Source organism: Cynocephalus volans, chromosome 3, assembly GCF_027409185.1.
Source record: "Cynocephalus volans isolate mCynVol1 chromosome 3, mCynVol1.pri, whole genome shotgun sequence".
Classification (NCBI taxonomy): Eukaryota; Metazoa; Chordata; class Mammalia; order Dermoptera; family Cynocephalidae; genus Cynocephalus; species Cynocephalus volans.
Genome location: NC_084462.1, coordinates 57,604,383 through 57,860,459, shown reverse-complemented (window position 1 = coordinate 57,860,459; position 256,077 = coordinate 57,604,383). Strand labels below are relative to the sequence as shown.

The 256,077-nt window shown below is 41.2% G+C and overlaps 3 protein-coding genes and 1 pseudogene across 5 annotated transcripts; 2 read left to right on the top strand and 2 right to left on the bottom strand.

The window, feature by feature from the left end:
* The first annotated feature begins 19,166 nt into the window (after positions 1-19,166).
* Positions 19,167-43,460, top strand: CPEB1 (cytoplasmic polyadenylation element binding protein 1). Of its 3 annotated transcripts, none has more exons than XM_063090397.1 (10): positions 19,167-19,335; positions 30,316-30,542; positions 32,714-32,966; positions 34,908-35,021; positions 35,349-35,402; positions 36,411-36,547; positions 39,557-39,755; positions 40,954-41,048; positions 41,631-41,711; positions 43,176-43,460. In XM_063090397.1, the coding sequence occupies exons 1-10, from the start codon at positions 19,182-19,184 to the stop codon at positions 43,284-43,286; spliced, it is 1,425 nt and encodes a 474-aa protein (XP_062946467.1). In that variant the 5' UTR covers positions 19,167-19,181; the 3' UTR covers positions 43,287-43,460. The 3 variants fall into 3 exon arrangements, with proteins under 3 accessions (XP_062946467.1, XP_062946466.1, XP_062946465.1); XM_063090396.1 differs by having other exon boundaries at positions 35,349-35,438; XM_063090395.1 differs by having other exon boundaries at positions 35,349-35,453.
* Positions 43,461-46,510: 3,050 nt separating this feature from the next.
* On the top strand, positions 46,511-50,053 carry RPS17 (ribosomal protein S17). Its single transcript, XM_063090947.1, has 5 exons — positions 46,511-46,570; positions 46,853-47,004; positions 47,679-47,784; positions 48,471-48,536; positions 49,934-50,053. Exons 1-5 carry the CDS (start codon positions 46,568-46,570, stop codon positions 50,012-50,014), a joined length of 408 nt encoding a protein of 135 aa, XP_062947017.1. The 5' UTR covers positions 46,511-46,567; the 3' UTR covers positions 50,015-50,053.
* A 9,731-nt stretch (positions 50,054-59,784) lies between these two features.
* Positions 59,785-59,869, bottom strand: LOC134374144 (U4 spliceosomal RNA; annotated as a pseudogene).
* Positions 59,870-77,127: 17,258 nt separating this feature from the next.
* On the bottom strand, positions 77,128-236,618 carry PDE8A (phosphodiesterase 8A). Its single transcript, XM_063088669.1, has 22 exons — positions 235,733-236,618; positions 159,564-159,620; positions 157,847-158,037; positions 151,117-151,173; positions 150,274-150,328; positions 142,813-142,901; positions 132,260-132,338; positions 130,482-130,619; positions 124,917-125,005; positions 123,134-123,185; positions 123,006-123,048; positions 115,023-115,100; positions 110,047-110,117; positions 109,599-109,763; positions 108,124-108,172; positions 107,777-107,912; positions 106,056-106,254; positions 103,140-103,357; positions 101,397-101,529; positions 98,638-98,805; positions 79,474-79,603; positions 77,128-78,415 (listed from the first exon to the last, which is right to left on the bottom strand). Exons 1-22 carry the CDS (start codon positions 235,931-235,933, stop codon positions 78,285-78,287), a joined length of 2,529 nt encoding a protein of 842 aa, XP_062944739.1. The 5' UTR covers positions 235,934-236,618; the 3' UTR covers positions 77,128-78,284.
* Between the last annotated feature and the right edge of the window lie 19,459 nt (positions 236,619-256,077).

The following is a 256,077-nucleotide window of genomic DNA, read 5'->3' as shown; positions in this document are numbered from 1 at the left end:
TCTTGTTCCATTGCAGTTATCTGTTTTTGTTCGGATTGTCCAATCTTTGAGGAATTGAACCTCTTCAGGCCCAGTAGGATGGCTATGATAAAACCAAAACAAAACAAAACAAAAGCAATACAATATGATCAGGATGTGGAAAAACTGTAACTACCATATATTGTTGATGTGAAACGTTGCAGCTGCCTTAAAAGACAGGCAGTTACTCAAAAGGTTAAACAGAGTTAACATATGACCCAGACATTCGCTCCTAGGTATATACCTAAGAGAAATGAAGACATATGTCCACATAAAAACTTATACATGGACATTTATAATAGTGGTATTCATAATATCCCAAACAGATAAACAAAATGTAGTATATCCATGCAATGGGATATTATTTGGCAATAAAAAGGAATGAAGTTCTGAGTTATGCTATATTATGAATGAGTCTTGAAAACATCATGCTAGGTGAAAAAAGCCTTTTTAAAAAGGCCACATATTGTATGATTCCATTTATGTGAAATATCCAGAATAGTGAAATCTGTAGAGACAAAAAGTAGATTATTGGCTGCCTAGGGGTGGGAGAAGTTGGAGGGAAATGGGAGTGACTGATGAAGGGTACAGGTTTCTTTTTGGAGGATGGAATGTTCTAAAAGTGTAATGATTGCATAACTCTGTGGATATAGTAAAAACCATTAAATTGTATAATTTTAATGGGTGACCAAGGAGAAAAAAGTATTTGCAATCCAAAGAGTTAATTTTTCTTAAATTACAGAGTGTTCTTATGAATTAATGGGACTAACAACCCTTTTCCAAAAAAAGAGAGGGGGGAAAACACATGAAAAGACAGTTCTTTTAGTCAACATATAATTAAACTGTTCCAGGTGTTGTGAATACAGATGTGAACAGGACAGACTCTGCTCTCCTGAAGAAAAGCTATGAATTATATGTATGTATAAACTACAGAAGTATGGTGGGGAGTTGAAACAAATAATCCCTTTGAAATTATGCTAAGTAATATGAAAAACTAAACAACAGGATGTGATTAAGGAATAACTGGGTTGCGGGTTAGTGGTTACATAAATTGTATTCCCACATATACAACTGAGAGAAGGCCTCTGAGAGAGTGACATTTAAGTTAACATCCTGAATGACATGTAGAGCTACTGGTTTAAGATCAGGTTAAGAGTGTTAAAAGCAGCGCAGACAGCAAGGCCTGCGGTGGGCCTGAACTTAATATATTTAAAGAGTGGCAAGACTTTAGGGAGATAGGAAGTGTTAAGTAGTAAAACAGAGATAAGAAAAGGCTATTGCAGTAGTACAGGTGAGAAGTGTGTGTTGGCTTGGGCTAGTATGGTAATAATGGAGACTAGATAAGTGGACAGATACGGTATAAATTTCAGGGGTAGGTTCAACAGGACTTGCTGATTGTGGGGAATGGGGAGGGGTACAATCAAATTTTGTCCGGCACACTTAGGTGGATCCATTTTCTGAAATGGGGAAGATTAGGGGGAAATGGGGAACAATTGGCATATGAAAGAATGCTGAATTTTATGGACACATGGTAGACTCATTGTCATTTGGTCTCAGGATCCCATCACAAATTTAAACAATAGATTCTATTTGTCAGATTCATAAAAAGCAAAGTGTGGTAAGGGTGTGGAGAAATGGTTCTTATATAGTTGAGAATTTAAACTGATGTGATGCTTGAGGCAGTTTTGACCAACATCAGTTTTAAACATTGATCATGAAGTGTATGCATTTATTAAGTATGCTTGCCCCAGTAAATCAAGAGAATTGTAGAGGGATGTCTATTGCCTTATTTGAGAAAGAAGAACAAGCAGAAAACTATTAGGAACAACCTGCATGCTCATCAGTAAAGAAATGGTTAGGGCCGGCCCGTGGCTCACTCGGGAGAGTGTGGTGCTGGGAACACCAAGGCCCCGGGTTCGGATCCCATATACGGATGGCCGGTTCGCTCACTGGCTGAGCGTGGTGCTCACAACACCAAGTCAAGGGTTAAGATCCCCTTACCGGTCATCTTTAAAAAAAAAAAAAAAAAAAAAAGAAATGGTTAAATATATTATGTTCATGGAATGTACTACCATGCTATCATAAAAGAATGAAGTTGATTTCTATATACCTATATGGAAAGAACTCCAAAATTATTTGAAAAAAGACGTGAAGTAGTATATTTGACTACTTGTGTATATATTTTTTAAAATCTATGTACTAATATGCTTGTGTGCATGAAAGAATCTTTGAAAGGCATCTCTGGGGTGGGGAATTGGTGGAGGAGATAATTCTAACTTCATATCCTCCTTATTTAAAGTTGTGCATGCTGTTTTTATTAACTTCTAATGTGGAGTTTAACCTCCCTTTAAGAAAATCTTTGACCATACTTCAAGCCCGTTAATCACTCAGGGGCAGCCTGGGTGGGGAACATCAAACAAAATTCAAACTTCTTTAAGGGCAGGCTAATATTTAGCTTTTAACTTCTATCAAGGGGGGCTAAAGAGCGGAGGTGGATTTTCAAACATCATTTTTTAAGCAGTTCAATCTACCTTGTCACACAGCAAGCACTTTCACAGAAATGAATTACGTATGTTATGAAAGTGGGGGTCACCCTATCTCACTACCTGCAGTCTGCTTTGGTTGTTTTCGCTGACTTTCAGTCTTTCCATATTTCTGAATATTTTCATGCAGTTGTAGTCATCCTTTCTATACAGTTTATTCTCTTTCCCCAGCCACTTAAACATTCTCCTTTGTCATGTGCTGAGGTATATTTTAATGGCTAAATTCATAGTCCATTTTGAGGGAAATAGTTCCTTCTGCTTTTTTACCATTGATAGCATTGTGACAAACATCTTCATAGATTAATCTTTCTTAGCATTTATGAATGTTTACTTAGAGATCTTATTATTACTGTTTTGAGCAGTTTTAATATTCTTAAACTCTTGATGATTTATGGAAATGATACTTTATGGTCCCTTCAGCAGTTTGAGTGCTGTCTCACCATATATGTACAGAAGAAAACTATCAAATTGACTCATCACCATTGAATATTATAACTTTAATTTTTCTAGTTTGGTGAGCAGGATTTTCATTTTAATTCCCTTTTTCTTTATAAGTGGATCAGTTTTTTTCCATTAGTCTTTTTAATCTTTTCCCATGTTGACTTTCCTGCTAACCTTTTTTTCTGTTAGAGTGGAAACTCTACCACACGCTCAGAAAAATCAAACTGCCTTAAAGACAATTGTGATTCCTTCCTTTGTTGGGAAGTTAAAAGATATGCAGCTTTTTAATTCATTGTTATCTAGTTCCTAATGAATAAAATCCCTTGGGTAAAATGCTTTAAAATGGGCTTGGACCACCAAACATTCCGTACTGGAAACTTTTAACTTTTTGAAATGTTAATGATGCTAGGAATAGTAATCATCTTGAATTCACACTTGTGTAGTTCTATATCTCTGAGTGTAAAGGAATGTGTGTATGTTTATGCAGGTGTGACTACCAACAAACTAACCTATAAGTGGCACTATTCATTTTTATGCAGAGTGGTTGAGCTTTGGTTTTTTACCAGCAATCTGGCTATCCTGGACATACTTAAGTATCTTTTTGTTCTGACCAAAACCCAAAGAAGGAGAGATCAAATTTGTTTAAAGTAATTTTTTAAAAAGGAAAATAACATTTAGAACTAGAGGCCTCTGCACATAGTTCTAGAGTTGAAAGTGCTTTAAATATTATCTAGTGCTTAGAAAAATAAAAATTTTAGGATATTCCTTCTTAACCTTGCAGAGGATAGTAAATACTGGCTTATTGATGTAAAGGAAAGGCTACAGGATAAGAACTCACCCTTAAAAGAACTGAAACTTGATAGCTACTAGCTGTTTTTATTCTGCTTTGGGGGGGGGAATGCTTCCACCATCTGATAATGAAGGAGATTGCAAATTAAATTTAAAAGGTATTTGAAAAGTATACTTACAGCAGTTTTAACCACAGTTTCCCTACTGGGCCAGGAAGAACCCTCTTATATACTTTTATATCATCATGTCTCTGTCTTTCTTAGCATTCAATCACAACTTTAGTTTATCACCACTTGTATGATTATTTGATTTGTATCTACCATTATATTTGTAAATCCATAAAGGCAAGAGCTGTAGTTGTTTTTCCTCGCTTATATTCCTGTTGCCTAGCCTAGTGCCTGACACACAGGATTCTCATTACTTTTTTTTTTTTAACCTATTGTACTAGTGTTGGTAGGTGTTCACAAATGTATAGAAAATGGTATAAAAGGAATATTCATTAAACTGTTAATTCAGAGGAGAGTAGGATTGAGGATGTGTTGCAAGGATATGAAAGTGATCTTTTCCTTTTTATTAATATTTGTATATCTATATTTTTTATTAAATGAAATTTTACAATAAAATATAAAATTGTAAAAAGGGATGGGGTAAAAAGGGGATGGGCATGGAATGGCATCTGAGTGATAGCTGTGTGACATTGGTCATACTGCCTTACTTCTTTTGAGCCTTGGCTTCAATACTTGTAAAAGGGGCATAATGCTTTCTTTCTCTGTGGGGTGGTTTTGAGGATTATGGTGATGGTTATCAGTTGTCTAGCTCCTCTCAGATCTCAAAAATAAGTTTTCTGCTTTTTCTTTCTCTCACTTGAAAATGTAGGGAATGTGCTGTTTCATTTAATTTCTAGACTTGTAGTCTTATGGTACCATCCCCATCTGCTGGAATGTCAGGGCTTTGCCACTAATGGCTTCTGTGTTGATTGTGTGTCTTGATTAGTCAGGATTATTTCCACTTTGGTGTGTGTATTCTGGTTTCCAAATGTAAATGTTTTACATCTTTTTGATTATAGAATAAATGAGTACAGTTATGGGGAAGAGAGGGGACTGTGCAGAGATATTCTGGAATCAGTACTAGGGAGTATGTTTCTACTGTAAAATGAGGGGTGAGGCTAAGTAGACTCTAAAGTCACTTTTTTTTGTTTTTTGTGGGGTTTTTTTTTTTTTTTTTTTGGTGGCTGGCTGGTATGATTCATCCATGTTATAGCACGTGTTAGAATTTCCTTCCTACAAAGGCTCTGTTGGGCTGGCTGGTTAGCTCAGTTAGTTAAGAGCATCGTGTTATAACACCTTCTATTTTTGATGTCCTGTGGCCTATTGAATTTAAATTGAATTGTAATCCTGATTTCATCATTGAGCTCCTAATGTCAAATTTAAAATCTCCTTTTAATACAGGCTTTTTTCTTTCTTTTTTTCTTTCATTTTTTTTGCAAAAATTAAGAGAAATTCAAATTTATTTTGGGGTGTTAAATGAGTCACTTTACCCTGTTTAAGAACTTGTATTTTCTTGTTACAATGATTTCTTTTTTTTTTTTTTTTTCTTTTTTTGGACAAAAAGACAAATGAGAAGAAAAAAAATCATATGTAATTACTACTACCCAGAGATAATTACTGTTAACATTTTGGTGATCTCCCAGTATTTTTCTGACAAATTCATTCTTAAAATCGAAATCTTCCTGAACACACTGTGTACTAATTTGCTTCTTTGTTTTCCATTTATCTTTCTGTCATTAATTTTATCTTTTTCAAGGTTGCATAGCATTTTACTGTAAAGATGGATGCATTATGGGATATTTAACCTGGGTGCATGGGTTGAATTCAGGGGGTCCAATAATTTATTTGTTTATTAATAGTTTTTTTTACATTCTGTGATGTTGGAGGGGCAGAGGGGGAAGGACATAGGATGGAGGAAGGAGGAGGGGCAGGGTTGAGGCCTGTGGCACCCCCCCCTCATTCCCGCGGGGGAAACCAGAGGGCTTCCAGTGGTGGCTTGGTTATAGCTGGGTTAGGTGCAGATGTCAGGGGAGTGTGGCTGAAGCCGTTGTGTCCCCGCCCCCCCCCACCAACCCAGCCCGGGAGCCCAGGGTGCTTCTTGCAGCCGCTTGGTTGTTGCTGACCTGGTTGCAGGTGTTGGGTGTAGCTGAGGCTCTCAGCCCCCCACCACCCTGGTTTGGGAGAGCCTGGGGTGCCTCCTGTGGAGACTTGGCCACCACTGGGCTGATGGCGGGTGTCGGGGGGCATGACCAAGGCCCCCCCAAATCCCAGCTGAGGGCCCCCACTGCCCCAGCTTGGGAGAACCTGGGTGCTACCTGTGGTGGTTCAGTGGTCATCACTGGGATGGTTGCAGGTGTCAGGGGGCATGGCTGGGGCCCCCAGCCCTCCCCCCTCACTGGCTTGGTAGCCCAGGGGACTTCTGGTCCTTCTAGGTTTTATAGGTATTCTTTGGTGATGAGAGACCTTTACTAGTTAATATCAAACTTTGGTCTGTGGGTATTTTGTTTTTTCTTTCAGTTCTGAGCTAGATTATTTGCTGTTTCTACCACTTAAAATCTGCACTGGAACTAACTTCTCGTCCTTTGCTTGCTTCTAAAATGGGGGAATTTCCTGTGGGGATCAGCACTAGAGCTCTGTGGCTGAGCTAAATTGTTGCTTTGCTGCTGATTCCCTGGGGAAGGCTTTGTGAGCAGCTTCAGGTTTTAATGGTTGACTATATAGGTACTTCCGGGTTTAGTGAAATCCAATACTCTTGGGTTGTGTAGAAACTCTGGTCTAGGCCTTAGTCTTTTCAGCCAACTGTACCCCCTGCAGTTGTGTATTCCTAACCCGTCTCCACTGAGTTGTCCTGCACTGATTGTGGGGCAGATCAGCTGTCCATGCTGTGCCCCATTGTTCTTTTGGTGGGCCTGTCTCCCCCACCACCAGCACTCCAATCACTTCCAATGTGGAGGGTCCTGCACTGGTTCCTTGTGATGATTCACGGGCCTCTGAGTGGCTCCTCACTCCTATGTTAGGTCCATAGGAACCATGTTAGTGGTCTTGCTGGCCTGGGGGCCACCAAGGCTCTCTTCTCCCCTGCAGCCTCCAAGCAACTTCATCTGAAGGGCACGGCTGAGGCTTTTGTCAGCTCCTGCTCTGTGCACTCACCAGCTCCAGCCTTAAAGTGGCCAGGGCTCGAAAGACTGTTGGAGCGGTTCTTTCTTTCTCTTATTGTGGCTTCTTCCACCTTCATGCGCTCCATAGGTCTCTGCTCCTCTTCCCCTGATCCCTAGCAGCCCCAGCTTGGCTGTCGTTGCTTTTTTAATAATAGTAGATTGGTTGATTTGTGGGAGAGGGTGACGCTGGGAACCATCTATTCTGCCATCTTGACTGGAAGCCCTTGGGTCTAATAATTTAGATAGGTACAGACTTATATGTTTATTTTCACCAATGTTTAACTGAAATGTACCATTTCTTTTTATTATAAATTTAGGCAACAAATAACGATATTAGCAGTACCTAATACTGTGGTATCAGTAGGATGATAGAGAATTCACATTTGATTCCTTTATAGTCTTTGCACATATGTTGAAATGTTACTGACTGTTTCAAAATTATGGTCACTATTTCATATATTTAAAAACATTATTCCTAGAAGGTGTCCATAGGCTTTAGCAGACTGCCAGATGGTTTATAGTACAAAAAAGGGTCAAAAACCTCTGCATTCAATCTCACATTTTGAAGCTAGTTTAAATAGGTATCTATTTTATACACTAATGAGAAGTACCTGAAGTTAAAACTTTTGCCTACGTCTGTGATTATTTGGACATAGGGTGAATCCCTAAAAGTGAAATTTCTTCAAAGAATAAATATCTTTTGAAGTTTTTAACGAACATCAAGTTACCCCCCATAATTGTACCAGTTTACTCTCTACATTATATAAAAAGTACCCTGCCGTCCTTTTTTAAATCACTGGCCTTTTATATTCTCAAGGTCCATTGTGGTTGGCACTGTAAGGGGTCACTAGTAGGTATCCTCAGTTTGGTGTAATATTCAAGGAACTTCTGCAAAACCAAAATATGAACAGTGTAGCATCATCAACATTTCATTGTATTATAGTTATACTAGTTTTACATACAACTTGGGGACACCACTAGGATGGCATGTTGTATTCCAGGACTCTAGACCAGAATCTTTGAGAATCCCCTCATACGAGGAGCCATAGATTGGATGAAGCAATGTCCTTGAATTAGCAGTCTTCTTTTTTTGGTGTCTATGTGGAAGAAGTGAAATTGTCACTTTTGAAAATAATATATGCACATGGCAATGAAATTGAAGTTGACTTTTTGCTGAATAAATGGGAGATTGTGGAGAGAGTAGGAAGAAGGAAGGGCAGCTAGTGTTCAGAACTGAACTCCTGGTAGAATGGGATGGGTTTAGCACACAGCTCCATGGGGACCCTAGTGGAGAAAAGGGAATCCAATAATAACTTACAGAAAAAACAGGTCAGAGTAGGGATATATATGAGTGCAGACCTGGGCCTAAAAAGTATCCTAGAGTAGGAGGGGAGCGGGTTGGTCCCTGGATTTGGATCCTGCCTCTGCCACTTAGTAATTTTGTCACTTTGGCCCTCTCTGGGCCTTGTTTGCTTTCTAGTAAAAGGGGATTTGACATGGTGGTCTTTTAGCTCCTTTCCTGTTGTCGTTTGTGGCTTTCTCATCTAGTTCCAGGGCATTATGGGCTTTTGTCCCAGAGGTTCTTATCCTGCATGTAGTAATTACTTGTTTGGTCAATTCTTGCTAAAGGGCCTGAATTACACAGAATGCTTCTCTTTGCAAATGATCGAACACCTAATTAGAACTAACTTCAGGGAAATGTGGTATGTGTTGGAAGGCTCTTAACACATAGCTTACAAAATAGGAAAGAATCAGTGAGAAATTAGGGATGTTGAATCCAGGGCCTCCAATTTTGTCAAGACTCTGTCTCTATCTTTCCTTTGCTTTCCCAGTGTGGGTTTTATTTTCTCCTTTTGTGGACTTGCCTACTATCTGAGCAAGGGGATATGCTCATATACTCTGGCATCATGAACAATCAGGGGATAGTTCTTCCTCTTCTGTATGCAGTCAGAAAAATCTCAAGGAAGGACTCCCAACTAGCTTGGCTTGAATCGTGCACATACCTGGACTGGTTTCCATAGTTGCGGGGAAGGGTTATTCTTGCCCAGCTTGGGTCAGATGCCACCTGTGGACCGTCATTATGACCAGCATGGTTGAATCCTGCAAAAAGGGGTGGCATTTGCATTTAGGAACACTTGGATGATATAAAAAGAAAAACGGTTCAACAAAAACCTGGTGTGTGGGGGATTTTTTAAAACATCTTGGAAATTCATGAACTAGGCGGCAGCAATCTTCAGACTTGGTGTATAATCTATTTTTTTAAAAAAACCACAGTGAGGTAACAATTTGCACCTGTTAGGATGTCCATTATTTAGGGGGAAAAAAAGGCAGAAAACAAGTGTTGGCAAGGATGTGGAGAAATTGGAACACTTGTACATTGCTGGTAGGAATGATAGTATGGTGCTTCAAAGAAAAAAACAAAAATTAGACATACAATTACCATATGATCTAGCAATTTCCCTTCTAGGTGTATACCCCAAAGAATTGAAAACAGGAACTTGAACACATACTTGTAAACCAGTGTTTGTATCTATCTAGTCACAATAGCCAAAAGGTGGAAACAACCCAGTGTCCATCAGTGGGTAAATGGAAAAACAAAATGTAGTATATACATACAATGGAGTATTATCAACCTTAAAAAGGAAGGGAATTTTGATACATGCTGCAACATGGATGAACCTTGAAGCTGTTATGCTAAGTAAAATAAGGCAGACACAAATACTGTATGATTCCACTTTCAAGTGGTCCTTAAGAATAGTCAAATTCATAGAGACAAAGTAAAATAGAAGTTACCAGGGGCTGGGAAAGAGGTAGTGGGGAGTTAGTGTTTAATGGTACAGAGTTTCAGTTTGGGATGAAAAAGTTCTGGTGATGGGTGCACAAAAGTGTGAATGTACTAAATGCCTCCGAATTGTGTATTTAGAAATGGTTAAAGTGGTAAATTTTATGTTATGTATATTTTACCACAATAAAAAAGCTTTGATATGACATACCTCTTGCACATTTTAACTCAATTCATCATAAGTGAAAATGCATCCAGCAGATTTGAAATAGAGAGATTTGATACCTTTTATCTGTTTGAAGATATGTAAACCAGTTCTTTTAACAGTAGGAAAAATTTTATTATTCCTTTTCTCTTTTACTCATATTTCTAGTCCACTTCTCCCACAGTTTTATCCTAATGTAATATTTTATGCTTGAGTTTTTTGTTGATCATATGTCATATTTCTCTGCAACAAAGTATATAAACAAGTTTTTAATTGTCTCCTGCAACTAAAAGACTGTAAGTCTTCTAGATTGCTAAGACAGTTGATTGGTAGGACAATTGATTAAGACAATCTAAATGTTATAAATTGGTAAAATTTTATCCTTTTAAAATATTTATTGGAAATGCTTCTTAATGAGATAAGTGAGGCTTTTTTAAAACATGTTTTGGATGACTCACTTATTGCTGGAATGACTCTGTTTTCTACACCAAATATATTTCTGTTCTTTGTTTTTATAGATCTTATGCTTTGGGTAAATTTATTCACATAAAATAAGTAGATGGGGAGTGAAGCAGTGTCACTCAATTCTTTGAACTCTATGAGTTCTATGTAAAAAGTCAGTCATCATTATTTTTAGACATCTACTTGCTGACAGTTCTATTCATTCCTCCTGCATATGTTGAAAGAAGGAACTGGAAACCATCTAATTTGTGAAAAGATTTGTTACCTCGTTATACCAGACATTGAATTACTCAGTTTCTTGGAAGTACACCAAAAGTGCTTTATCAAGATTTCAGATGACTGAGACACCCTGTTTAAACTCATTATACGTAAAGATTGAGAAAAATTAAAATATTGTCAGTGTAAAAATACCTTTGCCAATACAGTGTTCTTAAATGGTTTTTATCTTATCACTTGCTTTTAAGTATATTTTGTCAAAACCTTGGCCCTATAAATTTAACACTCTGTTTACAGAAAATGTCTATCATAAGAGTGTGGTGCTGATAACACCAAGGTCAAGGGTTTGGATCTCCATACCAGCCAGCTGCCCCCCCCCCCAAAAGTCAGAAAACTTAGTTTAATGGGGTCAGTTCTTACTGTCAAACCATCATTTCAGTCAGACTTGCTCATTTTTTTCTCAGTGTTTTATGAACATTTTCAAGCATACAGACAAGCTGAAAGAATTATGAAGTGAATACCACTAATACCACCTAGATTCTACAATGAACATTTTGTTGTTTTTGCTTTATCACATATTCATTTATTCCTCTAACCATTTATGAGTGCATCTTATAATTAGTTTCAAAGTAAGTTGTAGACATGGGTATAGTGCAGCCCTGAGTACTTCAGCATGCATATCGTTAAGTAATGTTTATTATTTGTTTACAATTTTTGGAGATAAAATTTACATACAGTGAAATGCACAAATCCTAAGTGTATCATCAGGTGCATTCTGAGTTAATGCACACATCCAATCCCATCAAAATATAGATCGTTATCATCGCCTTAGAAAAGTTCCCTCACACCCCTTCCCAGTCCACTCCCAATGTTATTCTCCAGAGGCAACTAGAAATTTTTTTTTAAACCATATGAGTGTATTAGTTTTGTCTGTTCTAGAAATTCAAATAGAATCATATGAATATGTACTCTAAGGCTTATTTTACTCACTATAATTGAGATTCATCCATGTTATTGCATGTATAAGTAGTTTATTTTTATTGCTGAGTAATATTGTAGTATATGCATCTATACCATATTTTTAAAAAAAATTTTTTCTGTGGCAGCTGACTAGTACAGGGATTGAAGTCTGGATCTTGGTATTATCAGCATCATGCTCTAACCAACTGAGCTAAATGGCCAGCCCCCATGTTTTGTATATTCTCCTGTTGATGATCACTTGGACTGTATCCAGTGATCATGATCCAGTGTATTTTGGTGATCATGAATAAAGCTACTATCACCATTTTTAGGTCTTTTTGTAGTCATATGCTTTTATTCCTCTTGGTTGAATACCTAGGAGTAGAATTGCTGGGTCATAGGATAATGCGTGTTTAATTGTATAGATATGAGAAACTGGCAGTCTTTTTTCCAAAAGGTTGTACCATTGTACAATAACAAATGGATGTTCTGATTGATAACATCAAATGTTGGCAAAATGTAGAGCAGTCTTTTTAATTTTAGCTATCTGGTAGGTGTGTAGTAATATCTCCTTGTGGTTTTACCTTGCATTTCTTTGATGTTGAGCACATTTTGAAGTTCTTGTAGGCCATTTATATACCGTTGTGAAGTGCTTTTCAGATTTCATGCCCTTTTAAAAAGTAGGCTTTTTTTTTTTTAACTTTTGGGTTGTTAAGATTTCTTCTATACTCCAGATACTCTAGATACTAGCCATTGGTCAGATATAGTTGCAGATATTTTCTGACATTTTGTGGCTTACCTAATTTTTTTTTTTTTTTTAAATGACTGGTAAGGGGATCTTAACCCTTGACTTGGTGTTGTCAGCACCACACTCTCCCAAGTGAGCCATGGGCCGGCCCTCTATTTTCTTAATGGTGTCTTGATGAGCAGAAGTTTTTGATTTTGATATGTCCAGTTTATCCAAATTCTTTCCGATGATCATTGCTTTCTGTGTCCTACATAAGAAATCTTTACTTCTCTACATCACCCTTCCCTGCCAAGGCACAAAAAAATTAGGGAATCTTTATAGTTATATTTAGCTTTTACTTTTAGGTTTCTCTGATTCCTATTAAATTAATGTTTGTATATGGATTGAGGTAGGAGGTCAGGATTCATTACTTTCCCCCCCATATGGATATTTGGTTGTTCCCACACCATTTAAGTCTTTCCACATTGAAATGCTTGAAGGCAGGTACTATTATTTGGATTACACAAATAATGTATATTAATTTGGTAGGAATTAACTTTTTAACAGTAACGAATCTCTAGTATGTGAACATGATATATGATGTTTTAAAATCTAAACATGTTAATATTTTAAGAAATTGTAGAAATCACTTTGAAATAACTTACAGAATTTATTTGAAGATTATTTAAATCTTGACTGCTTTTAATAATCCAGTGATCATATATTTATACTAGTACAAAATAAACTTATTATTCTCTTATATCTTAATCTGTAATGGTGTAATTTAATGTATAGCTAAAATTATAAGGAGGCTCTCCTTAAATATTATAGACAACACGTATTTTGTCTCTTCTGACCTAGTATTCCACTTACCAGTGTGCAGATTAGCAATAAATCACTCTCCAGAGTGTGAACTTCTGGAGAGTTGTGATTAACTGAAGCTTAGCCTATTTTGTTCAGTGAATAGTGTGAAAGTTTTAAAAGTAAGCGAGGGCCTGAAGATTGGCTTTGATCAGAGAGATAACAGGGAACCATTGAAGGTACTTGTTTACAAAAGTAAACACCATGAAGAAAGTGGTCTTGAGTAAGACTGAGATGAATTACCTGGGAGAATCTAATCCGTTTTAAACTTTTACTATTCAAAGTGTGGACCAGTAACACTGGCATCACTTGGGAATTTGTTGGAAATGCAAATTCTGGGGACCAACTCAGACCCACTGAATCAGAATCAGTGTTTTTAAAAATTCCCAAGTGATTCATGTGCATGTTAAAGCTGGAGAAACACTGCTCTAGAGAAACTTGGAGCCACCCTTGTGTGAGTGGATAAGGGCCGTAGCACAAACAGAGCAGCGAAGTGATTTTTTTTTTTTTTTTTTTTTTTTTGTGACCGGCACTCAGCCAGTGAGTGCACCGGTCATTCCTATATAGGATCCGAACCCGCGGCCGCGCTCCTAGCGCAGCACGCTACCAAGTGCGCCACAGGCTCGGCCCAAGCGAAGTGATCTTAACAGATGACTTCTTACATGTTTTTCCACTTTAAATTGTTAAAATCGTTTTCTCATAATGGGGATTTTGGTTTTCTGGATTTGGGGGAGAAAATATCCAAACTCTTTTTAAAAATACATTCTCAGGGCTGGCTGGTTAGCTCACTTGATCAGAGCACAGTGTTGTAACTAACACCAAGTGGTCCAGGGTTCAGTCTCTGTACCAGCCAGCCACCAAAAAAAAAAAAAAAAGATACATTCTTAGAACTGCTGCTTTATGGATTTGTTTAAACTTTAAGAATCATAAATCATGGATTTAAATAATAGTCTCAGCTAACTGTAAAGTCAGTTATTTGAAAGAATCTCATGGGGACAAATGACTCAGTGTTCTGTTTTTGCTACTCCCAGGGACTGAAATTAGGGGATGAAGTAGAGATTTTGTGAAACAGCTCAAGTGTGGTTGCCACAAAAACTATAATAGTGTGCTTGTTGGAAGTCTGTCAAGGAAAAGGACAGAAGAAGATAGATTTTATTTTGTGTTATAATGTTTGTGTAATAACTAAAAGAAAATAAATCCATTAGCACCCCTGCTACCCTCACACACATTAGCTGTTCATATTTTGTTTCTTTACCAGCATTGTCCATCAACCTACAGAATTTTCATGTAGTTATCCTCATATTATAATTGCAACTGTGTATTCTGTTTAGTTTTTTTAACGTTATTTCCTTCTTCCTCCCCTCCTTTCCAGTTGTTCTGTGCCCTCCTTCTCCACTCCTTCTTGTCCTTGCTCTCCCTGACTCTGACCTCCTTAGCTATGATCTCTGGTTCATCTTGGGCCCTCCAGCAGATTATTTCCTGTTTAAGAGCTTACAAAGACCCCTCACTGCATGCCTGATCCTAAGTTCATCCTGGCTTGAATAGTCCTAATACACCTACCTTACCTTCTCCGTTATCACCTTCTCAAAACTAGACCTTTTTTTTTCAAGGATCAGCTTGTGAGGCCTTTGCTCTGTGAAGTGCTTTTCAGTAAAGCTATAACAGGTCTCCCAGATTCCTCAACTAATTCCTTGCAGTTCATGTGCTTTATATACAGTTGAGCCTTTATAACACCCTGCCTTAATGATTTCACAAGTGGAGACCCAAAGGCAGTATTCTTTTCTTGTCTTACTTCCCTGCTTGCCAGGTGCTCAAGAGTGATACTTGAAGAGGTCCCTACTTTGTGCTAAGTTTTGGTACTGTTAGAGGAGTCAGAGATGGCTGCCCGTGGCTCACCTGGGAGAGTGTGGTGCTGATAACACCAAGGCCACGGGTTTGGGATGGCCGGTTAGCTCATTTGGGAGAGCGTGGTGCTGACAACACTAAGTCAAGGGTTCAGATCCCCTTACCAGTCATCTTTGTTTAAAAAAAAAAAAGAGTCGTTAGAGGACGGACAGATTCTTACCATGCTGAGGATGGAAAAGATCAGCATTGAGGCTATGAAACTGTGAGCTGTGGAGCCAGAGTCCCTGGCTCTCCTGTCTGCATTTTGAGTTAAGGGGAAGTTCTATTTTAACTTTGAACTTTGAGTTGGTTTATGTATTTCCTTGAGGAGTTCAGTTTTTAAAAGTTTGGGAAGTTAACTATAGAAAAGATAACTGATATTTTCAAAGGGAAACAATTTTAAGAATTTGGACTGAATTAAGAAAGTTAAAATGGAAACTTTGTGTAGGTATCAGTAAAAGAAATTTGGAGAATGCATTTGAGACATGGTTCAAGTAGATTGCCTCAGAATGAGAACTATCACTTCAGCCTGTGCTTGTTACCAGCTTTTAGTATCTTAGTGCCTCGTTGGTTCTTGGCAAAGAATTATGAAGGATAGCCTCCAATAAAAAGGGCCAAGTGTTCAGTGTCAGATATGAGAAGCACAGGTGGGCTTTTGCTTATTAAAATCAGCCTTTGTTTACCAGACCTTTTGAGTTAGTGTATGTTAGCTTGCGTTAATGGTTTACTTCTCAAACTTCCTTTTGGTACAGAGCGAAGAGGTGGAGCAGGATGGGTAAGTTTGTAGAGATGGGATCACGAAGCCATCAGAAAGGAGGCTTTTTGAGTAAAATGTTTCTGAACATGAGTGGCTATGGATAAAGTGATTATGCCTGCCAGTTCATCTCTAGTTAAGCTTGCAGTCCTGGTGTGATTAACAACATTTACCCCTTTCTCTCTCAAAAGTATCCCGACTTGGGTAACAAATGATATGGTCACCCTACTGATACAATACTTTGTGCCAGACACTGTACCACATGTTTCTTTAATCCTCACAAAACACCTGAAACATAGCTGCTGCTGCCACTGCACAGATGAAAAGATACTCAGAAAGGGTAAGTAACTTGATTGAAATCACACAGAGGCAGATTTGGTGAGCAAAAGCAAGGTCTATCAGACTTCTAAAGTTACATGATCTTTCCCAGCCTGCCACACTAAGGGTCTCAGGTATGGCTTCGGTTGGCTTTACTACAATGGTAGTAAAAAACCTTCATCTGGAAGAAACAGTGGGTTGGGGAATGCTTGGATAAGGGTTAAGGGCAGGCTTTGTGGTGGGTATTCTGAAGTTAGGGTAGAGTGGTACATTTTTTAGATCCGCAAGCTCCTGGATGCTTGTCATCATTTGGTCTTTGAGGGGTTAAACAGACCTGTTGGTTAGGCCAGGGGTCTTTCAGTTTGGGGTGGGAAGGTTATGGTAATAATATAGGTCAGTACTACTCAAACTTCTGTGTGCCATATGTATTAACTGGGAATCTTGTTAAAATGCAGATCAATTCCATAGGTCTCAGATGAGGCCTGAGATTCAGTATTTATAACAAGCTCTTGGTGATGCTGATATTGCTGGTCTGCTATGCTATAATTTGAGTAGCAAGGGCATAATTGATTAGATTCTCTCTGCCTGGGGTATAGGGGTGGCCATGTACACAGATGCCCAGATTTTAGAGATGCAGGGTTGGGGGTGGTGCATGGCTGCTTCTAGACATAGATGTCCTCAGATTGGGGTAGAAGGGATTATATAGATACTTAGGATACCTAGTTTAGGGGAGAGTAGATACTTAAATATGGGTGTTTTTTTTTTTTTTGGAAGCATTATGCTTTTGTAATTAATACTCAGAGGTTAATTAATTTATTTTATTTTTTTATTTTTTGACGGGTGAGGGGATTGCAACCCTCGGCACAGTGTGTGGTTTGCACCACGCTCAGCCAGTGAGTGCACCAGCCATCCCTATATAGGATACAAACCTGTGGCCTCAGCGCTACCAGCGCCACACTCTCCCTTAGTGAGCCACGGGCAGGCCCCTCTCACAGGTTAACTTTAAAGTGTATCCTTAGCCTGGGGGAAGGGTGGACATAGAGAAGCAGAAGGGAGTGGTCTGGGGTGGGGATAGCACCAGTGTGGGTGAGTTCTTGCTCAGCCTGTGCAGTGGTGAACAAGGCTTTGACAAACAGAGACGGGGAGCAAGCAGAGTATCTACAGCCAGACAGGAATAACGTGGATGGATGACACAGCAGCAGAGCTCCAAAAAAAAAAAAAAAAAAAAGGAAAGGAAAAACCTCTGAAGGGAGGAATCCCTCCCACAGACTGATGTTTTCCCCTCTAGGCTATGCCTGAGTACCTGTGGACACAGGACATACTGCTGGAGGCTCTGGCTAGCTATTCCTGTGGCTAATAGCATGATCCCCCTCTCTCCTGCCCCTCTCAGACCTGCCTTAGGGAGGTCCCAGGTGGGCATGCTTCCTGTATCTGCTTACTTCCCCTTGCAGCAGGGGAGAACAAGCAGGTAGAGTGCTACCAGCCTTGTCCAGGTCCAAGCAATCTGCCTGCTTGGGCTGGGAGCATTACCCACCCTCCCTTTATGAGGAAGAAGCCAATGACCAAGGGTCGTGTAGGAAAAGGACTGATGCAGGAGGAGATATTGTCGAAGAGGAAATGGCAGAGGATCTAGAAGCTGGACTTTAATATTAGAGTTTGTTGCTGCTGGAGCTGTGAGTGGTCACAGAAATAAGGCCTAGGTCCTAGGCAGCACCTCTGAGAGAGGGCCAAGGAAATTAAAGGCATTAGTGGCCCTCACACCTGGCCTGTATCACTCCTGAGGACTCCTGGAAGGGTAAGAGAAACAGTGTTGACAGAGCCAGGTGATATAAGCTCCTGAGTGTGGTGTTTCTAATAGGGCATAACAATACTTCTGTGACTGTTTCTCTTGTTTTGGTCTGTCAGACACTGCTCTGGGAGTGTTTCCTCAGTCTGTGCCTGCAGTTGCAGGAAAGGAGAAGCTGGGCCAATAATTCTGTTCATGACTAATGCCCGGTTTGTTGGGGTGAGGGAGCCTGGGAACCGCGATTATCCTCATCAGGGCAGGTCTTACATGTGGGTTGTGGGCCATGTACTGTGAGAAGTACCTGGAACAGCCTGGTGACTCTCCTCCCTCTACCAAAGCTGACCCCTTTTCTTCGTGATAAGCTGCTCCAGACAAGCCTGGAGCACCAGGTGTTGTTCCCCAGGGTCCAAGTGTACAATGTTTTTCTGAAGGTTATCCCATTCCTCAGTGGTAAACAGTGCTGTGTCAGGGTACTGCTCAGGGGCCACTTGGAGCACATAGATTTTTGCTAGCAGGATTGTGAAGCTTTGCATTGGGCTGCAAAGCCTGGGCTTGAGCCAGCAGCTGGAGAGTGTCCAGAACTAGAGTGTTTTTGGGTTTGGGGGTGGAGAGTAGAGGGAGGGAAAGGGAGGGGCGGCAGGAGGGCAGAGCCACACAAGCAGGCGGTAGGCTGCTTTGGCTTTGCTGTCAGCAGAGAGGACTTCAGTCGTGCCTGAGGGCCGCTTGGCCACCATTGCTGGAGACGAAAGAGTGCTGCCTCACAAACCTGACTTAACCGGCACTGCACCCGGACTATTCCAAGTAGCTGTGCTATCTTTTCCCTGGGAGGCAAGTCTCCTCCCTGTCGTCCCCTCCTGCTCCTCCCCCGTTCTGTGAGGGATGATGCCGCTCTCTATTGCACGGCTCAGCCGGCTGATGTCACTGGCAGCGGGAAGCATCAGCAGCCTGGTCACATGCTGGCCCAGTCTGTAATGCAGACGGGATAGGGGTGTGTATGTGGGGAGGGGGGCTGTATGGCAACTGCTCTTGCTCTAACACCCCCAAAAGTGCAGAGGCAGCGGCTGCAGCATCCAGCCAGCTTGGATGTCTGGTTTCTGAGCCTGGGGAAACTACTGTTAATGATATTTACTGTTGATGATATTGGGAAAAACAACCCTTAACTTGGGGGTTTCTGCTGTCCTCCTGTCCAAAGCAGATTTCCAGGACTCTGAAGAAACAGTTACAAGCAGGATGCTTTTCCCCACCTCTGCACAAGAATCTCCCCGTGGCCTCCCAGATGCAAATGACTTGTGCCTTGGCCTGCAGTCCCTCAGTCTGACGGGCTGGGACCGACCATGGAGCACCCAGGACTCAGATTCCTCAGCCCAGAGCAGCACACACTCAGGTGAGTGCCAGAGAATGAAGTGGCTGGGGGAGGAGGTGCATGGGGTGATGAACAAAGATATCCACAGCAACAGTTGTTCTATTCCCCTTTTATCCCCCTTTGTATCACCCCCCACCCCGTACACATATATACAACATGGAGCTGTTCTGCAGGAGATGGAAATGCTAGTTGTGAGTATGACAGGACAGATGGCTGCTCATCAAGGCAGACATGGCTTTTCCACTTACCCTGATAAATTCCCCGGAGTTAGTCTGCACCTGGGGTGGTCCTGAGAAGGGTCCTCAAGGTGACAGCCTTATGCAGAAAAGATCCAGCTAACACCCTGGTGCCCAGGCCTGTCTCGGAGATGATGAAGCAAAATACTTTTAGGTGGGGGAGGGGACTTAAGGGGGTGATTACTGGATGACCGGATTCTATTTCCCAATAGCTTTTAAAACTAGGAGACTATACATGAAGGGTGGGTGGTCCCTGAATCATGGCAAGGGTGAGGCCAGATAATGCTGGGGTATTGGAATTGACTTAATGTAAGGTTAAGAGCATTGATCCTGGAAAGGGGTAGGCGGCAGAGTAAGTGGGGTGGGGTAACTGCCAGCTACAGAGGCTTTTTTTTTTTTCTTTCTTTCTTTGTGTTGAGGGTAACCAGATGGATGAAAGAAGAGCCACTCCCCTTTAGGATCCCATGTCTTCTTGGTAGGATTTGATGGGGACAAATCAAAGGGACTTCTTGGCAACCTCTTGAACTGCTTCTGCTCTAAACCTTCTCATTACCTGTTTATTTCCCTCTTGTGGCACAAGTGCGAGGGTTGGCTAGATGCAAGTTTTGGAGTATTCAGGAAGAAATGTGAACTTAAATATTACAGGTGTATTTAAAATCTAAGTATTTTGCTTTATGTAAATGATACCTTCTCCCCCAAAATATTGGCAGCAGATACTATAGGAAGATGGAAAGGTAGTAAGTGGGGTGTGGGGGTGGAGGGGACTAGCCATTTGCTTTTGGTGCTGAGAGTGGGTTACGCTGAGCCTGCCATTCTTCCCTTGCCTCCCCCACTCCAGGAACCAGCAGTCATGGCAGCGAGATACTGTCTTGTTGATTTCTCTGGCCTCCACCCTGTTTGGCGCAGGTCTTTTTTTAGAATGCTTTGCAGAGCCTGGGACTGTTGTGTCTGTTAGGCACTTATTGCCAGTTGTTTTGGTAAAATCCCATCTGAGGGAAGGGGATGGGATTTTTTTTTTTTTTTATTTGGATGTTGGTGGGGAAGAGGTTTGCCTTACCTACCTCTGGCTTAAGGTAGGGTCTCTTGAAATGCACTCAGGTTTTTCCAGAAAGGTTGGTAATTACCCTGTTTACCAGGCAAGGAAGTGTGGTGTCAGTGTTTGGTATCCTATGCTTGGAGGATGTAGTGCTTTCTTTTGTGTATACTTTGAAGCCAACCTGGGTAGCCTCTGAAGCCAACCTTATCTTGTCCTCATTCCCACTGTATCTGAGTAAAAGACAGAAGAGCTCACATAGGAGATGGGCACCTGTCAATGAGTGATCACTGTTTGACCAAGGCATTATATTTTACTGGTATCAGATTGGGGTGTGTGGCCCTTCTTTGGCTCTGGTTTCTCTTAGCTACAAGGGTCCTTCTGAAATGTATTGCAGCATAGGGCCCAAAGAAATGAAGGTGTGCTCAGCTTGGGGCTTGTAGAGCTTGTCCTGAAAGTTACTGTGAAATTAGACGATAAAAAAAATAGCTTGGATTCAGTCATAATTTCCCCAGCTTGCCCACTGCCTGAAAGGCCTGTGTTTACAGCTGATTGTCTCTGAGGTAGGGACGGTTTTACTCCTCCACCTTCCATCTCAAGCACTTTATTGATAATATTATATGATTTTGAGAGTCAGAGAGGGACTGCAGTCTGAGCCTCAGAATTCACAGGGACCAGAGAATTGCCCCAGTGGTGTGATCTGGCTGTGGGTAGGGTTGGCATGGGTACGTCGTCCTTTCTGAGGGATTAGGACACACCCATCCCTAATCGCCATGTTGTCCTTGTTTTTTGGAGCTGTGGTGACGGCCATCTCTTTCCTTTCCCTAAGCTCTGGGCCTTCTTGGAAATCCTACATGAGGGTACTGCCTCCTGGAGTAGGATGCAGCCCTCCCACCAGCCAGCTGCAGTGCCAGATCATGCACCCTCGCCAGCAATGCGGGAACATGCAGCCCACATTCCAGTGCCTACACTGCTTTCCCATCTGAAAACCAACTAGCTGCGTTTCTTTGGTGGGGGGAAGAAGTATTTCAACATCCCTGGGCAGTCTGGGAGTTATCCTTGCAGCAGACTGGTACCCTTTGTTTCTGCATGGAGCCCAGGGTGTAAGATATTCCTTGGGCTCTGCTTGGTGTAATGTTGCCCCAGGCAGGTATGGCTTCATTCCCGACCACCTTCTACCACCCTTCGGTATTCTGCAATGTGGGGGGCAGTGTTGGAGATAGCAGGGCTCTTCACTAAAATCTTAGCTAAATTCAGCAAACATTAAGCATGGGCTGCGTGCCAGGCACTGTTAGGCAATGGAGGTATATCAGTGACTAGGATAAAATTACTGCCCCTGAGATTCTCCATGGCTATCAAGGGAAAATAGATGAGAAAGCATACCAAATGCAGCATGGTAATTGCTGTGATAGGGGCTTCCACTTTCTCCCCTGAGGATTTTTTGCATTGGGACAACCTTTAGTTGGGTTCTTAGCATGAGGCTGGCACATGGGGACCATTCCCCAGGGGCTAGAGTGCTTCTGCTGCATAGATTTCTTCAGCCTCAGAGGCCTGCAGGACGCCCCTGGGGTGGAGTCTGTTTTTGAGAGTTATGCCTGCAAAACTGGCATGGGTTTGGATATGGCACTTAGTGGAGTCCCTCCCTTCTAGACTGCATATCCTGAGGCCTGTCGCTTGCTGGGGAGGAAGGCTTTCAGGGCAAGATGGATATTAGAAGTGTATTTTTCTCAGAGACCCCAGTGGCATGTGTCCAGGGCTACCCTTGCCCTGCTTGCAGTGTCTTTAAGTCCTATAATGAAACAGCATGGCTATGGGAGCTGTCCTCAATATCCTGGCATGGGGGATGGAGTGACTTGACAGCCACCATTTATCGACTGCTTTCTATGCTAAGTATATCACATGATCTTAATGCTTGCACAGACCTGTGAAATGGGTGCTATTATTATTCCTATCTTACGGATGAGGAAATGGGCTCACAGAGGTTGCTAATACAATTACTGGCTGACCTAGAATTCCACCCCAGGTATCTTTGGTTCCAAAACTCTTATGCTTCCTATTATACCTCAGTTACTATGAGCAGAATTCATAACATGTTGGGCAGGAAGACTTCTTTGTCTTAAGGTATCTCTACTCTGGGGGCTGTTCATTCAAAGGTGATGGACTCTCTTGATGAGATCTCTAAAGGTGAAGGCACATGACAGACGGTTCTGAATCTTAGCTCATCAGCTGTATCAACTGCTGGATTTGTCTTCCTGCCTTGTGACTCTTCTGTGTGCAGCATTACTCAGCAGGAGACGTGGTGTTTCTGAGAATCTACTTCGGGGTACCTGGAAACAAGGACTCCTAGTGAATACACTGTACAGAAGCCCAGTGGGCAGACCAGATGCTCAGGCTAAGGATGCCAGAGGACATGTCCTGTTTCCTCCCATTCTCCTTTAGAAATCCCTTGGGGATTGATCTGTTAACTCTCTCTAGTTTCTGCCCTGACTGCTAGCCGGTGAATGGAATGTTTCTTGTGCTGTGTCACTTGCAGGCTCCACTTGGTCTGCAGGCTAGCTCAGCTTGGGATGAGGGCAGTCTTCACCCTTTTGCTTCTGTACTTCAATCCCTTCCAAACAACCTTTCTGAGGCAATATTCAAAATAGGGTTGGGGCTCTCCTATGTGGAACATGGACTTCCTAGGCCCTACCAAGGTCTCTTGCAAATCTGCCTCAACTCCCAGCTCTCTACTACTCTAATACTGTATTCCCAGCAGGTAGCATGGTGCCTGGCTCATGGGTGTTTTAATAAATACTTGTTGAATGAATGACAAGTGCTATGCTGCTGGGTTAATCCGGGGTGTTTCATAACTGCGGAATTCAGACAAGGTCTTTCCTATTCTTCTGCCTCCTACTTGTGTTAACCAGCTGGATGGACAGATTCTTCTGTCTCTGGTGTCCCATAGGTTCTAGGACATGATGGTGCACTTCTAGAAAGTCTTCGTCATACCCTGGAGCATGTTCTGTCATGGAATCAAGTAGTCTCTTTGGGAACAGATTTCAGTACAGAGAGGAGGGACAACCTAGGAAGCAGTGTGACGGTGGGTGCCTCCTAGGTAAGAAGAAGTTGAGGTATTTGGGTATAGGGACAGAGTACGTGCCGACCTTACAATGGATTCAGTATGGCCTTTCTGCAGGTAATGGAGCTTGTCTGATGATCAAGATTGGGAGTTACCTTGGAGAGAAGGGCTATTTTTGGTACCACCTTGGACCTGTGGGATCCAGAGTCAGTGAAAGGAGCCCACACTCAGAAGGTCACCACTACCTGAGTTGGGGTATGGTGTAGAGTTGCAGATTTGGGGTTACAGGCAGAGGGTGGTCTGTTTCATAACCTGGAATGAGTTCTACGCTTCCCACCCCACCTCTATACCTTCAGATAGATTCTGAGCAAGCAACCTAGAACCAAGGATGGAGATAAGAGGGGTTCCATGTATACGGTCTTATATCTCAGGCTAGAAATAGTTTTCCTCGTAACTACTCCCATTAGATAAGAAGCATCTGACCATGATGTCTTGGGCCTAGTCTTTCATCCAACTGAGCTCGATCTCAAACATTGTCTGGCAATACAAGCATCTAATACCAGGGCCTTGCTGCCATCAGACTCTGGGTGCCTTTGTACTCTCGGGGAAGGCTTCAGAAAATTCGAACAGCGACTCAGCTGTAAAACCCACAGGAGCTGGCATAGAAGGCGAAAGTAGAGAAAATTCACAATCAGTCTAAAAATATTACTGCTGATTTGGTCTCTTGTAACCTCTGAGGTAGCATTAATGAGCTGGAACCTTCTGCCAGGTCATCTCCTCCCCTTGACTTCTCTGAGAGCTGTCTGTAGCTGATGCCAATTTCTGCTGGCATCTGAGTGGGGATGGGTGGCTCTGCTCCAGGAAGAGCACACTGTCTTAGTCACTTCTGGAAGATGGGGATTTGCTGGATGCTTGGTCCCTAGGACTGTAGACACTTGGTAAAACTCAGACGTTCTATAATTCCTCAGTTGTGGAGGCCAGGACAAGAACAGAACAGCTTTGGCCACTACTGAAGGTTGACTGTGGGACTTCTCTTCCCCAATCCCCATCCTTACCCTACTCTAAGCCATGTAGGTTAATACTTGACATCTATTCTTGATGAAGCTATGTGCCCTATGATGGGGAGTGGAATTTGAGATCAGTCACTGGCCTGCAGCGTAAGGATCTGTCACTTCCATTGGATTTTAGGTCTTGTCGGTTAAAGAGTGCTTTTCATTAGGAATAGTTCCTGATTTGAGTAAGAAGAAAATAATGGTCTAACATTAGTTGTTTTTCTCCTTCCCTCCTAATTCCCAGCTGGTGGGAATTGGTGTTGCTCACTCAGCAGCCATACATAGGGCAAGTATGATGTCATGAGCTTAGCTGGGAGCAAGACAGCTTCCCTCTCTTGAAATGAGGTTCTACCTTCTCTAGGAGCCCACTGTCTCTGTGCTTTCCTTCCTTTAATATGTAGAGACTCATAGAACCATCTTGCCAAGCCCTATGTGAAGTTGGACTATAGAGGTACAGTCAGGTCACTCCAGGGCCTCTGACCATGGATGACAGTTTCTAGAAACTTGGCTCCTTCCGTGGGTTGACGGAGATATTAAACCAGCTGGAAAGTTATAGGCCTCTTGATACTTTCTTGTCTTCTCATTATCTTGTAGTCAAACTCATACTGTATCTTGGCCCCTTCCAATTTAATATTTGCAGGAAACTGATACATGGAAATGCTGACTTACCCCAGGTTGTGTTAATTGTGGGGCACTCTTATCCTACATCTCTATCAGATGGCATTGCCTGTTTCTGAGACATCGATCCAAGCCCTTCCCTTTGTTTTTTTCTATGTGGTTGGTGTAATATTCTGTGAGGAACGCTTCTTTACTCCTTGTACTTAAATGTAGGAGTATATCTCAGTGGCTCTGAGGATCCCAACATACTCTGGGGAGGATTGATCAGGAGAACATGACTCTTCCACTTTGCCCTTCCTCAAGCAGTGTAGCTATCCTCAGCCTGTGTCACTGTATATTTAGTTCTCTGAAGAAGTTGTTTGAAACTAGTGGAAGGAGTAAATGTCATAAATTTGATTTAGCAAGTCACTGTGTTTCTCTGAACCTCTGTTTTGGTGATGGGCTGGGAAGCAGTGAACTAAAATTTATTCCCCTAAGTCAGAGTTGGATTTGAGTCAATATTGTGTCCTTAAATTGAATATCTTTGATTTAAAAAGGGTATATAGCCTTGGGGAGCATACTGGCTCTAAGGGTTAATGATATTCCCCTTCTTTCCGTAGAATTTAGCAAGCGTTGATCACCTGCTTTTTGCCAGGTGTTGAGCTAATTGCTGTTGGAGTGGGGTAGTGAGGATGGTCCTTGGTATACTTGGTCTAGAAAGTAAAACTTTGTACACATGTGCTTACAAATACCTGTATAAATATTGTTGAAGCTTTAGAAAGTTTGCTTAAAAGATTATTTCTTCTCATAGGCAGAGACTCCAAAGGTACTCAGTTATAATGCTTTCCTCTGGGATCCTAGTCTCTATTCCTTGTGCTTGATTTCCTTTTCTGGGTACATCAGTTGCTTTGAAAGAGGCAAAGAAAGCCAAAAGGGAATTAATTAGTTCTCTTTCCTATCATTTGAAAAAACTTTTTATTTGGAAATAATTTCAAACTTATAGAAGTTGTAAAAATAAAAATTAGACAAAGATAATTATTTCCCTTATCTCCTATTGTTATTTTACCCCATTTGCTTTATCATTTTTACATTCCCTCTGTATGTATCTATATACGTAAATTTTTTCTGAGCCATTAAGAATAGAGATGATCTTACATACATTCATACATAATAAAAGCTATCAACTTCAGTTAATTTAAAATTGATATAATATTCGTACTAAAATATTGTTCACATTCCAGTTTTAAGCCACCCAGTAATGTCCTTTGTAACATTTTTCTCTTTCTTCTCTCTCAACATGTATCTGCCCCTAGCAGTAGGCCCTAGCTCCCTTTATTTTTGCTCAGTATGAGCTTACAAAGTCCCTTGGTTGTCTTGAATGTTTTTTTACAATGTTCAGCTTGTTCTGACCATCATTTTTCCTGAAATTATTGTAATAATCCTTGCCAGCCACTTTGGTTTCTTTATTTGATCCCTTTTTTTCTCTTGAGTATTAGTTGCCATCCTGCTGTAAGAGTTGTATTTAAATAACCTCCAATCTTTTTTTTTTTTTTTTAAAACAAAGGTGACCGGTTAAGGGGATCTTAACCCTTGACTTGGTGTTGTCAGCACCATGCTCACCCGTTGAGCTAACCGGCCATCCCTATATAGGGATCTGAACCTGTGGCCTTGGTGTTAGCAGCACCACACTCCCCCAAGTAAGCCACTGGCTGGCCCTTAAATAACCTCCAGTTTTTAAGTCAAGGTAAATAATTGCATATGAAAGATGTTTGGGTGTGATAAGGGGGTTGATTAGAAATTTGAAGTAGCAAGCTTCAAGTTTTTCTAGATTAGTGCTTCTTAAACCTTAATGTGCACATGAATCTCCTGGGGGATCTTGTTAGAATGCAGATTCTTATTCAGGTCTGGGGTGGAGCCCAAGATGCATTTTTAATAAGTTTCTACAGTGGCAAGACCCTACATGTTTTAAGACCTGAATGTTTTAGATCCCAAGGCACTGACTTCTGGTGTGTGAGATCACTTGTCTATAATTGATAGTCTTAAAGGATTTGAACAAAGGAGATGTACCAGTAACGTGAAGACAAACAGATATAAAAAAAAAAAAAAATAGTGAATGGTATACTACAAAAGATGAAGCTTGGATTCTAACAGAATTGAGTCCCACGCTGTTACTCATTAGCTGTTACTTATACAGACTTGCTGCCCCTTGAGCCTTGGTTTCATTTTGTTAAGATAGAGTAATAATACCCACTTCTTAGGATTTGGTGAAGATTATTTACCTGAAGTGTTTCTGACACAGTGTCTGGCACATGCTAGATGTTCTGTAAATGGAAGTTGCTATTAGTGAATGTTAGGAGCTTGATTAGACTTGGTCCAGGTTGTAGAACAGATGACGGATCATGAACTGTGAGCATTTAAGGAAGTGGAGTTCATTAGTGGCCCGCATGGGTTGTCATGCTGTTTTGTATTTTGACAGTCTTATTACCAGATTAAAGGAATGCCATAGACATAATTTCTAGCTTTGCCACAGGAATTTGACAAAGGCCTCAAGATGTCTTTGTAGGCATGGTAGAGAATTTACAAGTTAGTTGAGATAGATTGATTTGTGGCTGGTAAAACAGGTTTACCAACATAGTATTGAACACATATCGATGTGAATGAGAAAAGTGGTCTTTCGTGGCTACAGTGATGTTTTACTCTATCTAATGCACCTTTTTTTTTTTTTTTTTTTTGACCGATAAGGGGATAGCAACTCTTGGCTTGGTGTCGTCTGCACCACGCTCAGCCAGCGAGTGCACCGGCCATCCCCATACAGGATCCGAACCCGTGGCCTCGGTGCTCCCAGCGCTGCACTCTCCCGAGTGAGCCATGGGGCCAGCCCTCAATGCACCTCTTTTTTTAGGAACCTCCTTGGTGCCCCCAGACACAAACCCTTTGGGCCAGCCATATCCTCTTAGAGCATGTTCCTGCTCACTGTTTTATGCTGTGGCTCCTTTGACAAGTCTCAGAGCTCTCTAGTGTGCCACTTGAAACTCCCCTTTTCTAGAATTAACAAACTGCCCTTCATCAGGTTTTTCACTGGTGAATGCTCCGCCCAACTTCTGCCTTAGCTGAAGACTTTTTCTTCAGGATGCTGCTTTGCAAAGTGGGGCCTATCCCCAAGCCTCACCTACCTCCCAGTCATTCTCTTTGTTCCTCCTTACCAATTTCCCAGTCCCTCCCCTTCTCTGAAGATCTCAACACCTGTTTTTTTTATTGTTTTAATCCCAGCCCCAGTTATCACCACAGGTCTCTTTAATGTCTATATGGATGACCTGTCTAGTATTTTAGACTTTACACATTCTAATTCAGCCACCTGAATTCAGGTATATACCCTGGACCTTGCTATCCTCAGAATTCTTCATCTTTGCTGTCCTAACTTCTCCTGTTTATCCTGTCTGCCACCCTCATTCCTCCTATAGCTGTCAGCCCAGTAAAATCACTGGTTTTATTGACTCTCTTCTGTCTTTAGCTTATGATACATATCCCATTCTTCGTCTCCTCTGTTGCTGTTACCATCACCTCTGTTGTTCTATTTCCTCCTTCACACCCCCTTGGGGGGAAAAAAATTACAGCCCTATCTGGGTCCAGTGTCTATCCAGGTACCTGAGCTCTGCTGGAGAAAACCACGTAAGTCCAGTGTAAATGCTCAGTCGCCCTCTCAGCTGGGTGCTGCTGGCAGTCTTCCTAAGTTTTCTTGGTCTGTCTCCTTTGCCATCCCCACAGTGGCTCTTCAGACCACTTTTTCAGTGTCTCCCACTTACCTTCGGAATAAAATCAAAACCCCTTAACCTGGTTGTCAGTACCCCATTGTTCACTATCCTAAACTTGTTTTTGTAAAATATGAGGAAGGATGAGGGTTTCTATAGCATTGGTACCACTTTTTTAAGACTGCATATGAACTGTGGTTTTCACAGTGCTTTTTTGCCAGGCTTTGCAGCATCAGGGAGGAGGGAAGAGCCTTGAATAAATACTCACATCTTTGCCTTCGCAGGACATGTGTTCCAGGGGAATTTGATTTTGTGTGTGTGTGTGTGTTTGTTGTTGTTTTTTCCAGGCAGGGATTTGTCAAAGATTATTTGAGAAGTTTGTTGAAGATTATTTCTGATGGGTGTCAAAATCTAAGCATTGAGAGACACTTAGTTTCAGCATACAGTTAAGTGCTAGTGCTTTGAAACCTGCTCTGGAAGACCTAGGTAAAAGAATGTGTCCTTGGAAAAACAAAACAATAAACTTCTTACCAGACCTATTAGACTGGCTAGAATTAAAAAGACTGACATACCAAGTATTGGCCAGAATGTGGAGGGACTGAAACTGTCATCATTGCTGATGGGAGTGTGAAATGGTACATCTTCTTTGGAAAGACATATGACAGTTTTGTAAAAAATTAGATATTTTTACCACAATGAAATTTTTAACTATATCCCCTGCATTAAAAAAAAAAAAAATACACCTGCATATTTGGGGAGGAAACAGTTCTAAGTGACCTTCGTTTCACTCAGTTGCTAGTTGGGGCTGAAGTGGACCCAGCCACAGCCACCATTTATGGAGCACATAACACTATTTTGGTTTCGCCTCACAACCATTTTGAGGTGGAATTCTTCTAATAAACACATTGGCAGGCAGTAAAGGAGAAGTATGGTTTAAGCTTCTTGATTGTGGTACAGGTATATCCAGACATTAATAGCAGCTTTGACCAGTGTCCTCAGTGGCACAGAATTTCCCAAATGCTGGCATTGACCCTTAAGCTTGGTGGCAAAGAGCAGGAATTTTGCTGCTGCTGTAACAGAAGGAACTCTGGTCTTCAGACAGTCATCCTGTAGCTGCCTTTAATGGGCACTGGATGGCCAGGTCTCAGGACTGGATGTATATCTGTTGCTTGTTAACTGTATTTCAGTAGTCCTGCCTTGGTGCATCTTGTTGGGTAGCTGTGGGAGAAAAGAGAAGGTGTTGTTGGCTGAGGTTTCCTTTTTTTTGTCCTCTTAGTACTGAGCATGCTCCATAACCCACTGGGAAATGTCCTAGGAAAACCACCATTGAGCTTCCTGCCTTTGGATCCCATTGGGTCTGACTTGGTGGACAAGTTTCCAGCACCCTCACTTAGAGGATCCCGCCTGGACAACCGGCCCATCCTGGACTCACGCTCTAGCAGCCCCTCTGACTCAGACACCAGTGGCTTCAGCTCTGGATCAGATCATCTCTCAGATTTGATTGTATGTAACTTATTTGGGAAGGCAGAAGTGGGGGGTGGTGTTGAGGGTGGAATTGTCTGTGTGTACCCAAGGAAAGAGGGTGAAGTGTCTGTTTTAGAGCTTGAAGTGGGGTGCATGTCTACCAGAATGCACACTGGGAGCTGGGATGATTGGAAGAGTGGAGATCATCGTGGACATCTGTAGAGCTTTTCATCCTCAACAGAATCAAGGATGCTTTCAATACCCACTGAGCAACACATTTCATGTCCTAAGTTGAGGACTCTTTTTACCAGTTACTCCAAGAGCTGTTGGAAAACAGTTAATTTCAAAAATAAACATTTGGGCCGGGGCCATGGTAGTGTTCTGTTTCTTGACCTATCTGGGTGTTTTCTGCAGCCTTTAAACAATATCATTTATGTACTTTTATGTGTGATGTCTCAAAATGTTTAAGTGATAACTTAAAAAGTGGCTGGCCCATGGCTCACTAGGGAGAGTGTGGTGCTGATAACACCAAGGCCACGGGTTCAGATCCCTATATAGGAATGGCCGGTTAGCTCACTTGGGAGAGCGTGGTGCTGACAACACCAAGTCCAAGGGTTAAGATCCCCTTACTGGTCATCTTTTTTTAAAAAACAAGCAAAAACCACACATTAGTAATTAGCAGGGATAGAATTTTAATCCACATCTGACTGACTCTAACTCCTATAGTTTTTCCACTGACTCATGCCAACTTACAGTTTGAGGTCATGATGAATCTGAAATATTGCCTCAAAGTTAATTTGTGCATCTCATGTTCCTTATTAACAGCCATGCATATGACAGTGTGTCATCTCCATGCTAAGTGGAATCAGCAAATGGATTAGAATAGATGGGAGACAGTATAGTTAGACTAGTGTAGATAATATAGATAGGGGATAATAGAAGTAAATATATGTGGGATTGGTAGTAAGAAATCATCCTAAAATAAATACAGTTGCAGGTGCCTTCTGAGCCTTGCTTCTCCTATTACCATATCCCCTCAGCTGAATGTTCAATGAATAGAATGGTTTATTTTATCACCCTGTTCTTTTCCATACCCATGACTGGCGGTATTGGTCACAGTTACAGTTTCCCATTCATAGCATTATCTTTTAAGGCTAACCCTGTCCCGTTAGCCCATCCTTGAATATGAAAGCTGGCGTTGGTGTTCCCACTGCCCATTGATTTTATCTGTTCAGGCTTTGACTCTAGAAGGACAACCACAAGCAGGTCCCTTTACTTCTCTGGGCTGCAGTTTACCCCTCTATAAAAATGGGGTTCAGTGCGGTGCTTCTAGTTCTATTTATGTCACTTTAGATGGAACACCATCTTGAACATTTACCTCATAACTAATATTTTGGGATTTTATTTGAAGACCTTGCTCAGATAGCTTATCCCAAGGGTTAATTGGGGAAGAGATTAAGGACAGACAACTCACAGAAGAGGAAAGAGACAGACGCAGTATTTGAACTCATAGAAAATATTCTGTTAACCAGTTATTTTGTTTTGATAATGTTATCATTTTACCCACTTAAGTTAGGATTTAAAACCTTGACACAAACTTACAGTGAAACTCATGTTCCCTTACATTTCTGATATAATACAGAGCCCTCATAGAAAACATTTGAGCATTCTACTTCTAGGAATCTGACCAAAGGAAACACACAATATGAAGAAGCTATGTCTTAAAATACTTATTTATGATTCTGAAGACTTGGGAAATATCAAAATATTTAACTATAGGGGAATGGGTCAGTGAGATGTAGCTTTTTCCCCCAAATAGAATATGATAAATTTGTTAAACATGGCTGTGAAGTTTAAACGTGGTTGTGCCAGTTTCCCATACTGGTAGTATGGGAAAAATGTTGAATGGGGAGAGAAGGATTTGTTTAAATTATAGTATACTTACAACTAATCTTAAAAATATGTAGGAAGAGGGCCGGCCCGTGGCTCACTTGGGAGAGCGTGGTGCTGACAACACCAAGTTAAGGGTTAAGATCCCCTTACTGGTCATCTTTAAAAAAAAAAAAAAAAAAAAAATGTGTAGGAAGTCTAAAAGAAAACATATCAAATGCTAAATGTATGTTAGGTATTTTTCATAATTTCTATGGTATGGTTATTTCTTTATAACAAAACTGTCCTTTAAAAACCTGTCTTCCTTTTTCCTTCCCTAGTCAAGCCTTCGCATTTCCCCTCCTCTGCCCTTCCTGTCTCTGACAGGGGGCGGTCCCAGAGATCCTTTAAAGATGGGGGTTGGGTCCCGAATGGACCAAGAGCAAGCTGCTCTTGCTGCAGTCACTCCCTCCCCAACCAGTGCTTCAAAGAGATGGCCAGGAGCTTCTGTGTGGCCATCCTGGGACCTCCTTGAAGCTCCCAAAGACCCCTTCAGCATTGAGAGAGAGGCCAGGCTGCACCGGCAAGCTGCAGGTGAGTGTGGCTTTGAATATATGTGGACTTGAGGTCTCATTTGGGGAACAGAGAAGTGACATTAGTTCTCACACTGGTGAACTGTCCAGGAAAGGACCTGGTTTTGTGGTGAAGTCTGCAAAGAATGATGTGTTCTGTGGAGTAAGTGCTAATGGGAATAGATAGTCTGGTGCCCGGGGCTGTGCCATGGAAGAGGAGGTTGGATCCATCTCTCACTTGTGCTTTTCCGTGGAGGCTAGTTGTGTTCTGCTCTTGCTTTTAATTCTTTTTTGGGTGGGTGTCGTCAAGAGAAACCCTGGAAATGATTCCCAGAATTTTGTTTACCTTCCGCTTTCCTAATTCAAAGACATCAAACACAACCCATGCTGGAACTTTCTGCCTGAAGGTTTTCCAATAGGTACACTAGGGTGCACTGGGGGGGGGGGGTGTCCATTTGTCAACTTCTAAGGTAAGGGATGTCACCAGTGTCTTGGTCTCTTAGGAACCTTTAAGTTCCTGTCATTTAAATTATCTTAAACAGATACTAAACCTGTTTTTCATTTTATACTAACTCTTGGAAGTAAATGAGCTATGTAAGTCATTGTCTGCTTGCTTCTGAGAGATGTTCACTGAACACTGTTCTGAGGTCCTGTAGTTGATGATTAAGTGAATGTTAGTTTCTCCATTTCATTTGTTTCCATGGGCTTCGGTTTGTCTATCTTTCTACTCACAGAGGTGGGCCTGATGTCATTCTCTCCTAGTAGTGCTGCTGTCCTGTTCACCTAATGGTTTTGGCAACTCATCTTTGTACTTTTTCTGGTGCCACTGTTTTCCTGTGAAATGTTACCATGCTTTCAGATGAGGCCATTATATCCACTTCTGTTTTTGTCATAAAATATTGCTGATAGTGCTGAATTTCTTCCTGTAGCAATGCATTGAGCCTGTGCCATTTAGGGAATGGCCTTCCATATCTTTGTCCTGAATGAAAACGATGGTCCATTTCATTGGCTGTCTGCGTCAGTGTTGGAGGAGGGTAAAATGAGCAAGGTCTAGCCAGTCGCCACTTAGGTTAGTCTCTGATATGGAAAGGCACAGACTGAGCAGGACAGGATTAACGACTAATAGTAGGCTGAACTGGTCATCAAGAACATGCCTCTAGAGACAGTCAGGGGTAGGCCAAACAGAAGATAGTTCCTAACCTATACAGCATGAAGGGTCTCTTAATGTTGTGTTTGAGTCAGAAACTTACACAGTGGGTTTGGACAGACATGTTTGGCATAAATAGGAAGCTGAGGGGTTAGGGGCAAACTTATTACTTACAGTGCTGGCATCAAAGAAGGCCCAGTGTCTGTTCAGTTGCTATAAGGATAGCTCTGGCAGTGGTGTGCATGGTTATGACTTGGGGAATGGCTGTGACATTCTGGGCTTGTTGGGTTGCTAGTGATGACTTTTATTGGCAGTGTCCTAACTTCTGTGATTGAGTTCAGAGCCACTGCAGGAAAACAGGGTAGAATGTTCCTCATTAGAACATTGGAGAGAAGGCCCATTTGGACCAGTAAGCCTGTAGAACATTGTATACAAAATTGCTCTGTTTACTTTGAAGTAATAATAAATTTAATTAGTCCTGTAAGCAATAACTAGATCAAACTGCTTTATGGTTAGCATATCAGTTAAATGTTTGAAAATAGCTTTTGGTGTGATAATTTTTACCCTATACATCTGATTTGATATTCCTTTCAATTTTAGTGGGGACATAATTTGTGAATTAGGATTATCATACTTGGCTGAATGGATTGGTGGCATGTAAGGTTTTTTGCCTTTCAGGATAGTCATGAATAATTCTCCGAGGCAGCGGGGCTAAGGATTGTAGCCAGTTTAATTCTTCCTGGACAAGTTCACCCCCGGGAATGCTGATGACTGTTGGTTTTCTCACCCCTTATTTCTCTTTATCTTCTACCAAAGCTGTGAATGAAGCCACCTGTACCTGGAGTGGCCAGCTTCCTCCTCGGAACTACAAGAACCCCATCTACTCTTGCAAGGTGTTCCTAGGAGGTGTTCCTTGGGATATTACGGAAGGTGAGCTGTCTCCAAGAATTCCTGCTTTAAGTGTTGAAGGTGAGGCATGTCTTTCAGAAACATGAAACTTGCACTCGAGCCAGGGGTTGACCCTATGCCTGAGCGCGGGGTGTTATAGAAACAGCTGAGGAGAGGGGCGCATCTCATATGCCAGCACAGTGCTTCTGTGTCTGCTCCTTACACTTGTCACCTGAGACCAGAGGGCAGTTCAGAGTTGTTTGTAAAGGGGAGTAAGCCTGGGGGGAGAACACTGGTGGTCCTGTGCTTGTGCCTTTCCTGGGGAGGGTGTTGCCTTAGCATCTGCTGTTTTTTCCCATCTCCTTACAGCTGGATTGGTTAACACCTTCCATGTCTTTGGCTCTTTGAGTGTAGAGTGGCCTGGTAAGGATGGCAAGCACCCCCGGTGTCCTCCCAAAGGTAATATGCCTAAAGGTAATAAAGACAATGGTAGGACCTTTTTTTTTTCCCCTCCCTAGTATGTAACTGCACCAAGGGGTGCTGGGATGTCACAGCCGCATGCTGGTAACATGGTGGGTGTACCAGGGCACAGACTGTTCAGCTCTCGGCACTTTATCTTCAACCTAGCACATCCTTCTGTTTCTTAGTTAATGTTTTGTCTGTCCAAACTTAACTGCAGTAGGAGCTGCCTCTGAAACCCCTTATATGTGCACTTCCCTGCATACCTGAACCCTGGCAGCACCTTTCCTCTCAAAATAAGGTGTTTGAATAGCTTTCAGTTGCCTCCTTTTCCTGCCCAGTTACGTTGTTGCCTGACCTAATTCTGAGATCCCTTTGGAGTTCGCAGGAATGAGGACCAAGCATCTGATTCCTCACTGGTCTGAAATGAGATCCCTTCCCTGTAGAAAGGAGCAAGTGCTATTTTCACTCTGCCCCATCCTCACTGAACTTGAACCCATGGTTTAACTATGCTTTTAAACCAGTACCTGGGCTGGCCCGTGGCTCACTCGGGAGAGTGCGGTACTGATAACACCAAGGCCACAGGTTCGGATCCTTATAAAGCAATACCTGCATCTCCTAGAAGACTGGCCACAAACCTGCCACCCCTTTGCCCCCCAGAAAAGCCTGGCTCTGGTGACCTGAGTATGCTCTCTGTTCTGGGGTAGAGAGCCATGTGGTAGTGGTGGGATCATCTGTCCCAGCATGCCAGTTCCTTCCCTTACCAGGGAAGTGGTGTGTGTGTCTCTCCCTTGGCCTGGGCATCTAGCGTAGCAAACACTTCCATTCAATAAGATTTTTCAGGAGTAGGACAAAAATTTATTTTACACAGGAGGCCTCCTCTCTTGGAAGATACTCCCTGCTGCAAAGCCACGGTTGGGGAGTAGACACCTGAGAGATATTAATGCAATTTTTTCCTCTCATTGGGAATAGGATATGTGTATCTGGTCTTCGAACTAGAGAAGTCTGTCCGGGCCTTGCTTCAAGCTTGCTCTCATGATCCTCTGAGCCCAGACGGTCTGAGTGAATACTATTTCAAGATGTCCAGCCGAAGGATGCGCTGCAAGGAAGTGAGTTAATATAATGTCCTTTCTGGATTAAGATAATTGGCATATTGAGGCACTGGATTTCCTTGGAGAGGGGTGGATATGCAAGCTGCAGGCATATTCCTGCTGAAATACAACACACCACGTATGACAATATCCTCTCAATTGCATTAAAAAAATCAAACCAACTTTTGGGCTTTAATGGATTGTATGTGCACACTTACACACTGCTGCCCTTGGAGATCAAATTGTTTTTCAGCTCGTTTTCTACTCTTCTTTTTCTGGCCAACACTTCTGTCTGAGACCTCTTGTCTTAGGGATGAAATTGAGAGCAACAGCTTTCTCTACTTGTACTTAGTTGATAAAACCTACAGCTGTTTCACCCTAATCCTGCCCTCTGGCAATGCCTTCTGACCTCGGATCTCTGGTGGGTAAATTCCGCTTTAGCCCACACCCACCCGTCCATCACTTCTTCACTCCCATTCAGGGCTTTATTACTTGTGTAGCTTTCTCCATATGATCTCTCTTCTAGGCCTTCTCTGGTATCAGCATGTGTATCCTTAGCATCGTGGGTCTGTAATATGGACTTATCTTACCTTGGGACCTCATTGCAGATTCTTTGATCTTATCCCAGACTTACCGAATCAGTCTGGGTGGAGCTTAGGAATCTGCACTCTAACCAAGCTCTTCAAGTGGTTCTGGTGTTTAGGTTTGAGAACCACTTGTCAAAGCAGGTTTTGAGCTCTGGAATCAGTGTGGTGTTTAAAATCTGATTCCAGAGAACATCACTTTTGTGACATTGGACTAGATGTTAAATAGTCTCTGAAAATTCATCTCTGCATCTATAAAATGGGAAGCTAAAATGCCTGTTTTAGAAAAAAGATCAATGGTTGCCAGAGGTTTAGCAAGGAGGAATGCATATACAAAAGATTTTTAGGACAGTAAGACTATTATGTGTGATATTATAACAGTGGATATGTGTAGTAGTTTTGTCAAAACACATAGCATGTACAGTAAACACCAAGAGTGAACCCTAATGTAAACTATGGACTTTGGGTGCTGATGATGTGTCAGTGTAGGTTCATTGATTGTAACAAATATACCACTGGTGTGGGATGTTGATAGTGGGGGAGACCATGCATGCGGGGGGGCAGGGAGGTTATGGGAATTCTCTGTACTTTCTGCTCAGTTTTACTGTGAACTTAAAACTGCTCTAAAAAATAAAGTCTATTTTTTAAAATTTGTAGAAGGTGGGGTGGGGAGGGAATGCCTGGAGGGAATGCCTATTTTATTGGGATGGTCACATCGAATTTAAAATAATTTTGGGCTGGCCAGTTAGCTCAGTTGATTATAGCATGATGCTGATAACACCAAGGTCCAGGATTCAATCCCTGTACCGGCTAGCCACAAAAAAAATAAATCATGTAACAGAACTGGGTCTTTGTTTTACAGATGTTTCCTGGTTGTTAGTTCACATTCTATCTTAGTGACAGGGCAGATTCATCTTCAGGCTGGCTACAGTGACCCACAGCTTCCTTACATTCTCTCCTTTCTTGGAGTTATCCCATCTTACTATATGGGGACTGAGTTATCGTGTTCTTTCCTTGTCCCTTGCTTTTACAATGAGAGACTGCCATAACCACACCATAGATCCCTCACCCTCCTCAGTGCCCCTGTTAACACCTTCTGGCCCCCATTTCCTCATCATCACCTTCAGGGATTTAATATCTCTGATGCATTGGCTGTATGCTGTCCTGGATCTCCTACCTCTCTGACTCTTTTTCGTTTGCGTCCCCCTCTCTACCACCACCAGTATAATCAGTATTTGACTCCTTCCTGTCTACCTTTCCACTTCAGGTAAATTATTTACTTTTGTGGCTCTGCTCTTACCTTTAGACCCAGATTTACCTTTCTAGCCTCATGTCCTACCTGAGCCCAACCTTCCTTTGGGGCTCTCCTTTGGGATGTCCTGTAATCCCAAACTCTTCTGTGTACAAAATGGGCTTTTTCATCTTTCAGTGAAATTGCCACTCTACCTCCCACCCCATCCCATAACTTCTTCCAGGCCCTCTCATGCCAAAGTCCTGTAGGCTTAGAACCCATCAGTCCTGATTCTTCCTTGTTTGCCCACCATGCCCAGGCAGTCTGAGTTCTGCAGACTCCTCTGTTGAATAGTCTCCTTTGTCTTGGCCTGTTCTTATGTCCATTGACACAGCCCCATCCAGGTCTTAATCACCTGTTCTCTGAACTACTGTTTCTGCTTCCTTCCTGGTTTCTCACATCTCTTCTTGCCTCAAGACTTTTTTTTTTTTTTTTAATCTTCACAGATTAATCTTTTAAAACCACTTACTGGTCATCTGTCAACTCTCTTCTTTGTGATATCCTCTGCCTCCTTTACCAAGTTTTGTTCTAGGCTCGGGATTCAGAGGCAAAAGACATGGTCAGCTCCTGCCCTATTGCTACCTAGCTCTGCAAGACCTCAGGAATCTCCTGTGTGTTACTTTCCACCCTACTTTCTCCAGTTATTCCCACTGCTCCTGGCACAAGCCCTCTGACCTAGGTTAGGCCAGTAATCATCTCATACAGATTCCGTAAGCATCCCCGCCCTTCTGTCTTTCAGGCTCCTAGCATTCAATTTCTCTGTGGATCCTTTTTCACAGGGACTTCTGATCATGCTCTCTGTTCATGGCTCTTAGAACCACATGCTTGAAGGTTGTTACAGAATGCTAGGTTCCTGGGTTTGACAGCTTGGTACTTTTTTGCTTGCTCTCCAGCATGAGTGCATGCTATTCTTCCATTTACTTTTACCATTCTGGGCACACGGACTCAGTAAAATTCAACTCTAGTTGGATTAGGGTAAGGGTGGCTTGCTGGAAAGCTGTGTGCCTGAGACTAGGTGGTAACATCTTCCCACACCTTTATGGTCCTCAGTAGCCCCAGCTTTAGTGTCTCCAGAGCATGTGATTTGCCATGAAAGAGCCTTTCTCTCTGTAGCTCTGTGCCAGGGCTGATACACCTTTGGGTGGTTTTCAGGTGCAGGTGATCCCCTGGGTCTTGGCCGACAGTAACTTTGTCCGGAGCCCATCTCAGAGGCTTGACCCCAGCAGGACGGTATTTGTCGGTGCTCTGCATGGGATGCTCAATGCCGAGGCCCTGGCAGCCATCTTGAATGACCTATTTGGCGGAGTGGTGTATGCTGGGATTGACACAGATAAGCACAAATATCCTATTGGTAAGTGTCCCACTTCTGTGCGGGAAAGCCTGGTGGCCCCTGGGGATAGACCAAGATTGTGATATTTCCCCATGGGAATGAAGAGAGCGGCCTGATCCAGGTCTGCAGATCAGCATATACCAGCAGCATGGCATCTTTCCTAGACAAGTCACCAATACTAGCCTGTCTATCTCCATCTCCTGTGCAGAAAAGAAAGAGAAAGTGATTGGCTACTATAGAAGGTGATAGGAAGTAAGAATGAGGCAGGAACTTTGGAAGCTCAGAGTTGAGTCAAAACAGTTTGGGACAGACAAGTAATATCTCATTTAAAAGACCACACTTTGCTGAACTTGCCTGATTTATTTTATTAAAAGTTTTTAAAGCTCTGTTGAGGGTCAGAGACCAGGTCAGGGTGTCCTTTCTGTGTTACTCAGAAAACAGTGTAATCATGGCCTGTGCTGTTCTAGCGTAGGGGAATCTGTGGGTCTAACCACTAGATTTTGATCCTCCCCTCTGAGAAAGGAGGTGAATTCCCCAGTCATGGTAGAGTAATCTCAATGATGGGGTTTGGAGGTAGAGCAGAGCCTGAATTCTGATCAAGACATGGCTAACCCACCTTCCCAAATGTTAGTCTGCCCACCCACACTGAATCTGGGTGGGAAGGAACAATATGTGCTCATCAATACCTCACCGCAGATTGAGAACAGGGGCTTCAGAGGCTGCAGGGGCAGAGGTGACACTTGGCATAAGTTGTCTTCTAGCTCTACTGCTAGGTCTCCAGAGTACCTCCAGGCCAGGAGGGGTTTGTCTGCTGGGCCTTCAGAGAAGTGTTCTTTCTGTATCTTGGATTTTTGCACTCTGAACCCTTTAACCTTACCTGTACATCTTTGTATGCTGGAGGAGTCCCTTCCCTCCCGATTTTGGTCAGCATGGTCTATAACTGCACTAATATGGTAGCCACCAGCTAAATGTGGATATTATGTGCTTGAAATACAGGTAATGCTACATGTTGAAATAATATTTTGGATGTATTGGGTTAAATATATTGTTAAAAATCACTTTATTTCACTGTGGCTATTAGGAAATTTAAAATTATACAAGGAGTTCACATGATATTTCTATTGGACAGCACTGATATAGAAACAGGGTTTCCTGAGTATTGAAGACTAGCAGTTGGGAGAATTTGGCTAGAAGGTAAGCCTGTGTCTGTTGTTCCTAGGATCAGGTCGCGTGACTTTCAACAACCAACGTAGTTACCTGAAAGCAGTCAGCGCTGCTTTTGTGGAGATCAAAACCACAAAGTTCACCAAGAAGGTGAGTGGGCTAGTTTATGCCCTTACTCTAGGGTATCTGAGAGGGGATGGGCCAATTACTACTTAGGGCAGGCCTGAGATTAAGCTGTGCCTGTGCTGGGTGTGCTTAGGGAAGGGAGCCAACTGCTGAGAATTAACATGAGGTTAAGGTTTGGGAGTGGGCCTGGTCTTCGTAGGCTCGGGAGGAGCCTCCTTGATTGGGGGAGGAGGGTACTCTCCATCATTGTGATATTTGTCTGGCATTGCTAAGTGCCCTCACTTCCCATTACCTAACCTTGCCTGAATTCTCTGAATACTTGCCTGTCACTAAGTGATAGGGGGGTGGGTTACAGTTTGCTAGGACTAGGCAGTAGGATGTGTGGTTGCCCAAATCCCAGAGGCAGCCTGCCTGGCTCTGTTTGGTGTATGTCTGTCCTCTAGGATCCTATCTGTGCTCTCTGCCCATAGTTCTCTCTAGGCCTCTTTTAAAGCAGGCATGCATCCTGCATTCCTACGTGGGGCCCAGTAGTATGCTCTTCTCTTCAGCCCACCTGATCTCCTGGTGAGAAGAGTCCCTTCATTCTCCTGTTTTGCTTTTGTGCAGGTTCAGATTGACCCCTACCTAGAAGATTCTCTGTGTCATATCTGCAGTTCTCAGCCTGGTCCTTTCTTCTGTCGAGATCAGGTGAGTCCCGTGGGCACTTGAGATGTCTTTGAGGTTCCTGCCCTCAATTAAAAATGGTTATACTAAGTTCGTGACATTGAATGTTGGAATCCTGAGGTGTGCCTCATGGTGTCTAAAAGAACATAAAGCAGGTAGCATTAGTGTTTGCCAAGTGTCAGGCCAGGGATACACTACAGATAGCTTGACCCAGAACTCTTGGGAAAGCTTGTTGAGTCCTGATACTTTGTTCTTCTCCTTGCCTGGGATGTTGCTATGCAGTATGGTACCATTGCTGATAGATGGTTTTGTGGATGATAGAAACCTGGGTGGGTGTGGTCAGCAGTACCTATGAGCCAGACACTGATGCTCTAACTATGAGGCCTTCTAGACTGGTTTTTCTTTAAGAAACCCCTTCTTTACCTCTGAAACTCTAGACTGCTTTGATATTTGCACCGGGGCTGTACCCACAGGTGACAGAAGCAGTCAGAAAGTAGTGTGGTAGCTTTCTGTTGAATGTTTCTGGGTGGTAGAGCATGCATCTGAATGTGTTTGGCAGTGCTTCTCAAACTTTAATGTACATACACATCACCAGAACATCTTGTTTAAATGCAAATTCTGATTCAGTGGGTTTGGGTGGAGCCTGAGATTCCATTTTTCTAAGAAGTTTCCAAGTGGTGTCAGTGTTGCTGGTCTGCACGATGCTTTGACAAGTGTTAGGGGAAGTTTGGGGCTTCTTAGTACACTAGCAGTCCATTCATGCTTAGGTTTTTGGGGCGTGTGTGTGTGTGTGTGTGTGTGTGTGTGTGTGTAAGTGATGCTGTCAGGTTTGGAGTATCTGGGTAGATAGTAGTTAGACTGAGGCACCTAAGTGAGAGTTTACTAAGTTTGGATTGTCAGGTAAAGCCCAAGGGCAAGTATCTCTCTGAGCCTTTTCTATCAGTATCTTTCACAGGTGATTTCCATTTTCACATAACTGGTCAGAGGTGGCCTCTTATCTGAGTTTACACAGTGAGCAAGAGATGGGACTGAGATAGAGGTGTAAATACCCAGTTACCTCTCCTCCCTTAGTGGGAAAGGAAAGCATGTTGCCTAGCATTAGAATCTGTAGTCAGTGTCCTTAAACATTCTCCCATGTTAGCAGCCATGTGATACAACTGCTCTTTAGGAAGTGAGAAGGGCAGGGGAATAGAAGAGCAGCTGTAGTGGCTAGAGGGGATGAGGGAAGCTGGCACTGTCTCTGACACTAGAAGCCCAACGTGTTTAAGTAAGGGTACCCATAGCAACACAAGCAGTGGATTTGCCACAGCTGGTCAGGTCTATGTTAGGGGTGAGAGGGCTCCCAGGGACCATTTCTTCTAACCCCACAGAGGCCATCAGGAGTCTCCCACTCCCTCTCCAAGCAGAGCAAGCAGCTCATGCAACAGCCCCTATGGCTGGTGCTGACACAGGCATGACATCTCCCTCTTTTTGTTCCCCCCAACCCAGGTCTGCTTCAAGTACTTCTGCCGCAGCTGCTGGCATTGGAGGCACAGCATGGAGGGCTTGCGCCACCATAGCCCCCTGATGCGGAACCAGAAGAACCGAGATTCCAGCTAGAGGAGCTGGCCTAGCCCAGTGTCCTGTGGCGCCCAAGGCTGGCAGGTCAGGCAGCAGCCTGCACCACCCTGCCACTGGCGACCAGGGAGCTGGCTTCCCAAGAACAAGGGAAAATCGTAGTCACCTTTGCACTTGCTGAATCTTTGTTTCTGCACTAATTAATGCACAATGAGTTTTGTCGGGTTTTGTTTTCAGGGGGTGTGCCAGGGCAAGGACCCTCTGGCTCACCCTCCAAGCGACTCTGTAGTTTTCCCAGATTTTAGTTCCTCATTTTGCCAATGAAAAGCAAAAAAAAAAAAAAAAAAAAAAAAAAAACTACGTGTCCTGAAGGTATTGACACGGATGCCTACATCTAGGTTTATTTATTAAAAGCGCTTTTTTACATTCCTTGCAATACTGATGGTGGTGATGCGCAGGTCTCATTGGTTTCATTCTTGCAGTTGCCATACAGTGCCTTTCCATTTATTTAACCCCCACCTGAACGGCATAAACTGAGTGTTCAGCTGGTGTTTTTTACTGTAAACAACAAGGAGACTTTGCTCTTCATTTAAACCAAAATCATATTTCATATTTTACGCTCGAGGGTTTTTACCGGTTCCTTTTTACACTCCTTAAAACAGTTTTTAAGTCGTTTGGAACAAGAGATTTTTTTCTTTCCTGGCAGCTTTTAACATTATAGCAAATTTGTGTCTGGGGGACTGCTGGTCACTGTTTCTCACAGTTGCGAATCAAGGTATTTGCAACCAAGAAAAAATATTTTGTTTTATTTGAAACTGGACCGGATAAACGGTGTTTGAGCGGCTGCTGTATATAGTTTTAAATGGTTTATTGCACCTTCTTAAGTTGCACTTATCTGGGGGGGAGAGTTGATAGAAGTTTTTAATCACTAAGTCACAGGACTTTTTTCTTTTGTAACTGAGCTAAAAAGGGCTGCTTTCTGGTGGGGGCAGGTGAAGGCTCACAGGAGCCCTTTCTCTTAGAGGGGGCAAGTACCCTTCCCTTATATCTTTCACTTGAGGAATGTGTGAAACAACAGTTGCAGATGACTGAAATGCTACTGGAATATGAAAACTTGACTTTTTTCTTTCCCTTTAAAAAAAACAAAAACAAAAAAACTTGCCCCTCTTAGGGAAGCTGTGTGCCAAAGAACCAGTGTCATAACCCCCCCCTCCCTCCTGCTGAGCTGATGTTGCATTGTTGCATATCCCAGCTACTCTGTGGGTTTTGTGAAGCTGTGTGTGAAGTCTCTACCTCATTGTAGTATATGCAGGCAAGACTGCACTCTCCTACAGATGTGTGGAGTAAGCTGTGGTGTAGTTTTTTTGGCACATAATAAACACGTTGCAGCAGAGTTCTGGTTTTCTCTTTGTCTGAGGTGTGGGAGCAAGGGGATAATGGGGTAACAAGATTCCAGAGTAAAATCTCATGTTTCCTTGGATTTTCTTTGATGGGATTCCAGCCGAGGATGATGGCAGGACCATGTGGGAGACTTACCCCTTTGAGTATTTCTTGGTCACTTCATTGGTCAAATGTACTTTGGAGATGCCTCTCCAGTGGGTGGGTGCTTCTAGCCCAAGTATAAAAAAACCTCACATTTTGTCTTCCCTGCAGCCTCCAGACCTAGCTTGGAGAGTGCTGGAGGTGCAGCTGCTCAGGTGTCAGCAGTAGCCACTTATTCTCAGCTTCTCCTGTTTAAGCCTTTCCCTGTTTCTTCTTGGGAGGCTTCTCATCCTCTTGGCCTCACCTATGCTGACCCAATTCCTGAGAGGGAGTGATTTACTTTTTGCTGTTCTTCAGAGAGCTGTATCACCTGCACTCTTTTTCATGGGCTCCCAGGATTTGTGACAGGGTCTGCTGATGATTTTTTTCAGGTAGAGTGGGCTTGGGCCCAGCTGTTAGACTAATCCTTTGGCATACTCCAATTTAGTCTGAGGTAGAGGGAACCCTGCATACTGAAGATCCTTTCTGTGAGAGGTGTAAGAACTCACTATTGGGCAGGGCAGGGGAGTCCCTTCACTCAAGAACCAGAAGCCTGATCTTTCATTTCGGCCTTAGCAGCAGCCTAATTGGAAGTTTGCTGGTAAAATAAGATGCAACTCTCTCAGGAGTTTCTGACCCTTTCTTTTGGGCTCCTCTTATTCTCCGGTTTGATAGTGAGGCTCACTTCTTCCCTCTCTCCTTCCTCATCCAGGCTCTACTTTCAGGGTGAGGGCTTCCTGCCTTTCAATCTTCATCCCCAATAAGTTGACAGATTCTGACCACTGGAGTGACTGGGGTGATTTGAGGTATGAGGCACAACCCTGGTCCCTTTAACCAATCTGGCCAGCCCAGCCTTTCCTTAAGTAAGGGGCATGGGGGTGGGGAAGACCCAAGACTCCCTTCAACCCAGGGAGCAGAGTTGAAGGAGGGGAGCAGAGCTACACTGATGGTTTAAGAAGGGTCTGATTTGGGGATGGGTATAACAGGCACAGCCTGAGGACAGTGGTGAGTGGGAAAGGCGCCTTCCCTTGGGAGCTCTACAGGTGAACTGGGCCTTTCATTTGTTCATTTAAATATTTGAGGGCTTGCTTTGTGCTAGGCACTGTTCAAGCACGGGATTAGCAAAACAAAACGGCTCTTACTCAAGGAGGTCACCCCTAGGTGAGAAAACCCAGACAAGTCACGTGGTAAGAAGCTATGAGCAGCTTTAAAGGATCAGTGACGCAGCTATGGTGCTATTATGTATGTGTTGGAGAGATTAGCTCATCTGATAAGATGACGTTTGAGCAAAGACCCGAAGAAATGAGAGAAGCCTCTCCCGGTCGCACCTGTGTCTCCGCCTGCTTAGGCGTGACAAGTCTCGGACCCACGGACTGGGTAGGGGTCCTGGACGGGGCTCTATCCCCGACCTCCTCACCTTTTCACGGCCCTGGATCGCCTGTTTTTCTTCGTTTTCCCGAGGACTCGAACCCTCCCCTGGCGTATGTGGAAGCCATGCGCCGCTTCTAATCCAGACTACATCAAAGGGCGATCTGGTTACTGAAGGGACGGGCGAAACAAGCGGGCCCAAGATCACTGAAGAGGGCAGCCGGGAGCGGAGAGGGAGGCGCCCCACCCACCGGGGACGGGCCAGGCACTCGCTCCGCCCACGGGGGGGTGCCACCTCCGCTCCGCTAGGGGCCGCTGTGGTGTTCTCGAGTAGGCTCGGCGTATCCCAGGCTGGGCGGAAACGGCTTTCTGGCCTGCGCTTTATAGGCCTCTTTTATGCTTCCTGTTTCCTTTTTGACCAAGAACCCGGCAAGATGGTAGGTGTTTTGGCTGTGGCCACTGTCCCCCCTCAATCCTCCTCCATCCGCAGTTTTCCGCGGCCCTCAGCCTGCAAGGGGCGGCTCTGGGCTGGGGCCGCAGCGGGCTGCTGGCTTCCGCACTGATCCCGGCGTCCCGCGGCGCCCAGCCCGGCCATTTCCTCTTTTCCCGGGCTCAACCCATCCCCAGCCCGCGATCCCCACGCTTGCTAGGGCTTGGCGACGCATCCCTCCCGGGAGGGCGTGCTAACTCGCGTGAGACCCGGTCTTCTCCACCCGCAGGGCCGCGTTCGCACCAAAACCGTGAAGAAGGCGGCTCGGGTCATTATTGAAAAATACTACACGCGCCTGGGCAACGACTTCCACACGAACAAGCGTGTATGTGAGGAGATCGCCATTATTCCCAGCAAGAAGCTCCGCAACAAGATCGCAGGGTGAGTGGAAGAGCCGGGGCCCCGCGGGCTGGGGGTGGGCTCTGCCGGCCTCCGACTCGGGAAGAGACTTTGTGCCCTGGTGGTTTCGTTAGCGCAAGTCTCCCTGATGCTCCGGAGAAGAGCTGGAGGTTTGCGCTTGCAGGGATTTTTGTTGTGTTGGGATGAACTTGTGTTCTTGTTGTGGTTGGTGGTGATACTTGGTCGCAGAGAGCCACAGTGAGACCGCTTGCCTTAAAGCCTGGTTGCTTTTTGGTATCTGTTTTAGTAAGTGTTGTTCATTGTTGCCCTAAATTGCTTAGAAAATTAGTAGGAATATAGCCTGGCAGACTAACGTGCAGTAAAGCCAACGTGTTAAGTGCTAAATTACGTGAATTTGAACTCGGAGGGGGGAAATGAAGGCTAGGAGGTGTCTTGGAAGTTTTTTTTGGTGGGGGGACAGTTGGGGGCTGATAACCTTGGAGGAGAGTTTGAATAGAGAGAAAACAAAGGGACAGGAATGCTTAGGTGAGCACAGCTGTGTGTGAAGAGGTGCTGTGTATGTAGGCAGTCCAAGAACGGTGAGTCTTTCTCGCTGTGGAAAAGAACTGAAACTGGTGTTTCTATATCCAGATGTTCTGGGTACCAGTGGGAGTTGTGTGTTCTCACTGCTGTTCTTGGGCATGTGTGCTTGGTAGCTATGTCACCCATCTGATGAAGCGGATTCAGAGAGGCCCGGTGAGAGGTATCTCCATCAAGCTGCAGGAGGAGGAGAGAGAGAGGAGAGATAATTATGTTCCTGAGGTAAATGTTCTGGGTCTTCCTCTGGCTCATCCTCAAGCAGGTTCCTGAGAATGCTCTGAGGTACCTGGCTTCCTCAGAAGGTGGAAGGTGCCTCAGGTGAATCCGAGAAGGTCTTTTATCCATGCCCATCTTTCTTTCTTTCCTTCCTTCCTTCTTTCCTTCCTTCTTTCCTTCTTTCCTTCCTTCCTTCCTTCCTTCTCTCCTTCCTTCCCTCCCTCCCTCCCTCCCTCCCTCCGCTTTTCTTTCTTTCTTTCTTTCTAATTTTATTTTGTCGATATTATCCATGCCCATCTTAACCAGCTGTAAGTGCCTGTAATCCACCCACCTGTTAGCCCCCATTTTGCCCTATTGGGACCAGTTAATTCCATTCCATTTTTCATATGAGAACCCTGCCTGTTTCCTGGTTTGATTATTTGCCCTAATATAGTATTCCTGAAGTATAAACCTAGTGTTAAGGTTTTCTGAATACTGAATAGAAAAAAATGAGGGCATAGGAAGGTAAAACTAGAAGAACAGGTCGTCGAGGCCTGTGTTATTTTAACAAGACTGCTGACCTCATGAGATCCTAATTGCTCCCCACCCCCATATTTTTTGTATGTGTCTTATTTAAGAATCTGGGAAAATTAATAGGGGAGGTGAGAGAGAGCTCACTGATTGAAATTTGGATCTACCTTCTTTGCTTCTAGGTCTCAGCCCTAGATCAGGAGATCATTGAAGTAGATCCTGACACCAAGGAAATGCTGAAGCTTTTGGTATGTGTTTGCTGGATTCCTAAAGACTTTCCTGGTGAAGAACTATCAGTAGTTTTCTATCATCTGTAATAATAACTAATGCTTATCAAGTCCAAGGTCACACAGCTAGTGAATGGCAGAATCAGGAATCCCATCTACACTTCTGTCCACTAAATGAGATTGCTTTCAGAATGGGTTTGGCTGTGTTGAAATTGCTTGCCACAAGATCATAATTCCCAAATCTAGTGGCGTCTTCTCCTGTGGCTTCCAGAACACCCTTTCACTATGGCAGGCTCCTCACATCTGCTCCAGTGTTCCAGCCCCGGGTCATTATTCTGCCTGCTTTCCCTTGGAGACTTCATTCCTTTTGGGTCTGTCTAACCACTCAGAAATGAGCTGTGATCTCATTTCCAAAATGTACCAGGCACTACTTAGTTCACAGACATCTTCAGTGCAACTTGATATGTTTCTTATGCAGTTTATAGTGTGGGCTTCAGAGTCCAGCAGGCTGTTGGTGATTTTGAGCAACTTTCCTTTTTATGATCGTGAAATGTCTGACATTCAGAAAGACAATGGCAAAATGAACTCCCATGTGCCTTCCACCACACTTCATAAACCATTACCAGTATAGCTAAATTCTGCAATAGGTCTTTTCCTCCTGAAATAACCACTATTCTGAATGCAGCTTTTTTGTTTCAACTATCAAGTGGGTTTTGAGGACCAAATAGAATGTGAAGTTCTGAGTGCACGGCCAGCCTTTGGGCTCTTTGCCCCCCACTTAGACTGGGCTTGCTAAAGGGCCACCCTGGTCTCGTTCTCCCACCATTCTACTTGGTGCCTCAGGTGCTTGGGACCTTCACAGATGTGTATTAGATTAGTGATACTTCCTACCCGAGGCTGCTCCTGGAAAGGAAGTAGCACTGTGTATTCTCAAAGGTATAGATTTTGCCATAGGGGACATTTGGTGATATCTGGACACATTTTTTGTTGTCACAGCTAGAGGATACCTGCTGACATCTAACAGGTAGAGGTCAGGGATGATGCTAAACTTCCTACAGTGCACGGGACAGGCCCCTATAACAAAGAATATCGAGCCCAAGACATCAGTGCCCAGATTGAGAAAAAACCCTGCTCTTAAGTGATTTGAAGGGTTTGTGAAAACAAGAAGACAGCATGGCCAGTTAGGTAGAAGTCATGGATGGTTTAGGTGGGGATACCATGTGGTCAGGTGTGTGTTGAAGAAAAACCACTCAGGGAAAGTGGGAGGCATTGCTATGTATAAATCCCTGATGGCTGGCTGTTGGAATGAGATCTCAATGAGACCCCATGTGAGTGTTACAGCTTCAGGGGCAAGGAGCTGGGCTCTGACCACAGATCTCACTGGTATAGCTCACACTGAATCTATTTATTTGTTCCAGGACTTTGGCAGTTTGTCCAACCTGCAGGTCACTCAGCCTACTGTTGGGATGAATTTCAAAACACCACGTGGAGCCGTTTGAATCTTTATGTTGTAATATTTTCAATAAACCTGGACTACAGCCTTGCCTCTGTTGTCTGTTTGTTTGGGTGTGGCTGGAGCTAAGAGCAGAAGTTCTCTTTCAAGGGGTCATATGAGCTAAGTGGCTTTCCTGGCACTTGCCTGGGATTTAGGGGCATTACTTCCTGTAGTCCATGCAGAGTTGGGTTCACCAGTTGGTTGGGATCTCCAACACCGAGAACAGGCCTACACCTGGAATGTCAGATAACACTTGGATGGGATTTGGAGAAATCCTGAAGAGGAGTGGTCTGCAGTGTGAAACTGGATAGTTGCTGCCAGCTCCACCCTGCCTGGTTCTGGCAGGCCCTGGCCACCAACAATTTTTAGTGGTTTACTTCAAGCACTTGGTCTCAGGCAGAGAAGCCAGGACCTCATCTTGCAAGCCTTGGGTCTTCGCTCTTCAGCCTCTTGTGGGTGCGCACAATTTGGGCCAACCTGCCCACCTTGAGAGGGTAACAATGGTAACCATGTGTATGAGAGTTGGGCTTTCTGTCGGTGGGGGCGGGGAGGATGAGTGGTGTCTGTCCAGTGTTGAGCCCAGTACCTGGAGCATTGGGAGATCCTCAAATTCACAAATGTGAATGGGTGTGTGAGGGAGAGTCAATACTGGTATGTTCTGCCATTTACAAGGGCAGAGCTCACTAGTTTCATCCTGGGCATATTGCCTGGGGTCAGCTTTTGGATCTCTGCCAAGGCTGTGGATCCAACTGTATGTGAGATGGGCTGGGCTGGGGTGGTATGTGTTCTCGGGTTTGAAAGGTCTGGGCTCCTTGTGTCTGGTGAGAGAAGGAGCTGTTGAGTTGTGTGCTTGAGCTAGGTGTATATGTGTGTCTGAGATCACAGCAAGGAAGCAGCAACACTGGAGTTTGAACCCAGGTCAGGTTGATTCTGAAGCTCCAGCTCTACTGATCCTTGGGCATCTGCTGTCAAGCAGATATACACAGCCAACATTTTAAAAGTGTGTTTTGTAACTTAATTTTGATATTTCAAACTTGGAGAATAATTGCAAGGATAGTACAAGGAATTCAAATACTCCACCAAAATTTACCAATTGCTCTCATTTGGGGGGACACACCCACACATACACATCCACACATTTTTCTGATCTATTTAAGGTTAAGTTTGACGTGCCCATTTTCCCCCAAATATTTCAGTGTCTATTTCTTAAGAGCAAGAACATTCTTTTATATATCTACAGTACCATTATCAAAATCAGGAAATTTAACGTCGATACGATATCTAAAATCAACAGTCCCTAATCAGATTTTGCCAATTATCCCAATAAGGTCATTTATAGCTAGTTCAGTTTTGTCCCCCTTTGGTCCAGCATCACAGCATGTAGTTTTCATGTCCCTTTAGCCTCCTTTCTGTCTTTCATAACTTTTTTGTTTGTTTTGGCAGCTGGCTGGTACAGGAATTGAACCCTGCACCTTGGTGTTATCAGCACTACGCTCTAACCAACTGAGCTAATTTGCCAGCCCTGTCTTTCGTATTTTAGATGTCAAATTTTGAAAAGTATTGGCTGCTTATTTTGTAATCTGCCCTTCAATTTGGGCTTTTTGATGTTTCTTTAGGATTAGATTTAGTTTTTGCTCAGGAATACCAGATGTAGGGAAAATATAGGAATATGGTCAGGGTCCCTCAGATGTTCAGAAACTTGCTGAACATTTGATGTAAATATGCACTTGTGCCCAGGTGTCCTGGGTTATAGACTTACGTACAAAGGACAAATGGCTCTGATCCACGGTGCCCCCCGCCACCGGGATGCCCCTGGGGGGCCCTTGGGATGGCTGCTACTGCTGCTGCTGGATCTGCTGGAGGCTGCTGTAAGCTGCTGCTTTTGCTGAGAAAGGTGTGACTGAGCTTGTATGGTCTGCCAGCGGCTCCTGGGATCTTTCCCAATTACCTAGCATGGACCTGCGTGCGAGGAGTCTGCTGACACAGCCTGGCATATGAGGGGTCTGTGGGTCACCAGTCTGTACAATGGGTTTGAAGGGTCTGGGCCCTAGCCTTAACCTGACAATATGGTTGGCTCCGTTGGCAGGATTCCGACAATAGCTCTAACTGGACAATTCGCGTAGCTATTGCTGTAGCCCTACACCACAGAAGTGTGTTGTCTTTTTTTTTTTCCCCTCAAACTTTGATGCTGTGTTTTTTTTCTTTCTTTCTTTTTTTTGTCTTTTTCGTGACCGGCACTCAGCCAGTGAGTGCACCGGCCATTCCCATATAGGATCCGAACCCGCGGCGGGAGCGTCGCCGCGCTCCCAGCGCCCCACTCTCCCGAGTGCGCCACGGGCTCGGCCCTGATGCTGTGTTCTTGATGCATTATATTGGAAGGCACAGAATTTCAGTTTGTCACATTTTTAGTGGTTTACTTCGAGCACTTGGATTAAGGTGCTTCTGTCATTTCTCCACTGTAAACTTAATTCTTTACCCCTTTATAATTAGTAAATTATGAAGACGTTTTGAAGTGAAACGTCCTGTTCTTTATCAGCTTCCCCCCCGACTAGTTTTAGCATCTACTGATGATATTCTAACTCCATTCCTTTTATACTTACTAGTATTCTACTGTAAGGAAGAGCTTTCTCCCTCATTATTTGCAGCAAACTTTCCACTTTTGGTGTGAGGTTGGACATTCTCAGCAAATACTCTTGCCTTCTAAGTAAAGCTCTGCATAAAGAAGCCTCCCCCTCTTCCCTCACCCTAGATCTTTGGTGTCAATGGTGAGGAAAGGATTGGGTCTTGTGTATGGGGGAGAAATTGGAGCTGTATTAAGAAAATGACCAATTGGGGGTCGGCCCGTGGCTCACTCGGGAGAGCGTGGTGCTGATAACACCAAGTCAAGGGTTAAGATCGCCTTACCGGTCATCTTTAAAAAAAAAAAAGAAAATGACCAATTGAATGAAACCAGCAATTGGGCGGTTTGCTGTGATGCTTGCCACACTCCTCCACTGGGAGGCAGTGTCATCGTTCTTTTCATCTCCTGACTCGTCTACCTCTAAAACCTTGTGCACTGGTATCTTTTAGATAATGGGGGGAGGTGGGGAGAAGGGACAGGCAGCTGCCCTGGGGCCACATAAAACAGCTGTTACCAGTGCTCCAGCAGTGTTAGGTAACCTCTAGGCCTTAGTTCTTTCATCTGTAGAGTAGGACTAATAGTGCTCGTTAGAGCTTCCTGTGGACCTGGCTCAGCACCCATGGTCAGCCTCGTCTGCCGCCACTCCCAGGGGCTGTGATTTGTGTTTCAGGATGTGGCACCGCTGCACAAGTGTTCCCAGTTCTATGCTCAGCCAGCTTTGAAGCTGCTGGACTGTAGGGTTGGTTTACCCTTGGGGGTTGTCTCTGCCAGATGCTTTGGGTCACAATAATGTTCTGGGCATAAGATAGACTGAATTTTAGAAGTCTTCTGCTTTCTGTGTCAGGATATTGTACTCCTTGAAGATTTGAAAGTGTGCCAGAAACCTTTGGAGGTAAATTTTTTTTTTTTTTCCTATATTATCCTTGGTTATTTTCAATAAACAAAAGTGAAATAACTCTCATACAGATAGATACAAAATGAACATATGTTAAAGATTTTTTTTAACTCAATGAAGGAACTGAGAAGTTGTACAATCAGTTGAAAGAAGTCAAAGAAGGACAAATTTATATGGAGTAAAGGCATATTGGAATGAATTTATAAATGGACACAAAACTGGTTTCTTGCACATAGAGTTTTACTTGCATGTCTCTAAACAAGAATTTTTTGCATGTTATCAGGTATCTACAACCTTTTGTAAAATGTTGTTATAAATAAATATTTATAAATGTTATAAATAAATAAAACTATTGTAAAATAGCTTAAAGGCAATGAAAAGTGTAGAATCCCTAACAAAATCCAAATCACAACTCAGGTTATTGCTCTTAATAACGCGTATTTATTCATTAAGGCAAAATTTCCCCCATACTATAAATTCATATTTGTTTTTTGTATTGCATATGTCATCAAGATTTTCAATTTTATTAACGTATAGTGATATTTAGTTTTTTCTTGTAATTAGGAAAACTCATCTGTTGTTATGTCTCATTTTTAATGTTATATTTTCTTTCTTTTCTAAGTCACACTCAATAGATGTCTGACATATAATTTCTAAGAACTAGCACTTAGAATTCCTCCTTTCTCTCCCTTCCCTTCTTCCCTTGCTCTCTACTTGAGGTTGCCCCTTTTCCTCACCATTGGTAAATGGCTTTCCTTGCTTGCACTGATTGTGAGGAATGTGAGTAATGCTGATTTTCTCTTTTTTGTTGACTGCGATGTTTATGGCTGGTTGCCTGTTTGTGTGTGAGCCATGAGCTAAGAATAGTCTTTACATTTCTAAATGTTTAAAAAAATGAAGACGAGGAATGTGACCTGTGAAAATTATATGAAATTTCAGTGTCCATAAAGTTTTTTGGAACACAGCCTCACTCATGTGCTTACACAGTGTTTATGGCTGTTTTCATGCTACAGTGGCTGACTAGTTGGTACAGAAACAGTTTGTGGCTCTGTCATCACTTTGCACTACAGATTGCAGTGACACAATAACTCAATAGTGTTTTGAATGCCATGCCTATCACCATACCATAACATTTATTTTCTTTTAAATTATTGGTGCATACTCATCACGTGAATAAAAAAGGGAAAAAAAAGAGCCAGGATTCAAATATTGTGCGTTCAAGTATGAGTGGCTCATTTGCTAGCCAAGCAAGGAAAGCCATTTACCAATGGTGAGTTAATTTCTGTGGAAGAAATATGTCCAGAGAAAATAAACTTTTTTTTAAGACTGTCGGCCATTGGAGAGTGGTTGCCTGAAGAGTTGAGAATATTAGGAGCAGTACCAATAGCCAATTAAGAAGTAAAGCAAATGATTTATAGTGGTTTTCCTTGGCTCTTTGATGAGTCAAAAGATGTTACCAATACTGCTCAGTTGTTTATTCAAGGAGTTAGTGCCAAGTTTAAAGAGACTGAGAATAGCCTCTATGAATAGCCTGCCTAGAACAACTATGGGTGAGAATATTTTTAAAGAAAATGAAAAATCACCAATTCAGTATAACCTGAAGTGGGTATCTGCTGAGCTATATTACAGCTGATGATAGTGAAAATATGTGTGGAGCAGAAAAACTTATCTGGAGAAATTTCAAAACTTGCAAAAATGTAAAGTGTTTAAAATCTATGTGTATTTATTATTCACCAGGTATTTTATGGAAAATATCTAAATCTATCATGTATTATTAAACAATGAGCTTCATTCACTCTCATGGACTTAACTATCATCAATTCCATGAATTTTGGTAAGTTTTTTAAAATTGTGGTAAAATATATCTAACATATATCATTTTAACAATTCTTAAGTATACAGCTCAGTGGCATTAAATATATTAATTTTGTTCCCTGTACTGGAACAAAAAAGAAAAATACATTTATGGTGTTGTGTAACTATCATCACTATCTATACACAAAATTTCATCATCCCCAATAAAAACTGTACCCATTAAATAGTATCTCCCAATACCCCCTTTCCCCCAATCCCAGGTAACCTCTGCTTTTTTCTGCTTTCTGTCTCTATGAATTGGTCTTATTCTAGGCACCTCATATAAGTGGAATCATACAATACTTGTCTTTCTGTGCCTGGCTTCTTTCACTAAGCATAATGTTTTCAAGGTCCATCCATGTTGTAGCATATATAAAAAAAAAATTCCTTTTATGGCTGAATAATGTTCCATTGTATGCATATACCACGTTTTGTTTATCCATTCATCTATTGATGGACATGTGGGTTGCTTTCACCTTTTGGCTAGTGTGAATAATGCTGCTATGAATGGGTGTAAAAATACCCATTTGAATCATTGCTTTCCATTTTTTGAGTATACACCCAGAAGAGGAATTGCTGGGTTATATGGTAATCATTATGTTTAATTTTTTAAGGAAACACCATACTGTCTTCCACAGCAGTTGAATCATTTTACATTCTCACCAGCAATACACAAGAGTTTTAATTTCATCACATCCATGCCAACATTTGTTATTTCCTGTTTTTTTTTTTATAGTACCCATCCAGTACCCATCCTAATAGGTATGTTATCTCTTTGTGGTTTTGATTTGCATTTTCCTAATGGTTAGTGATGGTGAACCTCTTTTCATGTGCTTATTGGCCATTTGCATATCTTCTCTGGAGAAATGTCTGTTGAAGTCCTTTGCTCATTTTTGAATCGGGTTGTTTTTTGCCGTTGTTGAGTTGTAGGACTTCTTTGTATATTCTGGCTATTAATCCCTTATCTGGTATATGATTTGCAAATATTTTCTCCCATCTTGTAGATTGCCTTTTCACTCTATTGACAGTGTCCTTTGATACACAAAAGTTTTTGTTTTAATGAAGTCCAGTTTGTCTTTTTTTTCTTTTGTTGCCTGTGCTTTTGGTTGTCATATCTAAGAATCAATTGCCAAGTCCAAGCTCATGAAGAACTACCTTTGTTTTCTTCTAGGAGTTTTGTGGTTTTAGCTCTTATAGTTAAGTCTTTGATCCAATTTGTGTTAATTTTTGCAAATGGTATGAGGTAGGAGTCCAATTTTATTCTTTTTCATGTGGAACTCCAGTTGTTTCAGCACCATCTATTGAAAAGGCCATTCCTTCCACATTGATTTTTAACAAAATTGCCAGTTCCATTCAATTGGCTATTGATGGAAGGGTTTATTTTTGAACTTTCAGTTCTATTTTATTATCCTATACGTCTATCCTTATGCCGGTATCACATTGTTTTCATTACTGTGGCCTTGTAGTAAGTTTTGAAATTTTGAAGTGTGAGTCTTTCAACTTCTTTTTCAAGTATTTTTTGGCCATTTTGCCTATATTAGTCTGCTAGGGCTGTTATAACAAGCCATTTACCAATGGTGAGTTAATTTCTGTGGAAGAAATATGTCCAGAGAAAATAAACTTGTTTTTAAGACTGTTAGCCATTGGAGAATGGTTGCCTGAAGAGTTGAGAATATTAGTAGTAGACTAGGTGGTTTAAACAACAGAATTTTATTTTCTCACAGTTTTTGGAGGCTAGAAATCCAAGATCAAGGTGTTGGCAGGTTTGGTTTATCCTGAGGCCTCTTTCCTTGGCATGCAGATGGCCACTTTCTTGCTACTTCTTTACATGGTCCTTTCTCTGTGCACTTGCATCCCTTGTGTCTCTCAGTATGTGCAAATTTCCCCTGCTTATAAGGACACCGGTCAGATTGGATTAGGGCCCACCCTAACAGCCTTATTTTAACTAAATCACCTCTTTAAAGGCCCTACCTCCAAATATGGTCACATTGTGATGTACTGGGGTTAGGGACTTCAACACATGAATTTTGGAGGGACACAATTCAGCCCATAATACAGGCTCCTTGCAATTGGGTATGAATTTGGAGATCAGATTTCCATTTCTGTGGAAAGGGATATTGGAATTTTGATAGAGATTGCATTCAATCTGTAGGTGACTTTGGGTAGTGTTGACATCTTCACAATGTTGTCTTCCAATCCATTAGCACAGTGTGTCTTTCCATTTATTTATGTCTTTTATTTCTTTCAGGAATGTTTTGTAATTTTCAGTGTATAAGTCTTTCACTCTTTGGTTAAATTTATTCCTGGGCATTTTTTTCTTTTAAATGATATTGTATATGGAATTGCTTTTTAAATTTCCTTTTCTGATTGCTTATGGCTGGTATCTAGAAACACAACTGATTTTTGCATGTTGATTTTGTACCCTGAAATTTTGCTGAATTTACTTATTTGCTCTAGTAGCTTTCCTGTGCATTCTTTTGGATTTTCTTTGTTTAAGATCATGTCATCTGTGAATATAGTTGTACTTCTTTTCCAATTTGAATGCCTTTTATTCCTCTTTCTTGTCTAATTGCTCTGGCTAGAACTTCCAGTACAGTATCAAATAGCAGTGTTGAAAGCAGGCATTCTTGTCTCATTTGTGAAGTTATAAGGAAAGTTTTCAGTTTTTCACCAGTATGATGTTAGCTGTGGGTTTTTCATATGCTTTTATGATGTTGAAGAACCTTCCCTGAATTCCTAGTTTTCTGAGAGTTTTTTATAATAAAAGAGTGTTGGCTTTTGTAAATGCCTCTTCTGCATCAATTGAGATGATCATTCTACTACTGTGTTACAATACATAGATTTGTTTTTGTTGAACCATCCATGCATTCCTGTTAAATTCCACTTGCTCATGGTGTCTCATCCTTTGAATGTGCTGTTGAATTTGGTTTGCTAGCGGTTTTTTGAGGATTTTTGCATTAAATATTCATAATGCATATTTCTAATTTTCCTTTTTTTCATGTCTTAATACAGCTTTGTTAATGCTGTATTAAACTTTGTATAATATGGCTTTGTTAAAGCTTAAGTAATGGTGTCTTCATAGAGTGAGTTAGGACTGTTCCTTCCTCTTTAATTTTTTGAAAGAGTTTGAGAAGGATTGGTATTAATTTTTCTTTAAATGTTTGGAAGCCTTCACCAATCAATCCATCTGGTCCTGGACTTGTCTTCCTTGGGAGGTTTTTGATTATAGATTTGATTTAGCTTTTACTCATTACAAGTCTGATGTGATTTTCAATTTAGGTAATTTGTGTATTTCTAGGAATTTGTCCATTTCATCTAGGTTATCCAGTTTTTGGTGTACAATTGTTCATACTATTCTCTTTTAATCCTTTATTTCTGTTTAGTAGTAATGTTTCTTATTTCATTTCTGATTTTACTTATTTGCATCTTCTCTCTTTTTTTGCCAGCTTAAAATTTGTCAAAATTGATCTTTTCAAAAACAAACTTTTGGTTTCACTGATCTCTCTGTTGTTTTTCCAGGATCCATTTTATTTATTTTTGCTCTAATCTTTATTTCTTCTCTTGGTTAGCTTTTGGTTTAGTTTGCTCTACTTTTCTAGTTTCTTAAGGTGTAAAGTTAGTTTCTTATTTGAGATCTTTTTCCTTTTTTTATGTAGGCATTTACATAAAGCAATAAATTTCACTTTCAGCACTGCCTCAGCCGCATTCTGTAAGTTTTGGTGTGTTGTGTTTTCAGTTTTACTTGTCTCTAAGTATTTTCCAATTTCCTTTGTGATTTCTTTGATGTATTGGTTGTTTAAGAATATGTTGTTTGGGGCTGGCCAGTTAGCTCAGCTGGTTAGATCATGGTGCTGATAAAACCAGGGTCCAGGGTTCAATTCCTATACCAGCCAGCCACCAAAAAAAAATGTTCAATTATCACATATTTGTGCATTTTCCAGTTTTCTTTTTATTATTGATTTCTAGCTTCATTCCATTGTGATCAGAAAGGATGTTTTATATGATTTCAAAAGTCTGAAATTTGAGACTTGTTTTGTGGTCTAAAATATGGTCTGTCCTGGAGACTTTTCCATGTACACAGGGGAAGAATGTGTATTCTACTGTTATTGGGTGGAGTGTTCTATGTATGTCCTTAGGTCTAGCTGGTCTATAGTGCTGTTCAAGCTTTCCATATTCTTATTGATCTTCTGTCTAGATTTTCTATCCATTATTAAAAATGAGGCATTGAAGCCTACAGTTATTATTGTAGAATATTTCTCTGTTTCTCCCTTCAGTTCTATCAGTGTTTGCATCATATATTGGAACTCTGATGTTTTGTGCACACATATATGCTTATAATTGTGATATCTTTTTGGTGAATTGACTTTTTTGTTAAAATATAATGTCCTTTTGTCTTCTGTAATATAGTTTTTTGTTTTTTGTTTTCAATTAGCACTAATTGTGCCTTGGATAAACCTCATTGGCTACGATACTGCCACTTGCACAAAGCTTCTTTTGTAATCGTTTTTGACAAAGCCCATTTTGTCCAATATTAGTATAGTAACCACAGCTCTCTTTTGGTTACTATCTGCATGAAATATCTTTTATCATCCTTTCACTTTCAACCTATTTGTGTGTTTGAATCTAAAGTGCATTTCTTATAGACAGCATAAGTTGGTTCATGTTTTTTTAAAAATCCATTCTGCCATTCTGTCATCTGCCCATTGTCCTGGGAACCCATGATTTTCCTGTGCATCAAAAGCCTCACAGTTCTCTGAATCTTTCAAAATGTGTTGTCTTCATCCGCATCAGCCCTGACAGTATTTTCCAAAAGTCAGCTATAAGTTGGTCACAAAGTGTGACAGTTTTGCCAGAAAGGCTGCTATACACAGAACAAAGGGAAGAATTTCCTTGTAATGTATGTTAAGGGCCAGGGAACTTGCCTGCACAGGCTTACACAGGGTTAAAGGTCAGGTACAGTTAAGAGAACAGACGGATGATGAGTAAAGAACCACTGGGTTGCTCACTTCCCTCTTGGGATCTTCGTCACTCCAGATCCCTCAGCACATTCCTGGATACTTACTGGAAGACTAAGTGCATTTAAGGTCAATTTCTCAGGGATCTATCTCATTCACTCTTAGAGGAAGCCATTCTCACTTTACCTAAAACTGAGATCATCTACTCATTCAAATGTTTCTTAACTCCTAGGCACTGGGAGTACAGTATGGCTGATGATAAGCAGACATTTATTGAGCACTTACTATGTCCAGGGCATGCTACTAAGTGATCTCTATGTATCATTTAATTTGATCCCACAACAATCATATGATTAATTACTATTATTCTCCCTATTTACAGACAAAAAAACCTGAAGCCTGTAGAGGTTGTACAACTTGTCCATATAATCACTTGTCTAAAAGGTGACAGGCCAGGGTTTGAACCAAGGCTGACTCCCAAGCACCTACTTAACCCCTGGGCACTACTGCCCCTAAGGTGGAGTGATCAGAAACTTTCAGCCACAAGTTACAGTCAAAGAAAAGGCAAGGTGTTTTCCATTCTATTTAGGTTACGGAAATCCAGTAGACAGATTTCGTCAGTGAACCATTGCAATGAAACTGTTTGTGTTCTCCCCCAGAAGTTACAAGAAGATTTTTTTAGCTATGGAAAACATCAGGTCCAAGGAAGGAAAACCAGGAATCATACAACTGAACCTATTACTCAATGACATAACTTGTGATCTCTCCTTAATTTTTATGCTTGCTATAGTTTTTGGTATTTTTGTAATTTTCTATGATGAGGTTTCATGAACCTTGAAACTAAAGAATAAAGAGTCCTGATATGTATATGAAAATATATAAAAAACAACTTTCAGAGCCCAAAGAGGAGTTCCAGTATATTTTTTGTTAAATCTTTGAGTTAGGACCTAGGGAGTAAGAAAGTATGTATGTATAAATAAATAATAAATACAATTACTGAGTGCATGCATGCAAGCACACGCGCGCACACACGTAGTGCAACTTGATTTAGGACTTTAACCTAACAAATTCAGCTAGCCAAACAAGTTACAGGTTAAAAGCTAGTTTCCATCTTAAAGGAAGTTTTCAGTTGTTAAAGTTATTGTTAATTATTTGGACAGACAGCACATTCACATAGTTTCACAGTTGAAAAGGTGCAAATGAATTTACACTGAACAGTCTCCATCTAGCTCGTGTCCTCTAGACTCCTAGACTCCCTTTCCACGAGGAGCCCTGGCATCAGTTTCTTATATATCCTAGATACTCTATTCGGACATGTGGAGGGATGTAAAGTGTGTTCACACATTATTTAATTCCCCCTCCTCTCAAGAGGTAGAGTTCACTTTCTTCCCTTTGGGGAAGACTTAGTGAGTCACTTTTAACTAATAGAATATGAGTAACAGAAGTGACAGTGTGCAACTTCTAAGATCGAGTCATAAAAATACTTTGCTACTCCCCCCTTGCTGCCTCTTGGATGACTCACTCTGGGCAAAGCCAGCTGCTGTGTTGTGAAGACATTTAAGCAGCCTTTTGAGAGGTCCACCTGGGGAGGAACTGAGGCCCCCTGACAGCAGCAGTGTGACAAAGTCACCTTGGAAGTGGATCCTTCAGATGAATGTAGCCCTGAACATGTACTTTTTAAAATGAGGTATAGTTCACATACCATAAAACTCACCCTTTAAAAATGTACAATTTATGGTTTTGTTACCAAACCCAAGTCCAGCTGCCTGTCCCATACAAAAGACCCTGGCTTGGCTCACTAAAATCTGTTACAGAACCCAGGGCATTCAGCTCCTGGCACTCAGATCTTGTTACTGAACCCAAGTCCGGCTGCCTGACCCCAAATAAAAACATACAACTTAAAAGTCAAATGTGGGCCGAGCCCGTGGCGCACTCAGGAGAGTGCAGCGCTGGGAGCGCGGTGACGCTCCCGCTGCAGGTTCGGATCCTATATGGGAATGGCCGGTGCACTCAATGGCTGAGCACCGGTCACGAAAAAGACAAAAAATAAATAAATAAATAAAAGTCAAATGTTGGTGTAAGAGGAAGTCAGCTTTTATTCAGGAATACCAGTAGCCTGAGCAGAGATGTTAGGCTAACCCATCTCTCTGGTAAACCTGAAGGAGAATGAACAGGCTAACACCGTCTCAAAGACTCAGATTCACTGAGAGGTTTTTGAAGAGGGAACTGAGGGAATGGAATGTGGGGAGTGAAAAGCGGGAGGGAGGGGGACGTGAGTTGTGGGGGGTCTCACCAAGGCCCTGTCTGGTTTCTGTTCCCATCCTTGTGTTACCTTAGGGTCCTACTTCGGGTGGAATCAGCATCGTTTTATTGATGCCTTCCTTGGCTTCTCAGAGTCTGGACAGTACTGGTCTCGTGGCAAGTCTGCAGTTCCAGGCTGACTGGAAAACAACTTTACATTTATGTAAATAATATCATCTTGCCCCATAACCAAGGTTCAAAATATCACATGACCATAGGAAAGGTAGGAACTCAGAGAAATGCATGCTAAGAAAAAACCTGTCTTTTAAAATCTTCTAGAATCCAAGCAATTTGAGGCCCCAAATGGCTTCAGTCCTGCTCACTTCCAGTTTTGGTATATTCACAGGATTGTGCAACCAGCACCACTATCTAATTCCAAATCGTGTTTATCATCCCCAAAAGAAACACCACACATGTTCACTCCCAAGTGAATGGGACCCTCTTTCCTCCATCCCCATATCCTGGCAACCACTAATCTACTTTCAGTTTCTGTGGACTTTCCTGGAAATCTCATATAAATGGAATTGTATAGTATGTAGCTTTTTGTGTCCGGCTTCTTTCACTTAGCGCAATGTTTTCAAGGTTCATCCATGCTGTGACATGTGTCAGTACTTCATTCCATCGTATGTCTGAATGATATTCCAATGTATGGTTATACCACATTTTGTTTATTCATTTATCAGTTTATGGACATTTGGGTTGTTTCAGCTTTTTAGCTATTATGATTAATGCTGCTGTGAACATGTGTAAAAGTTTTTTGTGTGGTCATATTTTTTCATTTCTTTTGGCTGTATACCTGGGAGTCCAGTTGTTGGTTCATATGGTAACTTGATGTTTAACTCTTCAAGGAACTGCCAAACTGTCTTCCAAAGCACCTGTACCATTTTACATTCCCACCAGCAATGTATAAAGATTCCAGCTTTTCCACCTCATGACCAAAACTTATCTCCTGTCTTTCTTATTATAGCCATCCTAGGGTGTGTGAAGTGGTATCTCATTGTGATTTTGCTTTGCCTTTCACTAATGGCTAACAATGCTGACCATCTGTACACATGTTAATTGGCCATTTGCATATCTTTGAAGAAATGTCTATTCTAATCTTTGCCCATTTTTAAATTGGGTTATTTGCCTTTTTAGCGTCGAGTTGTAAGAATTATATATATATTCTGGATACTAGAACCTTATCAGATGTATAATTTATATTTTCTCCTATTCTGTGGGTTGTCTTTTCATGTTCTTTGAGGCACAAAGTGTTTACTTTTGATGAAGTTCAATTTTTCTGTTTTTTCTTTGGTTGCTTGTGCTTTAGGTGTTATTTTTTAAATTTTTTATTTATTTACTTATTTTTTTAAAGATGACCAGTAAAGGGATCTCAACCTTTGACTTGGTGTTGTCAGCACCACGCTCTCCCGAGTGAGCCATGGGCCGGCCCTTGCTTTAGGTATTATATCTAAGAAATCATTGCCTAATCCAAGGTCAGTATGTTTTCTTATAAAAGTTTTGTCATTTTAGTTCAAAATTTTATTAATTTCATTAATTAATAAAAATTTATTTATTTATTTTCATAAATTAATTTCATTCATTTTTTTATATGGTATGAAATAAGGCTCCAACTCCATTCTTATACATGTGGTTATCCTGTTTTCCCAGCTCCATTTGTTGAAAAGACTATTCTTTACCCATCGAATGGTCTTGGCACCCTGTAGAAAATCAATTAGCCAAAAAATGTAAGGGCTTATTTCTGAACTCTCTATTTCATTGATCTACATGCCTGTCTGTATACCACATAGTCTTGATTACTGTAACTTTGTAATAAATTTTGAAATTGGGACATGTGAGTCTTCCAACTTTGTTCTTTCTCAAGATTGTTTTGTCTATTTAGAGTCCTTTTTTCCCCATGTAAATTTTTAGAATCAGCTTGTCAGTTTCTGCAACAAAGGCAGCTGGACCTATAGTAGAGATTGCATTGGATCTGTAGATCAGTTTGAGGACTTCATTAGCTTTCTAGGGCTGCTGTTGCAAAGTACCACAAAGTAGGTGGCTTAAAACAATAGAACAATAAAAATGTATTGTCTTAGTTTTGGAGGCTAGAAGTCTGAAATTAAGGTGTCTAAAGGGTTGTGTTCTCTGAAACTTATAGGGAAATCCTTCCTTGCTTGTTTTAGCTTGTGGTTTCTAGCGATCTTTAGTGTTCTTTGGCTTGTAGATGCATCACTCCAATCCTCCCTCTTCACGGGGCATTCTTCTTATGTCTCTCTCTGTTCACATGGCGGTCTTCTTAGACACCAGCTATATTGGATTAGGGACACACCCTACTCCAGTCTAATATCATCTTAACTAATTATGTCTGCAAACAACCCTATTCCAAATAAGGTCACATTTTGGCATATTTGAGTTAGGACTACGGCATTGCATTTTTGGGGGGAACACAATTCAACCTAAACAGGTACTATGCCATTCTAAAAATATTAAGTCTTCCAATCTATGAACACAATATGTTTTTCAAATTATTTATGAGTATTTATTTCAATGTTGTTTTGTAGTTTTCAGTTCACAAGTCTTACACATCTTTATTCCTAAGTATTTTTATGCTTTTTGACGCTATTTTAAACGGAATTGTTTTCTTAATTTCACTTTTGAATTGATCAGTATAGTGTATAGAAATACTACTGATTTTTGTCTGTTATTCTTGTATCCTGCAATCTTGACACATTTCTTTATTAACCAATACTTGTGTGTGTGTATAAGAATTTCTTACGATTTTCTATATACAAGATCATGTTATATGCAAATAGAGACAGTTTTAATTTTTCCTTTCCAATCTGTATGTCTTTTATTCCATTTTCTTACCTAATGGCATTGGTAATTACCTCCAGCACATTACCTCAGCACGACATTGCTTCCAGTACAATGTTGAATATAAGTGATAAGAGTGGACGTCCTTGTCTTGTTACTGATCCTAAGTATGATGTTAACTGTGGGCTTTTTATAGATGCCCTTTATCAGGTTGAGGAAATTCCCTTCTATTTGCTGAGTTCCCTCCTAGTTTATTGAGTATTTTTACTCTGAAAGAGTATTGAATTTTATCAAATGCTTTTTCTGTGTCTATTGAGATAATCATGTGGTTTTGTTTTTTTTATCAATATGTTCTATTACATTTTTTTTTTTTTTTTAATGCTGAAAGTGATTTTCCATTCCTGAGATAAATCCCACTTGGCTATGGTATAGAATCATTTTTATATGTTGCAGCATTCAGTTTGCTAGTATATTGTACAGTATTTTTATGTTCATATTCATAAGAGATATTATTCTGTAGTTTTATTTTCTTGTGATACTTTTGTCTGTTTTGGTATTAGGGTAATACTAACCTCACAAAATGAGTTGGGAGGTATTTCCTTCTCTTGTATTTTTAGGAAGAGTTTGAGAAGAATTGGTGGTAATTCTTTTTCAAATGTGTGATAGAATTCAGTGGTGAAGCCATTTGGTCTTGGGCTTTTCTTTGTGGCAAATTTTTTGATTACTAATTCTATCTCAACTTGTTATAGGTCTACTTAAGTTTTACATTTCTTACTGAGTCAGTTTTATTAATTTATGTCTTTCTAGGAATTTCTACATTTCACTTGGGTTATCTAATATGTGTTATACAATTACTTAAGTATTCTCTTAGAAGCCTTTTTTATTTCTGTAAGTAGTAATGTTTTATTTCTGTTGGTAGTAATGTCCTCTCTTTCATTCATGGTTTTAGCAGTTTAAGTCTTTTTTATTTGTCAGTCTAGCTCAAGGTTCATTATTTTGTTCATCTTTTCAAAGAATCAACTTTTGCTTTTGATTTTCTCTATGGTTTTTCTCTCTCTCAATTTATTTTTCATTTACTTCTACTACAATCTTTATTATTTTCTTCCTTATGCTTGCTTTGAATTTAATTTGCCCTTCTTTTACTAATTTATTAAGGTAGAAATTTAGGTTATTGATATGAGGCATTTCTTTTTAAATATATTAGTTCCAGCTATAAATTCTTCTGTAAGCAATGCTTTTGCTGCATTCCATAAATTTTAGTCTGTTGTGTTTTCATTTTCATTCCTCTCAAAGTATTTTTCTAATTTCCTATGTGACTTATTCTTTGTACTATTGGTGATTTAGGATTGTAGTATTTAATTTCCACATATTTGTAAATTGCCAAATTTTCCTTTTGTTATTGATTTCTAATTTCATCCCATTTTGGTCAGACAACATACTTTATATGAGTTCAATTCTTTTAAACTGAGAATTGTATCAGGGCCTATATATGGGCTATCATGGATAATGTTCCATGGGCACTAGAGAAGAATGTGTATCCTTCTGTTGTTTGATGCAATATTCTATAGATGTCTTCTATGTTTCGTTGGCTTTTAGTGTTGCTCAAATCTCCCATTTCCTTATTAATCTTCTACCTAGTTATTCCATCCATAATTGAAAGTGGGGTACTGAATTAATTAAATTGTCTAATTCTTCCTTCAATCCTGTCCACTTTGCTTCATGTATTTTGGTGCTATATTGTTAGGTACATATTTGTTTACAATTGTTATGTCTTCTTTATGGATTGACCCTTTTATCATAAAATGTCCTTCTTTATCCCTAGAAACAATTTTTGTTTTAAAGTCATTTCTGCCTGACATTAGCTCTCTTTCAGTTACCTTCTGAATGGTATATATATTTTCATCCTTTTAGTGTCAAATTTTTGTGTCTGAAACTAGTGTCTCTTGTAAGCAGCATAAGTTTAATTGTATTTTAAAAATCCATTCTGACTATCTTTACCTTTCATTGGAGTAGATAACCCATTTATAGTAAATATAATTCCCAATAAGGTAGGATTTGTGTCTCTTTTTTCCCTTTATATCTTATGTCTTTTTTGTTCCTCTGTTTCACCATTATTGACTTCTTTTGTGTTAGATATTCTCTAGTGTACCATTTTAGTTACCTTGTCATTTCTTTTACTATATATCTTTTGAGTTATTTTCTTAGTTGTTGTCCTGGGTATTACAATTAACAACAATCTAGTTCAGATCAATACCAACTTTATTTCAATAGTATACAAAACCTTGTTCCTCCTATACAGTTCTGTTTTCCCCTTCCTTATGTTGTTATCATACACATTATATCTTTATCCATTGTGTGTGCATCCATGCAAATTTATAATTATTGCATTATGCAGTTGTCTTTTAATAAGACAGGAGAAAATTTTTCTCTTCAATTTTAATCTTGTATGAAATTTTGTAAACTACAAGTTTGTGAAGTGAAGCATATTAAAAATAACATTTTTAATTTTGGGTATTCTGAAGTTAACCTTCTTAAAGGAGACCTGTCTTTACTCCTCATAATATCATTTGGAAAGAAAAAAAATTTTTTTTCTTCTGAAGTCATTTTCATTTTGAGGGTTCCACCCCATCTGTGGCCAGTGATCTTAAACCAGGTCTGTGGCCAAATCACTAGATACTTTGGGGATGATTTAAGCTGTACCATGTAGTCAGAAACTGATGACTCATTTGAAGCCAATCTGTCATGAAGAAAAGTTATTTCTATATCTGAAAATCCTCAGGTACATTGTTAAACGGTTCCTCCTAATTTTAGAAAAGCTGCACCATCTACTTTCCATCTGCAAAATTTGCACTGGGGCCTTCTTTCTCTTAATGACCATAACCATCAGACGACACCGTCTTGATCTTCCCCGGGCCACCTCCTGCATTGTTCTTGGTCCCCAGTGTTGTTCTTGGCACCTAAGTTAATGGTATTGCTTCCTGATGGCTGAGTGTGTTTCCTCCCTTTCTAGATTAAATAGAACGTATTCCATGGGTAAGAATGGAGTCTTTCAGGTGGGGTTTGAGGTTTTGGTGAAATGGGAGTGGGAGGAAATGGGAAGGGTGGCTTGTGAAAATATCTCATTGTAGTGCCTGTTCATTTTGCATGGAAAGTGTTTGTTAAAGCATGCTTCTTGAATGTTAGTGTGCACAGACACAAGCTGCTGTGTTTCCAGTCAGTGCCTAGTGATGCCAGTGCTGCTGGTCTACAGACTCCTTGAAGAAGTGAGGGGTTGAGGGCTCTGTTGTCTTACACACAGACCTCTTTCTCTTGTGACACAAGATCATCTAAGTGGAATAAAAAGGCATGTAACTATATATACATGGTAGTTCTTCACTTTTTGAAATTTATTCTTTTTATAGCAGGATGAGACAAATTGTTCAAAAGTTTATTCAGCTTCTTCCTGAGCTTGTTGTGAGCTGATGGCTCTAATAATTCCTTTCCCCATTGTTTCTGATCCTAACCCTTGGGGAAAAGGCTTCCTTGTGACTCAGAAGCTAGTTCTTCCATGTCCAGTTATTTCTTTGAAGAAAATGGGGGGTGGGGTGGGGGGGTGAAACTACTTCCTACTTTTCTTTGAGCTTTTCCTCTCCTTTATGGAAAGGATCATTTCAAGTGAGGAGGGCATACAAACCTTTGTCTTCTTCCAGGTTGTGGTAACTTTTGCTTCTATTTAAAATGTCATTGTTCTGCCTCTCTCATTTCCTGAGGGGCACACTAGCAGAGCTCACTCATCCTTGTCCTTCCCAGGTGGAAGATAAGAGTCCCCTGAGGGTGCTCAGCAAGGAGGTGGGAATCTGGAACACTGTCACTGCTCTCTTCCTTTCCAGCATTGGAAAGACCCAACTGTCCCGAACCTCCACAGCTGCCATGTGGACCCCAGCAGCCCAGGATACAGTTCTCCCAAACTGCCTTCCCCTTTGACTGTTTCGAGGCTTGTGCCATGTCCATGAAACCAAACATGGCACAGGCCCCACAAGCATCCCTGGGCCCATTTCCAGTGGGCTCTTGTCCTTGGATGTCCACAGGCCCTCATACTCACTTATGTCCAAATCTGAACTGGTTGTCCTCTGGCGTTTCCTAGTTATGTAATTCACATCACCTTCTTAGTCATTCCAATTTTAAACCTTAGGACTTTCTAATTGCAAAAGTAATCAAATGTATTAAGTTTGGGAAAATCCAGAAAAGCACCAGTTACGATATAAATGACCTGTTATCCCAGGCTCCAGAAAGAATCACTATAAATGTTTGTGTATTTCCTTCCAGTCTTTTTTTTCTGATTATATATGGCCTCCATCCCCCAAGTAGGTCATTCCATATATACTGTTCTTCAATGTGTTTTCACTTAATAGCACAGCCTTGAGGTTTCCCCATTTCATTGAATGGTTTTCTAAACTATTATTTTTAGTGGGTGCAAAGAACCCCATTTGGGAGTCATACTAAATATTTCTTCTTAACCATCACTTGTTGGGCATTGTGGTTGTTTCTGATTTTTCAACCTTATAAACTGCTGCCATGAGGATCCATGAGACTGTGCTTTGGTCCCCATCTTTCTGTTTGTCAATTAAGTTACTTCTGTGTTCCAACTCCGAAGACCCCCCTCCTTCACCTCCTATCTAAGCCCTGGCCTGGAGCAGATTCTCTTTGCTTTTAAAAAAAGGTGAAATCAGCAGTTTTTTCTTTTTTGAATTCTGGGTTTTGTTTCACACCTTCTCCACTCTGAGATGATATTTTCTTCATGATTTCCTGTCATACTTTTATGTTTAATTTTTACTTTTAATTAAAAAAAAAATTTCCCCCCACTCAACCCTTGGCAACGATTGACCTTTTTACTGTCTCCAGAGTTTTGCCTTTTCCAGAATATCATGTACTTGGAATCATGCAGTAAATCATACAGTAAATCTTTTAGACTGGCTTCTTTCACTTAGCAATGTGCATCAAAGTTTCCTTTATGGGCCGACCCTGTGGCGCACTCGGGAGGGTGTGGTGCTGAGAGTGCAGCGACGCTCCCACTGTGGGTTCGGATCCTATATAGGAATGGCCGGTGCACTCACTGGCTGAGTACTGGTCACGAAAAAGACAAAAAAAAAAAAAAAAAAGTTTCCTTTATACCTTTTCATGGCTTGATAGCTCCTTTCTTTTTAGTGCTGAATAAAATTCCATTGTCTGGATGTACCAGTTTATCCATTCACCCACTGAAGGGCATCTTGGTTGCTTCTGAGTTTTGGCAATTATAAATAAAGCTGCTGTAAACATCCATGTGAAAGTTTTTATGTGGACATGTTTTCAGCTCCTTTGGGTATATACAAAGGAGCAAATTGCTGGATCATATGGAAAGATTATGTTTAGTTTTTTTAAGAAACTGCCAAACTGTCTCCCAACATGGCTACACCATTTTACATTCCCACCAGCAATGAAAAGAGAGTTCCTGTTGCTTCACATCCTTGTCAGCATTTGGTGTTGTCAGCATTCTGGATTTTGGCCATTCTAATAGGTATGTAGTGACATCTCGTTGTTGTTTTAGTTTGCATTTCTCTGATGACATAATATGGAGTATTTTTCCATATACTTATTTGCCATCTGTATATCTTTGTTGAGGTCTCTGTTAAGGTTTTGACACATTTTTAAATCAGGGCATTTGTTTTCTTATTGAGTTTTGAAAGTTCTTCTCATATATATATATATATATATATATATTTTTTTTTTTTTTTTTTTTAAAGATGACCGATAATGGGATCTTAACCCTTGACTTGGTGTTGTCAGCACCACGCTTTCCCAAGTGAGCTAACCGGCCATCCCTATATAGGGATCCAAACCCGTGGCCTTGGTGTTATTGGCACCACACTCCCAAGTGAGCCACAGGCCAGCCCTTGGGACTAGAATTTCTGGGTCTTACAATGCATATACAATGGTCCCTCAGTATCCATGGGGAATTCTGGATCCCTCCATGGATACCAAAATCTGTGGATGTTCAAGTCCCTTATATAAGATGGCATAGTATTTGAATATAATCTATGTACATCCTCCCCTGTACTTTAAATCATCTCTAGATGATTTATAAATACCAATGCAATGTAAATGCTATGTAAATAGTTGTTATACCGTTTTAAAATTTGTATTATTTTTGTTGTATTGTTATTTTTTTATTGCCTTTTTTCCCCCCAAATATTTTCAATCTGCAGTTGGTAGAATCTGCAGATGCAGACCCCGTGGATATGGAGAGCTTTCTGTACATTTGCATTTTGGGTAGATTTGGCAAATTTGCCCATCACAGAGGTTGTATTAATTTACACTCACCTGCCATGTATGAGAGTGACTGTTTCCATTCCACAGATCCCTCTTAAGATACGTTACCAAACGTTTTCTCTTTACTAATCTTAAAGGTGAAAAATATCTCAAATTTGTTCTTACGTTTCAATTACGATCAGTGAAGTTTAGCAAAAATTTTAGTTTAAGAACCTTTTATACTCCTTTTTCTATGAGTACTTTCTGATGATCCTACCCTATCTGATGATAGGAATATCATTTTCCTATTTTTTTCCTACTTAATTGTTCATTTTCTTATATAAATAGTTTCTAAAAATCAGTATTGTGGAAGTAAGCTTTTTTGTAAATGAATTACAAACATTTCCATTTCTTTTGATTTATTGTGATGTGAAATGTAAAAACTTTTTTGATTTTTAAAGTTGAGTGTATTGTTGCTTTCTTACATGGCTTTCCTGTTTTGTGTACTACTTAGACTTTCTCTACTTAAACATAAAATGCTCTCCTAGCTGCCTTGTCACCAGGCATATCTCCATACTTTAAAAAAAAGTTATGGAATATTTCAACATGTAGAAAAGTATAGTAATATATTTTTTTAATTAAAAAATGTACTCACTACCCGACTTAATATGTTAATATTTTGCTGTGTCTGCTTTAGATATTTTTCCTTTTTAAACAGATGATGTACAGATAGTTCCTTTTGACGGTCTCTCCAGTACCAGACCCTTCCCCACCTCCATAGGTAACTGCCATTGTATACTTCTGGTCTTCATCAGAGTCTTTAAGTTTGAGGCTGGAGAACTCCTCTAGGTAGTTTAAGCAGAAGGGATTTTTCAGTGGAAGGGCTGAAAAAAAAAATATACTCTTGACTGAGTTTCCTGGAAAGTCTCCCTAAACCACACCTCAGAGCTGGGCTGCCAAGTTGTTGCTGTGTCTCCAGAGCCTTGTTGCACAGCCAGTGAGTGCACCGGCCATTCCTATATAGGATCCGAACCCGCGGCAGGAGCGTCGCTGCACTCCCAGCGCCGCACTCTCCCGAGTGAGCCACGGGCTGGGCCCGAGCCTTGTTGCTTCTACCACAGTCAGGAATCCCCACTGCAGCTGTTGGATCTAGAATATTATTTCTGACACTCAAAGTGGATGCCCCTATGCGGGACTTCGCTTTCCTACATTGATGACTTAGTTCAAAATCAGAATCTTACACAAATGCATTTGACAGGTGAAACTAAATTATATGTGGAAACCCAGGTGCAAAGGAGTTTGGAGGAAAAGCTTTTAGCTTTCTAGTTTGTGTGTACACTGGGAGGCTAGGTAGTGCTGCACAAGCCAATTCACAATATTTGTAAACTTCCTGCATATTTTAATGCTCCTACCGTTAATTTTTATGTGAACAATAGTGTATTGTTTGGGGTATTCAAAAAATTTTCTCAAATGACACCATTTGAGTGCAACTTTGCATTTTCATTCAATATTACTCTTCAGTTTTTCCCGGGTTGACATCTGTAGCTGTACTTCATTCTTTTAAACTGCTATATAGTTTATGTATTAGTTATTTGTTGCTGCATAACACCTCAAAACTTATTGGCTTAAAATGAACAACATGTAGTTTCTATGGATCAGGAATCCAGGTATGGCTTAGTTGGGTCCTCTGGCTCAGATTCTCTCACGAGGCTGCAATCAGGGTGTCTGCTGGAGCAGCAGTTTCATCTAAAGACTTGACTGGAGGAGGATCTGCTTCCAGCTCACTCATGTGGTTGCTGCAGGATTCAGTTTCTTGCTGGCTGTGAGCTGCACGCTGCCCTCAGCTCTTTGCCCCATAGGCATTTCCATAGCACAGCTCACAATATGACATCTTGCTTCATCAGAGCAAGCAAGCAAGCAAGAAAAAGATGGATATTGGGGCCAGCCTGTGGCTCACTTGGGAGAGCGTGGTGCTGACAACACCAAGTCAAGGGTTAAGATCCCCCTAGTGCTCAGCTGTTTTAAAAAAAGGATATCACCATCTGTAGTGGGTTGAATAGTGTCCCCTCAAAACCTCACAATGGGACCTCATTTCAAAATAGGGTTTTGGCAGATATAATTAGTAAAGATTGTGAGATAAAACCATCCTGAATATAGGGTGGGCCCTAAATCCGAAGACTTGTGTCCTTATAAGAGAAGACATAGACACACATAGAAGGCAATAAGAAGATGGAAGCAGGGCCGACCCTGTGGCGCACTCGGGAGAGTGCGGCGCTGGGAGCGCAGCAGTGCTTCCACCGCGGGTTCGGATCCTATACAGGGATGGCCGGTTCGCTCGCTGGCTGAGCGCAGTGCGGCCGGTCACAAAAAGACAAAAAAAAAAAAAAAAAAAAGAAGATGGAAGCAGAGACTGGAATGATGCACCTACCAGCCAGGGATTGCTGGCAATCACCAAGAGCTAAGAATGAGGCATGGATGGATTCTCCCTCAGAGCTTACAGAAGGAACCAAACTTGTTGACACCTTGATTTCAGACTTTTGGCCTTATGAACTATGAGAGAAAAAATTTATATTGTTTTAAGCCACCAAGTTTGAGGTAATTTGTTATGGCAGCCCTACGAAACTATTAGGCTGTCTTTCGTAGACAAATCTTGGAAGTGGCATTCTGTCACTTTTGCCATATTCTATTGGTTAGAAGCAAGTCACCAGGTCCAGCCCAAGGCTGTGAATAATAGAGGACAAGGATCACTGGGAGCCACTTTAGAAACTGTCTAACACAATATGCCATAATCTGAATATAATGCCACAATTTATCCATTCCCCTACTGAGGACATTTAGATTTCTTCTTTTTCACTATGACAAAATTCTGGAGTGACTGTTCTTTAAAATGTCTTTTTAATGCACATTTCCAAGTTTCTCTAGGATCTTTAAAATCGCTAAATTGAGGCATGTAGTGGATTGAATTATGTCTGCCCAAAACTCATTGAAGCTTGAATTGTGTCCTGCAAGTTTTATGTATTAGAATCTTGGCCCCACTGTGACTATTAAGAGGGTGGGAAATCCTATTACGGTAATTGAAAGGTGGGGCCTTGAAGAGGTGATCAGATTGCAGGACCATGCAGTAGTGAATGGGTTAATAATGGGAGTCAGGGGCGTGCTTCTGAGGGTTGCTTCCACCATCTTGCAATGTGAGACCTCTGAGCTGCTGCTGCCACCACCAGATGGAGTTTGGACTTCCCAGCCTCAGAAACTTTAAGCAATAAATTTCGTTTTCTTTATAAATCATCCAGTTTCAAGTATATTGTTATAAGCAACAGAAATGGACTAATACAAGGCACTTTAGTAGATATTTCCAAATTGCTCTCCAAAGTGGATGTACCAATCTTGCATTCTTACCATTGATGTTTGGAAGTTGACATTTCCTCATACTCTCATCAATACTTGGTATGGTCAGATTTTAAAACTTGTTTCAATTTGGAGTGTAAAATCCTTATTTTTGCCCTTATTGATTTGCAGGCATCTTTTATATATTTTGGATATGAATATTTAGTTCTAGTTAGGTCATCTACAAATCTGTGGCATGTTTTTAAGCTTGATTTACAACTTTTGTTATATAGAATTTCTAACTTCTTAAGATTCTTTTTTGCTTTCTAAAGCTTTTGACATCATTTTAAGAATATTTCCCACATTCTAATGTCAAAATGGTATTTTTTTCACTTTAGCTCTTTAATTTAGAATTGATTTTGTGTATGTTGAGCTGATATTTGTACTTATGTCTGCCACTGTCTTTTCTAACTCATGCTTTTTCATTTTCCATTTATCTCATTGGCTGTAATTGGTCACATTTTATTTCTTCTCTATGCTTTCCTTTTAGTGATTTTAAGTTCCATATTCTTTCAGTCCTTTGACAATTTCCCTGAACTTTTTATGTTGGATGTCTGAAACAAATGTTTTATGTCCTCCTGAACATTTAGCTTACCTAGTTTTATATACCCCCACCCTCCATATACTCAGCTGGTTTTGTCCAAATGTTTACCCATCTCTTTGTTCACCAGTGCTTTCTGCAACCTACCTCTTCTTACTGGATTCATTTTACAGAAGTACATCTTTCAGTAATTCTTTACACAGGGGTCCATTTGTAATGAACTCTCTGCATCTCTGAAATTATACTTTTTTTTTTTTTGACGTTCACTCTTGAAAGACAGTGTAGGTATGTAATTCCGGGTTGACGATTTCCTTCAGTATTTTGAAAATGTGATTCCTTTGTCTTCTGGTTGTTGCAGATGAAAAGTCTGATGACAGTGCAACTCTAGTTCCTTTGTAAATAATGTCTTTTCTTACTGCTTTTAAGTTTTTCTCTTTGTGCTCAGTGTTCTACAGTTTCACTGTGTTGTGTGGATTTGCTTTATTTATCCTTCTTGGGATTCAACGTACACTTTAAATCTGAGGATTTGTGTCTGTCAAATCCTAAAGGACTCTGACTCTGGTTAGTGCCTCTCTCATTTACTCTCCCTTGAGGATCTCCTATCAGACACACTTTGAAGCACTTCATTCTACCCTCAGATTTTAACCTTTGTTTCATATTTTCCATTTTTCTGTGTGCTGCTTTCTAAGTGAGTCCCTTAATTGTCTTCTTTACTAATTGTCTCTTTAGTAATGTTTGGTCTTCTGTTAAACCTATACACGGAGGTTTTCTTGTTTGTTTCAATGTCTAGAATGTCTATTTGGTTCTTTTTCAGACTATTTTGGTTTACCTTACAGTTTCTATTGCTTCTTCCATCTCTTGAAACATGTTAATAAGCATACTATCTCAAAGTCTTCTTCAGGTTACTCAGTTATTACTAGCTCTTGGTGGTGAAAATTCCATATATTGCATGCACTGCTATCTCTACCTCATCATGGTTGAGTTCCTTGTGTGGTTTATTATCTTTTCTTTGTTGGCACCTGGAGGAGGGGTGAGAGCTTTCTTCCCAGCTCATGCCACAATTACCACTGTAGGTCAAATGTTTTCACACGGAAAAAGAGGTCATTGTTTCCTCAGACGAAGTGACCCCTGAAGGGCTTGCCCTGTCAGCACTCCATACTGTCCTGACACCTTTGAATGGGCACCAGGTACCCAGGACCCATCCTGGAGAGCCCCTGTCAGCTCTCCAGCATGCCTGATATATCTGAGTGGGTATCAGAAAGTGAATGAGTGTTCTGAGAATTTTTCAACATATACATTTGGTGCTGTGTGACCTAGAAAAAGTCATTTAACTACTAATCTTTTCTGTAAAATAAAGGCATTTTTAGAAAGAGGAAAAGATTAACTATCATAAGTATTATAAACAAAACTTCAAAGAAAAGGCAATACATGATTTCTTAAAAATAGATAGTTTAATTTCATTTTTATCTGGGAAAAAAACCCAAATACAAGTTTAAAATGAAATGACAAACACTTTGACATGTTACCAAGTGTCTTTGTTTTTATGGTATTATGCTTATTCAAAATGTGAAGATACAGAACTTTTATAAACTTCTGGAATCAAAGTTTCCTACTGCAGATGAAAACAGGTTGGTTATAAAATGTCAGTTCATTAAATATTCCGTTTTTGCTCTTCGTTTTCATAGGGAGTATTTTATAGAAACAGTAGAAAATAAGGCAAGCTTTTGGAAATTCAATTATAACATTTTAGGAAAAAGTGTTAGGTCCTAATTTTTCTTTGCAAACCAAGAAGAGTATTATTTTACCTTGGGGAGTCACCTGCAAAGCTCATCAGATCACTAGAGCTGTCTCAGAGCCCTGGGTTCTATACAGTAGAAGCAGCCTCCTCTGAAGGCTAGAATAAGACCTATCAATAAAACAGCTTTTTCCAATTAGCATCAATCAGAAAAGAGTATAACATACACAAATATTTCTATAGTGTAGTAAAAAATGTCATTTTATAATATTTTTAATTTGTATTATGAAGATAAGTCTGTACACCAAGTAATGTATATTTAATGAATATGAATCATGTAAAATTTGGTCATGGCATTTGAAGTTGGCTTTGGCTTTGAAGTATTTTTAAATTCATAGAAAATATTGAACTTTTAATAAAATAAATAAGACATTTTAATAATTGATAATAATCAACTTCAAATTTTTATTTTTCATTTGCTACTCAATTTTAAAAGAGAAGTCACTTTCAGTAGTGTTCCAAAGTGAGTGATTGCACCTTCTGTGATGATGTGAAAAAGATGCTAAAGATCTGATTGCCATTAGCTGTTCTTAAGTGCTGAAAATAATTGAAAGAAATTGTTTGCAATAAGACATTCTCTATCACTGGCGGGAAATCCACCAACACCCTCCACAGGGGCACTCCAGACCTTGCATTTTAACAGAAAGCTGGTGCCAACCATAGTTCTCATGTGCCTTTCCGAAGAGCCCCTGCAGCAGGCCCAAGCTACAGTGGCTAAGTCTCACTTTATAGCAATGGCATCAGATGATGGCTTCAGAAGGTTACAGATGTCCCCGTGTGCTTTCACAGGCTCTACAGACCAGGGAACGGTTCTGCCTAAGGAACTCTGGCTGCGCTCAGGAATTCCAAATGACCAGAGGTAGAAAGCCTCAAGGTCCAGGCAGTGTCTTGCCCTCTTCAGGAGGTGGTCGGAGGCTCCGCAGCTTCATATCGTCCAGTCCTTTCCAGTATTTAAAGTTGTTGTCAAGATGCTGCATTAAATCAGGCAGGTCTACAAAGACTGGAGAAAAAGATGGGAATGGGATATCCTTTCACAGCCTTGGTTCACAGATTTAGGCTTTTAATGAGAGCATTTTAAGGGACAGACACACACAGGCAGGCCGACCCAGCAGCTTGAGTGAACCAAGGTTTACTGAAGTTCAATCTTGTACTCAGTGCCAGCACCTCCTCTGTGACCACTGACTGAACTAACTTCGGTAAATTACACAGAAGGTAGCTAACCTGCTTAATTTCCACTTACCCAGAGCCTATGCACCTGGGATGTCAGGGCTCTTTTGTGCTCTCCCCACTTCCCACAGCCACATGTCTCACACATGCCGTGTCCTCCTGCCTGCACCACCTCCCAGGCGCACCGCAGGAGGGAAGTGGGGCCTGGTCTGGGTCCCAGAAGCCGGGAGTGGCAGAGCCTGCAGTTTGCCCTCAGAGCCACGGCTTTTCCCACTGTTCTTCTTAGTCTTTTGCCTCAACCACAAGGCCCCACATCTGGTCGCCTCAGAGCACCCTCTGCCCTCCTGGAGACATGGGCTTGTATCTTCCTGACTACATCTGAATTTGAGTCCCTGGATCTGGACATTTATTTACCATTCCCCAATGTGCAGCCCTTAGGGCACAAGGTGCCCAGAGAGTATTAGTGGGGTCCTCTTCTCTCATAACCTTTTATTCGACAGGCTCCTTTGACTCCACCTGAAGGTTAAAGGGTAGTGACATGCCTGGTGCAGAGTGAGGCCTGGGAGAAGCCGGGAGAGGAAATGGCAAAGGGCTCACACAGAAAAACTGGGTTTTGGAGTCAACACTACTGGTTTTGAATCCTAGCCTCTCTACTACCAGCTGTGTGACCCCAAGTTCAATTTCCTCATCTATTAAATAGGCATAAAGATGCCTACACCTGGGGGAAGGGGTGTAAATGAACAAAACCCACCCAGCCCTCAAGGGCCCTTGGTGATGGTTCATTTCTTCTTACTCCCTCTTGAAAGCCTTAGCCCCCAAACACATTGTACAGTGAAATACACTACCTGACCGTACCCTGTAATTTAAAGAAGATGCTGTAAGATTTCTTACCATCCCAAGCATCAAACATGTCTGTGATGAAGTAGTCAATGAAAGAGATTTGGGATCTGGGGATGCTGCAGGTATTTCTGTCAAAAACTGGCATCACCACAGGTAAATCCTGCTGCTTCTCTTCATCAGTCTGCAAAGCAGAAAATGCTGTGATCATGAGACACCAGAAGCTGGCTCCACTCCACCCAGGAACAGCCCCTACACCAGAGAGCCTCTCCTGGCAGCTGAGGTGGCTTGTGGTGAGAAGCCACTTGCAAGGCACTAGCCAACCAAACCAAACCTGCTACCAAGTACCAAGTTGTTCTTAGAGTGGGGGCTATTCCATGCCACGGGGTGCCTGAGGACAACCCAGCCCACATTTTCAACTTCTGGAAGCCTTCTTGCTGAAGCCCCTCAGGTAAGATTCCAAACAGTATCTGTAGTTAGCCATCTCTGTTGCTCCTGTCACAGTCCTGCCATCCTCCCATCCAGCAAATGCTTGAAGTGCCTCATACCAGGGCTATAGCACTGAGAGGGAAACACAGCCTCCTTTCACAGAGAAGGGCCTAATGGCTGCTTCTCCTCTGTGGCTGGGTTAGTTTATTTGAAAAGGATCTGAACACCTGTGAGAAGCAAAAGACCAAAACAACAAAAAACTCTGAGCTGAGTTTTTGTATACTTTAGTCAAACTCCTCCAGAACATCTTCAGAATTCCAGAAAGACTTGCAAAAAAACTAGAAACATAAGACCCTGGGGAAAAGGCAAATTTATCCTGAAAGACACAGGGAGGCTTCTTGTTCGTTCTTTGAGGTCTTGCTAAGGTCTCTTTGCCCAGGCGTCCTGGAGAAAAGGCTGAGGTGAGGCCCACACGTGGCAGTGAGACAGAGGGGCTTCCTGGAGTGAGACGGGAACTTGGAAGTGCATTATTCAAGAGGGGCTGAGGGTGTGTGACTAGAAGCGTTGGAAACCCCTCCAAGAGCCAGGGAGCCTGTATGCGGGCTCTGGTCAGGCAGTGGGACAGGATGAAGACAGGTGAATGCAGGATCATGTACAGTGGGTGTGGGCTGGGGGTGAGCAGCTCACAAAGCAATTCGGGCCTTTTAGATGGGAGCCTTGTAGCTGTGTGGGGCCGATGAGGGATGGAAGCTGCTGCGCTGGACAGCTGAGGCCTGGCTGGATGGGGTGGGGCCATCCCTCTGGGGTGCCCTCTGGCTATGGAAGGCAGGGCTGACCTCAGGGGCACTTTGGGAGAGCCTGACAAGAGAAAACATACTTTTGGGGCCGGAAGTCTGTCCATCCAACCCCAACCCTTGGAAATGTTCCCCAGAGCAAATCAGGGGCCCCTCCGGCACTGTTGTTGACAACTGGCCAGGCCCTCCTCTGAGGCTGCAAGGTGTGGGAAGGAAGATGACAGGAAGGGTAGCTGTGTACACAGAAGAAAGGCAACGGAGTTAATGACTCCAGGAAGCCAGAGTAGGTGCAGGAGCTGGTTCTGTAGGGAGCACAATAGCAGTAGAGACACTCTGGGATGAGAGAACTTTCCCACCTGGCACGGCCCTCTCTGGAGGCTGTCAGTGGGAGCATGTGAAAGTTCTTGGCAAAGAGCTGTGGCCACAGGGAGGCCCATGTGGAGCAAGGCCAAGGCCAGAAGGTGTGCAGTGGGCTCTGCTATCCACCAGAAGCCTGGCTCTCTGATGGGGTGAGTTCTGTTGGCCGTTTGGGGATGTGGAAGTGCTGTTCTGAGTGTAGAGGACAAATCTTGTGAGTGGCCAACGTTGGGACAAGAATTTGGTGTTCAGGAAAACCACAAGAAAACCTACTCAGGGCTGGGAGCCTCAGAAACATTCCTCGGGGGCAAAGCAGGGACGTCTCTGGTACTTGTTGTTGACAACTGGCCAGGCCCTCCTCCTCTGTTCCCTTCCGCATCTATCCTGCTGCCTTGAGCTGAGGCCTGGCAATTGTAGGCATGGGTTCAGGGGCTTGGACTGGTCTGGCTGGAGCTGCTCCTGGGACCAGTTGGCAGTTCTGGCCACGCTGCCCTGTGCAGAAGTGGATCTGAAGCCCACACCACTGGAAGAACAGGGTTGTCCGGTTAAAGGCAGGTGACTTTCCCTGGCAGTGATGACTCACTCCATCTTTCTGTGTGGGATCTCCACTTGAGGAAAGCAGGGTAAACCTCTGGCAGTTTTCCTATGATGGGACTGTACACAGCACAGTGCTGCAGAGGTGCACTTATGCTAGGTAAGTGGAGGTGGCATTGGGACAGGTACCAAGAAAGAGGCCTGTGCTCCCTGTTTTTGGGTGGACAGTGTTAGACTGTGGGGCTGCTCCAGGGCACATTGACAGGCAAGAAACAGACCCCAGGAGGTACAGAAGGTGGGATCACGTGCTTAGGTCAGAGGAGGAGTGGGAGTGCTGGCTGGGCCTAAGCCTCTGCTGGCTGGTGAAACCCCTGCTGTGGGCCACAGGCTGGCAGCCTCTTTCCTTTCTCCCAGTGCTGTCTCAGAAAAGCACAGGATCAGCTCTACATGAGTCTATGTCATGGCATGTATGGGAAGGGGTAGAGGACACAGGGAGAGCCTCAGGTTCACAGCCCATTGGTCTGTCCAGCTCAGAGAGCAGTGCCCCTGGGTGGGTGCTTTCTCGATGTTCCCTCCCTGGCCATACTGGATACTAAACCAGCTCTCTGTGGGCAGCCATAGCAGAGGCTAGTCACTCATGGATCTGGAAGCTTTTCTGTCTGTGCTACTCTCAGGGCCTGCCCTCCCTATCCACACAGAGCAGCTGGCTTGTGGATGGTCAGTGATATTCCTCCTGCTTAGATTTCTTCTCTTCGGAACAGTGTGACAAGGGCATGGAACCTCCAGGGCCTTGATTCTCTCCTGGAGACCACTGTTTGCCACTGAGATCGGCTGTGACCCACGCCCTCATCTAGGTTACTGGTGAGAGCTCCATGCCTATAGATACTTCCCCATAGGGCAAGGTCTACAAGTTTCATATTTCACCACTGTGACCACAAGGACAACAGGACAGACAGCAACACCTTGTAGGAAGCCAGATGTGTGGTACTGAAACCCCACAATCCCCGTTCAGCTGAGCAGCCCCAGTCAAAGAGAAACCAGAGACACCACTGCACCTCACATTAGGGCCCTAGCACTCTGCGTATGCAAGCTACTCAAGCGAGCAGGGTTGTGAGGAGAGGACTTTCAAACCTAACCCCACTCAATACAGGAAGCAACTGTATTTTAATGACTTTAAAATTAAAGCCTGAGCATTAATTTTCACCAGGTGATATCATATGCTGCATGGGACTCTGTATGAGCCCCCACCAAGAAGGCTTTCACTAGATGTGTTCCCTGGACTGTGGACTTCCCAGTTTTCAAAACTGTAAGAAATAAATTTCATTTCTTTTAAAACAAAACCTGAGCATTGGACTGATGTCAGAAAAATGGTGGACTAAGACATTCTGAGACCTTGTTCCCCCATGGGAACACCAAAAAAAGAGAGACTGACTAAAATAACCTTACAGGAACCCTAGAAAGCAGTCAAAGATTTATAGCAACCAAGTAAATGCCCATTCAAGAAACAGCCACATTCAAAATGACATGAAATTTTATGGTATTTTTACTCAACCTTGCCCTACCACCTCCGCAGTGTGATGTGGTCCTGGTCTGGAGGAAGCAGCAGCCCGGTTCCCAGCTGCCTCCCTGGCACTAGATGGAGGAGAGCGGGCCTTTTTTGCAACATTCTACCCTATGTGTGGGCTGCCCGAGGAACTTGTTTCTGTTTTGCCTAACTTACCTCTCAGGTGGGAAAGCGATGGCTACTGCTTGGGAAAGCTGCAGGGGATATCAGACATGCAGATGACTGAGGCAAGAGATTGGGCAGAGACATACAATACATCACCTAAGGTCCCAAGGAGAAGCTGGGATGAGATGCTTTGGGAAATTAAGAGATTAAAAAACAGCCGTGGATTTAGGGGACTTGAGATGGGTGCATGCAGGCCCAGGTAAGACATGCTCAGAAAAGACCCAAGAAGACCTTAAGCTTTCACACTGCACTAATATCAAGGCTCACAATCAGTCTACAAAGACTGGGAGAGGTGGCTGTTTTTTCAAATTTCCAATTTTCAACTAAAATCAGAAACCTAAAAAATGAACAAAATGAGAATATCAAAGTAATAAAAATTATAAAAAGAAACCAAACAAAGTCTGAAGCTGAAAAATACAAAAATGAATTGAAAACTTCACTAGGAGGGCTGGCCAGATAGCAAAGTTGGTTAGAGCATGGCCTTGTTAATACCAGGGTCAAGAGTTTGGTTCCCCATACTGGCCACCTATGAAAAACAAAAACAAAAACAAAACACAGAGGGAGAAGCACAGAAGACAAATCACCTAATGGCTCATTTGGGCCCCTGGACACGGCCAGGTCTGAAGTCAGCAGCGGATGTGCTAATGGTGTAAGCAGATGTATCCCCCCTCCCCCATCCTTTAAAAACAAAAAACAAAAAAACTTCAGTAGTGAGGTTCAACATCAGGATTGAGCAGACAGAAGAAAGAATCAGCAACCCTGAAGACAGGACAGTTGAAATGATCAATTCTGAGGAGAAGAATGAAAAACAGTGAACAGAACCTAAGGGACATAAGGAACACCATCAAGCAGACCAATACATGCGTTATGAGTCCAGGAAAAAGAAAAGAGAGAAAGGGGCAGAGATTATTTGAAGAAATAAGGGACAAAAACTGCCATACTTTGAGGAAAGACATAAACCTAGAAATCCAAAAATCTAAACAAACTCCAAGTAGGAGAAACCTAAGAGAACCACACTGATACACATTATAACCAAACAGTCATAAAACAAAAAGAGAATCTTGAGAGCATCAAGAGAAAAGTGACTCATCACATACAAGATAATTAATAAAATTATCAGCTGATTTCTCAGCACCAGAAGGCAGTGGGATAATACAGTTGACCCTTGAACAACATGGAGGGTTATGGGTACTGACTCCCCATGCAGTTGAAAATCCATGTATAACTTTTGACTTCCCTAAAATTTATCTACTAATAGCCTACTCTTGACTGGAAGCCTTACCAATAATGTCGATTAACACATTTTGTATGTTATTTGTATTATACACTGTATTCTCACAATAAAGTAAGCTAGCTAGAGAAAAGAAAATGTTATTAAGAAAATCATAAGAGAAAACCGTGAGAGCACTTTTTACTGTGACACAAAATTTACTGGAGAGACCAGCTGCTCACATGGAGATGATTAGCATCACACAGCATTTACGCAGATACCCGCAACACCGAAGCTCACCTCAATAGCAACAGGAGGTGGCTACAAAAGTATTACAGTAGTACAGTATGTACTATAGTTAATTTTATGCAGTTATGATTTAATAGCGCATCTTTGTCTACATTTCTTTCAACTGTGTACAGCAAAATGTAAGGTCTGTAAGAATTTGTATGTCTAAGTTTTGATAAATTTTAACTTTTACAATAGATTTTATATATTTTATGGTAGTAAATAATAGACTAGTATCTACATATACTATATGCATTCATGACATACCTAACTTTTTCTTAATTTTTTGATATTTCTAGGCTACACAGTTCATCTGCAAGATTTTTCAAATTGCTGCAAATCTCCAAAAAATATTCCAATTTATTTATTGAAAAAAATCTGTGTATAAGTGGACATACACAGCTCAAACCCATGTTGTTCAATGGTCAACTGTATACATAAAGTGCTAAAAGAAAAAATTATCAAATGAAAATTCTACATCTGGCAAACTGTCCTTCAAAAAAGATGATGAAATTAAGACATTCCTAGAAAAACGTTAAGTTGAGGGAGTTCATAACCATTAGACATGGCCTACGATAAATGTTAAAGGGAATCCTGTCATTTAAAATAAAAGGAAGCTAGACAGTAACTTGAAGTCATATGAGGATACAAAGATCTCTGGTAAAGGTAAATAAATGGGCAATATAAAAAACAGCATTATTGTAATTTTTGCTTGTAACTCCACTTTTAATTTTCTGCACGATTTAAAAGAAGAATGCATAAAAATAATTATAAATCTGTGTTAATGGATACATAATATACAAAGATGTTATCTGTATCATCGATAACAAAGTGGAGTGGGAAGACAGCTGTTTATTAGCAGTTTGCATATGCAATTAATGTTAAGTTGGTATCAATTTAAAATAGTTATAACTAGAATGTTACATGTAATTGCTATGGTAAACACATAAAAGTATCTGTCATTACCAAAAATCAAATAAGCACAAAAGAAGGCAGTAATGGAGGAAATGAGAGATAAAAAAGCTATGACATAAACAAAACAAACAACAAAATGGCAAAAATAAGTCCTTTCCTATTGGCAGTTATTTTAAATGTAAATGGATTAAACTTCTCAATCAAAAGGTACAGACTGGCAGAAGGAATAAAAACACATGATCCAACTACATTCTGTCTACATGAGACTCACTTTAGATTTCAGGACACACACAGGCTGAAGGTAAAAGGATGAAAAAAGATACTCCATGAAGAAAAAGAGTTGGGATGGCTATACCAATATAAGACAAAATAGATCTTATGTCAAAAACATTTACAAAAAACAAGATTATTTATTAATAAAAGGGTCAATTCATCAGGAAGATATAACAACTATAAGCATATATGCACCAAATATCAGAGTTCCATAAGATATGAAGCAAACATAGATAGAACTGGGAGAAACAGACACTTCTACAGTAAGCTGGAGACTTCAATACCATACTTTCAATAATGAATAATACAGACAGATGATAAATGAGGAAATAGAGGATATAAACAACACTATACACCAACTGGATCTAACAGACATATACAGAACGTCCACCAAACAACAGCAGAATACACTTTTTTTCTCAAGTGCAAATGAAACATTCTCCAGGGTAGAACATATGATAGGCCACAAAACAAGCCTTAATATATTTAAAAAGGTCATACAAAGTACCTTTTCTGACCACAATGGAATGAAACTAGAACTCAATAACAGATGGAAAAGTGGAAAATTCACAAGTATGTGGAAATTAAACATCACACTCTTATGCAACCAATGGTCAAAGAAGAAATCACAAGGGAATGAGAAAACCTCTTGAGACGAATGAAAATGAAAATACAACATACCAAAATTTATGAGATGCAGCAAAAGCAGTGATAAGAGAAAAATTTATAGCTGTAAATGTCTACATGAAGAAAAATTTCAAATCAATAACCCAACTTTATACTTTAAAGGAAGCAGAAAAGGAACAAACAAAACCCGAAGCTAGCAGAAGGAAAGAAATAATAAAGAGCAGAGATAAATAAAATAGAGAATAGAAAAACAAATGGAGAAAATCAACAAAACCAAAAATCAATTCTTTAAAAGATCAACAAAACTGATAAATCTTTAGCTAAAAAAGATTAACAAAAAAAGAGAAAAGACTCAGAATACTAAAATCAGAATGAAAGAGGGGACATTACTCCAGATTTTACAGAAATAAAATGGATTATCAAAGACTACTATGAACAACTGTATGCCAACATAATGGGTAACCTAGATAAAATGAATAAATTCCTAGAAACATGCAACCTATCAGGACTGAGCCATGAAGATATAGAGAATCTGAATAGCCCTATGACTAGTAAGGAAATTGAATCAGTAATCAAAAACCTCAACAACAAAAAAGGCCACGACCAGATGGCTTCACTGGTGAATTCTACCAAATCTTTAAAGAAGAATTAACACAATCCTTTTCAAAATCCTCCAAAAGAAAGAGGAGGGAGTACTTCCTAACTCATTCTATGAGGTCAGCATTACCCTAATAACAAAGCCAGGCAAAGATGGTACAAGAAAACTACAGACCAATATCCCTTGTGAATACTGATGCACAAATCCCCAACAAAATACTAGCAAATCAAATTCAGCAGCATATTAAAAGGATTAACACCATAACCATGTGGAATTTATTATTGGAATGTAAGAATAGTACAGCATGTGAATATCAATGTAAAAAAAAAACAATCAATGTAATACAGCACACATTAAGGGAATAAAGGGGAAAAACCACATGATCTAAAATGGTAAATATTGTTAAGTAAATTTTGCCACCAAAAAAAAAGGAAAAGAAATTGCTAAACTGCTTCCCAAAGTGGTTATAGCATTTTACACACCTATCACTGATATGCAAATTCCAGTTGCTCTACATCTCACCAACATTTGGTGTTGTCAGTCTTTTTAATTTTTAGCCATTCTGCTAGGTGTGTAGTGGTATTTCAGTGTGGTTTTAATTTGAATTTCCCTGATGGCTAATGATGTTCAGTACATTTTCATGTGCTTATAAGCCAGCCATTCATAATATCTTCTTTTCTGAAGTGTCTGTTAAAATATTTGACCATTTTAAATTAAGCAGTTTATCTTTTTATTGTTGAGTTGTAGTTCTTTACATATTCTGGATACGATCCTTTATGTACAATCAGATATGATTTGTAACTATTTTCTTTCTATGTGGCCTCATTATTCATTTTCTTAGCTGTGTTTGGATGAGCATTTATTTTCTAATTTTGAGAAAGTCTAACTTATTATATTTTCTTTTTATGGTTGCTGCTTTCTGTACCTAAGAAATCTCTATCCACTTCCAAGCCAGTGGTATATTTTTCTCTAAAAGCTTTTGTATTTAGGTTTAAGATCCTTTGTGAATTGTGAACTGATATTTCTCTATGGTATTACACAGGAGGAGGTATGGTTCTTTTTTTTGCATATGGATATTCTATTATTCCAATACCACTTGCTGAAAAAATTTTTCTTTTCCCCACTGACTGTACAAATGTGGTCTGTTTGTGGGATTTCTATTCTGTTCCATAGACGTATTTGTTATCTTTATGCCAGCACCACACTGTCTTGATTATTATATGTTTTGAAGCCAAATAGTACAAGTATTCCAACTTTTTTCCCCCACCTTTTTGTTTTTCAAGTTTGCTTTGCTTATTCAAGGTCCTTCACATTTCCATATGCAATTTAGAATCAGTTTGTCAATTTCCACACAAAAAAAATCTGGGATTTTGATTGATACATCAATTCAGGAAGAACTGAATCTTAACAACATTTGAGCCTTCCAATATGTAAACATGATATACCTCCCCGTTTATTCAGGTGTTCTTTAATTTCTCAGCAATGTTTCATGGTTTTCATTGTAAAGGTCTGGCCATCTTTTATTAAATTTATTCCTAAGTAATTCTTTTTTTTTATTGCTATTATAAATGGGATTGTGTTTTTAGTTTCATTTTCCAATTGTTGCTAGTATGTAAAGTACAACTTTTGTATATTGAGCTTGTGTCCTATGACCTTGCTAAGTAAAATCCACTTACTAGTTTTAGTAATTGTTTCCAACATTCCTTAGAATTTTCTACATTAAAAAAATCATGATTTGCAAACAAACAAATATATGTCTTACTTTCTGTTCTTTATACCTCTTTGACTCCCTTGCCTGTCGCAATGGCTAGGACTGCCAACACAATGTTGAACAGAAGTGGTAAGAATGGCTACCCTCACATTGTTTCCAGTCTTAAGGAGAATGTATTCAGTATTTCACCACTAAATATGTTAGCTGTATGTTTTTGCAGATGCCCTTTTCAAAATAATTCCCTTCTATTTCTAGTTTGGTAGCAGTTTTATGATGAATGGATGTTAAATTTTGTCAAATACTTCTGCACTTACAGAAATAATCTTACAGTTTTTCTCCTTTATTCAATTAGTATGGCGAATAACTGATTTTTTTCTGTTATTAACCTAACTTTGCGATCATGCTGTTTTCTGCCCTGAGACCTTTGGAAGCCTAACAAATTTCTATTTACCTTTCATGTTACAACTTAAATGTCAATTGTCAAGGGTGCTCCAGTGTAGCTCAGGTCCCCAGCTCTCAAAGTAACCTGTATATTTCTTTCAAAGCATGTATACACTAATATCTATCTGCTCCATTAGTCAATCAGGTCCATAAGAGCGGGAATGACATCTCCAATGACCAGTACGGTGTCAGACACAAAGATAAAGGTGGAAATAAACAGAGTTTTGAGACTTCCGGTCAAGATGGCGGAATAGACGGTCCCTAGTGTCACTCTCTCCCACAAATCAACCGATTTAAACTATAAAAACATAACATCAAGTGCATATGGAACGGGGAGACGACCAGCAGGGGAGGCAGAAGCTACGTGGAGACCACATGCCCTGTGGGGCCGCTGTCGCAGGATCCGGCAGATAGGCTTTACCGCTGCCACCCAGCTCCATTCCCAGCCGGGCCCAGTGTGCACAGAGTGGGGAGAAGTCCAGCAGGGGAGGCAGAGGCTCCACAGAAACCACACACACTGTGGGGCCGCCACTGCGTGATCCAGCAGGTAGGCTTCACCACAGGCACCCAGCTCCATTCCCAGCCCGGCCTAGTGCACACGGAACAGGGAGAAGTCCGGCAGGGGAGGCGGGAACTCCACGGGGACCACACCGCTGCCGCGCGATCCAGCAGCCCAGCCCAATGCGTACTGAGCACAGAGACGTCCAGCAGGGGAGATAGAAGCTCCGCAGAGTCCACACACCCTGTGGGGGGGCCGCCGTTGCACAATCCAGCAGCAGGTCGGCTTCACCACCGCCACCTGGCTCCATCCCAAGCCTGGCCTAGCATGCACAGAGCAGGGAGACATCCAGCAGGGGAAGGGGAAGGTCCGCAGAGACCACATGCTCTGTGGTGCCTCTGTGCATCCCAGCAGCCCGGCCCAGAGTACACGGAACAGGGAGAAGTTCAGCACAGGAGGTGGAAGCTCAGCAGAGACCACACACCTTGCGGTACCGCCCCGTGATCCAGCAGCCTGGCAGAGTCCAAGCTGACCAGAGGGGTGGCTCCCCGGAGAGGCCCAAGACCCGAGGCAACCACACATGCAAGGCACTAGTGCCAACTGAGCAGTCACTGAGGTAGCCATACCAAATTGGCAACCACAGCAACATCTTAGTGAGTCAATAGTGACAAACCTGTGGACTGTAAAACCCCCTGCCACAATGAATAAACTTCAAAGAAAAGATACCAGAAATACAAAAAATCAAGAAAGTACACCACCAAAGTATAATAACTCTCAAGGTCTAGATCCTATAGAACAAGAAGCCCTTGAAATGACTGACAAGGAATTTCGAATGATAATTCTAAGGAAACTGAATGAGATACAAGAAAACTCAGCTAGACATCATGATGAAATGAGGAAAAGTATACAGGACCTGAAAGAAGAAATGTACAAGGAAATCAATGCCCTGAAAAAAAATGTAGCAGAACTTGCCAAACTGAAGAAGTTATTCAGCGAAATAAAAAACACAACGGAGAGTTTAACCAGCAGGCTTGCGGAAGTTGAAGAGAGAACCTCTGAACTTGAAGATAGGCTGTTTGAAATAACACAAGCAGACAAAAAAAAAAAAAAAAGAAAAGAAAAGAAAAAAGAATCAAAGGCATTGAAGAAAATCTGACAGAGATATCAGACAACCTTAAGCACTCAAATATCCGAGTCATGGGTATTCCAGAAGGGGAGGAAAGAGGAGATTTCACTGAAAACACATTCAACAAAATAGTGGCAGAAAACTTCCCAGGTATAGGAAAAATCACAGATCTTCAGATCCAGGAAGCTCAACGATCTCCAAACGTATTCAACCCAAAAAAGTCTTCTCTAAGACATGTTATAGTCAGATTGGCAAAACTCAAAGACAAAGAGGGAATCTTAAAAGCTGCAAGAGAGAAGCATCAAATTACCCATAAGGGAGCCCCAATCAGGCTAACATCAGACTTTTCATCACAAATCCTAAAAGCCAGAAAGGAATGGGATGATATATTCAAAATACTAAAAGACAGAGATTGCCACCCAAGAATACTCTACCCTGCAAGGCTGTCCTTCTGGAATGAAGGGCAAATAGTACATTTCTCAGACAAACAAAAACTGCAGGAGTTCAACACCACACGACCACCCTTACAAGAAATTCTCAAGGGAGTACTGGGTTTGGTTCCTGAAAAATAACTACCACTGCCATAAAAACCCAAGAAAAATCAAAACCCACTAGTATAATAAAAATGGCATTCATGAAGAGAAAACAAACAAACAAAAAGGGTATCTACAACCCAAGGAACCAACAAACACAGAAAACAAACAGTAAATCAGAAAGCAAAGAACAAAAGACACCTAAGACAAAATGCTAGGAATAAATCAAAACTTGTCAATAACAACTCAATTTAAAAGGCTTAAATTCCCCAATCAAAAGACACAGACTGGCTGACTGGATTAAAAAGGAGGACCCAACTATATGCTGCCTACAAGAGACCCACCTCACCCATAAAGACTCACATACACTAAGAGTGAAAGGATGGAAAAAGATTTACCATGCAAACAGAAAAGAAAAACGAGCTGGAGTAGCTATTCTTATATCTGATAAAATAGACTTTAAACTAAAAACCATAAAAAGAGACAATGAGGGACACTATGTAATGATAAAAGGACTGATCCATCAAGAGACATAACAATCATAAATATATATGCACCCAATGTTGGAGCAGCCAGATTTAGAAAACAAACTCTATTAGACCTAAAGAAGGAAATAGACACTAATACCATAATAGCAGGGGACCTGAATACCCCACTGTCAATATTGGACAGATCATCTAGGCAAAGAATCAGCAGAGAAACACAAGATCTAAACAAGACTCTAGACCAATTGGACTTGGCAGATATCTACAGAACATTCCATCCAATAACCTCAGAATATTCATTCTTCTCATCAGCACATGGATCATTCTCCAGGATAGATCACATATTAGGTCACAAATCAAGTCTCACCAAACTCAAAAAATTGGAATTATCCCATGTACTTTCTCCGACCACAATGGATTAAAACTAGAAATCAATAACAAATGAAATTCTGGAAACTGTACAAACACATGAAAATTAAACAGCATTCTACTTAATGACATATGGGTCCAAGAAGAAATCAAGCAGGAAATCAAAAAATTTATTGAAAATAATGAAAATAGTGATACATCATACCAAAACCTGTGGGACACTGCAAAAGCAGTACTAAGGGGGAAATTTATCGCATTAAATGCTTACTTCAGAAGAATGGAAAGATGGCAAGTGAACAACCTAACACTTCACCTTAAAGAACTAGAAAAACAAGAACAATCCAAACCTAAAGTTAGCAGATGAAAAGAAATCATTAAGATCAGAGCAGAACTTAATGAAATTGAAACCCAAAAACAATACAAAAGATCAACAAATCAAAAAGTTGGTTTTTTGAACAGATAAATAAAATTGACAAACCATTAGCATGGCTAACAAAAAAGGAGAGAGTAGATTCAAATAACAAAAATTAGAAATGAAAAAGGTGATATTACAACTGATTCATCTGAAATACAAGGAATCATTCGAGACTACTATAAACAACTATACGCCAACAAATTTGAAAATCTGGAGGAAAAGGATAAATTTCTGGACACACACAAGTTCCCAAAACTGAGCCATGAAGATGTAGAAAATCTGAACAGACCAATAACAATAAAGGAGATTGAAGCTGTTATCAGAAGGTTCCCAACAAAGAAAAGTCCGGGACCAGACGGATTCACAGCAGAATTTTACCAAACATTCAAAGAGGAATTGACACTGATTCTTTACAAACTATTCCAAAAGATTGAAACAGACGCAAATCTCCCAAACTCATTCTATGAAGCAAACATCATCCTGATACCAAAACCAGGTAAAGATATAACCAAAAAAGAAAACTACAGGCCGATATCCTTGATGAATATAGATGCAAAAATCCTCACTAAAATACTAGCTAACAGAATACAGCAACACATACATAAAATTATTCACCACGATCAAGTGGGATTCATCCCAGGGATGCAAGGTTGGTTCAACATACGCAAATCAACAAATGTGATACACCATATTAATAAACTCAAACACAAGGACCATATGATCATCTCTATAGACGCTGAAAAAGCATTTGATAAAATTCAACATTCATTCATGACAAAGACCCTCTATAAGTTAGGTATAGATGGAAAGTATCTCAACATAATTAAAGCCATATATGATAAACCTACCACCAATATCATCCTGAATGGGGAAAAGCTGAAAGCTTTTCCTTTAAGAACAGGAACTAGACAAGGATGCCCACTCTCACCACTCCTATTCAACATAGTGTTGGAAGTACTAGCCAGAGCAATTAGAGAAGAGAAGGAAATAAAGGGCATCCAGATTGGAAAAGATGAAGTCAAACTGTCCCTGTTTGCAGATGACATGATCCTATATATCAAACAGCCTAAAGCCTCTACAAAAAAACTCTTGGAGGTGATAAATGATTTCAGCACAGTAGCAGGATACAAAATCAACACACAAAAATCAGTAGCATTTCTATTTTCCAATAGTGAACATGCAGAAAAGGAAATCAAGAAAGTGTGCCCATTTACAATAGCCACCAAAAAAATAAAATACTCAGGAATTGAGTTAACCAAGGATGTGAAAAATCTCTATAACGAGAACTACAAACCACTGCTGAGAGAAATTAGAGAGGATACAAGAAGATGGAAAGATATCTCATGCTCTTGGATTGGAAGAATGAACATAGTGAAAATGTCCATACTACCCAAAGTGATCTACAAATTCAGTGCAATCCCCATCAAAATTCCAATGACATTTTTCTCAGAAAAGGAAAGAAATATCCAGACATTTATATGGAATAACAAAAGACCACACATAGCCAAAGCAACGCTGAGCAAAAAAAATAAAGCTAAAGGCATAACACTACCTGACTCTAAACTATACTACAAAGCTATAATAACCAAAACAGTATGGTACTGGCATAAAAACAGACACACTGATCAATGGAATAGAATAGAGAATCCAGAAATCAACCCACACACCTACAGCCATCTGATCCTTGACAAAGGCACCAAGCCTATACACTGGGGAAGAGACTGCCTCTTTAGCAAATGGTGCTGGGAGAACTGGACATCAATATGCAGGAGAATGAAACTAGACCCATACCTTTCACCATACACTAAAGTCAACTCAAAATGGATTAAAGAATTAAATATACACCCTGAAACAATAAAACTTCTTACAGAAAACATAGGAGAAACACTTCAGGAAGTAGGACTGGACACAGACTTCATGAATAGGACCCCAAAAGCACGGGCAACCAAAGGAAAAATAAACAAATGGGATTATATCAAACTAAAGAGCTTCTGCACAGCAAAAGAAACAATTAACAGAGTTAAAAGACAATCAACAGAGTGGGAGAAAATATTTGCAAAATATACATCTGACAAAGGATTAATATCCAGAATATACAAGGAACTCAAACAACTTTACAAGAAAAAAACAAGCAACCCAATTAAGAAATGGGCAAAAGAGCTAAGTAGGCATTTCTCTAAGGAAGATATACAAATGGCCAACAGACATATGAAAAAATGCTCAACATCACTCAGCATCCAGGAAATGCAAATCAAAACTACAAAGATACCATCTCACCCCAGTTAGGATGGCTAAAATCCAAAAGACTCTGAACGATAAATGCTGGCGAGGTTGCAGAGAAAAAGGAACTCTCATACATTGTTGGTGGGACTGCAAAATGGTGCAGCCTCTATGGAAAATGGTATGGAGGTTCCTCAAACAATTGCAGATAGATCTACCATATGACCCAGCTATCCCACTGCTGGGAATATACCCAGAAGAATGGAAATCATCAAGTCGAAGGTATACCTGTTCCCCAGTGTTCATCGCAGCACTCTTTACAATAGCCAAGAGTTGGAACCAGCCCAAATGTCCATCATCAGATGAGTGGATACAGAAAATGTGGTACATCTACACAATGGAATACTACTCAGCTATAGAAAAGAATGAAATACTGCCATTTGCAACAACATGGATGGACCTTGAGAGAATTATATTAAGTGAAACAAGTCAGGCACAGAAAGAAAAATACCACATGTTCTCACTTATTAGTGGGAGCTAAAAATAAATAAATAAATTCACACACACACACACACACACACACACACACACACACACACACACACACACACAAAAAAAAAACCGGGGGAGGGGGGGAAGAAGACATAACAACTACAATTCCTTGAAGTTGACGTGACAAGCAAACAGAAAGGACATTGCTGGGTGGGAAGGGGGAAAGGGAGGAGAGAGGGAGGTTTCAGTAATGGGCCACAATAATCAACCACATTGTATATCAACAAAATAAAATTTAAAAAAAAAAATTAAAAAAAATAAACTAACTTTGCATTCCTGGGGGGAAAAATCCTACTTAGTAATGGTATATTATTCTCTCTCTATGTTGTTTGCTTAAGTATCTTTTCATCTATGTTCCTGAGGATAATGAACTGTAATTTCCCCCTAGTATTGTCATTGTCGGATTTAGATAACAGAATAGCAATGGTCTCACAAAATGAGCTGGGAAGTGTTTAGACGACTTCTATTTTCTGATACAATTTGTGAGACTAGTATTATTTCTTCTTTAAATATTTGACAGAATTCCTTAGTTTTCTTTGTGGGAAGGTTTTTGATAAGAATTTCTTTAATATATAGGTTTACTCAGATTATCATTCCATCTTGGTAGTTTTGTTAGATTGTAGTTTTCAAGGAATTTGTCCATTTCACTTAGTTGTCAAATTCGTTAGTATAAAGTTATTCATAATATAAAAAGTTATCCTCTTAATGTGTGTAAAGTTTATGACAATCCCTCTTTCGTTCCTGATATTGGTCATTTGTGTTCTTTTTTTGTTGGCTAGTCTAGGTATATTTACTAATTTAGTTAATCTTATCAGAGAATGATCTTTTTGCTTTGTTATTTTTTTTTTACTCTTAGCTGTCTATTTCCTCATTTTTTGCTCTTAAATTTATTATATCGTTCCTTCTTTTTTTTTGTGCAGCAGGCCTGTATGGAGATCTGAACCTGTGACCTTGGTGTTACCAGCACATCTTTCCTTCTTATTTTGGGTTTACCTTGTCTTTTTCTAGTTTAAAGGTGAAATCTAAGTCATTAATTTTAGGGCTTTCTTTTTTTCTGATAATGAATTAAAATTATAAATCTCCCTCTAAGCAGTGTTAGTTGCATCCCATAATTTTGATATATTTTCATTTTCATTTAATTCTAAATGTTTTCTAATTTGACCCATGGATTATTTAGAAGCGTGTTGTCCAATTTCCAAATATTTGGTGTTTTCCTGGATATCTTATTTTTACTGATTTGATTTAATTGCACAAGAACATATTCCATTTGAATTCAGTCCTCTTGATTATCGAAACTGTTTTGTGGCCTAGCATATGATCTTTCTTGGTGAATATATCATGTGTATTTAAAGACTGTATTCTGCAGACAAAGAGTGTACTGTTCTATAAATATTAACTAAGGTAAGGTGGTTGATAGTATTATTTAAATTATCTGTATCTTCACTGATATTTTAATCTGGTTGTTCTATAAATTGCTGAAAGAGGGTGTTAAAAACATCTAACTATAATTATAGAATCGCCTATTTCTCTTTTTGATTTTGTTGATTTTTCTTCATTTATTTTGAAGCTCTGATATTAGGTGCATATACGTGTATGATGATTCGGTCTTCCTATAGAACTAACCCTTTTATCTGGTTAATATCCTTCGTCTTGATGTCTATTTTATCTGAAATTAATATGGTCATTCAGTCTTTTTATGCTCACAGTTTGCACAATATATCTTTTTCCATCCATTTACCTTGAACCTATCTGCTCTTTATATTTAAAATGTGTCTTTTGTACACTGCCTGTATCATTAAAAAAAAAAAAATCCATTCTGATGAATACTCGTTTAATTGGAGTGTTTAAATCCACTAACATTTAATGGAAGCTGTGATATGATTAGAGTTAGAACTACCATTTTACTATTTGTTTTGTGTTTGTTCCTTTGTTTTTTGGTTCTTCTGTATCTCCTCTTCTGCCTTCTTTGTATTATTTTAATATATTTTGGAATTTCATTATAATACGTCAATTAGCTTTTAAACTACAGTGATTGCTCTAGGAATTAAAACATATATCCTTCACTTTTGAGTCTACTGAGCTAATATTGTAACAATTCATGTAAAATGTAGAAGAAACCTTAGACCTGTGTAGGTTCATTTACCTTCCCTTATCCTTTATGTTCTAGCTGTCATAGACCTTATAGCTACTAACATTATACACCCTCCCATGCAATGTTATAACTTTTGCTTAAAATAGTCCTATATATTTACAGAAATCAATAGAACAAAAAAATATTTTAGTTATCCAGATATTTACCATTTTTGTTACTTTTCATTCCTTCTTGAATATCGAAGTTTGCATCTGGTATCAATTCTTTTCAGTCTTAAGAACTTCGTTTAGCATTTCTTATATTGTAGGTTTACTGGTGATAAATTCTATTAGTTTTTCCTTATCTGAGAATGTGTTTATTTTGCCTTGATTCTTGAAGGATATTTTCACTGGATATAGAATTCTGGGTTGACAAGGTTTCTCCTAATAGCACTTAAAAGATGTCCCAGTGTTTTCTGACCTTCACAGTTTCTGATAGGAAGTCAGAAGACATGAGAATCCTTATTTCCTTTTAAGTAATGTCTCATTTTTCTCTGGCTGATTTCAAGATTTTTTTTTTTATCTTTGGCTTGTAGCTGATTCACTATGACATGCCTGACATGGGTTAGGTTCACTGGGCTTCTTGAATGTGTATGCATATGTCCTCTACAAAATCTGGAAAAATCTTAGCCAATATTTTCTAATTTTTTTTCTGCTCCAAGAGAATTTTTTTTTCTACCCAGAGAGAATATGAAGGGGAGATTATTCCTTTAAAGGGCTTTTATGATAAAACTGTCAGCCCAGGATTCTACACCCAGTAAAAATATTCTACAAATATGAAGGCAAAATAGACACGTTCTCAGATAAGGAAAAACAAATAGAATTCATTACCAGTAAATGTACAATGCAAGAAATGTTCTTTAAGGACAGAATTTCATCTAGAACTTCATTTTGAGTTTTAAGTCCATTACTTTTTATGGTCTTATGGTTTCTCTCTCTTTCTCTCCCTCTAGGAACTCAAGAGTTAAGAGGCAGCATCTTACCTGAGAAAAATATTCTTCTGAAATGCGTGCGGCCCACTCAATGCAGTACTCCAGCGGTCGGCAGGGATTGGACACATCAGCACACTTAATTAGCATTCGTTTAATTAGAGTCCTGTTCTCTGGAGTTCTGAGCATAGTGTTTATAGCTTCCTGATCTTTACCAGTTTCCTAAAACATGAGTGGAATTTAAAACAATCAAAATGGGTGTTCTAGTGCCCACCCCTCTCTTACTGGTGTGGTCCCACTGTAAGCACAAAGAGACACTGGCCAGGATCTACAAGTTAAGGGTCTCACAAAATAGTGCTGAGGATACTGTGAGCATTGAGCTTGGCCTTTCATTTTACAAAGGAGAAAACCAAGGCCCAGTGAGATTCCAGCAGGACGTAGGAGTAAAGGATAGAACTGGGTATTGATGTATCTGCTCTTCCTCTTTTCCTCGCCTCCTCCTTCTCTTCTTCTCACTCTAAATCTTTCTAATAGTTGCCTTTTCTTTCTGTTCCACTGCCTCTCTCTTTCTCCTCCTTAGTAAGACCCAAAGATTGGTTATATCTTTTATTATATTTACCAAAAAAAAAGTATGAACTGCAAAAATAAAAAATTTCTCTGCTCTCATAACAAAAGGGTTCTTGTGGTCCACCAGGCCCCCTGCTTCTCACAGCCCAATCCTCAACCCAGCCCTGTGAGAGGTATGATCTTGATAATTAGCCTTCAGGGTACCAAGATCGTGTAAACAGTGAGATTCCATTACAGTGCCCTAAAATAAGGACTTAACGATAATTCTCTTTTGATCTACGCTCACAAGAAGATCTTATGGTAAGCATATTAAGAGTATTATTAATTGTTACATTTTACGAATGAGGACATTGGGACTCAGAGAGGAGAAATGACTCATCCAAAACTACCCAGCTGAGTCAGGATAAGAACTTAAGGTCTGTCTGCCTTTAGTCCCAGGCTACCTTCCACTCACAGTGCCACATGCTGTCTGCTTCACAAGGTGCCCTATTCAATATGAATTCTCAATCCATGGTGTCATTGACCCTCTAGTTGTAAGTCCTCTGAAGAGAATTCGGGTTGGAAGAGAGAGTACTGGGGCAGAGAGAATTGACAGAGACTAGAGCAAGCAACTCTCCTCATTCTGATTCTGTGCCCATCGAGCAACCTTCCAAAGGAGTTAGTCATGTGAGTCCAATGTGCAATAGCCGTCATCCAAGGAGGCCTGATGGTTCCATCTCAGTGGGGACAGATCTGCCATAAGATAGGCAGGTGGCATCCTGAGGCCAGGCTGCTCAGTCTTCCTGGAGTGTGCCAGAATGACTACTACACCAAGGCTGCTTCAGTAGCTCTCCTTGCTCCAGGTTTCCACTGCTGACCCTTCTTGCTTCAGATCTGTTAATACCTGCAGTGTGACTGCAGTTCAGTACTGCCAGCCTGGAAACTATTCTTTCTTGTTACTTTGTCCCTGCCCTGATCCACTGGATATTGATTTCCAGTCTCTCAGAAGCAACCCCAAGTACTGACAATGGAGATGAGAAACATGACTATCAAGTGGAGCAGAGGACTCAATTGAACTGAGGAATGCCTAGATGAGATCATGGGGTCAGCAAGGTGTGGTGGCTGGGTGACAATTAGCCTTATCCAGGATGACAGGGCAGGAGCCAATAAAAGAAACTGGTGTGGGCACCTCTGCACTGAAAGTCCTTAGAAAGACAGTAAAGTCAGGGGCAGGCTGACAAGGGACAACAGTGAAGGGTGAAAGGAATAGAGTTCTCCATTGGTTTCAACATCAGGTTAAACATGAGTATTTACACTAGAAAGCCAGGGAGTAGATAAAGACCATGGCCAAACCAATGAGTTGTAAAAATAAAACGGAGTTAGGAGTCAAGGGATTGTGATCCTACTCTTACAATGACTCTAGTACAACAGGTACCACTTATTAAGTGCCATGCCTATCAGTCCTATGCCCAGAGATTTATTATCCCCATTCTACAGACAAGGAGATGGTACGGTAGAATTAGCATGGGAACTCAGATATGTCTGCTTCCTCAGCTGGGGTCTCCTGCCTGGCAAGACATTTAATGTTAGCCTTGCCAGGCATTTGTTGTGGCTTCCATGCCTCAAATCCAGAAATAAGGGCAACAATAATGTCACTCTTGTGATCCAAATACAAAGTCTTTCCCAACCCTCACCATCCTGTGACATGGACCAATAGAGGATAGTTGCTGCTACCACAGAATAGGCCCAGTTGGGAGTGGCTGGTATGAGACCTCAAGGGCTTCAACTGGCCCCAGAATGCCCCAAGAAGAGGAAAGGGGGACATCTGTGAGAAAGGGTGCAGAAATGGTCCACCTGCCTAAAATTTGACCTTCCCTTAAGAGTTTTCACATCTATTTGGGTGTCCTATTTTTTTTTTTTTCTGCCAAGTTTTTCTTTTTTTGTGACCAGGAAGGGGATCGCAACCCTTGGCTTGTCATCTGCACTGCACTCGGCCAGTGAGCGCACCGCACCGGCCATCCCTATATAGGATCCGAACCCGCAGTGGGAATGCCGCTGCGCTCCCAGCACCGCACTCTCCCGAGTGGGCCACAGGGCCAGCCCTTCTGCCAAGTTTTTGAACCTTTTTTTTAAACCAGTGAAAACTAAATTCAATGAGCACACTGAGGAAACCTTCCACAGCTCATATGTCCTAGCCAATGTGTCTCCACAATACATAGATGTAAGTGCCCCAAACACAGGTTCTCTCTGCAATATGTTTCTCTTACCCCATCTTCTTCTAGAGCTGCCAAGGGCTTGTTGATGCTGTTGACAAATTTGTTGACATGCTCGAAGTGCTTTGTCATTTCTGTGGCTAGGACCATGTCGATAATCCCCTGGCGTAGTGTCCGATAGTCATTCCTGTTTCAGATGACAAATGAGAGGCTGCTACAGGTTACTGATCAAGACCAGACAGCTACTCCTGAAAACAATCTGTTATTCCGAATATGTTTCCATTGCAGCTATAAGTCTAACACCATTGGAAGTTGAAAGTACACTTTAAAAGAATGTGAAAGTTATGGATTAGTGCCTAGATCATTAGCAAGGAGAAGCTGAACAGAACTTAAAACCAAAAGCTTATGGGCAAGACTTTATAGCCGCAATGTTTATCTTATCATTCTATAGTATGATGCATATAGTTCTTAGAATAAAATAAGACAGAACATAGTAGAGGTGAACAAAGCCAGTTCTCTTAATGAAGATGGAGATCTGTGGTTACAAACAATGTAGCTTACATGGAGATACCTTGAGACCAATTTTAGTGCCCAGAGAACTTTGAGGGTAGACCTTCTCATAGCTGAGAAAAAAATCACAGGGAATACTTGAGACCTCTTCCTCTAATCTTTGTTTTTTAATATTTTAAAATTTTATTTTTTGACAAGGCAATCCATATAATTCAAAATTTGAAAGGTACAAAAGAATATAAAAAAGTCTTTATTCAAGCCCTTTTCTGCAGAAATCTGGTTCCTTTCTTTGGAGACAACCAAAGTTAGCAGGGACTTGAATAGTTCTCTAGAGATAACTAATATATCTTTAAGCAAATATGAATGAAACGTACTTTAACTCTGCCTCTGAAATCCTAGAACATGGCAGAAAGGAGTTTCATAAAACCAAGAGTCTCCTTTACAAAAAAATTCCACATAAAACTTTCCTTAAAAATCCAAATCAATAACTATTCCTCATGACAGAATGCTTTTTCCTTCTTCAACTGACATTTACTAAAACCCTACTGTATACCAGGCACTGGACTAGACACTGAGGGTACAGTGATGAACCAAAGACATGATACCTGTAGACCTTACAATCTTAAGAATCTAATCAAACATTAAACAGATAATTTACAAATAATTACTTAATAAACAATGTGATATGTGCTAGGTAGGAAGGAAATTGGGACTGAATAATTACAGGGTTTAACTTAGTGTGAGAGATCAGGTAAGGCTTCTACAAGGAAGTGACATGTAAACAGAGACAATAATGAGGGCTCCAGAGGGCGGAGAGGAGTGTTCCCGGCAAAGGTGTAATATGACTGCTTCTCTGAGTCTCTAAGAGCTCAAAATGTCAGCATTATACTTCATCTTCTTGAAATGTCAAGACACCCTTGAAAACACTGTGCTAAGTCAAAGAAGCCAGTCACAAAAGACCACATGTTGTATATAATTCCATTTATATAAAGTGTCCAGAACTGGCAAATCTATAGACAGAAAGTGGATGAGTGGTTGCCTAGGGCTAGGGGAGTTGAAGGGCAAAGGGGGAGGAACTGCTCATGAATTTGAGGTTTTCTCAAGGTGGTAATAAAAATGTTCTAAAACTGATTGTGGTAATGGTTGTACAACTCTGTGAGTATACTAAAAATCACTGTATACTTTAAATGAGTGAACTGTATAGTATGCAAGTTATATCTCAATAAAGCTGTTAAAAAAAAAAAGGGAGACACAGGGTCTAACATACTTCCCAGTCACTGTTCTTACCTCTTCATGTTCTTAAAGATATTGCATTTATCATCTCTAGTGGTCAGCTGGAAGGCCAAGGCTGCATGGTGGCTCTCCAACACAGCAATGTCATTGTACAAAATGGCCAGCTCACTTCCAGCATTACACAGGAAGGAGTTGGTTCTCCCAGGGTGATCCACATCATGAATGGTGGCTGCAATGAGGGCAGCGACTTCATCAATTGGATCTAAAGTTTGCTGGAAACAAGAGATCTTTTAGGAAGTGGGGTATGGCATAGAAGGCAAGAAAGCTTTCTGTATCATTTTCTTTCTCTATTACATTAACGTAAGAATATTTCAGATTTCTGAGAAAAGCATATTGTGTGAGCAAATCCAGTTTTCCCATCTCCACTCTGAAAGAGTTATATCTTTGCAGATGTTTATTAGGGAACATTATCTGATCCTCAGTCTCACACAAGTTAAGGACTCACCAAAACACAGGGTGTCCTCAGCAGATAAGAGTTACCTCCTCGGCCAGTCTTTCTCTAGACCCATCACAAAAAAGGTCCTTAATCGGAGATACTGACTTAGACCAACATAAACTAATATTACTAAATAAAAAAGAAATAATTTTTAAAAAAACACATCACTTAGATTAATTGGGGATTGATGTAATTTTCTCTCCCCTTTTGGTGGCTATCTTAGGTTGATGTCAGGGTTTTGTGAGTTTGATAAAATGATCTCTTAGTTTCCCATTTTTTTCCCCCAAGGCTCCAAAAAGGTTGATATAACATGAAAAAAACACATTAAAGGGCTAAAGAATTCAGCTGTCCATGTGGGTCAGGAGCAAGGTTTTGAAATTAACTGATAAGGTAAAAATTATTTCCATGGTATTGGCCTTTTTTCGTTTTCTATTTCTTGCATTAATTTGATTTAAAACATTCTTTTTTTAAAAAAAGAAACCACCTATTTTAAAGCTTTTGAATTAGTACAGATGTGCAAGTGTTTTCTGCTATTGTTTTCTATTCCAAATTTGTATAAATCTGTGTTTTCTTTATTTCTTGATTAGTTTGGCTGAAACTTTGTCTATTTTCTCAGTTATTTCAAAGAACCATTTTGGATTATCGTTCTGATCTTCCCATGTTCTTTTTCTTCTCTTTTTTAAGTAATGAAAGCACTTGAAACATATACCTTTAAATATATTGTTGGCTGAATTCTATAGGTTTTGAAGTATAGGTTTCTCATTTTGTTGTTTTCTAAATAATCTGTCATTTTTTGGTTTTATTTCTTTGTTGATCCCCAAATTATTCAAAATATTTTCTCATTTGTAATGGTTGAATTTTTTATTTAACCATTAGTTATTAAATTCTAGTTTTGTTGTTTTGTAGTTAGAAAAATCTGGCCTCTGAAGTTTTGAAGTTTATCAACACATTCGTTGTGTCCAAGTATAAGATTATTTTTGGACATATTCTATGAATACTTGAAAAGGTGTATATTTAATAAGTCAGCCTTGTAAAGTAATTTAAATTAAAATTCAATAGTTTTAACTTTAAGTGGGTAAATCGTATGGTATATGAATTATATTTCAATAAATGCTTTCAAAAAGTTTTAAGTTAGCTCTCTGAATATATATTTATACATTATCTACAGAGTACTTCAAAAGCAATAAATTACTGCAAAAATTGGGTTTTCTTTTATATGTGGAACCATACTGTCAGAGATGTGCCTCCTTGCCACTTTTAAAAATAATTTATAAAACAGTCCTCTCTCTGGACTCTTATTCTACCTACAGTCTTCGTCTTGATCTTTTTTTAAAAGAAAAAATAAGAATCACAAGTAGCAAGGAAAGGATAACTGAAAGACAGGCTCTGAGAAAGTCTGTCGTTCAGAGTGAGGAATTACACTTGCCCAACCCCTCCATGTGCCAGAAGTCACCTTTCCCTTTGTTCTCTTCCACGTATGAGTCCCATGTTATAGAGGAGGAAACACAGTCAAGAGGCAGGCACTTGCACTGTGGGACCGCAAGCATGCTTAGTCCCAGCCAAGGGAGCAGCAGGTCAAGGGAAGACACTTCAGAAGCTAGAGTGGTGTGGCCTGGTCCAATTGTGGCCTGTGTGTCTGGGCCACAGGGGAGGGAATGAGAGAGGAGGTGAGTAAGCAGAACTGTGAACTTCCGCACTGTGGAGTTTTAAAGTTGAAATCCTGCAGGAGCTGCGAGGCTGCTCCTGGGAACGACATGGTCAGAAGAGCTGTTTGAGAAAGGTCATGTTGACAGGGGAGATGGGGCAGTCAGGAGTTCTAGTTTGAAACTGTCTAGATGAGAACTCATAGGGGCCCCCACTAGGACAGAAGCAGCGGCATGATGAGGAGATGAATCTGAGAACATTTAGGTATGACAGGAGGCAAGGCTGGATGATCAGATATCAGGGGGTTGAGGAGAGGAAAGAACCAAGGATGACTCCAGGTTTCTGATGTGAGTATCTGGTTGCATGATGGAAGCCTGGACCAGCTAGACAACCCTGGGTAGGAGCACTACTGGGACAAAGATAATGAACTTGGGCTCAGACCCTGGCTGACTCTGAGCTATGAGTGGGGGCCCTAAAGTGGCAGTATCCAACAGTTACTTGGCTGTACTTGTCTGTAGGTTCAAAGTGAGACCCTCAGAAGACCAGCCCTATCCTGTCCTTACTGTCTTTCTCCCTGGAGACCAAATCCTGCTTCTTGTACTCCCATGGAATAGCTGGGATTATGTTATGAATTAACATATCAAATTTCCAGAGCTACAATGTGGCTTCCTGCCTTGACTTCTCATGTGGCCTCACCCTTCCTATGCCTGGCTGCACACGTGGGGGACCACCCTGAGCAGTCACAATGCATATCACTAGGTGGAGGCAGAAACATTAGACTCTCCCTGCTGCTCTTGTCTGTTAAACACCAAGTACAAACACCAGCTCACCTTTATCCTCTCCTTGGAGAGAAAATAGGCAGTGGCATGAAGCACATCAGCAGAATGTGTAGAATTGTGGTAGGGGTTAGAAGAATGATAATTGGCTTCAATAATTTGTAACCACGATCTCAGTGTTGACTCGGAGCAGTTTAAGAATTCACAGATTCCAAAGCGAGCAAACATTTTGAGACCAAGATAAATCAAAGGCCTATAGAGGAAAACATCCACAATATTAAAACAAAGCAAAGAAGCAGGTAAAGTGTCTTGACCCCCGAATAGGTTCAGATCCAACAAGCAAATCCAAGCCAGACTTTCTAGAGTGTAGCAAGTGGAGACTGCCCAGGTTGTGCTGGCCTCTCTGTGGTGGAGCTGGTTCCGCTCCTGACCCTCGGTGGGCAGATGCATAGGTGAGAGCTGGCTGCCCACAACAGCTGCTGGCCTTGGCTCCCTTCTGGGGCTCCTCATTTGCTGGGGTGAAGTTTGCTTACCCTGCCCTTCCTGCTTCAGATTCTACTTGCACTAGTGGATTCCTCAAAATAATCCTTTTTCCAGGCTAAGCTTGTACCACCTTGAACGCTATCCTCTCCTTTGGACTCGCTGGACCTATGTCATTGGCCAGATGTCCTGCCTAGGAGGAAATAAAATTTCCTGAGGACTGCATAGAAGCCAGACACTGCTACATGTCATGTAATCATCTCAACAATCTGGAGGTGGATATTACAGTATGAGGAGGTTTTCACTGAGAAGGTGATCAACTGCTCATCAAGTTAGGCCGAGAAGTCACCTTGATACAGCAGTTGGCCTTTGGCTTGGAAGGGCAAGAAACTTAGTTCTGCTGAGGCAGTATCTAGCAGTGATCATAGAACTTAAACTGACCTGCCTTAGCCCAATTCACATGGATGTAATGTCACTAGTATATAAATCAGGTACTCAAAGATTCATTAGCTATGGGAGTATTCTTTCCCACTCGGCTGTGTTGGGATACACGGAATCAGAATGTATCTAAAGGTTAACTCATGGTGAACATGAACAAAGTGGAGGAAGGGGGCTACCTTGAGGCAATTCACCCAGACTGGGATGAGACCTTATGAATCATCCCATGGCCCAACACAGCACACCTCTCTGGGACACCCTAAGGGCAGCCCTGGCTGGCATCAGCTCTGTGGACATCCCTTTGCTGTGTACCAAGCCGATAACTCTCTTTGGTTAACAGCTGTTCTTTAGCAAGGTACAAAACTGAGGGCAAAATCCCAATCTTGCTCCCATTCCCTGTGATCACACCTGGATGAGGATGACTGGGGTTTGGGATGTCCCTATGCCTGTCACCAACACAGCAACCAAGATCTGGGGGTAGCTCTTATCAAATGTGTGTGTTTCTAACAAATTTTGATTCTAGACTCTGAGTGGTGCTCTTTGCTGCTATCTTAACATATTACCACCTACAGGAGAAATTAATATCCTTATTTCACAGAACAAAGCCTCTACTATTTAGAGAAGATAAGTCACTTTCTCAGTTTCACACTTTCCATGAATGTGCTGTCTCCATTGTGGCCAGGCACACTCTCCCCCAGGTCCTGGTGACTCAAGGCCACCTGCTACCCTGCTGCTCCTTCCTCAGCCTCCCTCCTTGATCAGGGACAAGCTCTGTGCACAATCCACATTCCTTAGGTGCCCTCCTTCATGCAGGCCTTTAGAATCCAGCTCTCCACCTGCTGAGCTCCTCAACTCACCTATTATGGGTGGCAGCCTCCAGTTCAAAAATATCAAAGTCCCAATATTCCTCATTTTCCATGGCTTGAGCTATCCGCGGTGGGACATCATGAAGAGACATGGGAGTGATTATACTGCTTGAAACCTGCGGAAGGTCTGCCAAGTGATGTAATTTGGAGAACAAAATTAATAGGCTTTCTGGTATTAACAGTGCTGCATCAGGGGACAGTTGGTTTGTTCCTGAAGTTTTATGACATACCAAGAAACTTCTCAGTGATAAGAAAGATTACTTGAAAAATTATTTTCACATAAGCTTGACTGCAGCATTACAGATAATGATCAAAAAAATCAAAAAGGAAACACTTACTTTTTGCTGAAAGAACATATTCATTCCCTGATAGTCTCCGCAAACCATCCTGATAAAAATCAAGGAAACAAGAAAAAGAAATGTGATAACTATTGTTTCTTTCTTGGAAACTCCAGGTGGACGGTCCCAGAAGGGAGCCCAGTGTAGCCTTCTCCACCATGCCACTGCAAGGCTGCCCTGGGCCCAGCAGGGCCTACCCCTGTGATCATCACTGTGGTCCACCACTGAATTCAGCCACTTACAGATCATACACACATCAGAGCATAGCAGCCTGATGCTGTCTGGGAAGGATGGGCTTGGCCCTGCTGGAAGCTACACTCAGAGGCAGGGTCAATACCAGGGAGGTGAGCTTGAGAGAGGCCCCCAAAGCCAACATTCCTGCTTGCACTGTACTCCAGGACTGTTTTCGTTTCTTAGTGACAACTCCCCTCTGCCCTCAGTTCCTCCCCACCATTTTCTTCCCCCTCCCCATCCCAGGACACCAGGCTTCCTCTGGAACACTAGATCCTTTCTCACCTTCTAAGTGACCTCGCTCCCTCAAGTTGACTCTCCTGGGCTCCTCAGCACCACTCCCAGACCACCGGGCCCAGGCCCAAGCACAGTCTCTTGGCAGCACCTCTTCTCCAGTCCCACAGTTACTCTTACCTCCTCAGCTCCAGGACATTCTCCCTCCCCATCCCTCATCATTTTCATCCCTTACCTAGAGGCTGGAGGAGCCTCTGTCACAAATAGGCAAGACCACATCACTGGGAACCACTCTACCTTCTAGATGACTGCCTACAATCTTATTTTTATGAAATCAAGTGACTTCAGAAAGCAGGAATTGTGGGGGAGGTGAATTTTATTTCTGACCAAGACAAAAGTTGTCAGATAGCAACAAAATGATCTCTGTTCCGCAAAACTGTTATTCCCTTGTGAAAGCTCTGTCCTAGAGGCGCTGGAGAAGGCCTCTAGAACCCCTCAAGAGGCTATGGTACAAAGCCCCCTTCTAGGGAAAGACTCCCAAGCCTTTTTTTCCTACGAAGTCATCTGAAGTTGTGTGGGATGCTTTGGAGGTGAAACCATGCCCCATCCCCTGGCACCTTTTAAAACACATACAGCAGAAGAAAGTCTTTCTGTTTTGCAATTCAAACGTTTAACATGTAACATTTAATATATTTAATATGTTTTTCTTTTTTTCTGACCCAGTTTTCAAAATCTTTAATACAATTTAAAACTCATTTAAATAAATTACTCATAGAATCCCTAAGCAACACCGGAGAACTGGCACAGTAGACTGTGTAGAATATAGTCCTCCTTCTCTACTCCAAGCTGAGGTCTCCCTAGGAGGTAGGAAACAGCCTACGCCAGGCAATGGAGGGGTTTAGGCCTTGACTGAGCCCAGTATACGATGCCTTACTTGCTTCTCCAAAGAGCTCTGTTCAAACAAATGACCTCTGAGAAAACAAACAAGAAGCCTGGTTAAATATACTTACAGACATTAAGCCCTCAACGAGGTCATTGGCATGAGGATCATCATCCTTAGCACCGAACTGTGGTGAATATAACTCAGTGGTCCTTAGAATATCCAGCACACGGCCTAAGGCTTCTGTCACAGGCATAGGGCTGCTTTCCTGGGCGGCATTGATGATATTGATTACCTACATTATGGAAAGAAAAGATCTACATTTCATAATCTTAAGGACAATGGGAGAGCAATCAGAGTCAGGCTGGCAACAGCGCACAACTCAACCAACTGTGCTAATAACTTAGGACTAGTGACAACGTTCTTGTCACACGTCCTCTCTCTCACAGGAGGCAGCACCACACAGCTATGGGAGCATTCTTATTGTTGCAGGCCCCTGTTTCTTCTCACTGGAAACAACCCTCTGGGAAAGCAAAGGACTTCCATGCTCAATGGAGCCCGACCACAAAATGCTTCACCTTGGTGATGGGTGCCTCGATGGTCATGGAATGTATCCGGGCCATGGAGGAGTGTCGTCTCTGGCTGGAAACTGTGGAGAAAGGGGAGCAGAAATCAGGGTGTGCATAGCCTTGGGTACTTGTCTTGGCAGCCTCAGGCTGCATGACCTCCCTTCCTCCCCAGGCCTCAGTGTGCTCAGCTGCACAGTGAATGGGCAAGACTGGAAAGTGGTTGTTAAGCTTCCCTCCCTTCCTAACAAGCCTGAAATTCTGGCATAACCAACTCTGTTTCCTTCAGTTCTAGGCACCGGGATGCACATATGCCCTCACAGACTGAACTCCTGATGTCACAGGCCAGAGAGAAAACAGAGGAAACAATCTAGCAAGTCAAGGCCAAACAACCTCATTTTGTGCTTATAACAATAAGCCTTTATAATGATTCTGCTTGCGCTTTCCAGGAGTAAAAATGGTCTGGAAGACAATGCCACACAGGCTCATTGTTTCATATATGACAGAAGCAATAAATTAAACTCACCATTAACTGAAACACACGAATTTCTGATTAAAATTTTCAAGGTAGAACCAATTTACAATATTAAAAAGCAAGAACTGCCAAGCTGGGGCCACTAGAGTTCAGGGAAAGAGAAGAGACCTATGGAGTTCATAAAGGTAGGAGAGAAGCTGCAACAAGAGAAAGTACTGCTCCGACCATTTCGAGCCCTGACCCCTTCAAGGCTGGCCCTGGTGAGTGCACAGAGCAAGAGCTGGCAAAAGCCACAGTTGTGCCCTTTGTATGAATTTGCTTTTTGGCTGCATGGGAGAAGAAGGCCTTGGTGGTGGTCCCCAGGCCAGCTGGACCACTAATAGGATTTCTGTGGACCCATGTAGGAGCGAGGCGACACAGACAACTGAAAAAAGGAACCACTCAGAGGCCAGTGAATCATCACAAGGGACTAACGCATGGCCCACTCCATGGGAAGTGTTTGGAGTGTGGGCAGTGGGGGAGACGGGCCCACCAGGGGAACACTGGGGCACAGCAAGGACAGCTGATCTGCCCCCCAATCAGCACAGGACCACTCAGTGGAGACTGGTCAGGAATAAAGAATAGCAGGGGGTATAGTTTGTTGAAAAAACTCAGGCCCAGACCAGACTCTCCACACAACCCAGGTGTACCAGACCTCGGAAGACTCAGAAGTGCTTACAAGATCAACAATTAAAACCTGAAGCTGTACAAAAAGCCTTCCCCAGAGAATCAGCAGCAAAACAGCAATTTAGCTCAACCACAGGGCTCAAGCGCCGGTCCCCACAGGAAGTTCCCCCGTTTTAGAAGTAAGCAAAGGACAACAAATTAGTTCCAGTGCAGAGTTAAAGTGGTGGGAATAGCGAATAATCCAACACAGGACTGAAAGAAAAAATAAAAATCCCACAAATCAAAGACAAAATTCTGATACTAAGCAGTAAAGATCTAACACCACTAAAGAACACCTGTAACACACAGAAGGACTGGAAGCGCTCTGGGCTCCCGAGCCAGGGCAGGGGGATGCCAAGGGCCTCAGCCATGCCCCCTGATGTCCGCATCCAGCCCAGCAATAACCACAAGGCCCTGCCAGAAGTGCCCTGGGCTCCTGAGCTGGGGAGGGTGGGGGTGCTGAGGGCCTCATCCATGCCCCCCCAACATCCACATCCAGCTCAGCCATGACTGAACTGCCACCAGAAGCCCCCTTCTGCCAGAATGAGGGCGGTGCCATGGGCATCGACCATGCCCCCCTCCTGCCCTTCCTCATTCTCCTACCTTATCTTCTTCCCCCCTCCCCATCCACTCCAACTGCTCCACAACAATATCTTAGAATGTAAAAAATAATAATAATAATAAATAAATTTAAAAGAAGAAAACATTTTTTTTCAAGGTACCCCCTGGAGTTTTCCACTGTTATGCTTAATCTATTGATTAGATAAATACCTTAAATGAAGCAGGCAGCAACTTTTAGGGTCTTAATTTTGTTAATTTTGTGTTGCTCCTGTTAAGATATGGTTACTCTGGGATAGGGGGAAGCCTGGGCAATGTATGTATACCTTAAAGATGTATACCCTAAAGAACTAGGGACCATTCCATAGACTGATGCATCAACCTCAGTTTACCAATGAAAAAACCAAGTCCAAAGTTAACCATTTCAGGAGGTCTCAAATGCTTTAAATTTGAGGGACCAACAAAACCTCTTAAATCTAATTTTGGTGACTACATGCTCTCTATTTTACCCGTCAAGATCATTAAACCAAAAATAAAACTGCTGAAGAGATTGTGATATTGGTGAGAGCATAGACAAACAGAACAATGGGACAGAACAGAGTCCAGAAGCAGATCACATATTTGTAGTCACCTGATTTACAATAACAGTGCTACAAAAGATGTTTTTTTCAATATGGTGAAGGATCAATTAGATTCCCAGAAGGGGAAATCCACCAGATATAAAAATTAATTTAAAATGTATCACAGACCTAAAGTAAACGATAAAATAATAAAACTTGTAGAAGAGGGGCTGGCCAGTTATCTCAGTTGGTTAAGAGTGTGGTTTTATAACACCAAGGTCAAGGGTTCAGATCCCTGTACCAGCCAGCTGCCAAAATAAATAAATAAATAAACAAATAAATAAAAAAGTGTTAGAAGAAAACATAAGAGAACATCTTCATGACCATGGGATAGAGAAAGATTTCTTAAACAGGATGTAAAAAGCACTGCCCATAATAGAAAATACAGCTAAAATGAACTTCATTAAAATTAAGGATCTCTGCTCATCAAAAGACACTATTAAGAGAGCAAAAGGCAAACCACAGACACAGAAAATATATTCGTAATACATATATCCACTAGATGACCCATATCTAGAATACATAAAAAATTCCTACAAATCAACAAGAAAAAGATAAATAACCCAATTATAAAAATGGGCAAAAGACTTGAACAGCACTTCAGAAAAGAGGATATCCAAATGGCCAATAAGAATATGAAAAGGTGTTCAACCTTAATAGTCATAAGAAAAATTAAAACTAAAACCACCAGAATGGCTAAAATTTAAAATGCTGGTATTACCAAGTGTGGACGGATACAGAGCAACTGAAACTCTCATAGACTGATGGAGAGTAACATGGCACAACTCACACTGGAGAACTATTTGTGGCTACCCTAAGGCCCAGCAATTTTGCTCCTAGGTAGGAGATGAATACATATGTCCACAAAAAATGATTTGTATAAAAATTCATGGCAGCCTATTCTTAGCTCCCAAGTGGAAACAACACAATATCCATTAATAAGAGGATGAATAAAAAAATTGTGGTATATTCATACAAGGGAATACTACTGAGCAATAAAAAAGAATGAGCCACTGATAAATCTAATATGGATGAATCTCAAAACATCAAAATGAATGAAAGAAGCTAAACAAAAGAGTACATACTGTACAATTCCAATTCTATGAAGCGCAAGAAGAGGCCAAATTAATTTACGGTGCTAGAAATCATGGTTACCTTTGCATGGTGAAAGGCATATATGTGTTGTGGATTTTCTGCATTTATTTTAGGTGGTGGCTGCATGAGTGTGGTAAAAACTCATTGAACTGAACAGTTAATACCTAAATTTTATTGTATGTAAATCATAACTAAAAAATAGTGATTAAAAATAAAAAATTAAAAGATAAGTGTTTATTAAAAACACAGAAATGTACAAAGGAATCCAACAGATCAACAGAAGTTAGAGTGTGTGGTGAGTGAAGAAAGTTCCGTACTGCCCCAGGATGGCAGAGGAAATTGGGACTATAATGAGGATGACCACATGAAGATGATTATGGCAGCTAACACTAACTGAGCCCCTACCCTTACCAGACACCACACACACTCATTCAATCCTCACATAATCCTCCATGGACTGGCTAATTATCCCCATTTTACAGGTAAGGCAATGGAAGCACAGAAGTCCACCGCCAAAGTTGCATAGCGAGTAGATGAAGCTGGGACTCAAATCAATGTCATTCTGATACCAAAGCCTACACACTTCCCCATAACACCATACTGCTTCCTTGCTGGCACTCCCCCAACCTTGCCCTCACAGCAGGGGTGTAATTTGCATAGTCTTTCCAGTGCTAGAAACACAAGGCATGTCGTCTAGGCCTCACAACAAATCTGTGAGGGATGTGAGGGCAGGCATTTTTTTTTTTTTTTTTTGTCTTTTTCGTGACCGGCACTCAGCCAGTGAGTGCACCGGCCAGTCCCATATAGGATCCAAACCCGCGGCGGGGCTGCGCTCCCAGCGCCACACTCTCCCGAGTGCGCCACGGCTCGGCCGAGGGCAGGCATTTGATCTCCATTGTGTAGTTAGCTGATATTACCTTTGAAAGTTTGGCTTTTGAACCAGTAACAATTAGCTCTGTATCCTTTCCTATTTATCTTTGGGCTAAAGAATGTACACAGCTGCAAGTAACATTTGCCTCCAAACTCTCTATAAGCAATTCTGATTACATTTAAAAACCAGGTCATTCAGGTCATGCATCTACACGATCTTAAAAAAAATAGAACTTAAAATAATATTTGCTTAATAAGGGTCTTTCACAATCTCAAAATCGAGTTCACCCCTCTCCCAAAGATAAGCTTCCATGGCAAACTGCAATCCACAATGGAATATATCTTTAAGGATTACCAAGTGAATTAATCACACAATTACAGAAGATCAACTGACATCTTCTGCTACAGTTGTAGAAAACCAACTATAGAATACATAGTAAATGAGTCTTTTTCTTTATTCCCTGACTCCATTAAAGGGCTCAGAATGGAGCCTGGTGGCAGGAGTCAGGGGAAAGGGAAAAATGGGGCACACGTTCCCCAAAGAGTTCCCTCCCCTCTTACGAACTGAAGGTGGACAGTGACCAGAAGATGAGATTGGGGAGGACGGGGGTCAGGCCTCCATGTGTCACCACTGATTTGATCATATGCTTGTGGTCGCCACTCACCTTCACTTGCTCGAGAGGCAACAGTTCTGACGTCTAGTGAGCCTTTCCTCCTGTCTTTATGTTTGCCTGTCTGATTATCTGCAAAAACAATTAAATTATAAATCACCTCTTCAAAGAGATTTCAACAACATACTAGGAAAAGTTACCAATCTAAAATTAAAAAGAAAAAAATAAAACACCCAAATTTAAGAACTAGAACACTATTTAAGATGCCATGAAAATCAACACAGTACACAGAGATGAAGACAGTGAACTTGGTTTTAAGGGGGTTCAGTTTCCCAAAATGTTCCATTGGATGCATTCATAAACAAGAGCTTTACAGTTTCCAGATTACATAATTTCAGAATCCCAAGACATAAAGTAAGAACTGGCAGAAACAGCATGAGGAAAATTTCTCGTATTACATTTCTATACAAATGAATAAAATGGTGGGAAAATTTTGATCCCTATCCACCCTTGCCCCAGAGGAAAAAAATATTTTATGTATTTTTTTTACAACACAAGCTCTGAAGTATCCCGGGAGGGGCTGGCCAGTTAGCTCACTTGGTTAGAGTGTGGTGCTGATAAAGCCAAAGTCTAGGGTTCGATCACTATACCGGCCAGCCACAAAAAAATAAAATAAGGTAAAAAATAAAATAATTCTAAAATATCCCAGGGAGGACATTCTTCTCTTTCCCCGGACAGTATGGGGAGCATAGCTTGGGGTGTATGTCAAACAGCAGTTTTTCCTTTTCCCTCTGACTCCCTCTTTCCTGTGAAGGGCACCACTGTTCTCCTAGGCTCCAAATGGGGTTGTCTGACTCCTCTCCATCCCTGACCCCCAGCCCATCACTGACAAGGCAAGGGTGATCTTCCTCCTGTTCCCTACTCTGTGCCCCTGCTGGGTGCCACGTCTGGTGCTATGGGCCCCATGGGCTGCACCTCGGGTCCCCGTTTCACAGATGTGGAAACCGGGAGCTGCCTTGCAGACAGGCACACGGCGGGTGCTCCAGGTCAGTTCTTCCCACCCCAGGAAGAAGCTTCTCCACCTCATCTTAGCTTCCTCACCTGGAACCCCTTCTTTCCCTGCTCACAGACAGGACCTGAACGCAGCCCTTAGTACTCCCTCTGCACCATCGAGAAGCTTCTTCACTGGCTCTTTGCTTCTTGACCCAATGGAAACCAGATTCTCTTCTCTTGTGGGCACTGACAATGAATGTGTCAGGGTCCCTGATGGCCTCCTTGTTGCTAACTCTGAAGGCCACAATCCAATGCTTACCTGACTTGACTGTGGTAGTAGACACAACTGATCTCTCTTTTTGGATACTCCTGTTTGCAGAGTCCACACTCTCCTGGTTTTCCTTCCACATCTTATTATTCCTTCCTAGTTTCCTTCCTAATTTCCTCTTCCTCTACCCCCCTGCTGTTTCCAAAGGTTCTATCCTGAGCCGCCCTTCTCTTCTCAGTCAACATAACCTCCTTAGGAGAACTCATTCCCTCATACAGCTTTAATTAACTCCTGTGTTTCATCTTACCCCAGGCCTCTCTCCTGAGCTCCAGACTTAACTGACTAATTACCACCTCTGTTTGGATACTCCTCAGGCTCTGCTAATGAACTCCTCATCCAAAATGAACCAGGTCACTGAATAGCACCTACCTTTTTGCATAAGGTAGAAACAAGTCATCCATGACTTCTCCCCTCCCCCCCTCCCACAACTGGTCAGCCAAATCTATGGTTGCTACCTCCTAAAACACCTCTGTAATCTATCCCCTGCTCTGTCCCTGTCCCAGCCCAGACACTCATCATCCTCTCTGGATTATAACAACAGCTTCCTACATTGGTCCCATAGCCCCCAACCTTTCGCCTTCAACCTGTTCTGTACAGAAAGCCAAACCATTTTTCTAAAACAAATATCTGACCAGATCACTCTTCCAATTACAACACTTCAATGGCTCATCACTGTGAAAGGTCCAAACTCCTCAGTGTGGCACTGAGAGTCCTACAAGATCTGGACCCCCCATCTCCAGCCATTGTGAAGTATTTATGATGTATTAGATCATCTCCAAAACCTCTATGCCTTGCTACAAACTGCTTACTTGGGAATGGACTTCTCCCATGCCACCTTCTTCACCTGGTTAACTCTGATCCTCTTTGAAGATGCAGTTAAGATGCAGCTCAGGTATCAAAACCTTTGGAAAGCCTTCCCTTAATGCCTCCCCATACTACCCAACAGTGCTGGTGAATAGCTTGCTTTACTGTCTTCCTTGCCAACTGTGAACAACTTGAGGGCAAGGACAGCCAGTCCCTTCTCTCCTAGGTGAACAGCACTGTGCCTAGCACATAACAGATGCTCAAAAAAATAAACGTCTTCTTTACCACACACCTGCATATTCTTGTGCACAAATGAAAGTGCCATTAAATATACCACTCTTGATTCTGTGGCTCCCCTGCTCAAAATCCTTCAGCATCTCAAAGACAAGGAATCAACTTCCTGGCATGCAAGGTCAAGTAGAATCTGCCCACAACAACCTACCTTTCACCTCTCACTTGTCTTTACTGTGAGTGTGCTGCGTCAGCACAACTGCTTTGTCCTTCATCTTTGGAAAAGCCTTGACATTTGCTCCTTCTGTCTGCGACATGACACTGTACTCTCTCCAAATGCTCACTCCTTCAAATTGTACCTCCTCTCAACCACATGCAGTCTGAAGCCTCTCCTTTCTCTGAGCTTCATGATGACTAATGTCCATACAACTGCCTGATAAGACCAGGTTGTGAACTTTACTTGTTCCTTCATTTTTCTCCCATTCATCCACTCAACAAACACTTACTGGGCACCTACCATGTGTCAGGCCCTAATCCTGGTCCATGTCCTCAAAAGGGGATGGTCTAGTGTGAAACAAAGGTGAATAAATTAAGAGTTACAGTAATAACTTTGAAGTGCAGGAGGAGCCCAGAGGGAAAAGTGGCAGATTCTCCTCTGGGACTGGGGACAAAGAGATGGATGAGCAATGTCTTATAGCTGCAGCCAAAAGAAGGAGGAAAGCATTTCCAGGAGGAGGAAACTGCTTGTGTAGATGGAGCAGAGTATGGCTGGAGAGAAGCAAGAAGCAGCATGCATATCAAGGATGGGGAGATGGCAGGAGTGGAAGGAGACAGAGCAGGCTAATTTCTATCCAAACATTTTAGAGTTACTTTATCTCTATGTAAACACTAGATCCTCCGGCTCCCAACAGCCCTGTTAAGATGTTGTTTCCCCTTTGAGTCCCTGTGGCATGATTCTTTAGCAATTTTCACCTAGTACATAGAGATGAACCATGTTTCATCCCATCTCCCCAGTGCCTGGCTCTCAGAAGCTGTCCTCAGGGAACACCAAGGGGATGAGTGAGGAAGTGTGAGCTTTACATCCCCACAAAACTGCACATTCCTAGAGGAGCACTGACCCCGGGGCCTCATGCTTAGTGAGTGCTCTATCAGCACAGATTGGTCTGAGGTACTGGGTCTGTCAATGGAGAGAATGCTAAATAGGCCTCCTGGCCAGGGATTGGGCTTAGCACCACTTGTGACTTCATGTCTCTGCTCTTGGTCTCCTGTCCTGTAAAATGGGATCCTTAAATTCTGCCCATCTTTTCAGTAGGGAAAAATTAGCAGCCTTTCCTTGGCTTGCTGGATAAATCCAGGGAACCTGAGAGAAGCAATGGGGGCAATGAGAGGTGATAACCAGTCTGCGCCCTTCACAAACAGCAGCTTCCTCTGCATTCACATTAACCCTACGGCCTAGATGTATAAGCTTCAGTTTGGATATGAGGTAGCTAAGGCCCACGTATTTTATGTGACTTGCCCACAAGTCATTCTGCTGGGACCACAGCAGACTGTCAGAGCACTTCCTGGGATACTCTCAGCAGTGCAAGCATTTGTGGAAAGGATGCTCTGCAGCAAGTCCACCTCCACACTGCCAAGTCCATAGCCTCCTGCCTGCCCTCCTGCTTCCCGGCCTCTCTACAGCAGTGGACACTGGAAACTATCTTTCCTCCCGAGAAAGCTCACTTTCTCCAGCTGCAGACTAAACCTCCGAGTTTTTTCAGTGGTCTACGAGGTCTATAGCAATGGTCCCGACCCTGGCAGCACATGAGCAGACCAGGCCTGGGTCCCACCAGCTCAATATCACCTGAACCAGAACTTGTCACATACTGGCAAGGCCTTTCCTGATGACTTCCTCATCCCCTGCACTCCCCCTCCCCTGCTTTATTCTTCCCCATGGAACTTAGCATCATCTGATATACTATCTATTATTTGCTTACTGTCTACTTCACCCCACAGCTAGAATGCAGGTTTCTCATGAGCACAAAGACACTGCCTGGTGAGTAGCAGTTACACACTGAGTTTTGGTTGAATGAATGAAGTCTATACCCTGCTCCCCAGTGCCCACCTGCCCATCCCTAAATGCCTACTATAGCTGGGTTCCATTCTTAATGCTTAGTCTTCCTGCCTCACTTCCCCCTGCAGGAGGGCAGGGTCCAAAGTTCTGGCTATCTCCAAATGCCACTATACATCTCCAAAGGAATGTTCCAGGCACTTTAGATGAAATAAGATCAAATCTAACCTTACTATTCTCTCCCTGTACAAACATGCTCTTTCTTATTATCTTGTCTGCACTTATTTTAATTGATGTTATCTAGCAACCAAGCTAGAAATCTTGTCATCTTCAAGTCTTTTTTCTCTTTATCCCTTACATTAAGCTGGTTCACAAGTCCTACTGATTATATCTAAGTAACTCCTGAATCTAGTCTCTTCACTCGTCTCTTTGCCTTCAGTGGCCCCCTAATCATGCTGCTCCTATAAATGCCTAGGGCAATGGGGACAGTTGTCCAGCATCCCTTGCTTTCTACCTCCCTTTCCAAAAGTGGTTCTTAAGCTTTTTTGTCCAATCTGTAAGCTATCCTATTTCCTCCTTTCTGCTTAAGAATTGATTTCTGTGTATACAGGTACTTTAAAAAGTTCATGGAAAGGGCCAGCCCGTGGCTCACTCAGGAGAGTGTGGTGCTGATAACACCAAGGCCACAGGTTCGGATCCTATATAGAGATGGCTGGTTAGCTCACTGGCTGAGCATGGTGCTGACAACACCAAGTCAAGGGTTAAGATCCCCTTACCGGTCAACTTTTTAAAAAATAAAAAGTTCATGGAAAGATTCATATTATCTTTTAATTCTATTTTTTCATGAACTTTTTGAAGTACCCTCATATGTAGCCAGGACCTTGGCTGTTCCATGGCCTATAGTAGCCCCACCTGCCTTCCTATGGCAAGATAGCCAGCTGAAATCTTTGGACATAAAGCTGGTTACGCTGCCAAGGGGGAAGGAGATTGGACAGGCAGGTGGCTCATATGGGTGAGATAGGTGAGACTCCCAAGTGAGCACTGATCAAGGAAAACGACTAAATGGCCCAGCACAAAGGCAGATTGGGAAATTCTTCCCTTGTCTACCATTTCCTATGACTGTGTCACTGTCTCTGCCTTCCAGTCCCACCTCTGGCATTTCCCGGCTGTCCAACTCTAGGCTGTCAATGAACTTTTCTGAGCTTCAGTTTCTTCCTATGTAATAAAGGAATGTTAATAAAAGCCAAGCCTACTTCACAGGGCTATTCAGAAGAATTAAAAATAAACAAAACCAAAAAATTACAAACAAGTAAAAGCACCCTGTGACCTGTGGTGTAGGAGTCCTGTCGCAATGGGCCACATTTGCTGCTTCTACTCTAACTCCTCCATCCCCATGCAATGGGGTTTCTGCCCTCACCATTCTCCTGAAACTGCACATCTACAGGTCACAAATGAGCTCTTGAATGCAAAATTCAAAGTCTCTATCCATCTCTGGTCCTTCTTCTCATTCCTCTCCCTCCTTCCTCATGAGATTCACCTGGCCACTCTCCATGCTTCCCCATTCTCCCTGCCCTGGGCTTCAGCAACATTCTCCAGACGTCCCCCTTCCTCTGACCCCTCTTCTTGGCTTCTGTTTCCTCCCTGTCTGCAGGTAGGTGGTCTCCAGAAACATGTCTCACCCCTCCTCTCCTTTTCCTGCCATTTCCACTCCACTTTACCATCCCCGGGCTCCATCTCATCGGTTCCACATCTGTGTTACTGGCTAAATGTTTTGTTGGCCAGAAACACTTGCATCTCTGGTCCAACCTCCTTGCAGAACATAGGAACTGAAGCCTCACAGGTACTCAATAGAAATTTGCAGAGTCACTGGAAAGAGGAGTGAATAAACAAACCCACCTAGTTGCCCACCAGGATCTCACAGAACAAGCTTTCCACATTCACCTTCCCTAGCCCTATTACCACACCTTAAATCTCCAGGCTCAGAAATGACTTTTTGACTACTCTTTCTTGCTTCCCTCTCTCTGGTCCCACACCATCATCACATTTGGCCTCCCTATTGTCATCACCTTATGATTCCTGGACATTGTTTTCTCTCCTCTTGACCATGGCAATGCCGGTATTCTTGTCTCTGGTCCCTCCCTCTATGTAATCTGTATTACATATATGTTCTATGAACTTCTCAGAGCTCAGATGTCATCGTGCTACTCCCCTGCTCAAAAATCCAGAGACTCCCACTGCCTACAGATGAAAATCCTAATTTCTTATCTAGCATGTAAGGATCCTTATTGATCCAAACTTCTCTTTCCCCACTGACCCTTTATACCAGTCAAACTTTAATACTCGCTCTTTCTAAAACACACCCTGTACTTTCCCTCTTCTGCACCTGTTTTTATTGCTGAAATGCTTTTCCTTCTACACCCCTCCCCTTTCTGGGGCATGCCCCTCTTCCAGTGAGCCCCCATGGCACCAATGGCCCTTTCTCATCCCTGCTGTTCACTTCTCATCACCTGCTCTATGTCTGTCCCTTGGTATCAACATGGCTCTCTTCTTTTCAGATTAAAGTCCTGATTGCTCTTGGGGTGCCTGCAAGAAGTGTCCCAGCATGTGCTTCAGAGCTTTGGAGTCAACCATTCTGGATCCAAGTATCAGCTCTGACACTTCCTAGATGGATATCTTTGGGCAAATTATTTAGTCTTTCAGTTTCCTTACCTGTAAAAAGGGAACTTCATCTATAAAATGCCTGCCTCCTTCAGGTTATTCCAAGACTTCAATTAAATAAATTATATGCAAAGCACTTAGCACAAAACCTTGTACACAGAAAGTGCTCAGAAAAACACATAGTAAATATTCCTAGAATAAATGCATGAACTGTTCTGATACTGTGGAAAACATATCACAAAGAGCGAGAAAGGATGGAAGACAAAATCTTCTCCCTAAAAGCTCTATAGACTAGCTAAGCAAGTAGGGTGCATGCCCGGGCATGGCAGGGTGGGATTGGATGGACAGCTTCTGGCCTGGAGCTGGACTGGTCCTTCAACCTCACAGTCCAGCCCCCTCACCTGAGAAGGCCAGCTCAGGAAGTAGTGTGCTGAAACCATGACATTTGTTTGATGGAAATAAGTAACTCCAGGCCAGGGAAAAGCATGTGTAGTAACACAGATGTGGGAATGAGCAGATGGTATCCACGCTATGGTTAGGAGACATACAAGATGAGGCAAGTCTGAGGGGCCCAGCTACTTCCCTGTAGACTTGAGGTGACAACTGTCAGGGCAGATGAAGATTTCCCTGCTAAAGAACTTTGATCTAATATCCAACCGCGCCTGCCTCTTAAAGCACAGATCAGGTTATGAAACCACACTTCACTCAACACGTCTTCACATGAGTTCATGTGTCTGAGTTGACCAGTTCTGTCCCCACAAGCTAACACCCACCCCAGGGCACCTATCAGAATGCCCACAAGCACTCAGGTCCTTCAACTCATAAAACAGCCTTGGGAGTCAGGGAGAGAAATGTGGCTACAGTGCTAGAAAAACATGGTCCTACCCAGGCAGGGTAGTCAGAGTAGGGATCTGTTTTCTTTTTTTTCTCCAAAAGCTCAACAAACCCTAAGAATGAATATGGGACACGATACCTGTACAAGTGTCAGACTGAACATATTCAGGTATTTTCTCGGCCTAAAAATAAAATGTAAAAGCCATTAGTTCCGACTGTCTGGAAATCTTGCTGGGTGTGCCTGGGTCCTGGGTTCTCCTCACGTACCTTGTTGCCGCCATTGCACACTCTGATAATGGACACATAGTGTCTAATTTTTCTGCAAATAGAAAACAATGGATTATTTCTCTCCTCTAATTTGATGAATATGTAGTTAATTTTTCATTACAAAAAGAGCACCTCTCTTTCATAACATACAAAATGCTTTGAGAAGAGCACTTCCATTTCTTGCAGCCAAAACTGCCACTAAATGAACAAGAGTTTACAAACAACCTCTTGTGTCTCTGTAGGAAAGAAGTGACTTCAGTAAAAACAACAATATTTTTCCCAAGTTATCACAAGTCAATAAAAAATACATGTTTTAAAAACATGTTCTGCATGTTAACTAACCAAGAGGCTTTAGTTCCTTAACATGTTTTATTCTGACAACCCTTTATATTGATGTTGTTCTTCAAGTTACAATGATCAGCTCAGTCACTCATGGAAACAGCCCCAGGCCACACTGGGGGCTGAGGTTCACATCAACCTTAATTAGCTAGAAGTCTACATACAACAAAGCAAAGAGGGCTTAGCTCAGAAGCTGCTGACTCTTCTCATTTATTTATTGTTCTTTCAGCTTTTTAACTTTTTCCCTCTTGATAATCAAATCCCTATACGCTTGGGCTGAGCCCGTGGCGCACTCGGTAGCGTGCTGCGCTAGCAGCGCGGCGACGCTCCCACCGCCGCGAGTTCGGATCCTATATACGGATGACCGGTGCACTCCCTGGCTGAGCGCCGGTCACGGAAAAAAAAAAAAAAAAAAAAAAAAAAATCCCTATACGCTTATCACAAAAAAAACTGGAAGGGGCATAAAAGGGCAAAGAATCAGAACAGAGAGCCCACAGAGATCGGTATCCCTGAGGCATGCGCCGACTGGCAGCACAGCCTGGTGACAAGGCACATGAGCTGTGCGTCAGCGCTGAGGTCTGCAGCCAGCTCTACCACGCACTGCTGACTGGATCCTGGGCCAGAAACCTGACCCCTCTATGCCTCAGTTTCCTCATCTGTAAAATGGAAGTGATCACAGAGCTAACCTCACAGGACTGCAGTTAGGATGAAATGAAGTGGCATATACCAGGCACTGAGAGCCTGGTCAGAGACTGAAGGGCTCAATAAACAGTAGCAGTTACTGTAATTGCCATCGCCATACTTCCTCCTATTCTTTTTTCCTTCTTTCCTTTTCATGACAGAGGTCATACGTTAGGTATGATTTTACATTTTACTTTGTGCATTTAACAATATATCATAAGCTTTTTACTTGTTATTTAAGGTACATTCTGAGACAAACCATCTGAGATTTTTAGGGTCCTGATATATACTGATTTCCAATCTATAGTCACATCTGTTTTATATAAGAATTTCCATAACTGTTAGTATTTAAAATATATTTATCTAATTTTATAGGCCTTTGTAGAAAAAACACACAGGCTATCAAATTAAATAAAAATGTTTTAAATACAGGGAGTCTACCAGCCAGCGTTCTTATCACACTCCTTAATAAACTAACATTCTGATTTAAATCAGTCTCTTGTTCACCCATGCAGCTTAAACAAGATTGTCCTGAGTCTGGTGGCTCTGGGCTGCAGGTGGAACATCAGACTGTAGTCATGAGGAAGCCACCAAGGAAACACTACCCTGGAAGGCCATTCTGTGATGACACCTGACCTCGTTACAAGCTTTACTTTTAAACTTCTGCAGACATTCATAACTCACTTAAGTATTCAGAGAAAAAAATTTCTGCAATAACCCAAAACATGGTATGTTGACTAACGTACTTATTTTCTCCACTTACCCTCCCTGTCCAATGACAGGTATTATCTTCACATTTTGTTGCACACTATCTCCGTTTTTCTTTTTGGCATGGTAAATTCCTTGCCACTCCTATAAATGGAATATATGTATCATTATACTTTGTGTTCAAAACATAAACCCAAGAACATTTTCCAATTCAGTTCCAATTTATTTACCATTGCTAAAGCAAATAGGATAAAGAAAAAGTTCCTAACCCCAAATCCAATTTCAGGTAATCTGACAATTCTCTCTCAACCTCTGAAATCCATCTCCTCGTGGGTTGCTGACAAGAGTCAGGTCACCACAGTCTAAGTGGACATATGTTTTCAGTGGCCAACTACTAGCAAGAGGGCTCCTGGGCCCATGAATGAGGAGCACCCCCTCACTTCAACACACAGGTTCCTCCTGTCATGACTCCCACCTGCTGCAGTGGAGGAGGAAGCTTGGCGTCTGCCCCTGTACTTGGAGGGGAAAAATCCCAGGACTAGAGTGGGGAAGGGACCATTCTGTGGCCACTACCATGGCAAGCTGCTATCAGCTCCTGAGTCTGAGCAGCTTCAGGTCCTTCTGGAATGTGTGAGGGTCTTGGTCCCTGTACCCATAAGGTGAGGATGATGTCACAGCTGGGGCCAAGCTCAGGGAGAAGAGTCGAGATCTCAAAACCTGCAATTGCATTAGTTGTGCTCTCATGTTCAGACAGAACTTGGGGATTCTTTCAGAAGGGAAGTGCGGTCTGGGCAAGCAGGCCTGCACAGGACAAGATTGCCATGGTTCCCTTACTCCTGGTGTGGTGGGGAGAGTGGAGGATGGAGGATCTGAGTTTTGTCACCATCCTAAAAGGTTCTGAATTCCTCCAAGAAGTCACCAAGGTCCTTAAGCTATGAAAATTCCTAAAACCCACTATAGTACACTAACTCCTAGGGTGTTCCATAACTTTCTTGATCTTTAAGAATCTGTCAGAACCCAGAGCTGTCCCAGGTAGGGAGTGGACCACATGCAGCCTTGATGGCTTAGCTAAAGTCTCCTGTCTAGATCCTTACAGAAGAAAGATTCTAAAATCTTCTATGCTGTGGCATGGCAACCTGAGTGCAAACACCAATGATAAGATCTCATCTTCAGACTCTCTGGGAAAGTGGATCACAAAGAAAACAGGACTTTCTGATAAAAGCAAAGAATGATTACAGATGCTTCCTGATATAATTCTGAAAACACTGGGTACCAAAAAGTACTGCATTAAAAAACGCCAGAGAACCCAGCTCGGTAATTAGCTTGCACTGAGGCAGGGAAAGGTGCAGTTCTTAGTACTGTTCTGAGGGAAACTAAGCCCTGAGAGAGAGGCCTGTGCCCCAAACCAGCAAGGACTAAACAGGGATCCCTAGGCAGGGATGAACAGGCTGTCCTTCATACCTACAGCCCATGTGTCCACCTTAGAAAGCTTTAGCAGACAGGTCTAAGGGTTACTTCTGAAACGCATGATCAACAGAAATATGGAAAATTGACTGTAGTGATATTTGCAAAACTCTGGAAGTATACTAAAAACCACTGGATTGTATATTTCAAATGGTTAAATTGTGTGGTATGGGAATTAGTTCTCAATAGAGCTGTTATATTTTTAAAAAAATAAAAAATTAAAATTAAAAAAAAGAGAAATACAGAAGACCAATTCAACCAATTAGTCAGCACTTTAAAAAAATATATTCAGGATTTTCTTCTCTAATCCTTTCTGAATAGACTTAGATCCCAAGCCAAGGTGTCACAGGCCATTCCAGCCAAAGCTCCACAGTCCAGTCCACCTAAGGGAGTAGGATGATTTAGCCAACGAGTTGGCTTGGGTAACAGAGTTTGCTCTAAGTTCTCCAGTCACCAGTGGAAACAAAAAATATTTACTTATCACATATAATATTTACTTATCATAAACATATAAAAATATCTACTTATCATAAATATCATATAAATTTTAGTTCCTGAGAATAGGTAACAGTACTGTCTTAGAATGCTGTCATGAAGATTGCCTTGGGTTATGCACATAAACTCTTAGCAAAGTCCAGACACATGGCAAACATTCAGTAAATAGCCTGCTTTGGGTGCATGTGGTTTTGCACAGGCCTCTCTCTCTAGGCTGAGCTCCCCTCAGAACAATAGTAGGTCCCCTCCCTTCTGTGCAGACAAGCCAAGCACCAAGCTGGGGTTCTCTGGCTATGGATGCAGTCCCTCTTGGCACCCATTGTCTTCAGAATTAAATTATCACCATCCAGCTGTCCTGTCCCAGGGCTAGCACAGAGCTTGCACATGGTAAACAATTAAGGAACACTTGGGGCTTTTGTTTACTGAAGGAAAAGGTAGGCCAAGATCAACTATAGAATCCAGGAAACCACAGTAAAGAATGTAAGCTCTATACTGAGGGAGCAACTTGACAAAATGATGATTTAAAAAGACTAATCATGTAACAGTGTACTGGACTGCATGGAAGTAGAAGACCCTAGGGCAAAGAGACCTAACTAAATTTAGCCACCATAATTCCAAGGTGTAGGAAGAAGGTCCCGAACAAGGTCAGGCCCAGGCAGTACACACTCAACGCAGGAATTTAACAGCCAATCAAGGATTAGTGATGGATGTGATGGAGGAGACCAAAGGGCAGGGAAGAATCAAAACCATTTCTGGAATCTTAGTCATGGCAACTGTGGAGATGGGCCATGAGCAGAGATAGCAGGGAGTGGAAGAAGGATTGAGATTTTTTTTACGGGGAATAAGAGAAAATCATTGTTAGACAATTTAATTTCATGGTGACAGCAGGATGTTGAACCAGACCTTGGAAAGAGGCTGAAGCTAAAACCAGGGAGGTGTAAGACATCTTATGCAAAGCAGGAAAGATGCCTCAACAACAAAGGTGCTTTCTGAATGACAATGTAGGGTGCAAAGGCCAGAGTCCTGATAAATCTGGAAGTAAACAGAAGGAAGAAGAGTAGGAAAATGGGGAGTAGTGAGAGAAGAAAGAAGAATCACAGAAGCTAAGGAAGTAAAAGTTTTGAAAAGCTAAAAGGTTCTGCAGCCACACATCTTTGTCATAGGCAGGCATCCGAGCAACCAACATTTATTCAGCACCTATTATATGCCACGGGAAGAACACCATACAATTTCTGAGGGAAAAAAAATCAATATTTCTAACTATGTAAGGCATAAGTATCTAAGAAAATGGGAGAGTATGGGTTCTCGAGCCCTCATAGAGACGTCTCGGGAAAGAAGAAAAAAGAAGTCAAGAAGGATATATACAGGCATGCAAGGAAGCATGAGTGTGGGGGCTAAAAATCAAGTTACCTTTTATTTTCATCCAAAAAAGGAGCCACTGACTAAGAACAATGGCCAGAGGGATATTTGAGAAGAGTGGTACTTTTTGGAATATTCTCTGCTTGAATATCATCAGAATTTCTCCTCTGCCCCCAAGAATATCCAACTAAGATACCCGACACCTAGAATCTGACACTCCAATGCCCCCACCCCTGGCCACCTGACCACTTCCTAAGTGTCCACTCTGCTATTCTAGTTCCCAGGAGACGTCTGAACTCTCCTCACTGAGCACAGTACCACTTTTCCACAAGCCGACTAGCTCTCCCTACAGAGACTGAATTAGAAAGGCTATATACTTTTTCACCTCAAAAACTGAGCAGTCTGTCCTGGTGCAGCGTTGCCAGCAAACCAGCAGGTTACTGACAAAAGACAGGTTTTTCACTCTCCCTAAGAACTTTTAAATAGACAAAAGAAATAACTAGCTTTCTTTTAGAAATAAAGCAGAAAAGGGGTCAATAATGTGATAATCTTTTCTACTGGCTCACAATAAATGCAGATTTTAGGGAAAGGTCTCCTGCTATTCAAGTTTGATGCCCTTTCTACCTGATGTGCAACAGCATAACTCCAGCAGAGGTGAGATGCTGTCCGCACAAACCTAGATGGACCCCAGGACTTACAGCTAATCCACTGAGCACTCCCTCCTGTCTCCACTTGCTCTCCTCAGTGATAGGGACATAGAGTGCCTCACTGTAAGGGTTGCCAGATCATGGTGCACAAGGGCTATCCTGGTTCATACCCAGTTGAAGCTCACAACAAAACCAGTGGACAATCCAGTGGCAGCAAGGGACCTAGAGGTCAGGACTGGGATGGCCATGGGAAAGCCCCCCCACCCACGTTGGCTGCGGTCTGGCATGACTGCTGTTCTGTGGCCTCCTTCTGAGGATGCCCTTCTCAACCACAGCAAGGAACTTGATATAACCCATGTGGTGCACTTGAGTACCAGAAGGTCTCTTCATCCATTTCAGCCTTCACTTCTGTCTTTCCAGAAGACCTTCCACTCCTTCTAGTAAGAAAAACACTATCCTTGACAGAAAAGTTAAAGGAAAAATAGGACTCAAGCAGTGTCTACTTTTGTTATTCCCCTGACAGCACATCCCTGGGCCCTTGCAGCCAGCCTGCTCTTTCCTTGTTCTCATTTCACAGCAATCTCATATGCTCAGAGCCATGGGGAAAGACAAGAGAAATGAGCCCATTGTTGTCTTCAAGGGGCCCAAGCCAAGCAGGGTATAAGCTTTGCATGGCGCCCTGCCCCTATGGTAGGCTGCTATTTTGTGCTATGGGACAGGAAATGGCCAAATGCCACAGGGAAAAAGACATCACTTCCACAGAGCAGGCAGAATAGGTCACCAGTTTTTCAAATGTTTTAAGTAATTAGATTAATAGTCACTACTCAACTTCCAGAAGTGAAAAAAAAGCCCACCAGAAAGGGCCAAGAATGATTGTGAAAAGCAGTAGACTCTTCCTTCTCATCATATTTTAAAACCCAGTAACAGTGAGGTGCTGTCAGAGACTGTGGTTCAGAGAGAAATAACCTTTTGGACTGAGCCTGTCTTTCTTCTGTCTGTTCCTTCAGCACCGTGATTATGTGACTTCTCACATTATTGTGTAATGATTCCTTTTATTTGTCTGTTTTCAACTCTGGAATACAAGCTCTCTAAGGCAAGAATTTTTGTTTTGCTCTTCTTTCTGTGCTAGATTCTAGCACAGTGCCTGGCACACAGCAGACATTTAAAAACTGCTCAGTGAATGAATGAGGCTCAGGGAACTGCTGGGCACAGGTGTGTTCTGAGAATATGTTGCCTCATTGTCAGTCCTTTCCCAGAACCATTTGCCAACATCTATCATTTAGAACATCAATCATTAGAAAGATCAATTTACTTATTTATTACAAAGATTAAAAACAATGATTTTAAGCATCAATTTAAGTTACTCTGCTTATTCGCTAATCGTTTTATATATGAGGGTCCTCAAAAAGTTCATGGTAAGATTTGCATTATATTTCAATTCTATTTTTCCATGAACTTTTTGAAGTACCCTTGTACTTTTTTGGCCACAGTTTCCTCAGGTACAAAATGGAGATGACAGGGATAACAAACACTACCTATACTTCTCTGGGCTGCTGGCAAGAGTAAGATTGAGATTACCTGATACACAATGAACACCAAGTCTTCCGTCCCTCTTTGTAATGTGAAAGTAGAAAAGGTACTGACCTCTTACTTACCTTGCCTATCTTGATGCATGAATTTATAGTATCCAGCAACTCAGCCTTTTTTTCATTTATAGACACTTCTGATAACTTTCTCCCTACTAATTCACCTGACTGATAGCCCATTGTTGTTTCAAATGCAGGATTTGCATACTAGGGGAAGACAAAAGAAAAAACATCAAGTGAATTCAAAAACATTTTGAAGGAGAAAAATCAGGGGTCTTCAACCTAAGCCCTCATGTTTTTTGCCCAGAAAGCTCAGGAACCTGAATCTCACCACGGCAGTTTTAAAGCCACAAGGACACAACCCTAGTAGAATTCTGGAGCCCGGAGAAGCTTCTGTTTGGGTGATACCTGGCTAGACTTTCTGCTATGTTCTCCTGAGACTCTGGGGGAGGGAGCAGCATGCTCACTCTCACTTCAACCAGGGCAGAGGAAGGGATCTGCATAGGGACAAACCAGGGGCTGCTACAATAGGGCTGTTTAGGTGGTGGTACAATGGAATAAAGCACAAGACTGCAAGCATGAAATGCTCCCCCCACTACTCCCCCTCCACGCACTGTCTGATATTTGCAAGTTATGAAACTCTCAGACTCAGTCTGCTCATCTGAATAATGGGAATGAAACATTTACCTTCCTTCTCTCTTATGATTCAAATGAATAATGTGTGTGGAAAGCAGACTATGAACTAGGAAGTGCTTACGAACATAAGCCTTTATGGTTAAATTTCAAAAAGGACCATAAGACGCAGAGAAAATATATGGGAAAAGGGTGCGTGTGCTAATGATGATGATAAAACAATAATTGATACTATTTATCAAGGTCTGTTTTTCTTGCTAGGCATTACAGTAAGCACTTCACACACATTAACTCATTTAGTCCTCAGAACATCCTTATAAAAGGTAGGTAGGTTGTTGTTGTTCTTAATATCATTCCCATATGTACACCTGAGAAAGCAGATTCAGCTGGATTAAGACAGTCGCTCAAAGCTGCTCAGCCGAGGCAGATTGGAGCCAGAGCCTGCACCCTCAACCGCTGTCCCCTGGTGCCTCTCAGAGAACCAACTCCCGAATGTTGACACCATCAACTCTTTACCAAGGAAGTTATAAGTTAGGTTAAAGAACTGGAGTGACCAGAAGTAAAATCAAAGTGGAGCTAACTCTCAGACAAAAGGAATGTTTCTCTGGCACAACTCTCTCTTTTGCTATTATCTAAAAGTACAAGCCATGTTATCTTAAGTCACTTACATAAACCCACTTTGCTAATAATGGGTAATTTATTCACTAATTACTAGGTCTGTTACCTGTGAAATTTTTAGTTGTTTCCAGTAATCTTCTGTAAGTGTAAACTATCTTCTAAAAGCAGGGAGAAAAGTGAAAGCCTTGCAGACATTATGGTCAGAGCATTCCCCCTACTGTAATAGTCCTATCCCTCCCTACTAAGCAATAATCCTTCTAAATAAAAATCTCTACTTGCTAAACAAACAAACAAACAAACCAGTGAGAACTAGTGAATGTAAATGTGATATTTCTACAGACATTTTCTAGCACCTTAAGTAATTATTAGTATTCTAGAGAATCAAAAGAAAAAAAAACAAAAAAAAAGTATCTTCTCTTATCTATAGAGAGCTTATTTTAAATGACGTTTTGATTTTGTTCCGATAATCTCCTAAGGAAAAATTAGTCTCCTAAACATCAATAAGAAAAAAAAAAAAAATCACATTTGAGGGGTTCAATGCTAAAAATGAGAACAAAACAAGAAATCCAGAAGGACAAATTCCAAAAATAACAAACCTGTATAATGTGGTCTTCACTTGTAATTTCAATTGCTTCTTGACTTTTCTCTAATGCAGTGAATATTGAGTTACAAGCCCTTTATAGGTAGGAAAAAAAGGACTGATTAACGTAAATACTACAACATCTAATACAATCTTTGGGTATTACATTAAGTTATTTAAATGTGTTTTTGTTTGATTTATGAAGGTAATGTGTGCTCATTCAAGAAAAGGAAGGGGGAAATACTAAAAAGTGTAAAGAAGAAATAAACACCCCATTACCCACCACTCAAGATCATCACTATGTACACTGTGGTGTCTTTCTTTCCAATGTGAAGAGGCAGTGGGCCAAGTGGTCACATGCCAGGGTCAAATCACAGCTCTTCAGCAGCAATAGAACCCTGAGCAAGTGACTGAACCCCTTCAGGTCTCCCCTCTTGCCACTTGAAGAGTCCTTGAGAGGACTGAATGAGAGAACAGAGGGAATGCCAAAGAGTCTGGCAGGGAGGAGGCAGTCAATCATTTGTAGCTATTATTACAAACAAATTATTTTCACAAAATTGGGGTTGTCTGGAATGACTAACTTGTTCCCTGCTTTTTTCACTTAGCCTTATACTGGGAGCATTTTCCATACACTTAAGTTTGAAAATACTTTTTAATTACACAAGAAACAAATGTTTATTGAGACAAATAGAAAATACAGATAAACAAAAATAAATGAGATACCATATAATGCCCCCTAGGATAATCAGACAGATAGTAACTAGTGTTGGTGAGGAACCCTTATACACTGCTGGAGGTCTTACTAAACTGTCTCTCACTGAACAAGACAAAACAGCTTAGCCAATAAAAATTAGCTTATTTTGGGCATGTAAAAATAGAGACAGTAGGCAAATTATGCCTCAATAAAACAATTATTAAAAAAAATGAAAAACAATGAGAAGTAAGTTCCCACGTGCTTGGAGGAGATGGACCTATGAGAAGCCCTACTGGGTTTTATCATTTTTTTTTTAACTTTTGCAGATCTGATAAACAAAAAATTTTATATCGTATTCATTTGCATTTCTTTGATCACTGGTGAGGCTGAACATCTTTTCATGTTTATTGGCCATTAATATCTCTTATAAACTGCTTGAATATGTCTTTTAAATTTTTTTCTACTGAGATGTTCCCATTTTTTGATTAATTCATCAAAACTCTTTATGTATTTAGGATTTTAATTTAATGTCTGTCCTATATGTTACAAATACATTTTTCCCAGTTTGTCATTTGTCTAAATTTTTATCATTATTTAAGGTTTTATGCTTTTGGTTTTTTTAAAACTGTAGATAAGCTTAACACTTTTTGTGTTGTCTCATCTGATTCTCTTCCTTTATGGAATCTGGCTTTCATGCTATGTAATAGATCTGCAACATAACCAGCACCACTTTAGACCAGCCCAAGTACAAAATGGCGCCACCCACCTCCTCCCCTCCCCTCCTCCCTTTACAGAAGCCTCCTGACTTAAACAGAAACCCCTTTCGCTTCTGCAAGGATGCAGTTCTCCACCCCATCCACATTAGCATAATGACCCTCCTTGATGGTATCAGCCAGGGGGCACTATATAAGCTCTACCACCCCCACATCTAGTGCTGTCCACCATTTTCAGGGCAGCCCTAGGCTCCTACCACTTTGAGCACAGCCCGGCAGATTTTCTTCCTTTTTTTTTTTTTTTTGTCTTTTTCGTGACCGGCACTCAGCCAGTGAGTGCACAGGCCATTCCTATATAGGATCCGAACCCGCAGCGGGAGCGTTGCTGCGCTCCCAGCGCAGCACTCTCCCAAGTGCGCCATGGGCTCGGCCCAGATTTTCTTCCTTTAATAAATAAAGCTTGAACGGTACCTGTCATCTCGGCTCACTTTCTTTCATTATGGTGCCGAAACCCGGGAAGGGTTTTGGCAGATGTTGTGGACGGCCCCCTCTCTCTTGGGGTGATAGGTCCTCAGATGCCCTTCCTGGACCTGCCGGAACCAGGTACACTTGAAACTCTCTCTCCTTTTGCCATTTCAGACCAACGCATCCAACATCAGCCTCAATTCAGGGTGAGTCAGTGGGTCTGTCCTGCCTATTTCTACAGTTCCCCCAACTACTCTCTATGACTTTGGTCTCCATGAAGCCCAGGCACCTGGCCGAGGGGACTCTTCTCGTGCCCCCCAGCTATTGGAAGACACTCCTTTAGCCAGTTGGTGGCTTTTCTCTTGAAAAGAAGGTGGGCACCAAAGGGGACGCCCTTTGCTGGCACTCTTCTTCCACAAAGACCGACTGCCCTTTCTCACCCTCTACACGGGATCCTCATGATCCAAAACTCCACGCTCTATGCTCTTGGGCTGTCTCCTGGGCAGACACTGTTTCTTGGTCTCCAGGGAGACATTAAAACTCAAACGCCTCCTTACAATGGATCCCAGTGGCCACAAGATGGCACTCGATTTAGACACTCACTGAAATGGCAAAAGCTGTAGAGATTCCTTGTTCAGGCCTTTTCCTATCTCTGAGCACATTCTTCTCTCTGTCAAAACTGTCCTATGTCTCAAATTCTCCTAGCTCATGCTCGACCTCTCCCTTCCAGACTTGGATCAACCTTCTGATCCGTCAGCCCTCCACATTTCTCTCTCTTCCCCACACCTGGCCTCCAGATGCTCGTCTTCAGCTCCCTTCCTCAGGTAACAACCCACCTCAGCTCCAGCTTTTTATAACCCCTCTATGAAGTGGCTGGGATGGAAGGAATTGTCCAAGTCCATGTATAGGGAGCAAGTCTGGATGGTGGCTCGGGTACATGCTCAAAATAATAGGCAGCCGTTGCTGTTCCTTGCACGGACCCAAATTGGAACTACCAGGCTGGACATGGGGATCGAGATCTCCAGGATAACATGATCACACACCTACTTGACAGCCTCCAAAGGCTACTCACAAGTCAGTCAATTATGACAAGCTTAGAGAAATTGCACAGAGACGCACTGAAAATCCCAGCGAGTTCCTAACCAGCCTCTCTGAGACTTTACGTGAATACACACATATAGATCCAAACTCCCCTGGAGGTATGGCCCTCTTGCACTCTCATTTCATTACCCAATCAGCCCCTGATATTCAAAAAACTATAAAAGAGATCAGGCCAAATACCAGCTCCTGGCTAATGCTATCCGAGGCTCACATACTCCAAAGCTGGCTGCCTCAAGAGGCAAGCCATCCAGGAACTGCTTCAAATGCAGTCAACCGGGCCACTCGGCATGGGCCTGTCGTAACCCATCCTCACTGCAAATGGCCAGGTCACTGGGGGATTAACTGTGCCACTTGCCAGAGAGGGAGTGGCCCAGTCCCCAACCTACAGCCTTTGGCTTCACGGCCATCCCTACCAGAGCTTCTAGTCTTTGCCCAGGAAGAGGACTGGTGATGTTCAGGGTCTGAGGCCCCCACGGAGATCACCATGTGTGAGCCCAGGGTAACTCGCCTTGTAGCAGGTAAGCTGATCTCTTTTGTCATTGATACAGGGGCCATTTACTTTACCCTTCCTAAGTATGCAGGACCAACAACCCCATCCTCTATCACAATAGTAGGGGTCACGGGATCAGAATACCACCCACGGATCACTCAAGCCCTTTCCTACACCCTACAACACACCCAATTCACACACAAATTCTTAATAATGCCTCAATACCCAGCCCCCTTACTGGGATGGGACATTCTTTTCAAATTCAAAGCTACTCTTACCCTAAACGCTTTAACTCCAGCTATAATACTTCTGTTACAGGCCACACCCAGACCTGGCCCCTGGGGCTTCCACCTTCCCCTCCCCCTCAGACAAGGTTAATCCATAGTATGGGACGCTTCTCCCTCCATTGTTACGCACCACTCCCCTTTCCTTGTTAAATTGTGGAACCCCTCTTTATTCCCTAATGTCCCACTGTACCCCATTGCTAACAAACACCTAATAGGCTTAAAACTCGTCGTACACAAACTCCTTTCTTCTCATCTCTCATGGCTTACCCGCTTGCCTTTCAATACATCCATCCTTCCAGTTATAAAGCCTAACGGCTCATACTGTTTAGTATAGGATTAATCCTGACATGCGCCATTCCCAACAACTTACTGGGACAGTACTGCCTCAGGGGTTTTGAGATAGCCCTCACTTTTCCAGCCAGGCCTTAGCTCAAGACTTATCTGAACTTCCCCCACAACTCTAGCACTTTAATACAATATGTGAATGGCCTCCTCCTTTGTAGCCCTTCCTATGAGGATTCACAGGCCTGCACTGTTGCTCTCCTTAATTTCCTGGCCTCCAGGGGATATCGAGTGTTCCCCAGCAAGGCCCAGATTTCTTCTCCTTCAGTTCAAGAGTCTAATTTCTGAACTCCCTACTCCTACCACAAAGGGTGAAATCCTTTCTTTCTCGGGGCTTGCAGGGCATCTGCGCCTATGGATTCCTACCTTTGGTGTGCTTGCAAAGCCACTTTACGGGGCAGCCAAAGGGGATCCTGCCATTCCTTTATATCCCACAAAGCCCATTCATTCTCCCTTCCAGAGATTAAAAGCCACTCTCCTCACAGCCCCAGCTCTATCTCTCTCCCAAACCTATCTCATCCTTTTATCCTATATGTCACCGAAACCCAAGGATTAGCAGTCAGGATTTTGGGACAAAAGGCAAGATATTTTCTCCCCAGTTACAAACCTCTAAATAACTAGACACCACATCTCAAGAATGGGCCCCTGTTTACAGGCCTTGGCGGCAGCTGCCCTTCTAGCATAAGAAAACTCTAAACTAACTTTTAAACAACAAACAGTCAAGACCTTCTCAGCCATAAGGCCGAGTAAATTCTCTCCCTTTCCCGCCTACAACTTATTCACCTTACCTTCATTGAAAACTCCCAGTTCTCCTTAAACCTTGCTCTCCTTTAAATCTAGCCACTCTCATCCCAAAACACTCAAGACCCTTAAAACACAATTGCAAGAGGCTTTAGACCTCTTTCTCAATCCCTTTCCACACATCTCCCCGCATTCCATTACACGGTTCATAGATGGGAGCGCAACCTCCACGCCCACCCCGCAGGCAGGTTATGCCATAGTAAATCTAACACAAGCTACTGAGGCTGCACAACTCCAAAAGGAGGTTGGGTTCATACACTGCAGAGGACACCGAATCTCCAATGACCCCACAGCTCAGGGAAACAAACTGGAAGATCTAACTGCAAAACAGGCTGCTCAATCACCAGGCCCCCCACTCTTCCTTTCCTGCTCAGGTTCTTCTCATGGCCCCTACACCCCTTATCCCAATACACACCCCAAGAAATACAACACCTCCAACAGTTGGGAGCACAGAGAAAGGACAACTGGTATACTCTCTCCGGTTGCTATGTCCTCCCCACTATACAAGTTGAGATTTCCATAATTCAGTTCATATAGGCTATGAACCTTTACTACACCTTTTCAGCCTTTATATTACTCTCCCCACAAAAGGACATGCTATCTTCTAACCTTAGTAGATACCTTTTCAGGTTGGATTGGGGCTTTTCCCTGCACTTCAGAGGATGCTATGGCAGTAACGCATGCTCTCATCTAAGAAATCATCCCTCGTTTTGGCCTACTCACCAGTCACTCACTCACCTATGGGCTGCCCCCCGCAAGAATACAGGCCTCAGCCCCCTCGAACTTATGTAGGCCCTTCACTCTCACACCTCTCTTCCAGCTCATCGCCTTTAGGCCAGTATCTCCCTACTCTTTCGCTCATTAGGGATTTTCTTAGGGAACAGGTCAACCTTCTATTACCTCATCGTTTCCCCATCACCCCCTCAGACTTTAAACTCAGCCAGGGACAGCAAGTGTATATTAAAACCTGAATCCCAAAGCCCCTCTCACCATGCTGGGAAGGGCCTTATACAGTACTTCTCGCCAACCCCACAGCAGTAAAAGTACTTCTAAGAAAGGCCCCTTTGGTATCAATTATCCTTGGTAAAACTAGCACCTGAGCCTTTACCCAAAAATCTGTTAACACCAAGCCAGAGGGGTCCCTCTACTCAACCCCCAACTCTATATCTCCTCACACTTCATCCATTTTAGGATGAAAATCCTAAACTGATTTCTCCAGGACCTTCGTTCTTCTGCCAATCCCAAAAGAAGGATGATCTTCCCCCAACGATTATCCTCTCACTCTTGCAGTCCTGCTCCATGTCCCTTGCACAAGAGCTACTATTATACTATCTGTTCTAGTACTTGCTACAGGATTGATTGGCCAGTGCTACCCCAAAAGATTGTAACATTATAGGAAGATTTCTCCTGGCACTCCTTTACCTCCTATTGGTAGGATGCTTCTTAGAAATTTCATTGTGGCAATGTCCCCTTTAAATTCTTTTGGCTCCCTAACCCTTTGCATCCTTCCCTTGTTTTTCCTCCTATCTCAATGCTCCCCCTTACCTGGAACATGGAGTTTCCAGGTCCGCAGGGACAATGCAGTCCTCAGCGAATCAGACTGGTCCCCAAGTGACTCATCTGTGTCCCACTTCGCGAGAAACTTTTTGTGGTCACCCTCCTCCCTGTTGATGCAGCCCCTAACGTTTCCACAAACATCTCTTCACTTTCCTCTAATCTCACCTCAGTGGGGGCTGTCAATGTCGTGCAGGGCCTGCCCACACTCTGCCTTACTAACACCAAATGCTACCATCACTTACCCCTCCTCATCCATGCCCTAAAACTGGAATAAATTTCCTTTGTAAAACTATGTTATCCTGTTGCCTGCCTCCCCAATGTGATTTATTCCATATTCTTTTGGCTTGTCCCTCCAAGACAGATGGAGGGATGGAGACGGGACTGGGACTAACTTCAACCCCCCCCCCTCAGGAAGTGCCCCCCGCTCCGGTACGGCACTAATTGTACCCTTTTAATTGGGGCAGGGATCCTTCCTGCAACTGGGACTGGCATAGCGGGCCCTGCTACTGCCTCTCAATTCTATCAAAAACTCTCAGAAGAACTAAGCATATACGGCATCTCCTCCCTCCAGTGACAGGTCACCTCACTCACGACAGTTGCTTTACAGAACTGTTAGGCCCTTTATTTCCTTTACAGCGAGAAGGAAGGCACCTGCCTCTTCTTGGGGGAGGAATGCTGTTATTAAATAAATGAGTCGAGGGTGATCCAATACAACTTAAACCATTTCACTAAACCCTTGGATACCCTGGCTTATGCCCCTACTAGGACCCCTAACTGTGCTGGGACTCATCCTACTTTTTGGTCCCTGTCTCTTTTGGGTGTTTCTCTAATTTCTTGCAGGAATGTATGCAGGCCTTCACCAACCGAAAGGTCGCCAAATTGTTCCTGCAAGGAGGATATCAGTCCCTCGGAATCAGTGACCCTTCCCCGGAGGAATACAGCCTCCCCACACGAAACCAATACCCCACCACCTAAATCTTTTATTTTTTCCATATCTTTGCCCATTTCCAGCAGGAAGTAGCTTCAGAAGAATGAGACCTCCACCCTTTTTCCTATACTTAAAAGGCAGGAATAATAGATCTGCAACATAACTGGCGCCCCTTTAGACAAGCCCACATACAAAATGGCGCCGCCCACCTCCTCCCCTCCCCCCTCCCCTTTGCGAGAAGCCTCCTGACTTAATCAGAAACCCCTTTTGCTTCTGCAAGGGCGCAGTTCTCCACCCCATCCATATTAGCATAATGACCCTCCTAGATGGTATCAGTCAGCCCTTGGTGCACTATATAAGCTCTACCACCCCCACACCTGGTGCTGTCCACCATTTTCAGGGCAGCCGGGGCTCCTGCCACTTTGAGCACAACCTGGCAGATTTTCTTCCTTTAATAAAGCTTGAATGGTATCCAGCATCTCGGCTCACTTTCTTTCACTATGCTTATATTTTTTAGTACTTATGTGGTCTTACTTTTTCACATTTAAGTCTTTAATTCATTGGAGTAGGGTGTAAGATCGGGATATAACTTAATTTTCTTTCCAACTAGTTAACCAGTTGTCACAATTCTATTCACTGAAAAGTCTACTCTTACCTGTGTGATTTAAAATGCCATGTTGATCACATATTAAATTCTTAAATATACTCAAGTCAGTTTGTAGACTTCATATACTAGCTTACCAATCTAGCAGTAACACAAAACTTGTTACAGCTTTTTAGTGCATTTTAATATCTGGCAGAACAAGTCTATTTCTCCCAGTTCTCTAGCCCCACATTTCCCCTTCCCTTCATATTTTTACATCTCCTTTTATAACGGACATCTCCATATGGCTGTCAGTTGGAGTACAGAGAACAAAGCATGGCATGGTGGGAGATGAGGACAGAGATGGAAGCAGTGGACAGACTGTGGAGAGCACCGTAGACTGCATTAGGAATTTGGACTTTATCTTGAAGGCAGTGGGGAGTTGCCGAACACAAACACAAACGGAGTTATGTGTTACTGCAGTGTAGAGAATGGACAAGAGTCAAGACTAGATATAGGGAGACAAACTGATAGTTTCAATAATCCGGGTAAAAGAAGATCTTAGTTTACCAAGAGAGTAGCAGTGAAGATTAAAATAAGTGAATAGATTCCAAAGATTCTTAGGAAGTAAGATCAATAGGACTTGGTGAGTGCCTGAATTTAGGGATGTGTGTAGGAGACACAGGGGTTTCAGTCTAGTAAGTACCACAGGGTAGATGATGGTAGAAGGTATGCAGGAAGGAAAGGTTTGAGGTAGGAGAATGACAATAACTGCAGTTTTGAAAATGTGGGATACAACCTAAAAGACTATCTTTGCCTTTTACTGGATATGTCAGTTAACTCCTTGGGTATCAGTTTTTGAACCTCCGTTAGATAAAATAAAGTATCATCACCTCCTGCTCCAAAATTCTACTCTCCTCTGAGAGAGTGTGATAGCTTAACTCACCATGGGAGTGCTACAGCCAGGCCAAAGATGACCCCAGAGTGAGGAACTAAGGAATGAAGCAGGCCTAAGGGCAACCGTCTACCTAAAGTTTGCTTGCAAAATCCAGCAACATAAAGGAGCTCTTTTGTATACCACACTAGCCTTTAGACATTTATGCCCAGCAGCACTTCTTTGGTTACTACACTCTGCCTATTCATTTGCTTCATTGTGTCTATGAAGTACTTTTCTTTCCTATATGTGGAACCCTTCACTCGTCTCTACTAATCTTAATACCCCAATTCTGATCCCCTTCTCTCTGACTTGGGTGTATACAAACGGAATGATCCACTGCTCTCTTTGGTCCCTGGTAAAGGGAATGTTAAAGAATAGTAGAACACCCAAGGAAGAAACCTAAAATGACAGGAAGCTGACTTTATTTTCCTCTGTCACCTGATATAATTTTACTAATTCTTCTGCTTTTCTTGTTCCACAAAGAACCAGGCTTTTACTCACTTCACTTAAAACTAAAAACCTGTTTATTAAAAGCAAATTATAAAATGCTTATTGTAGGGAAGAAAAAATGTCACCTACCAGGGATAACCAATGTCAATTGGTTGTGTGTGTGTGTGTGTTAAAAGTATTTTTTTCCTTAGAAAACAAAACATAATATATACAATTTCACAGTCTCCTTTTTTCACTACTATTTTGGGGAGGGGCCCTGTGATATTGTGAAAATATATATTTTGTCTACATCCCCATCTCCTGACATACAACTCCTGAAATCCTTAGAATCTCCAAAGTGAGAAGAGTCTTTTTGTATGCTAATGATGGCTGGTAGCCCCTGGGTAGCTTCAGGATGAAGGTTAAGTATCACCAGTAGCCAAATGATTTAATCAATCATGCCTCTGTAATGAAGCCTCCATAAAAACCAAGAGGCCTGAGTTTGGAAAGCTTCTGTACAGCTGAACACATGGAGGGTCCTGGAGGGTGGTGTGCCCTGGCAGGGCACAGAAGCTCTGTGCCCCTTCCCCCATACCTCGCCTCATGCATCTCTTCCTCTGTATCCTTTGTAACATCCTTTGTAATAACAAGTAAATGTAAGTACGTGTTACCCTGAGTTCTGTGAGCCACTCAAGCAAACTCATCGAACCAAAAGAAGGTGTTGTGGGAACCCTGATTTACAGTCGGTTTGTCAGAAGTTCTAGAGGCCTGGACTTGCGACTGGCATCTGAAGTGGGGGAGAGTCTTGGGAACTGAGCCCTCAATCTGTGAGACCTGATGCTATCTCCAGGTAGACAGTGTCAGAATTGAATTGGAGGACACCCAGCTGGTGTCCGCTGGAGAATTGCTTGCTTGCTTGCTGGTGGGGAGAAGTACCCACATATTTGGTCACAGAAGTCGGTCTTCTGTGTTCTTGGGCTGTAAGAGCATAGAGGGAAAAACAAACAGTTTATGTTTTGTTTTTCCATACAGGCCCCATCGTTCAATGTGAGTTTCCAATCCCTAGCGTGATCCCTTGTTAGACATCTAGAAAGTCTGTGTAAAGAGAGTCGCCACCCCACCATCCCATCCCATTTTGGCAGGAGGTCAGTTATGGCCAAAAATCAACCCGAACAACCAAGGTCCTCACTTGCCATGCTGCACTGTGTGGCCCGGAGGGCTTTCCAGAAATAGTAGAATTACCTGAGTTTCAGTTGTGATCGCACCTCTCCAAACTCCAGCTGGAGCAGTTCATTGTAACAGGCCATGATGTTGGGATTTTCTATATACCTCTACAAACAGAAAGGGGGATTTTGTAGACAAACAAAGGTGTATCTTCAAATACTTAAAAATGCCAATAAAAATAACTCTTCTAAACAAACTTCTCAATTTGGCAACTGGAATCTAAAAAGTACTTTATTATTACGAATGATGAACAGAAGATGAGAGATGAAATTTATGGGTGAGATAGGGAGACCCCCACTTTCATAACATGCAACTCGCTTCTGTAAAACTGCTTGCTGTGTGACAAGATAGATTAATTAAGTTTAAGTGGTATTTGAATTGCTTTAAAAAAAAGCTATTGCTTAAAAATCCCCCTCAGCTCTTTAGCCCCGCCTTGATAGAGGTGAAAAGCTAAATATTAGCCTGCCCTTAGAAAAGTTTGAATTTTGTTTGCTGTTCCCCACCCAAGCTGCCCCTGAGTGATTAACAAGCTTGTTTCAGCTTCTGTTATCAGCTTGCGCTAGGCCTCCCCCTCCCTCCTCACACTAAGAGGGAACGTGTATGATTATATGATAACTAAGTATGTAACTATATGATAACTTTAACTGTGTGACTAATGTAAAAATGTACCTTTTAAAAATCCCTCTAAACTTCAATTCAGGGCTGTTCCCTTCCAAAAACTTTCTTGAAGGGACAGTCGCTGGCCAGCCAATAAAACGCCCTTTTAAATTCTCAGTTGGGTGTTCTGGTTCCTTTTCTGTGCAGCAGCCTCACAACATAGGCACCAAATTAGCTTTCTAAAAAATGGGGTTTAAGAATGCTTTTCTTTCAGTGACTTGTGTTTAAAAGCATTTGGGTTGCCTGCATGTCGCTGATATAGCAGGGGCTACAATATGTAGAGGAGGAAATTTACCTAAAGTCCTAGTTAAGAGTATATTCAAGAACAGTCTTTTGTTCTCTCTAAAGTTATACAAGCTCACAGTAAGTAAAAATATGCTTGCACTTCCATTTGTGCCTGTACTTCACAGAGGAAACCCCCACTCCGGCAACATTTTCCTACTCTAACCTCCAACAGTGGCTCAGCGAAGCCAGCAGATGATTATCTTCCACAGCAGAGGTTACCAGCAGAAGCCATGGATATGCCCAGTGTCTCTTACTGCTGTGGACATTAAGTATCTTGTATAATAACCTTACATAATGGAAACATCTCATGACAAAGCAAATTAAATAGTTCTGAGAAGATGGATCCAACCCACCATCAAATTATGGATTCCATGAAGACATCTTAGAAGTGTGTTCTGTCACATAGTTTGCCTTGGATTTAGTGTCCCCCCAAAACTTGACCCCCACTGTGACAGTGTTAAGAGGGTGGGAAATCCTATTGCAGTAATTGAAAGGTGGGACCTTGAGAGGTGATTAGATTGTAGGACTATGCAGTAGTGAATGGATTAAAAATGGTAGTCATGGGTATGGTTTGGAGGGCTTTAAAAGGAGAGTGAATGAGGAGGTTAGCTCTCTCTGCTTAGCCACTTTTTGCAATGTGATACCCTGCCATCACTGAAGTCACCACCAAAGAAAGCCTTCACCAGCTGTGTTCCCTGGACTTTGGATTTCCCAGCCTCAGAAACTGTAAGGAATAAATTTTGTTTTCCTTATAAAATACCCAGTTCCGTGTATTTTGTTATAAACAACAGAAATAGAATAATACATAGTTCTATTCAGATGTAAAAGTTATTTGTGAGCATTTACTCCTCCCCTGTTTCTGTTAAGAGCTCTTTGCTTTTACACAATAAATGGATAATGCTCTATCTGACTCAGGAGGAAGCTGAGGCCTAAGAGGCAAGTCCTCTGAAGGCCTCTATCTACAAGCTCCAGCCAGACCAATATGGGACACACAGCAGCCTTGAAGAGTTCCTTCTACCGTCAAGGTGAAGGCAGATGTTCCCTGTCTGAACAGTGATCACGGTCTTGTCTGGGTGTCAAGCACCCTAAAAATCCAGGTGCAGGTTCATGCCTTAAAAGCTGTATGATCCTAAATGAGGCATTTAACCTTTCTGAGCCTGCTTCCTTACCTGTACAACAAGAAAAATAACACTGTTCCTACCCACCACAGATCACGATGAGAATAAAAAGATGATTTGAGAAAGCTCTCTAACTACAAACTGCTGCACGATGTAAAGAACAGCTGTTGCCATCCTCAGGATGTAAGGCAAGGACTGCTGGCCAGGGGCATGATGGTCCCTATGCCTATAGGCCAGACCACAGCCCTTCTCACTCAGAGGTCTGATGAGGTGACATGCCTACCAGCTCCCACAGACCAAGAGGGGAAGAAAGTGCTGGACCTGCTGCCCATGTCTCAGCCAGCCAGGACTCCATGGGGATGTCCAAGAATGGTCCACACAAGCATCCACTGCTGACTGGGCAGGGACAAAGTGGAGAGACTCTGGGCATAGTGCCTGCGCTACTCCAGCAGACAAGGGGTGGGGGCCTTCAGACAGACAGGAGTCCCCAGGACAGGGGGCATGCCTATTCCGTTCAACAAATGGCCTCCCATGCACGCAACCAGATTTTTCTTTGGGTATCAATGTTATATATCCACCAAAATTTTTTAACCCAAAGGTAGAAACCAAAGTCAATAAAACTAGCACCTGTGACCAAATGTACAGCATCTTGTTCCCACTCTCTGCCTTCCCCCTCATTACCTCTGCTTGGTTCTGTGTGTCTAAACATTGTTCTATAGGCCTCAACATCTCATCTTTCCTGCCCCTCTCCTATTTTCATTTCTGTCCCAACAACCCCACAGAGCATGGAGGGTGGAGGATCCGGTCCAGGGATCCTTATGGAGCAAGACTGCTATTCCCTCTGCTTAAACAGCAGCTAGTCTCCTCTCCCTACCCCCATCCCATAAGAACAGCTGCTGCAACAAACCCTGCAGACTTCCTGGGCTGACTCAACTTCACTTTCTCCAAAGTATATCACACCCACTGCCAGGACCTAAGCCCCACCTTGCTAGGCTTTACCCAGTGGTTCTCAACTCTTGGCTGCATATTAGAAGTACCCATAATTTGAAAAAAAACAATACCAACATATAGGCCCCTCCCCAGACCAACTGGAACAGACTCTCTCTAGAGATGCTCTTCAGGGAATTCTAATATACACCCTGCAGTAAGAAACACCAAACCCCAACCCTAGAGATTTTAGTCAGCAAATGTTCAACTGCCAAGTTCAACTGAGGAGGCAGGCAGGTCCTCCCTCCACTTTGTGATCCAGAACCATGGCTAATCCACAAGATAGCTGTCTGCCCCCCTGATTATCAGGGGTTTTGCTGTAGTGTAGCTTTCAGGCTCAAGTCTTGGCACCACCTCCTACAAGCCATGAGACTTGGGAGAATCCCCTTCCTTCTAGGTCTTGTTGTTCTTTTCGGTCATCTGAGCATCCTTTTGTCACAGGAGAGCAGGGGACTCTGAATGAGAAGATTAGTTAGCACTTGCGGTCTCTGAGGACTGGTCATCCTCTTGGATTCCTCACCTACAAAATGGTGAGCTTGTCACTACCTCCACATTTCCTAAGTCAGGTACTTCTAAAGTGACTATTGTAAGCTTTTGTGCTCTTTGTATGGAAGTATTCTCATGGGGGCACCCACCTAAAAGTGGCTCCAGTAAAGGCTTCATGAGACACCTTGACTAAGTGATGTGACCAAGAGGGCAGGAAGAATGTGCATGTCAGTTACTTTTGAATTTCCAAGTTTGCTCCATAATAACTCCATAATACTAAGAAAATATAGGATTGTGGTTTGTGAGATCTTCCACCAGGATGTTCTTTCCAGTCAACGCAGCTGTGCTAATGGATTTCCTTGTGCAAAATTTCAAACACAGCACTTAGCAAACACACACATATTTCCAACACTGCATCTATGTGCTTTCAAAGAGACCTCGTACATTTCAAAGGCTCAATGACCTCAAGTGGCTGTAGGTAAGCAAATAACCCAAGACAGGGGGAATAAACTATCCCCTAAGTTTCACTAGAAAATGGAGGCTTCTAAGCCACTTGCTAAAAGGAATAGCCAGTTTTACAACCTCAGAATAATAATATGAAGATCTTCAAAGTTATCTGGGAAATTTTTTTTTCTTTGTGTGAATGCTTTCCCGGGCAGCTTAGGGGGGGACAATCTAAAGATCCATCGGGAATAGGCAACCTACAACTTCTAACTTGGGATTCCTTGCTTAAAGGAACCCTCACCTTCATGTTGGTTAACTAGGCTGTTCTCATACAATTTAAAAGGGATTACTGGAGGTCAGGAAATGGGGGCAGGTGCTGATATGTGTGTATGTTGTGGGGGTTGTCAAAAAAAAGGCGGAAACAAAAAAGCACCAAAAACTATATAATAATAACGATCTAATGTGTGCTTTTTATATAAATTGTGTATGCATAAAATAAAATCTGAAGTTCCACCTTATCTGATATTAATATTAATTTTTCTGTGTTCTTTTGTCTGCATTAACTTGCTACCTCTTTGGTCCTTTGTTACTAAGCTCTTTTTATCACTTTAAGTGTCTTATAAATATCATATAAATGTACTTTTAAAACCCAATCTAAGAGTCTATCCTTTATTTTATTTTATTTTTTGGCAGCTGGCCAGTAGAGGGATTGAACCCCGGATGCTGGTGTTATCGGCACCACTCACTAATCAGTCTATGTTTTAAATGGAGAATTCAGCCCATTCACACGCATTTGCATTTTAAAATGTATTCCTTCTCTCTCACTTTGTGTTTATGACTGATTTTACACTGTTGTTTCCTCTTCCTCCTGCCTGCCAGTTTGATCAACTTGCTGTAAAATCCATATTTCCTCCTGTTAGTTTAGAAGTTTTATTAAACTTTTCTGCTCTATTGATAGTTGATTACCTTCTTTTTCACTGATCTCAAAAGCAGACATAGATTTCTTTACTATTATTTGAAAACAAGATACACATTACCCCCAAAACAAAGTATCTCCCAAAGAGCAATGTTCTATTTTGCACATCTGCCACAAAGGTGAAAACTTCAGAATACTTTCACTGCCTACTCTCATTCTATGTCTCATTTCATGATAAGCCCATGAGAATGCTTTCACTGCCATTTCCTCCCACAAACCTGGCAAATACCTAGGGTTGGCTAAGATAGTCTAGATTTAAATACCAAGCTACTATTAAAATTTCTCTGTGGGTATGTTCTCTCTGTTAAAAGACTATTACATATTCCAGTCTATGTTTATCCACTTGGGACTAAATTTATACATAGTCAGACAGATTAAATTAAGCACGCACATAGGCATGCATGTGTATATACATACAAAGAGACAGAAAGGAGGAAAGCCAGAGACAGAGGGAGGCAGTATGTGGGAGTGTGCACATGGCACGGTTTATCTTCTCCTCTTCACCTTCCCTAATCTCCAAGTTTCTGTTCTAGTCATTTCTTGTTGGGTAGGGTCCTTTTCTCAATTATTTTCATTAGATAAAGCTCTTAGGGAATATACCTCTGAATTTTACATGAATTGCCAAAAGAAATAGCTCTCTTTTGCCTTGAAAGGTTAGCAATAACTTGGGTGGGGGTATGGTTGGCTTGCAGTCCTTACCTCCATGTAATCTCTAATCAAACTAGACATTATTAGTGTTTTATACAGTAAATGTGTTTATCTTTACCCCATTTCTTGCATTTTGGACCTTCCACCTGGGATTCACATTTCTTCTGGTTGAAGTACATCCTTCAGAATTTACTTGTGAGGATCTGCTAGTTACGAACTCCCTCAGCGTCCATATTTCACCCTCATTTATGTTTAAAGTATTTCACCCTCATTTCTGAAAGATATTTAGGCTGAGTATGAAATTCTAGGCTGGCAGTTATTTGTTTTATATCACATTGAAATATTATTCCACTGCCTTCTGTTTTCCACTTGCTGCTGCTGAGAAGCTAGCTGTCATTCTTTTGACATTCTTTCTCTGGCTGATTTTCAGATCCTTCTCTTTGGTTTTTTACTTTTTTTTTTTTTTTTTTTGGTTTTGATGTGTTCTCTTTTGTTATTTACTCTACTTTGGATTTGTTGGAATTTTTGAATCTTTGGATTACTCTTTCATCACTTCTGGAAAATTCTCACTCGCTCGCTCTTCAAATATTTCCCATGCCCCATTCTTCCTCTTCTCCTCCTGGAATTCCAGTTATATATACACTAAACCTTCATATTCTATCCTCCATACTTCTTAACCTCTCCAACTTATTTTCTGTCATTGTATCTCTGTGATTCATGCTGGATAATTTCTTCTGACCTCCTATCTAAGTTTTACATTTTTCAGGCATTATGTTTTCATTTCTCAACATTCCATTTTGTTCTGCATAAAATTTGCTGTCACTTTTTGTAGCTTCCTATTCCTTGCATGTATTTCCCAGCTGGTCTTGTCTTTTATTTCTTTACATATAATATGCATAATTGCTTTATAATGAAATGTCTGACAATTCTGATATCTGAGGAATGTAAGGGTCTATTTCTACTGTCTTGTCTCCACTGGTAGTTCCTACTTGTGATACTTTGTCTCCCTGTGGATTGGTTAGCTTGGACTGAGTGCTACCTGCTGCACCTGAACAATTATTTGTATAGATTTTCTGAGGCCAAAGATGAAGGAGTCTTCCTCTGGGGAGGATCTGTATTTACTTCTGCCAGGCACCTAGGAGTACTACCCACCCAGACCACTTTAAACTCAATTCATGGCTCGAGGCTTCTTGACTACCTCACTGATATAAATTTGGGCTACAAATCAGGGTCAGCCTTACTTAAGTTTCCTCCATCATGACTCCTAAGGCCTCATGTGCAACCAGCTGACCAAAGCCCCTAGTGGCCTTTGGGATTAGGAGAAACCAACAGATAGAAAAGAAAGGGAGCTGTGTTTGGGTTGCCTTTTTCTAGAACCCTTGAACTGGCTTTAAAAGTTGCATGTATACATGTAAGAATTATAACCACCCATCCTAGGGTATAATTTTTAATGAATACATCATTAATGGAGATTTTATTATGTTTAGAGGACTTTAGAAGGCATAGTTTTGAGAGACTAAGAAAGTGAAAAATTATAGATTAATTAGCAGGCTATAAAGTTAAACAAACTGTAATACAACACAAGGACAACAATTCTTTTCTTCAAATTAACTCAAAGCTTTTTTTTTTTTTTTTTAAAGATGACCAGTAAGGGGATCTTAACCCTTGACTTGGTGTTGTCAGCACCACGCTCTCCCAAGTGAGCTAACCAGCCATCCCTATATAGGGATCTGAACCCGTGGCCTTGGTGTTATCAGCACCACACTCTCTCAAGTGAGCCACAGGTCAGCCCAACTCAAACCTTTTGCTGGGCTGAACTGAGATAAAATAATTTCTCCCCCTGAATTATACTTATATAACAAAGAAGCAGATACATACCCTTGTAAAGCCAGCAGCAATGAAGGGCATTACAGACAACTCTTCTCTATCCACCCTTCAAAAGAACATGATAAAGACAGTTTTTATCAATTCTATCTCACCTCTTTTACTATTCACTAATTTACATAATACTTTGATGTCATATTATGAATAGTTTTAGATGAATTACATTAATATACACATTTAAAGTATAATTTGAAAATTGTTTTCTGCTTCAATTTCATATTTAGCCTATTGGCAGTATATAATGCTTGAGATACAGAGATTACATTAACAGCCAGAATACAGGTATATCCATATATCTATTTAATATGTAAAAATTTTAATTTAAACTGAATTAAATTTTCTCCTATTTTCTTCTATTTCCAGTATATTTTCTTAAAAATCCTCTTCTTCCTTACAGCTTTGAAAAAAGTTTAAAGGACACAGAAAAATTTCTTCTACCTATAAAAATATATAAGCTGATAACATTTATTTGAATATTTGTCCTCCTCCTTACACATTTCTTGTCTTTCCTTACCTCCAATTTAAGGATTAAATATAAGATACCTCTATTTATATATAATTCAAATCCTCAGAGATATCTGAAGATAACCTTGGAAAATATTCATACTTTTAGAAATAGAATTATCTCATGGTTTGCCTATTTCTAAAGTAAAAGGTAGTTCAAAATCACAAAACCTAGCATGACAGCAGGAACCTCCTCCATGAAGTTAACTGGAAAAGCAAAATAAAAAAAGAAAGACTAAGAAAGACAATGCCAAACTACAAAGGGACAGGCCTGTCACAGCATGCAAGCTATCAGCCATCTGTTAAGAGCAACATCAAAAAATGAAAGTTTACCTGCGTACTACACCAACAATAACAGTGTTTTCTGAGAGTTTTGATGATCTGATAGACCTTAAATAAAAAACAAAATAACATTAAAATAGGTATAAAAATATTTCTTAAGAAACAAATAAACAGTTTTAGTAGAATAAAGTTGGGAGAGAGGCAGAAGGGAAAGCAAAAGATCCTTTCACACTCTGGATTCACCTTCTTAGCTACTTGAGCTCTCTCTCTGGGGGACAAACTCCCAATCAGTGCACTGTGGCAACCATAACAACTATGGAGTCTGAATGTAACAGCTAACTGAGATGATGTGCCCTCTACTTGTTCTGATCTTTGTTAACCTATGTTGTTTCAGGTAGAGAATTTTCCCTATGTTGTGTTTACATGAAAGGGGCTATTTTTTTGTTTTGTTTTGGTTTTTTTGTTTGTTTGTTTGTTTTTGGTGGTTGGACTTCGGTGTGATAACACTGTGCTCTAACCAACTGGGCTAACCGGCCACTCTGAAAAGTGCTATTTGTCCCTTCCTACCAAACGGAAATGCATGTTTATGTGTATTAGCATAGCTGATGGCTAGCTTAACTGGGGATGAAGAAGCCCAAGGGCCAGCTCTTCACTACATTCTAAACAGCACAAGAATGAAGAGCTCCTAGGTAAAATAGAGGCAAAATGAACAACAAAAATCCAAAACTAGAAAATGCAAGACACTTATCAGTCAGCAAGAAGAGAATCAACACTTGATAGAAAAGGTTAAGAATGGAGGACTGGTGGAGAAAAGTAGAAGATACTGCTCCACTGAAGTTCTCCATACCAAGAATGAATTCGACCCTCTGGAGAAGCAGCTTCAAAGGCCATGGGGAATGAAAATACAGCTAGGAGATCGAAGAGGGCAGAAATAAATGTGGCACAGGAGTAGGAGAAGGAAAAGAAAGTGCTCCGCTGGAGATACGCAACAGCTTTGAAGTCATCCTACACTGGGGAAGAAAGCGGGACTCGGGGGAAGAAAGCGGGACTCGGGAGAAGAAACTAGCCCACAGGAAGAGGAGGAACTCAGCCCCAGACCGAGAGGAAGAAGACTCGTTTTGGGACTTCAGAAGGAGGGGAAAGGGAGGACCATAGCTAGACTGCTCCAGTCAATTCAGAAGTGTGCTTGCCTCCTGGAGAATGTGTCCAGGATGGGACAGAGACCAGCTGAAACTGACCTTATTACTTCAGTTCTGTTAGTTCAAGAAATAGAACCACTTCTGAATCGCAAAACACAGAAAATTATTTGAGTGACTATTTCTCAATTCTCCCAAAGATGGTACGTAACATAACCACTCCAGATGCACAAGAGAAATTTGTCATACACAATGAATGCTTCAGTCTTGACAAACTTTTTCTGTAAAGGGCCAGAGAGTAAATACTTTAAACTTTGCAGGCCATATGGACTCTGTTGTAACTACTCAACTCTAGCATTGTAGCTCAAAAGCAGCCACACAGAGTACACATATGAATGAGCACAACTGTGTTTTCCTTTGGCCACCCCTGCCTTAGGACATTTGGGCTTAACTTTCTTGTGAAACCCAGGTTGAGAAAGTCTTAGAGTCTAACAATAGATGCAGACTACACCAGGGGTAGGGAAGCTGCTCAGAAATGGAAAAACAACTTAGGGACAAGCCAGTCACTTTCATGGGCACAAAGCTCATCCCTCCTGCTCTCTCTCTCTCTCTCTCTCTCAACATTTGTTTTTCTCAGTGTCCACTCTGTACTCCTCGAGCTCCCATCTGTCTATCCTCTCTAGGGGAAGCCAATCTAAAGGGTACTGCATGGCTCTACTGGAAGAGCCCTTCCAGGCTACTGCAGGACTTGCTCGCCAGTCTAACCCTGGTCTCCCTGCCTGGAGAGCAGGCAGGCTCAGCTTCCCAGAGAAGGGCTATGGGAGGAGCTGTTCAGGTCCGGAAGGGTCTCTGTCATGGCAGCCACTCACACAGACATGGCCAGCACACTCTTCACACCTGATGACTAATATTCATCCCAGCACTAATCTCAAACAGGGCACAAGAGACACAGACTCAAAAATGGTCTTTCCATGACTTCTAGGGATACTGTATCTATTCTTGTGTTTATGTTTCCATCATATCACAAAGATTTAGAAGGAGGAAAGGCAAATATAAGTACGCATACCAGCCATCTCATACCAGCTCTCAGCTTTTTAGAATAAAAACAGAGATCTGAGTGATGTAATAGCAAGTAAGCAACCACATGGATGATCTCAGTAAGTAGATCTGGATGACCTACTCATAACTGGAGATGCAAGAATGATGGGCACTGGGCTAAGGATGAAGTGGAAGGGATGGCTTTGTTTACTTGGAGACAAGACCTTCGAAGGGGTTCTGAAACTGTATAAAAAGGCATAGGCACACTCTTGACTTTTTCTGGTGCTTAAGAAGGAAAAACTGGCTAGAAAATGGAAATGTCAGGAACCTGAGTTGTAACCCTTTTGCTTTAGAATTCATGAAAACTAAGACAGAAATGACTTGGCATAGTCAAAACATTGACTAAGGACCTGGACATGAGAAAGGCACATTTTAAGGTCAGAAAAAAGATGCGACATGATCTTATAGCATGAAATTCTGAAAGCAGTGCAAGCACGCTGGGAAGCTCTTAAAACCACACTACCTGGTTAGGATTTGATTTGGCTATACGTGATAGAAAACCCCAAAGAATAGTGGCTTAAACAATACCCATCTCACACATGAAAGAGACGCAGAGGGGGACAGTCCAGGGCTGCCATGGCACTCTGCAGGGTCAGGAACCTGGCTCATTCCACCTTGTGTTTCTCTATTATTATATGTACATGGCTTCTTCCTCACAGTCCAAGATAGATGCTGGGCCCTAGCCATAATGTCCACATTCCAGACAGCAGGAAAAGGAGCCTGCTCCTGTCCTTCAAGGATACTTTCCAGAAGATGCATATGATGATTTCATAGGCCAGCTGCAAGAAAAGCTAGGAAAAGCAATATATTTTGTAGGTGGCCATATGCCTAGCTAAACATCAGAGATTCTGTTATTAGGAAAAGAATAGAAATAGGTACTAGAGACAGCTACTAGTCTCAAGCCACAAGAGGCAACTATAGATAGTCCTGTTGATGGTCTCGGCACAACACTAGAGAAAAGGCCACCTGATGGAGGCTCACTATAAAAACACAGCAAAGCCCTTTAATGAGTTAAACTTTATGGAAGCACAACTCCATTAGTTGTACTTTGCTACTGTTTTTTGCTATGTGGAATGAGTTTCAGATTGAAAAGGATGGAATTTACAAGTATAAAAAGGATCTGCAGGCCAAGGTTAATCAAGAAGTTGTATGAAAGCATCTGGGACTCTGAGTCCAATCTTGTTTTTACATTTGATATGGATTTTAATTCTGTTTAATACATTTTGAGTTTCAAAGCAGTACTTTCTTATTTCCTCAATCTCCCTTTATGAAATCTTCCCTTTCACTACAGAGCCTTGATCCTGTTGCACAAAGGAATATTTCTTCATCTCTTCTGAGTACACAAAACATATGTCTTTTAAAAGGTTCTTCAGTTTCTTACGGAAAATAATTTTCCTGATCTTTATTGCTATTCTTCCCCCCTCCTTTATGCTGTGGAAGCTTTTCACAACCCCACATATTTAGCCTTTTCATTCACCCAGAATGGGAGTGACATCTACCCAGGCTGAGTCTGCAAACAGAGAGGGTCAGAAGAGTTTCCTTTGAACCCCTTTGCTGGGCCCTTGTATAAAGATACTAAGGAAATTGCTGTAAGAAAAGACAGTATTTGCTAAGAACAAGCTTTTGTTAGTGGATCAACTTAACCTTTTACAAATTGCATTATGGAATGTCACTTTGTTTATTTTGCTGATGTTACTAGTTTCCATTTGTTAAAACTATACTTAGCCATAATTCTGTCCATATCCTTGTGTTTTTTGTAATGAAAATCAATTGAATTTTCTTGTGAAACTTCCTTGTCTTTACAATAAAGGGGAGAGGCAAACTTTGAATCACACTGTCATATTCAGTTTTCACCTCCTAATGGGGAAATTACTGAAGTGCAGTCCTTCTGGGCCTCTCAATGCATGCACAGTGCTTTGAGTAATCGTGTAATCCTTTTTTTCGTCTCCGTTACACAAGGAGACATGTAACACACATGCAGTGCTGATTAGGTATTTCAAAAGGGAGGATGAAGAGAAGGACAGAGCTCTGTAGGGCTAAGGCCTCATGAGCCATGTAAGTCAGCTGAGAGAGGGGGCAAGCTGGTTCAGGAGGGAGACCTGGATAAGATTTCTTGAAGAAACAGTCCATAGTGGGCAGGCATCCTTAAAGGAATGATTTTAAGGAAGATAAATTGGGTAAGGACCAGAATCAAGATGACACTGACTTAGGAAAATAAATCAGGACCTGGTCTTGCCTCTAGAAAACTCACTACAAACGGCACAAGGACCCCACCCCAAACCCTCACCCAACAAGATAGAGATGATGCAGTAGAACATAGTTAGCAGGAAAGACTTGAGATTCTTGGCCAGGGCTGTGACACAGCCATGAGGAAAAGAAAGGTAGCAGTGAAGATGCACTCAATACAGAAAAGAGAAGAGGTCTTGGGTAAACACAATTCCTGTCCTCAAATGTTTGAAATCCATTCCGGGGAAGGAGAGTAAACCTACTCTAGCCAACCTGTGAGATAAATCTGGATGAAGTTGGGCTCACATATGAAGGAGAACTTCTAAAGCTCAGAGCTTTCCCTTAGCCCTAGATCCCCAAAGAGGCTGGATGGAGGGTGGTTGGCACTTTGTAGAGGAGATGCTCACCTGACATTCTATGCTTCTCCAAAACCACATATTAAACAATCCAGTTCCCATTCTTTTCTTCATTTAAATACTTTAACTCCACTAGTATAAGCTTGTAAAAGGCAAGAATTTAATTTTATTTACTTTTAGTCTAGAAAATTCTCTTGTACACAGCTCAATAAAAATTTGCTGAATGAATTAACCCTATTTGTTTAGAACATTCCTAAAATGTATACAATAGTATATTTTATTCTTTAAAAAGTAGAGCATAATTTTGTTATGTATATTTTACCACAATAAAAAAAAGTGAAGCATAACCAATATGAGTTAATTTTTCTTTTATAACACAGGATGATCTAGCAGAGTCATCTTTATAAATATGAATTTCCATTGTCCAGCACATACCTGTGGCTAGGTTGGGCCTGGACAAGACTGAGAAAGAGGCCAACTTTTCCTCAGCACCTCATCCCCTCCTCACTTTCCTATCTTGGCAGCTCTTCGGCCCTCATCAGATACCTCTCCTGCCTTGCAGCATTCTACTAAGACTACCAAGTACCACGTGATTTAGATATTCTCCTCCCTTCCTCTGAATGGTATCCACTGAATGTCAGGGTTAAGAGGGAACTGGAAAACCAAGTGTTCCAAATTTATAGCAGAGATAAAACATCCGCAGAGAAGAGACAGAGTTACCCAGAGTCAAGCAGCTGGTCAGGGGAAGAGCCAAGCCTAGGACTCTCCACCCTGGTCAGAGCTCTCTCCATTTCTCTTGGGCTGAAATTCCTTGTGGATATGCTATGTGACTGGCCAGATGACATGTCAAACAAATCTGGGCTATGGTGATAATGGTTTATTGTGGAGTCTGCCAGATTGAAACAGGTAAGGAACCCAGACAGCACGTCAGGCGCTAGATCAAGGCCAGACAGGATGCTCTACTGGAGGCAACTCATGCTAGGATGAAAGCTACCTAGGCTGACAACCAGAAATGTGGGTTCTCACCACCAAGGAAACAAGCGCGTGTTGAAATCACCACATAACCTGCAAACAGTCTTTTGATGTGACGTCATTTGTTCATCACCTCAGTTTTTAACCCTTGTTATATTTGGCTTAAATCTTCTCTCTCTCTTAAAAGTCAAGATTTTAAATGTCTTCAAAATTATGTTATACATTTTTACATTATATTAAAATTATGATGTATTCCCCAAATAAAGTTTTCTATTAAATAAAATGGGTATTTGGGCCGAGCGTGCGGCGCTGGGAGCGCGGCGACGCTCCCGCCGCGGGTTCGGATCCTATATAGGAATGGCCGGTGCACTCACTAGCTGAGTGCTGGTCACGAAAAAGACAAAAAAATAAATAAATAAAATAAAATAAAATAAAATAAAATAAAATGGGTATTTTACTTTGCCTTGATTCCATAGCAGAAAATAACTTTCTTTTCTTCTTTTTTTGGTGGCTGGCCAGCATGGGGATCCGAATCCTTGTGAAAAATAACTTTCTTTTATAAGCACTTTTCTTATATTTATGTCTGCTGTCCAGAATTATCTCACAATACTGATATTCTGCAAGTATTATAAATATGGCACATTCACCTAACACTGGAAAACAACTTTCAATTTTTTTATAACTTTAAAATAATCTGGAAAATGATAATTCTTGTTGTGGTAATATGCAGGTGATAGTTGTGGTTAATTAAAGATTGGGTTTCATCTTAACCCTTAGTGGTTTCTCATTCATATTTTCTTACTATTTTAAGCAAAGCAAAGCAAAATAAAAGAGACAAAGATCAGTCCTAGAAATAATGACGTTCTAGTGTCTTGCTTATTTTACATGCATTGAAGGCAACTTAAAAGGGAGATTGACTTTAACTTAATGTATTTCTGGCTTGCATTTATTGTCACAAATGCCAATGAGAATAGGCCTGAGCCTTGGGCTTACCTGCACAGTGCCTCTGCATCCAGCTGTCGGGGATTTCGGTGGTCTATGATGATAATGTCATGATGTTTGTCCAGAAAACAGGCAAGGACAGCTTGAGCCTCCTTGGTCACTGTACACTTAAACCCTGCTTTTTCACATGCCCTGCAGAATCCATTACACTGGTTATCTTCTTTGGTAAACACTAAAAGTACCTGAATCAAAGGAGCAGAAACACTTTTTTAAAAGAAGATGTTGTTAAAATTGTCGTTTTTTAACAAGCCACAGAAAACTCCCAAATGTTTTCAAGGCAAGAACACAGGTATGAACATAACAATCTGTCAATATAAACCCTTCTCCTACATATAACTCAGGGACGGTATCACTCAGCTCCCCCAAATTAGTGCTATTTTCTACGTGCTGTCTGTTAGTCTAGATCTGCTGTTAGCCTAGAGGTCCAAGTGCATGGATCATATACTTACATTTCCCCGCCAATAAACCTGCTGGCAGAACTCAACAAAGGCTTGATTAAGCATTTTATTTTGAAAATAAATCAATTAAAAGGTTAATTTATTTTAATTAACAGAAAGTTAACTGGGTAAATCCTCAGATGGAAAATGCTAATATTTCAATAAAACTATTGGAACACTCAATCCTTTAAATAATGTATTTAAATGTTTTGACTCAAGATTTTATTTAATTCCTCCAAGTTAAAAAAAAAAAATCACTTTGATTATAAGAGGAGAGATTTAAATAGACCAAAACGTTACACTTCAAAGCCTGTCGGTTAAGTGACACAGGAATAGCACTAGGTGCAAGAGGCAGCATCTGTACCTCTGCCCAGGACCATGGCTGGCTGTCCCAGATCATGTAAATCCTAGCCTGGATCAAGTGAGGCCTGGATCTGCTGCCTCTTCCTTCTCCAGCCAGCCCCCACCCCCACCGCCAATCTGGTTTAGGAGTGCCATTGCTCTGTCCCCTCAGAAGCAGACTAACAATGGGGGCAACAGTGGTAAGGTAGAGATGGAGAAGCCTGAAAGATAGAGGCTACAAAGCTGACAGGAACACTCTTCTCCAAGGCTTTCTTCCTCTAAGTTTACCCAACTGTGTAAATAACATAAACACAAAGAACTAAGAGCACACGTTTCTATCAGTACTACAGTTATTTTCACATATCTTAATGTAATATTAATGTTTGTGTACAAGAGCCCTAACTAACTTGGTTAAATTTCAATTGCTTATTTTCCGCCTCATATTTTAGATTAGACAAATTATACATATCTTCTCTCTGATAGAGCTGACACAGCAACATAAAGACTATGTTTTTACTTTTTATATCGGAAAATTTCAAACATTCAGAAAAGTTGTGAATGACAATGAACACTAGGATATTCTTCTTCTAGATTCACCAACTGTTGACATTTTGCCACATTTGCTTTGCTTTCTCTCTCTCTAAACACATACATGCATGAACAATTATATACATTCTTTTTTCTGTTTTGTTGAACCAATTTAAACTAGGTTGCAGACACTACTTCATCTCTAAATACCTCAATGCATATTTCTAAGAAAAGGACATTCTCTTATATAACTATAGTACTGTTACTAAGTTCAGGAAATTAAACATTGATCCAATACTAAAATAGAAGACTATTTTTAACATAATTTAGGCCCTCTCCCTGCCCCTCTTTAAAGAAAATCAACATGTAAAAATTACAGCATGATTCATTATGAGTATTACCTGAAGTTGATCTTGATGAAATCTCATGGGGCCGAATTGCACATCAGCTACTGCTACCTGTAAGAAAGAGATTTGCTTAAAAATGAAATAAATAAATAAATAAATAAAAGAGAGAGAAGCTTCCTTAAATTTTTCTCTCTCTAATCAGTGCCACAGATGAAAATGAAATTTCTACTCTAGAGAAAAATTACATTAAATAAATACATAGTTAGTAGACAGAGAAATAATTACAAAGAACTCCCTGGATCTCCTTATAATACCCAGAAGAAGTGGGGAGCAGGAAAGGGGAAATAAAATGAATCTGACCCTGGCTTTGCCTTTTACTAGCTGTGTGTGACTTCAGGTAAATTACTCAACCTCCCTCGGCCTCAACTTCTCATTTGTTACAAAGATCGAATGAGATTACAATATAAAGAACCCCAAATAGTACACACCAAATAAACATTAGTTCCCTCCATGCTTGTTTTCATCATTCCTCCTGATGGACAATGTAATCTTACATCCAAACTGGAAGGAATAATGCAATTGAGTGTCAGAACCATGAGTAATAATAATCTAGCACCAATGGAGGGCTTAGCATGTTCTAAGGGGTGAACTTATGTTATCTCACTGAATTCTCACAGCAATGCAGTGGGTGAGAGTTTACAGTTGGAAAACAGAGATTCCAAGTACTTTGCTTAAGGCCCCATAGCTAGCAAGTGGCAGTGCTGGGATTCCAGCCCAGGTGTTTAACCTCCATAACTTGTGCGGCAAACCCAGGGCCACTGGAAGGTTTTGGTAGTCTGTACTCTCACTACACAAAAGGAGCCCAAGGGAGGGAGAAGATGGGGTTGAAATCTTGCACCTCATGATGAACTCTGGCATTGGGCTGCTACCCAGAAGAGACATTTTGTAATTTGTCCAGAGACTCTGTATGTGTTGAAGGGATCCCTACTCTAAGCCTCTGACTGATGGTATGATTCCCTACTCAGAACACAGCAACAGAACTAGATCCACAGACTTCCTACAAGATGGTTTCTAACTGACTACCCACCTCCAACCCCTCCCTTGAAGCAGTGTTCTATCTTATAGCAAACACATATAACAAAATCTGCTTAGTGATGGAGGAAAATCCACACATATTTTTAACTGTGAGAAGCTAATATCTACTAATCATGGGCCACTGGCTCAGTTTCTGATTTGCTCTATAATAATTTTGTCTCTCAGAAGGCATAAGAAGAATGAAGGTCACTACTATTCTAGACCTAAGACCGAGGAGGGAGATTCTTTGGTAAGGTGGAAGGGTGAGAACTGACAGCCCACAGCACCATCCATCCTCTCGAGCTGTGTAACTGTGGGCCAGCTTCATATTGAGAGGTGTAGTTAAATGCCAAAGCCAGAATTTCTGAAAGAGAAGATGGTCTAAGAGGGCCAGGAAAGTCTTAAAAGACAGACCTAGGAGAAGACAGCAGAGTAAGAAGCAACAGGGATTTGTTTCCCCTCCTAGACAACATTGTACTGGCAGAATGTGTCTGATATAACTATTTTGGGAACTCTGCAGACTATTGAAGGCTTGCAACTTCCAGGGGAAGGTTTGGATGCTATGTTGCAGTTAATTCCAGTCAATTTCAACTCTTAGCACATAGCAGCTACCCATCCCTCAGCCCCAGCCCCATGGCAGGCAGCTGTGCACATGTTCCAGAAGCAATGTGCACACAAACTGCAGGAGCTAGGATAGGCAAAAAGGACCCTACCCTCCAAATATCAGAGATCTGTGTTCTGACTGCTGTTTGCCACTTCTAATCACAGAGGTACAAGGAGGTGGGCTGCCACTGTTGTTGCACCTCCTCTCCTTGTTGGAAGCCCTTCCCCCTCCAGCTGAAATGACTTGTAGGAGATTTAAAGGGCCAGTGCCTTTCCCCTTTTCATTATTCTCTTTCCCCCCTTTTGGAGCCAGACATTAGAGACCAGGACATTCAACAGTAACTGCGTATATGAGGAAAATTAGAAAGTGATTGTATAAGCCCAGAGAAAGGCTCATAACCTGAGAAGCTCAGGCTGATCCTTGGAACAGAGACATCCTATAATAAAAAACAAACAAACAAACAAAAAACCCCAGCAAATCCTGTAGAAGGAAGAAAGTCTGATATCCAGAGTTATCACATTATTAGATCCAAATGTCCAGTTTTCTACAAAAAAATCACAAAGCATACAAAGAAACAGGAAATTATGCCCCATTCATACCTCAAGGAAGAAAACAAAATCAACAGAAATCATCCTTGAAAAAGACCTGATGGCAGATCTACTAGACAAAGGCTTTAAAATAACTGACTTAAAGATGCTCAAAGAACTAAATGAGGATGTGGAAAAGGTCAAGAAACAACATATGAAATGGAAATATCGATAAAGAGATAGAAAACTTAAAAGAAACCAAAGAGAATTTCTGGAGCTGAAAAGTACAGTAACTGAAATGAAAAGTTCACTAGAGTGATTCAAAGGCAGACTTGAGAAGGGAGAAGAAAAAATCAGTGAATTTGAAGATAGGGCAATTGAGACTATTAAGTCTGTAGAACAGACACAAAAAAAGACTGAAGAATAGTTAACAGAACCTAAGATGCCTGAAGTACACCATCAAACAGACCAACATACGCATTGTGGAAGTCCCGGAAGCAGAAGAGAAAGAAAAGGGGGTAGAAAATATTTGAAGAAATAACGGCTGAAAATGTCCCTAATTTGATGAGACAGTAATACAAACATCCAAGAAGCTCAACAAAATTCCAAGTAAGATGAACTCAAAGAGACCAACACCTAGACACATTATAATCAAACTTTTGAAAGCCAAAGACAGAAAAGAATCTTGAAAACAGCAAGAGAAGTGATTTATCACATACAAGAGATTTTCAGATTATTAAAGATTATAAGGAGATTTATCAAAAACTTTGGAGGCCAGAAGGCAGTGGGCTGATACATTCAAAGTGCCAAAAGAAGAACAAACTGTTAAACAAGGATTCTATATCCAGCAAAATTCTCATTCAAAAGTTAGGGAGAAATTAAAACATTCCCAGACAAACAAAAACCAAAAGAGTTCATTACCATTAGACCTGCCCTGCAAGAAATGCCCAAGGTAGTCCTGCAGAATGAAATGAGAGGTTATTAGACAGTAACTCAAAGCTGTGTAGAGAAATAAAGATCTAAATAAAGGTAAATACATGGGCAATTATAAAGCTACTGTTATTGTAAAAATGGTTTGTAACTCTATTTTTTGTTTCCTACATGATATAAGAGACTAATACATTTTTAAGAAATACAATTATTAGCCTAAAAGCCAGTATTATTATAACTTTGGTTGGTAACTCTACATTTTGCATTTTGTTTTCTAAATGCATGAGACTAATGCATTTAAAACAATTATTAGTTTATGTTTTGTGCACAGTGTATAATGATGTAATTCTGTGACTAAAATAAATAACTAAAACTCAATAACTAAAAGTGTGTGTGTGGGGGGGGGGGTGGAGCTGTACAAGCCCAGAGTCTTTGTATGTTATTGAAGCTAAGCTGGCATAAACTCAAATCAGATTTTTATAACATTTGTATGTTAAATATGGTAACCACAAAAAATAGCTACAGAATATATACAAAAGGAGATGAGGAAGAAATTTAAATATTTCACTACGAAAAAATCAACTTGAACAGAAGAACTTACACAGAAGAAGACAGTAATGCAGAAAATGAGGGACAAAAAAGCTGTAAGATGTATAGAAAACAAACAGTAAAATGACATAAATAAGTCCCCCCTTAAAAGGAATTGCTTTAGATGTAAATGAATTAAACTCTCCAATCTAAAGACAAAGATTAGCAGAATGAATCAAAACACATGACCCACCTATATGCAGTCTACAAGAGATTCACTTTAGATCCAAAGACACAAACAGATTGAAAGTGAAAGGATGGAAAAAGATACTCCATGAGAATAGTAACCAAAGAGAGCAGTGGTGGCTATACTAATATCAGATAAAATAGACTTTAAACTCAAAAAAAGCTTACAAAAAAACAAAGAAGGACATTATATATTAATAAAAGGTCCAATACAGCAAGAAGATATAACAATTATAAACAATGACAGACAATTAAAGTATATGAAGCAAACACTGACAGAACTGAAGGAAGAAATAGACAATTCTAACAATAACAGTTGAAGACTTCAACACCCCTCCCCAACCACCCTGGAATAATGAACAGAACTAGACAGAAAATAAGTAAGAAAACATAAGACTTATGGTTGGCCAGTTAGGTGACTTGGTGAGAGTGTGGTGCTGATAATACCAAGGTCAAGAGTTCAGATTCCCTTACTAGCCAGCCACCAAAAAAAAAAAAGGAAAAGAAAAGAAAATATGGACTTAACACAAAAATCAACTAGCTCTAATAGATATATATATAACACACTACCCAAAAACAGCATACATATTCTCAAGTGCACATAGGAGACTTTCAAGAATAGACTATATGTTAGGCCACAAATCATGTCTCAATAGACTTAAAAAGATAGACATAATACAAAGTATATTCTCTGACCACAACTAGATGAAGTTAGAAATCAATAACAGAAGTAAAACCAGGAAATTCATAAAATTGTGAAAACAAAACAACACACTCTTAACCAATGGATCAAAGAAGAACACACAAGGGAAATTAGAAAATAATTAGAAATGAATAAAAACAAAAAGACAACATACCAAAAGTTATGAGATGTAGCAGTCAAAACAGTGCTAAGGGGGAAATTTATAGCTATAAACACTTACATGAAAACAACAAGATCTCAAATCAATGACCTAACTTTACAAGTTAAGGAACTAGAAAAAGAACAAACTAAACTCAAAGCTAGCAGAAGGAAGGAAACAATAAAGATTACAGCAGAAATAAATGAAATAGAGAAAAATCAATGAAACCAAAAGTTGGTTCTTTGAAAAGATCAACAAAATTTACAAACCTTTAGCCAGATGGACTAAGAAAAAAAAAAAAGGAAAAAAACCTCAAATTAATAAAATCAAAAATGAAAGTGGGGACATTACTAACAATTCTACAGAAATACAAAGGATTTTAAGAGAGTATAATGAACCAAAATATACCAACAAATTAGATAACCTGGACAAATTCCTAGAAACACAAAACCTACCAAGACTAAATCACAAATAAATAGAAAATCTGAATAGACCTATAACCACAAAACCTACCAAGACCTAATCACAAATAAATAGAAAATCTGAATAGACCTATAACTAGTAAGGAGATTGAATCAGTAATAAACTCCTGATTGAAAAAAAAAAAAAATTCCACCAAACATTTAAAGAAGAACTAATACCAAAGCTTCCCAAACTTTTCCAAAGAATTGAAAAGGGAACACTTCTGTACTCATTCTATGAGGCCAGTATTACTCTGATACCAAAACTAGACAAAGACACTTCAAGAAAAAACAAACAAACAAAACTACAGGCCAATATTCTTTAAGAACATTGATGCAAAAATCCTCAACAAAATTCAATTCTCAAACACAATTCAGCAGTATATTAAAAGGATTATACATCATGACCAAGTGGGACTTATTTCTGGAATGCAAAGATGGTTCAACATATGAAAACTGATCAATATAATATGCCACATTAACAAAATGAAGAGGAAAAAACCTCATGATCATCTCAACTGATGCAGAAAAAGCATGTGGCAAAATTCAACATCCTTTCATGATTAAAAAAAAATTCAACAAACTAGGAATAGAAAAGAACTACCTCAACATAATAAAAGCCATATATGAAAAATCCATAGCAAGCATTGTACTCAATGGTAAAAGAATAAAAGCTTTTCCTCTAAGATCAGGAACAAGGCAAGGATGCTTGCTTTCACCACTTTTATTCATATAGTACTGGAAGTTCTAACCAGAGCAATTAGGCAATAAAAAGAAATAAAAGGCATAAAAAATGGAAAAGAAGAAGTAAAATTAATATTTTTCATAGATAATATGATCTTATATGTAGAAAGCCCTAAATAGTCCATTAAAAAACTGTTAGAACTAATAAATGAATTCAGCAAAGTAGCAGGATACAAAGTCAACACACAAAAATCAGTTAAATTTCTATATACTGATGATGAACAATCTGAAAAGGAAATTACAAAAAGCAATTTCATTTACAATAGCATTAAAAAGAATAACCAGTGAGGCAAAAGGCTTGTACAACAAAAACTACAAAATACTGTCAAAAGAAATTAAAGAAGACAAAAATAAAGGGAAACACATTCCATGTTTATGAATCAGAAGACTTAATATTGTTAACATGTCAATACTACCCAAAGTGATATACAGATTCAATGCAATCCCAATGATGTTTTTTGGAGAAACAGAAATAGCCACCCTAAAATTCATATGGAATCTCAAGGGATCCTAAACAGCCAAAACAATCTTGAAAAAGACAAAACTGAAGACTCATACTTCCTGATTTTAAAACTTACTACAAAGTTACAGTAATCAAAACAATGTGATACTGGCATAAAGACAGACATATAGACTAACGGAAGAGAATAAAAGAGCCCAGAAATAAATCCTCACATTTATGGTCAAATATTTTTTAATAAGGGTGCCAAGACCATTCAATAGGGAGAGGGCCATCTTTCTAACAAATGGTGCTGGGAAAACTGGATATCCACATCTAAAGAATGAAGCTGTATCCTTACCTAATATCATATACAAAAATTAACTCAAAATGAATTAAAGACCTAAATGTAAGTCCTAAGATATAAAACTCTTAGAAGAAAACAGGGCAAGAGCTTCACAACATTGGATTTAGCAATGATTTCTTGAATATCACACCAATGGCACAGGCAACAAAAGAAAAACCAGACAAATTAGACTCCATCAAAAATTTAAACTTTTGCTCATCAAAGACAATATCAACGGATATTGAGAGAAAATATTTGTAAATCACATATCTGTCACAAAAATGGGCAAAGGACTTGAACAGACATCTCCAAAAAAGATTTACGAATGGCCAATATGCACATGAAAAGATGTTCAACATCACTAATCATTATGGAAATGCAAATCAAAACCACAAGGACATATGACTTCATACCCACTAGGTCGGCTACCATTAGGGGGGAAAAAAACCCAGAAAATAACAAGTGTTGGTGAAGATGTGGAGAAATCGGAACCCTTGTACACTACTGCAGGAAATGTAAAATGGTACAGACACTGTGAAAAACAATATGATGACTTCTTAAAAAATCAAAAATAGAATTACCATATGATCCAGCAATCCCTCTTCTGGATATAAACCTGAAAGAACTAAAAGTAGTGATTTAAACAGTTATTTGTATACCCACATTTATAGCTGCATTATTCACAATAGCTAAAATGTGCAAGCAACCCAAGTGACTACTGACAGATGAATGGATAAAGACAACACAGTATGTACATACAATGGAATATTATTCAGCCATAAAAAGTAAGGAAATTCTGATATATGCCATAACATGGATGAAACTTGAGGACATTATACTAAGGGAAATAAACCAGTCACAAAAAGACATATTCTGTATGATTCCACTTATATGAGTTACTTAGAGAATGGTGTTTGCCAGGGGCTGTGGGGGTGGGAAGACAGGGAAGTTATTATTTAACATGGGTACAGAATATCAATTTTACAAGATGAAAAAAGTTCTGGAGATGGATGGTGGTGATGGTACGTAATGCCACTGAACTATACACTCAAAAATGGCTAAGATAGTAAAATTTTATGTCATGTATATTTTACCACATTTTTCAAAATAGGAAAAAAAAAAGAGAGCTGATCTATATAATCGTTGTCTCACAGTGCAGTAAGAAGGAAAGCAAGAAGCACTGAGAGAGACCCATCTCAATGATGAGTTTTTTGTTTGTTGGTTTTTATGAACAAGGTTTAAAGCAAGAAAGGAATGAATGAACAAGAAACAAGACAGACCTATTGCTTGGAGAATCCAGTGGAATTGCTCGGGAAGAAGAAAGGAAGAAAATGACAGGAAGAAGAAGGAGAAAGAAAATCATTTTGCTGATTTTCTATGGTATACTTAACAGTTTCATAAGAGAAAGCAGAAAAAACATCAACAGAAGGGAAGCTGCTCCTGCCCAAGATAAAGCGGTGGTTAGAGAGTGCTTGGGTCCTTTACATGAACTGGAGTCTTCAGCCTCTGACAGAGGAGACCAATAAAATTTGATATGAAGGATCAAGCAGATAAAAAATAAAGTGTGAATGGAAAGAAAGACAAAATATTCATGAATACTGTAAAAACATATGATATACTAGGTCACAAAGAAAACCTTAAAACATAATCCTAAAAGTACAAATTGTACAGCTTTTATTCTTCAATCGCAATGCAATCAAACTAGAAATTAAAAATGTAAATTTAAGCAAAAACAACAAATCCCCCCTCCCTAGAAAATTTCAAAGTATTAACTTACACAATTGCTGAATCAAAGAGGGAAATGCAAACTATACCAACAGATTATTTGGAAAATAATAAAAGTGAGAATGTCACATAATAGAACTTACAGGATACTGCTAAATTATGCTCAGAGGCAAAATTCATAGTCTAAAATTTTTCTCACAAAACAAGAATTAAATAAATACAAAGCTTTCAAATCATTAAGTTTGAGAAAGTTGACAGTACAAGCTTAAGGAAACCAATAGGAGAAGAATAAAGACAATAATTTACAGACTGTCTAAATGTTAATAGCCAGAGTGAGTAAAAAATTTACATATATGTACAGTGTTGGTCACAAGCTGAGAGACAAGATAAAAGTATGAACAGTTTAGGGCAAAAGGCTCATCCCCACTGAGAAAACAATAGTGAGTACATGGGGTCCACGCCGAAAGTTGGTAAAATAATTTTTACAATGGACAGCATAACTTTGTGATCTCAACTTATAGAAATAGCTCACCACTGGACTTAAGAAATAAAAGAAGCTATAGATTCCTTTTAAAAAGACTTAATGCTATGAATTTTGCCACAGTATAATTTTAGCAATATTTTAAAACATTCATGTTTCAGTGATTCCATTTTACCATAGAACATTTACTTTATTTACTTAACTAGATTGCATTTAACCTTACATCCTGTCCACGGGGTATATCCGGCTCTCAGGACCTCTATGGAGCAGAGTCTCCACATAGCCGAACAACTACTTACCACTGCCCCCCAAAATAACCACCATCAGGAAATCTGATGACATTATTCAGTGAACAGACGTCAGCAGTGGGCCCTCAAAGAGTAAACAACTTCCCAGCAGCTCTGGATAAGGAGGTCAGAACTACTGGAATTCTTGTATCCATCCTTTCTTTGTGCATGAAAATCTGAATCAAACTGACCTAATGCTTCAAGTCACAGCCCTCTTAATAATAATTTATTTTTCATATTAATATTTAGAAGGGAGGAGTTACTTTCAAATCAGTTTTAATAACATAGCTTTGATGTAATCTTTCAGTTTAAAAGCAACTGACATTTTTAGGTAATATAGAAGCAACAGTATGTTCAAGAGCTGTAATTATACAAGTTGTTTAGTCTTTTGGACTTTAAAATATTTGTGAGTTTATTAAGATTTGTTTTAAAAAGATTGTAAAATTAGGATATCAGATAATAAGGATGATGTCTATTCGCATTTTAATATTTTAAGGTAATTTTTGGTACATATGGCTCACAGAAATATGAAATAATTACTACTGAAGGCTTTGATTTCTTTTGTTTGCTTAAATGACCTAACATCATTTAGATGTGACATTAGAAGGCAAAGTTACTATTTTTTTTTTTTTTTTTTAAATTAAAAGATGACCGGTAAGGGGATCTTAACCCTTGACTTGGTGTTGTCAGCACCACGCTCACCCAGTGAGCAAACAGGCCATCCCTCTACGGGATCCGAACCCGTGGCCTTGGTGTTATCAGCACCGCACTCTCCCGAGTGAGCCCCAGGCCGGCCCCAAAGTTACTATGTTACGAATCTTGATTGCAGATGTGGGGTAGAAGAGGAAAGAGATATATATAATTCCAACCTACAGAGGTACTTCAAAAGGTTCACGTAAAAACAGAATTAAAAGATAATATGTATGTTTCAAATAGTATGATTTATAAAAAAGAAAAAAGATAATAGGAATCTTTCCATGAACTTTTTGAAGACCCCTTGTATTTAAAATTTCTACTCCCCCGACCCTCCCTATCTCTTGCCCGTTGTTTCTTCTTCTTAGCTCCTAGTCACCACTTGATACACTACATATTATTTATATTCTTTAGTGTCTGTTTCTCCCACTAAAATGTAAAGTTCTATGATGACAGGGATTTATCTGTTTTATTAATTGCTGTATTCCCAACACCCAAACAGTGCCTGGCACATTGTAGGCATTCAAAAAAAATATTTGTAAATGAATATTTACTCAACAGCTAATCTTTCTCAATCAATCATTTATCTAGAAATTATACTCATACCAGCTTATTACATACATGTTTTCAGAGTAATTGAAAGTCGTCCCTCGGTATCCTCAGTGGATTGGTTCTAGGATTCCTGGCAGACACCAAAAATCTGTGGATGCCCAAGTTCCTAACATAAAACGGCACAGTATTTGCATATAACCTATCCACATCTTCCAGTATAATTTAAATCAGCTCTTGATTATTTATAACACCTAATACAATGCCTACACGTAACTTCATTCACATGGATTCAACACAGTAGTACTCAGTGTACGGCAAATTCAAGTTTTGCTTTTCGGAAATTTGTGGAATTTTTCTCTCCTGAATATTTTCATTCTGAGGTTGGCTGGATCCATGGATTGGAACCTAAGGATACAGAGGGCTCAGTGTACTTTATTTCATTAAGGAACAGAGAGAAAGAATCTTATGAAAAGCCTAAGCACCAGGAACCACAAAAGAATCATACGATCTATCTTTTTTTCCTACTTCCCCTTCTTTAGAAACAGAAAGTTATGCTGGGATCAATTTACATTAATTGTATACAATCCCAGGAACTATGGTAAAGACATAAATCTGATTTTGGCCTGGTCTATACTATCCCTCCAGGTTTTTCTTGTACAGCCAGTGGCCATCTTGTCTCTCTGTCTCTTTCTCTCTCTGAGCAAAGAGAAATAACTTGATCCAAGGGACACAGTCTGGACAAGAGTCAGGAGACACCAGTTCTTAGGTGTGGAAGAGTCTAAATTAATCCAGACGTTTGTGGACCACCTATTGCTACGTTATAAGCCAAGCATAGTGCTAGGTACTGGGAGTACAAAGAGCAAGTGTCTAACCCTGTCCTTAAGTAGGAGGGAAAATGTAGATAATGACACTGTACAGTTTTAATAGAAAAAGGTGTCTACTATGTGTTAACTACTTTGCTTCCAATCATATTTAAATCTAATTTAGTTCTTACCCTATGAGGTAAGCTTTATTTTATTGATGAAGAAACTGAAGCTCAGAGCAGTATGGTCAAAGAGCTAGTAAACAGCAACTATGGGAACAGGACCCAGTTCTGTCTGAATTTAATTCCTATAGTCTTTTCATGCTCCATTAGGAAAGGTCTAAAATCACCTGACCCTAACCTATATTTAGCTGAAATAAGATCAAGAAAATGGAAAGCAGCATCCATCCATTTGACAAATCTTTACTGAGCACCCACTATGTGCCAAATGGTTTCCTAGGCATAGGAGATTCAATAGAGAACAAGACAGATAACCTCTCTACTTAACAATAGGGTAAGATGTGATGGAGAGAACCTGTGTTGTTATTCTGAATTAGAGAGTGAAGTCCTCTTTGAGGCAGCAACGTGGAAGGTGAGATCTGAGTGAGAAGGAGCCAGCCATGCAAGGAGTAGAGGAAGGAGCACGAGGCAGGAGGAACAGTTGGTGCACAGGACTTACCATGAGAACAAGGTGGGGCAATCGAAGAAACGAAGGGGTCACAAGATGAGGTCATGGTTAGGTAGGGACCGTATGATGCAGAGCTTTCTAAGCCAGGATAAGAAATTTGGATTTTATTCTAAATTTTATGAAAAGCCACTTCAAGGTTTTATACAAGGAAGTGATATAATCTGATATTTATTTTTTAAAAAGATGCCTTTGGCTGCCTGTGGAGAATGGGCTGTGGGAGGGTGAGAGTAAAGGCAAAGAGATGAGTAAGGAAGCTTCTGCAGTACTCCAAGCAAGAGAGGATGGTGTCTTGGCCTGGCATTTGCCCACAGAGATGAGCAGATAGATTTGGGATGTGTTTGGGACACAGAGTGATCAGGAATTGCTAGTAGACATGGCACAATCAGATCCACTGATTTCTAGACCAGAGTTCTGATATCTGACTCGCAGTTTTATATCAGTGTTGTGTGGAAATCTGTGGTTCTGCAAGGCATTCCAGTAGAAGCTGGTGTGGGTCTGCTTGCTCCTTTCCAGATCTTCCCACAAGATGGCACCAAGATCTATCCTGAGGCAAAGCTCCTAGCTGCTTTCCCTGGTCCTTCTCCCACAATGCTATATCCATCCCCACTGCCCTAGTCTCTTCTTTCTCCCCTCCCTTGTTCCTAACTTTCCCTTCACTCAATTTAAACAGCAAATATTTATTGAGAGCCTTTTTATGAACCTTAACTGAACGTCAAAATCAGGTCATGTGCTAAGGTAAAACCATTTGGGTTCTTTTTTCCAAACCTAGTGTTGGACAAAAAATGGTGTCTGGGTTAAATTAATTATTTCAAGTGTTTAACATAGTTTCTGACATAGTAAATGTCCAATAAATTCTAAATACCTACAGTAAAGATTTTCCAAGAAGTTTTTGCTACAAAATAACTAACTTTATATGCACACAAACATTATAAGGCATTTTTTAAATCTATATTTTTCCAAAGAGCTAGCTATTTCTTTCAGAGCACTAGGGTAATAATGTCTAATAAGAACAATTAACTTCATGCTACTTTGATATACTATACAAAGTAGGATCCAGTTCTTTAATATCATATTAATGTATTTGATACAGGTTATAAAGATTTCCTGAAATGCTAAAATAAAATTACCTTTGAAAGTTAGACTAGTAAGAATAAACCCATAAAAAATGAGAATAGCCGAGTGTAGGATAACCCAACCCATGAAATCCTCCTTAAATATTGTCGCTGAGATTTGAGAATTCTCAAATCCAGTTGTGGAAATCTGAGATATGACATTGTGGAGGCAAGACTAGAATCTATCTTCCCCCGCCCCTTCCCCCTCAAAAGAAGAAACTGATCACTTGTGTAGTGAGTGTCCTGTCACTATACAAGAAGAGAGTCTACAGGCTGCCCCAGGGAAGAAGCCAGAGGTTGAGAACTCAGTGCTATTTATTCAGCTCTCTCCTGGAGAAAAACTGAATCCAGCAGGCATGGATGATCTGGATATCAGAAATGAATGCTTCTAACTATCAATTAACAAATTAGCATCCTGCCTCTCTCTGGGATGAGTCAATTTCAGACATATTTATTAATCATGTTTATATAACACAGTACACACTCAGATAGCAGTGAGCCTTGTTCAGAAGGTTCTAAGTTGTTTGCCTGCCTACATGATCTCTCCTAGCATTCTGACTGTAAAAGCCAGCCTGGGTTTTTACTGGTTTAGCTAATAAATCTTAATGAGATCCTAAGGGGATTATACTGAGAATAACAATCCACACAATAGAATTATCTACAATCACCCAAACAGTTCCATAACCAGTATTCCAGAGGTTGGACAAATAGGGGTTTGAACTCTAACCCCTCCCTGCCAAAAACAGTGACTTTATGCATGTTTCTTCACCTTGCTAAGTCTCACCTGGAAAATAGTCAATGTGAAAGTTAAATGAGCTAACAGATATGCAGCTCTTTGCATGGTACCTGGCACCATACTTAATACAGTTAAGCGTACCCTAACGTATAGCCTTTAGTCTTAGGGAATACACAACCATTCACAAAGCCCTTGCTTTTGTTCTTGAATAATGAAGAAATCCTTGACCAGGTGTGGAGGCTAAACACATTATCTCCATCATAGGTTTTGGTAGAAAAGAGGTTTCCATTCTGAATGATATTTGGAAAAGTCTGCCACAACGAGTCAATTGCTCATTTCTGTGCTAAACCATCAGACCCTCTGAATGAAATACTCACCCTGATGGTCTACCATTAAAACCATCTCTTAAGTCCCTTTTCATGAGGGCAACACAAATATTCTCAGCAACTGACCTATACTATTTTTTATTATTACAAACAACACTGGTTTCTTGAAAGCTTCTTTTTGTAATTTTTTTACTACTAATTATGTCTAATTCTAAATTTCAAATAATCACTTCAGAAAAACCAAGGAAGAAGCTGTTTTCTTATGTTCCAAAGAAAACTGAACTTTTGGGTTTCAGAGAGAAACTACAGGAAAGAAAGGGGTGTATATAGTAAAAGAACTAACATCAGAGAATGTGAGAACCCCTGGGGCAGATGAAGGCTTCCAAGGATGGGAGATAAAAAATGTGGGTGAAGGTGAGGCCCCACCCTTGAACAATCATTGCCAGTTCCTTCACTGCAAATAGCAGCAATAGCCCAAAGGTTTAGGTTTCCTAAACCTCTTTTAAGGTTTTTCTCTTCCCAGGGCTGCTTCTTCCTAAGGGTTTAAAGGTAAAATCTTGACCAGAAGTTATCTGGTATTTATATACCAAAAATGCATATTTACATCCCCCAAACTCATTACGTTTTTAACAAAATGATGGGCAGGAAGACTCAATTAAGCATCCAAATACTCTTGTTAGAACATCATAGTAGTCATAACTGCATAAGCATTTTGAAAAGCACAGAGGGTCAAAGGGGACATGCATCACCAAAGATGCTGGTGTAGAGAGGGCATCCAGCACCATCCTCTGTGGGGCTGTGCTTTGCCTGCCTTTGGCAGTACACGAAAGGGCAGGCACACTGTCCTTGTCAGTGCATTCAAAGCAACAAGTTATTAATAACCACACTGTTAATAACCATATCATGAGATTTTAAGCATTTTACATCCTGAATGCTAGATTATTATTCACGTATAATTTTACTAAGTTTCAATTATGCTTTAGGACATAGTTTTGGGGTTTGAGTTGACTTGTAATTAACTGTAATTTTTCCCCCTGAAAAAATTAAAAAATGGCTCCAGGTTGAAATCTTCACTTAGAGCATTTGATGTTCAGGAACCAGTTATTTAGGTTAACCCCAAAATGCCTGTACTTGCATTACCCTATGACCCAGAAGTGATAATCCTGGACCTATTAATAAAGATCTGTAAGGAGACATATGCAAAGATATCTGTCCAGGGTTATGTGTAGTGGCAGGGGGTTGCAGGCCTTCTGGGTATATTTAACTGGGGATAGTAATATTATGGATCTTAAAAACATGCTAAGGGAGAAAAGTTCGAAAAAGATTGAGATGTGCAATACACTACCATTCACATAAGATAAAATTCGTTACATAAATGTATTTATATTTATAAATATATAAAAATAATACAAATACATAACAATATAAGCCTTATAGGAAAACATAAAAACCAAAAAAATACATTAAACACATTAGAATGTGTGCCTATGGGAGGCAGGGAGAGAAAAGGGAATAGAGAATCATAAAGCAACAAAACAATAAAAAGAGGAGCACCGAAGCAAAGATTTTTTTCTTTTCTTTTTTAAAAAACATATCCATCATTTCAAATATTTATCATGTCTCTGCGGTAAGAACACATAAAATCCTCTCTTTTAGCTTTTTGGAAAGATACAATATTTTGTTTGATTTTTGGCAGCTGGCTGGTACAGGGAACCAAACGAACCCCTGATGTCGGTGTTACAAGGCCACCCTCTAACCAACAGAGCTAATCAGCCAGCCCCATTATTATTAACTATAGTCACCATACTGTGCAGTAGATCACCAGAACCTATTCTTCCTATCTAACTGAAACTTTATACCCTTTGACCAACGTCTCTCCTTACCCCGTCCACCCCTGCCTCAGCCTTTGGCAAACATCACTCTACTGTCTACTTTTGTGAGTTCAACTTTTTTAGATTTCACATGTGAGACCACATAGTTTTTGTATCTCTGTGCCTGGCTTATTAAACTTTGCATAATGTCCTCTAGGTTCGTCTGAGTTGTCATAAATAACAATTTCCTGCTTTGTAAAGGCTGAATAGTATTCCATTCTGTATACATTTACATATTTTTTTAATCCATTCGTTCATTGATGGGCACTTCGGTTGTTTCCATATCTTGGTTATTGTGAATAGTGCTGCAATGAACATGGGAGCGCAGACATCTCCTTGACATACTTATTTCAATGCCTTTGGATGTATACCCAGAAGTGAGATTGCTGGATGGTATAGTAATTCTATTTTTAGTTTTTTGAAGGACCTCCATACTGTTTTCCGAAGTGGCCATACTAATTTACAATACCACCAACAGTGTACAAGTGTTCCCTTTTCTCCACAATCTTGCCAACACTTATTATCTTCCATCTTTTTGATAACAGCCAATCTAATAGGTATGAGGTAATATATCATTGTGGTTTTAGTTTGCATTTCTCTGATGATTAGTAATGTTGTTTTTGTTTTGGCAGCTGGCCAGTGTGGGGATCTGAACTCTTGACCTTGGTGTTATAACGAGTATTTTTTCATATATCTGTTGGCCATTTGTATATCTTCTTTTGAGAAATTTCTATTCAGGTCCTTTGTCCATCTGTTAATAGGGTTAATTGTTTTCTTGTTATTGAGTAGTTTGAGTTCCTTGTACATTTGGGTTATTAGCTCCTTATCTAATGTTATGATTGCAAATATTTTCTCCCAATCTGTAGACTGTCTCTTCATCTGTTAATTGTTTCCTTTGCTGTGCAGAACCTTTTCAGTTTGATGCAATCCCATTTGTCTATTTTTGCTGATGCTGAAGCAAAGATTTCTTAACCAGACACAAAAAGACTAACTATAAAGGAAAAGATTGATAAACTGAATTTTAAAACTAAAAACTTCTGTTCACTAATAGGCCCTAGTAAAAGAATGAAAGGTAAGCCACAAAGTTGGAGAAGGTATTTGCAAAACATATAACCAACAAAGGACTCATACCCTCAATATATAAAGAATGTCTGAAGATCAATAAGAGAAAAAGACAACCCCACTGGAGAGAGCCTCACATGGACAGATGATGCTAATATACTAAGAACTAAGAAGGATGATTCAAGCCTCTAGCTGAATTCAACTAGGAAAAGAAGGTGGTCATCAACACTTTTTAAGTTATAACAATTTTATAAGATGTAGGTAAGCATGAAATTTGAACAGATATTTTAGTTTTATAAAACATATAAACAAATGTCGCTGCCTGAATTCTCTTCTGTTTTAAGGGAGTTCTTGAGAGAAAATGGAAGAAGCATTTACATTGACAATTTGTGTATCTACAAAGGGAAATGAGTTCCTTATGCAACTACTACACAGTAGAAAGCTTTGTTTCCATAGAGATTATGACACAACTGATTTGGGCCTTAAATTAGAATATTCCTATTTGAATTGAGAAATGATCTTTTTGTCTAAATGAATAGTGTATTCAGTGTGAATAACAGCTCTGCACATCTGCTGATATCATTTCCTCTTTACTTCGGTAATAATAACGAGAATACATCCACACAAGTCCTAAAAAGGAATTAATACCCCCCAAATCTCAGAAGTGTCTGAAAATACATGGAATGACATATTTCTACAGGATGTACAAAAATACTGACCATAAAGAATCAACACAAAACATTTTAAAATATCTTTCTGCTCATTTCACATCTATTACACTTAAACATTCTCTTGTAATAACTAAAGAGCAGGACAGAAGTCAATTTTGTTTTCATTCTGTCACTGCTACCTGAATTCAACAAACAAGCTATGTCCTGGGGTCGAAGGGGATAAAGATACATGAAGTTATTAATCCAAAACAGAGAAACATCAGATTGCTAAGCTTCAAAAGGAAAATAAATGACCCATAATTACAGTACGTGTAAAATCCTTCAGGGGCTCCATATTACCCTAGATAAAACCTGGACTACCGGATATGGCATTCAAGGCTCCTGTAGTCCCTGAAGCCTAACCTTGTACTCCCCCAAACTACTTACAACTCCTTGAAAAGCTTTGTGTCTCTTAACATGTGGTGCCATGGCCATATGGCTTACTGAGCCTGACAAACTCCTGCTTTCTTCCTCTTCTCCCCTAACTCTTCCTCATCCTTCAAGACTCAAGTTCAGGAAGCTTCTCCTATGCCTCTGGCCCCAACTCCATCTGGATGAGGTGCCACTCATGTGCTCTGAAGGCACCCTGGGCTGTGCTTCATCACAATGGAACTCCATTCACCTGTTTCCCCCTACCAGACTGAACTTCTGGAGTTCTATGCACCTTTATAAAAGTAGAACCTAAAAAAGTGTGGTACTCCATAACTGCTGCATGAAACAATTACTGAATAACTGAAGTCCCCAATACTTCCTCATGTTTTGATAATAAATGTTCCTAAAGGAAATTTCTAAGAAAAAAAAGATGAACAATCCCATTTGTTAGAGTAAAATGAAGATTAGGCAGGTTTCCTGATAGGCTTATAATTAGAAACCATTCTGTTCTTTTTCTAATTTCACTGTGAAATCCTTCCAACTGAATGGATACTCTATCTCAAAGGTCTCCAAGGAAATGACTCAATCCTTAATTTTTTTACAGTTGAGTATATCATCAACTTAACCGAATATTTCAAAGTATAGTCTGATTAGATTTTAACCTTGTTGCCGTTCTGGGCATTTTAGCTCTCCATCAATTGCTATTTTCTTTTTTTTTTAGTATTATTTTTTTACATTCTATGATATTGTTGCAGAGCAGTTGGGAGGAAGGGGGAGAGGGGAAGAGGAAGGAAATGGGATGGAAGGAGGAAGGAGGAGGGGCAGAACTGAGGCCTGTGGCACCTCCCTCATTCCCACAGAGGAGACAAGGGGGCTTCCAGTGGTGGCTTGGTCATTGTTGGGCTGGGTGCAGCTGTCAGGGAGCTGCGGCAAAAGCCTTGCCCTCCACCACCCCAGCTTGGGAACCCAGGGCCCTTCTTACTGTGGCTCAGTGGTTGTCACTGGGCTGACTGTGTGCATCAGGGGAAGTGGCCGAGGCCCGAGGCCCCACCACCACCCCAGCTCAGGAGAGCCTGGGGCATTTCCTGTGGCGGCTCAGTAGTCGTTGCTGGGCTTGTTGTGTGTGTTAGGAGGGCATGGTCAAGGCCCAAGGCCCCCCACTGCCCCTGCTTGGGAGAGTCCAAGGCACTTCCTGCAGCAGCTTGGTGGTTGTCACTGGGGTGGTTTCACGAGGGGCGTGTGCCCGAGGCCCTTGGCCCCCACCCTTGCAACTGGTTGCGAGTGTCGAGTGTCGGAGGGCATGGCTGAGGCCCCTGGCCCTCCCCACTTTCTGGCTTGGTAGCCCAGAGGACTTCTGGTCCTTCTTGGTGTTATAGATGTTCTTTGGTGAAATGAGACCTTTACTAGTTAATATCAAACTTTGTCTCTGGTTGTGGGTACTTTGTTTTTCTTCCAGTTCTGTGTTGGATTATTTGCTGTTCCCACCACTCAAACTCTGTGCTGGAACTAATTTGTTGTCCTTTGCTTACTTCTAAAATGGGGGAACTTCCTGTGGGGACTAGTACTTGAGCTCTGTGGTTGAGCTAAATTGCTGCTTTGCTGCTGATTCCCTAGGGAAGGCTTTTTGTGCAGCTCAGGTTTTAATGGTTGACTTTATAATGACTTCTGGGTCTAGTGAGATTGGGTACACCTGGGTTGTGTGGACACTCTGGTCTGGGCCTGAGTCTTTTTATCAAACTGTATCCCATGCAATTCTATATTCCTGATCAGTCTCCTTTGAGTGGTCCTATGCTGATTGGGGGGCAGATCAGCTGTCTTTGCTGTGCCCTATTGTTCTCCTAGTGGCCCATCTCCCCAACCACCCATGCTCCAAACACTTCCCATAGGACGGACCATGCTCAGGTCCCTTGCGATGACTCACTGGCCTCTGAGTGGCTCCTCACTCCTATGTGGGTCCACGGGAACCCTATTAGTGATCTTGCTGGCCTGGGGGCCACCAAGGCCCTCTTCTCCCCTGCTGCCTCCATGCAACTTCATCCGGAGCGCACAGCTGTGGCTTTTGCCAGCTCCTGCTCTGTGTGCTCAGCAGCTCCAGCCTGGAAGTAGCCAGGGCTTGAAATGGTCGGAGTGGTTCTTTCCTTCTGTCATCATGGTTTCTCCCACCTTCACATATTCCATAGATCTTCCTCCTCTTCCCCTGAGCTCTAACAGCCCCAGCCTGGCTGCCATTGCTTTTTTTTAGTTGTAAATTGGTTGATTTGTGGGAGAGAGTGATGCTGGGGACCATCTATTCTGCCATCTTGACCAGAAGCTCTCAATTGCTATTTTCAACCATGTTTTGTTTAAATATATAGAAAGTGCTTGACTTCCTTTGAAAAATTGAATTATAACATAATAAGTAAAACAAACAAAAAATCACCACTTGTTTTGAACACATAACTGACTCTGAAAAGAAAGCATGATACACACAAAACAGGAAATAAACCCTCTAGTTCAATAAAAGGCACACTTTTCAGATAAAAATGTTAGGATATGACCACATAATTTTGTAGAAAAATTTATATGACCAATAATGAATAAAGTCAAAAACATTTGGGGGATTAATAATAAATTTTGAATGTTTATCTATGTACACTTAAAATACCTTTATATATCAAGCTAAAATGAAATTTGAATTTCATCATGCTGATTTAATAGTGAAGAAAATGTTCCCACTAAAAAAGAGTTATGAGAAATGGAGAGGGGATTGAACATACATGGCAATGATGAGGAATAAATCTAAAACAAGAAGTTATAATTACCCTCAGAAAATGAAATCAGGGCAGACTACTTCTGTAGATAGCTTGTTTCACTTATTTTGCATTAATTTTTCCTAAATAGCTTCCTGTAAAAAGGTGGTTGAAGGACTTGGGGAAATACACAGACTTCCAGCACAGTGAAGGCTTCTCAAGAGAAGGACTCTGCAGGGCAAGTCCATGGGGCTAAGTTAATTAACCTTATCAGAGATGGTCTGAAGAAAGACTGTTAACAGAAGAGAACAAGAAGTTTGGATATGGGGTGTTTTGGGGTTTGTTTTTATGACCTTTCATTTGCTCTATATACTCCAAGGCAGAGCAATCACTTGGCAGCATCTGAACTGTGGTGGGTGTAAGGGAAGGGTCCCATCAGGAATCACTGAAGAACCTCCTCACTTCAGAGGTAAATGTGCTTGGGGATATTTGACTCACTTAGAAAAAGAGCTGGTGGAGCTCCAGTGGCGCAATCGGTTAGCATGCGGTACTTATACAGAAAAAGAGCTGGTAATGAATGACAATGCATGAAATAAATCTGGGAAAGGTTTTACCTCCATTGCCACTCTGGAGAGAGAATACTTACAATTCCGATATTCTGGTTTGCCAGCAGTTTGCTTCTACAATTGGTAGACTGAATAAACAACATTGTTGGAAGGTAATCCAAAAAAGAAACCCAGCCATTTTCCCACTTTAAACCTGTTCAGTGAGAATAGCAGTTCCTCCACTCCTGAAACTTGGACAAGGCTCATAACTTTTCTGCCTATTCTTTCTTAATGCAGAGTCCTAGAGTTGTATTGTATTAGTTTCTAGGGCTGCTGTAACAAATTACCACAAACTGGGTGGCTTAAAACAAGAGAAAGTTATTCTCTCACAGTTTAGGAGACCAGAAGTCTAAAATCAAGGGGTAGGCAGGGTTGTTCCTCTGGAGGCTCTGAAGGAGAAGCTGTTTCACACCTCTGTCCTAGCTTCTGGTAGTTGCTGGAAATCCTGTTGTCCTTGACTCGTAGCTGCATCACCCCAATTTCTCCCATCATCTCATGGCCTTCTTTTAAGGAAGACAGTCATTAGATTTAGGGCCCACCCTAATCCAATATGACCTCAACTCAACTAATTACATCTGCAAAGGTCATATTTCCAAATGTCACATTTTGAAGTTCTATTGGACATGAATCATGAATTTGGAGGGAGAACTTTCTTTTTTTGTGGCTGGCTGGTATGGGGATCTGAACCCTCGATCTTGGTGTTACAACACGGTGTTCTACACAACTGAGCTAACTAGCCAGCCTGGGAGAAACTATTCAACCCAATACATGCATTAAGTCAAAAAGATAGCATCAATTAAGTAATTAAAAGTTGTCAATTTAGGGCCGAGCCCATGGCGCACTCGGGAGAGTGCGGCACTGGGAGCGCAGCAACGCTCCCACTGCGGGTTCAGATCCTATATAGAACTGGCCGGTGCACTCACTGGCTGAGTGCCGGTCACGAAAAAGACAAAAAAAAAAAAAAAGTTGTCAATTTACATAAAGTTCATATAGGGCAAAACTAATCTATAGTATATTTTGTGGTTGTTAGGAGTAATTGAGAGAGAACATCAAGGAGACTCATGGTGCCTTGGAACATTCTATTTCTTGATCTAGGTGCTGGTTATATTTGCAACAGTTCATTAAGTTGTATACCTAATAATTAACACATTAACTGCTATATGTCACACTTTCAAAAGAAAGTTATCTGTCCAATATCTTAATAGCACTTCAACCTTCACTCAAAGAAAAGATCTCTCTCCACCAGCAGGGCCAGTTGTAGAGGTGGCCTTCCCTCAGGGAAGAAGGGGTGAGGGCTGCTTTTGTCTCTTAGCTTCTTCCCCCATCTTCTAGCTGCTGTTTCTGAGGCAGGAAGAAAAGGAAAGTGCCAGAGGAGTTCTTGATCAGTACTATAGAAAATGACTTGTCACTCCTGGTGCCTGATGGGTGTTTAGAGCTCTTTCTCATATGGAGCATTTTTGTGGTTTCTCTGGAGATTTTCCTACTGTCTCTCTCCCACTGCAACTCCCTTTGATGCGCACTGCCTCTCTTCCAGCTGGCTTTTCCCAATCATCCCTCATTTTCCCTAAAAGTGTAGACCCCACAGCCTTTAGCACTAGGGTCCCCTCAGCCTGGTAGGCTAACATCCTGGGTAGGAACTCTTTAATAATGACCCCAGGTTGACATTCTTCCTAGACCCAGCATCTGCCCATAGCCAAAGTGTGCATGCTCACGGCCCTGCTCTGTGAGCACTAAGTGTATGATGTGGTGGGATGGAAGGTTGATATATCCAGAGTAAAGTGGCTCTGCCTGCCTGACGTGTGAGTACTTTGTCCTCCAATGTCTCTAATATGGTCAGCTACTGGGGTGCTTCATGTTTGTGCCACCATTTTACTTATGGAGGCCTCTAAGAAAGCATCCCCATTTCCTGCTCAAATGTATGCTGGGAGCTGGAGTCATAGAATGGATGTAGAATGAAGAACCAATAGGAAGCAGGAGGAAGAAAAGGAATGCAATACCTGAGTGCTGTTAAAAGTAGCACCCACATAAGCAGAGGAATTTGGATGACTGCCAGGGTTAACCAGGAGGTAGACCACGAGGAAGGCAGTAAGTCTTCTTATTTTCCTTCAGGCTGTCAGGGGTGATATTCCTGTTGTAAAATATGTGTTTTTCAATACAGTTCTAAACAGGTACCCCACTAGACCTTTGTTTTTGTTTTGTGAGTTTGCAACTTCAGATAATCTAGTTGAAAGTTTGGGAAGGTGGCATTAGCAACTGCTAGATATCATTTAAACTAGAATCCCCATTTATGAGGGTACTTCAAAAGGTTCATGGAAAAGTAGAATTAGAAGATAATATGAATCTTTTAATGAACTTTTTGAAGTACCCTCATATACTACTGTCTGTCAGAGATGTACACCATGAAACCAAGGATTAAATAAGGCTTTGGTCCTGAGGGTGAAACAAAGAATACATTAGACACACACTTTAGGGACCAAATTATTATGACACTTCAGGAAGATGGCCTGTTTATATTCCAAGACCTTCCAAAAAATAAAAATCATAGTTTCCTGGTCCCCAGTGATTGCTTTTAAGAAAAGAACTTCATCAAAACCTCCAACATAGCTATTCAAAATTAATCATAATTTACCCTTTTCTAGTTTCATTCAGTATTTATTAGTTTTGGATTTTTAATTTCTTCAGAGAAGTGAAGCTAATCACCTTAAACCAAACATTAAGTACCTTCACTGTAGTCAGTTGAGTGAAAAGAAAAGATCAATTTAAAGTGAACCATAGCTCACTTGGTAAGAGTGTGGTGCTGATAACACCAAGGTCAAGGGTCTGGATCCCCTTACCAGCCAGGCACCAAAAATAAAAATAAAAAAATAAAGCGAACACCCAGAGGTGAGATGCTAGTCCCACCAACCTCAAAGTTTCTGAAACATTAGGTTTTGAGTTGCCTCTTCTGTCAGGGAACTATATCAGTAGTGTATGGTAGTATTATTAGTATATGGTCTGACACTTCCTGATGACCAAACTGATAAAACCGCCAACTCCCATTTATTTTTATTGATATGACAGATATTGGCCTTAGTCCTCTCAATTATTTTTATTACTCTCTGTAGAGACTGTTTGCTTTCCTTTGTGTATGAATTCTGATATTAAGATAGTTTATATTTTTGTCTAGTGGTTACTTTTATTAATATCTATAAACCTTTATTTTTTTAGACAGTATCTATTTAATCTCCTATGAAAAATGGTGGAATTAAAACATTTTATTTTCTTGCACCACACCTCTGCTATCCTATTTTAGTCAATTATATAATCTCTTGCTGTTTAGCTTTGTACTCTTAATATACCTACACCTCTATTAGTTCATCCATCAGCTTTAATGGAACCCTTTGAACCCTAGCTACTAAAGATGAGGGAAGAGTATTCTTATTTCACCTTCCATCTTCTTTCCCCTTGACCTCTCATATTTGGTTAGTTATATCATTTCTCAGAGTCAGGTCATATAACCTTTATATTCTGTTCTTCTATGTTTGTTTTGACCTACAGTTAAAGAGATCAGTGCTCTTCACCAGTTCTTTTGCTATAGTTTTTCCAGTTATCTGGTGGACTGAAGTTTGTCTTTGAGTAGATTCCTCAAGAAGGGCTCATAAGAAAACTCTTTCTAGATTCCTTTCATCTAGAATCTCATCTGCTGTTTCTATATTTAAAAAAACAATTTCACCAATTATAAAATCCTTGGGTCGCACTTTTCTTAAGGATTTCATCACTCTTGCTCCAGTGTCCTCCCATGTTGACTAATAATATGGAGCAGTCGAGATGCCCCCTTTCGTAAGTGTCTTGATCTTTTGGCCTGGCCACCCAATAATTCCTGGCCATTCTATGTGAATTTTTCCTGGGCACAGTATGTCTTTTCAAATTGTAGATTTAAGCTTTCTCTTATTTCTGGAAACTAGTTTTGATTTATATCTTAAAATTTTGTTTTGTCTATTATTTCTGTTTCCTTCTTTAAGGAATTTTTGTACTTTTCAATCATATCTACCAATCACTCTCTTATTCTTTAACTATTTCTATTTCACTTAGCTCACTTACTTCATTCCTATTTTCCTATGTGTTGCTTTTAATTTTGCCTTTCTTTGATGTTTTCTTTTTGTCCTTCACCTTCTTTGCTGAACTCAGGTGTCTTTACCAATGGGCTTGCCATCTCATCCTGAGCTTTTGTATTTCTGATTTATGCTCCAGTTTTTTAGGGAGGTAGACTGACACTTTTTTTTTGAACTTGTAAGATATTTGGTTATGATTTTCATTTGTTCTGAGGCAATATTTTCCTAGCGGGTGTTCATCATCTTTTCATTTTTTCAAGTTCTCTTCTTCCTCATTTTTCTTATTTTATGTTTGACAGATCCTGAACAGGGCCATTTTTTTTTTTTTTTTTTTGAAAAATTATTGATAAGCTTTATTTAAGTTAATTAACCTGACTCTAGTGTAGTTTGATTTTCATTTTTCATATGTGGTATATTTTTCAAGTTGTTTTCATCATTTTGTCAATGTTAATAGCTTACCTTATTATGTGATAGGTGACATAGTTATCTCTATAAATATATATATACTTTTTAAATTTTATTTTGTCGATATACATTGTGGCTAACAGGGCCATTTTTTGAACACTCATTTTTGAGAGCAGTTTCTCCTCGACCAGCTACTTAAAGAAGATTCATTTGGGAGAAGAGCCAGGGCCAAGTTCAGGGAAACAGGAGTCTTTTCCTTTTTTCTGGCAAGACTGTGTATGTGTGCACAAAGGGTGGAAGAAGGTATTCTTGAGCTTCTCTCACTCCCCAACCAAAAATGACAGGCAGCTGTGGGGCTGATCACAGTGTACAGTCTCTCTCTTTCCTGCTACTACAAGACCATACCGCTCCCTGCAAGTATAACTTGTAAGTCCTCATTCAATCCATCCTCCTCTGTATCTCGGAGTCAAACTGGATCCAGAAAAGCTCCTGCCACCAGCTTATGTACTCATTTCTACTATTTCAAATGAAAGATTTTGGTTTTGAATCTCAGGGTGTATCCCTCACCTTGGAAAATATTATTTGCCAGTTTGTTTTCTCTCTCTTTTCCTGAGATCTGTACTTCCAAGTGTCTTCTGTTTACTTCCTCTCATACTCCTGGTTCAATCTTTCAAAAATTCTTTCTACTTATTTTCTGGCTTGGAGTTTCAGACATCTAATTTCATTAAGTTTTCATTTCTGCTTTTCCTAGTTGCTTGAGGTCATTTCTCGAGGGAGGATGGAGAAAGCTGGCTTTAACATGTTAAAATCCTAAGTTGTAAATTTTTTTCCTCCAAAAATGAAATGGCTTTAAAATCTTTCTGAATATAAAGTAACACATGGCTATTCCAAAATCCAGACAATATAGAAAGAGTGCAGAGGAAGAAAGTAAAATGCTATAACTTAAAGTCTTATTACCTTAAAGTAATCCCTGTTAATATACAAGCACATGTCCTTTGATCCTTTGATTTTTTTCCCCCAATGCATATAAATCAACCTTTTTCTACTTAAAACTTAGTATTTTCTTGGAAATACAGACCTAAATTATAATTTTTAATAGCGACATAATATTCAAGAGAACTTCCTTTTAACTAAGAGTATCATGAGACACTGAAATGTTTAAACTTTAAAATAAACAATCCCATAAACCAGAAGTCATGCCCCTTAAAGATCAAATTTTCCACATTTTGGTTTCCTTGTAAATCAGAGAAAATGAGGGGTTTATTCCACAGGCTTTTAGAAATAAAATAAGCAGGCCTAGGTCTTTAAAAGCTAGGTAACCAAGGGCTCTTTTTAAAAGTTACTGTTTCCACGACCTTTGTTCCCTCTACAATAAATACACTGTATTTCCCTGGTTTCTCATTTACAAGATGGAGAAAATCCAACCAACAAAACTATCCAAGACTTATACCATGCATGGACAATCTCTATACATTATTAATAAGGAAGGCAGTCAAGAGAATTAGACTGCTCCTTTTACATCTAGAGATGAGCTTGTACTATGGTGTCAAACAAGGGAATGTATACAAATTGCCTGTAGTCTGTGAGTTTTCATTAAACTGACTTTTCTAAGACATTTCTTTTATTAATAGAGACAGAGCTACACCTCAAAGCTGGTCATAGCTGTGATGTAAAGAGAGAAAACATTCTGTTCTTTCTCCCAGCAGACCTTAGAGACAACTTTTTCAAAGAAACATCCCTCCACAAAGGAGCAAAACTGCAGATGGCAAAAGCACTGGCATGTGCCAAGAAACAAAAATTATAAGTGAATGTTATTTGCAAAAATATTCCAGCAAGTGTTTGAGGGTAGCTGACTGAATAACCCTTGATATGTCAATAAGCAGTCAGGCACAAGAAGAAATGGAGCTAGAGAAGCCTCCGTTTTCAGAGTAATCAGCCTCCAGCGGATTTATGAATAATAATTAAGCCACCACCAACAATAATAGCATGTAATATTTAGGTGTCTACTGTGTACCAGAAAGTATGTTCATCCTCACATCAACCCTAGAAAGTAGGAACTGTTATTATCCCTAGTTACAGATTTGGAAATAAAGACTCAGAGAGGTTAATCTACTTGTCAGTCACACAGCTAGCTAGTAAGTGGGAGTGTGGAACTTGGACCCAGGGCTGTGTGACTCTTAAGGCCCATCTCAGTCACTGCCCTGAACTGCCTCATGTGCTAAATGGCTATGGAAACTCAGAAGAAGGTGTAAGTCATTTTGACCGAGATGGTCAGAAAAGGCAAGAATCAGGCTGGGTCTGGAATAGCAGGCCCGACTCGGGCAAGCAGAGAGAAAGGTCCATGAGGGCAAAAGCACACAGGAGAGGAGACAAAGGCAGACTCTCTGAAAGACACATGAATGATGCTAATTACAAATCCCTCTCATCTATCTGGTAAGATGGTGGTATTACAGAAATTGAAAGCAAGATATGTGAGAGACAAAGGTATGAAATTCTAGTCCCCGCTCTGCCTCCTATCTTTATGTGGTCTCAGGCTAGTCACTTACCCACTCTGAGCCTCCGTCTAGTCTGTCAAATAAAAGGTGTAATAGCCTATCAGATTCAATTTTAGATAACATAATAATATCTTTATTTATTTTATAATTTATAATCTTTTAGGATCTATAGACTTCCTATCATAACGAGGACAGGAAGTAGTTATTAATCAGTAGGTTCAGATGGAAAACCGTCATTCATTCATTCATTCATTCACTCAACAAACATTTATAAAACACCTTTTATGCACTAAACCTATACTGAGTGTTGAAGTTATAGAAATAAAAATATGGATCCTATCTTCTAGAAGCTAAATATAGACAGAAAAATATAAACAGATAATTACAACACCTTGTGAATGTTTAACAACAAAAACTTGTACAGAGTGTGACTGAGAAGTGACTGATTAACTCTGCCCAAGGGAAAAATCACAAAAGTTTTCAGAGGAGTGATGCCTGCTGGGGTAAATCTTGAAGGAAAAGTAGGACTCTGCTAGGTAAGAAGAGGGAAAAGAGAGTTCTAAAAATAGAAAATAGTATGTGCAAAGGCATGGAGGTATAAAGCCACCAGGCATGTTCAGAAACAGCAAATGGCTAAGTCCAGTTGAGATGGAAGAATCCATAGTAGATGAGGCTGCAGAGAGGGCAGGGTCAGATGACAGAGGGCCTTGTTCACTACTGGATCTTATCAATTAACAGTGCTGCAGTCACAAATATCAGTCACTCAAGTGCCCAGACACAAATATCAGGTTACAACAATAATACTAATTCCAGACACCAACAGCTCACAGGCTAGAGCTGCTCCTACATTCCTCACTCTAATTGTGGCCAGCACTGGGAGTGAGTGACTAATTTCCACTTCTCACAGGAGAAGGGAACCAGTGACTGTGGCTGGTGGATATGAGACAATGGCTGGAAGATCACACCAGAAAGGGGCAGATTCAATGGAGGTTACTGAGGCAAGACACAACTGTGTAACAGATTCAAGGAACTGAAGACCTTACACAAGCAGAAGACAAAGCTCAGGCAGAATCATAACAGCTGTTTTCAAACATCTCTAGGACTTCACAAAAGGAAAGAGAGCTAAAATGGTTGTGGGGCCCCAATGAGTAGAGCTACAGCTGATGCGTGGAAGTAAGAGCAGAGAGACTGGAGCTCAATGTAAGGAAGAATTATGTCTGTGACAGACTCTATAGGTCATATTCCCAACAGCATCTCCCTTCCCCCTTTTCCCTTTGACAGCAGTAAAGACCAGAGATGCTCCTGCTGCGACCTTCTTTGAAGTAGAGTGTGGGCACACAGAACCCCTGGCCAATGGGACCTGAGGGGAAGGTTTTATAGGAAACTTGTTCCTCCCTGTTAAAAGGGTATCCCTTCTTGCCTGCCTTAGACATTGTCATGTGAGTACATGATACTTGAAGATACAGTTGTTACCTCACATTCAAAGGGAGAAAAGTTGCCCCTGTGCTGCTCAATTAACTATCCTAGAACCTCTTCTTTAGAGTTCTTGTTAAATGAGATAAGTAAGTAGCTTTTTAATTGTGAATGCTGCTGGTTGCACCTGAAGAGACCTGATACCATCTACTATCAAGAAATGAACAATGACAGAATGTGCAGCTTCAAAGAAAGCTTCCACCACAGCCCTGGGGCCCTAGCAAGGTCCTGAGGCATGGAGCCAGGGGAAGCCAGGAAGCCGAACCCAGCGCCACTAAACAAGCTGCTGCCAACACCCCAGGGCCCTGCCAGGGGCCTGAGGCATGGAGACAGGAGAGGCCGAACCCAGCCACAACCAGGTAAAGAGCACATCAAAAACACCATTTCCACACAGGTAGCCTTCCATATCCACCTCAATTGCCACAGCTGCTGCAAAAACGGCTAGTCTCTATAGCAGCAGTCATAGCCACTGTGCAGATGGCACGCCAGACTCTCAACCACATTGACATGAGAGGCACGAGTGGAAACCAAGGAGAAAAAAAAGAAAAAGAAAAAGAAGAGGTGCTCTGTAGTGGATTGAATTATGTCCACCCAAAACTCATTGAAGCTTGAATTGTGTCCCCCAAGTTTTATGTATTAGAAACTTGGCTCCCACTGTGACTGTTAAAAGGGTGGCAATCCTATTATAATAATTGGAAGGTGGAGCCTTGAAGAGGTGATTGGATTGTAGGACTGTGCAGTATTAAAAATGGTGGTCAGAGGTGTGGTTCTGAGGGCTTTAAATGAGGAGAGTCTGTCTCTCTGTCTCTCTCTCTCTCTCTGCTCTCTCTGCTTCCACCATCTTGCAATGTGAGACCCCTGGGTCACTGTTGCTACCACCAGATGGACTTTGGATTTCTCAGCCTCAGAAACTGTAAGCAATAAATTTCGTTTTCTTTATAAATCACCCAGTTCCAAGTATTTTGTTACAAGCAACACAAAAAAGGACTAATTCATGCTCTCTCTCCACAAAACACACTCCAGAGTAATGGAAGCATCTGATTTACATTAACATTGGAGGACTTTATCACACTGGTCTCAGTACTGGACAAATCATCTAGGCAACAAATCAATGGAGGAACAGTTAATCTATCAGATGGAGAGAACAAATATATGGTTATGGGGCGGGGAGAGAGTGGATAAGGGAGGTAAAAAATAAGTATGATTTGTAACAATGAATATGCTAATAAAAAAAATTTTTTTTAAAAGGTGCCGGTGAAACCTTGGCAGGAGTACTTACTGTCCAGTGGAGTCAGGTACCAGAAAGTGTTTCTTTTCTTTTTTCTTTTTTTTTTTTAAAGATGACTGGTAAGGGGATCTTAACCCTTGACTTGGTGTTGTCAGTACCACGCTCAGCCAGTGAGCAAACCGGCCATCCCTATATGGGATCCGATCCGAACCCGAGGCCTTGGTGTTATCAGCACCACACTCTCCCGAGTGAGCCACGGGCCGGCCCCAGAAAGTGTTTCTATCTCCACGTTTTCCAACTATGTTTACTACTGTACGTTCTCATAATTTCATTAAGCATCACAAAAAAAAGACCATTCAAGTAGGAAAAAAGGAATAAATGTAAGTGAAATGCCGTATATTTGGGAAGAAGATGAAGAATATATGGCAAACATAATGGATGTTATGAGAACAGAAAAGAACCTTTGCTAAAAAGTAGCCATTGTCTCTGCACATTCGTGAATGATGGAAAATTATTTTTAAAAAAAGACCCATGAAGACAAAACAGATCTGAAGGAGTCTGAAGCAAATTCAAGGTGTAGGGGAAAGGGGAAAGCTACAAAACTAAGAAAGAAATATAAGTTTCTGAGTATAGCCAACAATTATTGAGAAAATATATCTTTTAGTGGAAAGTTGGGTCATTATTTTTAAAATCCTGGCTTGGGGAAATCCTACTACATATGGTAAAAAGAAGAATATTGACAAAATGTCAGCTATTATTAACAAAGAATTTCAAGGATGGGCTGCCTAAATGAAATAACAGAATTATGTCTCCTCCAGAGCAGCTTTGCATGGTCTTCAGCTTGAGAAACTTATTTTTTAAAACATTATTGATTGTACATATCTGTGGAGTACAGTGTTGAACATCAATACCTGTGTGCAATATGTGATGCTCAAATCAGGATAATTAGCATATTCAACATTATACAATGTAATCATTTTTTGTGGCCCTTTACCAACTTCTTGATAACCTCATCTCCCCCTTTCCTTCCCCCTTTCCCACCTCTGGTGGCCTTAGTTCTGTTCTCTCCTTTTGCTTGACAAACATTTTTATTCTCTATATCTCTCTCTCGACAGTACTTTCTGCTGCCATCAATCCTTTTCGGTGGACTCCAACTTAATATTTACTGAGTTCTAAACATGTGCACTGAAATATGCTAATGCAAAAGAAGATTAAAAAAGTAAGATAGTGCTTAATGCTCTCAAGAAACTACAGTTGATTGGAGACGACAATTCAAATCCACAAGAAGAGCAGATAGGAAGTCTTCACTGCACTGGTAGATGTGAAGGAGGGGGCAGGTAGGAGGTGGTATTTGAGATAGGCCTTGAAAGGCAAGATTTGGAGAGGCAAAAAAGGCAAAGAGGAGGTTACAGCTCAAATAAATCACACAACTAAGCAAGTAAGGAATGAGTTTTTTCCCTATTAAATTGCAAAATACTAGGAACAGATAACACTTTTGGTAGGAGTATAAACTGGTACATTAGCGAAGGACAATTGGGCAGTTCTATTTAAGAAAAATCATGATATTCTGTACCATGTACATATATTACTTATTTTAAAAAACTTAGAAAAAAGTTTAAGAATAATCATGGTATGGGAAAAAAGATTTACTTATACAGATGTTCACTACAGTATAGTTTATAACAGTTAAATGTTGTCGGCAATGTTAAATGTTTAAATGCTATTTCTATACAGTGTAACACTATGAAGTATTTATAATAAGAAGTACAGGGCCGGGCCCGTGGCGCACTTGGTAGAGTGCTGCGCTGGCAGTGCGGCGACGCTCCCGCCGCGGGTTCGGATCCTATATAGGACTGACCGGTGCACTCACTGGCTGAGTGCCGGTCACGAAAAAACGACAAAAAAAAAAAAAAAAAAAAAAAAAAAAGAAGTACATTAATTGACATGGGATGTATTTACATAAGTTTAAAAAGCAGGTTTCAGAACAGTGTATTGCAAGAGCCCAGTGTTTTTAAAAATGTATATACACTCCATCTACCGAAAAATGACAGGATATACAATTTAAAGAAATCAGTGTTCCTCTCTAAGTGGTAAAATAACATGATTTTTATTTTCTTATTTTTGCCTATCTGTATTTTCTAGTTTTCTAGAATGAATCATTTTCATAATAATAAAAGCATGGAATTATATAAATTTTCTAAAATATTTGAGCAAAAATTTAGCCATTTTATAGCACTATTCCACAAAAACTGTTGTTTTGCAATGCAGTATTCTGGAAGATGACAGTGAATGCCATTGCTCAGTCACGTTCACGCATTTCATTCAAAGAGCAGGAATACTTAAGCACACTCAGTAGGTCACAGTAAGAGGAAGAAGGCAGACTGTTTTGGCAACAAGCATCTCTTCTCTCACAGGCCCCAATCTCAATATTTCCTTTTGGTTTCAACACTGAAAGTGGAAAGCCTTTCCTGAGATTGTTTTACTGCAAACACCATATTCCTCAGGCAGGGTGGCTGTCTTTCTATTATGGATCATTCTTCAGCTTCTGGATGCTTAAAGATTTTCTGATAGTCTGCAAAAAAAAAGTATGCCCTCTTCATCTCACATCTGTTTGCTACTCTTTTAGAAAACTGATTGTCAAAGATGAGGCTAAAATTTTAGGGAAGTTCTGACTACTGGTCCAGATCACAGTCCAACTGGGCCTTGCACATCTCCTGGTAGATGAGGAAAACGGGTCAAAAAGGAGAAGCCTTTCTTTTGTCCTTACAGGCAAATGAGAATCCCTTAGGTTCTCATCTTTACAAATGACTAAGAACCACACAGTAGTAACTTATTAATTGAGGTACAATTTGGTGTTCATAAACCAAACTAGATGTTATCACAGTTAATCAATGTTTTTTAAAAAAATGTTTTTAGACTCTGAAAGAGGAATGGGTAAAGGTCACAAAAATCAACTACAATGTATATTGAGAAGCTAAAATAAAATTTATAATAAACAAATAAATAAAAAGGACGTCCCCAAAAAGAAAATAAATTTGTAGTCTATAGTAATTAAAATATATTACATCATAAACCAGAATATAAAGACACACATTATAACTGAAACACTTATTCTTAGTACATATAAGGCACTCTGTTATTTTATATTCTATCTCGTTTTAAAATAAAGTTGTAGTAGTTTTAAAAATAGCCACAAATGTTTTAACACCCCACCTATTGAGAGGTGGGGATCTATGTCCCCTATCCTTAAATCTAGGCTGGCTCATGATTGCTTCCACCAATCAAGAACAACGGAAGTGATGCCATGTGATGTCAAAGGCAGGGTTATTAAGCGTCATGCAATATCTACCTTGTTCTCTTGGAACACTGGTTCTGTAGATGCTTCCTCTAGGGACTCTCTCTTGGAACCCAGCCACCAGGCAGTGAGAAGCCCAAATTACCTGGAGACTCTACATATAGGCACTCTGGTCATCAGTCTCAGCTGATCCCATCAACCTTCAAGGCACCTCACTCAGCCCAGGCACCAGACATGTGAGTAAAGGAGCCTCCAAATGATCCCAAACCCCAGCCATCGCGGAGAAGACACAAGCCATCCTCATGGTGTCTTGTCCAAACTCCTGACCCATAGAATCCATGAGCATAGTAAAATGCTTATTGTTTAATGCCACTAAGTCTGGGGTGGCTTGTTTCACAGCAACAGTAACCATAACAATAGTGCTAGGCATAACCTGCTAAATTGATGTTGTGACCCATTAGTGGGCAGTTTGATAAACACTGGTTCAGAGGATAATAACTCAATATTTGATGCCTAGCACTCAACCATGCAGTCTCCACTGAGTCTGTGCATATTCAGACAGGCTGAAATTTTTGCAATTGGAAATGGATAGGATGGGTGGAGTGGGGATAAAGTAGACTGTTAGGTGTTTTGCCCCACATACATGGGCCTGCATCAAAATGGCTTGAGACTCAGTGGGGCCAAAACCTGAAGCTCAAAGGTAGGTCACGTTGTGCTTGGCCTGAGTCTAAAGGTATTCCTAGCTTCCAAAGGATGGTCCAATGTCCCTGAATAACTACTTGCCAAAACAGATATTTAAAAGACCTCGTGTACTGCAAAGATTTTTTGGTCCAAAGGCTGCCTGTGTATCTCTACCCACTTCAACGCTGTCAGCTCTGTCTACAGTTTCAGACTTTTCTGTTAATAGATAACTTTCATCTAACTATAAACTCAGATTAATCTGTTAAGGATTAGCACAGTCTAAAAAAGGGGGATGGGGGGAATAAGAAGCATTTCTGGTGGATGGAGAGTGTCCAGCAGGCCTGGGACCAGAGAACTGAAGTGTAATTGGTTAATTGGGCTTTGGGTTTCTTTCTTTAAATGTCACTAGTTATGCTAATGTTACAGTACTGGCCCTGAGGAAAAAACAGGAAATTTGTGATTAGAATAGGACTCCCAGGAAGAATAGCACCCCAAAGGAAAGGGAAGCTCTTTAAGCAAGTTCCTCATAAAAGTAGCACATCTCAGGGAACTGGGCTCAGGGGAGTACCTCTTAAAAAGGAAGGTCCAGTTCAGAGGGGTAGTGGTAGTAGGGGATAAAGGAAGTCAGAATGCCAGTGACTTCAAGGAGAACAGGTCTGATCCAGGACTTACGGTAGCCTTGGGATGTGAAGAGCATATTTATATTACATTCTCAGTGACCACAAAAGCAAGAGTTTGTGAGACAGTGAAAGAAAAGATCAACCAGATCAACTTACTTTTCTGATTTATACTCAGCATGTCTGCCCCAACCCATAAAGGAAAATGTTTTACTATTACAGAGAAATCTGATTTGTTTTTAATCTGAGTATGCTACTGTTCAATACACTCTTTAATGTGTAATGCACTCAGATCACTAAGTTTCTAAAAAACTGTATCTGAAGCAATTAGTAAGCTAAAATCACTATTCAAAAGAATGATTAACAATCACAACAGCAGCAGCAGCCCCATTAACACATTAAAGCCAATAAACAATGGCACGAAACACATTAGAAGCAGGGAAACTAGAATGAGTCCTGATTACTGCCTGGCATATAGGTAATTCAGTAAGAATCAATACAAGAATGAGATGTATGGACAAACATTTGGGAAATTTTGGGGAAGACCAAGGACAAAGTAGTTTCTTTTGCCCCTTCTACCAAGAATAGAGAAAAGCAGAAGAGAAGTTAACAGAACAAAAGCCTAAGCAGGATGAACAGATTGACTATGGCCCACATAGAAATTAGTTGATCACTGAGAAAGAAACATCCTCATTCATCTATATGGAACTTGGCTAGGACCAAACTAAGAAAGTGGCTTGTGACTTTGGAGAAAGATTCAAGATGTGCTGGCAAAGGAAAGTCAACTACTAGGGATTGAAATAAACTAAACCAAATCCACTTTCTAAATGGCAGTTTCATACAGTTCAACCAAATATATGCTGGGTACTATGTAAGAAATGCAAAGATACAGTACATGCCTTCATCAAGGAAGTATGGTTTAGAGGCAAGAAGGACAGCAGACAATGATGATAGGATATGCTACCTGCTAAGTTAGAGGTAAGCATAAGGGGGACAGAAAGACAGACCGGAGGGTTCAAGAAAGATTTCCTGGAAGAGGTGATCTCAGAGCTCCTTCTTCAAGGGCCAGCAGGAGTTAGCCAGATAGAGAAGGCAGGGAAGAGGGCTACAAGAAGATGAATAATACAAGCAAAGACCCAATGACAAACTTCTGTTTGGAAACCTGAGCAAATGCCACTCTCCACAAGCATCAAGGCTTCTTTGGAGGCTATGGACGGCCAGTTCCAGCAAACCTCCAGATCCAACCATCCCTGGATCCCAGCCAAAATGCCACCTTCCTTTAAGGCTGTTCATGCTTTAATGCTTCATTCCTGCTCGACTCTCTGTCCTTCCCTGGACACTTGGAATACAGTCATTCCCCTTCCACCAGTGTCCTACCATTAACCTGGTGGTCAATGTCCAAGTAAATAAGCCATCCAGCAACTTCAACAAGTTTCCTCACACTCCAGTGATCCTTCCCTCCACCCTACTACTCCACTCCAGTCCCTCATTGGCCGTAACTGTCCCAGGTTAGAAACGCTAAACTCTAAATACCCTACTCTCTGACCTATATACCTATCCTGCCAGCAATCCTGAACTCTTATTCCTCCTCTAGTAATTCTCTGACTTCCAAACCTTTCACTCTTCTACTGTCTCTCAAATCCTACCTCCCCCATCCTGCTTGGACCATGAAGCCTCAAACCATGATCCATTACTTAACTACCTCTCCAGACAAAATCCTACCCTCTTTTGCTCTCCTACTTCCCTTGCCTTTCCACCACAGTATGTGGCAAAGCCACATCCCCCAATCAACCCAACTGTTCATTTCCTATACTTCTACACCTGGGCTGCTGAACACTGCTGCAGAAAAATCACACAGGTTTGTAGACTGAGGACACCAAGAATTCATCGTCCTTACCACCAGCTGCCTGGAAATCCTTCAATTATCCCCAGATAACTCTCTTATTCCCGACAATTCTTTCCCTATTCAATGATGTCCTCAAGGCCTGTTCCCCCTCACTCTTAGAATACAATCTCACTTCTATTTCACAAAGAAAAATGAGGCAACCAGGCAGTAAACTCCTTCAAATTTGTGAATACTCATAACCTACAAAAACAATGGTGTTCACTTTCTTCCTTCCAGTGTCATCCTAAAAGAAGTGTTCTTCCTCTTGTCCAGTGCTAATACTGCCATCTAAGCTTACCTTTTCAGGGACCCCCCAAAATAGTCTCTCTGTCTTGATCATTAATCTCTCCTGTACTGACTCTGCCCCTTTAGCATATAAATATGCTCATATGTTTCCCTTTCAACAAATTAGATAAAATTTCTCTTGACTCCATTAAATATAAATCCATGACATGCTACCATGCCACAGCCCCTTCTGAAAAGACATCACATAAAACCACTTCCAATATCCAGACATAGCTGCCTGAACCATGGATTGGAGCTGGAGCTACAGCAGAGCAGATAGGCAGAGGCAGTTTGGTGCCCAAACTGTCCAGCAGGGGTGAGAATTCAACCCAAGTAGGTCCTCTCTAAAGAAGTATAACAGAAATGTGAAGCACCCATGTGTCTGGACCTACATTGAGATCTAGCTGCTCTTTTCCATAAAGCTGCTATACATCTCAACTGAAAAGACTTAGATTCCAAACGCCTGAATTACAAGCTGTCAAAACATGCTACCTAGGAGCTAAAACTCACCATTTGGCAACCATCATGGTATTAATTGTTTCAGGCAAAAATCATTAATGGATGATAAAACTAGTTGGTGAAAGTTTTATGAGTAAAAAGACATTTAGATGGTCTCAAAATATTTCCCCATAAGATATTTATTCATTTCAAAGGCAAAAATAGTGAGGAAACCACGGCAGACACCACCTTAATCAAGCGATCACAGTGAATACCACCAGTAATGGAACAAACTGATGGAATGTGCCTTCTGATATGATGCACTGAGAAGGACATAACATCATTTCTGTGGTATTCCTGAATCTATCATGAGAAAACATCAGCTAAAGGTAACATAAGAAAAAATTCTACAAAATAACTGGTCTCTACTATTCTAAAATGTCTGGATCCCAATGGACAAATACTGAGCAATTGCCTCAGACTGAAAACTAGAGAGACATGATAACTAAACACATGATTCTGGATTGGACACTAGATCAGAAAACAATACTTTTTTTTTTTTCTTTTGTTATTGTCTTAGTCAATTTGGGCTTCTATAACAAAATATCTTAGACTGGGTAGTTTATAAACAATAAAAATCTATTGCTCACAGTTCTGGAAGCTAGGAAGTCCAAAATCAAGGTGCCAGCAGATTCAGTGTCTGGTGAGGCCCTGTTCCTCATAGATGGCACCTGCTATGTGTTCTCGCATGGTGGAAAGGGGAACAGCTCCCTCAGGCCTCTAATCTCATTCATGAGGGCTTTGCCCTCATGATCTAATCACCTCCTAATACCTCTTAATACCAATGCATTGATGATTAGGCTTCAACATAAGAATTTTGGGGGCAAAACAAACATTCAGACCATAGCAGCTACAAAAGAAATTAGTTGGACAGTTGGTGAAATTTGAATAAGGTCTGTGGATTAGATAACAGTACTATAACAATGTTAATTTTATGATTTTGATAACTGTATTGAAGATAAAGAATGGCCGTGTTTTCAGGAAATACACACTGAAAGGGTATAAAAGGGCATCATGTACACAACTTACTTTCAGATGGTTCAGAAAATAATAATAATATGAATACAGATAGAGAATAAATAATAAAAGCACACAGTAAAGAGTTAATATTTGGGGAACCTGGGTGGAAACTAAGCAGGGATTCAGGAATTCTTTGTACTATATTTTTTGCAAATTTTCTGTGAATCTAAAATTATCTCAAAATTTTAGAAAAGTTTTTTTGTTGTTTTTGGTTGTTTTTTAAAAAAAAATTTTTTTAAGCCCAGACCTGTTAGAAGTACAAGGAGAAATTGGCCAAAACCACAACTGCGGTGATGGACTTCAAAATGCCACTCTCCTCTTTTGGCAGACAAGGCACACACAAAATAAGTATGGACACAGGATTGAGAAGATTAGTAAGCTTAATTTACCTGATATACTTAGAATTTTGTACCTGAGAGAGAAAACATATCACCCTGCCTACGGAGCGCAAGGAGAAAGGGGCTAAGAAGAGAATCCTAGCCACGGGGAAGTAAAAAAAAACAAGGAAAAAAACCAAACCCTAGAAGTCCCCCAAAGACCCAAGAGCCTTTTTAAAATGAAAGTTTTCAAACATACACAAAAATAAAAAATAATATTGAGAACTCCTGCATACCCCCACCCAGATTCAACATTTATCATAATTTTAACACATTTGCTACATGTATTCTCTTTTTGCTGTAGTATTTTCAAGAAAAATCCCTGACATTTTTCACCCCTAAATACTTGTATGTATGCGTATATTTTTTCTACCCAACCACAATTCCATTATTACATCTAACAAAATTAAAATAATCCCTTAATACCATCTATCACCCATACACACTTCCCTGATGCAAGACCTTTTAACTCGTAAGTTCACCACACCAAAACCTTCACCCCAGCATTGTGAACCAACTATGAACTTGCTGCCTCTACAGAGCAGCCTACTTAGAGATGGAAGCAGAGAGGCAGCAAGCCTTGACCACCCCCACTCCACTCAAGTCACTATGCCGCTACCAGAGTCCATAAAAAAGGACAACTTTCTTCATGATACAAAAACACCAAAATCTACTTTTAAAATGAAGAAAAATATTTTCATTATAGGGCCAAAGAGTAAACATCCTTAACATAAAAGGTACTTATACACCAAAATAAAAATGACCAAAGAACATAAACAACTGGCAAAGATTGAAGCAACAATTCCAAAAAATATATGAAAAATGTTGTCTTCCTAGTAATCAAATAAGTACATAGTCAAGTAATGACTTGCTATTTGTCATCCAAATTAGCAAAGATTTTTTGAAAAAAAAAATTAGCGATGACAAAAATATAGTTCTTCAAGTGGGTACAACCTTTCTGGAGAATGATTTGTCAGTATGTTCCAAAATCCTTATTCTATTTCCAGTAATTATCCTAAAAAAAAAAAAAAAGAAAGACATGTACACATAATTACATAAATAAGGATTTCATAGCAATATTACTTATTTCTAATACTAAAAAAAGATGATGTGGAGACTAATTATCTAAATAACCAACAGTGAGAGACTGGTTAAATAAATCATGGCTTGCTCCTAAAATGAAAATACTAGAGACTGGTGCTGCTTAAAGTGTGGCCCATGGACCAATTGTTAGGAGTCCACCGTGAAAAAAAGAGATTAAGCCAGAATGTGAGTCAACCACAAAAATTTTTTAACAGCAAGACATTCTTGATGAAGAGATCAGTGTATTGATTTATACCTGTCACGGATTCTTCATCTTGTCCTGAAACAGTAAGAAACAGTTTGCCCACATGACTACTTTGAATAGCACTGCTACAGATTCTACCTTCAAAATATTTCCCAAGTTTTTATTTTCCACATCTCTTCACATCTGCTTCCACCAAACCCAAACTACCTCTCACTGCAAAGTCCTCTAGTTAGTGAGCCTACTACACTTCTGTGCCCTCTAAAACCCATTTTCCACTCAGTAGCCTAAGCGATCATTTTGAAATGCCCATTAAATCATGGTTATTCAGGATGTGTCACAAATATATTTTAAAATCTTGAAAACAATTTTCTGGAAACAAATTAAAATTTATCAAAGTAGAATAAAACCAGAACAAGCCGATAACCATAGAAAAAACTAAAAAGATTGAAGAATTAGCACCAGAAAGGTTCTAAACTGTGGTAGGGACTTTTATGTATTTATTTTTTTTTTAATTTAATTTTATTAATATTATTTTTTTACATTCTATGATGTTGCAGAGCAGTTGCAAGGGAGAGGGAGAAGGGAAAGGGGAAGGATATGTGATGGAAGGAGGAAGGAGGACGGTTGGGAGGAAGGAGGAGGAGGCCTGTGGCACCCCCCACATTCCCACAGGGGAGACCAGGGGACTTCCAACAGTGGCTTGGTCATTTCTGGGCTGCATGCAGATGTCAGGGGGGTTTGGCAAAAGCTCCTGCCTCCCACCTCCCCAGCTCAGGAACCTGGGGCCCTTCTTGCTGTGGGCTGGTGGTTGTAACTGGGCTGGTTGCACATGTTAGGGGGATGTGGCTGAGGCCTTCCGCTCCCACCACCTCAGCTTAGGAAAGCCCAGGGCACTTCCTGTGGTGGCTTGGTGGTCACTGCTGGCCTGGTTGTACAATCAAGGGGGGCGTGGCAAGGCCTTTGACCACCCACCCCCCTGGCTCAAGAGAGGCCAGGGCGCTTCCTGCAGTGGCTCAGTGGTCGTCACTGGACTGGCTGCCAGTGGCAAGGGGAGGCATGGCTGAGGCCATCAGCCCCCCCAACTGCCCCAGCTCAGGAGATCCCAGGGTGCTTCCTACAGTGGCTCAGTGGTCATCACTGGGCTGGTTGCTCGAGTTAGGGGGGCATGACCAAGGCCTGAGGCCCCCCCACCACCCCACCTCAGGAGAGCCTGGCGTGCTTCCTGCAGCAGCTTGGTGCATTGCTGGGCTGGCTGTGGATGGGGGGGGCATGGCCAAGGCCCTTGGCCCCCACACTGCCCCAGATTGAGAGAGCCCAGGGCACTTCCTGCAGTGGCTCAGTGGTCTTCGCTGGGCTGGTTGCTCATGTTGTGGGGGGGCATGACCAAGGCCCTCTCTCACCACCCTGGATTGGGAGAGCCTGGGGCATTTCCTGCAGTAGCTCAGTGGGTCGTCACTGGGGTGGTTGTGCTTGCTGGGGGGGGATGTGGCCGAGGCCCAAGGCCTCCACCCTTGGGACTGGTTGAAGGTGTCAGGGGGCATGGCTGAGGCCCCCGGCCCTCCCCACTTTCTGGCGTGGTAGCCCAGGGACTTCTGGTCTTTCTTGGTGTTACAGTATTCTTTAGTGAAATGAGACCTTTACTAGTTAATATCACACTTTGTCTCTGGTTGTGAGTACCTTGTTTTTTCTTTCAGTTCTGTGTTGGATTATTTGCTGTTCCCACCACTCAAACTCTGCGCTGAAACTAATTTGTTGTCCTTTGCTGACTTCTAAAATGAGGGAACTTCCTGTGGGGACTAGTACTTGAACTCTGTGGTTGAGTTAAACTGCTGCTTTGCTGCTGGTTCCCTAGGGAAGGCTTTTTGTGCAGCTCTGGTTTTAATGGTTGATATTACAGGTACTTCAGGTTCTAGCGAAATCTGGTACACCTGGATTGTGTAGAAAAACTGGTCTGGGCCTGAGTCTTTTCATCAAACTGTACCCCATGCAACTCTACATTCCTGACCAGTCTCCTTTGAGTAGACCTACACTGATTGGGGGGCAGATCAGCTGTCCTTGCTGGGCCCCAGTGTTCCCCTGGTGGCCCATCTCCCCCCCGCCCCCTTGCTCCAAACACTTCCCATGGGATGGGCCATGCTCCATTCCCTTGCGATGACTCACTGGCCTCTGAGTGGCTCCTTTTTTTCAGTTGTTGTGGCTCCTCGGTCCTATGTGGGTCCATGGGAACCCTATTAGTGGTACTGCTGGCCTGGAGGCCACCAAGGCCCACTTCTCCCCTGCCACCTCCAAGTAACTTCATCTGAAGGGCACAGGTGTGGCTTTTGCCAGCTCCTGCTCCGTGTGCTCAGCAGCTCCAGCCTGGAAGCAGCCGGGGCCTGAAACGGTTGGAGGGGCTTTTTTCTTTCTCTCATCATGACTTCTCCCACCTTCATGCACTCCAGAGGTCTCTCTTCCTCTTCCCCTGAGCTCTAGCAGCCCCAGCTTGGCTGTCATTGCTTTTTTTATAGTTGTAAATTGGTTGATTTGTGGGAGAGTGACACTGGGGACCATCTATTCTGCCATCTTGACTGGAAGTCCTATGGCAGTGATTTTTAATGCTTACCTATATCGGGTTCTCCTCTCTTTCTTGGCACACAGGAGGATTACCCTTCCCCACCCTTTGCAGTTAGGCCATGTGAGTAGTTCTAACCAACATACTGTGAGCTGATGTGCCCCAGCATTTAACCGATGATGAGCAAGCCCTGCAGTGTTTTTTGCCCCAACACAACAAACCCCGAAGCTAGGTGTTGAAATAGTAACATCATAAGATGATAAAGCTTCTGGAATTTCATTTTTAAACCTCCTTTCATCTTTTTTCTATGCAATTATTTTCAAAATTAGAATTATACAGTAACAGATTTCTACCATGTTTTTTATCACCTAAATATAATAAATATTTTCTCTGTCATTAAATCTAATTGAAAATAACCACTGAAATCTCATAGTCTATTGAGAAAATAATTAAGATGTTACACTGTAAAGTTGAGGGTAGAGATAATTGCTATATTTTCTGCCACCATCCTTGAGTATATCTCACCCACACTTTGAAAAGAAGCAAAAAAAAAAATTTTTTTTTTTCTCTACACAATTTCCTCCCTCTGTTCCTATTCAATGTAAAAGTTTGCTAAATATTAGTGGAGAAAAACTAGAACTTTCCTGAAAAAGTTAGAAACAAGACACTATTTTGTATTAAAAATAAAACACCATCTTTTCCACTTTTTAACACTGTATTGGAGATACTATCCAATATAATTGTAAGAGATTGCAATTAGTGGTCTAAAAATTGGAAAGAAAGAGGTAAAACTCACTCTATCTACAAATAATATAATGTCTGTAACATGTCTGGAAAACCCAAAAGAATTGATGGAAAAAGTATTATGTATCTGAGAATCTAGCAGGTTATACAAGAAACATATCAAAATCAATAAGCTTCACTTATAAAAAAGGAAATTCAGTTAGAAAATACAACGGAAGAGAAAATCCTACTTATGAAAGCAAAAAAATAATAAAATATCCAAGCATAAACTTAATTAGGACCTCTATGAGAAGAGGTATAAAAACACTCTTGAAAAACACAACAGATTTGAGCAACTGGAAAGAGATACCATGTTCTTAGATAAGAAGAGACAAAATCATAAAGATTTCAGTTCTCCCTATACTAGTTTATAAATTTGACACAACGGTAATAAAAATACCTTTGGGTTTTCTTTCCAGAGCTAGACAAGCTGATTATAAGGTTCATCTTTAAAAACAAACAAGCAAGAATAGCCAGGAGACCTCTGAAAAGGGTGGGCTAACTTTACCAGATATTAAAACATATTTTAAAGCTCTATAATTTTTTTTTTTTTTTTTTTTAAAGATGACTGGTAAGGGGATCTTAACCCTTGACTTGGTGTTGTCAGCACCACGCTCTCCCAAGTGAGCTAACCGGCCATCCCTATATGGGATCCGAACCCGTGGCCTTGGTGTTATCAGCACCACATTCTTCCTAGTGAGCCACGGGCCGGCCCCTAAAGCTCTATAATTAAAAGTGTATAATGGCACACAATTAGACAGACTAATGGAACAGAATAGAAAATGCAGAAATAAATCCAATTGTATATGAAATTTAATTTATCATACAGGTAGCATATTAAATGGGGGAAATGGACTTATTAATAAGTGCTGCTAATAATTCTGTAGCCATATAAAAAAGATAAAATTGGATCTAATCTTCATACAATACAAGATAAATTCAAATAGATCATGGATTTCAATGTAAAAAAATAAAACTATTGAGCATGTGGCTAAGTATTTTTAACATGGGAGTAAGGAAAACTTTCTCACTATGACTCAAACTCCAGAAGCAATAAGAAAAAATATTTTTAAAATTACATTAAAAATTTTTTAATTTGCATGACAAGTCACCTTAAGCAATGTAAAAAGGGAAATTAAGAAATTTTTAAAAATTGCAATACAGAAAGAGAAGGCAAAAAAAAACATTTTGGAGAAATAGTTTAGAAGGATATAAACACATAATTCACAGAAAAAGTAATACAAACTGCTCTTAAACATGTGAAAAGATGTTCAATCAATCGTGATCATTATACAAGAAATATAAGTAAAATGTCAACTAAAACTGCAGTGAGATAACATTCTTCGGCAAAGCAGTAGGGAAACAGACTTTCTGATACACAGCTGGTAAAAATTCAAAATGGCACAACTCCTATAGAGAGAAATTCAGCAATATCTAGCAAAATTAACATTAAAAAAAAGACTTATACACAAGGCCATTTACTAACAAGACTGGAAATAACTCAAATTGTCACCAATGTGGGCTGGTTAACTAAGGTATGGCAAATCAACCCAGTGGAGTACTATGCCACTAAAAAGAGAACAAGGAGCTGATTCACACTACAACATGGATGAACCCTGAAAACATGCTAAGTGAAAGAAGTCAGACATAAAGGGAAGAAATTACGTAATTCCATTTAAATGGAATTTCCACTGGCAAATCCAAAGAGACAGAAAGTAGATCAGTGGTTGGCAGGGGCTGGGTGGGGGTAGGGGGACCAGGAGGGAATGGGGAATGACTGCTAAAGGGTACAGGGATTCTTTGACAAAAACATTGTAGAAGTAGGGATAATGGTTGCACAACTCTATGAATAGGCTAAAAACCACTGAATTGTATCCTTTATAAGGGTTAGTATATGAATTATATCTTAATTTTTTTAAAAATGAAGAATTCTTCCACAGACAACTATGGAGTAATCTAAAGGATATACTGTTAAGTGAAAAAAACAAAGAATACGATGTATAGTATGCTACCATTTATCTAAAAGGGATAAAATACAGTATAAGAATATCAGTATAGATAATAAGTACAATAGATTAAAATATACCAAATATGCCAAAATCCTTGAGTTCATAATAATACTAAAAAAATAAAATTGAACTGGTCCCTTTTAAAGGATGCTAGAGAACCAAACTGTTATTCTGAAAAATGGTAAATGAAGGACAAGAAATAAGCATTTATCCTGCCCATGCTATTCAAACTTGATCACATAGTTAATGAGGGGAGTCCCTCTTTACAGAAGTATTCAGTATAAAATGAAAATGGAATGACAGAATTAGAATATCAGCATTTACAACTACTAATGAATTAAAGATGTGATAATTATCACAAGATCTTGTATGGTTTCCACCCTCACTGAGTCAGGGGTGGTCTATACGACCAGTGAAAAACAGTGGAACTGACAATATGTAACCTCTCAGACCAGGTCAAAAAGGGCATTGTAGCCTTGGCCTCTTGGATCACTGCTCTGGGGGAAGTCAGCCATCCTGCTGTGAGGATACTTGAGCAGCCCTGCGAAGATGGCCCACATGGAGAGGAACTGGGCCTTCACCCACCCCCAATATATCCTGCACTAACTTGGCCAGTCACATGAGCAAACCACCTTGGAAGTGAATCCTCTGGCCCAGTCAATAAAAAGCAGTTGCCTAAAATGTAAGGTTCAACTTTATTATTAGAAAATGAATGGATTGCATTTGAGTATTTATAATTTTTCAGACATTGAGCAGAACTTTTTACATTCAAACGTTAATTAAATCTTGACAACTACCCCTATTTTACAAATAAGAAAAAGCTGGGTCCCACAGAGGTTATGATTTGCCAAAGGTCAAAAAACAGAGAGTGGTAGGGATGGGATTTGGACTAGTACTGTCTGGCTCCAAACCTGTCTCCTAACCATATTACGCAAGAAGGAAAAAAACCCTAGAAAAACCATCCCAATAAGATCTAAATGTAAATGTCTTCCTACTGGGTCAATATGAGCATGTTTTGGTTTAATTCTGTCAAGTAAGAACAGTAAATGAGTACATTTTCTCACATCTAGCTGAAAAACAATAACTGAAGTTCAGAGAAAAATCAACATGGAGGATGTTTATGATACTTGCAAAGTTGCTTCTAAGAACAGTTTAGGGGGAGGAGTTGAGGAGGGCAGCCAAAATTTCAATATTAAGGAAAGAAAAAGGAAATAGGGACTCTGGAATTAACTTCCAGGATATATTTCTCAGGCCTAAAATAGACTTGACCTTAGGATTGTCATGAGAAAAGCCACAACAAATGAAGTCATCATATATAAACTACATTCTTAGGAACAAGACTAGTGGGCATAGAACACAGAATTAGGTTAATGGACACTATAATCTCAAAAATGTTCCATGCAACTTCACAGGGGCTTCAACCTTGTGGCTCCTTCAAGCTCACACTTCCCCTAACTAAAAGTTGAAAAGGTGGAGGACAGAAACGTTGCTCCCTTTGAACTCAGCCCATTCAATTCATTCATTTGACAACTACCAATGAGTATAGACACTGTGATAGTCTCTAGAGACACAATGACTGGCATAAATAGGCCCAGCCTCTGTTCTCCTGAAGCTTACAGATCAGGAGGAGAGGTAATCAAATGTTAATACACAGATATGTGAAATCACAGCCATGGTTCAGAACATGGTACCAACAGAGCATGTAATAGAGAAACTGGACCCAGTGTGGGGAGAAGGAAGGGAAATAGCTTATCAGGGAAGGTTTCTCAAAGGATGAGAAGGAATTGAGCAAAAAGGGAATTAGACTAAGACTGAGGCAAAAGTACATGCCAAGTCCCTAAGATCTGAAGGGACATATATATATATACATATATATATATCTGAAAACTCTGCCTCATATAATACATACTAGGGTTATTTTTAATAGAAATTTTTATTGAAATTAATATGCTTAAAGAATATAAATCATAAATGTGTACCTTGGTGAATTATCACAAAGTGAAATCAGCGACATAACTTCTACTCAGGAACATTATTACCAGCACCCAAAAGCCCTCATGCCTTCTCCAAATCACTACTCCTCCCTTCCTTCCCCAAAGGTCAGCACTATCCTGACTCCTAAACACCACAGTTCTGCCTGATTTTGAACTTTGTCTAAACCAAATCATATTGTGTATAATCTTTTGTCTGGCTTCTTTCATTCAACACTATGCTTATGAAATTCATCCATGCTGTTGCATGCAGCAATAGTTCTTTCATTTCCATTCCTATAAAGTACTTCATCATTCTCCTGATGAACTAGTTGTTTAGCTAGTATGAATAATACTGCAATAAACATTCTAGTACTTGACTTTTGGTGAACATATATACACACCTCTGTTGGCTATACGCCTAGGGGTAGAATTGGTGGGTTACAGAATATGCATATTTTCAACAGTAGTAAACACTGCCAATAGTTTTCTAAAGTAATCTTACTAATTTACATTCCCACAAACAGCATGTAACATTTGTTTGTTGTTTGGTTGGTTTTTGTCATAACAGACAAGATAACTTACTACAGTCTGGAAAAAAATCTAAACTTTTGATGAAAATTTGACAGGAAAAAATGACGGCCAATAGTCCTTCTCCAGCCTGAAATCCTTGTGTGTACTCCTTTACATAAATTTTACTATTTACCTCCCCAAATTCCTAAATTTACAGTGGGTACGCTCTTAGAACAACGAATTCCATTACCAAGGGTGATCTGTAACATCCTTATTTCCAGTTCATAGAAAACAATGTGTAGGAATAGCATTTTGTTGGTCTGATTATAAAACATTCTGTTATCACCTACAGCTCAAAAAGGTTTTCTGACAGTCACTTTCAAAAGAAAAAAGACCTAGTTTTTACATCACTTGTATTATAGTAATAAGTAGAAGAACAAAAGCGGTCTGTATAGGTCGGCTTTTTAGATTTCCTTTGCTTAGTCACAAAATAACAATTACTTTTCAATTCTCCTCCCCTTCTCTACTTTGAATATCCTCAGCCCCTAAATAAATAACATCACACACACAAAGTGACACACCAGGAAGAATGAGGAAAAAAGGGCAGAAGCTGTGTGAAGGCTGCTTCCTTCCTTTTTCTTTTTACATGACTCAAGCCTGTCCCTACCATGTGCTTACTATCAGAACCAGAGCCCTGAAGACAAAGGACAGGCTGGCCTGGGAGAAGGTGCCTAGGAAGCCTCACAGGCTTATTAAGGTAGAATAGGTGCCTGACTGCTCAAACACCAAGAGAGGGAGGTGCTCTTCACCAACCAGAGCACCATATTCCCAGCAGACAATGCTGGCAGACACTGCCTCAGGGAGGTTCAGCAAAAGGGGCAGGATGGGATGGGGTGGGATGAAGGTGGCAGCAAAGGATTCAGGCAGAGAGTTAAGGGAAGGGAGGAAGTCCATGTCGGGTGACAGGATCTCATCCATGGGGTCAGAAAAGGGTTTGGCATTTGGCCAAATACAAAGAAGTCCTCAGCTGTGGGGAAACTGGGAACCCTGGCAGGTAGCCAGGATAGGGTATAACAGCAAAATCTATACTTGGCAGTGGAATTTAAGATGGGAGTGTGTCCACAGCTATGGGCCTAGTTATTAGAAATGGGACTGAGGCCCAGAGTGTAGAACTAGAATGACTTTAACTTCCTCTAACTGAATTGGGGAGGTGGAGGAGGATGGAGGAAGGGTCTGGTGGGGCAAAACAAATCTAGCCAAGGTCAAGGAGAAAAGTAGCAGCAGGGAGCCAGGCAGACCATTGCGAGTATCAGCAGACTGAAAATGGAATTCTGAAAATATATTGAAACAGATGTAATTAACTCATATTTCATTGTCACAACACAGCAAATGCCCCCTAGCTTCTGATACCTCCCTGGGCTACTAACTGCAGACACAGAGAGACTCCTAGGAAAGCCGTGGAATAGGACTCTGCAAAGGTGCCCTCCTCCAGACCACTCTACCAGAAGGAGGCTGCTTCTGACTCTCTACTGTCACTCCCAGACAGTGCCTCCATCTCTGCCTCCCTGAGACTCACATCACCCAGTGATGCCACTCTTACCACCTTCCCTCGACCTCCAGTCCACTCACATTCATTAAGGATCTTGGTACCTTGAGTTCAGTCTTCTCTACCCCAAGTCCTACCATCATACTGAGCAACACCTCCACCTCACAGATCCTTCCCTTAATTCTACATACTTGCAGCCTAGTCCCACTCCATTCCAAGCTCCAGTTCATGGCCACACTCAGGACATCATTGGCAGAGTGTCCATGAGCTCTCTCTGACTATACAATTTCCCAATTCATCAGTTCTCCCTCATGTGTTCTCATTAATAATAAGAACCATTATTAACAAAAATAACCAATAATATGTAACACTCAGGGAGTGTTACTATGTACTAGACACTATTTAGAGCACTTGACATGTATTGACTCATTTAATCCTGATAGTACTTCTGTGACATAGATGCTATTACTACTCTCATTTTACATGATTTGAAATTTGAGGCACAGAGAGGTTAAGTAATTTGCCCAAGGCCCCACAGCTATAAAGTGGCAGAGCTGGGATCTAAAAACAAGTGGTCTAACACCAAATTATGCACTCTTTCTTCCTTTAATTTTTTTTTTACATTTTATTGAACACACGCAGAGAAAAGTACATATATCATAAGTGTACTAACATGCATTTTCCCACACTGAACACTCCTGTATAACCATCACCCAGATCTAGAAGCACTATTACCAGTATACTAGAAGCACCCCCAGTATCCCCTTCCAGTACTACTTCTAACAGCACAGATCAGTTTTGCCTGGTTTTGTGTTTCTGTGGCTAGCTTCTTCTGCAATCTTCATTATTCCTAGTTTCACCTATTAGGCACCATGCTAAGTGCCTTTTGTTCCTTTTAACTGATGTGTCCAGGCCCTTATCTCACCTATTCTCCTAGTCCCCCAGGTCCCCTCTAATGTCTGTTACTTCTATCAAACTCAAATCCACAGCCCTTACTATTGCTCCCTTGTCTGCCTTGTCATTAGCTAGTGGATATTCCGTGAAATGCAAAACTCCAATTCTAATCAATCCAACTGTCCATCTATGCCTACATATCCAAGGGTGGCCAAGCACTGTTAAAGAAAAAGATCACACAATCTTGCAGAATGACATATAAATGCACAATGTCCCACCTCAGCTGGGCAACAAGTGCTGCCCAGGTGCTTTCTCCAGGTCCCTGACCACTTCTTCTCTCACAGGGGAATATTCCAAACGTTTCCTCTTCTCAAACCAACTGCCCTAATGCCATCCTCTCAGTCTCAATATAAGTAGCCTAACCCCTTCTATTTCACTGAGCAATGCTAAAAACGTTTACCAGGAGCAAATTTAAAATGCAAACTAGAAGAAAAAAAAGCTATTTGCCATAAATGACAAAAAGATTAATATTCTTAACTTAAAAAAAAAACACACAAAAAGAAAAACCCCAATTCTCCAATAAAAAAAATATCAAAAATGTCAAAAAGTAAATGTAAAATGTAAAATGTAAAAATGTAAAAAAAAAAAAGGTCAAAGTAACAGACAACATACAAAAGAGAAATTACAAATGGTTCATAAACGTTTGGGGAAAGACTGATCTCCATTTCCAATCAAATTAATGTAAATAAAATAGGTCAAGATTAAATATTGGTAATACCACATTTTTCTAGGCAGACCAAATTTTAATTCCTGAATCAAACTAGCTGAGTGCATGGACCCACTTACTTTGACCCCACCTGGAATCCATGTAGGACATCATGCCCTCCACTTTCACAAAGGGACATTCACCACCATATTTATTATGGGAACATTGTTGAGAGCCTTGTCTACCTACAAGGGCCCAGGAGAGCAATTTCTTTAGGCCTCAGCTCAAAAACTGTACTTTCCTGAGTCACTAGCTAGTTTTAAATCTCCAGAACTCTCGGATTGTTTTGCTATTTGGTGAGGCTGTGGAAGCTCAGAGCCAAATGTGTGATGCAGCCCCCTGGCAACCATGCATGCCCCTGTGGCATGCTTTACACATTCTGACTGACTTCACTAATTAGCCCACCCTCGGGTTCCCGTGGCCCCGATCCCTCCTCTGTTTGTTTTTTTAATCTTACTGTAAGTATTCTTGAAGTTACCTCAAATCCTTTTTGAAACAAAGCAAGGGAGAGCAGTTCTAATGCTGAGCTTGTAATTCCTCTGCTGTTCTCTATACTCTGAGAGGAAGGAGTCAGACTGTACTTCCTCAGTTTACATTTGTTACCACAGATGTATGATGTGTCTGTGTGTTGAGCTGATGGCTTCTGGCTGTACAAATTAGCTTCTTGAGCAATAGTCCCTAAATACTTACCAGGTTATTTCCAAATGTCTTACTGAATACCACACAATTCTCTCAAAATGCTCTTTCAGGAAAGCTATGTAGCATTTTTTTCAAGATGGAGATGCTATAAAATCAACAAATTTGACAAGCTAATGAAATCCCAAAAGGGTTTGGAACACTCAACTCAAAAAATTAAAAATTCCTACACTAATGTAGAGATAATGCCCAGCTATAAACCAAATGTATTCAGCAATGTGAAGGATATATTATGGACCCTTTCCTGATGAAAAGACAAACTTTAGAGAACTTGCTAAAACAAAACATAAGAAAAGAAATCACATGAATTATGTTCCATTCATTTTGGTAGAAGAAATAAAATGTCATAATTTATTCTTCAAAAGAACTATAAATCTATATCATTCAATCCAAAGAGAAATCATTGTCCAAAGGTAGAAAAAGAAGAACAGTAAAGACTGTAATTATCCCTGTTGTAATTCCAGGGAATTGGGAAATCAAATTAGGGTAACATCAATTCAGACCCTGCTTGGGTGTGTTCAAGTATTCAAAGAAACACCACAGAAATGATGGCAATGAAAAGAAGCACAACTTAGAGATCCAGACTTTACCCTTTCTCCTTGTTTCTTTTCCATTTTTAAGTTATATCAGACAAGATGCTTGTGGTTGGAAGTAAAGAAAATTATCCTCAAATTACTATGCGATAAGTGGATTTAGTGGCTTATGCTAATGCGAAGTCCAGAGTCAGATCATGTGAGCTTCAGGCAAGATTCAATAGGACTCCAGCTCTGTGACTCTGCAGTTCTCTAAGCTTGTTCTTATCCATGAGTTGGCTTGTCCTCCTTGTGGGGGGTTGGGTAGGGGCATCTTCCTCCAGCCACTCCACAATCTGATCGGGACAGTTCAAAATGGCAGTGCCTGAACGAATAACTGGGATCTGAAGAATTCCATGTCCTGCCTCACTTAGGCGTGGGTTATGTATCCATCACGGAACCAATAACTGGGGCAAGGAGGATGCTGGGGCCCACTCTGGAGGTTGGGAGTGGGCTCAATCCCACACAAACCACACAACTGCTATGCATGGGAGAGGGGAAAAGGGGAAGAAAAACAAATGTTACCAAAGAAGTGTGGCAGAGACTGGCTAGCGGTTCAAACCCAGTTCCTCTTCTTCCTGGGCACATAGCTTGATCATATTTCCCAGCCATCAGTGAAGTTAGGTGTGGCCATGTAGCCAATGGAATGTCAACAAACTGACATGGCCCATTTTTAGATCTGGCCCTTAAAAACCTCTCACCCACACCCATCCATGTTCTTTCCCCTTCTTCGAGTTCATCCATGTAGACCAGCATGGTGACCCTGGCAACCATGTACTGAAGATGGCACAGCCACAGATGGAAGGAGCCTTGGTCCCTGAATCATCACTTAGAGAACAGTTACTCACTGATCGAGAACATCTATTTTAAATTTTATGTGACTGAGAAACTTCTACCAGGTTTGAGCCTTTTGTATATTTTCCAGTTTGTTACAACAGTCAGCCTATCCTAACAAGTGAAGTTAAGACCCACAAGGTTGGGTGACTTGCCCAAGATACAGAATTAGCTGATGAAACAGAAACATAAGAACACTGGATGCAATGATCTTACCACTGGAATGTAAAAACAGAATTGAGAACAAGTTATAACTATAAAAGTACTGGGTAAAAAGAGAAGTAACAAGCAATACAGAGTACTCAATTATCTTTTAGGCAGACTGTTCAAAGTAAGGGAGAAGGTCAATGGGAAGCCCTTTCTATGTCAAATCTTGTTGAAATTTTCCCACAGGTTACTATCCATTCTTCTCTTAGCAAATAGAATAAGTGGAAAGTTTCTACGATAACTCAAGAGTGCAAAATCCCCCCGAGTCAGATAAGGAATAATAACTGTCATTGTATATAAGAGTTGCATTAATTCTTCAACTGGAGTGTTTGGGGGCCTGGGCTGAAGGCCAGCGCAGGGGCAGCTTTTGTTCTGTCTGACCAGCAGCCTCCTTCCCTGTGAGGGCTGCTCCTTCCCATTCCAACCACCCAGTTCTGTGAAAGCTGTTGTTCATCACAGAGAACACCCAATGGCCACAGGGATGGGTAGGTGTTCAAAGCCACACCCGTCTTGGTTCTTCCCTGGGATTTTTCAAATTGAGATTAAGAAAAGAAGCTCCTCGTTGAAACTATGAAATGTGAGGCCAGGAGCTGCCGGTGGGCATTGTTTTCTGTCAAGCAGCAAAAAGCAGCCAAAGAAAATGAGGATGACAGCAATAAGAGGGAAAGATGAAGAGAGTCCTGGTTCCACTTGCCCCAGATGCCAGTGTACCCACGTCCTTCCCTTGGTTTGGTAATGTAAAGCCAGGCTATGGCAGCGCACAAATCCCACTTTTGGCCTCAGCTACTTTACACTTGCAGTTAGAAGAATCCTGTCCAATATAATCAGGCAAATTGTCTCAAAAAACAGAGAGACAAAAAAAAAATTCATATCTCACTAAACTCAAAAAGGTAAAATAAAAAATACAGAAATACCAAAGGATACTTGTAATATAATAAGAAATACAAATTTTGGTCTTCCTCCAGGGTTTCTGGCTAACAACTTATCTTTCGTTATAATATTTGGTCTTTGGTCCTGAAACAGCTCCGGAACAGCTACAGAGAAATAAAGGTGAAAAAAGCATCTATTGTTATTCATAAGGAGACCCTTTTAACCACACCAGAGTTTATGTTAATGAAGTGATTTATGGAAAGCCCCTAGATAACCACTGGAGTGGGGGCTGGTTCCCAGGGGAACCAACCATGTGATTAGAGGGTTGAAATTTTCAGCCCCCTCCCCCCCATTAGAGGGATTGAAAGTTAAGTTGATCATCAATGGCCAATGACTTAATCAATCATGCCTGTGTAATGAGGCCTCCATAAAACCACCCCAACAATGGGGCTGGCCAGTTAGCTCAGTTGGTTACAGTGTGGTGCTGATAACACCAAGGTCCAGGGTACAATCCCTGTACTAGCCAGCCTAAAAAAAAAAAAAAAATCCAAAAGAATGGGTTCAGGGAGCTTTAAGGTTGGTGAACAAGAATACATGCACATGCCAGAATGGCACACCCAACTCTCTGGGGACAGAAGCTCCTGTGCTTAGGACCCTTCCAAATCTCACCCTATGTATCTCTTCATCTGGCTATTCATTTGCATCCTTTAATAAATATATCGTTCGTAATAAACTGATAATGCAGTAAGTAAACTATTTTCCTAGGTTCTTTGAACCACTCTAGTAAATTATCGAACCTGAGAAGGGGGTCAGGCGAACTCCCAATTCATAACTAAGTCAGACACATATTATGCGTAACCTGCGGACCTACTACTTGCAATTGGCATCTGAAGTTGGGGGTGGGGGTAGGACTGAGTCCTTAACCTGTGGAGTCTGTGCTAATTCCAGTTAGTGTCAGAATGGAATTGAATTGTGGGACACCCAGTTGGTGTCTGCAGAGAATTTGTGTGGGAGAAACGTCCACACATCTGGCAGCAGAAGTAAAGTATTAAGAATGGCATGAGTATAGAAGGAAAAAGTTTGTTTTTCCTATACAATAGTAATTAAGAACATGGACTCAGGAACCAGGCTACCTGGGTTGGAATCCAAGTGCTATCAGTTACTAGCTGTGGAACCTTGGGCAAATTGTTTAATCTTCCACTTGCTTCACTTGTCCTTAAAAGTGAAACTTTAACGTAACACCAAGTCCACTGGGTTGTCATAGGGATTAAATTAGTTAATACACACAAAGTACTTAGAATAGTGAGGGCCTGGTATGTAGCAGACAGTCAATACATGATAGCTTTATTGTTATACCAATCTTAAGTTGATTTCCAGGTTAGCAGCCCATATTTTAATAAGTTAAGGTGTCAAAAACTAGATGAAAATAGCTGACAAGCTGATCACAGAAAAGTGTTTTTGCCTCACATAATCATGCAGTAATCTCATAACCCAGCACTCGGCAGTACACCATCAAATCCAGAAGATCTTGGACTTGTAACAATAAGATAACTTCAGATGCCCAAAAAGGGGAGGTCACTTCAGCAGCCTCAGATCTCTCCAGGAGTTCAGCAAGGATAAGTCATAACAGCTACCAGCCAGCTCCTCTGATCCATTCTCTGCTGACCTTCTTCAACTCTCTGGGTCCTCAGGGCCATAGTGAAACAGCTGGGAGGGCAAATGCTGTCCCAGAACAGCCCACAGGAATCTCTCCATCCTCTGAGCATGACCTTAACAGTCTGGACCCTTCATTCTATCTTGTCTTTTTGTTTTTGTAATAGAATACCACAAACACAAAAATCTGAGGGCGTTTGTTCCAGATATAAAATACTTCCTGCAACACTTATCTACTTCCTTCTTACTGCTCTACCTTCATCAGGATTCTTTTGCTAATTCCACTGATTAAGTTGGGGAGAAATTCTCAGCTGAGCATTGGCAAGGAAACTGCACAGTCAAAAGTCCAGAGGTCAACAAGTGCCTGGAAGTGTGAGTACTTGAGGCATTCAGTGTATGAGGCACAGTATGAAGCTGGAGATGGGGCAGGAGCCCATCAGGCTGGGCTTTGTAGGCCAAAGAAAGGAGTATGAATTTGGCAATGGGGAGTCACAAAGGGTTTTAAGCAGGTGAATGGTACAGTTTACATTTTCTCACTCTGCTCCTTCTCTGAGCCTCTGCTTGAAGGGCAGAGATCTCCTGTACCTCTGCATGCGGGTTCTAGTTATCTGGGAACTAGAGAAACAAATTCTGAAGATATACTTTGCAAAAGAATAGATTAGGTGGGATAGAAATTCCAGAAAATTTCGTGAGGAAAAAAAAAAATAAGGCAGATTATTTGAGCAACCTGTCTCTCTATGTAGTAGAGAAAGCAAAGAACGCTGAGGGCAAGAGCAAAGCCCTCACTGACACCATTTAGAAACTGCTGATGCCAAATCAACTTGGTGGGGAGGAGCCAAGGCCCAGCTGAAGTGCCACGCTCAGTCTCTCCAAAGCCTGGCTATGGGACAGACACTCTGCTTCAATCGGCAAGTGCCTCGACACTGGAAGAACAAGTTCAATTCATAGTAGTACTGACCAGAGACAACCTCCAGCCAGTCTACATTACTTTACCCAGGAACTGAGCACATTAAGCAAACTTTACATCGTTGCAAAGCTAGCCCGATAAACAACTGAACCTCAACTATAACCGTGTGATTACCCAAGAGATTCACCGTGGGATCTGAAGCTGTCCTTCACTGCAGAAACATTCTTGGCCCCTAAAGACAAACACAGCTTTTGGCACTGAAAAGTGTTTTTGGTTTACAGTCCTGAAAACCAGCATACCCTATTTTTCCATTATCAGTACATTCAGCAGCACTGAAAGGATTATTACAGAGCTTCCTTCTCCACTGACCTACTGGTAAGAAAACACAATTCTGGTTAATAAGCAAGAGAAATAAGAAAAGTCTGTCCCTTCTATGGTACAGAATGGATTAGAACTATCTTCCCACACCTTCTCTCATATCCGCAGTTTACAAGGAACTGTGGCTCACAGACAAGTTACATGACTTGCCCCAGCTCACACAGTTAAATAAGTACCAAAGCCAAAGTCGGAATTCAAACCCAAGTCTTTTGATTCTAATTCCCTAGCCCTCTTTGGCTATATCAAAGCAATGGTATATTTAGATTCCTCAACAAGCACTGTGGAATCGGGGCAGGGGGACATGCACACTTGCAGGCACGTCTGTCCTCTCATGAGCTGTCATCTAAAAAGAAAAGCACAGCTTATTCATCTTCACATCACCAGCAAATGCCTAGTGTTCCTCCTGGCGCACAGTAAGCACCAAATAAATGTGTGCTAATGAATAAGGGGATATTTATTGTTAATAAAGAATTAATAACCTCCCTATCATGAAAATTCATCAGAGTTCTCTGTGTAGGAGAATTGATGAGAGAATGCCCATAACGAAGTTCAAGAAGTGAGACCAGGGCTGGCAAATCAGCTCGGTTAGAGTGTGGCGCTGATAACACCAAGTTTCAGGGTTCAATCCCTGTATCAGACAGTTGCTTCCTCCCCAACCCCCACAAAAAAAGTGAGACCAGAGACCACTAAAACACTTTCACAGTCTCTGAAAACTAATTTCATTAGAGATTAGTGTCTAATGGAAATACTAATTTTTGTCAGTACTGAAGATAGATATATGTTTGCTCATATAGTCAACTATCAGTCATCACTATAGAGGTGTTCTGAGCCTTTTGATAACACTGCTGTTCCACAGGGCCAAGCCTGCTTTCTTTATCCCAAGGCAAGGCTTTCCTATAGCTCACCTCACTTGGAATTTTTGGCTTTTCAAGACTGTTTCTTAACTCTACGATAACAAAAAGACATGGCATAAAGGCTTAGGGAGGAAAAAGGAACAACAAGACTTCCTGCTTTTATCTAAAAACAGGAGGGCAATAAAGGAAGCTGGTCAAATATACAGGGAATGACTACGTAAATACTGTAGGTTTCACTGCATGCCAACTCCCTCCAAATGTATGGGTTACAAACCTAGAAAAAAAAAAAAACAGGTGTCTGTACATGTTCTTAAAATGAAAACAGCCATTTTGCAATAATCAAGCAACTCCCCTAATGGTATCCAAGCTTAGAAATTACAGATGGTCAATTTCTTTATTGCTTCTGATACAGTAAAACCGCTGGACAAGAGTACACTTTTGCAAACCTTAACTGGAAGAACACGCAGACAGTTTGATGTCCAGGCATCTCAGTGAAATGACCAGAGAGAATAACTATTTCTGGTCTACTTTCCATGAATATAAAAGGTATCAGGGATAAGAAGCAAGTGCTAGCTAGCTTGGGGTTCTTGTCCCAGCTTTGCCAATACTTGCAATGTGACCTTGGACATGTCTCCTAAATGCCTTAGGACTTCAATTTCCTACTCCATAAAATAAGGAAGTTAAATATGGTAAAGTCTAAGTTCCCATTAAAGAATGAAATTCTTAAGAAAATTAAGGATTTCTGTAAGTAAATATAACTTACCTGAACCAAGTTTATAAATAGAAAAATTTTAATAAAATACAATGCTTTTTCATTACTAATGGTCCCAAATGTTTAAAACCTGCCCTTGGGAGGGGAGAGAGGGAGGGGAGAAAAGGAGGAATTGATAAAGGGACATGAAAATCAACTATATTGTATATTGATAAATTAACATAAAAAAATTAAAAAAAAAAAAAAAAACCTGCCCTAACAGAATTTTTTTTATTTTTACTTTTTATTTTTGGCAACTGGCCAGTACAGGGATCAAACCCTGGACCTTGATATTATCAGAGAATTGCTTTTTAAATCAAAACTTTAAAATGGATTCTACTTCTAAAAATAAATCCAAGAAAATGATCACAGATGTGCACAAGAACTTATGTAAGAAGATGTACATGGCAGCACTAGCATCATCATATAAATTATGTTTTGCAGAAATTTTAATAACATGGGAAAATAGTTGCAATTTATTATTAAATTTAAAAGTCAAGATATAAAAGTATACAGAAGTATTTGTTTAAAATTTACATTTAGGGACTGGCCAGTTAGCTTATTTGGTTAGAACATGGTGCTGATAAAACCAAGGTTCAAAGGTTCAGATTTCCTTACTGGCCAGCCACCAAAAAAAAATTTACATTTAAAAATTGTAATTTAAAATTTCCTGTGCATGCACAGAAAAAAAGAATGCAAGAAGCTGTATATTATATACATATTAATGTAATAAAACGTTAACAAGGTTTAATGCTAGGGTGTGAGATTGCAGATGACTATGATTTCACTCATGAATATAGAAAAGAAAATTGCATTTAAAATTATTACAAACAGAATTCAATAGTATATCTTACAGTTTTTAAAAAGTTATCTGTGACAAGCAAGCAGGATTTATTTCAGGAATACAAACTTTTTTAATATCAAAAATCAATTTACAGTCATCCCTGGGTATCCACGGGAGATTGGTTACAGGATGCCCTGAGGATACCAAAATCCATGGATGCTCAAGTCCCATAGTCAGCCCCGCAAAACCCATGGATATGAAAAGTTGGCCATCTGTATAGGCCAGTTCTACATCTTGCAAATACTGTATTTTCTATCTGTGGCTGGTTGAACCCTTGGATGTGGAACCTGCAAATATGAATGGCCAAGTGTATATTAATTTTAAAAATCCATGTATAAGAGGAACATGCAATTCAAACCCATGCTATTCAAGGGTCAACTGTATATGCCATGTCACATTAACAATTCCAAGAAAAAGCATGTGATTATCTCATTAGATGCATACACACATACAAAAGGCATTTGATAAGATTTGACATTTGTGATTTTCAAAAACATTCACAGAAAACAGGATCAAGAAGCCATTTTCTTAATATGATAAAGCATATCAAAGCATATCTGTCTTAAAACCAATAGCCAATAGCAAACTTAAGGGTGAAGAACTGGACACATTACCATTAAAATCAAGATTAAAAAAAGATGCATGCTAACACCATTCTTATTTAATCATTTTTGGAAACTCCAAAGAAATACAGTTAAGAAAACAGATTTAAAAGTACAGTCGTCCCTTGGTATCCAAGGAGGATTGGTTCCAGGGCCTCAATGGTTACCAAAATTTGCAGATGCTCACACCCCTGACATAAAATGGTGTAGTATTTACATATAACCTACACACATTCTCCCATATGCTTTAAAATATCTCTAGATTATTGATAATACCTAATACAATGTAAATGCTATACAAATAGTTGTTACACTGTATTTTTTTTAGTTGGGTTTTTTTCCAAATATTTTCAACCCGGGTCGGTTGAATCTACGGATGTAGAACCTGCAGATATGAAAGGCCCAAAACCATCAGTCAGCTAATAACATAAACATTTATCCTAAAAATCCAAGACACTGTACATTTAAGATTTATATATTTCACAATAAAAGAAATTAAGACAATTAACTGAAAAACTGTAAGAATGTTTAGTAATATTCACAAACATCAATATATTTTATCTAATTGAAATAATTAGTTAAAAGTTAATGAAACAAAGATTCTAGCCACAAAGAATCATCCTAAAAAGAAATGACACCCAAATGAAAATATCTAAAATAAGATAAATGAATAATAAATATTATGTTACTGGAGAGGAAGAATAAATACTACAGAGCTATCAATTCTTGCCAAATTATGGTGGATTTAACTGCAATACAATCAAAATCCCCCCAAAACTTGGGGGTAAAACAAAATCATTCTAAAATTGGCATGGAAGAATAGACAAGAATGGATTAAGAAAGTTTTTGAAATGCAGTATAATGAAGAAAAGAATTAACCTTATCAGACACTATTAAAACATAGTACAAAGCTATAAATACAAAATCAGCACAGTAACAGTACAAGAATAACCAAAAATAGACAACCCAAAGAGATGACAATTATGAAAGTATAAACCGGTTGGAAAAAAATAATTATTCACATAAAAAGATGCTAAAATAACTAGCTTTTCCAAAGAGCTAAGATACCACAGTCCCAAAATAAATTTCAATTTTAAAAAACTAAATGTCAAAAATAAATAAAATAAAAACTTTGAGACATATGAATGAATACTTATCTGGATGAATAAAAACTTAAGCTTAAAAGCAAACGAAGAAAAATCAAAGTTGTCAGTGTAAGAGAAAAGGAATACAATGATAAAATCAAACATCAGGATAAAACACAATTACGAAATCTAAATTGAAAGCATATATGAACACATATAGTTTTTAGGAGTTTTTTGATGTATATATATTCCAAGTCTATCCACTAAAATGGCCCCCAAACAATGTTACTCCTGAAATAATAAGTACCCCAAATTGTACTTTCCAAAACCATTTCCCACTAAGAGGAACCAGGACGCCTTGGAGAAAGGGCCCTGGGAAAAGGTCAGTACAGGTTGAGCCTGGGACCATAAGTTGTGCTTTCAAAGATTAATAGGATCATGTCGAAAAGATACAGGATTCAATTGGACAGAGCCACAACCAGCCAAAAGTATTACAATTTCAGTCTTTAAAAAAAAAAAAAAACAACTGTAATAGATCCATACATATCCAACCAATGCAAATCCATGTGTCCATAGTGAAATCCAGAAAAAAAAATCTTTACCATTTGAGGCAACAACTTCTTTACTATTAAAATTGTTAAAGGAAAAAATAAGCATTTAATTTATCCTGTCCTTCCAATAGGAACTATATTTTATAGCAATTGAACAGCCGCAATTGATGAGGGATACTTTTACTTTACCAAAGACCACCAACTACTACATATAGAAAAGTATCTGAATTAGTAAACATCATTCATTAACTCTAATCAGAATTGTTATTTTAGATAAGGATTATCAGTTAGTGCTAAAAAAAAATTTTAAAAAGGCCTTAGGTGAATGAATAGTCCATAGTGAATTGAACATTTGTATAGTGCCAAATGCCACACAGATCACTTTCTGGTCATATGAGAGGAACCTAAGCCAATAGTGGAGAGATCAGACTTTCATCATCCCAACCCAGTGGTCAACCTGAGCATTTGTAATCATGGCTCAATTAGATATTGCGTGTCTTCTAATGTGATTCATGAATCACCAATAATGTATTCTAACAAAATATTTAACTAGAATCCATTTTATATACAACTTCCAGTTTACAGGAAATATGGCAGATAGAGAGAAAGCTAAATGACAAAAAAGCAAGTTGGGACCCAATTGGACAGGCCTCTTTAACAAGTCGGTGTCTTAAAAAAAAAGAAGGGGAAAGAGATGTGCTAGACTAAAAGAAATGTAAGGATCATAAACATATGTAATGCAGGGGACATTTCTGGGATCATAAGCAGATATTGGTACAGTATGATATAGATATTAGATAAGATTTTTTAAATTACTGAAATGGAAATGTGCAGATTATTGGCTGAGAAAAGTATATTGCAAAACAGTACATACTTAAAGCAGCTCCTCAAAAAATTAAAAACAGTATTACTGATCTAGCAATTCCACTTCTAGGTGTATATCTAAAAGAATTGAAAGCAAGGACTTGTTCATAGCAGCATTGTTCACAACACCCAAAAGGTGGAAGCAACCCAACTGTCCATCAATAGATGAATGGATAAACAAAATGTGGGATATACATACAACGGAATAGTATTCAGCCTTAAAAAGAAAGGAAATTCTGACACATGCTATAACATGAATGAGGGCATTATGCTAAGTGAAATAAGCCAGTCACAAAAGGATAAACACTGCAGGATTCCACTTACATGACATACCTAGACTAGTCAAATTCATAGACAGAAAGTAGAATGGTGGTTTCCATGGACAGGGAGGAAGGAATGAAGAGTTATTGACTTTTTTGGTTTTTTGTTTTTCATTATGAGTTATTTTTAATGGATAGGGAATTTCAGTTTTGGAAGAGAACAAGTTCCGGAGATGGATGGTGGTGATGGCTGCACAACAACGTGAATGGACTTAACGCTACTGAACTGTACAGTTAAAAATGGTTAAAATCATAAATTTATGTTATGTATATTTTACCACAATTTTTAGAAAAGTATGTACTACGTGATCTAATTTCAGTGAAAAAATGCACATATATATATATATATATATATATACACACACGCACACGCACACACACATAGAAAAAAATCGGGGCGTATACATACTAACGTTGCAATAAATGTTCTCAGTGTTGAAAACCACATTTCGGCATTTGCTAATTTTCTACAATGCACATATACTGTTTCTACAATAAAAGATGATATTTTATAGATCAAACACAAACACAAATGAAGAAGACTGCTAGATTTGATTTCATAAATATACAATGTCTGCAATTTTAAAAATAACACATCCAATAAAAAGAAAAAGAGACTTGAGGAAAAAAATATTTACAATAAGCATGAGAGATCAAAACTTCACTGCTAAACATATTAAAAAGATTTGATAAATAAAATATTTAAAACTCTAAAACCCAAATAGAGAAACAGGGAACAGATATAAACAATAATTCACAGAAGTGGAAGTTCGAGGGTCCAAAACATGCCTGGAGGGAAAAAGGATAATAAACAATAAATGAAATAAATTCAAGCTAAAATACCAATAAAATATCACCCTCTCACAATCAGATTGCTCAAAGCATCATAAGCACACTCATATGCTCCTATGAGATGAAAATTTGATCACTTTAATATGTATCATGAGCTTGTAAAGGTTAATAGTCATAATACTATAAACTCCTGATACATGAAACAGACGAATCTCAAAAACATAATGCTGAATGAAAGAAGAATTACAGAAAAGAGTACAAATGGTATAATTTCACTTATGTGAAGTTCTACAACAAACAAAACTAGTCTACGGTGGGGAAAAAATTAGAAGAGTGGTTGAAAAGGTGATGGGGAGAGACTGCCTGGCAAGTGGCATGACAGAATTTTCTGGGTTGATGATGTTTTATACCTTGATAGAGGTTTGGATTATACAGATATATGTATGCATTTGTCGAAACTCAGCAAATGTACACTTATTTGTGCATTTCACTGTATGTAAATTTTACCTCAAAAGAAAAAAAATTCTAAACAAATTCTGAACTCTAATTAATGATATGTATGCTGAAGTATTTAAGGGGAAGTGTACTGACATCTGCAATTACTTTAAAATGCATCGAAGAAAAAGAAGATGACAGAAGGATATATGTGATAAAGCAAGCACGGTAAAATGCTAATGTAAAATACAATGTTACACTGTGAAATTCCTTAAAGATTGCTGTATGTTTGAGGTTTTTCATTAAAAAATGTTTTAAAAAACACTAAAAAATAGGGCTGGCCAGTTAGCTCAGTTGATTAGAGTGTGGTGCAGATAACACCAAGGTCCAGGGTTTGATCCCTGTTACCAGCCAGTCACAGACACACAGACACACACACACACACACACAAAAAAAACAAACTGAGAAATAGTGAACAGCCACAAGGCAGCCTTCTGGAATCCTGAAAATGTTCTGCCTTTATTTGAGTGGTGGTTACATGGGGGCATACATCAGTAAAAATTCATCAAGCTGTATGTACACTTAAAGATTTTGTACACTTTGCTGACTGCACTTATACCTCAATAAAAAATGTTTTAAATAAATAACAATTAGAATAGGACTTTAAAGTATGTATAATTAATATCCTCAAAGAGATAAGGGAGTTTGCTGCAACCATAAAACATGAATAAGCAGTTACGAAAAAAGAACAAACCATAAATCTTGAACACAGAACCCGTCAAATTTAAGAGAGGTGAGTAGACACTGAGGAATGAATTGTGACCTAAAAGGCAAAGCTAAAAAGTCCTCCCAGAAAATAATACAAAGAGGGAAAGTAAAGAAAAGCGAAGAAATATGGAGGACAAATCAAAATGTGTCTAAATCCTCTAACACTTGGAAGGAATTGTAAAAGAGGAGAAATGAGAGAATGGAAAGGGGACAACATTTGAAGGAATAATAGCTAGATGTTTCCTAGAACTAAAGAACAAAACTGTTTAAAAATAAAAACATAGTTTTTAAACATAAAAATAAAATAGTTTTTAATTATAGTTATTTAAAGCAATCTACATGGATAGAAGGAAACATACCACCATTTTATGAGAAGTTATCTCCTGATTGTGTAATTTAAGTGATTGCTCAATTTAAGTGATCCTTGTTCTTTTCTGTATTTTTCAACTTTTCTACAATGACATGACTTCTACAATGAGGAAAAGTAAAAGTTTACTTTTATAAAATGAACCCAGAACCAAAAGATGAGAAAGGCTTTTTAAAAAACTCCTTAACTTCTCTTTCCTCTGGCTTCTATCCTGTATTATTATAATGAACCTGTACCATAAACTTGGACAAGTCATTCAATCTCTTTAAATTTCTGCTTCTTAAGTCTTAAACAGAGAAAATGAAATCTCTCCTTTTTACCTCACGGGGTTTGGGGAACATCAAATTAAATGAAGTACAAAAATAGCATTTGGTAAACCATGAAGCACTGTACAAATTGTGGCATGTTATCGCAATCCTTCTAAGATGGTAAACCCCAACCTCTGAGTCACCTTCTACTCCTTCCCACAACCCCCCAAAATCCAATCTGTCCCCAGCCTGTCAGTTTTTTCTTTGTTCATTGCCTCCGTTCCCAAACCACCACACTAAGTTCATTATACCTGATCATACCTTGTGCCTGAACCACCACAGTAGGCCCGGGGATAGTTTCTCACCTCTAGCTTTCCCTCACCCCACCCACTGCAATTTCTGCCTGAAACTTAATCTTCAAAAAATATGTTTGTTGGGGGGAGGCGGAAAAAAAGTTTGTCCTATAACTACCCTGCTGAAAATAAAAAGCCTTTGGGAGTTCTCTTGGGTTTATAGGATGGACCTCCCTCCTATCCCTGCTCGGTCTCCTCAGTCTGCAGAACCAGCCAGCACCACCCATCCCCATCCCCATACCCTTTCCCACTTTCAACTTATTCAGGTCCTTCCAGTGTTCTTAGCCTTGATCAAACCCCTCTTCCCTTTGCCTCTCTGTGCCTCATGACCAATCCAGATCAGCTCCTGCCTCTTCTTTAAACATCCACTCCATCTCTCAGGACACTATCATCACTTCCAGGTCAGAGACTTACCCCACCTTTCCAGAAAGGACTAATTGTTCCCTGAGGGCAGGGCCTAGTATATCCCTCCTATATCCTCTATGCTAGACATTCAAACTAACCTGTTGAAGCCCTTAAAATAAACTTTCTTTGCCCAATTGAATTTTATAGTAATTATTTATTTGGTTTTCTTTACAGTTTTAACACCTATGTGTATGTATATATTATGTATATTCCTACACAACATATTGTTTAGTTATTAAACTTTAAATAAAAAGAATTGTACTTTATAAATTCTATAACTTCTTCCTTCTTTCAACATTAAGTTTTTGATATCTAGGTTGATACCTGTAGCTATAACCCATTCATTTTCACAGCTGTAAAATATTCCTTTCTTTGAGAATATCAAAAGTTGTTTGTCCATTATGTTGTCTATGGACATTTGGGTTTTATAGGAAAGCAATGCTGCTATGAACATTCTAGTACATGTTTCTAGGAAAGATGTGTAAGAGTTTCTAGGAGTGAAATTGCTAGGTCACAGTCACATATACAACTCTAGTTGGTAAGTTTAGCAAGTAGATAGCAATGGTTTTCCCCAGTGGTCGAACCAATTTACATTTCTAACTACAGTGTTGAGAAGCCTCAAAATTTGTGAGCCTTCTAAATGTTTGCCAATTTGGTGGGTATAAAATGCTATTTCATTTTGGTTCTAATTTGCATTTCCACAATAAAATTGAATATCTTTTCACAGATTTATTAGCCATTTGGTTTCCTCTTTAGTGACATGCCTAAGTCTTTGCCCATTTTTCTTATTTACTTGTAGGAGTTCTATATATATTTTGAATAATAATCCTTTATTGGTATTATGCATTGCAAATACCTTTTTCTAGTCTGTGGCTTTCCTTTTCATTCTCTTTTGATGAGAAGTTCCTTATTTTAACATAGTTGAATTTATCAACTCTTTCCTTTGCCTGTGTAAACTCAATAAGTTCTTCTTTACCCAAAGGTCATGACAATATTTATATTTCCTTATATTAAAAAATTGTTAAAGTAAAAACTTCAAAAAGAAAGCCATACAAATGATCGATAAGCACATGAAAAAGTATTCAAAATCATTAGCCATCAAGGACATGCAAACCAAAACTACAATGAGATACCACCACACACCCTCCAGAATAGCTAAAATTAGAAGACTGACAACACCAAATTTTGGCAAGGATGTGGAGCAAGCAAACTTTTATTATATATTGTTGGCATGAGTGTAATACTGTATAACCATTTGGGGAAAAGGACAAACAATTTCTTAAAAAACCAAACATATACCTATTCTATAACCTAGCAATTTCACTTCTTGTTACTTACCCAAGAGAAATGAAAGCACATGTCCCACAAAATAACTTATACTAGAATATTCATAGTAGAAATTAGTCATAATAGACAAGAATTAGAAACTGCCCTAGTATCCATCAACAAGAGAATAGATAAGTGGGGCTGGCCTGTGGCTCACTCAGGAGAGTGTGTGTTGATAACACCAAGGCCACGGGTTCAGATCCCTATATAGGGATGGCCGGTTCACTCACTCGCTGAGCGTGGTGCTGACAACAAGGGTTAAGATCCCCTTACTGGTCATCTTTTTGAAAAAAAAAGACAATAGATAAGTGAATTGTGATTTATTCATATAACAGAATAATACTACTTAGCAAGAAAAATGTACTGACTCATGCAACAGATGAATCTCAAAAACATTATGCTGAGTGAAATAAGCCTTACAGAAAATAATAATACATACTTTAAGATTCTATTTATATGAAGTCTAGAATAGGCAAAAATAATTTATAATGGAAAAAAATCAGAACGCTGGCTGCCAGGGGCTGAGGGCAGAAATGAATGGGAAAGGGGCACAAGAGAACTTTTGGGGGTGATGGTTATATTGTGTATCTTGATAGAGATTTGTGTTACAAAGGTATATACATTTGTCAAAACTCATTAATGGTACACGTAAGATTTGTACATTTTACTCCATATAATTTTACCTTAAAAAAAAAAAGAGGAAACAAATTGTGAACTCTAGTAAATGATACACACACTGAAGGGTTTAGGGTTCAGTATACTGATGTGTGGAACTTACTTTGAAATGTGTCCAAAGGTAAAATGGACTGGTGGATGGATAAAGGGGTACAGAGATATATGATAAAGAAAATATATGAAAATGTTAATTGCAGAATCTAGGTGGTAGGTGTATGGGTGCATAATTCTCTCAACCTTGCTGTATGTTTCAAATTTTTCACAATAAAATTTTAGGGAAAAAACAAAAATATATAAACAATGAGATTTGTATTATCAAATAAAGATAGATATATCTGAGCCAAGTTTGCCTTTGAGAAAGGCGATTATAAGAAAACGATCAATCCTTACATGTGATAGTGCCTTGCAGTTTACGAAACTTTCACAAATATTTCTGATCCTCACCAGAACCCAAGTATTCTAGCCTCATTTTATACTTGAGAAAATTTAGGATCAGGACTTGCCAAATATCACACAGCCAATGCCTGATAGAGCTGAACCTAAAATGTGTGACTTCCAGCTTCTCTTCCTGAACTCTTTCAAAAACACCTCACTGGGGAGCTGCCATCAACCCCAAGCACTTGAAGACAACATGGAAACTGCTATGTGCCACCAGCCCTTTGGGTTGTCCCATGAGCAGAGTAAGATGAGCTGAAGCAGCTGCTGTACTCACTAGTAGGATACAAAAGAGACACACAGAGACAGTGAAAGAGGATAAGTTCAACAGACCAAAGACGTATTTCCAACCCACACAGAATAAAGGCATGGGCAAGCCCCTCACCACCAAGTTTTTTGAGGTCATGTCAAAGTTCAAGGAAATTTGCGACATCCTTTCTGTCAGTATGGATGGGCAAACTACACATAATACCCGTAGCTAAAAACTGCAGCACCACACTTGTCAAAACAGCTCTCTGACATGATGTTCCACCACTCTTCTTACCAAACAGAGCAGAACAAAAGTAGAGCAGAAGGAGGAGACCCAGGAACATTGCTCAACCCTAACACAGCCAAAATTAGAGGCAAAACTTTACCAATCACCCCCTAGATTAATCACTGGCTTAAGGGTATTTTGGCTTTTTGTTAAAACACATACAACACACCCCAACAATTTTTGTTAAATTTAAACAACATGAGATTGACTTGGGGAACATGAATAAAAACCCTTCCAGCCTTAGAGACTGGTTTTTTTAATCCAAATATTTACCAAGTATGCTAAGCTCTTTCGGAACTGTAACTAAGCTAAGACACAGTCCTTGCCCTCAAGCAGCCTATAATCCAGCAGAAGTCTCAAGATAGAAATCCTCAACCCATATTAGTCACAGGGGAAGGTGCCAGGAGCAGAGAAAGGAGCGCAAGCCCAGCAGGGGCTCAAGGAAGCTTTCAGCTGGGCCTTAAATAACTCTGGGAGGATTACAGAACTGGGAGGGAAGAACACTCTAGGCAAAGGTCAACGGAAAGAACGAGCGCCTGGGAGCTCCTGGTTAAGGAAAGCTGCCTGTTGCCTGAGCAGGAGGAAGCGGAAGGGAAAGAGACATCTGAGGGATACCCTGCCAACTCATTTCAGACAGCAGAGGACAAATTGGAGGGCACCACAAGATGGCTGACTTCAGGAGTTAACTGGGACAATGCTGAAAATGGTTGCAACTTGCACAAACACAGGAACCTAAGGTAGGGCTGTAACCAACTTCCTCAGTAAGTCAAGACTTAGCAAAATCCTGATAATGCAAGTTCCAGGTGCCTGCTTAAAACCCACGTGACCTGAGACACCTGTAGCCTAGCAGAAGGCCAGGGAATGGAAGATATTATGGACATAGGCAGTAAACAGAGAAACAACACAGGGACTGAGAGCCAGAAACAATGAGTTTAAATCCCAGCATAATTGTATGGCCTTGGGTAAGTTTCTAACCTCTGGTGCCTTATCTGCAAAAGGGAAATGATACCAGCCACCTCACAGGATTCCAAGGATTAAATAAGATAACATGTGTAAGGCACCTACTGCAGTGTTCGCAACATAGAGAGCATTCAAAAAGTGGTTGGCATTACTAATATGAATAGTCTGTGCTCTAAGATCTTCAAAGTCCATTGCTTCCTACCGCCTCACTGTACTGAGAAACCAGGCTGAATCCACTGACCTTGAGCAAGACTGAGGGCTTACTCATATCCTAAGTATCTCTCTCTCTGTTCTTTGATTTTTCTGTCACTGTTTTAATTTTTTAAAATATTCTGTCTAAGGCATTTTAAGTTATTCTGAGATGTCTGCCTCACCCTGTGGCCTCACATAATGAACCTTCCCCTATTTAAGAACCCAATCCAAATGGGCAAGCCACCCAAGGGAAAACCAGTGTCATAAGCCACTTCACAGGGAACATTTGTGCCAGAAGGGACCACAGGCCCCATGATAACCCTCGCTTCAGCAAGGAGAGGGTCAAGGCTGGTCTGAGGCAGGTCTAAACTCACAGAATTGTGACATGATGTCTATCTTAAGAATCATACTTAAAGTAATGGTGGTAATGATATTAAGCACTAAAAAACATATGATACAAATATTTTATGTATATAATACATAAAATTATTTTATAAATTATAAAATTATAGGAATTAAAGAAAATGCAAAAAGAAATATCTCAATAGGTAGGCCTGGCAAGATAATAAGATTGTGTATACCAAAAGGCATAAAAACACGATGAAGGAATTCACCATCCCTGAGTTCCAGAGATAAATTACAGTTACTTATTACAGGAGGAGAAAGTTAGGTCTCATTTTCTGAACTGCACTTTCAGAGGGAAACTTTTAGTAGTTCCATATAATCTAACAAGGGTCAAAGACCCCTAGTGGAGGGGGAAAAAAAAATCAGTCAGGTCATACACAAAGAGAAAATTGCTTTTGTTTAGGCAAATATAAAAATTTGATTAATCCACTTTGTAAATTAAAAGGAGGCAACAAATTTTATTCCATAGCTAAGAAATCACTACACTTTGGTTGACCAGTTTGGCCAGTTTTGTGGAGGAAAAAAGGCTGGCAGGAAAAAGTAAGGAAGACTGGGAAGAGGGAGGGAAAGGTGGTAAAAAAATAAGAGAAAATCAGATGGAGGAAAAGAGAATGACAGAAGCAAAGGGAAATAGCAAAGGGGAGAGTCTGAGAGGATTCTGAGTGAGTGCTGAAGGCAGTAACACTTGGTTAGGGGTTAGTGAGCAGCCACACTATTATCTGTCACCTGTCATGTACTGCCCACCCAGCTACACTAATCCTCAAATCTTTATAGGGAAATCTCTTCTCAACAGGGTGGAAATAGATTATTCCCTGGGCACAATGTTCTGAAAAGCAATAACCAGAGATTTCCACAAAACCAAATCCAAACTTTATAGCCTCCAATCTAGTTAAAACTGGTTTCTATATCTCTTTTATATGGGCTGAGTGGATTTTCCACTTCTACAGCCTGGTTCACACAATTCTCTAATTCAACAAATGTTTATGGAAGGCCTACTGTGCATGAGGCCTGGGGGATATAGTGGTGAACAAAACAGAAGTGACTGCTACCTCCCAGGGCTGATTAGTGAGAGGTGGGGGAGCGGGGGAGGGTATCAATCATTAGTAATGCATCGGGTGCTTGCAAAAAAGGGAGGGAGGGTTGAGCATAGGGTCTCCTCTAACACTCCTCCCCTACAGGCAAATCTTTCAAGGGCAACTCAAACCCTAGCTAATGAAAGGGGAAACCGGGTAAATCCAAAGGCTGACAGAAAATATTGAAATGTTACAGTTAAAGCTCACACTGATTAAAAATAAACAAAACTGTAAGTGTTCAAACTGAACACAGCATTCATTATCTGTAACCACATAGACTATAACTCCTGCAATGAATAAACAGCCAGAGAGTATTTTTAGTAAAACTTAAATAAGTTCATACAGACAGCCCAGCCTAATGTATTACAAGGTCCTAAAGTGCCTTTGGAATCATTAAGAAGCAAATTACTTTTGTTGAGTTTTACTGTTAAGTATATTTCTCATACTTTGAATATTGGTATCTTATGCAAGGAATCAGGTCTTAACATATGGCCTGCCTAAGAGATAGCGCAAGAGGGCTCCATAATCAAACAAGTTTAGGATATGCTGCACACTTTAAACACCATTTAGAGATTCACAGGGTATTTTAAGAAATTAAGTTCTCTGACACATCCTACATGAAAGAACTCTGCTGAACCTAGTCTGACCCAACATTTTCCAAACCTATTTGACCATGGAACTCTTTTTTCATGTAATATTTAATAATAGTCCACAAATCACTCCACAGAATACATGTGGAATACACTACGGTGTAGGAAAACACACTGCTTAATTAATCTGAAAATACAATTAATTATCAATCTCCCAACCACTCTGATGAACTGGTATTTTCTATATGCTATAGGCATGTAAAAAGTTCTCCCAATCAATTTGTTGTTGAAATTTACTCAAAAATATGCTGACACTGCATTTTAAGAATGTTTTTAATGAATTAAAATTGGATCCTAAGATAATATAAAGAAAATCAGGTTAATTGTATAATAATTTGACTTTGCTAAATTGCTAGTTTATCTTCCCTAAATGTGTATTTCTGAATTTCCAGAGTATATTTATCTTAATCTTAAAAGATTAATTCAAAAAATATTTAACTCAAAAAAAAAATTGCTGATATTTACCTCTGCTCTATTACCTGAAATGCCTAAATACAAATATCTGTAACTGACATGTGGTATCATGTACAGTTCATAAATAACAAGTATGGGGGTATTATTTCTGTAGTTGTATTGCTATTTATAATTGGACTCCTGCTCTGAAAAAACTAATATTATCTGAAAGCCTATATTGGAGACTTTATAGAATCAAATTCCAGTGACTGAAAAACTTTCATCATTGTTAACAAAAAAATTAATGCAACAAATACTTATTTAGCACCTACTATATGCATGCCACAGGATTAGGCTCTGTAAGGATAAATGCATTTTCTGGGCCCCAACCCAAGACAATGGTCTACCAATGGGGCAAAATATTTGAAGAAGAGACTCTTAGAAACCCAGGGACCTACTCATACAGGCACTGTGGATAGCAGACCAGCAAGATGCTGCACTGGAGAGGCTTACAAGATACCTACGTGAATTTTAGGACATCCAGCCTGGCACAAAAAAGCCTGTAAGACACAAGTGCCTCTTACTAAAAGGTCTACTTTGGTAACCTAAGAGTTTAATATTAGTTAATGCAGAATTACCATTGTTAGATTTCAGTCAAAAACTTGAAAGCTATTAAAGTTTGTATATTCAACTTCACTTGTGTGATTTTTTTTATTTTCCAAAGCCAGTTAAGTAGCCTTAACATATATAAGCTTTATATGGATAATAAGAGGACCTTGGGTTAACAGTCTAAATCATTATAGATTTCTTCAAAGGATCTATAGGAGAAAGAATTCAATTTCTGATAATCATAACAAAGCTGAATTTTGATTTAAGGTACCGCAGGGGTGGGGAAATCACTTCAACCATGTTATAAAACACTGAAGATGATTTTTCCCTTTCATATAGAAAAAGTATGTTGACTGCTAGAAATTTAAGACAGAATATAGATCAAACTCTCTCCCAAACTTAGGAGGTTTAGCAGTCCTCAGTAAGCAAGAATATCAAGAAAATTTTGCAAACGAAACTTTAAAAAATTGGTAGTAATAAAGAGGGATGATATTCAAAAATCTGCAGCCATACACACCAGTTTAATAAAACGTAAACCAACGTATGCGTTCCAGATCTGAAATTTCAAATCAGAAAACTGGAAAGCAGCTGCTGTGTGCCTTAATGAACTTTTCTTTCTTTCTTTCTTTTTTTCCCCCCTTTCCTTTAGAAATCTTTAACAAAGACTAAACCCAGAAACGCTGACAAAACATAAGCCAAGGCAACACGCACTGGAGAAGACATGCAATTTTTTTTAAAAAGTCACAAAATGTCCCAGTAAGACTGCTTAACTTTGTTCAGCTGAATGCTTCAAAAATCGCGTTTCGGATAGTATTATCTAATTACATATGCTTTAAATACAACATGTACGTTAATAAACGTGACCCTCAAATATATGTGCAATGAAGCAAAACTGATATTGTTCCAAATTACATTTTAATAGTCCCAAAGAAAATGGAAAATTGCAACTGCATGTGCAAAGCTGACAGAGGGAAAACAGGGTGGTAGGGTCCAGTACCATGGCTTCGCAGGGCCAGTCGCCCTTCCCTTTCTACCAGGGGAACCAAAAAAACAAAGTTCACATTGATTTAACGTTTCAGAGGCGCGCCAGAATATCCCAGGGGTTCCCCGTAACGCGAGCTCTCTGAGAAGAAATTGATTCGAGTGCTTCGGTCAAGTTCACAGAGAGCCCTACGTTAGCGGCGTCGGAAGTCTCCAAGGAACGGACGCCGCGGCTCGGACGGCGTCCTACTCGCAACTCTTATGAATCAGGGTCCCGGGACCGAAGTCGGTCCTCCTCTGGGCGCCGCCCAGGTAGACCGGCGGCTGGCGGGCGTCAAAACCATCCAAAGCGGGGAGAGAGGGCACCGCGACCCGGGGGAAGCCCTGCCCGGCCCCTGCGGGAAGTTGCCGCCCGGCCGGGCCCGAGTTTCACCGCGGACCGGGAGCCCCCGCCCGCCCGGGGCCCCTTACCTTGCTGCCGCTGCAAGGCTCGGACTCCGCATGGCTGGCGCCGCGGGACCGGGGCGAGGCGGCCGTCTTCAGACCCCGTGAGAGGCGCGGCCCGCCGGACAACAGCGGCGGCGCCGCGGGGCCCGGCGCGTCCTCGGCCTCCTTGCCGCCGTGGTTCACAGACCGGCTCTCGGAAATGTGAATGCTCGGGGCGCAGCCCATGCTGGCAGCGGCGCCGCGGACACGCTGGCTGGCAGCCGCGATCCGGTCAGCAAACGGCCCGCCCGGCGCCTCGGGGCCGCCGCGGGCGCCGTGTCATCGCCGCCTGGGCGGGCGGCGGCGAGCGCGGGTCTCGCGTCAGGAAGTGCGGTCACCCCTTTTATCGCGGTGCGGGCGCGGCGGTGGTGGCGACAGTGGCGAGGGGGCGCTGGGGCGGGAGGCACTTCGCGGCCGCCCCTCCGAACATGCCCTTCCTGAGGCGGGAGCCGCCGCCGCCTCCCTCACATCGCCGCGCTCGCCTCGGCCGCGCCGCGCTTCCGGGCAATTTCGGGGGAGGAGATTTGCGCTCTCCCAACCCAGGAGCGGGTGAGACCGCGCCGCGCTAGAGACGCCTCCCTCGCCGTGAGGCGGCGGGACCCCCCGAAGGAGTGAGCTCTCCGCCGTGCCCGGGTCCACTCCGCGCCGTTAGTGCCGCCGCCTCCCTGGGCCCCGATTCCGTCTAGCTGTGGACACCCACGCCGCTCTGCCTGCTGGGCCGCCGCTCCCCGAAAGAGCGTCCCTGGGTCGAGCGCCGGTGGGAGGTGGGGAAAGCTAGCCTAGACGCTCAGGGGTTGACGGGTGGGGGCCGACGGAAGTCGGTCGGGACGGCCTGGCGGTGTCCGCCAGGATACGGAGAGGAGCACCTTGGCTCCTGCCGCGGCTGGGGCCGCGCCGTCGAGAAACGCGGAAGCGGCTGCGCGCACGCGGGAGTTGCGGGTGGCGCGACTCCGGCTCCGGCTCCGTCTCCGCGCCGGGTCTTGCCGGCAGCACGCCGCGCCCAGCCCCCAGCGGTGACCTCCAGCGGGTGCTGGCGTCAATGCAAAGCAGCTGGGGCGCCCGCCGCCTCCTTCGGGTGCCGCCCGCGACTGGGCATGCGCGGCCGCGACCGGAGGCGCGCTCTCCCCGGCTGCCCAGGGAAGGAAAGGGACTTGCCCAAGAACACGCAGCCACCTCCAGCCCGGGGCTACCAGAATCCAGACCGCCACGTTCGAATCCGAGCTTCGTAACTTGGCAGCTGCGTGACTCGGTCAGCACACTATGTCTGGGCTTCGGAGCTGTCAAAAAAAACAAGAGGGGGAGGCCGTGGGAGGATCTCCCTCCGGGGTGGTGGTGAGAAGTCACCGAGGAGATCGCACTCAAGGTCCCAGGCGGGTGGTGTCTGGGCGTTACTGCTGGGGGCCGCAGTCCACGTGCGCTCCCTCGCGTACCCTACCTAACCTGGCGCGCCACGCCTCGAGCTGCACCCGGGTCGGGGCGGTCGTGAAGCTACAGTTCGTGGCAGGCTGGGGGCGCCGTCTTTCTCTCAGCTTTATCAATGGACTAGTCGGGCATCCTAGACCCCAGACTCCCTGCGTACAGGAGCATAAGCAGAGGAAGGGCGTCCGCCGTGCAGGGCTGGGGCCCATAAGGACCCCAGACGCGCCGTCAGAACATCACCCCCCACACACCGTCACCAACTTGCTGTGTGACCTTGGGCGAGTCACTTCTGTTGCTGGGGCTCCTCGCACGTTATCTGGAAGGCGGCGCCCCTGAGTGTCCGGAGCGGGCCACCCTGGATCCCCGCCAGCTCCCCGCCCTCCCTGGGCTCCTGGAACGTAGAGACCCCGGCGCCACCGGCCCCTTCCTTTCCTCTCCCGCCGTCCACACCTTTCCTAGCGCGGCCCTTGGAGCGACCCTGAGAGGCGGCCGCTCCCGCCTCTGGCCCGGCTACTGGAAAGACCCGGAGGCGGGATCAGGCCTGGAGTCCCTGGTTCCGTTTTGGGACTATGGCACAGGCTCAGGTGCCGGATCCCCTGCGGCAGCCCTGGCGCCACTCTAGACGCGGTCTTCCGGGCCCGAGGTGCGCACCAGGCGGTTTCCCGACGGCGGCAGCGCAAAAAGGCCGGGTAACCCTAGGGCAGCTCTGTGAGATTCGCCCTTGTACCGGTCAAATTCGCCCGAACCACTGGCACGTGCCTCCATTAAGAAGTTTAAACACATTAAACAGTGATATTTATGCCTCTGCCGTACAAAAGTACCGCCGGCTCGATGAAGATGTCTTGAAAAACAGGAAAAGATTCTCCCGTTTAAATCTCCCGTTATTCCTCTGAGAGTTTTCTGCCTTTGATCTGCAATTTTAGAAGGTAATTTTTCCAGGTAGAAACAATCCCTGTCAATAAAAATCCCTGTAAATAAATTCGTGAAGAAAATATTTTGAACCACCACTGTGCATGGAAGTCTAACGCGTGCCCTCTCTCTTCTGCCCGCCCCGCTGAGAAGTCCGGCCTTGGTGACTCTGGGCGCTTGACCTTGCTGCCTCAGGGGCTCCAGGCCGCTCCTCTCACAGGCAGGACCTCGGCATCCCGCCTCCCCATGGAAACCCTGGAGGGTGGTGGGGACTAGAGCAGGGGGTACAGCTGGGAGGAAAAGCCCTTGTGCTCTGTGCCCCACTTTGCTGGGCTGTCTTCTGCCTTCCTGAGCTTGTCACTGGCTCTCTTCGTACCCAGAAAGCTGTGTTGACTAATTTCTAGCTCTGCAATATGGGAACCCTAGACTTAGAGACTAAAGCCAAAAACAATGCAGGAGCAGACAGGAAAAGTAGAAGTCATTTGCCTGCTTCCGGGGTCACAGAGTGACCACTTTTTCCCATACCCAGAACCTCAGCCTGGGACATTCCAGGAAGCCACAGGCCTTTCATCTCAGCTCCAACCACCTAACATTGATACCACCCCACCCCGCCTTCCTTGGCTATAACCTGCTCCCTGAGATCTCTGAACATTTCTCTATACAGTGGAATCAGAGTTTCACCAGGTCTCAGTGACAGTGGATGCAAAAGGGGTCTCATTGACAGAATTAACCCAAACCTCACTGGCATGTGCCACCTATTAACTCGTCCAGGGCTCCCAGGTCCCTGCAAAGAATCCCATCACTTGGAGGTGTCTGGGGAGTTCATGAACAAACTCAGTCCTCCTGGAAGGTAAGCACCCCACACCATGCCAGCCATGTATGAGCCTCATAGTTGTGTGGCACTAAGTACAGCATACTTCACCAGCAGCCCCAATCCATTTCACCCTGGTGTAGGGACCCCCAACCAGAGCTGCCTGACCTGCACAAGGCTCAGACTTATAGTTGAATGTCTACTTCAGTTCTTACTGCCAGGACTCAGACATGAGGTCAGTAGAGCTGGGAAAGGAGACAAACCAAAGGACCTAGGCCCAGCCTCTCTGCTGTCCCTCTGACTGCCATGGTTCTGTGGGTTACAGGTCAGTCTGTTCCCAGGAGATTCCTCAGTCCTCACAGCCCTCTCACCAGTTCATTAGAGGCTTAAAGACACCAGGTCCCACATAGCTTTGCTCATCCAAAATCCAAACCTACTTTGTTTCCACACCTCTTCTACTAAAGCTGATCCTTTATACAGCCAGTTCTCCCTCCTGGCTTTACTTCTTCTCCACCCAGGGTCAGCCATTCAAAGACTGTGCTACGGCACCCAGTTCCCGATGCCTCCACTCATCTTCCCCCACTGAACCGGGCTGGAGGCAGCCATAGGTGGGAGAGTTCGGCACCCTCAGGTCTGAATCCCAGCCCTGCTGTCTCCTAGAACTTGGGCTCCTGACTTCATCTCTCCAAGCCGCTTTCCTCCACTGTAAATCTAGGATTAATGACATCTACCTCACAGAGATTAAATGGGCTAACTGATGTCAAATGCCTAGAATAACCACTGAGCCCCTGTGGCTTAGCTTTCCACCTTCTCCTGGATCAACTCAATATCACCTTCCTCTAGTCCTGCGCCTAGTCTGCTGAAAACTATTGGAAGAAATGAAATTACCTGAGGATCAATATCCCTACAAAACTATGGCATCCAACTTCATCAGGATCTTTTCTCTAACTTTCAAAATTTTGTATGATGTTGGGCCGAGCCCGTGGCGCACTCGGGAGAGTGCGGCGCTGGGAGCACAGCGACGCTCCCGCTGCGGGTTCGGATCCTATATAGGAATGGCCGGTGCACTCACTGGCTGAGTACCGGTCATGAAAAAGACAAAAAAAAAAAAAAAAAAAAAATTTTGTATGATGTGATTTTTAAAAAATTGTTATTGTTTTTAAATTACACATTATATAATCCACGCATGAATACATTCTGGGAAAATAGTAAAGAATTTAAGCAAAAGTATATAAAATGTGCAAAGGCAAGGAAAGTCTCTTCCTTCTCCACTCCCTTCCTTCCTCAGAGGTAACCACTGTTAACAGTTTGTACTGTATGTTTTCACACCTGTTTCTATGTTAAACATAGTGTGTGCTTGCACACACACACGCGCCTGCGTGCACACACACACTCACATGCACAGCTGCTACAATATTACAGACAGGGCTACAGTGATCATCCTTCAGTGTAACTCTTTCTGTAGGATGGACTCCTAAAAGTGGAATTGCTTGAATGAAAGGAGGGAGAAAGACTGAAAAGGGGAACTCCCTAGACCCCCTCTCTGCTCCTAGATAAGAGGGGTCCAGCCAGCGCCAAATGCAAGGCCTCTCTTGGTCATCTTCTCCAGATTCATGGGCCTCCTTATCTTTATCTCTCTTGGCACTCCTAAGCCTTTAGTAAATAAAGTGTTTTTGAATCTTCCAGGCTTTCTCAAATAAGGGAGGGACTGGGTGACCAAAACTGTAAAGAAGGAGCAATGCCCCCTGGAGGCCAAAAGGACATTGTCGCCCTATGGGGACATTGTCGCCCTATTCAGGTGTGCACCTGCCTCTCCCTCTTCTATTTGACTCCAGACCTTGGTTCTTGTAGTCTACCTGGAGCCCTGGATTGACTCCTCCACTTCCAAGAAAGGGCTCTGTCCCTAGTGCCCATACCACATGCCCTGCTCCTTGGCTCTATCTACACTTTCCTGTTAGACAAGAAGGTCAAATCCTCTCTGACCTACTGATAAAATCTAGGATTCTTAATATTGCTGTCTTTGGTTGTAAATGTCAGAAACCCAACTCCATCTAGCTTTAGCAAAAGTAGGTTCTTAGGGGTTTAGAGGGGTTCACTTACCCAAAATACAGGAAGGGCAAGGTGAACTCAGCACCAGGGACCCAGATACCACCAAGTCTCTCTCACAGTCCTGACAACTTGACTGTCCAGACGAGGTTTTCTATGAGGATGAAATCGCCTTTGGGAGGTCCCAGTCTCCAGCTTCATAGCCACATGACTACACTGTTGGTTTTCACCATAGCAAGGAAGTCCCTTTTCCCAAGTTCTTACATGTAGTGTTCCAGGGGTTTTTGTCCCTACCCTGAGGGCTGGCTTCACTGGTGTATGACCTGTGCAGTCACAGGGCTCCATGCTTAGAAGGGTCCCACTCTTGGTTTAATGCTCTGATGTCACCATCTTGAAATTCTTAATAATTGTTAAACAAGGGTCCCACATCTTCATTTTACACTGGGTCCCACAAATGATGTAGCTGGTCCTGCCTACCACCCTCTAAAAAGCTCACTGTTCAGATGTGTGCAGGGGGAGAGGCAGTGCAGGAGTGTGGGGGACTAATGTGGTGGCCCAGGAGAAATTCCCAGGTTCTGCCCAGGCAGGTCATGCTGTTATCTAATAACGAGAGTCCTCTCCTTGTTCTGCCCTGGCCTAGCTCAGTCCTGGGTCTCACTCAGCTGGTCTTGGTGGGTGGGCCAGGCCTCAGAGACCATCTCCTCAGGAAACAGGTTGCATGGGGGTCCAGTGACATGCTGAGGTCACACAGCTGGGTGGGCAGAGCCAGAACACCCACGGCCCTTCAGCTCTTGGTCTTTCCCTGGGGATTTCCATCCCAATCTATACAGCCTCCCAACTGCCCAACCTGTGGCTCTCAGCCAGTTCCACCTGAAAAGCGCTTCTGGGGGCTGGGATCCCTGCTGGCCACTCCTCCTTGAGGGGAGGAGCAAGGGAGAAGTGTGGAGTCTCCTGGCCTGTAGGAGAGAGCAGTGTATCAGGACAGCCCCAGGATAGGCCCTGTGACAGCAATGATACCTACTAGCCTGACAGTGCCAGGTTCTCTGCCAAGCACTCCAAATGCGTCAGCTCATCTAATCTTCATAATGGCCCTGTAAGGTGGTTACTATTCTCTCTCCCACGCTTCCATTCCCCCCACCCCATTTTACAGATAAGGACACTGAGATTCTATAGAACCAGAGCTGATGCCAGTCTTTAATAAAACTCAATATCTATCCTTTACAAGGACTCTCTTAAAAGATAGAAGGATGCTTCTCTAATACAATGAAGTGTATTTATTTCCAGCTAAGAACCCTCAAGATATTTAATAGTGAAGCACTAGAACACTCCTCAGGGCTGGGACTCAGCAGGTCGACTTCTAAAGTGTCCCAAGGCCAAGGAACACCTCACTGACACATAACTAATGGAATCAGAAATAGTACAGAGGGCAACCACCATTGCTGCTATTATCTAATATTGTCTAAATGTTCTGAGAAGTGCAATGGGACATGACTTAGAAACTAGAGTACAGATATTGGGACTGGAGATAGCATTTATCAATAGTAGCAAGTGATATAGTTTTATTTCCAAAATGCTAGAGAATCAACTCAAAAGTTATTAAAGATTTCTCCACAATGGCCAGATTCAAAGTAAAAGAGGGATCTGTCATTGCTACTGTATACTAGAAATTACCAGTTAGAAAATACAATGACAAAAATCACAGGAAGTGCCAGGTACTATGTTGGTCCTTATATGGAACCCAAGTTTCCCCAGGCCTCACCTGGGATCATTGTAGTGGTCACAACCCACATTTTGCTGGCTCTTTCCGTACACTAATGTGGGCATCCAGCCTCCTGCAAATCTTCACCCAGTTATTTCTGGGAGTGTCTGAGGAGAGGTAGTGCAATCACCCCATCATTATCCCTGCCCCTGGTGTGGGTCCCATGTTAATGACTGGGCCCCAGGCACTGACTCCTGGTGCTGGGAAAGCTGAGGCCCCTGGAGTCCTCAGGGTGCTGAAGCTCCTCTAGGTTCTAGGCACAAATGGGGGGAAAGCACACCTACAGGGCAAACTGTGTCTCAGTTTGCCCATGACTTTTCTGGTTTTAACACTGAAAGTCCTGCATCCGGGAAGCCCCTTAGTCCTGGACAAACCAAGATGATTGAACACTCCACATTTCCTTCATTACCATCCTATCCACCCTCACCACCCCCGCCACACGCACACGCACGCACACACACACACACACACAAACACACACACACACAAACACATGATGTCCTACATTGTCTACTAGGCCCTGAAGCCACACTGTGCCCTGTGTCCTGCAGAGTTTATATCGGGGCAAGGAGCCCTTCCAGCTCTGTCTGCAGACTTTCTCTTGGGGACTCAGACTCACGCCCACACCGGGGCAGGACAAAGATGCCAGAGCCCTGCTGGCTTCCCCATTCTCCTCCCTCACACACCACACACGCTTCTTCCCACGCCTTCCACCACCCTGCCATTGCTCAGGCTGAACCTGGAGCTCACGCTTCACAGAAACATCCCATCTAAATCTCCCCAAAGCCTGCGATGTTTGTATGATTATCCTCACTTAATTGGAGAGGAAATGGAGACTCAGAAAGGTTAAGTACCTTGTCCGTGGTCACACAGCAGATGGCAGAATCAAGTTGCCAACTGTGGCCTATCTGACACCAAAGCCCAACGTGTCTCCATCATGCAAAAGCTTCCATGAAAATAAGCTTCGGCAATAATAAATTAAATACAGGAAACTGAGGAGACAAATATCACTGAGGCTTGAGAAGCAGAAAGTGAAACATAATATACCCCAGGGCAACTGAGGGCTGCTGCATTCTCAGGATAAATGTGAGGTAAAATGCAAAGTGGCACGCTCCTTACCAAAAGTATGTGGGGCTTTTTAAATGTCAGCCACAATGATCATGAATCACTCTTTTTAAAGCTCTTAATCCAAAGTAACCCTCCTTTTCTCCCTGGCTCCTCTCCTGATTCATCAAGTCCCTCTGCTGGCCTGAATCGCCCATCCCAAGTTCTGGGACCCAGGCCTACCAGGTCCCATGGGAAAATGGTCATTCTCTTCTCAGGGGAGGTATATCCTGTGTGAGTGTCTCCAAGCCTGCTTGCAGGGAAAGGAAGTCATTTCCTACTGTGATACACACTCAGCTTCTCGCATGTCACAAGGAGGGGGGAGATTCTGACCTAAGTGGCAGTGCAGCCGGAAGAGTCAGATTCTGACCCAAAGTCAGTGTAGCTAACAGTCTGGGCTTCATTACAGCCAGGGTCCCAGATTCATCCCTTCATGTACAGACTCTTTATTGAGCACCTAGCATGGGTAGGCACCAGGCTGGACACTGATGATACAGTGATGACAAAACAGCTGCTGCCTTCATGGAGCTCATAATCTGGTGCAGGAGGCAGACATCATTCAGCTTCACAAGAGTGTAATTATGAGCTGATGAATGCTGTGAAGCTGAGTGCAAGAGGCTGAGTGTGTATCACAGAAGGAAATGACTTCATCTTGGACGGTGGAGAGTGAGCACCGAGAAGGCTTCCCTGAATTGAGACATGAGTGAACAGTGTTTTTTTGTGCTTAGCACACACTCATCTTCCTTATAACTGTACCTCTGGAAAACCACAGTCACCCCTAGTATCAACTCACATTATTTGGGTAGGACACTTAATGTGTGCCACTTCCCTGGCCACAGCAATTGATTTAGAGATGGGCGCATGAGTCAATCCAGAGTTAATGAGTGTTGATGTCATCAATTGAGCCCTGATCAAGCCATATCTGAAGGCAGAACTGTGCTTGGGTTTGTCAGCTTTATCAACCAATAACTTCTGCTTTTGCTTAAGTCACTTTGAGTCTGGTTTTTGGTTTGTTGCAACCAAAAGTATTCTATCTGCTCTAGGAGGATGAATCAGAAGTAATGAGACAGATAAAAAAAATATGTATAGGAAAAAACATTCCAGGCAGAGGTAAGAGAAAGTACAAAGCACAAACTCTGAAATGGGAGGAAGGAGCAGGGTGTGTTCAGGAACTGAAAGAGGGCCAGGATGGCTAAAGAACAGAAAGCAGGGGGTAAATGACAAAAACGAGGTTGGAGAGATGGACAAGGGATAAAGTCAGATCGTGCAGGGCCTTGTCAGCCATGACGAGGACATGAGCCTTTAGTCTCAGAGTAATAAGAATTCACACTTAAGAAGAAAGTCTGAAGGAGGTGGCTCCAAGTCAAAGGGGAGAGTCCTGTGAGGAGTCCATCAGTCCCTAAGTAATGCAAGCATTGTTTGTGGACCAGATAAATAATGCCTCCCACAGAGCGAGAGATCCATTTTTCAAATGTATGTACATACCTTTGTATTTAATAAGTCATGAGGTCATTCAAAGGCGTGATTGAATTCATGGGAGCTTTTGTCATTTCACGTTTTGCTAGGTAGCTATCCTCCTAAGTCATGAAACTAGGAGGATAGCTACCATCATGTGGAAATCTGAGAATTTTTTGGAAGTCCAGAGAGGGTTCTAGTAAAAGATCTGTGAAATTCCCAACCGCCCCTAGAAGAGCGCAGTGGGACCCTGATGCAAGGGGAACTAGGAACTTGTTGCAAAGGCTGAGGCTAGAGACACTGAGCTGAATGACAATGGAGGTGATGACGATGATGATGGTAGTGAATAAAATTGCAGCTTCCATTTTTTGAGCTCTTCTATGCTGTTGGACACTGCGCTAAAGTCCTTTACAATAATTTTCTTCTTGAGCCTTCACAACACGCTCTGAGATGGGTGTATTAATATTCCTGTTCTACAGATAAGTAAACTAAGTCTCACAACAGGGAGGTGACTCGCCCAACGTCACAGAATAAGGACAAAAACCAGGCCTCTGTTAATCATCATCTTACATGTTTCTGTTCCACATATGATCTGTTGGGACCTCAGTTCATTCCCTTCCACCCCACTGCTCTGACCAGCTGGTTTCTAGATGGTTCAGCCAGTGGAGACATGGAAGAGATGAGAAGGCAGGAGGAAGGAGAAAGCTATTCTGGCTCTGGCAGCATCAGTGTCAGTGGCTCCAGCTGGGTTGGTGGCAGCAGTAGTGTGGAGTGGAGGTCAGCAGGTAGTACTTCTAGCAGCTCAGCAATGACATGTGTGGGCTTCTGGGCTACAGCAGCTTCCTGATCCCTGGGTAATGCCCTTGTGCTTTTGCGCCTCCAGCCCTTCCAACACCTTCGTAATCAATAACCTCTGTTAAAACTGCTCTGCTTGAAATATCTCGAGTGGTTTCCATTTTCCTGGCTAGCACTGCTTGATACAATTTCATTGACAGGGTGCCTGTTAGGGGTTGGTACTCTCACTAGAAGACGTTATCACTGCCAGTTGCTGCCAGGGTAGTCTGCTGCGATCAACGAACCAAAGATAAGGCCATGATGGCATTTATTTGAAGCTGCTGTCTGCCCTGAGAGCTCCTACCCACTGTGCCACAGAAACTTCTCCTGAGGGTTCTACTGGGGTTGGAGGCATACAAACTTCAAGGGCTTGAGTCAGCTCTAGAAAATTACATCACAGACTGGCCATGGACACAAGATGATTCTAGAGGGAAAAGTTTTTGCAGAGAATCAGATGTTTAGTTCCAGGCTTGAGATCATCTAGGCAAGGAGCAACAGGTTGAGATGCAATAGCTTGTCTAAAAGTCAGTACTGCATTCACCCCCTGACTGCTATCAATACCTGTGGGACTTGACTTGAATAAATCTGTCTCAACCTCAGGCCCCCATCGATAACAGGAAGAGCCAAGCTGTGGCAGTTTGTTTCTTACCCAACATCCATCGCCCCCTCACCTTCTACCCACTCTTCTTCCTGTGCTGTGTGGACCTTTCCCATGCCCAAGGGGTAAAGGTTGATTGGTTTCAGTCAACTGTAGTCATTCTTTTCTCCGTGTCAGGGATTGGTTTAGTCGTGGGCATGACACAACCCTGGTCAATGAGATGTATGGGGTGGTCTGGGGGATGGTATGGGGAGGGTTTTCTGGGAAAGTTTCCTAATTCTGAAAAAAGAAGAAAGATATCAAACCATTTTCTGCCTCTGGAATAGCAAGGCGAGAAAGTGATACCTGGAGCTGTTTCAGACATCTGGCTACCATGAGGGTCAGCCGCCAACACCTGAGGATGGATCAGTGGCAAGATGGAAAGAACCTGTGTCATTGCTGTAACCATAGAGCTGCTGGATGAGCCAACTCTGGCACCACCCAGCATCTGAACTCCTTGTTATGTGGTGTAATACATTGCTGTTGTTTAAGCTATCCTTAGCTTATCAGGATCCTCTGTTACCTGCAGCCAGAAGCATTCTACTTGACACATTAGGCCACCAGATGAATTCCTCTGTCCTTTTTACATCTAACATTTTGTGATTCATCTCTTCTCTTTTTAAAGAAGGAAACCAAGGCAAGGCAAGAGGGGGATTGTGGAAGGCCACACCACACATGTGTGGCAGAGCCAGGATCCCCAGTCTGCTGCATTCTCTCCCGCTATATCCCTTTGCCCAAGCCCCATATACAGTGATGGAGATTTTTGCTAAATAGTTCTTTTTCTTAAGAAATGCTTCATTTTCTCACTCACCTACAGCTTCTCTGAGTTGCATGAGAGTATGGGATTGGATGAACATGATCCTAGTTGCTTTTCCACCCTGCAGTCTGTCCCTCTGCCTGTGTGCTCTTGGGACCCAGAAGATTAAAGAAGTCTGAGTGGGGGGCAGGGCGCTGTCTCCCAGCTCCTAATTACCATGCTTGGTAGTGATACTGCTGCCAGCTCCTATGGACCACCCAGCTACTGGGCTCACAGCTGCAGCCGATGCAGAAGATCAGAAGGGGGTGAGTTCAAAAATATGAAAGCTGAAATGCAAAATCTTGCCAGTGCCCACATGAAGGCAACATAGAGCTCAGTGAATTCTGATTTTCTGGCCTATCTTTGGTAGGAGAGCAGACTTGTGTAAATTCAGTGTTCTCCTGGCTCATGAAAGCAACCTCAGAGATTCTCCTTGTTGCTGGCTGTCCAAGCAACACAGCCTGGGAATCTCTGCTAGAATTAGCCCAATCCCAACATTAAGCAGGGAATCTAAGAAAGGAGAAGGACTGTATCCCTCCACAAAGGCTCAGCCACAGAGTCAGCTGGGGAAGCTGGCAGAACCAGAGTCATATCATTACTGCAAGCATTCCTTCTTTCTTTTTAACTATGACTATGCACATAAAAGCCAGACTTTCTCTTCTCTCACAGTGCTTGTTCTTGGACCCTAGAAGACCAGGTCAGGTTTGTGAGGTTCAGAGTGAGAGTCACAGGGGGATGAGGGGGACACTTTCCCTCTTCCCTTTTCCAGGCTGACAGTCTGGGCTTACTCTTTGCTTTGGTTCCACGTCCAGAATCCAACTCTGGCTACCTTAAGCAAGAAAAAGGAATGTTGGGGAAGAATATTAGGATGCTCTGGGCTACAAGTAACACAATAACAACAGAACTTCTTATATCACATAATAAGAAGTCGGGCAACAAATGGTTCCCAAGATTGGTTCAGCAGCTCAGTGAGGCCATGGTGGCAGCAGCCTCCAAGATGGCACCACTGCTCCCCACCTCCTGGTGTTCACACCCTCATGTCGTCCCTCCCATGTTAAGAAGGTGGGCCCGTGTAACCATTAGGACACTGCAGAAATGAGAGATTTGACTTTGGGATAGCTCATAGAAGACACTGTGGCTTCCACCTTGCTCTCTCCCTTGGATCAGTCACTCTGGAGGAAGCCAGCTGCCATTTCATGAAGACATTCAAGCAGCTCCATGGAGAGGCTCATGCAGAGAGGAACTGAGGCCTCCTGCCAACAGTCTTGTGAGGTGGTCATCTTGAAAGTGGATCTTCCAGCCCCAGTCCCATCTTCAGATGATGGCAGGCCTGACCAAAAGCTTGCTGCAACCTCGGGAGAGACCCTGAGCCAGATGACCAGCTAAGCCATGTCAAACTAGGAGTTGAACTGAGTTTTTGATCCCACCCTCATGACATCCATGAAGCAGGCTTTATTATTACCAATGCTTCAGAAGAGCAAACTGAAGCACAACCAGGAAGTGGCAGAGATGGGAGACAACAAAGCTCTCTCTTTAAGGGTCAGATTTGGAGAGATGGCCCAGCTCTGCTTACCCATATGGGCCTCAGAAATCCCCTGATCTATGCCACTTGCCCTGGGTGCCTTCCTCAAGTACAGGGCTCTGCTTGTACTTTCCAAATCACCCAACAGTGTGGCCAGAAGGGAAATCCTGAGTCCCAGGTTCACTAAATCCCAGTCCTCCTTTTTCCTCAGTCCTTCAAGTGGGTCTGCACATAACCCTGCCTTGTGCTCATCCCTGGGCCTGGCAGCCACCCTCAGGCTCATCCACAAACCCAGACAGTTCCTGGATTGCACAGGTGTGCCTGAAACCAATATTTCCAGGAACAGCAATGCTTTGTTAGAAACAAAGTCCCCTGGGGCATGATGCAACACCCATGAATCTTGTAGGTTCCCTTCCCAAGGTGGCCCCCAGAGAGGTCCCCGTAGCAGCAAATCCCATACTGCTATTGGCAACAGATACTGTCTGGTGCTAGGTTTCTCCTGAGGGGTTTAGGCTTATGCAACTTTTTCTAGGATTTAACTTCCTCTTCCTTTTTGGTCTCTCTCTATGTTCATTATTATGTCTGTGTCTGAATGAATTTTGTATAGTATATATGTAAATGGGCAAGAAGTAGGGAAATAGCTGGGAAGAAAGGGCACGTCAGAGCAGGACAGTGGGTCAGGCCATCACCATTCCTTTAAGGGCCAGTGGCTTTCAAATTGCTTTTAGGAAGGGAACCATTTTGTCAAAGAAGTGAGAGCAACAACCACTCAGGCTGAAGCCTTTTGAGAGGGGATGGCGGACACTTTACCACAATGTCAGCTGCTCGCTCCCCAGGCACAGCCCCTGAGGCACCGCTGTGGAACACGTTGAGCATTTTCAGGACTAGCACCCCCTCCCCAACACGCATAACTGGCAACATAACAAAGCAGATCTCCAACACCCCAGCCTCCGACAAGGCTTTAGTCCTGTTTCTGTATCAGTTAGGATTTGGTGTAGCTGTGTGTGACAGAAAACCCAAAATAACAGAAGCTTAAACAACATAGAAGTTTGTTTTTCTCCTAAGATAAATGAAGCCCAAAGGGAGTACTCAGAGATCCAGACTCAGGACCCCTCTCTATAGAAACAATTTGAGTCACCTAAAATCAATGTGCTGGCACCATTCCAGCTGCCCAATATCTCTGGGAGGAAGGAGCAAGGGATGAAGAATGTGACCAACTATCTCAGTTTGCCCAGGACTGAGGGATTTCAGGGCTAAAGCCAGTAAAGTCTCAGGCAAACCAGGACAAGATAGTCACCCTAGTGGAAGGGAGTGGCCGCTCCCTTAAGGGCACTTTCTGGAAGTTTTACAACTTGTTGCTTTCATCCCATTAGCCAAACTTGAGTCATGTGCCCTCATCTACTGCAAGAAAGGCCGGGAAATGTAGATTTTATTCTGGGTGGTCATATGTTCAACCAAACACTTATTATAAAAATAGAAGGGAAAATGGATATTAGAACCAATAAGCAGTGTCTGGCCTAAATCCAGAGAGGAGACTTCCAGGGATTGCTGGAGACATGGCCTCCTTAGCCACCCCAACGAAACCACCTTCAGGCCGGGGTGCTGTCTTCTTTACTGAGGAGCTTCAGAGACAAGGAAGTCTCAAGCCTCGTGGGCAAGGTAAGGAGGGCGGCAACAGCAAGTGTTCCCTCCTGCTCCATCTACACTGGCAGAGCCTACCTATGGCTGTACAGGCACTTGCTTTTCCAGCCACCCATGCAGCTAGAGCATAGGACAGTACCCTAATCCCAGGATATAAGAGGACATCTGTGGGGGGACTTCTGAGAAAGAATTCTCCCCATCTAACAGAGGCATAGGAGGAAAAGCCTTTTCTACTGGTCATAGTCCTGTCTGCATGTGATGCCTAGAGCTGCAGCAGCCATCTCGTGACCACGAGGAGTCAATCTAACAACAAGACTAATAGCTCTTAAGATAATAGAGCAGAGATGTGGAAAGAGCCAGGGTCCTTAATGCCATGATTGAGCTCCTGAATTAATCCTGGAGCCACTCAACTCTGGAGTTACTACTATGTGAGATGATAAAAATCTCACACTGAGTAAGCAATCTTTCATTGGATGCCCTGATACTTGCAATTGATAATGAATAATGTCAATCATTTTAATGAATAAAGAATATGTCTCCTGTTGAGTGAGAGAAAGAGAAGGGTGGTCCCTGTGCAGCTGCTCCTGCTGGGAAGATATGTTGGGACAATAACTGCACAGAAAGGAATGGGTAGTCTTCCCCCATCTCTCCTTCCCCCTTCCTCCTTTCCTCTTTTCCTATCTTCCTTCTTTCTTGACTCCCTTCCCCCCCAATTTCTCCCCCTCCCTCCCTCCTTCGTTCCTTTCTTCCTTCCTTCATTTTTCTCCCCTTCCCTTCCTCCCTCATCAGACATCAGGTACTAAAGATACCACAATAAAAAGATGGGCACAGTTTCTGTCTCTGAGAGCTTACACGCTGGCCTGTGGGACAGACAGACAATCCTGCATAATAGTTATGACAAGGACCAAGACAGAGAAATCCTCTCTAGACCTAGAACAGACTCGCAATCATATTTGGAGGTTTAGAGGCTTCTTAGAGAAGATGACCACGTTGGGTCCTGAGGGATTCACGGGAGTTGGCAAGTGAGAAAGAGGAGTGTTCAAGTATATGCAGCGGCCTGCAGAAGAGCTGGAGGGCTGGAGAGAGTGTTTCCTTCAAGGGACTGAAAGCAGCTCAGTGAGGTTGGAGCTAGGTTAGGGAGGGCTGTGCTGGAAAATGGCTACAGATGAAGTGGCGGGGGGTCATCAGGGGCTGGGTCACACCATCCTCATGAGCTGTGATGGGGAGTTGGCACTTTGCTTGAAAGTACCAACTGGATCACCTGCCTCCTAACCACCCCAGGTTCCTGGCATGGCTCAGCTGTTGTCCAGGCTTTGGCCTGGGTGGATCCCATCACAAAGTGGCCTGATATGCAGTGGCTGATAGTCACACTGGGGGTGCAGCTAGACCACAGGTAGATATTGTGCCTGGCCACATCAGAGTTGAAGACAAGCCAGCCATGTCTGCTACAGTGTTGTGGGGTATTGGGCCACTTTGAAAGAGTGTCTCACCCCACGCCACATGCCCACCATTGGGTAGTACCATAGTCCCCTCCCACCTTCTGGAACTGTGCTCCTACTTCCTCACCTCTCTCCCTGGTCAGAGAATATTCTGACAGCCCATTGCAGCAGGACCTAGGATGGAGGATTTGAGAGCTTCCTGTCAGGCGGAACACAGTGGTGGCATCCACTCCTGGGGGGAGGGTACATAAAAAACCCCAGACCATGGGTCACATGGAGTTTCCAGTGCTTGTAGCCACTGCTTGCTGGTGGACAAGAGAGAGAGGGGTGTGGTTAGGAACTGTCTGAGGGATTGCCAAGCTGTAGTGGTTTGGCATATTTCTTTATTTTTTTCTAATTCAACTTAAATCTGACTCCAAGCCACTATCCCACTGAGCTGGCAAGAAATGCAATCTCAAGCATATCATTGAACTTCCCTCCCCTAAACCCCAAAATCTTGTCAAGTCCCAGGGTCCTAAGCAGTGTCAAGGCCTCAGGGTGGCCCCCTGGTCACACCAGTGACTGCAGGACTATCCATCATCCCAGCCTTTGTGCCACCTCAAGCTCAGTGGCTTTGCTGATTTAGAGTCTCCTTTGGGTGTGGGGGGTGAGGGGAGGGGCACAAGCTCTGTGCTCAAGGTCCCTGAGTGTACCAGGCAGCCATTCCCCCAAGGCCTTGTTACCACTGGATAGTGCCTAGAGTCAGGGTGTGGGACACTTCCCTACTACCCCCAGCCCTAGTCACACTGACCCTTCCCCTTGTGGGGAAAAATCTCTCTCTCTCCTTTCTTGCTGCTCTCAAAGCCTCACCCTTTCTTCCTTCCTCCTCCAGGACAATTCACAGAATCTCTGTAAAGAGTCAAGAGTCTTATTAAAAAAGACAGGTCCACTAACTTCCAGTAGCTTCTATACTCTGACCACCAAGAATACCCAAGGTAAGGTAACACCAAGGGAATGACTCCTGCTTGAAAGAGCCACAGGAGGGAAACATCTAAAGCAAGTGAGCACAAGTTCGTATCTCAATAAGTCACCTTGCCTCAGCTCTCTGGTGAAGGCTTGTCTCGCAGTGTTGCAGGTACAGCTGTTGTTGATCTCACACACTTCCCGGCTCTCTTACCTGGTGACCTTACCTGGTGACTCTACCTGGCTTGAGCTTCCCTCACCCGTCATCTTCCTGGGGTATTTGGATCACCTTAGACTGCTGCTGTACTAGTCAACTTTCATTAAATGATGCTGCCATAACAGACAATCTCAGAGTCTCAGTGTCTTACAACATCAAGGTTTACCTCTCACTCAGCATGAATCACTGGGGGTTGCGGTGGCATTGCTGCATGCGTCTTCTTCATCCTGGGATCCAGGCTGAAACAGAAGCCCTTGTCTGTGTCATGCTGTCCTCTAGGGAGGCAGGTTGGTTCAATGGTTCAGGCCTTGCTCTCAGATAAGCCCGGGTGAAAGTCCCTGCATTATCAGAGTTAATGATTACAACACTTCGATGAGTTAAAGGTGATATTCTCATTTTACAGTTGAGAAACCTGAGGCTCAGAGAGGTTAATTATCTTGCCCAGGGACACACAGGGATGTGAACAAGTGGAGCTAGAACTCAACCAGAGGTCTGCCTGGCTCCAAAGCTCATGCTCTCACTCACGCTGCTATTCTGCACCTGCAACTTAGATCAGGATCTGCCAGTTAAACACATAAAGTGAGCACGTGCATTTAGCACTGTTTTCTCTCAAAACTCCACTATAAAGAGAGTAAAGAAATAAAAGATTTATTAAACCAATAGGACAAATAAAATGAGAGCCACAATAACAGAGATAAGAGCTGTTAGCAAAGTTTTGGAAGATGAGAAGCAGAAGGAGGAGACGGGCAGAGCTGAGAAAACAGAACACCGAAGCTCAGGAGTCAGAGGAAACTGTTACTGCAAAAGGTGGAGGCGAAGGTGGGGCTGAAACCCGGGAGCTGGGTTGAAAGCCAAGAGCCCAGGCCCACTTGTTCGTCCCATATAGCCAGGTGGCTGCCCCCACCCTGACGGAAAACTGGAGTTTTATTCTGTGAAGAGATTCAATCAGGGAAGCAGAAAGAGTGGAGGGAAAGAGGTTTTATATTTTAAAGGGGGTTTAAGTGAGAGTTTCTAAAATGAATTCCACTCCATTCCCAGAATTCTCTCCACCCTATATATACAGGAGACTGGAAGATTCTTCTTGGAAAAACACAATGACCCCAGAAAAGAGAGCTATAGATACTGACATCTGGGAGTTCCCCCACTGGAATAGATGGTTCCAGTCCAATTACCCAACAGATGATAAACCTTATCCCTTCCCAACCTCCCGGTATTCAAACAACCCTTCAGGGACTCATTATAAATGAACAAAAAACAAAAGATCACCTTTGATTTGAGGAAAGCATACAATATGGAAGACAGAGACCAAAATGAACAAAACAGAATGAAAAAGAATGAAGGGCCCAGAGACAATGCAGATGAACAGAGAAAAATGCCTTAAAACTATTAATATCCTCAGAGGCATAGGAAATGATATTACACACATGAAACAGGAAGAGGCTATTAGAAACAAAGAAAATTTAACTATGAGGAAAGAGCTTTCAAAAATTAAAATTATGATAGCAGGAAAAGAGTTGATAGAAAAGTTGGAAGACAAGCTTACGGACAATTTCCAGAAAGCAAACAAAATCACAAAGGAAGAGAACAGGAGAAGAAAGGTAGGAGAACTAGAAGATAAATCCAGGGGGTTCAACATTCAAAAAAGTAAGAGTTCCAGAAAGAGAGAATAGAGAAAATGAAAGAGAGGAAGTTACCAACCAAATGATATAAAATTTCCCAGAAACTCAATGATATAGATTTTCGGATTGAAAGACCCACCTAATGCCCAACACAATAATGAAAAAAAGACCCATTATGATATGTTACAACATGAGGATAAAGAAACGATTCTAAAAGCTTCCCACAAAGAAAAAGCAGTTCAGGCCAAATGATCAACAATCAGAATGGCACCAGACTTCTCAGCCTCAACACTGGGAGCTAGAATATAGTTGGCAGAGTCTTCAAAATTGTAGGAGAAAATGATTTCCAACCCTAAATTCTATTCCCTACCAAAGTATTAACCAAGTTTGATAGTAGAACAAAGATATTTTCAGATATACAATGCCTTACAAAATTTGATCTCCTGTGTATGTTTTCGCAGGTTCTCTACCAAAATGAGGGAGTAAGAAAAAGACAAGAGATCCCCAAATAGGACATGCACACAGTAGTGACGTGTAGGCACGTCCCAGAGTGACAGCTGAGCTTCAGGCCCAAAGAGAGCAAGGTGCAATAAGAGGACAGAAGGCTCCAGGAGGGACATATCTAGGAAAAAAGGGAATCAGACATAGGGCCTGATGTGTTGGCCCTACAGAAAAGAGTTCTCAGGATTTGGGGACTTTTTAAAAAAAAAAAAAATTTCTTAGAACATTTGGGAAGAATTAATGACAGTTACAAAGAAAACTAAGCAATAAAAACAAGGAAAACCTGGCGTTATATGTATTTGAAAATGCACAGTTTTTTTTACATTTTCACATTTCTGATATTGAGATGCATCCTACAAACAATGGTGTGTCACAGTTTAACTGGGAACATTTTTTCTGAGTGGTATATAAATAATGGCACATCTTACAATCTTAGATTAGAAAAATTATAGTGATATCTCCAGAAGGAACAGAAGGATGTGCAAGAAAGGAAATACAATTATAGCGTGCGACGTGGCTCATCCCATCTTGTGCAACCCACAGTCATAACAAAAAAAGAGAGAGAGAGAGAGAGAAAAGAAAAAGACAGCCAGAAAGAGGCAAACATTAGTGGAATATGGCTTTTACTGAAAACCGTGATATTACCATGTTATGAGGATAAAGGGAAGAGAAGTAGGGC

Coding starts and splice junctions, on each gene's coding strand:
- CPEB1 (XM_063090395.1), top strand. CDS start 19,182: ATGCTTTTCCCCACCTCTGCACAAGAATCTCCCCGTGGCCTCCCAGAT. Junction 32,967..34,907: donor GCTGCACCGGCAAGCTGCAG/GTGAGTGTGGCT, acceptor CTTCTACCAAAG/CTGTGAATGAAGCCACCTGT. Junction 41,712..43,175: donor CTTTCTTCTGTCGAGATCAG/GTGAGTCCCGTG, acceptor CCCCCAACCCAG/GTCTGCTTCAAGTACTTCTG.
- RPS17 (XM_063090947.1), top strand. Junction 47,005..47,678: donor CTCCGCAACAAGATCGCAGG/GTGAGTGGAAGA, acceptor TGTGCTTGGTAG/CTATGTCACCCATCTGATGA. Junction 47,785..48,470: donor GAGATAATTATGTTCCTGAG/GTAAATGTTCTG, acceptor CTTTGCTTCTAG/GTCTCAGCCCTAGATCAGGA.
- PDE8A (XM_063088669.1), bottom strand. CDS start 235,933: ATGGGCTGCGCCCCGAGCATTCACATTTCCGAGAGCCGGTCTGTGAAC. Junction 159,621..235,732: donor AGCCTTGCAGCGGCAGCAAG/GTAAGGGGCCCC, acceptor TCTTTCTTACAG/GTAGCAGTAGCTGATGTGCA. Junction 125,006..130,481: donor CATGCATCAAGATAGGCAAG/GTAAGTAAGAGG, acceptor TTCCATTTATAG/GAGTGGCAAGGAATTTACCA.